The 234513-nt window shown below is 43.3% G+C and overlaps 3 protein-coding genes and 1 pseudogene across 6 annotated transcripts; 3 read left to right on the top strand and 1 right to left on the bottom strand.

Moving 5' to 3' along the window:
- Positions 1–5563: 5563 nt before the first annotated feature.
- LOC138787232 (BOS complex subunit NCLN-like) lies at positions 5564–12642 on the top strand (annotated as a pseudogene).
- Positions 12643–36855: 24213 nt separating this feature from the next.
- On the top strand, positions 36856–130981 carry CELF5 (CUGBP Elav-like family member 5). Of its 2 annotated transcripts, XM_069962355.1 has the most exons (13): positions 36856–37123; positions 72906–72988; positions 104100–104148; positions 108967–109095; positions 109479–109558; positions 114117–114263; positions 116216–116360; positions 116754–116900; positions 117008–117073; positions 118877–118954; positions 127293–127436; positions 127546–127711; positions 127804–130981. In XM_069962355.1, the coding sequence occupies exons 1-12, from the start codon at positions 36856–36858 to the stop codon at positions 127671–127673; spliced, it is 1464 nt and encodes a 487-aa protein (XP_069818456.1). In that variant the 3' UTR covers positions 127674–127711; positions 127804–130981. The 2 variants fall into 2 exon arrangements, with proteins under 2 accessions (XP_069818456.1, XP_069818457.1); XM_069962356.1 differs by lacking the exon at positions 117008–117073.
- Positions 130982–176305: 45324 nt separating this feature from the next.
- HSD11B1L (hydroxysteroid 11-beta dehydrogenase 1 like) lies at positions 176306–221409 on the bottom strand. 2 transcript variants are annotated; one of them, XM_069962352.1, is made up of 7 exons: positions 221319–221409; positions 213459–213589; positions 209943–210054; positions 194612–194703; positions 185183–185276; positions 184116–184281; positions 176306–176724 (listed from the first exon to the last, which is right to left on the bottom strand). In XM_069962352.1, exons 1-7 carry the CDS (start codon positions 221392–221394, stop codon positions 176526–176528), a joined length of 870 nt encoding a protein of 289 aa, XP_069818453.1. In that variant the 5' UTR covers positions 221395–221409; the 3' UTR covers positions 176306–176525. The 2 variants fall into 2 exon arrangements, with proteins under 2 accessions (XP_069818453.1, XP_069818452.1); XM_069962351.1 differs by lacking the exon at positions 221319–221409 and adding an exon at positions 216863–217071.
- MICOS13 (mitochondrial contact site and cristae organizing system subunit 13) lies at positions 220884–228359 on the top strand. 2 transcript variants are annotated; one of them, XM_069962354.1, is made up of 4 exons: positions 220884–220982; positions 221745–221901; positions 224801–224852; positions 228214–228359. In XM_069962354.1, exons 1-4 carry the CDS (start codon positions 220975–220977, stop codon positions 228309–228311), a joined length of 315 nt encoding a protein of 104 aa, XP_069818455.1. In that variant the 5' UTR covers positions 220884–220974; the 3' UTR covers positions 228312–228359. The 2 variants fall into 2 exon arrangements, with proteins under 2 accessions (XP_069818455.1, XP_069818454.1); XM_069962353.1 differs by lacking the exon at positions 220884–220982 and adding an exon at positions 221349–221421.
- Positions 228360–234513: the final 6154 nt, after the last annotated feature.

Genomic DNA, 234513 nt, shown 5'->3' with positions numbered 1-234513 from the left:
TGTTTAAGGGTGCCTTCACACCTACCGAGTCGGCTAGGTCCTGGCAGATCACTGTCAGTACATAAACACAGCGGTCCGACGTGTATGTAAAGCTGCCGGCCGCTTAAGCCCTTCTGATGCCGCCCGCCTCCCACTCCGCTCTGTATACATACCGCCTTGCTCCACGGGGTCCCGGCGTCCTGCTCTCCCACATGGCCAATCAGTGGCTGCGGCAGGGCAACACACTGATTGGCCAGGCGCGAGAGCAGGACACCGGGACCCCGTGGAGCGAGGAGGTATGTATACAGAGCTTAGCGGGAGGCGGGCGGCATCAGAAGGGGTTAAGCGGCCGGCAGATTTACATACACGCAACGGTCATTCAGACCGCTGTGTGTACGTACTGACAGTGATCTGCCAAGACCTAGCCGACTCGCAGCGTTATTAGCGCTGCAAGTCGGTAGGTGTGAAGGCACCCTTAAAGTCAATAGCGCTTGCATTTTTTCACCTAGAGACTTATATGAGCACTTATTTTTTGAGAAACCAATTGTACTTTGCAATGACAGGCATTATCTTTCCATAAAATATGCTGCGAAACCGGAAAAAAATCATTTACGCTGTCAAATTGAAAAAAAAAAACTAATTTGTTTTGATTTCGGGGAGTTTTGCATTTACGCTGTTCGCCCTATGGTAAAACTGACTTGTTATGCATGTACCTCAAGTTGTTACGATTACAACGATATGTAACATGTATAACTTTTATTGTATCTGATGGCCTGTAAAAATTCAAACCATTGTTAACAAATATATGTTCCTTAAAATCGCTCCATTCCCAGGCTTATAGCGCTTTTATCCTTTGGTCTATGGGCTGTGTGAGGTGTCATTTTTTGCACCATGATGTTTACTTTCTATCGGTACCTTAATTGCGCATGTACGACTTTTTGATCACTTTTTATTAAATTTTTTCGGGATTTGATGCGACCAAAATGCGCAATTTGCACTTTGTTTTTTTTGTGCTGACGCCGTTTACCGTGCGAGATCAGTAATGTGATTAATGGTATGGGCGATTACGTGCGTGGCGATACCAAATATGTTTATTTACTTGTTTATTTATTAATTTATATTTATAAAATGGGAAAAGGGGGTGATTTGGACTTTTATTAGGGGAGGGGATTTTTTATTAATAACACTTCTTTCCTTTTTTTTTTTTTTTTTTTTTTTTTTTTCAACATAAACTAGAAGTCCCCCTGGGGGACTTGTATATACACAGCACTGATCTTTCATAGAGATCAATGCTGTGTATATACACAGCAAAGATCGAATACATCGGTCACAGATTGCTTTGGCCTGCTGCTGGCCACAGCAATCTATTGCCGAGCGGAATCCGCCCCACTAGACACCAGGGATATGAAGTGTAAAGCATTTCAGTGCAGCTGTCAGGTTTGACAGCTGCATTGAAATGCTTAATTAGCTGGCACGGCAACGGGACCCACGCCGGCCAATAGAGGCATTGCCCGGCTGCAGATTGCAGCCGGAAGCAGTGCCGTTCAGAGCGGGGTCCTGGCGGGACCCCGCTCTGAACACTCCCCGCGGCACCATGACGCACCAGGTATGTCATGGGACGCTAAGGGGTTAAGCTAGAAAATGGCTTAAATGGTTATTCTCAACTGCAGGTTTTTCCTGCGCTGCTTCGCCTGGCCCGCTTACACTTTTTGTTTTTGTTGGTGGACTAGCTTTATACTGATTCATTTTACGGCCCAGCAGCCAGTGCCTGTGCGTGCTTTTTACAGTCTGGGATAACAGCTTGCATCCCCTTTTACAGCCCTGCACAGGTGAGGTTATGGCAGCACAGGGGATCATCTCAGAACATTGTTAAACATTGGGACTAATGTCACTGTCCTTCCACTGCTTTTAAAGCAGAAGGGTGGTCGGGAACCTAGGCAACAATCCATAGACAAAGGGTAGAGAAAATAAATATATCTTGAGACCTGGAATATAAAGGTTATAAAGACTTGCAAAAGTGCATAACTTACAATGCACTAAGTACAGACAGTTTATTGAGATGAGAATACCCCTTTAAAGTGTTACTGTCCTTTGAACTTTTATTGCAGAAATCAATAGTACAGGCGATTTTAAGAAACGTTGTAATTGGGTTTATTAGCCGTAAAATGCATTTTTATCATGAAAAAGCAGTTTGAAGCTCTCCACCCTGTCTTCATGGTTTTCTATGGAGAGGGGAGGGGTGGGAGATGAGGCACCAATACAGGACAACAAAGAGTTAATTTACAGCTACATCACTGGGCTATCTCCTCTGAAGTCAGCACTGACCTCTCTGAGCTCTGAATACCGACTTTCACACAGCTCCCAGTGTGTAATCCTTTGTTCTCTGCTCTCTGCTGGCGACTAATCTCCCTCCTCCCCCTCCCACAGCATAGGTAGAGAATAACAGCATAGGTACAGAATAAACCTGTAGGGACTGGTGAGTGATGTGTGTCCCATCCCTGCAATTACCTGATATTTACCTATTATAAAAACTACATGGAAATTTATCAAGCTTTCTTATAGTAAGATTTTATTGCTATGGGCAACAAAGACAATCTTGCTGTAAGTCAGCTTAAAATGTCAATGTTGTTATAGCTTTCATTTCCTTTTATTTATTTATTTTTTTGTTATCATGCTTTAACCCCTTAGGGACCAAGCCTATTTGGGCCTTAATGACCAGGCTCATTTTTCAAAATCTGACCTGTCTCACTTTATGCGCTTATAGCTCAGTGATGCTTTAACGTATGCTAGCGATTCTGAGATTTGTTTTTTCGTAACATATGGTACTTTATGTTAGTGGCAAAATTTGGTCACTGTCTTGTGTGTTTTTTGTGAAAAATATCAAAATATAATGAAAAATTTGAAAATTTTGCACTTTACGAACTTTGAAATTCTTTGCTTCTTAAAAAAAAAAGGCACATGACAAAAATTAGTCACATTATGAATATGTCCTCTTTATTCTGGCTTAATTTCGTAAACATATTTCACGGTTTTAGGGTGTTGCAGGGCTTAGAAATGTATCAGCAAGAAATTTCCAAAACAGATTTTTTTAGGGACCAGTTCTTTTTTTAAGTTGATTTAGGAGGCTTGTATACTGGAAACCCCCATAAGTGACCCCATTTTGGAAACTAGACACCTTAAAGAATTAATCTAGGGGTATAATGAGCATTTTAACCCTACAGGGGTTGGAGGAAAGTATTCACAATTAGGCCGGAAAAAAATGGAAAATAGAAATTTTCCAATAATATATTTGTTAAGATTAAGTATCTCATTTTCACAATAAACATGAGAGAAAATGCACACCAATTTTGTAACGCAGGTTCTCCCTGAGTACAATGGTACCCCATATGTGGGTGTAAACCACTGTAAATTTCTCAATTTCACGAGGAACAGGGAGAAAACTCACCCCAATATATGTAACGCAGGTTCTCCTGAGTACAACGGTACCCCATATGTGAGTCTGTTCACAGTGATGGCGGCGGCCATCTTGGATCAGATGGCCGCCCTTGGGGAGGGGAGGGTCAGTGACCAGGTCACTAGGGTTAATTCTGGGGACAAGGGGGGGACATGTTCTCATCTCCTCTCACTGTGGATTCATGGTGAGAAGAGATGAAAGCGTTCAGCTGCGCTGGCAATGTCTGTTACGGGTGGCCGCCGTTATACTGATAATAACGGTGATCACCGGTGAGGGGACTTGCCGGTAGCTGAGAGGAGGGGGCTGCGGGCATTACCGGCGCTGCTGCACTATTCTGCACCATCGCAATAAAGAGCTGATGGCAGCAGAATAGAGCCCATTAGTGATCGCCGTAAAAATCCGTATCGGCGGTCACTAATAACATAATACATGTATTCTCTGGGTCGCTACGGTTACGGCGATACCACATTTGTGTAGGTTTTTTTTTAACTATTACCGCTTTGGCGCAATAGAAACTATCTTCCTAGCAAAAACCCACAAAAACTGTCGCCGCATTGCAAGATCAATAGCGTTCTCATCTTTTGCGCGACAGAGCTGGTTTTGGGCTTATTTTTGATCTCTTTTATGACGTATTTTCTAAAGTGGATTGATAAAATACAGCTATTCTGGTACTGTTTTTTAATTATTTTTTTTTACAGCGTGTGTCGTGCGATATAATTATTGATATAGTTTTATAGATTGGGTCTTTACAGACGTAACAATACCAAATATGTATATGATTTGTGTTTTTGATCACTTTTATATCACGATTTATTGGGTATGGGGAATGTAATGCATCTTTATTATTGGGGGGGGCTGCGTTGTGTTTGGTGCAACATTTTTTTTCACTTTTTTTTACTTTTACACTAGTGTACATTACTGTACACTAGTGTAAAATACTTAGATCATTGATACAATACATTGCAGTACCTGATGTACTGCAGTGTATTGTATCATACCTCATGCTGACTGGCAATAGCCACGGCCACCCCTGTCAGCATCAGGCATCTCCATGGTGAGCCCGGGGACCTTCATTAGGACCATGTCACCATGGAGACATCGGAAGACCGGACTGCGCCGCGGGACATCGCGATCATGTAAGTGACCCACGGCGCCGTCCGGGATCCACCGGGACCCGTTAGATGTCGCGGTCATGGTTGACAGCGGCATTAACGGGTTAAACTGCCCGGAGCGGAGAATCCTCCGCTACGGGCAGTTACAGGAGGGTGTCAGCGGTCACACTGACCGCTGATCACCCGTCCTGCAGCCGCCGCGGGGTGGTAATTTATTCCGATGCGCCCGCCGTTAAAAGGCGTACGCATCGGAATAAAGCCCATTAGTGGCCGCCGTGAAAAGGCAGCATGGCGGTCACTAAGGGGTTAAAACAGGGGTGGGGAACCTTTTTCTTGTCGAGGCTATTTGGGCATTATTAAATTATTTGAGGGCCATACAGTACACGGCCGATGCACTCAATGTTATAGTGTGCACGGCAGTGACGTGGCGTAGGTTGGCATTACCAGAGTTAACCCCCAGTCATGCCACTGGTATACTAGTTAACCCCCAGTGATGTCCCTTGTAGTCCTAGTTAATGCCCAGTAATGTCCCTGGTAGACTTAGTTAACCACCCAGAGAAACAAAGCTATACTTACTTGATATCCAGGTCCAGTCTCCTGAAGGTAGCTTTTTAGTCTGCTCTGTGAGTGCAGATGACTATAATTTTTTTTTTTTTTAACCAGACTAAAAAGCTGCCTTCAGGAGACTGGACCTGGATACAACCAAGTATAGCTTTGTTTTAAAGCTTGATAACTAAAAAAAAATTATACACATCCCCTGTTTGATTTTGAACTTTATAATGACAGTGACACTTTCCCTCTTATTTTTATAATCGTTTATGCCCACCTTTTCAGGCAAACTATAAACCCATAATGGGAACAGAAACATGTTAGTGTTGGCTACAGGTCCTCTTCAAGCTGTGCTAGGTACAGTGTTCTCTGCATATTCCTGGCAATAGTTTTTTTTCTATGCAATGTTATGTGCTGTTATTGCCATATTCTGTCAGTATATTTGCTTGTTAATGTCACCTTCCCCTAAATTTACATTTCTCCCATGTACAGTTACAATCTGCTGTTTTTCGCATCAGGAGGAGGGAAGTTTAATTATCAGGGAACAAAGAGATGGTTAGAGGATCATCTGGACCACACAGGTATTATAGCATGTAGAATAGACGCAACACTGGAAAAAACAAAAACAAAGGGTGTGGTTAGTCTGCCAAGACTAGTAAATCCTTATTTTTTTTCTGTCTTTTTTTTTTTTTTTTTTTTAAATATACTAACTGTGGGTGCGTTCACATGTACAGGATCCTCAGGAGATTTAATAGTGCAGAGTTGATGCTGTGTTCACAAGCCAAAAGGACAGAAATGGCTGCACATCGCACCCATGGCTGACACGAAAGCTTATTCAGCTGCATTTAAAACCAACATCAGAAGTTAGTATATAATTTGGCCAAACCATATTGCCTCATGTACCACGTGCAGGTCTTCTGAAACACATGAGTCCCTAACCAAAAAACATCACTGTGCCGGTTAGCGACCACAATCCCCGCAAAACGTGCGCAAGCAGAGAAGGGGGGCCACGGAATGGCCCTGCAGCCCCATTGTCACTGGACCAGATCCTAAAGGGCCCCCCCAAACCCCCTCAGTCTTTTTGGCTTGTGATGCTGTGTTCAGTTATTTAGTTACATTGATATCTGCGCCATCAAATCTGCTGCAGATCATGTACGTGAAAACGCACCCTAAACAGTTGTTTTTGCTCAATTTTGATTGTAAGGGGGGTGGGTGAAAACTACAATGGAATTAGCATGGTGACATAATGAATTTTTATTTAGACTCCGTTTTTTTTTTTTTTGTTAGATTCAAGCCTCCTTCAAGATAATGTAGCTTTTGTGCTGTGTTTGGATACAGTAGGAAGTGGTAACACTTTGCATCTTCATGTCTCTAAGCCTCCCAAAGAAGGGACTTTACAACATGCTTTCCTCAAGGAGCTAGAAATGGTAATTGAAAAAGACAGATCTTACTGCTTTTGGTTAATATATAGGGGGAGATTTATCAAAGGGTGTAAAATTTAGGACTGGTGCAAACTGCCCACAGCAACCAATCACAGCTCAGCTTTAGGCAGTGCTGAAAGGAAAGCTGAGCTGTGATTGGTTGGTGTGGGCAGTTTGCACCAGTATAAATTTTACACCCTTTGATAAATCTCCCCCATAGTGTGTATATGTTCAAACATTATCTAGCAATATCAGTAGTAACCAAATAGAAGATGATGATGATGATGAAAACCTTTTACCATATGCCTTCTCTTATCCAGGTTATTTCAACCCAGTTCCCTGAGGTAAAGTTTTCCATGGTTCATAAAAAAATAAACTTGGCTGAAGACACGTTAGCTTGGGAGCATGAACGTTTTGCCATCCGCAGGCTTCCATCCTTTACAGTCTCTCACCTCGATGGGCACCGCAGTGCTCACCGCAACAGTGTTTTTGGATCTAAGGTTAGTTGAGTAGAAGAATCTATGTAAATCGGAACAGAATAAATGTACATAAATAATTGTGCATAACACATGCAATTTTGTGTGTTGCGTAATTTTCAACAGCATTACCGTAGAAATAAGGAAAAAAATACATTTACCATCTTGCAACACAAATATTATTACATATACCGCAAGCTTTTTCACACTAGAAATCTTGCAGCAAATTACATTACATGTGAATGATTCACATTACAGTCCATGTGAATGATTTTTACATCTGCTGGCTTATTATCTTGCTGTTTTTTTCTACCATGGATTTCAAATTTTGCTGCAGAACTGGTGGAAAAAGGTTTCTTTTTCTGAACATACCCATATTCATAGCAATGTACCAGAAATACTTATTCCCTAGTGGATTTTTCAAATGACATCAAAATGACAGTCTGCCACAAAAATCTTCATGTCCGACTTGTGAATTTTGATGTAATGTTCTCACAGACTTTCAACAGATTTCACCCTCTATAGTCAATGTTGTGGATTGTGGAAAAATATTACTAGATATTAGTTATTTTGATATTCTGTTTGCGGAGCCCTTCAGTGATTTATACACTGATAACAATGTGTAATTGTCTTTTTATTCCTTTGTTCCCTAGTTGGAAAGTGGACACGGAGGTGCTAGCCCGCAATACTCGTTTACTTGCTGAAGCACTTACTCGTGTCATCTATAATCTTACTGAGAAGGTACACTTATAACATAATCTTCTTTAACTTCCACTATTTATGCTTTGATCTCCTTTATTTGCCCAGAAGTCTGTATTGACATTGTTGTTTTTTTATTACAGGGAGCACCATCTGACCTACAAATCTTCACGCAGCAGATGGTAAGCAGGAGAAACAAAGGTTAAGTTAATGGAGAGGGAATGTTTGTATTGAATTGCAATGCTGCAGCATTATGGGGAGGATGCCATGACCATTTATACCATTGGTTAGAAACCTGGAAACATGGTTCAATATCTTTTTATATAGAATGTTCTGTGTTTTCTGTGCAGCAGGTCCAAAAGGAGCAGTTAGAAGCTGTGATGCAATGGCTTACCAGCCAGCCTCGTGCAGCACAGCTTGTGGATAAAGATAGCAGTGTACTCAACACTCTGGAATATTACATGAGCCGATACCTGAAAGATGTCAAACTTTATCATGTCAAGGCTGATAAAAGGTAAATGGAGCATGCAGAAGGGAGAAGGGGTTAATAATGTTTTGGATAATTGGGAACATTTTCAGCTTTCTGCTTTTAGGTTGCATGAACATATACACAGTACTTTCAGTGGGTTATCCAGTCTTAAGAAAATTAAGACCTGGTCTCAGAATAGGCCATCAATATTAGATTGGCTGGGGTCCAACTAGTACTCCTACCTATTAGCTGTTTGAAGGACCAGAGTTCTCCTCCTTGCAGCTACTATACTTTTCATAGCGACATTGCAAGGTACTGCAATGTTGTCCCGCTCACTTTAATACAGCTTGATGTCAACTTTTGGCTTTTATTAACTAAAAAAAAATTTTTTTATAATTAATATCTCCTTGCATACCTCTGCCTTTTTTCTCAATTTTTAATACCAAATTTAAGCAATTTGGGGTTTTGGAATTTTTTTTGTGTTTATGCCAATGACCTTGTGGGATCAGGAATATAATGTCTCAATAGTATGTATATTTTTTTTTGAATGAGCAACTGTTTAATTGCTCATACAACGGAATACAGTACTTATCTACTGCATTGATCTGTTAGATCTGCATTCTTTCATTACAGCCTGCATCAACAGAGTAACAGTAGCCTAGCAAAGGCCTCGGGCTCCCATTACAATTTATTAGCTCCCCACGATCGTGATTTAGGGAGGTGATCTGAACCACTGCATCATTATGATGTGCAGTAAGGCCATTCTGTCAACTTTGACAACAGCAGTGAAATATTTAAAGTGACACTGTCACCTCCTTTTTGCATTCTGACATCTCTACACAGGTGTAAAGGGTAAATTTAGCGTTTTTCATACCTTATTTCATATCATACGTCATGGTGTTTGTTCAAGTAAAAAGTGTCCTTTTATCAACTGCAGATTGTATTGTGGGCGTGGCCTCGCGGCATTAGCATCACTTAGCCCCACCCACAACTACACAGTTGACCCCGCCCCCACGCCGGCCATTGGAACAGGCTGGCTGAAAGGTCTAGACCCCACCCCCTTTACGTCGGCCAACCAATAAGCGTCAAGGGGCTTGCCCAACGGTGCACATTGTGGGCGGGGCTAAGTGGCGCTATTGCCGCGAGGCCACACCCACTTAATACAATCTGCAGTTGATAAAAGGACACTTTTTACTTGAACAAACACCATGACGTATGATCTGAAATAAGGAAAAATGCTAAATTTACCCTTTACACCTGTGTTGAGATGTCAGAATACAAAAAGGAGGGTGACAGTGTCACTTTAAGTGGTGGCACAGAGATCACCAAAGTGCAGGCTAAAAGCAGCCAGAAGCTCTTGGGCACAGGACTTGGGTCCCCTTCATATACTCTAACACCAAAATCACATACATGTACCTTATTTTGCATCAAAGGAGAAGTCTGGTGAAAATTATCTCTCAGGGGGCAGGGGAGAACATAATAAACAAGTGCTACTCACTCCTCCCCGTCACCTAGAAGCATCATGTTAGAGGCTCCTGGACCTCCACCGGGACTATTTTCCCCTGAGATCAGATGTTGACACGACTCAGGGGAAAATACTTGACCTGACTGATTATACCTGACCTCACTAGCTGAGCGGGCAATCCATCAGTTGAGTCATGATGTTGGTGGTAAAGGAGATCTAGGAACCCCCCGGGAGAGGTGGTGCGGAAGCATGAGGAGAGGTAAGTAAAGCTTGTTTATGTTCCTCCCTGCCTCCTGGGAAATTATTATTTTTCGCGGACTCCTTTAAGGCATTAAAGGCTGAATTACCCCTTTTAACTGTCCCACATACACAGGTTGTTTTTTATTTTTTTTGTATTGATTGTTTATTGGTAGAAAATTCAGTTTAAGCATTTTTAATTTATATATCCTTTTTAGAGACCCAGAATTTGTGTTTTATGATCAGCTGAAGCAAACAATGAATGCATATCGGTGAGTATAAATTTAGTCTATGAAACTGTAAATAAAATAATTTTTTTTTTGCATAGTTAACTATAACTAATTTTTATAAACACATTTTTACAGTATCTAAATGCATTTGTGTTTGCTTTAACCATTTTTTTCAGAGTGAAACCAGCAATATTTGACCTCCTTTTGGCAATGTGCATTGCAGCTTACCTCGGTCTAGCATACCTTGCTGTTCAGGTACTTGGGGTATTTATTTGTTGCTGGCTGTGTGCACCTTTGTACTGTTTGAACCGTAGTGCACACAGTTGAAGCTTGGATTACGAGCATAATTCGTTTTGGGAACATGCATATAATCCAAGTCACTTTTTGTTCCACAACTCTAAAATAATTATAATAATGGCAGAGAAGGGGGATAACAGCTACTGTATGGTTACTTCCTCCATGCACCCCAGAAACACGATGCAAGCAGCGGCTATGCAGGTCACCTAACTCGGAGCCTTCTGCACAGCTGGGAGTCAGGTGACCTGCGCAGCTGCTGCTTGCATCGGGGTCCTGGACTATGCACTGTGTTAAGTGACCTACGCAGCTGCAGTATAGTTAGCTGTATAGTTGGGTAGTCACCTGAAGAACCGGCCAGCTTCCGCCATACGCACCACCATAAGATCCTTGAGCAGGCTGAGACTTCCACAGGACACCCCACACCTGCCTTGACAGATGCCCCATAAGTGCCCCTGCAAGTAGATCTGCAACAGAAGGTGAAGAGAGGTGAGCTGTTTCTGTGAAGGCCTTCCACTCAGTACAGTAAATGCAGTATCCTGATGCGGGCACAAGGGGGAGCTTGTATTACAAAACTTTGCTCATATACCGAGTTACAATTTCTTAATAATGTGAGCATGGCTTTCAAATTGCTTGCATACCTTACTCTTAATCTGAGGTTCCACTGTAGTGTGTGTGAAAGAAACCTGAAATACTGAAAAATTAAACTGTCCCACTAAAGTTACAGTTTAAGGCTGGGTTCACACTACGTATATTTCAGTCAGTATTGCAACCAAAACCAGGAGTGGATTAAAAGCACAGAAAGGATCTGTTCACACAATGTTGAAATTGGATGGCCGCCATTTACTGGCATATATTTGCTGTTATTTTAGAACGGCTGTTATATTGAAATATTGGCCGATATTTACTGTTATATGGCGGCCATCCACTCAATTTCAACATTGTGTGAACAGATCCTTTCTGTGTTTTTAATCCACTCCTGGTTTTGTTTGCAATACTGACTGAAATATACGTAGTGTGAACCCAGCCTAAATGTAGATCTTCATTATAACTGTAACTTATTCTTATAAGGGTGATTGTGTACTTGATTGTTTTCTTGGGCCCTTTGCTCGATAGAACTTTTGTTACTGAAGATCATCCCGACCGCTACTTCAGCACCAGCCGGACGATCTTCATTTCTGCTGAATTTGGTTGCAGGCGCACCCGTGTGCACACGCATTCGAATTCACCACTGCACACATTGGAGCATGCGGCCAGAGCCACACGCTCCATTGTGTGAACTGACAGGTTCTCTGCAGGGGCTATTTAATGAATAGCGGCTGCAGAAAACTGACATGTCAGTTTTTCATGCAGACTGATGGAATTACGGCTGGAGTGTATACTATGTGTATACGCTCCGGCAGGATTACATTAATTCACAATACAACATATGTTTTGTGTAAATCACGGCCGTTGTTGCAAATTGCAACAATGGCCGTGATTTACACAAAACATACGTTGTGTGATTATGGCCTCAATGTTAATCTTTCTTTAATAAACACAATAAAACATAAAAAAAAAATACTCTACTCGCAAATACTGATCTGCTGCTCTTCCCCCCTACAATATTTACATTTTATGGTTGTTTACTGGCAAGTCTCTTTACACTATAGTCTGATTTTCAGAAATATCACTTCTTGGCCTGCATTTGCTTTTTCATGCCTGAAATCTGATAAATTTTGTCTTTTCACAGAACTTTGGCATGCTTTATAAATTAGTCCAGAAAGTGGCCTTGAAACCAAAACAGATGTGAAGATACATTCCAAGTCTTGACCATTGGCATCCTGATACCCCTGAGAAGGGGGTTCTGCTACCACAAAAGCATTCTCTTTGTTTTTTTTAAGCACTGGAGACTGAACTTCAAGATGACCCTTTTTACTCCTTTGCATGGATCTGAACATGAAGCCTTCAAAAGTGTTTTTATCAGAACAGATTGGTAGTTTAATATGGTTATCACAGGATGCAGATGTTCCCTTCTGCCTCGGAGAAACAGACTTCTGTCTGTTGGTACTCAGGATTTAACTTTGAGGGTTAAATATTTTAAGTATTTATGATCCCAGGGATTATCCCGTTGTTTTTGCCTTTTACTTTTGTTTTTGGTTTATTTTCATTCATGCACTGAATCACCCTTTTTTGACTATTTAATTAAAGATCAAAGTCTAAACTGAACACTGACCTAATGAAGTAATTATGGAAATAAAGAAAACCTTAAAACAAATCATGTGAATATGTATCTATAACATCATAGGTAAAGCTACATCATCTACATATTTTAGGTATTATGTGAAAGGAAACATAGGCCAAATGCTATTGAAAAAAAGACCTATTTTTAAAATTTACTTAAGGGTACAAACCCACTTGCCGGATCTGCAGCGAGTCTCCTTGCTGCGTTTTTGCAGCGAGACTCGCTGCAGATCCTGGCCCTATACTTTCAATAGCAGAGAAACTCGCAGCAGGGATGTACATCCCTGCTGCGATTTTGTCTGCAGCCCGCCCCATTAACCCCCCGGCCGCCGGACATTATACATTACCGGGTCCCCGTTCCTGCTTGCTTCGGGGCTCCCGGTGTCTTCACGGCCCGCCTGGCCAATCAGTGTGCTGCGGCGGGGCAGCGCACTGATTGGCCGGGCGGAACGTGCCGGGAGCCGCCGAAGCAAGCGGGATCAGGTAATGTATATCCTGCAGCCCCGATCGCCCCCAGCCCCGCAGCCCCCGGCCGCACGATCGCCCCCAGCATCGCAGCCCCCGGCCGCACGATCGCCCGCAGCCCCCCAGCCCCCGGCCGCATGATCGCCCGCTTAGGGCGATCGTGCGGCCGGGGGCTGCGATGCTGGGGGCGATCGTGAGGTCGGGGGCTGGGGGCGATCGTGCGGCTGGGGGCGATCGTGCGGCCGGGGGCTGGGGGCGATCGTGGGGCTGGGGGCGATCGGGGCTGCAGGATATACATTACCTGATCCCGGCGCCTGCTTGCTTCGGCGGCTCCCGGCACATCAGTGCGCTGTCCCGCCGCAGCACACTGATTGGCCAGGCGGGCCGTGAAGACACCGGGAGCCCCCAAGCAAGCAGGAACGGGGACCCGGTAATGTATAATGTCCGGCGGCCGGGGGGTTAATGGGGTGGGCTGCAGACAAAATCGCAGCAGGGATGTACATCCCTGCTGCGAGTTTCTCTGCTATTGAAAGTATAGGGCCAGGATCTGCAGCGAGTCTCGCTGCAAAAACGCAGCAAGGAGACTCGCTGCAGATCCGGCAAGTGGGTTTGTACCCTAAAAGTATAAGCTGAAATAGAGAATTAAAGGGGAACTCCATATAAGGAAAACTTTTTTTTTTTTCCTATTAAAAGTTTCATATAGATGTGTCTGTATAATGCATTACCATATCTGTGCAGTTCTACCACACTGGTTGCTGATTGACATCCAGAAACTGAAGAAAACTGGCCTATGGGCTAATCCACTTTGTCTCCTGCTCCCTCTGCTCTTCCCCCTCAAGAGATTACATGCCTCTGTCTCACATTGTGTGTGTTTGGTGAGCACATGCTGATGATGCAGACAGGGGGCAGGGCGTGATGTCACAGGAGGCATGGCTGGATCCCTCAATCCCCATGGCTGGATCCCTCAATCCCTTGAGTGATTCACCATCTCTGACCAGCCTCTAACTTTTAAAGGAATGACAGAAGCATCTGCTGCAACTTCACTCTCTGTGCAAAAGTCTGCAGTGAAATTAGGGCTATGTTTACTCATGTTGGAGAGTCATTGCAGTACTGCAGCGTCTTCACAAAAATGCAGTAACACAATGAAATGATGCTGAACGGCACAGAATCAGAGCTGGCACTGCTAATCCCACCTAGACAAAAAACAAGGCAAAACTTCCCATGTAAGATAATATTGGATAAAGTCCTTTTTGTGGGTTTCAAGGTCAAAGACAAAAGATGCTTGATCATAATACGTGCATGGAGATAAAAAGAAAAAAAAAATTGTAGATAGTGCGGTGTTTAACTTTTATTCACTAATTAACACACATTACTAAGTTATACAACTTTGTAATGTGTGTTATTTAAGTGAATGGCCCCCTTCCCCGTGTTTCCCCCCACCCCGGAAGTGTTGGTGCATTATAATTACATGTTCGCTGTTGACCCCGGCCACCATCTTGTGTCGACGACATTATCTTCGGGAGGCCAGCCGAACCACTCCAGCTGTCCCTCATGCCAGCCCTCTTCTGCCGCGTCATCAGCTGCTGATTGGCTGAGCACATTTGTGATAAACGTCCCCCATTATTTCTATCTTGCACCTGTTAACGACTGGAAGAAACCTGAAAGACTGCTTCAAGTGTCAAAGGAATTTTAGAGCCAGGCTTCTCTTTAAAGATGAGGATTCTGCTCTTTGGGAGGAAATACCCAAAGTGGATGTGCAAGTGGCAAAGGTAGTCAAGAAGACGGCCTTGACATTTGAAGATGCCTCTCAACTTAAAGAGTCACTGTTGTTTTTTGTTTTTTTTTTGCAGAAATCAATAGTCCAGGTGATTTTAAGAAACTTTGTAATTGGGTTTATTAGCCAAATCTGCCATTATCTGCATTTAAAAAGCCTTTTCCCAGGTCCCCCCCTCCCTCCTCTCCTCTTCCATCCACTGCAAAAAATCTGAAAATTGTGACTTGTTGCATGAGTCACACTCTGTCTGTTCCTATAGAGAGGGGAGGGGGGAGGAGGAAGGAGGGAGTTAGCAGAAAGCAGAGAACAAAGGGATTACAGGCACAGAGCTGGGTGACAGCTGTAATCAGAGCCTGTACTATTGATTTCTGCAAAAAACAAAATTTCACAACAGTGACACTTTAAGGAGCCGATGGACCGCAAAATGGTAGGCTTATTGCGGAGAACCTGGGAGGCATCAGCCTCTATTCTTAAGCCAAATATTGCGGCTACCAGTGTGGCATGGGCTCTGTATGTTTGGCTGGACCGACTGGAAAAACATGAAATCAAATACATCACGGGAGAAGATTCTGGCATCAGTTCCTATGTTGAAGACAGCGGCAGGATTTTTGGCGGATGCCTCCGCAGAGTATGTCAGGATGGTGGCCAAGTCTGGTACCTTATCCAGCTCAGCTCGTAGAGCTCTTTGGTTAAGGCATTGGCAGGGCGATGCTGCCTCTAAGAGCAAGCTTTGTTCCATTCCTTTTGAAGGGAAACTTTTATTTTGTCCTGTGTTGGATAAGATTCTGGAAGAAGCCTCTAGGAAAAAGAAAGGGTTTCCAGAAGAGAAGGCCCAGAAAAAAATAATTTTTTTGTCCCTCAAGTTCCAGAGGCAGAGGCTATAGAGGAAAAGGAAAAAGTGGAAGACTGAGCTACTCCAAAGGAGGCAAGGGAAAGGATTTTCCCCTTAACCCCAACTCGTCAGATCTAAAACAGTGACGGCTGGCCAGTGGGAGGCAGGTTAGCCCATTTTTATCATTCCTGGGCAAGTATAACCTCAAGTCAGTGGGTCCTAAATATTGTGAAAAAAGGATACAAAATCAAATTTTCTTCGCTACCTCCCCAAAGATTTCGTATCACCCCCCCCCCCCTTTCTCATTCCATGCATCTGAAAATTCTGGAAGGAATATGCAAATTGCCATGTTTAAGAGCAGTTTGTCCATTTCCCCCTTCCGAGGTAGGAAGAGGTCATTATTCCAGTGGTGGTTGAACACAAAAAATCTCTTGAAAGGTTCTTCCCGGATCCTAGATCCAGTTGTTTCTCTTACAACAGATGCCAGTGCCTGGGGCTGGGGAGCCCAGATCTTAGATCAGCATCTGCAAGGTCAATAGCCACCTTACCTGAAGTCTTGTTCATCAAACTTCAAGGAACTTCGAGCAGTCTGGGAAGCGCTAAAGAGGTCTACTCCGTTAGTGAGGAACCATCACCTCAAGATTTACTCAGACAATGTAACTAAGGTGGCATTCCTGAACCATCAAGGACGCACAAGGCTTGGTCCCCTTCAGGCCCTGGTAAAGAAGATTTTTTTCCTGGGGAAAAAATTTACCCTGTCAATTTCGGCAGTTCATTTCAAAGTAGAACTGAATACAGTGGCAGACTTCCTGAGTCGTCAGCAATTGGATCCAGGGGAATGGGGAACAAGAAAAACCTTTCAGACCCTAGTGGAAAGATGGGGCCTTCCTCTCATAGATCTTTTTCCCTCCAGGAAAAACAAGAAAGTTTCTTCCTTGTGCTCCCTGAATCCAAAGGACTGTCCGTTGGCAGTCGATGCTCTGTCCATTCAATGGAATTTTCATCTGGCTTATGGGTTTCCTCCTCTTCCTCTCATTCTACGAGTGTTGCAGAAGATTCACAGAGAAAGGACAAGAATGATTCTTGTGGCTCCTTATTGGCTGAAGAGGAGTTGGTTCAGCCTTCTACATCTTCTAGTGGAAGAAGACTCTTATCTCCTTCCCATGAGGAAGGACTTGTTTTCTCAAGAACCCATTCTGTATCCAGATCTAAAGACACTTCATCTGGCAGCTTGAATGTTTAAAAGTCCAGGCTTCGGGGTCGGGGTCTATCGGACAGAGTGGTCCAGACTCTCCTGTCAAGCCGTAAACCTTCCACGGCAGAGATTTATCTAAGACCGTGGAATAAATTTGTAGCCTTTTGTAGCCCTTCAGAAGATCTCTCCTAACTTTCCTAAAATTCTGGAATTTTTACAGGACGCTCTGGACAAAGGTTTTTCTCCAAGTACTCTTAAGGTCCAGGTGGCGGCCTTAGGTTGTATGTATGATTACCTGGTTGGTCATCATAAATGGATTAAAATATTTTTTAAAGCTGTTGCCCGATTGAAACCAAAACTTACCAATAGGGCTCCTTCTTGGAATCTCAACCTGGTTTTATCGGCTCTCGCGCAACCCCCCTTTGAGCCGTTGGAGGAAGCGCCTTTGAAGATGCTTACCTTAACCTCTTAAGGACACATGACGGAACTGTACAGCTAGTGTCCGCTCGGGAAGTTCAGAGGGGGGCCGCGCAGCGACCCCACTCTGAACTGCCGCGATCCTGACTGCTATCTGCAGCACAGGACCACGGCTTTTAGCGGGAGCCGCCGATCGCCGTTCCTGCTAATTAAGACCGTTAAATGCACCTGTCAAACATGACAGCTGCATTTAATAGTCTTATATGCAGGCTTCAAAACGGATCAAAACGGTTCTGTTTTTTTTGACGGACACAAAAGTAGTGTCAGCTACGTTTTTGTGTCCGTCAAAAAAAACTGATCAGTTTTGATCCGTTTTTTTTACAATGGAAGTTAATGGAAAAACTGATCAAAATGGATGCACACAAATGCATCTGTTTTTTGCAAAATACGGATGAAGAAAACGGATTGCAAAAACGCAGTGTGAACCCAGCCTAAGCTAGATTTAGTGTCTACTCAGGACCTGTCCTTCGGACGTAGCGTGCTCCAGGCTGTTGTCCCTCCCTAATTTAATAGCTGTTATGTCTCCGGTGGTGCTGTCATGATAGCGATTTTTGTAAATTTAGAATTATGACTCTCCAATAATTCAGTTTTCATGAGCCCATCATGACAGCACCCTTAAATTACCCTTTTCTTCTTTCTTTTGGTGGTACTTCTGTGGTCTATCTGTTTTAATCGTTGGTAGTCACTGAGGTGGACCGGGGGGACGGGCTTTTTAACCTCTCTGTTCCTGTTCCCATGCAGGGTCAAGGGGCAATCTCTCCAGTGGTGCTGTCATTATGGCTCATGAAAACCGAATTATCGGTAAGTCATAATTCTTAATTTTTGAAGCTAAAGCCAGGAATGGATATGAGAAGAGGAGGAATTTCAGTCTCTCCTTTCTTACCTGTTACCTTATAGTGTGTTCCTGGTTTTGGCTTCCATAATCTGTCAAATAAATCTCTCTGTGTAAACGCACCCTAAGGCTGCATTCACACGGAATCCGCACGGAACACGGATGTGGAATGCCTGTAACTGACTCTCCCCCACCTGGGCAGCATCTGTAATTAGATGCTGGGAGCGGGGGAACTGTACTGATATGCGCCGCACTGTAATGACAGTGCCACACGGCTTCTTTATTAGAGCGCAGCACATATCTGTACAGTTCTCTCGCTCCTAGCATATTATCACAGATGCTGCCCGGGTGGGGCAAAGTCCGTTACAGGCATTCCACGTCAGAACACGGAACGTGTGAATGTAGCCTTAGTCAGTGATTATAAAAACAGCCCCTGCACATGTATCTCTTCTATTGTTCAAGCGCTTTTACAAATCTCAATAAATTGTGTGGCCTATGCAGCCAACAAAAAATGATTTTAATGGCTCACGTCTGGATTAGTAGTGTGGTGGCAGGATTCTTACAGTATATCTTGCGGCCCGCTTAAGATGATAGGTACACTTTAAGACCGTTATACATTCAACAGTAAGAGAGGTCCAACAGCACTCAGTGGATAAGTCAATCAATATGAGTAAGAAGTAACAGATGCACGCCTCACCAGACTGGATCAAGTCCGACAGCAATCCTCAATAAGTGTAGAGACAGCATCCAAAATAGTGAAAAAAAGTGTAGCTTTATTCACCAAGCCATGCAACGTTTCGGCTGTATATCAGCCTTTCTCAAGCATAAGTGATTAGTGCCAAAGGCAGTCTTCATATACACACGTGAAGTACATACAGTGTAATCGTGTAATCAATCAATAATAAACATGATTAATATAAATGATCAAATAACATCATAAGGGATATGCAATCCATAACTCATTAATAGCGTGATCCTCGTATAGAATAAACATGATTCATGTGTCATAATGTGAACATATAACACCGATGGTGAGATAAAGTTAATAGTACAGTATAAACATAGTTAAAAACATAATTACCAGCTCTGCCGACAAACGGAGATGGCGTCCTGCATCATGTAACACAGGTCGGTACACACTGGGCATGCGTGAGCTCATGTTCACATGAGCTCATATGTTCACTAATCACTTATGCTTGAGAAAGGCTGATATACAGCCGAAACGTTGCATGGCTTGGTGAATAAAGCTACACTTTTTTTCACTATTTTTGGATGCTGTCTCTACACTTATTGAGGATCGTTATACATTCAAGACATCAGGTTTAAAGCGACTCTGTACCCGCAATCTGACCCTCCCAAACCGCTTGTATTGTCAGATAGCTGCTTTTAATCCAAGATCTGTCCTGGGGTCCGTTCGGCAGGTGATGCAGTTATTGTCACAAAAAACATCTTTTAGACTTGCAGCCCTGTGTCAACTTGGCGTGGCCTAGAGTATGTATGCTATAGGATTGCAATGCCCCTCTGGCCCTCTTCCCCACCCTCCACATCACTCTGAAAGCCCCCGGGCAGGATTTTTCCTATTTATCACCTGAACACTGCACATGTGCCTAAACGAATTGGAGAAAATGTTCCAGGGACATTCCTAATGATGAAGAGGGCGGGGAGGATGGACAGATGGGCCTCGCAATCCTTGGGCATAGACACTCTAGGCCACGCCAATTTGACACAGGGCTGCAAGTTTAAAAGTTGTTTTTTATGACAATAACTGCATCACCTGCCAAACAGACCCTAGGACAGATCTTGGATTAAAAGCAGCTATCCGAAGGTACAAGCGGTTTGGGGGGGGAGGGGGGGGACAGATTGTGGGTACAGAGTCGCTTTAATCAGGAAGGAATCAGGAAGCTGAAGTTCTGTTCACTGTGTAGTGGCCAAGATTGGTCACTGCATACTTTATAATTTGCCAACAGTGGCTATGTTCCCACTTATTTTTAGACTTAAAGGGAATGTGTCGCAAAGTAAAAAAAAAATTTGAAAGTGTTAAAACTGAATTTGTTTTTTTTTTTTTGTTAAATTTATATGTGTTTTTCATTTTTTTACATGTAAGGAAATATGAATAATTTACGATCTAATTTTTCATATTTCCCAGTGATGGCCACCAGGGGGAGCTCCAGCAGGAAAATGCTGGTAAAAGCAGCCTGAAAGCCGGCTGCTGAAAAAAAGATGCAGTCTCTGCTCAACTGCAGTGACATCATCACCTACCTCCTCTTCTCACAGGGAAACAAAGAGGGGAAAGGTTCTATTATGTGTACTACTGGGCAGCGCCATTTTGTTGTTGTCTGCAGAGCAGGAAAAATACAAGTATGTCCCTAGCCTTTCATAATACACCTCAGCTGGTGCAGAACCTCCTAATACACCTCAACCTGCTGCAGAACCACATACAGGTCACCTGCCCACACTCTCCTCCCGCACTTCTCACCGCCCATCCCCCACATGCACATAGTATTGTTGTTACACTCATACAGACAGCTCATACAGACAATCTCTCAGGCGCTGAAGTTTTCCGGCGATGGGCCCGGCCTGGAAGGGCATTGCCGAACTTGGTGTCCTGCCCTTCCGCAATAAAGACATAAGTTATTCTGCAGGCGATGGGCACGTCGGGCTTTAGCATCGGTGGCATCCAACTGCATCGGCTCTTCGGGTGATGGTAAGACTGGGAGGGATGGTTTGGGGTGTGAGAGCGGTGATACGGGGGCTCTAGGGTGGTCAGGGGTACCCTTCTCTCTCTGTCGGTCCCTGAGTCGCCAGTCAACTCTGATGGCTAGAGTCATGCTGTCCTCAAGCGAGTCAGGAGTAGGATATGCCACCAACATATCCTTCAATCTGTCACAGAGACCCACCCGAAACTGATATCTGAGAGCCGAATCGTTCCACGTGGAGAGACCGCTCCACTGCCGGAATTCTGAGCAGTACTCCTCTACTGGACGTCGGCCCTGTCTCAATCCAGTCAGCTGTCGTTCAGTTGCACAGTCAGGGTCATCATACAGTAGACCTAAAGCGGAAAAGAACTGGTCGGGGCTCTGTAGGTCAGGGGAGTCAGTTGGTAGAGAAAATGCCCACTCCTGTGGTGGCCCTTGAAGGAGGGACATGATGATGCCTACCTTCTGAACCTCATCCCCTGATTCCCCGGAGGGAAGGTCTGGCTAGTTCACTGACGTCGAGACATGTGATGGTGTCTCTGCAGTGTTCTTTTGCATATTCGATTTCCCAGGGGGCAATGTTCTAGAATACACTGACGTTGAGACACGTGATGGTGTCTCTGCGGTGTTTTGGTTGATCTCCCTGAGGTCAACCAGCGTCCTTTTGCATGCACATACTAGTCATTGCTCCCACTAGCCAGAAACCTACTCCACACTGATGAGGGGCAAAAACCCCGAAACAGCTGTCTGTGGATGGATACCTTGCTGAGGTGGTTTCCTTGACTGGAGAACGCTTTGGCTTGGTTGTTCCTTCCCGGAGGGAAGGTCTGGCTAGTTCACTGACGTCGAGACATGTGATGGTGTCTCTGCAGTGTTCTTTTGCATATTCGATTTCCCAGGGGGCAATGTTCTAGAATACACTGACGTTGAGACACGTGATGGTGTCTCTGCGGTGTTTTGGTTGATCTCCCTGAGGTCAACCAGCGTCCTTTTGCATGCACATACTAGTCATTGCTCCCACTAGCCAGAAACCTACTCCACACTGATGAGGGGCAAAAACCCCGAAACAGCTGTCTGTGGATGGATACCTTGCTGAGGTGGTTTCCTTGACTGGAGAACGCTTTGGCTTGGTTGTTCCTTCCCGGAGGGAAGGTCTGGCTAGTTCACTGACGTCGAGACATGTGATGGTGTCTCTGCAGTGTTCTTTTGCATATTCGATTTCCCAGGGGGCAATGTTCTAGAATACACTGACGTTGAGACACGTGATGGTGTCTCTGCGGTGTTTTGGTTGATCTCCCTGAGGTCAACCAGCGTCCTTTTATAAAGCTAGAATCATCTCAGACTGGTTTCTTGAACATGACAATGAGTTCACTGTACTCAAATGGCCTCCACAGTCACCAGATCTCAATCCAATAGAGCATCTTTGGGATGTGGTGGAACGGGAGATTCGCATCATGGATGTGCAGCCGACAAATCTGCGGCAACTGTGTGATGCCATCATGTCAATATGGACCAAAATCTCTGAGGAATGCTTCCAGCACCTTGTTGAATCTATGCCACGAAGAATTGAGGCAGTTCTGAAGGCAAAAGGGGGTCCAACCCGTTACTAGCATGGTGTACCTAATAAAGTGGCCGGTGAGTGTATATATAGGGGCTGCAGCCGCCGTGTCTCTAACAAGTTCAGTGAGCTTCTGGCACATACACCCTGCTTCACACCGGCCCAGAAGCTCACTGCCACAGCCCCGGGATCACAGGCATGATGAGAGAGCGCCGATGCCGTCGGACCGAAAGTCCGACGGTCCGCTCATCTCTAGTCACATGTTCGCCGCCGAGCAGGAGAGGAGAGAAGTCCGAGACCAGAGGGAGACGCTGCTGCTGGATCCAGGAGAGGTGCATTTTTGTTTTTTATTTTTCACATGAATGCTGCGATGTGGGGGCTACAAAGGGGTTCTATACAATGGGGGGGGGGGGGCTACACAGGTGGTCTATACAATGGGAAGCTACACAGAGGGTCTACACTATGGGGGACTACACAGGGGGTCTATACCATTGGGGCTACAAAGGGGGTCTATACTATGGGTGGCTACACAGGGGGTCTATACTGTTGGGGGGCTACAAAGGGGCCTATACTATGTTGGACTACACACGGGTGGGTACACTATGTGGGGGTTACAAAAGGACCTGTACTATGAGGGGGTTACACAGAGGGGGACTATACTATGTGGGGGCTACAGAGGGGCCTTTACTATGGGGGGGGCTACAGGGGGGGTGGCTATACTATGTGGGGGCTACATGGGGAGGGCTATACTATGTGGGGCTACACAGAGGGGGCTGTACTATGTGGGGAATACAGAGGGGCCTATACTAGAGGGGGCTACAGGGGATGGCTATACTATGTGAGGGCTACACAGAGGGGGTATACTACGGGGCTACACGGGGAAGGGCTGTACTATGTGGGGGCAACAAAGGGAACTATAGTATGTGAGGGCTACACAGGTACCTATACTATGTGGAGGCTATACTATGTGGGGGCTACTCTGAGGGGCCTATACTAAGTGGGGCTACTCTGAGGGGCCTACACTAAGTGGGGGCTACTCTGAGGGGCATATACTATGTGGGGAAAACACAGGGGGGCTACTTTACATGGGGCTGCTACACAGGAAAGGGGCAGGGCTATACTACGTGGAGCTGCTGTACAGGAAGAGGGGGGCTACATTATATGGGTTTTGTTGCACAGTGGGGATATGGTAGGGGGGAGTGCTGCACATTAGGGAATTGTACTCTATGGGGACTTCTGCACAGAAGAGGACTATACTATACGGAGGAACTAGGGGCCTATAGTATATGCAGGCACAGAGGGGGCCTAATACTATGCAGGGTTAGGGTGGAGGCCTATATGGGGCACAAAGAGTGCCAAACTGCTATATTGCGCACAGAGGGACCTAATTACTTTAGGGGGCATAAAAGGTATGGGGGCAGAGTCCTATTACTATATGGAAGCACAGAGGGGGCCTAATAATATATGGGAACATAAAGGGGTCTGGCTACCATTGGGAGGCTCAAACTGGGCCTAACTGCATATATGGGGGCACAGAGGAGCACTGTAAGGCCGGGTTCACACTGAGCAAAACTAGCAGATGCCGTTAGCCTCCCTCTCATAGTGTGAGTCTATGGGAGGCGTGTGCTGCTGTTCCCACATCGTCTCTCCGCGCTGAAGAATGAACATGTTCATTCTTCAGCGCGGATAGAGCAGGAGCGCACGCCTCCCATAGACTCCCATTATGAGAGGGAGGCTAACGGCATTCCGCGGCGGACAATTCCGCCACAGAATTCCGCTAGTTTTGCTTAGTGTGAACCCGGCCTAACTGTGTGAAGCAATACACATGAGCACTTTGTATAGAAAATAGCATGATGCTGGAATGAAGAGCCTAAAATGTTTGTCTGACAGATCGTATGCAGATGACTTGAGAAGACTTGGTGATAGCAGGGCCAGATGGAAAAGAAACGGCAACAATTAACAACTATGATTACCAAAAAAATCACTTGCAATTCATGCAGAGAAGACGCCCCCTGTAAGACACTGGATGTTGCTGCACTATAATCACTTATAACATCTATAGAACCAGGGTAGGCTAAAGCTACCTCTATATGGTCACTGCTTAGGGAGAATATTGGTCTTTTTATAGTAGATTTTATACAGTATCAGTACAGTGGTAATATCCAGTCACTGTGTCGTGAAGGTGGCAGTGGTCATGGTGTATTATTTTCCCTGTGTATACTGGTATCATTAGTAATATTTGTGTTTATATGGTGGATTTATATTTAGGATCAGTATTCAGTTTTTTGAACTGTGAATAAGCCCTTTAGAGGGAATCTGTTAGATACAGAGCTGCAGATGCCACCAGACAGATGTTAGGGAGATATAGCTGACAGAACCTTTAGTCGCCATTTGTAAACTTTTAAAATTGCCTTTTTCATAACCAGCTGAAGTGTCAGTGACGGCAGTGGCAGCAGCATCCCCCTATATGTCAGTCAGAGCAGGTAGAAGCCAGGTAGGGAAATGCTGCTGCTGCTCAGCTCCACCTCTGTGACACTTCAGCTGGTAATGGATGATCTTAAAGGGGTAGTGCGGTGCTACATATTTATTCACTAAATAATACACATTGCACAGTTATACAACTTTGTAATGTTTGTTATTTAAGTGAATGGCCTCCTTCCCCGTATAACTTTGTAATGTGTGTTATTAAGTGAATAAATGTGTAGCACCGCACTACCCCTTTAAATCTTTACAGTCGGTGATCAGCAGTATTAAATGTCCAATCACTTCTATCACCCCTGCACCTGTCTGCTGGGATCTGCCGCTTTGTGCCTCATATGGACCTCATGGATTCTCTTTAAAGAGGTTATCCAGGCTTAGAAAAACATGGCAGCTTTCTTCCAGAAACAGTACTACTCTTGTCCTCAGGTTTTGTGTAGGTTTTGAAGCTCAGTTGTTTTTGCAAGAAAGTAGCTGTGCTTTTTGTAATCTTGAAGAACCCCGACAAGAGTCTTTTTACACTTACTTAATCCGTTGCAGATTTGATGCTGATTTCATAATTATAAATTCCTAAAATCTGCAACATTAAATTCGGAGCGGATTAAGTATATATGAATGTACCCCGATGATTGGTCGCTACTCATGGGCCACTGCTGTGTGCTTGCCCCCAGGCTAAAATTTGCCAGCCAGTCCCTGAGCGGCACGGAGTGGAGCAGACTTCAAAGCCCAACAGCCTCCTGCTTTGCTTTATTCCTACTGTAGATTCATTCATTTCTACTCTGGCTCATACAACTCTATGGGACTCTTTGGCTGCTAAACAAAATGACAATTTTAGAACTTTACAAGCAGCCATCAGAACAAACGTGTGACCTTGAAACTTAAAGGGAAACTCCTGATCTTGAAAATTACATCTCATTTAAATGTTCATGCAAAGTTATATAGAATTGTCTATGTGATTGCTAACCTGCTCAGTGCTGCTTTCTTTCTTTCTTTTCCGTGACCCAATGTAGCAATATACTCTGCCGGAACTTGAGAGTATACTTGTAGTCTAGTTAACCCCCAAGTCATGCCCCTTGTAGTCTAGTTATCCTCCCCAGTTATGCCTCTGGTAGGCCTAGCTAACCTCCCCGGTGATGTCCCTGGTAGCCTAGTTAACCCCCCCCCCCCAGTCATGTCCCTGGTAGCCTAGTTAACCCCCCCCCCCCCCCAAGTTATGTCCCTGGTAGCCTGGTTAACCCCCCCAGTCATGTCCCTGGTAGCCCAGTTAAACCCCCCCCCCCCCCAGTCATGTCCCTGGTAGCCTAGTTAACCCCCCAGTCATGTCCCTGGTAGGCTAGTTAACCCCCCCAGTCATGTTCCTGGTAGCCTAGTTAACCACACAGTGATGTCCCTGGTAGCCTAGTTAATCCCCCAGTCATGTCCCTAGTAGCCTAGTTTACCCACCAGTGATGTCCCTGGTAGCCTAGTTAACCCCCCCCCCCCCCCCAGTCATGTCCCTGGTAGCCTAGTTAACCCCCCCCCCAGTCATGTCCCTGGTAGCCTAGTTAACCCCCCTAGTCATGTTTCTGGTAGCCTAGTTAACCCCCCCCCCCAGTCATGTCCCTGGTAGCCTAGTTAACCCCCCAGTCATGTCCCTGGTAGCCTAGTTAACCCCCCAGTCATGTCCCTGGTAGCCTAGTTAACCCCCAGTCATGTCCCTGGTAGCCTAGTTACCCCCCCCCCCCTCCCAGTCATGTCCCTGGTAGCCTAGTTAACCCCCCAGTGCCTGTCCCAAATAAAAAAATAAACATCTCCCTCACCTTTCCTCTGCTCCCACTCTGCACAGGTCCTCTTCTCGCGATGAAATGGCATCATCGCGCGCAGCCCGCAGGAGAAGGAAGACGTGCGCCGCTCTGGTGGGGAAGGGGACGGCACTCACAGCATCCTCCTGTGTCACAGACACAGGAAGATGCTGTAAATGCCGGCTCCTGCCCCACCAGAGCAGCGCGCACATCACAGGGGAGCCGCGGGCCGCATCGGAAGGTCTAAGGGCCGCATGTGGCGGGATTAACTGCATTTCAACCGAACGATTATCGTTTAGATTCGAACGATTTAATGATAATCTGAACAATAATCGTCCGGTGGAATAGGGCCCTTACCAATGAAGACACCACAGATTTGGTAGGGGAGCCTTGTAGGAGCTCTATTTGCTGCAGCTGGGAGCTACATTTGCACAATTGTGCTGACTGGTTCTCTCTAAGGACACTATCTCTAGTGTTTATTAGCAGCATACTTGTTTTGTTTTTTTATATTTTCTTTTTATTACTTTTTTCTCACATATAAGTGACAAAAATCTACAATCTTGACACGTTTCCCCCCTTCACCACACGGGAATAGTATTTTTATATCTTAATAGATTGGATGATTGCACGATATGATATATAATATGTTTATTTATATATTTTTTTTTTTTTCGTTTTATTTCTATGACAGAAAGGGGGGTGATTTCAACTTTTATTAAGGGAGGGGCAATGTCATTCTTTCTTTGAAATGTTTCTATTGTTTTTTTGTTTTTGTTTTACTTTTTTTATGTTTACCTAGGAGAATATTGCATTCATTCATTGCATTGCTTAAACTGGTCAATGCTATGCCACTGCGTAGCATTGATCTGTCTAATCTGCGATCTTACCATAGAGCCTGCCAGTGGCACACTCTATTAGAAGATTGCCGAGCTGCCTGCACAGCAATTTGTATTATGGCTCCATTTCATGACATCCCGGGACGTCATTTTAGGTCAAGGGGCAAGTAGTCATGATATACTGATATGCCAGGGGGTCCGAGGGCTCTATGAAGCAAGCTCAGGAGCTGAGCTCGCTTCATAGAGGGGAGGACTGGCTGCTATCAACAGCCTGGTCCTCACTGTAATGATGGGTCACAGCGATCACGCTGCCACCTGTCATTAACGCCTTAAATGCCACTTCTTGCCGTGTTTAAGCAGGGCCGGCCTTAAGGGCCTATTACACAGGTCGCCAGAGGAGCAAACGAGCGCTCTCAGCGCTCGTTTGCTCCTCGTTCCCCGCTCGCTGCCGCCACTATTCAACATGGCTGCAGCGAGCGGGTGAGTGCGGGAGGGGCGGCGGGAGCTGCGGGAGGGGGGGGGGGGGTTCTGCTCGGAGGATCGCTGATCGTCCGGGCAGCCCATAGGATATAGCAGCGTCTGCTGCCGACGCTGCTATTCAACGGAGCGACGCCAGCAGATCGCTGCTATATCAGTCGCTTGTTTTTCAACATGTTGAAAAACAAGCAACTGCAACGATCAGCCGACATGAACGATGTCGGCTGATCGTTGCACTCTATTCCACAGGACGATTATCATCCGTAGCGGCCGATATCGGCCGAATACGGACGATAATCGTTACGTGGAATAGGGCCTTTAGTGTAGGTGGCTCCCTGTGCGGAATTTGCTTTCGGTGCGCCCCACGTCTTCTGATGCAGCGCTATCAGAATCTCAAGATGAGCAGGACATGAGAACCTAATGTATACAGGGAGTGCACTCATATACTGTGTAGGAAGTGCACCACCAATCAACAAAAGTTTAAATTACCCCCTTTACCATGTCAAATTTTGCATTTTTAGTGGCTTTTTTTTTAACAATTATTCCAGTCTTACTGTATTTCCCTGCACATTGATACTTTTAGTTACCTACCACACATAGAACTAGAACACAGTACCATTCATTTGAGGTCTGACCCCACCTAACATATTGTTACAGTGTATCCGAGTGATATGCCATAACAATATAAAATGGGAGTAGCCCTTAAAATAAAGTTTCTATATGTGGCCACCAGGAGGCAGCATGACACCACTTTAAATTTACAGTTTTCGCACAGATTTGTGTTAATTATAGACATGTATTGATTTTTTTATCATTCAAAATGATGTGTAAAATATTTTCAGATTTTGTCTTTCAATTTGACAGTTTTATTGCTAAAATGTGTCTAACATGACTTCATGTTGAGTTAATGAATTGAAAGTACCTGATCTTCAAATAATCATTGTACATTGGCAAGATCTCACCAGAAATTGATCCTGTCATCTGACATACTACATCCTCTCAAGTGTCACCCCTCAGCTTCCCCAGATCAATAACATGCACCGCTTACACACAAAAAATCTAGATCCATAATGAGTAGTAGCTTACTGTACATCTGTGAGGTAAATCCACTATATGTCAGTACAACTCTCTCCGACTCATGTTTCCTGCCTTGCAATGCAGGGAGTGCGATCTGCAATATTCTAGAGGTTGGCAATAGGTTTGTCTACTGCATGACAATCTAATAATAAAACATGATGTTATTTTTGTGTACGTTTTTTTGAATTTTTCAGCTCATTATTAATTCAGCTCATCAATGTAAAATCAAGCCTAAATGACATGAATAGAGTAAATGAGAGACTGGTACATAGTGAGAGAGGACCCTTCCCACTAGGGCTTGCAATCTACAAACATTACAAGTCATTTGATTCTTTGATCATGTGATTCAAGGATTTCTATTTTAGAATGTGAGGAGAGAAAATGCTCGAAAACCCCCCCACACATTTACACTTTTTTTTTTCCAAAGTGAAACAAACCTGCTGACAGCTCCCTGCAGCCATGTACCTCATGTTTCTGGCACTTGTCTTCTCTTCTTAATCGGGCTGCCATTTTCAAGTACTGTAATCACACAGAAATATGTAAATTATATGTATGTTAGGAGAACTGGGAACGGTCCTTGGCCCACCAGAACACCATACGGCCCGTCCGCCTCTTCCTTCAGCCATGTCTACCTAAAGACCTGCTTATGTATAATTGAATATGCATAGGTAGGTGTGACCAAAGGAGGAGACGGGCAGGCCAAACGGTGTTCTTGGGGGAACGAGGAATACCCCCAGTTCTCCTAACACACTAATTTACATAGTTCTGTTTGATTGAAGTACTCGAAAACAACATTGTAGACATAGCATTTTCCCTATTTATTTCCAGCTAAAATGAACACATTGTTTATTCAGAATTAAAAAAGAAAACACCATGCATCCTCCAACATGATATTATTTTTTAGCTATTTTCCATTGATGAAGCAGGTTTCCACTTGGAGTGTGTATACTTATATGTTATTCCCTAGTTTAGGCAGTTTATATTGCCTTTTTTATCCACTTACTTTGGAATCCTGCATTATTGGATATTCCTTTGCCTAATGCTGCGTTTACACGAAATGATAATTGGCCCAATCGTACGCCGCTCCAATCGCTCCCCCCGCGCCCCCCCCGCCCCCCCCCCGCCGCCTCCGCCGCGAGCATACATTACCTGCTCCGCGTAGCAGGTCTTCGACAACCTCGGCTCTGCTCTTCAGTGCACTGATTGGCTGAAGAGATGAGCCGGGAATTTCAAACGCCTCCTCTTCAGCCAATCAGTGCTCCTCTTCAGCACTGATTGGCTGAAGAGGAGCCGTTTGAAATTCCCGGATCCCTTCTTCAGCCAATCAATGCAAGGCAGCACTGATTGGCTGAAGAGGAGCCGTTTGAAATTCCCGGCTCCTCTCTTCAGCCAATCAATGTAAGGCAACACTTGCCTTGCATTGATTGGCTGAAGAGGGGAGCCGGGAAGTTCAAACGGCTCCTCTTCAGCCAATCAGTGCACTGAAGAGCGGAGCTGGGGGATGTCAGGAGACCTGCTACGCGGAGCAGGTAACATATGCTTGCGGCGGGGGCAATCGGAGCGGCCGCGGCGGTGGGCGATCGGAGCGGGGGCGGGGGGGGGGGCGATTGAGCTGGCGCAGGGGGCTGCGGATGAACGGGGGGCCGGGCTGCGAGCAGGGGGCCAGGCGGCGGGCGGCCGGACTATCGCGCGACGATTGTTTACACCGAACGATCGGCGAATTTTTTGCGAACGACGAAGATTTGATAACATGTTGAAAGATCAAAATGAATGATTTTTCGTTCGTCGTTTGATCGTTCGCTTACGTGTAAACGCAGCATAAGGCTAGCTGTAGCCCCCATCCCGCAGCACTCCTACCTATTTGTTCCATTCAGTTTGGCTCTTAGAATGAACAGAGATGAGCAAAGCAAATCTGGTGAATCATTGTGGAAAGCTAATTCAGCGTAATTTGTTCCAAAATGCACTAAACATGGCGGCCGTGATGGTGGATGCACATGTTAGCTTACAGTACTGTCATTTGGCGGGAACAAGGGATTATCCAATCACCTGCAAGCCCCTCTGTGATTTCAGCACTTCCCCCTCTATATAAAGTGTGCTCCACTTCCTGGAGGCGGGTAGTTGCTTTTGTGTGCAGAGGAGCAGTGGCGTAGCTACCATGGTCACAGTGGTCGAACTGTGACTTGGCCTGTCATGGGGGGGGGGCTGTGGCCTTGCCACTGCACTGCCAGTCCAAGAGAAGAGAGGCTTGACGGGCGAGCGCGTTGCTGGGTGAGTTGTGTTTTGTTCTTGTGTAATTTAATCTGCTTTGCCATCTATAAGGGGACAACATGGGAGGGGAGCATCTATTAGGGGGAGCCACATAGGGGCTATCTATAAGGGGACAACATGGGAGGGGGGACATCTATAAGGAGGAGCTACATAGGGGGCATCTATAAGGGGGACAACATGGGAGGAGGCATCTATTAGGGGGCAACATAGGAAACCATCTATATATAGGGGGACAACATAGGGGGGCCATTTATAAAGGGACAACATAGTGGAGCAACATAGTTTGCCATCTATATTTAGGGGTACAACACGGGGGACATCTATAAGTGGGACAACATAGGGGGACCATCTACAAGGGGGCCATCTATGAGGGGGAACACATAGGGGGGGCCATCTATAAGGGGGACAACAGGTGGAGCCATCTATAAGGGGGACTACAAGGGGGGGTGTATATAATAGGAGATGCCCAGTGGGGGCATCTACTATAGGGGGACTACACATGGGCAGGGCTTTTAAAGAGATGCACACGAGGCTATTTATATGGAAGACTGAACAAGGGGCATCTATAAGGAGGCTACACAGAGGGGGGCATATACTGTAAGGGGGATCACATAGAGTCACCCTACCCACTACATGAGGGGACAAAGGGGCTAGTACAGATGTGCAGTTTGCAGAGAGATGAGGATGGTGCCAGAGCGAGGAGCCTAATATGTCTGTCTGGCAGATTCTGTAGATTTGTGGCTTGGAGAAGTTCTCATAATGGCCCAGGGCAGATGGAGAAGAAGTTGAAAACAATTCTGATCAGAGAAGAAGTCCCCTGTGAGTCACCTGATATAACTGCACTGTAATGTATATGGTGTACAGAACCTGTGTAGAGCTGGGGCTACCTCTAGATGACTGTATGAGGTGATCTTTGTACAGCTCATTTTATTCAGTAGCAGAGGTGATGTTACTCATTTTGTGGTGGTGTTATTCAGTAGCAGTGGTGGCATAAGTCAGTATGTGGTGATATTAGTCAGTAGCAGTGGTGGTATTAGTCAGTATGTGTTGGTAATATTTGTTACTTGTTATCTGGTACTGTGTTTTATTGGATTTAGTATACTGGATCTGGTCAATAACAATATGGTGGTGATGGTAGTGGTTGTGGTAGAGTATTTTTTCCCCGTTGTATACTGGTAATATTGGTCTCAGTATGCAGGATTTTGTCAGTAACAGAAATTTTATATATATATATATATATATAAAAACACTACCGTTCAAAAGTCACACTTATTCACCACCATACGTTGTGAAACGAATTAAAAATATAGTCAAGACATTGACAAGGTTAGAAATAATGATTTGTATTTGAAATAACATTGTTTTTACATCAAACTTTGCTTTCGTCAAAGAATCCTCCTTTTGCAGCAATTACAGCATTGCACACCTTTGGCATTCTAGCTGTTAATCTGTTGAGGTAAGCTGGAGAAATTGCACCCCACGCTTCTAGAAGCAGCTCCCACAAGTTGGATTGGTTGGATGGGCACTTCTGGCGCACCATACAGTCCCACAACAGCTCAATGGGGTTCAGATCTGGTGACTGCGCTGGCCACTCCATTACCGATAGAATACCAGATGTCCAAGTTCTGCTGTAAATAGTTCTTGAACAATTTGGAGGTGTGTTTAGGGTCATTGTCCTGTTGTAGGATGAAATTGGCTCCAATCAAGCGCTGTCCACTGGGTATGGCATGGCGTTGCAAAATTGAGTGATAGCCTTCCTTATTCAGAATCCCTTTTACCCTGTACAAATCTCCCACCTTACCAGCGATTACCGGAGGCAACCGTTCCCTGGTGGGGGAGATCTAGTGGGTCGTGTCCCGGACGTTGTCCCGGAGGAGCGATCTCCGTTACTGATGCCGGCCGGGGACTCGTCCAAGATGGCGCCGTCCCCGGCTCGGCACTCGTTTACTTCCGGCTGGTTTGAATTTTTTATAGGCCATCAGATACAATATAAGTTATACATGTTATATATCGTTTTAATCATGCATAACATGCATAACAAGTCAGTTTTACCCCAGGGCGAATGGCGTAAAAACACAGTTCCCCCAAATAAAAGAAATGCGTTTTTTTTTTCAATTTCACCACACTTTGAATTTTTTTCTGGTTTCGTAGTGTACCAAATGCAAAAATTCAGCCTGTCATTACAAAGTACACGCAAAAAAATGCGTGACGCAAAAAAATAAGGGCTCAAATGGGTTTCTAGGTGGATAGGCGCTATGGCCTTTTAAACACAAGGAGGAAAAAACGAAAACGCAAAAACAAAAATGGGCCCCGTCCTTAAGGGGTTAACAGATGGCATCAGGCATTCTTCCAGCATCTTTTCATTTGTTCTGCGTCTCACAAATGTTCTTCTTTGTGATCCAAACACCTCAAACTTGGATTCATCTGTCCACAACACTTTTTTCCAGTCTTCCTCTGTCCCATGTGTCAGGTAGGGGGTCTGGGAAAACAAGATGAGTGCAGCCCTAGAACTGGCACCCACCCCAGCTGGTTCTACCTGCTTGCCGCGACAGCTCTAAACAGCTGCGGACAACTGGGCGGCGTTCCCTAACCTGGCAAAGTGAGGGAAAGTCAGAGCAAGGGAAAGTCAGAGGTCCGAGTCGGTAACAGCCGGTCAGTATAGGTACATTATCGTGATCCAAAGAATAGTCGAGGTCCAAGCCAAAAGGTCAGGTATCAGAAGTACAAAGTCAGAGTAATGCTAGGTCAAGATACACAGGAGGAACCAGGTTCTATCGCAGGCAAAAAATTAGACCACAGGTCTGATATTTATTCAGCCTGGAGTCCCAGCCCCAGACTTGATTGGGGCTGAGGCTCCAGGTCCTGCCAGATACAGAAAGCTAACTGGTAAGTCAGCTGTCAACCAATAATCAGTGCACACACCCAACACCTATGCTGAACAGCCAGGGGAGTGAAACCCTGGCGTCAGCTATAACAAAGAACAGCAGAGCTGAGTATGTGAAAAACATGTGAAGCATTATGGCTGAAAAAGCCGAGCCGAGCGCACGACCCGAGTCCTAACACCATGTCTGTGTTCTTTTGCCCATCTTAATCTTTTTCTTTTATTGGCCAGTCTCAGATATGGCTTTTTCTTTGCCACTCTGCCCTGAAGGCCAAAATCCTGCAGCCGCCTCTTCACTGTATATGTTGACACTGGTGTTTTGCGGGTACTATTTTATGAAGATGCCAGTTGGGGACCTGTGAGGCGTCTGTTTCTCAAACTAGAGACTCTAATGTGCTTATCTTCTTGCTTAGTTGTGCAATGAGGCCTCCCACTTCTTTTTCTACTCTGGTTAGAGCCTGTTTGTGCTGTCCTCTGAAAGGAGTAGTACACACTGTTGTAGGAAATCTTAAATTTCTTAGCAATTTCTCGCATGGAATAGCCTTCATTTCTAAGAACAAGAATAGACTGTCGAGTTTCAGATGAAAGTTCTCTTTTTCTGGCCATTTTGAGCGTTTAATTGACCCCACAAATGTGATGCTCCAGAAACACAATCTGCTCAAAGAAAGGTCAGTTTTGTAGCTTATGTAACGAGCTAGACTGTTTTCAGATGTGTGAACATGATTGCACAAGGGTTTTCTAATCATCAATTAGCCTTCTGAGCCAATGAGCAAACACATTGTACCATTAGAACACTGGAGTGATAGTTGCTGGAAATGGGCCTCTATACACCTATGTAGATATTGCACCAAAAACCAGACATTTGCAGCTAGAATAGTCATTTACCACATTAGCAATGTATAGAGTGTATTTGTTTAAAGTTAGGACTAGTTTAAAGTTATCTTCATTGAAAAGTACAGTGCTTTTCCTTAAAAAATAAGGACATTTCAATGTGACCCCAAACTTTTGAACGGTAGTGTATGTGTGTGTATATATATATATATATATATATATATATATATATATATATACAAATACCAACAGCATCGCTTCGTCTTGAAAGGTGGTGGTGGGGGGGGGGGGGGCAAGTTGACCTCTTGCACCAGGGGGCCCAGGACACATTAGCTACACCCCTGCAAAGGAGACAAGGTTCGCAGCAGGCAACTAGAGCAAGGCAGAGAGAGAAATAGAGAGAGAGGAGAGGAGAGTCCATTGTGGGTGGGTGTCTGTGAGTGTTGTGGGTCAAATATCCCAGTGTGTGGGAGAAGTGGTCAGTTTCCAGTGAAACCAGTCTGTGGGTGCTGTGGGTGAAGTTAATCCATTGGTATCCTAGTGTGGTTGCTGTAAAGCCAGTGTCCAATTCAACCAGTCTGTGGGTGCTGTATGTGAAGTTAACCCATTGGTATCCTAGTGTGTGGTTGCTGTAAAGCCAGTGTCCTTTTTAACTAGTCTGATTTGATTTGATGACGCTGTTCCACCAATGTCCACTGCTGTCCTGGGAGAAAGTGTCATTTTACGCTGCTCATTTACCAATATCCACTGCTGTCCTCCCAGAAAACTGATTTTATGCCACTGATACACCAAGGTCCACTGCTGTCCAGGGCGAAAATTGAATGATTGACAGGCTGATTGACATTTATTACAAAATTTCCAATTTTTGACACTGTCACAACAATAGCTATTGAACAAAACATTACTCTGTAATAGTCATAGTATTGTAGCTACAATGGTTTGGCTGTTTTAATATTCATTTGCGCTGTGTTTGTGAATATTCGCAAATTCATCCCAACATTCACAAACCTTGTGAAACTAATTTTAGACTGCTTTGCTCATCTCTAGTCATAAACTTCTTGGGGGGGATTTATCAACATAAAAAGTTCTATTTTTTGGCAGAAACTGGGCAGATGTGAATTAATTTATTCCCAAAAGTCTGTTTTGCGTATAAAATTATCGCATCAACCCAGTTTATGCCACTTGCGCCAGGGGGGCGGGGAAGGGGGCGTAATGGGGGCACGGACCCCATCCGCTGAATTTATGATTTTAAGCACGGAAAAATGATAAGGAAAGAGCTAGCGTAGGTTTCCCTCCGTGCGTTCAGGATTTATGTAGAGGCAGTGTGCCTCTACATAAATCTGTGTACTGTCGCGCTTCGGGAACATTTTTAAGCCCGATGCAAAAAACGCTGGACTTAATAAATGCCCCCCCCCCCCCCTTCCCTACCTTGTGTTCTTGTTTTAATAATAAACATTGGTCATTTTATGTTCCATTCTGCCTGCTGAGCTTTCTTCTTTTGTGTGAGTCATCCTTTTTGGTGGTCAGTTAGACATTAGGTTGCAGGATGAAACTGAACAATTAGCCATGCCACACATAAAGGGCAGAGTGTTAGGGGGACTTGTGGGACTGAACAGTGGGCACATCAGCAGTCCTGGGGAGATGTAATTATGTTCGGCAAAGCTGCCAGCAGGAGGCGCTCTTACGTTCCGGCTGCTGGAATCATTGCTGTTCAGCTTTTCACTCACACCCCAGTTTCCAGCTGAGAGCTCTGCCTGTGTGACTGATCCAGCCTACCGAGGGGCTGGAGATGGCCAGACTGACGGAGAGAGAGGCGAGGAGGCAGCAGCAGCAGCAGCATCCCCCGCAGCAGCAGCAGCCCCGAGCCTGCCCCATGAGCGGCCCCGAGCCCCCTGCTCAGCAGTCAGACAGCATGAAGGACCTGGACGCCATCAAATTGTTTGTGGGGCAAATCCCTCGCAACCTGGAGGAGAAGGACCTGAAGCCTCTCTTCGAGCAGTTCGGCAAGATCTATGAGCTGACAGTCCTGAAGGACCGATACACGGGCATGCACAAAGGTGAGGACCACCCCTGCCCTCTCCATGTCCTCTCGTCTGGGGGCAGCCACCCACTACACCCAGGGGCACTTATACCTTGCTTAATACCAGGGGCATTTTATAGATTATATACAGGGGCATTTTATAGATTATATACACCGCTTATGGGGCATTTAAACCGAATGACACATCCGAAGCTTCTTTACCACACTGTAAATCCAGGGGTATTGTACTATATGATACACCCAGGGGCATTGATACTATATAATACACCCAGGGGCAATGATACCATATAATACACCCAGGGTCATTGTACTATATCATACTTCCAGGGGCATTTTACCATATAATACATCCAGGGGCATTTTACCATATAATACATCCAGAAGCATTGTACTATATAATACATCCAGGGGCATTTTACCATATAATACATCCAGGGGCATTTTACCATATAATACATCCAGAAGCATTGTACTATATAATACATCCAGGGGCATTGTACTATATAATACATCCAGAGGCATTGTACTATATAATACATCCAGGGGCATTGATACCATATAATACCCCCAGGGGCATTTTACCATATAATACATCCAGGGGTATTGTACTATATGATACCTCCAGGGGCAATGATACCATATAATACATCCAGGGGCAATGATACCATATAATACCTCCAGGGGCATTGTACTATATCATACCTCCAGGGGCATTGATACCATATAATACATCAAGGGGCATTTATACCCTGCTCTACATCCAGGGGCATTGATACCCTGCTCTACATCCAGGGGCATTGATACCCTGCTCTTCATCCAGGGGCATTGATACCCTGCTCTTCATCCAGGGGCATTGATACCCTGCTCTACATCCAGAGCATTTATACCCTGCTCCACATCCAGGGGCTTTTTTACCCTGCTCTTCATCTAGGGGCATTGTACTATATGATACCTCCAGGGGCATTGATACCATATATTACCTCCAGGGGCATTGTACTATATGATACATCCAGGGGCATTGTACTATATGATACCTCCAGGGGCATCTATACCCTGCTCTTCATCCTGGGGCATTTATACCCTGCTCTTCATCTAGGGGTATTGTACCATATGATACATCCAGGGGCATTTATACCCTGCTTCACATCCAGGAGCATTTATACCCTGCTCTCCATCCAGGGACATTGTACCATATAATACATCCAGGGGCATTTATACCCTGCTCCACATCCAGGGGCATTTATACTCTGCTCCACATCCAGGGGCATTGTACCATATAATACATCCAGGGGCATTTATACCCTGCTCCACATCCAGGGGCATTTATACTCTGCTCCACATCCAGGGGCATTGTACCATATAATACATCCAGGGGCATTTATACCCTGCTCCACATCCAGGGGCATTTATACTCTGCTCCACATCCAGGGGCATTGTACCATATGATACATCCAGGGGCATTTATACCCTGCTCCACATCCATGGGCATTTATACTCTGCTCCACATCCATGGGCATTTATACTCTGCTCCACATCCAGGGGCATTGTACCATATGATACATCCAGGGACATTTATACCCTGCTCCACATCCAGGGGCATTTATACTCTGCTCCACATCCAGGGGCATTGTACCATATGATACATCCAGGGGCATTTATACCCTGCTCCACATCCATGGGGATTTATACTCTGCTCCACATCCAGGGGCATTTATACTCTGCTCCACATCCAGAGGCATTGTACCATATGATACATCCAGGGGCATTTATACCCTGCTCCACATCCATGGGCATTTATACTCTGCTCCACATCCAGGGGCATTTATACTCTGCTCCACATCCAGAGGCATTGTACCATATGATACATCCAGGGGCATTTATACCCTGCTCCACATCCATGGGCATTTATACTCTGCTCCACATCCAGAGGCATTGTACCATATGATACATCCAGGGACATTTTTACTCTCTTCTACATCCAGGAGTATTTTCTCCTAATGATACAAAACCAGGGGCATTTATTTACACATTGAATGTAAGTGCCATCTTCTGCTCTACGCCCCAGAATACTACACCTTGCTGAGTGGGTGAACCTCTATCAGTTAATCAGCCACTCACATTGGCACACATCTGCCAATAGCGCCCTCTTCCAACAATGCCCCTTCACCTATAGCTTTTCATTCATTTGGAATTCTTCTGGCAGCCAGCATCCTCCCTGTCCATCATCTTCCATCCTCCTTACCATCAATGGAGATACCAATCCTGTTTAAATACTGATTTCCCTCTCATTTACCCACCCAGAGGGCAGGTACTGTATGGTAAAATGTGCCTATCTATGTATGATGTTTCAGCATGTGTATATACCTCTCTGCTTATCTTATGTTCCATATGTAACTATACACAGCCCCAACTCTTCTGTTTCACTGAACTAATAGATCTTGAAGTGATTGTGAAGTTCATTACATTCCAGATGTCTCCACCTTCACATCTATACCATCATATGTGCACCCTGCCTACATTTCTTCATGTATTAAGCCCAGCGCAGGCCCACTTCTCCATCTCCACACTAAGCCAGCCAAGCTGTTCTTTCCTCTAACCTATACTGACACGTCAGTGTGAGCATCGACTGACTTGCTTTCTTCATGTGTGTTTTCACATATTGGTGGAAATCCTGCTTCTATTCTTCATCGTCTCACAACAGCTTCTATTCTTTCAGTTTCTTCATAGCAGCTGTGTCTCCATGCAATGTATGGCCAAGACTATTTCCAGACATTCGTGTAATTCATCTTAATTGTACATTTAATATTATGCATTCATATTACCTCTCATTATCTTTGGTTTTATGGCATAGCTGTATAAGAAGCTTATTACTATGACACAGGGCCACAATTTATTATCGTTTAATTAGCTGGATCTGAGTTTTTAGGTTGTTTGCCTTCACATTGTATGGAAAATTCTGTAAAGGCCCAAGACGTAGATCACACATCTGACTATAATACTTATCTCAGCAACCCAAGCTATCAGCTCAGATTATGCAAAAGAATAAGAGCAGTGCCGTTCTCTTTGGTGGGCTGAGTAAGGTATAGCAGCTGAGCCCTATTCCACTAAGCACCATTCAGTATTTATTTATATATTTCTTTTCAGTCATTGTGATATTTTATTTTATTTTTTAAGGGTACAAGCAAACACACAGATCTGCAGCGGATTTCACACACTGGATCCACAGCGAAATCTGCTGTGGATCCTCTGCTGGTCATTTTCAATGACAATACATTCTCACAGCGGGTGATCGCTAGATTGTCCGGGCAGCCCATAGCAGATAGAAGCGGTCTGCTGTCGCTGCGCCTATTCCATGGCGCAATGACAGAAGATTTTTGCTATATTAGTCGTCTGTCTTTAAACATGTTGAAAGACAAACGACTGCAACGATCAGATGACATACTTCATGATTGTTGCCTTCTATTACACAAGGCGATTATCGGCCTTAACGGCTGATATTGGCCGATAAGCCTTTTGTGTAATAGGGCCTTTACAGACAGAAAATGGAACCATTGATTTCCATGCAATAATCCACACATCTGTTTTAAAAACTGATCCCTTTTTTGGCTGGTGATCTTCCACAAAAAAGTAGGATCTGCATTAATATGGTCTGTTTTTACAGAACGGAGGCTCCAATAGAAGTCAATGGATCAGTTTTAAATAATCAACATATAAATGTACCATCCTTAAGCTGTCCATTTTTACTGATGCACTGCCTGCCGAACTGACGATGCCATATGGATGGTTTCTTTAGGACATCACTGATCCTGATTTCTGTGGTCCCAGAAGGAAAACTGCTGTGTGGAAAAGGCCTAATGGTGTGTCTACGCAGAAATATCCCCCTCAGAAATCTCAGTCTTTCCTTTATGACCTGTTCCCGTTTTATAGTCTGTTCCTGGCTTTGGCTTCAATACCCTGTCAGATAAATCTCCCTGTGTAAATGCACCATAAGAGACTTATACCGCAAATTGGTGTAGTTTTTAATAGTTGCATGATTTTGCAGGTAAAGTTGCATGATTTTGCTACAATGAACAATGAATCTGAAAATCCCATCAATGTGTGGTAAAACAGCATGTCATTTTCTGACCGGCTGCTACATGTGAACTTGCCCTAAGGATATTTATCATTTTTATCTGTTCCATATTATATACACAATTAGGCTGTTTACACACAGTTGTTTTTTTTTTTTTGTTTTTTTTTACATCAGTTTAGTCTTGTTTTAAGCTGCTTTTATGTTCACACATCATTTTTTTAGCAATGTTTTTGTTATTGGTCCCTATTTTCAACTGTTTAGTCTTAAATAGGACCTGTCACCAAATTTCTGCTGCCCTATCTGAGAGCAACATCTCAGCAGTTACCAGTAAGAGCTAATGTCAGCAGTATGTTAATCTGTCACTATGGGGTAGTTTTTGTTAAAGCCCCCCCCCCCCCCCCCCCCCCCCGCAGCTTCCTGTGGCCCCCCTCTGCATTTACCTGCTTGCTGTGGGCATAAGAGCGCCAACAGCGAGCAGGGAACGAGGAGAAAGCGAGTGCTGACCTGACAGGTCGCAGACACTTGCTACAGCTGATCACCCTGTGTAATATGTGCTTTAGGCTTAGGCCTGTGTGGTAGATCAGAGAAGTAAGTCAGTTTTTATTTTATCGTGTTTGGGGTCCCTGGATATTCCCTTTAAATTCATGGTTTAATAGTTGTAGCACAATGCCACAGCAAAGAGGCAGGAGTCCTTTGTATTTATGCTATACAAGCTGCCCCTGCCCATCCACTCAGTTTTCTCCCTATGGGTATGTTCACACATGTTGGAGGTTTATTGCGATAACGCAATGAAGGATGGCCTGATGACAGTTAAATTACTAATTATAATTACTGCAATTAAATGCTGCAGCACTGCAATAAATGATTAATGTTATTAAATTATGCATTTATGCTGCATTACTGCATTACAGCTTTAATCTTTGCAGGTGTGAGGAGCCTGCATCTTATGACAACATCAGATGCCTGTCTCATGGCTAGGGCATCAAGGATAATAATATAATAGGCATTTTTGGAAGTTGATGTGTTGGAAGCAGAAAAAATGGGCAGGCATTCAGATCTCAGGCAAAATTGTGGTGGCTCCATGACTGCGTCAGAATATGTTCAAAATAGCAGGTCTGAGGTGTTTAAAGTATGCTGTAATGTGGTTGAAAACTGACCCTTAAAGGGGTATTCCACTAAAATTAAACTTTTAATATATTGCTGCCCTTGTGCAGAACATAACACACTACCTTTCCACACTCCCCCGGTGTCCTCCGACATCACCTTTGGAACCAAGCTGAATGATCCCTTCTCAGCTGTGACAGCTCGCTCAGTCAACAGCTGACTGACTTGGGACAGTTATTGGCTGTATGCACTGTCATTACCAAGCAAGGTCGATCTCTGAAGTGGAGGGAGGAGTGCTCAGCCAGGGCCCGAAGATGACAAAGGAGGACACTGGGAATGCACGGAAAGGTATGACTAGCATGCATGATTTGTTCTGCACCAGGGCAGAGTTTTACTGAGGGGTAAAACTTGTGGGGTGTTAACAATTTGGTGGTTAGTACCTTCCAAATGTGGTCCAGGGAAGAACAACCATGAAATCATTATCAGGGTCATAGGTGCTAAGGGCTTACATGATGCGTGCGGGTTACCAAAGCTAGTTAGTCTGCTCCAGCACCATGGAGAGTGCTAAATGGTGAAAAGTTATTGCTAGCTACTATAGAATACATAATCTCATCTTATTATGGCTAAGGTTGCGTATCTGAATACCAGTCAGAGTACCCATGCTGCCCTCTGTTCACCACTGAAAGGGCCTCCAATAATGTGAATGTTACTTTGACACATACATTACCACATTATACTACATTACCAAGTCCACCCCTTCATGGCAATGATAAATACTAATAGCACTTGCCTCTTTCAGAAGAATTATGCAACCTGCTACAGTAAAAAACTTGTTTAGGAATGGTTTGAGGAATATGACATAGAGTCAAGGGGGAAGATTTATCAAACTGGTGTAAAGTAGAATTGTCTTAGTTGCCCCTAGCAACCAATCAGATTCCACCTTTCATTTTCCAAAGACTCTGTGAGGAAAGAAAAGTAGAATCTGATTGGTTGCTACAGGCAACTCAGACAATTCTACTTTACATCATGTTCGACAAATCTCCCCCTAGGTGTTGACTTAGCCCTCAAATTCTCCAGATCTCAACCCGATCTGTGGAATCTGCTGGAAAACAAGTCTTTTCTATGTAGCCTCAACTCACAACTTACAGGACGTGCATTAATAGATTGTCTAACCTCTTGGTGCCAGATAGCACTGGACACCTTCAGAGGTCTGGTGGAGCCCAGGCCTCAATAAGTCACAGCTGATTTGGTGACATGAAGGGGACATGCACACTATTAGGCAGGTAGTTTTAATGTACTCTTGCTTTTAGTTCTTCTCTCACCTGCTACATTTGCTTTAATACTAACCTGACACATATAGTGTCATCACATCATCCATCATTGTTGATAGAACAAAGCTGTGCATTCATTCATTGTCCTTATTTTACTAATCAATAACTTGGTTTTCCTGCCCCCTCACTACTGTCATCTGGCTTACTGCAGTCTTTTTCTGTATGTTTCCTGTTACCATTGCTGGGCTCATACAGCTGGAGCCAGATGTTTACCTTGCTGTGATATTCTTCAGTGATTTTAGAACATATTGCATTTTTCAATGCTAGCATGCTGTAGGTGTCACATAGGGTAACATCCTATCTTTATATGCCTTCTCCCCTGACTGATTCCTATTCCATGACCAATCCCTCATACACCTGTGCTCCCAGTAACCATTAATTGATGTGTCTCACCTGTACTTGCAACAAAACCGTGACAGCAACAGGTGAATCACAGCAATTAGCAGTAAACCGCATGTGGTTACTATGGCTCGACTGCAGTGTTGAATAACCCATATTTACTGTGCATGTCTATGTTCCAACTCATGGAACAGATTTCCATGGGTGGGAGCCGTAGAGATTAGAGCAATTATCGATAATGATCATTAACAGTCATTACCTATAATTGTTACATCAATGGACAGCTTTATTGCATCCCAGTTGTCTTCATACTTAATCTTATGCACCAAATGTGCTGATTGGTTCCCATTAAGCCACTGCTTGACATATAAAAAATTGTGGGAAGTAGAGCTTGTATTAAATAGCAAAAACTATAAAATATTACATTGTCTTATCCAATTAATGTGCAAAATCTAATAATAGAAAAGTCATCCAGTACTGTCAGTGCTGTCCTTCTGTCTCCAATCTGTGTGTGCTGCAATGCAATGGCGGCAACGACAATGATCCCGGTGGCATTTCTCTGGAAAGGTCCTCCAGACCCTTGTCAGAGTGTCAACAATACACAGCTTGGTTCCTGTTTCATTTTGCCTTAGTTGCATGACCACACCCTGAAGTAAAACAATGACTAAACTCTTCCTTGATTCTACAAACTGTCTCTATGCACAATGTATACTACTATGCTATATAAGTCACATGTCTGCACTATGCTACTGATTCCACGACCACCCCCTCCCCCTTACTCTCTTTGCTGGAGAGACTGCCATAAAGCCCAACCTAGGTTACACTGTCAACTGATGAAATAAAGCTATTTTAGAGCGTAAAAAAGTTTTATACTGGTAAGTATTGAATGTGCAGCATTTAGGCTTGTGGATGGTGCAGAGTAGAGTAAGGGGGTGACAATATCACTTTAGGGCCTAGTAAACCCAGACTCTCTCACTCAGCTTACAGTCAGCTTACAATTCACATTGCCAATTCAGAGCCCATGTAATCTCTGTTTCTGTGTGCCTGAAACCTCCTGGTACCTTGTCTCCTGAATTCCCCATGGACCTTTGTTCATTGCCGCTTTGCTGGTTATTTTTTTTAACCAAGACTCTGTAGTGCTAATCTTGCTAGTGACTCTGGAATATTCCTGACTATGCTCCAGTGTTCTCCTTTGGATACTTCACTTAGAACCTTTAGTACTCCTAGTCCTAAACCCTGGACTAGGACTAATTCCTTACTATGCTCCTGTCTTGACCCTAGGACACTACTACACTCTTTTAGTGATGATGCTTTGCTCTGCCTCTATGCCATAATCACATTTCTATGTTGCATCCACCAGGGTCGAGTGACCATTGGTAATTGAGTATTGGGGCATAGCTTCGAACACACACACCCCATATTGTTGATGCTTTAGATGTTTTTTCCACTTTATTGTTCCTTTGGATGTTTGTTCTGATAAAAGGACTATATTTCTTTTTTTTTTATAAACTATCTTTATATTATTTGACTGCACATGATGCATTTTCACACACCAGTTTCTTTTTCACTTACTATAATAAATTAAATTCCTGTTTGGGTATTTTGTGCTATTGAGTGTCCAGTAGTATTAATGTAGATTTTCAGCAGAAAACTAAACTCGTGGACATGGTGAGTGTCATTCCATAGGGCTTTGGATGTGGAGTTGTTCCAAGGATTAGAAACAACATGGCTGCTTTCTTCCAAAACCAGTGCCATATCTGGCTACACTTTGTGCATTGGGGTTGTATTTGCTCCCATTAGCTTTAGTAGAGTCTGCATTAGGATACACCACCCTTAGGCAAATGGGGCATTGAAGACAACAATCATGTTTTTTCTCCCATAGACTTCAATGGGATTGTTCTGGTTGTCTCAAAAACTCATATGCATATAGCATTTTTTTTCTGGCGTTTGTGTCACCTTTTGTGGTCCAGCAACTAGGTTATGTGATGGTAGAGGAAAAAAGTTCAGCACTAGAGATAAGCGAACCGGGTTCGGGTTCGAGTCGATCCGAACCCGAACGTTAGGTATTTGATTAGCGGGGGTGCTGAACATGGATAAAGCTCTACGGTTGTCTGGAAAACATGGATACAGCCAATGACTATATCCATGTTTTCCACATAGCCTTAGGGGTTTATCCAAGTTCAGCAGCCACCGCTAATCAAATGCCGAAAGTTGGGGTTCGGATCGACTCGAGCATGCTCCAGGTACGCTCATCTCTATTCAGCACACAAAAACGCCTAAACCAGAAACAAGGACGTTCACACATAAAGTAAAAAATGCCAGAATAACGCAAAAGCATGAAAAAACGCCATGTGCCACTTTGGTGGTTTTTCTGCCATTTATTTTTTTGGGCCATAAAAACACCAGACAAAAAGTGTGTGTGCGGGTACCCTTTAGTCACCAATATAGCTTACTGTACTATTGTGCTTACTGAAGCAATGCTACATTTCTAGTACTTATCTCAGTTCTTGTTCTTTGTGACCCTTTACTACCCCATAGAACTTTCACCTTTTTCTAGCTTTTACTGTCTTGCTTTATTCCCTAGCTCTATAGTTACATAATATTGTACAGAAAAGCTCCTACTCACTGCTATTTCTTACTGCATGCCAGTCCTACCTTTTAATAACTACTGCACATTCAGTAGATTTTACCAAGCTGGCAATAGACCCATTCATTTTTAGATAAACCTTTCCCCTAAAGCTGAGGAACCATAACCATAATATCTATGACTCATGTGGGTAGCTATGATCCATAGAATATATATGGTCACATTCATGATTGTAAGGCTGGGTTCACACTGAGGAATTGTAGAGGAACGTTTTCTGTCTGACATTTCTTGCCTTTTCAGCTCTGGCAGAATAGGAGCTGGATTCTAGCAAAATTTGAGCAGAATGCAAGCTGATTCAAGCAGAATGCAAGCAGAATTTAAGCCCCCATTGACTTTTTTAGGATTCCTCTAGCAGTATCCGCACGAAAAAGAATTGACATGTCAATTCTTTGGGCAGAAAGCAGATCAGCGGCAGCAAATTCTGCTTGGAAATTCTGCAGTGTGAACAACAGAGCAGAAATCCCATTGAACATAATGGAACATTGCTCTGTACATATTTTACAGGATTAATTTCAAACTGAAATAAGAGCGGATTCCTTTTCAGTTCCTCGCCTAATTCCTCACCTATTCCTCAGTGTGAACCCAGCCTTATGGTGCGTTTACACAGAAACATTTATCTCACAGATTTCCTTTATGACCTGTTCCCTTTCTATAGTCTGTTCCTGGCTTTGGCTTCAAAAACCTGTCAGATAAATTTTGCTGTGTAATTGTGCATTATTGCATGTATTTGTCACTCTGATGCTCCATTGATAAAAGCTTTTCGTGAAGGCTCATTGATCGTGGCAGGCGTACATTTGTTAATACATTTGGTGCATTTTATTCCAGTGTATGAAATGCTGGTCTAATTAATTTACCCCTATTGTTTTAAAATCAGCAGAATTTTGCGGGTGTTTTCTAGTGAATAATTTTCTTTTTACATATAGCTAGAGGTACATAAAAAATCTAAATATGTAAAGATGGCAGCTAGAGGATAACATTAGCTTTACTTAGCTATACTTCAGCTAGGTTGAAGTTGGATGAGTTTTACAGGAGTCAGATTTTGATGGCCTAGGGATTTAGAAGCAGTACCAGGTGTTCACCACAAATAGGCCATTAGATTTGGGCTCCTGGAAAAAACGTTTAAAGTACAGTATCCCACTTCCAGCCAAATTACATTCAAGAGAGTCTGAACCTGAGATTTTTGTTATCATACAATGGGCTCTTCCCACTGGTGTGGTGCTATAGTTTTCCTTATATACCGCTAAAAAAAAAGGGGAACAAAATAACACATCCTAGATCTGAAGGAATGAAATATTCTCATTGAATACTTTGTTCTGTACAAAGTTGAATGTGCTGACAACAAAATCACACAAAAATCATCATATTGTGTTTGGCCTCCACCTGCCTGTATGACCTCTCTACAACACCTGGGCATGCTCCTGATGAGGTTGCGGATGGTCTCTTGAGGAATCTCCTCCCAGACCTGGACTAAAGCATCTGCCAACTTCTGGACAGTCTGTGGTCCAACATGACGTTGGTGGATTGAGCGAGACATGATGTTCCAGATATGCTTAAATGGATTCAGGTCTGGAGAACGGACGGGCCAGTCCATAGCTTCAATGCCTTCATCTTGCAGGAACTGCTGACACACTCCAGCCACATGAGGTCTAGCATTATCCTGCATTAGGAGGAACCCACGGCCAACTGCATCAGCATATGGTCTCACAAGGGGTCTGAAGATCTCATCTTGGTACCTAATGGCCGTCAGGCTCTGGCAAGCACATGGAGGGCTGTGGGACCCTCCAAAGAAATGCCACCCCACACCATTACTGACCCACTGCCATGCTGAAGGATGTTGCAGGCAGCAGATTGCTCTACACGGTGTCTCCAGATTTTGTCACGTCTGTCACATGTTATCAGTGTGAACCTGCCTTCATCTGTGAAGAGCATAGGGCGCTATTGGTGAAATTGCCAATCCTGGTGTTTTCTTGCAAACGCCAAGCGTCCTGTGCAGTGTTTGGCTGTAAGCACAACTCCCATTTGTGAAGAAACTTGCACATTTGTGGCCTGCTGGAGGTCATTTTGCAGGGCTCTGGCAGTGCTCCTCCTGCTCGTTCTTGCACAAAGGCAGAGGTAATGGTCTTGCTGCTGGGTTGTTGCCTTCCTATGGCCTCCTCCACGTCTCCTTGTGTACTGGCCTGTCTCCTGGTAGCTCCTCCAGCCTCTCGACACTACGCTGACAGACACAGCAAACCTGGTAGTAGCATGAGATGGACTCTACAACCCACACAAGTGTGAAAGCACTATCAACATTTAAAAGGGACCATCAGCCAGAGAGCATAGGTACTGAGAAGTGGTCTGTGGTCCTCACCTGCAGAACCACTCCTTTATTGAGTCTGTCTTGCTAATTGCCAATTATTTCCACCTGTTGTCTGTCTATTCCATTTGCACAACAGCATGTGAAATTTATCATAAGCAGTGTTGCTTCCTAATGGTGTGTTTACACAGAGAGATTTATCTGACAGATTTTTGAAGCCAAAGCCAGAAATGGATTTGAAAAGATGAGAAATCCCAGTCTTTCCTTTATGATTTGTTCTCTGTTTATAGTCTGTTCCTGGCTTTGGCTTCAAAGATCTCTCAGATAAATCTCTCTGTGTAAACACACCATAAGTGGACAGTTTGATTTCACAGAAGTTTGATTCACTTGGACTTATAATAATAATATAATAATAATACTAATAATAATTTTTATTTATATAGCGCCAACAGATTCCGCAGCACTTTACAATTCTGGGGGTACATACATAGACAAAAAATAGACATTACAGAGATATACATATAATTATCCATACATGAGGAGTGAGGTCCCTGCTCGCATGCATCAGCTTACATACTAATAGGAGGGGGTGCAAGACAAAATGGCAGAGGGGCAAAGTGCTTCATTGTTCTTATGGTCCAGCCATCTATATAAATAAGGCAGTGCAGGTAAGGGTGGATGAACCTGTCACCAGCCAATACCTGCATGCACAGGTCTAAGTGCTTAAATGCTTGGTGTGTGTGTATGTGTGTATGTGTGTGTGCGTGGTGGCGGTGTGTGTGTGCGTGGTGGAGGTGTGTGTGTGTGGTGGAGGTGTGTGTGTGGGGGGGTTGGGTTTGAGGGTAGCAGTGAAAATTAGGGAACCTGGTAAGCCTGCTTGAACAGATGTGTTTTGAGGGCACGTTTGAAGCTTTGTGTATTGGCGGTGAGTCTGACAGTCTTGGGTAATGCATTCCACAGAACTGGTGCAGCTCGGGTAAAGTCCTGGAGACGGAAGTGAGAGGTCCGGATTAAGGTGGATGTTAGTCGTAAGTCATTAGAGGAGCATAAGGCACGGGTAGGGCAGTAGACAGAGATGAGGGAGGAGATGTAGGGAGGTGCAGCACTGTGGAGAGTCTTGTGGGTGAGCAGGAGGACTTTGTATTGTATCCTGTGTTTAATAGGGAGCCAATGTAATGACTGGCACAGGGGGGAGGCATCTGTATAGCGGCTGGACAGGGAGATGAGCCTGGCCGCTGCATTGAGAATGGACTGGAGAGAAGAGAGTTTAGAGGAAGGAAGGCCGATTAGTAAGGAATTGCAGTAGTCTAGACTGGAATGAATCCGAGCGACAATGAGAGTTTTAGCAGATTCAACAGTAAGAAAGGGACGGATTTTAGAGATGTTTTTTAGATGCAGATTACAGGAACGTGAAAGAGATTTAATATGAGGAGTGAAGGACAGATCTGAGTCAACTATAACCCCAAGGCAGCAGGCTTGCTGTGTAGAGGTTATGGTTGCACCACAGACTGAGATGGAGATGTCAGGTGGGGGGCGGTTAGCAGAGGGAGGGAAGACAAGAAGCTCAGTCTTAGCAAGGTTTAGTTTTAGGAATAGGGAGGACATAGCATTAGAGACGGCAGACAGACAGTTACTGGTGTTCTGTAGAAGAGCAGGGGTAATATCACGGGAGGAGGTATACAGCTGGGTATCATCAGCATAGAGATGGTACTGAAAACCAAACTTGCTGATGATTTGTCCGATGTGTAAAGTGAGAAAAGGAGAGGACCCAGGGAAGAGAAGATGAGGTGGAGCCAGAAAGTGATACACTAAAGGAGCGGTCAGAGATATAGGAGGAAAACCAGGAAAGAGCAGAGTCCTTGAGGCCAATAGAGCGGAGCGTGGAGAGGAGAAGCTGGTGGTCTACAGTGTCAAAAGCTGCAGATAGATCCAGGAGAATGAGCAGAGAATGGTCACCTTTAGATTTGGCGGTGAGGAGATCATTAGAGACTTTAGTAAGGGCAGTTTTGGTAGAGTGGTGAGGAAGGAAACCAGACTGAAGGGGGTCAAGGAGAGAGTTGACAGAGAGGTAGCGGGTTAGGCGGGAATAGACCAGATGTTCCAAGAGTTTGGAGATAAAAGGAAGATTAGAGACAGGTCGAAAGTTGGCAGCACAGAAGGGGTCTAGAGAGGGTTTTTTCAGTAATGGAGTGATGACGGAGTGTTTGAAAGTCGAGGGGAAGATGCTAGAGGAGAGGGAGAGGTTGAAGATTTTAGTAAGGTAGGTAGTGACAACAGGAGAGAGAGACTGGACCAGGTGTGAGGGAATAGGGTCACTAGGGCAGGTGGTGGGACGAGAGGAGGAGAGGAGTCTGGAGACTTCCTCCTCTGTCACTGGCTCAAACGCTGAGAGGGATGAGGAGGAACAGTAAGAGGGAATAGGATTAATATTACCTGGGGAATGGGAGATGATCTCCTGGCGGATTGTGTCTATTTTGTCCTTGAAGTAGTTGGCTAAGTCTTCAGCGCAGAGGTTAGTTATGGGTGTCTGAAGTTTAGGTTTAAGGAGAGGGTTGAGGGTATCAAAGAGGCATTTTGGGTTATGGGAAAGAGAAGAGATCAGAGTGGTGAAGTAGGATTGCTTAGCAGAGTGAAGAGCAGAGTAGTAGCTTCTAAGCATAAACTTGTTATGTAGAAGGTTGGCTGTTGTCTTAGATTTCCTCCACAGACGTTCAGCACACCTAGAACACCGTCTAAGAAAACGAGTTCTGGATGTGTGCCACGGTTGTGGCCGTCTATGTTGGGCTGTTTGGGGTATAGGGGGTGCAAGTTTGTCCAGGGTGGTTTTGAGGGTGTTGTGGTATTGTTTGGCAGCTAAATTAGGACAGGAGAGGGAAGAGGTGGGGGGCAATGATGACTGTACAGTGTCTAGCAATTGTTGGGTGTCTATAGCACGTAAGTTTCTATATGTGAGTGAGGTCGGAGTGTCAAGAGGAGGACGAGAATTTATTATGATAAAGGAGAGGAAGTTGTGGTCAGAGAGCTCAGTGGTAAAGTTAGCAAAGTGGGAAACTGGGCAAAGTCTGGAGAAGACCAGGTCCAAGGTATTCCCACCCTTGTGGGTTGGAGAGTCAGAATGCTGAGAGAGGCCAAGGGAGGAGGTTAGAGAAAGAAACTAAGCGGCTGATGGGGAGACTGGGTTGTTAATTGGGATGTTATACTGTGTTTAAGTGTTCCCTTTAGTTTTTGAGCAGTGTATATACAGAACTGGTGTGGAGTGGAGACATCAACATCTAGGATTTTTTTTTTTACGTCTGAACATCAGAGTATTGGTTCTGCAGGGCCAAATAAATTACTATTCATCCATGCAAATCCATTATTTTGTTAGAGTGAGATCATACAGTATGTACCTGAGACTTTATATTTGATCCCCGGCCAAGCTTAAAATCTCAGGTTCGCCTAACGTTGTCCCTTGAAGTAGCCTTATTAGGAGTGTTAAAAATGCAAAGAAATACATGGGCATTAAAGGGTGGCATTGCCTGTCTTCAGAAAATACCCTGCAGCTTTCCTTATGCTGATTAACCTTTGTGGGGGATGGGGCCTGACATTTATGGGAATTCTTAATGCTGGAAGTTATTGCTTTTGAAAGATCAATAATTTCATTGAATTAGATCACATAGCCTCTGGCACTGCAGTATCACCACCTGTGGGAGGAGTTAAAGGGTGGGTGAAAAGGCCCTTCAAATTATGTCATTTTAAAGGCCAAATCCATATAAAGTAAGTATTCCCCAGAAAGAGACAGGAATTTCCCTTTAAAAGCTAAAGAGCCTTCAGAAATTTGGTGAGTTCATTGTATAAAATGTAGTTTATATACACAGTATTCATACATTATTAGGCCAAAAATATTGTGTCTAGTCCTGTATATTCTCGGCTGTTATCTGTGTAACTGGTAGCAATCCTCAGTGTCTAGGAAACAGTAACAAGCTGTGTAATAAGTAATTAGCTGATAGTATAGACTCTGCCTGAGAAGTCCCATTAAATGAATAGATCAATAGATATCACAAGGTGAGACTTGACTGCAGATAGAGGTTCTAATATACAGTCGACATGCCCACATCCATGCTTCAGTCAATAAATCCAAGTAAGAAATGTATTTTTTAGCCTTCTTCTTCCCTCCTGTTTTTCTATCAATGAACACATTTTAATATTCGTCCTGTCTTTAAGACCTTATAATTAAATCCCCTAATATAATATGTAGGGTGTTTGGGCAGATGCAATAGCAGGGCTTTAGTTTGACACAAATTCTAGACCCTTGGGGATATTTACCATAGTTGTCATCAAATGTGCAACAATTCAATGTGTCTGAGATCTTATATACACTGTCTATTTTCTATACTGCTAAAGCAACATAGTATTATGGCAACTCCTTCTATAGAGGAGCCCTTCTCAAACTGGAGCATCAGCCAGCAAAGTGATGCCTGGGCCTCACCAGACTGACCAGGAGGATGCTGGGGCCTCACCATCTGTGGTGGAAGTCCATGCAGAAATACAAACTATTGCTCAGTCTACCCTCCATTTTCTCCTAAACTCTGTATAACACCAATATAGGAACAACATGAGTCAATAATGTTCCTAAACTAGAGATTGTTGCAGCCAGGGACTAGACTGTGCAGATTATAGTATAGTCACTTTTATTAAAACTGCCTCTGCCTTACAGCTAGAGCACTGCTATATAGTATATCTTTTGTTGAAATCTTTGACTGTATATCTTGATTTACCTCATCAAGACAGCTTACTTTTGTAATAAAGCCATCAGCAGGGTAAATGCAGCTTTTTTTGGCATCAATTCAAACAATTAGGTAAATATATAGTACATGACCAGGCCCCTTTTTAGTCGTATAACTGTAGGATGATTTTATATGGAATTATATTATGTGTAATTCAAAAATTCTATTGCAGTGAAGTGCTGCTTTCTGTGCCTTTCTAAATGATGGTCCCTGACAATCAAACCAGCCGCTCTACAGTGTCACTTATGTTTGATACTTGTTCTTTATGTATTGTATTTATGTCGTTTTTCAGGCTTTGAGACAGTCAAAGCATAGTTGCCAACTTTTGAGAAGGCACATCGGATATGTTAAAAAGGGGTGTACAAAGGTATACAAAATATCCTCATACCCTATTCATCAATATAGGACACATCTCAATGTACAGAATTTTATATACAGTATCACTAATAGGACATATGACAAGCTTCATCAAACCCCCAAAATGCAGACTCCTAAAACTAATATACACCACAAACCAGACCCCTAAAGTAAAACAGATCGCACACCAAAACCCCATAAATTCAGACCAGTAGACATTCAAACAAATACAGATGACCTCAAAGACCCTAAGCTAAGAGACCCTAAACAAGACCGCCTAAAAAAATACAGAATCCAGACCAAAGTGCCCCCCCCCCCAAAAAAAAAACCAAACAAACAAACGACACCACACTGATAAATACATGTGGATGGAGGGCAACACACTATCTCAGAAAATAGAAGACCATAATACAAGAAAAAAGCCTGAGAAAGATATAAAGTATTCACATCCAGTAGTTAGTAGTTGTTTTTAAGATTGCTGAAGGCCATCTAGGGTCTTTAAAAAATGGAAAAAAAATGTTTATACAAAGCAATAAGCGAATTATCAGCAAGTGCCAAGCAACCATTTGAGGACATGTTGAAATGTTTTTTTTAATAATTTTTTCAACCCTTTTTCTCCATTCCAGCATTCATCTTTACCTCTGGTTGCCAGCCATAGATATTGTCTTGACCCCTTGACCAACGTTGGGACTATGTTAGTGATGGGTGCCTGAAAGTGAAGATTAATGCAGAGGGGTAGTAGTGAGTGTACTTTAAAGAGATACTCCAGCATAAAAAATATTCTTTCAAATCAACTGGTGCCTGAAAGTGCCACAGATTTGTAATTTATTTCTATTAAGAAAATCTCAAGTCATCAAGGACTTACCATCTGCTGTACGTCCTGCAGGAAGTTTTTTTTTTTTACGGGGATTTGTTATTGCTTTCAACAGTTACTGACACGGAGAGAGGTAGCTGTAGAGAGCATTGTGTTAGACTAACAAGAATTTCCTACTTCCTGCAGGACATACAGCAGCTGATAGACTGGAGATTTTTCAATAGAAGTAAACTACAAATCTCTTGAACTTTCTGACACCAGTTGATTTAATACAAAAAAAAGTTTGCTGGAGTACCCCTTTAAAGCCTGGTAGTATTGCCCTCTGTTTTAGGAGAGTTGACTAGACTAAACAGCAACTCTCAAGTGTAAAAACCCTGCTTAACAGCACAATAGATTTCAGCTTTCTCTGGCTTTGTATGATTCATATATAATGTAAGACTATGGTTAAATGCAGCTGAACCTATGTTATGTTTTGCAGTTAAAGGGAATCTGTAAGCACCCTGGCCCTACATAAGGTGCTGACAGTGTGCTGTAGCTGGCAGACCCCTTGTGGGCATGGTACCTTTTGATAATTTGTCTCAGGTCTCCTACTGTAATAAAGAGTCAAAGAGGAATCATGGCTTAGCGTTTGTGCTGCACTTTGGCCCACCTCACCCCTCCTTCCACCTCCCTCCTCTTCATGATGCTGCCTGGCCTTCTGCTCGCTGTGGTCTAGGGGTAACTTACCTGTCTAGAGACCTGCCAGCAGTTCTTTCTTTGGTTTGACTACTCTGATGGAAATGAAATATAGTTGTTTATTTTTATTTTTTTCCTCAGTATGGTATCATTTTTATAAGTGCAAAGAATTCCTAATTAGGTCCAAACTTGTTTTAAACTTCATTGTTTTTATACAATGATGAGAAAAAAACCACTGGCTGACAGCTGGGCGAGCAGGACACTGGGCAGCATTGATTATTCATGAAGAAGAGGGAGGAGGAAGCAGTGGTGAGGCGTGCCAGAGTGTGGCACAAACGCTGAGCCACAACTCATCTTTGACTCTTCATTACAGTTGGAGACCTGAGATTGTGCGTAATCCACTCTAGCCATAAACATAAAATAGTTGTCAACCAATCGGTTGTTCGGTCGAAGGCAGTCTTTTGATTCCTATAAGCAAATGCTCAGTCTACTTGGCTGAGCCAGCATTTTTAGTGAACATGGAGATGGAAGAAAGCCACTCCCAAAGACATCTGGCAGTTGATCTTCAACATGACTGATCCTTCTCAGGCCACCATACATGTAACATGTTTGTACCATCCCATCAGACTCGTAGGTTCAGTTGACACTTATCTAATGCGTGTAATTGGCTGAATGAGAATATGTTAGATGGTTATAGATAGTATAACTAATCACAGCACCAGGAAGGTGTTAAAAGCACATTGAAATTCCTACCTTTAGATTTATGAACTGCTGCTTGTGTGGTGACCATCTTCGTATATATAGCAGCAGGTGGCCACTGGGCGGAGCTGATTTCTCTCAAGTGCCCTCTCAGTGTTTCCACTGCAATTAGTGGGGGAGGAGAGGCAAGCAGCCATATGGAAATGCTGGGCAATTTCCACCCTCTCTATGGGGGAAATGTTGAGCTCAAGGAAGGAATCTATGATTTGATTATTTACATGTTAAAAAAAACTGTTTAATGGTCCACTTAGGGTCCATTTACACAGAAAGATTATCTGACAGATTATCTGCCAAAGATTTGAAGCCAAAGCCAGGAATGCATTTGAAAAGAGGAGAAATCTCAGGCTTTCCTTTATGACCTGATCTCTGTTTATAGTCGGTGGCTTTGGCTTCAAATCTTTGGCAGATAATTTGTCAGATAATCTTTCTGTGTAAATGGACCCTAACATTTAGATTACATTACATTTTTAGCCACTTAGGGCTAACGAGTGACGATCAGTGGAATGAGCGCTACTTTGTAGTGCCTTTACAAGGTACAATGAAATGCACAGCCAGGCTACGAACAATAAACATTGTATTATTAATAGGGCCATTACCATTCATTGTTATCTGCCTAACACCTCCTGTTTACACAGTGAGATGTGCGGGTGGTAACAATAGATTTTACCAACGTCAGTTTTTCCATGTGTCTGCTGGTCGCTGGCACTTTTACATGGGCTGATTTTCAGTCGTATGAGTGTTTCTAGGAACTCTCATTGCTGATAATCTGCCTGTGTCAATGGCCTTAAAGGGGTACTCTAGCTGGGAGGCCTTTTTATTTTAGTGAAATAGATGAAAACAATGATGTCCACTTACCTCAACTCCAGCACTGGGGCCTCCATCATGCTGCTCTGGTCCCCGGTCTCCGACTGCTTTCTGGTCTGAGATGGGACTTGAGACATAACCCCCTCACCCATTCAGCAGCCGAGGCAGGACCCCACTATATCTGCTGAAAGACTGCGGTGGCCTGCCACAGTCACGTCTCACCACCAGAAAGCAGCCAGAGACCAGGCACGAGAGTAGTGTGATGGGGGTCCCCAGCGCTGAAGCCGGGGAGGTAAGTGGACATAAATTTTGCCGGGAATCACAGAGAAAAACATATTTCCTGCATGCCGTGCCCACTATGATTGACAGCATTATCTTATACATGTTACTATATAGGCATAGCTGTCAATCTGCTATGGGTGGGGTAGCAAGATTCACAGGTTCTCACCATCTAAGGGCGGGTTCACACTACGTATTCCGCGATCCGCTAAAAGAAGTGACATGACACTTCTTTCAGCGTATAGCGGAATACGCCGGCCCATAGAATGGTGCCTATGGGGCCGGCGGAAAGGCGCCCAGATGTGCGGGCGGACAGCTGACGGAATTCCGCTGACATTGTCCGCGAGAATTCCGTAGTGTTAACCCACCCTAAGGGATTCAACCAACCTGGGTCAGACCCCTTTCTCCAGCCTCCTGGGCTGTCTGTATGATATGCACACCATTTTCATGTCCACGGTTAGTGTATGATTGGTGGTATTACAGATCTGAGAGATGTAACAGTAATAGACATTTTGAACATACAGGTATAGGGACTGTCTGTCATGGTTAAATATACTCCCGTAATGAATTGCTAAAGGACTAATGGGAACATATTTACTAGGTAACCATTGCTCCTTTCTTTTATATTAAATCAAGTCTCTGTATTGCTTTAAGCAATTGGGCGGGTTACACTGGGGGTTAGAGAGTTCCTTTAGATATTAATCATCAGTGCCACATGTGTATGCTCTGCCTTGATTAAAATGAGGTTATTAAAATCTCTAATGATTGAAATGATGACAATCCTGCACTGGAAAGAATCTCAGTCAAACACTCTAAAAAATGATAGTGAAACAGGGCAAACCATCTTTCTTTTATTCTACCATATACATGGTTTATATTAGTCTTTTAGAGCAGAATGAGTCAGCTTTTCCATCTTCTGTGAAGGTGTACGGATGCTACATTTTAATTTATTTTTTTACTAATCGGTAATGACTATGCAGGAAGGGAATTCCATGCAGGCTAGATTTATTGTACACCCCCAACAAGGCACGGTCCTGGTCCATTATATTAGTAGTGTAAAAGGTGCATTTATAGAGATATGCAAAAAGAAATCATACTTGGGCTAAATGTATAATTCATCAGTGTCGATTGATTCCATGTAGAAATCTATGTTAGGTGGAAATTCCTCTGAAATATCAGTTATATCAACATTTGAGTAAAAACATATTAGACATTGTGAAAACAGACAGGGAGGGCTAAGACGTGACATAATATGATAAATTAGGTATGAGACATCAATCTATACTGTCAGCTGATATTTCACATCAATGATCCATGTGCAGCAATGTCATTATCTTTTTTTTAACATTATCTTAGCAGCTGTTCTATAAAAATGACTTTGTGTTAAAAATACTCAGATTGTCACAGTGGCAAGTGTGGTTTCTTGTAGTAATTGGCCTCATATGAACAAAGAGTCGATGCCTCTAATTGTTGTCCTGTAGATTACCTACAGTACAGGCAGGAACCTAAAACCAATTCCTTTGACCTCAGTGATAATAAAATTGACCAATTTGATCACTACAATATATTTATTTAAAGGGAAACTATCAACAGGTTAGAAGAATGTACACTCACCGGCCACTTTATTAGGTACACCTGTCCAACTGCACGTTACCATTTAATTTCTAATCAGCCAATCACATGCAACTCAGTGCATTTAGGCATGTAGACATGGTCAAGACAATCTCCTGCAGTTCAAACCGAGCATCAGTATGGGGAAGAAAGGTGATTTGAGTGCCTTTGAACGTGGCATGGTTGTTGGTGCCAGAAGGGCTGGTCTGAGTATTTCAGAAACTGCTGATCTACTGGGATTTTCACGCACAACCATCTCTAGGGTTTACAGAGAATGGTCCGAAAAAGAAAAAACATCCAGTGAGCGGCAGTTCTGTGGGCGGAAATGCCATGTTGATGCCAGAGGTCAGAGGAGAATGGGCAGACTGGTTCGAGCTGATAGAAAGGTAACAGTGACTCAAATAGCCAACCGTTACAACCAAGGTAGGCAGAAGAGCATCTCTGAACGCACAGTACGTCCAACTTTGAGACAGATAGGCTACAGCAGCAGAAGACCACACCGGGTGCCACTCCTTTTAGCTAAGAACAGGAAACTGAGGCTACAATTTGCACAAGCTCATCGAAATTGGACAGTAGAAGATTGGAAAAACGTTGCCTGGTCTGATGAGTCTCGATTTCTGCTGCGACATTCGGATGGTAGGGTCAGAATTTGGCATCAACAACATGAAAGCATGGATCCATCCTGCCTTGATTCAACGGTTCAGGCTGGTGGTGGTGGTGTCATGGTGTGGGGAATATTTTCTTGGCACTCTTCGGGCCCCTTGGTACCAATTGAGCATCGTTGCAACGCCACAGCCTACCTGAGTATTGTTGCTGACCATTTCCATCCCTTTGTGACCACAATGTACCCAACATCTGATGGCTAGTTTCAGCAGGATAATGCGCCATGTCATAAAGCTAGAATCATCTCAGACTGGTTTCTTGAACATGACAATGAGTTCACTGTACTCAAATGGCCTCCACAGTCACCAGATCTCAATCCAGTAGAGCATCTTTGGGATGTGGTGGAACGGGAGATTCGCATCATGGATGTGCAGCTGACAGATTTGCGGCAACTGTGTGATGCCATCATGTCAATATGGACCAAAATCTCTGAGGAATGCTTCCAGCACCTTGTTGTATCTATGCCACGAAGAATTGAGGCAGTTCTGAAGGCAAAAGGGGGTCCAACCCGTCACTAGCATGGTGTACCTAATAAAGTGGCCGGTGAGTGTATATCTCCCTATAGCACACGGGGTGCTGAAGATGAAGACACATCTTCGACACATTTCCGTGCTATTAGGAGTTTAATCTTTATAGTAGTCAGGTGTTTTGGTGCACTGGGGGCGGTACTGTCACCCTTAGTGCATAAATTGGGGCCAGCCCTGTCCACTGATGCTTATTAGAAGGGGCATGTCCCCAGTGCACCAAAACTCCTAATAGGCACAAAGATTAGACTCCTAATAGCACTGGAATGGCACTAGGGATAAAGGTAAGAAACTTACCATCATCCTCAGCGCCCCCTGCTCAGTAGGGAGATATCATCAGGTCCTGCTGATAGTTTCCCTTTAATAGCTGATTGCTTTTAATAGAACAGTATGATACCCCAGATCAGGCTGTTATGGTGAAATGCTAATCCTGTTTTTGTCACTCAACTCAAGTTACTGCACATAAACATATTTTTCATGTTTCATAATACTATTAAAGGGTTACTCCAAAGAGAAGAATTTCTTTAAAATAGATTGCTGCACAGAGCTACCAACTGGAAGTCTCACCATAAGATCCTGTTACACAGAGTGATTATTGGGTAAAACTTGCTATAATGACTGAAAAAGAGCGATTATCTCCTCCATGTAATAACACCTAGCGTTCAATTGACGAGCGATAAGTCATTTGGTTGTCTTTGAACATGTCTAAAAATCATTGTTGGTATTTAGAGATGAGCAAACTGGGTTCAGGTTCGAGTCCATCCGAACCTGAACGTTCGGCATTTGATTAGTGTCGGCTGCTGAACTTGGATAAAGCTCTAAGGTTGTCTGGAAAACATGGATACAGCGAATGACTATATCCATGTTTTCCACATAGCCTTAGGGCTTTATCCAGCCACCGCTAATCAAATGCCAAAAGTTCGGGTTTGGATGGACTCGAGCATGCTTGAGGTCGCTCATCTCTATTGGTAGTTCATCAATATTTTGGCTAATAAGTTGTCACTGTAATATAGCACAATTTTTGCCAAGACAGTGTCAAAATTGCAGCAAAAAATTTGTTATTTTAATGCGATTGCACAATTTCCAAAAAAATAGTGTAAAGATTGCAGCAAAAACACACCTTTAGGCTATGTTCACACTACTTATATGTCCGGCCGCATATTTTTCGCGGCCGGACATATACGTGTAAAACTCCGGCCGGGATTTATGCAAGTTGCGGCCGGCTACGTACGGTCCGCGAACTTACGCCCGTAATCTACGTACGCTTCCCGAGTGGCGTACATAGCGATCTGACAGTGGTCTTTTACTTGGATATCTTCGGCTAGCCCCGGACACCCCACAGAACCTTTTGGATCGGCAAATCAAAGTGTAAAAAGGAAGAAATCACCACTCCGTACGGGACTGCATGTTACGCTATGGGCGTAAGTTACAGCATTTCCATCCCGAAACAATGGTCTGGTTCATTTTTTACAGCGCCGCATACGATCCGGGTGAAAGTTCTTACGTAGTGTGAACTGTGCAGCCGTAGATCCTATACTTTCCATTGTACGCAAACTACGTAAATCTCCAGCCGCTTATTCACGGAGCGCGCTACGGCCGCAAACTTACGTAGTGTGAACATAGCCTCAACATGAAATACACACTATGTTTGAACACAGCCTTTTGAGCTGCAGTACTACACTCAATATGTGGACAGACATGGTACTGTTTTTGGAAGAAAGCAGCCACGTTTTTGTAATCCTGGATAACCCATTTAGGGCCCTGCTGTATGTATCAACACTGTGTTTATAAGTCTGACACACACTTCTTTACTTCTTGAATTTGTTCTGCCTAGGCAGAATAAGATGCCTTAGTATAACAACTTATAGTTATTGAATTTTTTGAGGAGTTTATGGTTCTGGTTCTTCTTGACTGATATCTACATTGTCTGTGACCTACATAGGATAGTGCTTTACAGATGCTGTGCCTTCAAATGTCTTCTTTTCTTCTCTTTACTTTCCTTTTTTAGTTTCTATAAGAAGAAGGCATTAATAACAGCAGCATATAAAACAAGTTTTGATTGTGGCATAAAGGTTGAACAGTATGGAAATAAGACCCTTTGAATTCTGACATAACTTACAGATCCCTGAACTGGGAGAATGAGCTAGAATTGCTTCTCTTAAGGAATGGCAAAGAAACCCAATTTCTCAATTGAAGATTACACAATAGTTCATTACCGGGTGCATTTTTGGATGTTCTCACGTAGAATCTTAGAGTGAGTTTAAAAAATAAGAAATGGTAATCTTTTGTAAAGCTGTCAGATCCCTAAAATTCAAAGATAGTGAACTTAGCTGAACCCGGAAGATATAAAGGTATTTGCTATACCAAGATAATTGGCTGGTCTTATATGGGCAAAACCTATATAAAACCAGGACTCCGTATCAATGGGTAATTAGACACAACAACATGTAGCACGGAAGTTGCTTTTCACTATAGGCAATGTAAAATGTCTAAGAATTCCGAATCTTCTCAATGTGAGCCTCAAGCAAGCTTCAAAGTTTAATAAAGAACTTTAATAAATGCAAGGCTAAAATTGTGGAAATTTCCTGTAATATAAAAAGGAAAAATCATTTAGGCCAGGCATTTTGGATGTCTTCATATCCTTTATAGCGCTAAGATCAAACAAAGGGATCCCCAGTATTAACTTAAAGTGAATCTGTCATCCCCCCGACCGCCCACTGAGCTGGTGGCAGAGCTGCATGTATATAATTAAAACCATTCAGAAGGTACATTTGTGGCCTGTGTCTGTGTCTTTTTTTTCATAAAAAAAAATCTTTATTTGTGCTGTGAATAGTGACAAAGAGGCAGGGTTTATTGTTCCTGGGCTTTACCATAGCTACGCCTCATTGTGCTTTATTCCTTCCTCTTTGAAAAATCAGCAATGTACACTGTTAACACCCAGGGAATTATAGGTTTGACCTCTCTGACCCTATTAACATAAAAAAATAAAAGTGTTTTTTATGAAACACAAGCAGCAAAGGTATGTTCCGAATGCTTCTATTGATTTCTGTGTATTGGTGCCACTAGCTTGGTAAATAGTCAGGGGGTGACAGTGTCACTTGAAGGGGTTACTTACTGATGTAGAGTGTGTCTCATGGACAGCTACAGTGTGTTATGCAGCTCTCCCCCCCCCCCCCCCTGCTCATCTCCCATCCTTGTCTGGGTCAGAACAAACTTCTAATTCATTGATGGCATCCTATTGAGATACATGTGACTACACTACTGTACATCACCCTGCCTCCTATGCACCTGTGATTGTTTCCTGCTATGGAGAATGCAGAGTGATGTGCAAGTCCCATTCCCTTTCATTCCACCACACACAAGGATGGAGAACCAAGTGTGAAAAAAGGTGAATGTTTTTGAGGGCTTATGTGACAGATTTGCTTGATTTGCAATTTCTTGCCTCATGCGAAGGTGTGGGAACCTTTTGTTGCCTGTCTGGTGGTATATCTGGCTTGTTGCTGAGAATATTACTGTTGTTTTGGCCATCTACTGTAGGTTTGTGTTCAACCAGACCTTATAAAAGTCAGGTAAACTATGATATTTTCTACTTGTGTTTCTTTGTTTTTTCTTTTTAAATCATACAGCTTTTGTCTTCTTGTTTTCTCTTGCAGCTCAGACTAGGTAAATTACAGTGCTAATGTCATTTGACTTTATGTCAAACAGAGGAAACAGATGAGGAAATAAATAGAAAGTATTCCTTAACTGCCTGTTAGATCTGTGAGAAAGTGAATCATTAAGGCACCAATTAAATGTTAGGGTTTGGAGTACCTGGGATTCAGGGAATCCTTCAAACAGACTTTGGTTGACCTGGGTGAGCTAGCGTCTGTTAGGTATGTAGTACTTTGGCTATCTCAATGAACAGAACCTAAAGGGAGGAATGTGCTGGTGACTTGTGAAAAGAAAGTGATCCAGTACAAGCTCAGAAGCCCCTATAACTAGTATGGGGTCCTGGTGGTCTAAGTCTTTTTGATTAAAGCAGTGATAGAGGTGTGTTTGATATTCATTGAGGACATCATATTTTTGTCATATAGATATCTTATCTATATATCATTGTGTACTGTACGGTCAAAGACATAGAGGGGGGATTCATCCGAATTGCAGCTTCACACACAATCCCTTCTCATGTACATAAACTCGCTATAAAAAGGGAAGTGTAGCTTTACAATTTGGGGTAAGAAGAGACAGTAAAGGGAGGAGATTTATAAAGCTTTTTTACAGTAAAAATCTTCTGAAGGTGTCTTGTATCCTGGCACAAAGATTAGTCCAAGTTGCAAGGTGTGGGTGCTCAATGGATTGGGCTTGGTTTTTCTAGCACAAAACCTTTGTTAGATTGAAATCTAAGGAATTAGGAGGCTATATCAATAGTCTTTGTTCGAGTGCAGGAAAGTGCACATGAACCTGCTATGTCCCTGTACCTCCTTTTCCCCCTTATTCCCGTTTGTTTTCAAGAAATTCCCAGTTTTCAAGAAGTCCCAGTGCACCACCCAGCGACATTCCGAAAGGCCAAGGTTAGGGCGAAATATCCATCAGTCGGATCTCCATTTATGTCCTAATGTTTATGTTCTATGCTTGGCCACCACAAGCTTTGTGTTTCCACTAATGCTATATTAGAAATATTAGCTGTTATTTCTAATCTTTGCACTAAATAAACATTGAATTGCAATCCAGTACAGCACAAGTGTGCTGCGAACTTCATTACTTTACATTTCAACATGTAAAGAGAGTTTTAGGGGGCCAGTGCTGCCACTAGAAGAGGTGCAGAGGGGGGCCAGTGCTGCCACTGGAGAGGTGCCGAGGGGGCCAGTGCTGCCACAGGAAGGGGGGCCAAGGGGGGCCAGTGCTGCCACTGGAAGGGCTGCCGAGGGGGGCCAGTGCTGCCACTGGAAGGGGTGCCGAGATGGGCCTGTGCTGCCACTGGAAGGGGTGCCGAGGGGGGCCTGTGCTGTCACTGGAAGGGTGGAAGGGGTGCCAAGGGGGCTAGTGCTGCCACTGGAAGGGGTGCCGAGGGGGGCCAGTGCTGCCACAGGAAGAGGTGCAGAGGGGGCCAGTGCTGCCACTGGAAGGGGTGCCGAGGGGGGCTAGTGCTGCCACAGGAAGGGGTGCTTAGGGGGGCCAGTGCTGAAAACTAAATGCTTACTGCTAATTTTCTCCTCAGAGTTTAGATGGTTGTTAGAGGTCCCAGCAGGTCTCTTTGTGATCTGCTTACTTACATGGAGTCCTTTTAACAAGTAGGGATTGTCCAAACCTGAAAACTTTTCTAGGCATTAGCATACATAGGGGACAGTGGTGTGTAGGTTAGTGGAGTAATTGGTGCTGTAACTGGTTACCAATAGAGATGAGCAAACCTCGAGCATGCTCAAGTCCATCCGAACCCGATCGTTCGGCATCTGATTAGCGGTGGCTGCTGAAATTGGATAAAGCTTTAAGTTGTCTGGAAAACATGGATACAGCCAATGACTATATCCATGTTTTCCACATAGCCTTAGGGCTTTATCCAACTTCAGCAGCCACCGCTAATTAAATGCCGAACGATTGGGTTCGGATGGACTCGAGCATGCTCTAGGTTCGCTCATCTCTAGTTACCAATAGTAAAAAACAATATTCTATCTTGATAAATATTTACTATGTGTTTTTTTTTAATGTGTCTTGATAGATAAAAGTAGAACAGCCTCGTGTTTGTAGTGAAGCTGAATGTAGCTATAGGGTGAGTCTGTATCTACCATAAAGACATCTTTAGGCACTTGCCTAGAGTGGCATGAACATGGTTTATTGACTTTCATTTTATGCTTATGTTTATACATTAATTAAGAATTTAAATGGTGTTTACTCTGGTATTTATTCTAAAAGATAAATATGTGGAGGAGGAAGAAGAATAAGGTATAACCGCAGGTCCAATTTTATTTAAACACCTACATGCCGATCTTCCAATTTCCAGCTTACTTCCTAAAGAGGATTAGTTTGGAAATTGAGACTTGAGTGGCCAGAGTTATTTATTAATAAAAAGAGACCATAAACATTGTATCAGATACAGTATAAATGATTTAGGATGGTTTAAAGGGGCACACTAACATTACCTATATATTTCTGTCCTTGTATAGAACATAGATCCTATTCTTACCTAACCATGCTTCTTATGGGTCTTCCTGTAGCTCTTCAGGTTCCCTACTGCATGCTCCCAACACCACTTCCAAGACGGCAGAGACAGCCTGCTTAGTCAATTATTGACTGAAGCAGGATAGCACTGATTTACTAATTATTTTTGCAATGTACACCAGGTATTATCATAATCTCCGGTGTCAGGAACATATGAAACTAACATTTCTTCCTTTTTTGTGGAATAAGTGGAAGACCAAGAGGCCACATTTAACCAGGATAGCATTGATAACCAGAAGATACTTTCTGGTGCACACTTTTTTGTCATGACAGTATGGTAGTATTGGTCATTAGTCATGAAATCATCAGTAACATGCTATACCAGTTAAGCTACAAAAACTGATGTGAATTCAGGAGTAAGTTTGTTGAAAGTATGTGGTACTTTTTGTATTTAGCTGTGAAAAAATTTAATTCTCTTTGAAGAAACCTGTCACATTGAAAAAATACTCCTAAATCTTCAGACATCATAGTATAGGGCAGGAGGAGCCAAGCAGATTCCTGGCATAGTAGTCAAGTAGGCAGTCCTATTACTACCTTACCTACCTACCTACCACCTTCTTGACTACTTGTCCTTTAATGTGCAGAGATATACATAAATAAAGGATTAGTTGTCTTGGAGACTCCCCACCCCCCCACCCCCAAAACTATAGATCATTTTGCTCAGCTCCTCCTGCTGTATATCACAATGCCTGAAGATTGGATTGCATTTTTAATATGATGGGTTCCCTAAGTGGTATAACTCCTTCTTCAGTCTCCTGCTTAAGAATACCTGACTTTATATTCTCTTATGTGCCTATCCATAAATACCATTGTATTTTCTCTTATGTTCTCCATTCTGGCTCTCTATTCAGGAGTGTAGCTCAGAATCTAGATTTTTCTATATTTTTGCTTTATCCCTTGAGCAATTTTATTTCAGGAGCTTCCCCAGGGTATTAATCCTGTCACAGCAGCACTGGGCCATGTATTGACGACATCCGTTGTCATGTCGTGTCCCTGCATTTTATTATCCTTTTCTAGATTTACACAGTTTAACCCTTCAGCCTTCATAATCCTTTCCATTTTGAACAAGTGGATTTATTACATAATAAGAAGACAACTTTCAGCTACGCTAAAAACATGACACTGTGGTGAGGGAAATTTTTGGATGTAAGGGTAGTTGTGGGTAGAAAGCAACAAAGAGAGGCATATAGAAATTACTGTTACACTGTAAATAATAGTATTGTAACACTGGAGGGTACTTTGAGGGTAAGGCTGGGCTCACACTGCGTTTTTGCAATCTGTTTATTTCATCTGTTTAAAAAAAATGCATTTGTGTGCATCCGTTTTTTTTTATAATGAAAGTCAATGGAAAAAAAGATCAAAACAGATGCACACAAATGCATCAATTTTTTCATCCATTTTTCATCCGCTTTTTACATAAAATGGATGAAAAAATGGATTGAAAAAATGCAGAGTGAACCCACCCTAAAGGACATAAAAACTATTAAAGCATTTGCTACATTTTAATATACTGCTTTACCTATTTCCACATTTCGAAGAGGATATGTCTGCTGAAAATGTCACCGTATGAAAGGGTGACATATTACAACTCTAGGGCTGCACTCCAAGTAGCCAAAACAGCACAACATTTTGTACTGTATCATACAGCAGACACATAGTTATCCAGTTATCCAGTGTATTCATGAAGGGAATTCTCCCCCCTCCTTCTCCTGCCCCCTCTCTGTGATGACTGACAGGGTGCTGTGAATACCTGCATACATAGCAGCTTGTCACTTACTATCCGGAGGGGTGGGGAGAAGTGGCTGGAGCACTCTTTCCATAAATACAGTGGCCTCATAACGCTGATATATATATTTTAGTGCTTCTATTGGCTACTAGGATTACATACCTCTAGCTGTAATATTCTGTGCTTACATAGGCCAGCACATTCAGCTGATCTGCCTTAGGGCATGTGCACACTGGCATAATTCACACCCATGTGCACCGATCCACCTGGTGCTCTCTGAGCTTCAGGTGGCACAGTGAAACCAATTCCTGAAACTCTTGTTTATTTCAATTGGAGCTTCAGTGCATAACCATGTGGAGAAGAAGTTACCTTTTGTGTGGCGGTCTCCCAGTGAAGTCCATGGAAGTGGGGTTTTCAAAGATGACGTTTTCAAAGATGTGGTTTTTGACACAGACGCCACATGTGGTTATAAGCTGTGTGGACATGCCTTTAAGGTGGCCATAGATGAACAAGTTTGCTGATCCAGTTGCAATTTACTAAAAGTCATAACCTTTACATCTATAATGTGAGTGCAGTTTTAAGACACCGATGAAGCCTGAAAATGATACAATGTGTGTGGAAGCCTCCTAGAAAATGGTGGAAAGAGTGGTCTGGCAGCTGCTTATTTCCATCCCCTTACTAAGAAAAGCATCCTTGGGTGTGCACTCAGGAGGAACAGCTGTTGGCCGAATGAGCATTAGGCCGACAGCTGTCTCGTGTGTATGGTCAGCTCAAAGGAACCACTTATGACATTTCTCTCCAATTCACAAGATGGCTAATAAATAATAAGAACAATAGTGGTCAGACTGCTGATCCTTGAATGGATTTGCGTCATTTATCCTCCACTACTGTGCCTTTCAGAGTTCAGCATTAAGGAGGATAAGGAAGCTTGGGACCCCTGTTCTAGTGATAAGTAGGGGTCTCTTTGGTGGAAAATGGTAAATCAGACATTTGTCACCAATCCTGTGTAGGTTATGTGGAAAAGTCATACTGACACATCCTTCCTCTTTGTACAGTTCTCTGCACCATCCACATGCTTAAATGCTGCACATTCAATATATACATGTATAAAGTGTGTCTGTGTCTTCTTTCTGCTCAGTGGACAGTGGCACCTAGGTGAAGCTTCATGACAGTTGGGTACTCTCCTCAGACATTAGGCCGAACTGCCATGAAGCCCCGCCTAGTTAACACATTAAATGACACAAGAGTGGGGGGGCAGTATTGCTTTAAAGAGTTTGTCCAACATTTTTAATAATTTGTAATCTGTTCCTTTCCCTTAGTTGTTTTCTGTAACCTTTTCCTGCCTCTATGTCCCTGGGCATCCTCCTCTGTTGCTGCTTTTTGGAATTGTGTTTGTTAACATAAAGAACTTCCAGGTCACAGGGTCAGCGCGGACATCACAGCTCTGCAAGCCTATAGCTCCACCCACTCCTCTCTGAATCTAGCTCCACCCACTCTACCCATAGGCGGGGAAATGTCTTCCCACAAATGTCTTTTGAGTAGCATGGTGGCTCAGTGTCTGACAATTACTTATATTAATAAATAAACTATTTATTTATTTTTTTAAATGTCTGTTGTAGGACTACAACCCCAGCACACATGTACATGTTAGGAGTTTTAGTCCTGGATTACACATACACTACAGGTGGGTGGGATTTCTATGAGCCAGCATTCTGCTGCAGGTTTACCTCAGCAAGAAACAGATAGAATGGTGACTGACATGAGGTGAGGTAGCATCTCTCCTCTCTATATTACAGATAGCAGCAGCACTGCCAATATAGGGGAGATTTAGCAAAGCCTGTGCAGAGGAACAGTGGAGCAGTTGCCCATAGCAACCAATCAGATTGCTTTTTTTACATTTTTAAAACGGCCTCTAAGATGAAAACAAAGACTGGTTGCTATGGGCTACTGTTTCCCTGTTCCTCTGCACAAGTTTTGATAAATCACCTACATAGTTCCTTTATTTATATAGCTCCAACCTATTCTGCAGTGCTGTACAGGATTGTAGTCACTAATTCTGGTCACTGTCCCCAATGGAGCTCACAGTGTTCTGGAGAGTGTGATAAAATACATGCAAACATGGGGGGACATACATGCCGCTGTTATCCCAGGACCCCAACACTACAAAGCAACATGGCTAACCTCTGTGCCACCCACAACATGGCTAACTTCTGTGCCCCCCACATCATAGCTATTAGCTCCTGGTCTCCTTCCTTTATGCCATGCTGCCCTTACGTATGCATAACGCCACCCACCTGATGACTGGGGTCATGTGACTAAGCCTAAGAACACAATAAGCACTCTAAATAAAAAATAAAAGTGTATGTGGAATATACAACACCCACAGACATCAATGCAATTGTAGTTTATTGAAAAATCCTGGACGACCCCTTTAAGGCAGAGCCATGTGCATAGAAGCATATGGAGTCCCAATGACTCTTTATTACAGAGCACTCTGTATTCTGCTGTACTGGGAAGATATACTCCAACAACAGCAATGACATGTGAAATTGTGCGTTAAACCCACAGAAAAAAGTCTTGTTTAATCGGATGCAATCAGACAGAACCCCTGTACGTCTCCATATTGGAAGTATACAGAGATATTGTGGGGCCACACTGAATGAGCACTGTATTATGGCTTTATATTATATTATCATATTATTGTGGTTGCAGTTAGCTTAGGTGTGTTAGGAATTAGTATTATTGTATTATACTTATACCTCTTTTCCCAAAATGTTTTTGCCTCTTTTTTTCTGTGGCTATAGTAGCTTGTGGTTTTCTGTGGCCATAGTAGCTGTGGTTTTTGTGGCCATAATAGCTGTGGTTTTCTGTGGCTATAGTAGCTGTGGTTTTTGTGATCATAGTAGCTGTGGTTTTTTTGTGGCCATAGTAGCTGTGGTTTTCTGTGGCCATAGTAGCTGTGGTTTTCTGTGGCCATAATAGCTGTGGTTTTCTGTGGCCATAGTAGCTGTGGTTTTCTGTGGCTATAGTAGCTATACAGAGATACAGAGATATACAGAGATATTGTGGGGCCACACTGAATGAGCACTGTATTATGGCTTTATATTATATTATCATATTATTGTGGTTGCAGTTAGCTTAGGTGTGTTAGGAATTAGTATTATTGTATTATACTTATACCTCTCTTCCCCAAAATGTTTTTTGCTCTTTTTTTCTGTGGCTATAGTAGCTGTGGTTTTCTGTGGCCATAGTAGCTGTGGTTTTCTGTGGCCATAATAGCTGTGGTTTTCTGTGGCCATAGTAGCTATGGTTTTCTGTGGCCATAGTAGCTGTGGTTTTCCGCAGCCATAGTAGCTGTGGTTTTCTGTGGCCATAATAGCTGTGGTTTTCTGTGGCCATAGTAGCTGTGGTTTTCTGTGGCTATAGTAGCTGTGTTTTTTGTGGCCATAGTAGCTGTGGTTTTCTGTGGCCATAGTAGCTGTGGTTTTCTGTGGCCATAGTAGCTGTGGTTTTCTGTGGCTATAGTAGCTGTGGTTTTGTGGCCATAGTAGCTGTGGTTTTCTGTGGCCATAGTAGCCAATGAAATATTGAAGCCAGGGTTGCAGAGAAATATGGCAGGGTACCCATGTTAATTTGTTCAGCCTGTCTACAGCCATGGGTACCTTTTGCCTCTTTTGTTATGTATGTCACTGTATTCTTTCTTGTTTGTAGCTGCTCTTCACCCCATTTCCCTCCTTGTATGTGAGCCTACATCATCTGGCTTAGATTGTTATTTCTCCTTTTTATCTTTATCCACCTCTGCTGGATTTAGTTCGCTTTTTCCTGTCTGTTTGTGGCTTTGTACATTCGCATTTTCAGGCAGCCTCTGTTCTACTCCTTCTGTATCTTGAATCCCCCCCCCCCCCCCCCTTCCCTTTCTTTCTACCCAATCTCTCCTTTTATCAACCCCTCCTCTCAGGTCCCCAGCTGGCTTATGGCTGTAAGGGAAATCCCCCTTGTGTTCATACCTCCAAAGTGATGCCTCGCAGATAGAAAGCCCCTACCCCACTCTGCCTCACGCATGGAAGGGGTTAATCAGATGTTCTGAGTGAGGGAGGAAGGGGGAGGGAGGGTGTTTTTCCTTTTTTTTTCTCTCCCAATTTTTTCGTTTAATTGTTTTGTTTTTTGTTACCTGGAGGAGATGGTATTTCAGGCGTTTCCATGGAAACATATCCTTCCCATGTAATGAAGATGCTTGCGATAAAGACAGAAAAATCCCTTATCCCGCCCCTGCCCCCATCCTCCAAATACACAGCTTTTAAGGGGGGTATCACACAGAGACCTTGCATTTTGAGGGGGTGGCAAAAAAGCAGCCTGTCAAAAATTAGAGCCATTTTTTTTTTTTGCATTTTACTAATACATGCAAGCGAAGGAATTTCAGCCGGCATTGGGAAAGGGTCTCCTATTGATATTTCATCTTTTCTTTTGCCTAGGGGCAGGACAAGGAACATGATTTAACTATCTGCTCTCTTATACAGAATGGGTACTATTAATATGAGTTTTGTATGCAATGTATATTAAAGTAATAATATACAACTATCTTTGTCAAAAGGAGAAACATGGTTATGGTAAAGCAGTCAAAACGTATTTATTATTATTATTATTATTATTAGTAGTAGTAGTAGTAGTAGTAGTTTATGTATTTATTTTGTACCATTGGTACAACAGAATAAAATCATGCCCGGTCTTCCTTCAGTATATAGGTGTCGCAGAGAATTACCTCATGGTTGTATGTGAACAAACACATATTACCGTGTACATGAAATAATAAATGTCTCCCTGTCATTCCATCCTCAGGCTGTGCCTTCCTTACATACTGTGCCAGAGACTCAGCCATAAAAGCACAAACGGCCCTGCACGAGCAGAAGACTCTTCCTGGGGTGAGTGGAAATTACTGATGATGGTTTGAGGTTTAGGGTTAGGGGCAAGTTCAGTAACAAAATTCAGCAAAAAAAAAAAAAAAAAGGGTTTAAATGAGATCTAAGTGCATGGGAGCCTCCTGTATGATTTACATAATGGTGGTGTGTGGCTGTAGGAATCTATACAATGATGGGCTATCAATCAAAGGTTTCATGTGAACAGAACATTTTATAAACATTAAGGTGTTCAGCCGAGCATGTCATAAGAAGAAACTGATATATGCTGGGATCTGCACAGAGAGGTTGCAGTTTCAGGGGAAAATATGCAGTATAAGCACATTGCACATTTTTTATTTTATTTTTTATTTTTTTTGTAGAAATGGGCGTTCACCATTGGGATTGGTGAGGAATATTTTAAGAAATGGATATAAATAGTGTTCTGTATTGAATTTGATAAAAACATTGATGTGGATACCATATCTGTTTATTTATAAGGGCACAAAAAATCTCATAAATCAACACTGAATCTGGTTGATTTAATTTAGATACTGAGTAAGCTATGGTTCTTCTTTCCCTCTAGGCATATCATAACCTTGATGTGGTTGTGTAGGTAATATAAGTATTAAGACCGGCAGAAAAATGAAGAGTAAAAGAGAGTGCATATATCACTTTTGCATATGCCAATATACATTACTAAATCACTAATTATGGCCCTATTCCACGGGTCGTTTTAGAGGAGCAAACGAGCGCTATTAGCGCTGGTTTGCTCCTCGTTCGCCGCTCGCTGCCGCCGCTATTCAACGCGGCGGCAGCGAGCGGGTGAGTGCGGGAGGGGCGGCGGGGAGCTGCGGGGGGGCTGCCCTGGGGATCGCTGATCGTCCGGGCAGCCCATAGGATATAGCAGCATCTGCTGCCGACGCTCCTATTCAACGGAGCGACGGCAGCAGATCGCTGCTATATCAGTCGCTTGTTTTTCAACATGTTGAAAAACAAGCGACTGCAACGATCAGCCGACATGAACGATGTCGGCTGATCGTTGCACTCTATTCCACGGAACGATTATAGTCCGTAGCGGTCGATATCGTCCGAAAACGAACGATAATCGGGCCTTAAGCCATAGGCATGAGTGCCATGAGGCATGATTGTCACCCCGCTGCGAGTATGTAAAAGGCCGCCCCCTTAATCCCCCGCAGCCTGGTACATACATTACCGGTCTGTGCTCCGGCTTGCTTTGGGGGTTCCCTGCGTCTGGACATCCCACTCATCTTATCAGTGGCTGCAGCGGCGCAGTGCACTGATTGGCTGAGCGGGACATTCAGACGCCAGGAACTACCGAAGCAAGACGGAGCCAGACCGGTAATGTATGTACCAGGCTGTGGGGGATTAAGGTGGCGGACTTTTACATACTCGTAGCGGGATGACAATTCAGCTGCAAGTAATTTAATTGAAAATGACAATGAAGAGATCAGCAGCAGATTTCTGTGAATTTTTCTGCGAATTTGCACCAGAAAAATCTAAAGCAGGAAACAAAACTTTGAAATCGCTGTTAGCGATGTTATGAAGGGTCTGTTAGGGAGTATTATCTATATGTCACAGCTCAACCAGCTGTGTTTGCAGCAAAAGTCATAGACCTAGATGAAAAAAAGTAGGGATGGTCTGAACCGAGTTCGGTTCGGATTCGTACGAACCCAAACCCTCTGTAATGATTCCCGCTGTCTGCCCGGATACAGCGGGAGGACCGCCTGGAAAACTGGGATACAGCCATAGCCATAGGCTGTATCCCAGTTTTCCAGGCGGTCCTCCCGCTGTATCCACCCGGTCCACGGAGCGGGCAGACAGCGGGAATCTGATGCCGAGCGTTCAGGTTCATACGAACCAGAACCTCGGCAGGTTCGGACCATCCCTAAAAAAAAAAAGACATTAAAATCAGACAATACTATAATCACAACCAATGTGTGGTTGACAGTAGCCAGTTCCTAAAGTGAATCTGTCAGCTGTAATTCACATTCCAAACTGCTGATACTGTTCAATAACTGCTAGGTCAAGGAGATATATGGTACCTTTTTTATATATTCATCTGTGCTTCCAGAATGTAGAGATTTGCTCTTCTCCTCCTGTGCAAGGTGTCAAAGAGACTTTCCTAAGGCCGCAAAGTGCTGAGGGCTGTAATCCTTCCACTTCCCATCCCTGACCCTGCTTGAGGCCCGGCTTCCAGCTGACTGACAATCAATCAGAGAGAGAGAGCAAGGAGGCAGTCCACCTTACAGCAATTCAGGGGCTTAGGAAAATCTCTTTGAAACTTTACACCAGAAAATAAAAGCATTTTTCCACGTTCTGGAAGCAGTTGAGCATCTATTGTTAGGTTTCCACACAGATAACAGCTGATTGCTGGAGGTTCCATTTTGTCATCAGTTCTTTGTCAACGGATCTTTTTAACAAATTGGCACTGTCAAAAGTTAGAAAACTGTTTAAGAGGCACACAAGAAAAATGTCAGTTGCCATAATATGTATGATTTTATTTATTTTTGTGGTGGGAAGTATCAATACCTTGAATTTACTACACTAAAATTACTCTTAATTAATCTTACATTGATACATCTCTGGAAAAATTGGCAGCACTTCTATGCCTCTGTTCACACTGTAGGTTGCATAATGCATGTGGCTAAAGCCCAGACAAAAAACAAAAGTGCAAGAACAAACTACAGGTGCAAGGGCTTACCGTACATTTCCCCCCACTCAGCGTATACATGATAAAAACCTGCTCTGTAGATATTAAAAAATTAGGATCTTAGCAAACTATTTGATCGAACAGAGTGTACCATGTCACCACATTAAGGGGTCCTCAGAGACATGGTCCCTACTCTAGCATTCCCACACTAGCAATGACCTCTCGTGGGCTAACAATAGGCCTACAACTGGGCAGATAGGATCCAAATCTCTATTTATAGCGCCCACAGTACATGGGTGGAGTGCAAGCCAACAGGAGGTAGCCACACTCCCCACATACAACAGTAAAAAGCAAAAATTATCAGTACCTCTATGCCTCTGTTTACACTGCAGGTCAGCGCTCACTTGCACCTTGTTCCCCGCTTGCAGCCCGCACTAATATACGCAACGAAAGCGTGGAGGGGGGGGGGGGGGGGCGGAGAGCTGCGGGGGGCTCCCTGGATGATCTTTAGATTCTCTGGGGAGCCCATAGGGGATAGCGGCAGTCTACTACCGCCACTTCTGTTACACACAGCGATGGCAGCAGATCATTGCTATCCTTGTCTTTCGGACAATACTTTGTTCGTGTAATAGGGCCTTTACCTTACATATTCCCCCTCGGCGTACACACAATAAAAACCTGCTCTATAGATATATAAAAAATTAGCACCTTAGCAAACCATATAACCAAAACAATAGAAAGAAGGTCAGAATAAGTACACCAACAATATAGTCAAACAATTACAAAATCTTTATTGATTAAGTTATGACATACACGAGACAACATCTAAAAACAATAAAAACATATAACACTATACAATATCGTCTATGGTTATAGTACGGCCAAAGGGCCCTGGTGAGCCAATGCAACCATTCACCCCTTTATGCACCTTAAAAATAAATACCCTGAAACCTGTAATGCATAAACCAATATGAAAACATGAAAAGTGGTATCAATGCTTGACCCAGTGCAACTGCAAATAACACATGTAAACAGCAATACAAAAATGCATGCAATTAATACATTTTTGAATAAGTGTATGAACCAGACAGATGACTATGCAAAGGGTGAAGCAATAAAAAGCACCAATGAAGGAGAGTGCACAAAAGGAAAAAAATATTTCTAAATAGATGGTATTAGAAGTGGAGGAAAATCAGGGTCCACTGATCCCACGCGTTCCATCTAGTAATGTGAACTTTCTCAAGTGTACAGTAAAGCCAAGTTGCTTGTGTATTTATAATCACAAACATTCTAAACATCTGACCCACCTGTGTTGGGAAGAGATCACCATGGGTGGTACAAGCATGGCTGTGGCGTCCCCAGCTTGCAACTGTGCATGTCAAAACCCCAGTCAACCTCTATGTTATCCACGTGAGACCAGAGCGTCTCCTGATAGGTCACAGGTCCGAACAACTTTAGTGTTCAAAACAAAAGCATACAATACCATACTTAGATGCTGAATAGTATTGATCAGATACAAAATTCACAGTACATTCCAAAGTATGCAAGTATTTAAGCTATAGTGGACCCTGGTTTCCATCCACTCCTAATACCATCTATTTGGTGACATTTTTCCCTTTTGCACACTCCCCTTCATTGTGCCTTCTTATTGCTTCACCCTTTTCATAGTCATCTGTCTGGTACATACACTTATTCATACATTTACTCATTGCATGGATTTTTGTATTGCTCTTTACATGTATTATTTGCAGTTGCACTGGGTCAAACATTGATACCACTTTTCATGTTTTCATATTGGTTTATGCATTACAGGTTTCAGGGTATTTATTTTTAAGGTGCATAAAGGGGTAGATGGTTGCATTGGCTCACCAGGGCTCTTTGGCCGTACTATTACCATAGACTGTATTGTATAGTGTTATATGTTTTTAATTGCTTATAGATGTTGTCTTGTGTTTGTCATAAATTTATCAATAAAGATTTTATAATTGTTTGAACTATATTGCTGGTGTGCCGGTACTTATTCTGACCTTCTTTCTGTTGTTTTGGTTAGTTGTGTTTTTGGGTCAGGTTCTGAGCTAAAACTGCATAGATTACAGCGACAAAGGTCTATGGGAAGTTCCAGCTATTTTCACCACTTCATAGTGGCACATACTGTATTATTTCCTTCCCCTGTCCAGGGTGCTGAATTGTCACTTTACATTACATTACAAGTTTTTCTGTTTTGAACATCTCAATAGGTATTATTGTTATTATGACCTTTGCTCCACATGGCAATGCTTGGCTCATTCATGTGTCTCATAAAGAGCAATGTGTATTGACCTAGGCAGGATTACTATTGTCCCCCTTCAGTTCACTTGTGATGGCTAACCATCTCTGGAGTTAGCCATTCCTGTTCACAATATATGTGGAGGATCTGCTAATATATTCATTATTCTTTCCATTTATTCCAATTTCATGTCTCTGGTGTAAGGGGTTTTTGAAGAGGGTATGCTGTGTAATAAATCCTTCCCCAGTGCCTGGATGTGGCATCACTGAACAATGTACAGTACAGCTTTTCCAAATCAACAGTATTTTAACAATACCTGGGATTGACATTAGTAACGTGATTATTTTCCAATGCTCGAGTGCTCGACTTGAGTAACAAGCCCCATTGGAAACAGTGGAAGACTTGAGTTTTAAACCAAGTGCCCCCCCAAGTGACAGTCTGGCGGTAGGGTAAATCCTCTGCGGATCCCTGGCCTGTAGTTTCTATGAAAAGACGTACTCGCAGCCGGGGTTTCCACTTCGGGGGTTCCCGGCTGGACGTCCTGGTCAGCCAATCAGTGTGCTGCCCCGCTGCAGCCACTGATTGGCTGAATGGGATGTCTAGACAACGGGAGCCCCCGAAGCAAGACGGCAGGCTTAATGCTAATAATAAGATAATGTGAAAGAAACAGAAGGAATATGGTAAATTGTGACGCCTGGAGTAGTGGATCCACTGGACCGTCACTAGCGATGGCACTAACCTTACCAGAGAGCGGAGTCTAAGGGGCCGCTGGTTTTCACCAGAGCCCGCCGCAAGGCGGGATGGACTTGTTGCGGCAGGCGACCCCCAGGTCGCTACCCCTGGCTTGGTTGCTAGTGACGGCAGGCGAGGCGTGGCAGGAGCAGTAGGCAGGAGATAGTGCTGGCAGAGGTCTGTAGGCGTGATCGCAGGTGGCGGACAGGACTCAGGAACAATGGGAAGGCAGCGGGCAAGGACTAGGGACAGGGACTGCGGACAGGAACAAGGGACAAGGACTAAGGTCAGGAACAACAGGGAGCTGGGCCAAACGCTATGGGAAGCATGCAGAGGCTCCAACACCTGTAGTGGGGCAGGGCTGGAATTTATAAGAAGTGAATTAGTGCACCTTCCAATTAGGGGCGGACTGGCCCTTTAAATCTGAGACAGCCGGCGTGCGCGCGCCCTAGGAGGCGGGGACGCGCGCGCCGGCCGACACAGTGGGTGACAGGAGTGGGGCGAGGTAAGGCGCCCCCCGGGGCCGAACTAGTAGCAGCGCCGGGTCCCTGCACATGGACCCCGGCAGCTGCATGGAGAGGTCGCGGCGGCGGCCCTCTTTCTTGCCTGCAGATGGAGGCAAATCAGTGGCGAGGGGATGTGGATTTGCGGATGAAACCCTTTTGTAAGTTCTCCCGGATGTAAGAGGACATGGCCTCAGTCTCGGGTACTGAGAGAGGGTACACCCGACCTTGTGGAGGAGAAGTTCCAGGAAGGAGGTCTATGGGACAATCGTACGCCCGATGAGGTGGTAGAGAGTCCGCCTCCGTGGCAGAGAAGGCATCAGGCAAGTCTTGGTATTCCACCGGTAGGCAGGATAGAGGCTTGGCGGGGTTGGGTGACAACATAGAGTACTTGGGCTGAGGTGACCTCAGACACTGGTTGGAACAGTCCTGACCTCAACTTAGAATCTTCCCGGTTCTCCAGTCCAGCTTAGGGGCATGTAATCGCAGCCAAGGGAGTCCCAGGAGGATGGTGGAAGAAGAATGGGGCAGGACGTAGAAGGAGATCTTTTCCTGATGTGAAGTGCCCACCTGGAGGACTAGAGGTGCGGTCTGGTAGTGCACATGGTCGGTAAGAATCTCGCCCGTGACCGAGGAGATAGTCAGGGGTCTGGCTAGTTGGGTCACGGGTAGCCGCCATCTTTGGACCAATGTAGCTGCAATAAAACTGCCTGCTGACCCAGAATCGAGAAAGGCAGTAGTCTGGTGAGTTTGTCCTGAGGGTGTCTGGATGGAGACTGGCACAGACAACCTTGGAGAGGTGGCATTCACACTTAGGGAGACCTCTCTCACCGGACCTAGGTGCTGGCGTTTCCCGGACGCTTGAGGACGTTGGGGACATCTCAGCCGAAAGTGATCCGAACCACCGCAGTAGAGGCAGAGATTCAGCTCCAAACGACAAATTCTTTCATCAGGCGTCAGGTGAGCCCGTTCCACCTGCATAGGAATCTCAGGAGTCGACTGGGACACCGGAGCGTCAGGATTCTGGAAGACCGGCGCCAGCTGGTGATGGCGACGGGACAGGCTTAGTCGCCGTTCATGCCAGACCTCCTCCTCTCTCTCAGAAAAACGAGTATCGACCCTGGTGGCCAGTAGGATGAGTTCGTTCAGGGAGGTAGGTAGGTCTCGGACGGAAAGCACGTCTCTCACCCAACTGGACAGGCCCTTCTTGAAGGTGGCTATAAGAGCGGCCTCATTCCAGTCTAATTCTGCCGCCAGGGTGCGGAACTGGATGGCGTAGTCACCAACAGAGGAGCTCCCTTGAGAGAGGTTGAGGAGAGCAGTCTCAGCTGAAGAGGCACGAGCAGGTTCCTCAAAGACGGAGCGAAACTCAGCCAGGAAGGTTCGGAGATTGGCAGCAGCAGGGTCATCTCGGTCCCACAGCGGCGTGGCCCAAGCCAGAGCTCTACCCTCCAATAGGCTGATGATGAAAGCCACTTTAGAGCGCTCGGTGGAAAACTGACTACTTAAGAGTTCAATATGCATGGGGCATTGACTCAGGAATCCTCTGCACAACTTGGAGTCACCAGCGTATTTGCTTGGGAGAGCCAGTCGAAGTGTTGAAAAAGCAGCAGGAGGTGGTGTGCGCTGGGCTGTAGTATGCTGCTGTAAGGCGGCAGTGAGTTGCTGGATCTGCTGCGACTGTTGCTGGATTTGTAGAGCCTGTTGGGCGACCACTCGGGCTATGTCGCGGATATCAGGCACCTCGCCGGGATCCATGGTTGGAGCCTACTGTGACGCCTGGAGTAGTGGATCCACTGGACCGTCACTAGCGATGGCACTAACCTTACCAGGGAGCGGAGTCTAAGGGGCCGCTGGTTTTCACCAGAGCCCGCCCCAAGGCGGGATGGACTTGCTGCAGCAGGCGACCCCCAGGTCGCTACCCCTGGCTTGGTTGCTAGTGACGGCAGGCGAGGCGTGGCAGGAGCAGTAGGCAGGAGATAGTGCTGGCAGAGGTCTGTAGGCGTGATCGCAGGTGGCGGACAGGACTCAGGAACAATGGGAAGGCAGCGGGCAAGGACTAGGGACAGGGACTGCGGACAGGAACAAGGGACAAGGACTAAGGTCAGGAACAACAGGGAGCTGGGCCAAACGCTATGGGAAGCATGCAGAGGCTCCAACACCTGTAGTGGGGCAGGGCTTGAATTTATAAGAAGTGAATTAGTGCACCTTCCAATTAGGGGCGGACTGGTCCTTTAAATCCGAGACAGCCGGCGCGCGCGCCCTAGGAGGCGGGGACGTGCGCGCCGGCCGGCACAGCGGGTGGCAGGAGCGGGGCGAGGTAAGGCGCCCCTCGGGGCCGAACTAGTAGCAGCACCGGGTCCCTGCACATGGACCCCGGCAGCTGCATGGAGAGGTCGCGGCAGCCCGGAGCACGGGACGACGCCGCGGCCGTGACATAAATACTGTGTGCACAGTACTAGATATGATACTTTATGAATAATATGGGGTATATTTACTTTACACATGCTGTACTATACATAACAAGACAATTCTATACACTATGGGGGGAAATTTATCAAATATGGTGTAAAGTGAAACTGGCTCGGTTGTCCCTAGCAACCAATCAGATTCCACCTTTCATTTTCCAAAGAGTCTGTGAGGAATGAAAGGTGGAATCTGATTGGTTGCTAGGGGCAACTGAGCCAGTTTCACTTTACACCATGTTTGATAAATCACATCCATATATCTTAATTGAAACTGTGTAGCTTGTTTTTGAGGGAATGTTACATTTGTGTAGGACACTTCTACAACTATAGAGCCCCTCATTGCACATTACCGGCTTCCTGGATAAGCTCAGAGAGGTTGTTGCAGCGAGATGGCAACAGCCTTATATTTCTTAGGCTGGGTTCACACTGCGTTTTTCCTATCTGTTTAACGTATATGTTATATAAAAAAAAAACGGATGCAAAAAACGGATGCAATTGTATGCCATCCGTTTGGATCAATTTTTCTATTGACTTCCATTAAAAGTAACCAAAACGGATACATTAAACGGATATGAAAAAACGTAGTGTGAACCTAGCCTAATCTAGGCATAGAGATGTTGTATAGGGAAGGTCCCCTGCTGAACACCACCTGCACAATACGTCTGCAAGTGTTGTGGATTCACAGTAAATTCTTCTTTTAATGTACCGTAGCAGGACTGTTCATTACTGGCTTATGTACAATACTGAGTGGTGATGTGTACAGTATTATATGTATTGGCACTCAACATTTGCCAGGCTAGGTACTCTACACTTAAAGTGACTCTGCACCCACAATCTGAACCCCCCCCCCAAACCACTTGTACCTTCGGATAGCTGCTTTTAATCCAAGATCTGTCCTGGGATCCGTTCTGCAGGGGATGCAGTTATTGTCCTAAAAACAACTTTTAATCCGGCAGCGATGTGTCTAATGGCCGGGGCTTACATATGCATTAGGCTGACACAACCTCTCCTTTCCTCCTCCCCGCCCTCCTCAGCATTAGGAATGATCCAGGAACATTTACTGCTGTTTGAGATTTGCACAGGTGTATTAACGATCCAGCCCATGTTCAATATACACACACAGGTGGGGAATAGGAAGCAATATGCCTGGAGCATTCCTAATCATGAGGAGGAGGGTAGGGAGGAAGGACAGAGAGGGTGTGCCAGCCCAATGCATATACAATGTAAGCCCCGGCCGTTAGACACAGCGCTGCCGGATTAAAAGTATTTTTTAAAACAATAACTGCATCACCTGCCGAACGGATCGCAGGACAGATCTTGGATTAAAAGCAGCTATCCAAAGGTACAAGTGGTATGAGGGGGTCAGATTGTGAGTACAGAGTCACTTTAAAGCCAGAGCTCTATCCCAGCATTGTGTTATGCCTGCATAGCAAATTGTCAGCAGGCCCGATTCCATGTAGCATGTTGTAAGCTGCACAGCATGAGGAGAAAAACCACCAGGCCAGCATGGCCACACTGTGAAATCACACCTTCCCTGTGGAGTGAATGGCAGCCACAATCCAGTGCACCCACTGCACTACCAGAGTGAGCAGTCAGGAGCAGGAAAGGAGGCCAAAGCCAAGACGTAGACAGGTCCAAGATGGTGGGACAGAGAAAAGAGTTGCTATCTCATTCAGTCTAAGAGCTTTTGGCTGTAGGGCACAAAGAAGTTAATGCTGTACAAGTTAGTGAGTGGATATACATATAGTACTGTATGCATTTCTGTTCACTAATGTATGAGAGTAGGGAGTCTAGTGATAGATTCGGAAAAGTCACACGTTTAGAGCAGATTTGCTGTTGCAGAAATCTCAGTGATAAAGTTGCAGATTTTCTATTATGGAACTCTTTAGTATTTTCACCACGTGTGGCCCGTACTCTTACTGTATCATCAGAAAATGACCTATTGTTTTTATGTTAAACATACTTCTTAAGAACTGTTGGTGATGTTTTTTCAAATCTTCCATTTTACCTTTTATATTTTAAAGGGTACCTGTCATGATACGTTCTCACCCAATTGGCGTGCAGTCAATCCTACCACTGGATGTTTGGGTAACTATGGTTCTGTGCCCAAGCCCTACTGAATCAGAATAGGGCTCATGCACAGAACCGACACAGTGTGGTCATATCCATACTTACCTGAACTTCTGGTGGCAGTCACCGATGACCTGAGAATGCATCATGACAAGTACCCCTTAAAATAATTCTGAAATCTTGTTGTTTCCCTTCTGCTCACTATGCCTAAGCTGAGACTTCCTGTTCTGTACAGATCATTTCTAGCAGTTCCTTTCTTATCACAGATAGAGATGAGCGAAACACACTATGTTGAGATTCCTACAAATCTTAATGAAGCACACTTCACTCATCTTTAATCATGGACAGTAATACAGTGAAAGGTGAACACAGTATTTACCTATTTAGCTGACAACCTCCCTGTAAAATAACCTCTATAAAGGTCACAGAGCACACCCAGAAGCCTTTCTTTAAGCAAAATAGGAAAGGTCTTGTCTATTGTAGCCTATGGTCCTTGTGGCTTGCTGTAAAGCATATTTCTAAATGCTGCAAAAATAGCTCAGGTAAGATGGAAGCCCATATAATAATGTGGCAAAAAATTACAGTCAGAAAATAAAAACAGATTAGAAGAAAATAACATGTTTGTTGGCTGTGATAAGTTTAAAAAAAAACAACTAGGCGATACACTACCCGTAAAGGCATGTCAAGCCATGGCCCTTCTTCCAGTAGTTTAACTGTTCATTTACAAAATATCCAGCCAATTCCAAAGAGCAGTGAGGCATTTCACTGTAATACAATATTCATACAGATAAACGTCCGGATCTATTCAACCAGATAAACTAAAAGTCACAACTCCTTTAACCCATTGCCACCAAATGCAACTTAGAGGTATTTAGTAAAATGTCTCTATGGAAACAGAGGGGTGAGTAAAGCTTGCTAAACCATGTGACCTGCTCTGGGGCAACCTGAGGCCATCAAATTAGAGCGGAAGCATCAAACAGAAGCATAATGAAGCACATCTCAGCAGTCCTCCTACATCTTACGCCATCATCCCCCTTCTGAACGGGGATTTTCTCCTCAAACAACATGACAGAAGGAGCAAGCTAGAGAAAGAGATCAGTGTACAGAAAAAGAAGTGAATGGGAATTGGATTGAATCGAGTTTGTGAGCGCAGCAGAGAGTAGGAGAGCCCCGAGGCACATTTTATTTCTTGCCATGTCAGTAAGGTGCTTATGTCTTATCACTATTTGCAGTACGGTAATTCACAACCTGGGCACAAGATAAAACAGAATCCCAGCATTTAAAAAACAGAGGCCTACTTAATGGGATAACATATCTTTTGTTCAAACATCACAGAACTTTATTTAATTTACCATAGAAACAGCATTTGGTGTGACCATTCTTCAATGGGTCGGCTGCTTCTGGTACAGAAATATACCTAAATGCTCATCCACAGGCATAGTGACATCCAGAACTGGTGGTTTAACAGTAGAGCAGAATGTCAGGGATGTGGTTACCATTCACATGTGAGGAACATTGTAGGTTTATCCATCATAAAGTCAAATGCAGTTTGTCCTTCCTTGACTGGGTATCTCTCTCTATTTTAAAGTTCTTTTTTTTCCAGTCAAGGTTCATCTCTATCTGTGACGATTGGCCTACTTCACGTTCTTATATAAACCCCTCTCAGATAGTTAGAGTATTTCTTTCTTTTTTTTAACTCTGAGAACAAATGTAGTAAAAATCATGCGATTAGATGAAGTGATGAGTCACTGTGTCATGGGAGCTTATTGGGGCTTTTATAAGGCATTCATAAGCCTCAGGCAAAAGTCTCATTAGGATGCCCCCTAGCACTATACGAAACACCAAAAGAATGTGCTTCTATATGCAAACGTTCAAGAAGTCTGCTACGAACTATACTCTTTTATGCTCTTTATTATCATCATTTAGAAAACCTGATTATTAGAGAGGTGAGACTAAGAAGGGAACCCATCAGAACATTTTTGCACATGATACTGTTAGATTGCTACTGGCAAATGAATTTAAACCCCTCTGGTTGGCCCTGGATCCCTTCAAAAATCAAGTTTTAGTTACATCCACTGGGGTCCTGGAGGACCTTTCTAGTGCACAAACATCTTAGGTCCTCCAAGGCAAGAAGTGCTGTTTATAACAGCAATTTGCTGTGGAGAATTGGCCAGACAGCTCAGAACAGGATGGAAAGGAATCAGAGCGGCACTCCGTGATATGCAGGTGGTGCACGAGGAAAGGAGCATAGTTGCAGTTGACAAAGGCATACCGCCGAAACATGTTCTGCTGTTCACACTATTATGGTTATGTAACCGAATAAACTACATGATGATCAAGTGGTGAGTTGCCGGGATTCCTATTTTTGAGCTCAGAACAGGAGTCCTCTGTCTTACTCAGTAAGAGCCAGTTCACACTGAGCAAATTCCTCAGAATTCCTCAGCGGAGCTCTCCACCACAGAATCTCATCTGCCTCAGTGTCAGCCGGTGACTCTATGGGAGGGCACGCGCACCTATGTTCTCCACTCAAAGAATTGACATGTCAATTCTTTGAGCGGAGGAGAGAAAGCCCTTCTATAGACAGGCTGATTTTACATGAGAAATATATAGACACAAGTGGCAGCGCAATTTTGCGGTCTGATGACCCAAACACAACATAAAATCTACAGCTTCAAATCTGCACCATCAAACCTGCTGCAGATCCTGTACGTGATAATGGATCCTGAAAGTGTTTTTGCGCATTTGGTTGTTGGTTTAAAGGGGAACTATCAGCACGGCAAGTTCGTGTAAATGAACTTGCTGATATCCCCCAGCAGCCCTTTACCTCATGTTGGCAGTGTTGTTAATCATTTTTCGGTGCGTCCCGGCATTCTTGAGCATTTTGATCAAACAAGATATGCAAATTGCTGCCTTAGGAGCACTGTGAGCGTTGCATGTGCAAGGAAGCGCTCATGTAGGAGACTGGTCGCTTCCGGTGCATGCGCGATTACAAGCGCCATTACCATGCATATATGCATATGCAGAGTGGGCGGAGCAGGCAGGGCGGGCCAAGGGCAGTGCTCTGGGTGCCCACAGTACTCCTAAGGCTGCGATTTGCATATCTTTTTTGATCAAAATGCTCAAGAACGCCAGGACGCACGGAAAAATGAATAACACTGCTGACATGACATAAAGGGCTGCTGGAGGATATCAGCAGATTCATTTAAACAAACCTGCTGATAGTTTCCCTATAATAGATGGAAATGTTTCTATTTCTTTGGTTACCAAAATAAATATTTGAGCCATTTCTTTGGACGCTGTGGAGATGGGTTGGAATAGCATGAGTGGTGTGTCCCTGGGGGACATTTGCAATTTACTAGTGTATCTGGGGCTATAATAGCAGGCTAGGTTATATTGGTGTGCACCCAGTGATCACCTGATTGAGCACTATGTAGACTTCAAAACAGGAGACAGAAATGGTTGTAAACAGCCTCTGTCTTTTACTCCTGGTCACTGACAACCACATACTTGACCTTCTCCTGACAGATTGGAGGAGCTAGGCAGTGACACCAGGCAAAACATATTTTTAGACCAAGGACCTGCACCATCTGCTCTTATAACACTGTGGACGCTTGTTAAGGGTTAATAATGTTCCATGAAATAGGGCTTTTTACCAGTTTATAAGCCCAGGTTTTGATATATATTTGTTGCATTAACCACACCTGAATTCTGCAAGAGATCCAGTGAAATGCATGTGATGCTGATGACTTTCAGTTCTGTATTATGCCCTATTTGTGCAGTAGGTTTTGGTTTTCAAAAACAAGAAGCGCCACCATTATTTTTGGATTGACTATGGCTTTTAAGGCTACATTAACACTTTCACCTTGCTGCCAGACAAATCAGTTGTATATTTGTAGTAATATTTCCAGGAGAAATGTCAGCGTCTGTTATGGCAAAAGGCAGCCTGACAAGACACAGACAATGAGCCCTAAGCTTACCCTGCCCACTGTCCCTGCCTACTTGCCACAAGACAGTCCTAGGCGACTGCGGACAACCACTGTGACAGTCCCTAAACTCAATAGGGAGAAACACAGAACAGCGATAACACAATAAATCCAAGGTCAACAATCCGGGTCAGTAACAGCAGGCAGCAAAAGTACAGAATCAGTCGACAAGTCAGATAAACGAGAACAAGCTATAAGATAGGGCAGGTGGCAGACAAGATAGAGAGGGAATAAGCAAGGGTCAGGCACATTCCTGACAAGAAATTCTAGAAATTCTCTTTTTTTTTTTAACAGATTCAGCTATAGATTAGAACAAGTGTGGGCATTCCCCTTGCGGTTTCCCCATGCTCTGGTACACACTACCATGACACATCCAGCTCTTACCCACCATCAAGACCATCAATAATTCTGCACCTCACTTTAAATAGCTGCCCCCCTCCCACACACACACCTTGTAGATTGTGATCCTTCATGGGCAGGCTCCTCTATCCCTATGTACCAGCCTGCCATTTAGGGCACAGGACGATTATCGGGCGAAAAATTGTTATATTGTTTGAATCTAAATGATGATTGTTTTGTGTGAATGCAGGCAACGATTGAAAAACCCCTTGTGTGTGGATCTTTTGAGCTGAGCCTAAAATCATTGTTAATCGTTTGCTGTAATTCCCATTTGTTGTGCCACCGCTTGAAAGGTGTGTTTACTAAAAACTGACATTAGGTTTGGGAGTTTATTTTAAGCCCATCTTCAACATGAAGATCCAACCTGCTCATCTTTAATTATACCAGTCCATAGCAGTACCTCACCTCCACCTTGCTGGAGACATAGTGGAGCTCTGTGCCTGTTAATGATCTATGGGCCCATCCACCAGATCCTTCAAGAGTCACTCTCCTTTTATTAGTGCATAAACCCTTATCTGGTTTAGTGGTGGTCAAGTTTCAGGTTTCCTTACCATGGTTATGTCTCGGAGTGTATACAGTGCAATTAACTGCGCTGCTAAAACAATTCCATCTTCGCCGAGTGCCTGCATCGGAAGCGCAGCGGCAAGATTTTGACAACGTATCCTGCTCCCAGCTAAAGATGATAGGTACACTTTAAGGCTATGTGCACACATCGTGAAACACCGGCCGTTCTGTGCAGTACCAGCCAGATGATCTTCATTTGTGCAGAATTGAGATGCGGGCGCATCCGTGTGTGCACACATCCCAATTCACCATTAAACACTCAGAGTCACATGCTCCATTGTGTGACCTGTCAGGGATGTGTGGATGCTATTTAATGAATAGTGGCCGCACAAAACTGACGTGTCAGTTTTTTGTACAGCGGCTAGCGATCCCGGACGGAGTGTATACTATGTGTATACACTCCGGCCAGGATTCCCTTAGAATGCAGTGCACGTAAATTGTGTATTAATCACGGCCGTTGTTGTTCATCGGCAGCAACGGCTGTGATTAATACATAACTTACGTTGTGTGAACATGGCCTAAGTCTTTCAGATGGACGCAGCGCTGTTAAATTGGTAAGATATTAGGATGAGATCACAGAATCATCAAAGGTTTCTTTGCAAATTGAGAACAGGGTCACAAAAAATGTGTTGAGTGAAAAAATAAAAATAAATTAAAGGGTTAAGCAGTCATTTCCTGTGTGCAAGGCACATCAGCAGAAGATTTGAAGAAGAGGACATCAGCGGACAGCAGGCGACCCGGAAACCATCATTTGCGCTTTACACTTTAACATGTTTTGTCTTTTCAGAGTCTTTTAAATCTTTTTTTTGTTTTGAGGAACAAATGCTGCCTAATTATGCACACCGATATAGGGTCTTTATTTCCGTAGGCCACACCCTCCCCTATTATGCAAATACCCATAGACATCACCTGATATGCTTTAATCTAATAACAAGTTTATACAGCTAGGAGCTGGAAATATCCCCAAAAAACTAATGATATGATCAAAATACTTGCCTAATAATTGTGCTCACAATATAAACTTATTATGTATCTTCCTTAAATTATAAAAAGGAACATCTATCCATCCCGCAGATCCAAGGGTCACAAAGGCAGGTTTATTTTTGATAAATAAAAGAGAAAACAAAATGCTTGAGCAGTTGGAGGAGGTGGAAGTTTTCACATTTTCTGCTCTAAATTGTTTACACCTTTTATCTCCTCTGTTGTTTTGTCCTCTCTTTTCCATTTCCCTTCTGCACACAATCTGTTATATTATAACATGTCTTTGTATATACTAGTGAATACCATTAGAAATGTAGGGTTTATATAGAAAACATGCTGTAGGCTATTACATCTGTTCTACGCTTATGTTCCATCTTTAGTGTATGGAAATTATATATCAAACTGTCATTGATCATCAAATACAGAAAAAAAATGTCAGTAGGGGTGATTGTGCCAGAAAGTGAAACCGTGCTGCATTTACCATTCAGATAGGTACCTGTGGTGTTTGCAGGATGCCATGGAAAGTATTCTAGTAGTACAGCTCCAGCAGTGCTTGTAGATCTGGGTGTGGAAGCAATATCACAAAGGAGAATTTCTTTCAGACAAAAGTACCTTTGTAAGGTCAGACAGTGATATTGAAACTAAACCTGTCAGCTCTAATTCATGCACCAAACTGCTGACACTGTTGGATAGTGGTTAGGTCAAGGAGACACATGGCACCTTTTATATATCTGTCTGTGCTTCCATGACAGAAAATGCTTTTATTCTCCAGTGCAAAGTGCTAAAGAGGTGTTCCCAAGCTCCTGGAGTGCTTAAAGCTGTAAGGTCTCCTTATTGGCCCTCCCATCCCTAACCATGCTTAGGGCTAAAGGCTTGTGGGCCCTGGTGCATTCAGACGCAGTCAGAGTAAGTGCCCTTTTACACAGAAAGAATATCTGACAGATTATCAGCCAAAGATTTGAAGCCAAAGCCAGGAATGGATTTGAAAAGAGGAGAAATCTCAGGCTTTCATGTATGACCTGTTCTCTGTTTATAGTCTGTTCCTGGTTTTGGCTTCAAATCTTTGGCAGATAATCTGTCAGATAATGTTTCTGTGTAAAAGGGCCCTAAACATATCCAGGCACTCACAGGTGTCGTCTTCTCTGATAGGAGTTGTTCATTTTTGCTTTCTTTTCCTTTCGCCTCAGCTGCTATGAAGATGACTTCAGGTCACATCTATTCTATGCAGAGTTTGCTGCCCAGATGTCTTTAGGTTCTTACTGTCTCCTACCATTGTCACAATGCTTCATATGGGATGCCCGATTCAGATAATCCCCTAATTTAAAAAAAAAATATATATATATATATTTATACAGTCTCCTATTGTCAGAAAATAAAATATGGCATCCTCAGCTGTTTTATCTCGGCTGTGTATAGTGCTTTCTCTCCTCTCTGACACCTTTATACTCACCTGCAGAGATGATGTGCCCATATACCCTGTAACCAATATATGTGCTGGACATGCACAGCCCAATGATAATGTAGGGTGCTATGGAGTCGACATGAAAACAACATAATCAAACTCACAAAAAAAAACTATGCCGACAATATACCAGAGCACACCAAAAATGTCAAATATAAAACGGTTGGGCGGACGGAACGCGTGGGACTCTCTCCCTTGACACCCCCATACCACCCTGTCTTTATCATTAATATTCTTTGGTGATACGTGACTACTTGGTTTGACCACTAACTAACTTCTTTATTTATGATTTTTATTTATCACATGGTCTTCTTTTTGGTTGTAGGACTTGCATATTTTATGCTAGCATTGTTTATTGGAATGACATAGTTCTCCTCCCTTTCTTTGGACATTTAAACAATATATTAGTTTGTTATTCATACAGGGTGAGTGATATACCTTACTGGGGTGTCATTTTGGGTGGTACCATACCAGGTACCCCCATGTTCTGCTATTTTTAATTGTTTTTAATCTATGGGATCAAAAACTTTGATAATATTGTACCTGTTATAATAAAGTACTTTTATATTTGACATTCTTTGGTGTGCTCTGGTATATTGTCGGCATAGTTCTTTTTTGTGGGTTTGCCCATATACCCTGTAGTCAGTCACTGGCCTCAGCAGTAGATGGCATATGATCCCTAAAGCCAGTGACAAAGCGTATCCAGGAATATCATGTGACCTGTGAACGTCACAGGGGAGGCGGAGCCAATGGCTCTGCTCTGTCGGCCGTGCTGTGCTTGATAACGAGGACGACACAGACAGGAACAAGAAATGTCCACTGCAGCTAACATTACAGCACAAAGTGTCGGCACTGGAGTGCAGCCGCACTGTGACAGAATGCTTCTGCTCACAAAGCAAGCTTGGCCAGAGTACCCCTTTAATGCACAGGAGCCCAATCCTTTCCGACAGCAAACTCTTTTTTCCATACGGAACACACAAAGGCTAATCTTTGTGTATCAGGAAAGATGGGTGACTGAAGGATCTTACCTTGTGTGAGAAAAGCTTTTTTTCCCCAGACAGTTATAGTAAGGGAACATTTTATATGTGGAGATATATATAAATTTTGCAAAGGCCATATAGTAGCCTTGATGTGTTCCTTTTGGTCCTCTTTTTTTTCAAGTGCAGCCTCTGCCTGATTTATTAACGGAAGCCTGTCACATTGAAAATTCAATAGCGCCTGCAGGCAGTATAGAATAGAGCAGAAGATGCTAAGCATGGTGATATATATTGTTTTGTGGGAAAACATCCACTAGAACAGTTGTCAACTCAACAGTTGTCAGATCTCAACTCATCCTGGACTTAGGAGTCTAGTGGGGGCTTCTCAGTGACCGACAGTGAGTGTGCATACAGAAACAACAGCCAGTCACTGAGACTGAGACTAGAATGAGCAGGGATTTTAATGAATCAAACAAAAGTTATACTGAACCTTTGCTAGAGCATATGTGTGGTGGTTTGGACTGCATTTAATGTAACTGGTTCCCTTTAAGCTCAAGCCTATTTTTTCAGTTTGACAGTTCCCAACCTGATGTCAATGGGCTTGTGACCCTTGTCCTAATGCAGTTATTTTGACCTGTTTTCATAAATACTGTATAAATTATGGTAAAGTATCTGACAGCTTCGCTAAACAAGAGAGACAAGTCAAATAGTTTAAGTAAAAATGAGGATACAATCCAAATGACATAAGAGATGGAGATATCAAGCCTGAGTGTGGCATCATTGTCCCTGACCCCTACTGTTCAGGAGAGCCCCATACACCTTATACTGACACTTTATAGCAAGTGGTAGGTACGGCTGACAAAAGTATACAGTAAATGGGGACCTTTAGAGGGAGGAGGAAGTAAGAAAAAAGTGTACAAAGTTTACTTTGCTTTCACCTGAAACACATCTTTAAAAAAAAAATCAGAGTATGCTAAACAGAAAAAAACTGTGTATGGGTAATACTGTATGTTATACTTGTTCATACATCTGACAAGCAAGATTTATAACATTAACTTTCGGTGAAGTATTGGTGATGTTGGCCCTTTAAGGGGGAGTACCTTCACCACTATGAAAAGGTTGCCTGAATTCTTCGCTCTCATAGGAATATAAATTGTAGGATTTTTTTTTCCAATAGATTCACATTAGACCCTGTCTGTATTCACCAATTGTTCAATTGTTAAATCAATGAGTGTTTATAGACTGAAGGAATTAGTAGGTGAAAAAGCTGCCTCTAGAGTTTTCACTGAGCTTTATATGTATATATCTACTTTAGGAATATGCAACCTGCAGCTTTCTATTTGTTGCTGAACTTCAAATGCCATGATTTTCCACTGGCCAGTGGCTAATAGAAGCTTTATGAGAAAAAAATCCTTACCTTGAAATTACGGCAGTGTTTTATCTGACTGTGATGTGAATTGTGTACTAGATTGTTTTAATTACCGTCAACAGTCGCAGGTGCAGTTTTCCCTCTCGAACAGCAGATATTACCATCAGCATTTGTAAGCCGAACCTAGAAGGGAAACGTACACAGAGGAAAAAATATAAAGCTGGGTTCACACATAGTATTTTGGTCATAGAAAAGGTGCAGATCTTCTCAGTGTTGGCTCCACTCCTGTTTTTACTGACCAAAATATAATGTGTGAATCTAGCTTTGTGCATTATTGGAAGAAGGTCAGCAGAGAAGCTTTGATGCCCTGTGAAATGTTTTGCTGGGAAACCTTGCTTTCTGACATTCATGGGGATGGGATACTTTCAGTAAAGAATCTTGTTGAAGCCTTTTTTCTTTTCTTTTAATGTTAGAAATAAAGGAATTTTTTAAACATGATGCTTTTCCATTGCCTCCTGTTGCCATGGTTAATTTGGCCAACAAAACGAATGTAAGATGCAACAAAGCAGTATGAACAGGCCCTTACACATACCACCAAACTAAACATTGTTGCAGACCAGGTCCATACTTTCATGGCACTAATATTTCCTAATAGCAGTAGTCGCTGCCACACTGCAAAAATTGGGGGTTGAAGGTTCGAGCTCAAGGGGTTTATTTTCCCTCCTAATTCCTCAATCTGAATAGAGAATAAGCATATACCTCCCAGGTTTCCCTCTTTTGGAGGGAAAGTCCCTACTTTTGAGCCAAGCCCCTCTGTCCTTCTTTTCCCCTTACAAAAAACATTCTATGTTGCTCATGTGGTGAAAGTTGGATCCTAAAAATTGTTATATTCAGATGAATCATGTGACATTATGGCCCCTTCCACACATCATTTCACACATGCAGTTCATATGGCCCTATGCATACTGTACATCTGAAGGTGTTACAGATCCTTTTGGGGGCCATTTCGGTGTCACAAAAAATGATAAAGCCACTGTGTGTCTGTCACCTACTTGACAGTGGGTCCCTGCCAATGTAGACATTTAGGCCACATTCACACGTCAGTATGTGTCAAGCATTAAATCTGTGATCAGCAAATGTTTATGTTATGGTTTTTCTGTGGATTATCTAGTCATGGAATAATTAATAAGGGGTTTTATGTTTTCCATTGTTCTGGGATAGAACACAGCTGTTCTATGTTTGGTTAATCTATTAAATATGTAGGATTTGGTTTTATCTTCCCTCATGTATGTGGGATCCCATGTACTGTGCACGTGGATCCTTCCTATGTTTACTATAGACATTCCATGTACTTTTGAGGCTATCTACTGTTATGGAAAGCTATGAGCAACAGTGGTAGTGAAGCGGGACTTGTGAATGTAACATAATGAACATGGCCAACAACACTGTGCCTTAGCTTTAAAGGGGTACTCCAGCGGGGGGGGGGGGGACCTTTTTTGCTGTTTCCAGTGGCGGGTCCCGCATCGCAGCGCTCCGGTGCCCGGTTCCCGGCCGCTTCCTGGTGTCTGACGCGGGCCCAAGGTGTGTCGTCTCAGGTCCGCTCAGCCACTCAGTGACAGAGGCGGGATCTGACTGGACTTGAAACGGATCCCGCCTCCTTCACTGAGTGGACTGAGTGGACCTGAGATGTCACGTCTCGGGCCCGCGTCAGACTCCCAGAAGCGGCCGGGAACCGGGCACCAGAGCGCCGCAATGCGGGACCCGCCGTTGGAACCAGGGAGGTGAGTGGGCGTCTTTTCCCTCAGCCACCTCCTCCCCGGTCCCAGCAAAAAAGTGCCCCCCCCTCTGGAGTACCCCTTTAAGACAATGGGCAAATGGTGAGTCTTCTTTAAAGCTCCCAAGGACAGGACCCACAGATGCAGAGTACACTTGCTGTTGACTACCTCACTACCCCAGTATTTTGATGTATTAGCCATGAGCCAATTCATAGGGTATTAGTAATTGCTCAGAACACAACTCTGCTTCCTCCTTTATTGGCAGGAAACTAAATGCATTGATCCCACTTCTGACTGTAGATCGTGCAGGAAAGAGACATCAGGCTAATGTTTAACAGGTTGCTTAGATACTGTACCTTGTAACAATAAAGTCACACTAGTTGTGATAGATAGATAGATAGATAGATAGATAGATAGATAGATAGAGGTTAGATAGATTTGTACCCATCCACAAGCAAGTAATCTATATTAAACAGGTGTCTTCAGGCTCCACAAGACCTGAGAAGGTGTCTTGTGGAATATGACACGAAGATGTTAGTAGCAGATCTATTACTGTATGTCCTGTAAGTTGTGTAGTGGGACTTCCATGGATCAGACCTGTTTTTCCCGGAGATTCCTTAGATGCACATTTGAATTGAGATCTTGGGATTTTTGACACCAAGCCAACACATGCCAACATGTTTTGCCTCTTGACAGGTGTCATATTACTGGCGACTTTCGTCAGTGGTTTTATTGTTATGGCTGATCAGTGTGTGGCAGATAGTGATGGAGTCCAGCCCATACTGTATTCTTCTCTCCAATTCTATGTGATACAACATTCTCTATATTGTGCAGTGTTGCCTTGATGTGCATGTATGTAGAGCCTTCCCTGTATACCACTTTGGGTTTCCCCTGGTTTATCCCTTTTCACAGAATGCTGTCTTCTATGCATTTCACACAAGCACTCATACACAGATATTGAAAAAAGAGGTACAAGTGGCGTGTGCCTCTAAGCGCTGGTTGCCACAGCGACAGTAAATGTCAGGTTCCGTGCGGTGAATAGTCGTTTCCATGGTTACCCCATCCTTTTCAGAGAGGTGCTGTTATAGCTGGAGTGACAGGTCTGGGGGGAGGGGAGAGGTACAGGGTAGCACAATGTGTGTGCAGTGTGTATGTCTCTCTACAAATATATGTTCCCCTGCTCTATTGGTATACATTACTATGCATGAGAAGACTCATCTCAAATATATTCATGCATTGCTCGGCATTTTATGTGTGTGATGATGTGTACTGTCTTACATGACTCTGCATGTTGTGTCTTTGTGTTTATTCATGTATTGTAAATAGAGCGTTCTCTTTGTGAGGCGTAGTCATGTAGTGCAATTGAAGAATACTGTAATGTATGCTGTGCTCTGAATGTTTTGTGTTGGACATGTAAATCTTTGTATGTAAAACAACAATAACATCATCATATATCATATGTATACACAGATGTAGCAGAGTTACGTTTCTCAGTACGTATTGACCCTTTAAGTGTCAATAATTTGGTAGGTGTTGCTTGGGATATCCAATGTGTATAGTAATCATGCCAGGCTTCAGGTAGACTCCACATACTTCCCACTGATGTGCATGACTACACCTGCTTCGTGGCTTTTCTAAAGATTTTAACTTGTAACAGGGACCATGCAGGGCATAAGGAAGGTTTGCGTTTCCTTCCAGGATATAAAGCAGCTGGGAACAAGCGGTTATGAGTGCCTGACTATGTTTTCAATGCGAAAGCAGCCAGAGGAACATGGCCACTGTTTGCCATAAGAACGAGAGTAATTCAAAGGAAAAGACAGAGGACGATAAAGAGAGAAAAGGGTGAAAAGGAGATGAAATGCTAGCAAGGCTGCTTCATGCAAACACAAAGAGCAGAATGACATGGGAGCAAGACCAAGATGATACAGTACAGAGCCAGTGACACAGAAATATAGAGAGACAGATGCAAAGCCTCAGGCAGAAGCACAGAGACCTACACAAACATACAGACAGAAAAAGGAGAGATATGTTTAGAGAGTGATAAGCGAGGAGAAGAGAGAGCGTGCAATACAGAGCAGAGAAAAACTTTATTTACTGTACTTTGAAGATTCACGTAGTTATAGGAAGGCTGTCTTATTAATCTGCCCTATGAAAATTGGAATGTAGAGAAGTCATAAAATCTAAAAACATAACGACATACATACATACATACATCTAACGACATATAATCCACCACATTGATTACTATTGATTAAGATCCCTTTAGCATACTGGGTGCATACTGACATTTATCATGGATGTTATGACACTAAAACTGTCAGTGGGGGCACTCAACATTCAGCTGGGAAAAAAAGGTACTTTACTCCATATGCAGGAATAAGCGTTGTTTTTATGTTATACGTTTTTACAAAACTTTTGATAAATATTAAAAGTGGGGATGATCCAAAACTGCCGAGGTTCGGGTTCGTATGAACCCGAACGCTCGGCATCAGATTACCGCTGTCTGCCCGCTCTGTGGAGCAGGTGGATACAGCGGAAGGACCGCCTGGAAAACTGGGATACAGCCTGTGGCTATGGCTGTATCCCAGTTTTCCAGACGGTCCTCCCGCTGTATCCACCCTCTCCACAGAGCGGGCAGACAGCGGGAATCATTACAGAGAGTTCGGGTTTGTACGAACCCGAACCGAACTCTGTTCGGACCATCCCTAATTAAAAGGTGTTGTGTAACCTTTTTCAGGTGCACAAATGTGTTATAAATATGACAGTAAATAGCTGTTATGTGTGGTCACACATGTGATCTCTACTGTATAATGTTATTTATACATGGCTGTCTCTTGGAGTATCTACTGTGGCTGAAACATACAAATGTATGTACTGTAACATAATATAGCTGACGGCCACACATTGTACATTACATTACATCAAAAGCCTGGGTGTAAGGGGTTATCCATAATCCCTTGCAGCTGTTAATGGGCTTCCAGTACCCAACATATATGCTTATAGAAGGTTGATTAGGTATCGGGGAACAGAGAGAGGATAGTGTGTGGGTAGTAGTGTAAGCTGTGGAGCTGTGATATGGCTCGGCTCCTATCATTTTGTGTGTTAGTACACGCTGTCCACAGCTCTCCTGAGTGAAGTTAACTGTCAACTGTCAGGTTACTGGCAATGAGATTTATGATGCTGCCAGACACTGTTTTAGAACAGGCCACCTGACAGGTAACTCGCTGGGTTAACTTTACCTAGGAGAGGGGTGGATTATTGGCATATAATCATGCCCTTGGTGTTGGTGAGGTGCTATAGAAACTAGGTATTAGAGACTAGGTATTATTGTGCAACAGCAACTTTACTAGAACACCAGGTAAAATGGGTAAAAGTCTTTTATCTGTGGCGTACCTACAGATACAAGTCCTCTAGCACATAGCAAGTAGCATCCATTAGAGTCTCTGCATAAAATAGTCACCAAACAGTTTCATTCATATGGTGTTCGCCAACTTGGAGAATGCCACTATATGAGAAGATGAGATGGAGTGTGCCGACTTGGGAACCGCCTTAAATGTATAAGGGACTGGCTAGGTGGATTTGGCTGCATGGCTTGTGCCGTGGGTGTCCAACACAGACCCTCAAACATCTCCAGCAGGGCCTGCGCAGGGTGTTGTGGTTCTTCCTCCTCTCACACCTCAGGTTCTTTTGATGATGAAGGAGGTTCTCAAGGCAACACACCTGGCCAGCTGACGGCAGAAGGCCACTATCTGCGTGGCCTCAGTATAATAGTGTACGCATGTAGACCGGGAGGTAGTCTCTCTTGGCAGTGTGATCCTTGACAACATTATATGTTCTCACTTAATAAAATTACAGGACCAAGCCTCTCATTCAGGACACAGTTATTCCGAGTTCAGCCATTTCAGACGTCTTTGCACTGCCCACTCCTGCACTTTCTTTCTCCTGAACCAGCTCCTATACTTCTAAGGTGGGAGTAGGTTCTGCCACCAGGGAGGAGTGTCCAGTCTCTTTGAAAGCGTTTTGGGCCCAAGTGTCGCTCTTTTTTCAAACTCCCTGTCTGGGCCAGCAGCTGGGCCTGGAAATGAACTTACGCCACTTGGAGTGGGCTCAGGCTAGCTTGAAGGCCTCATTGGGACTGCTGCACACTCAGGATGGCTTGACTGCCTCAGAGGGACTGCTGTATGCCAAGACACGCTTGACATCCTCTTTGGGACAGCGGCATGTTCAGTATAGCTTGAAGGCCTCATTGGGCCTAATGCATGCTCAGGCACGCTTGATGGCCTCTCTGGGACAGCTGCACACTTATTATGGCTTAAAGGCCTGAGTGGGACTGCTGCATGCTCAATATGGCTTAAAGGCCTCCCTGGGATAGCTGCATGTTCAGTATGGGTTGACAGCCTCCCTAGGATAGATGCATGCTCAGTATGGCTTGATGGCCTCTCTTGGGATTTCTACATTCCAGACACCTACTTGATAATCCGGGGCCAAATACAGCTTCCCAGTTTGATGGTGGTGGATTGCGTGGAACTGGCTCCTCATCCCAGCCAAACTCATTACCCTCCCAGTAGCTGAGTGGTGCCATGACACCATATCTTCCCCCTCCTCAGGAAATTCCCATAAGCACTCAAGTGACTTAATTATTGGAGGTAGGTGAAATGCTAGAGAAGTACACTTTCTAGTAGTATGAATACCTAATGGTAAATGCTGCACCCACCTTTGCATAATTTTATGATTACTACATTGCTCTTCCTATGATTACACATAGTAGAGGGAGGACCAAAAATACGTCAGCAGTTTTCCTATGGTGATCCAAAGACATGGCAAATAAGGATGTCTTAATACATCCTTCTAAAGGTATAATACCACCTCAAGGGCTCCCCCTTACAAGCCATATCCAAGAAGATTGACTAGGAGAATTGTCTGTTGTTTGTATCTGCTCATTATATCACAGGGGTATTTTAGGCCTGGTGTGAATGGTCTTGAAGCAGATGGTGCAGAAGTTGTAATCATGTGCAGAGCTGTGATCTTAACTTGTACACTATGACACTTAAGGGGGAAACCTTTTTTTTCCTGCATGTCTTGCATTAGGTGGGCATACCATGTACATGAGCTTATTACAAATTCACAGTGTTAATGTTAGGTAAACAACTCGAGGGAGCAGGGACAATCTGTTAAAAAAGAAAGAGGAAGTCATATATTAACATGTGCGTTTTGTTAGCTTTTTTTTATTTAGAGGTAATATTATATATCATACAAGTTTATTGATTCTAATAGAACCGCATCACAGGGGAGGGGGTTTTGTCACTCTGGGGAGGAGGTGGGCCCACCTCCAGTGCTTTAAGCCAGGCCAGTGCTGTGCGCAGGAACCCAGACCTCTGCATCAGCATCCCTGTGCCAGTGCCAGTCTATTGATGTACAAATCTTAATGCAATGTACCTGATGGTACATTCGCTTTAAGGCTTTTGAAAACTTTAAAGGGGTAGTGCGGTGCTAAATGGTAGTGCGGCGTATTCCCCCCCCCCACACACACGCTAGACCCGGAAGTGTGGTGCATTATACTCACCTCTCATGTCGACCCCCGTCTGTAGTCTTCGGTCGACACGAGATGCGGTGACTATAATGCACCACACTTCCGGGTCTAGCGTGGGTGGGGGGGAAACACGGGGAAGGGGGCCATTCACATACATAACATACATTACAAAGTTGTATAACTTTGTAATGTGTGTTATTTTGTGAATAATTGTTTAGTGCCTGCACTACCCCTTTAACTTCTAAGCTGAGACTTCCTGTTGTGTCTGTGGTGATGAGAAGAAGCTGCTGTAAAGTGATCTGTACAGCATTGCAGCAACATGTGACACCAGTAGACAGCATCAATACAAGACAATAGCAGCTCTCTGTGGAGTGACCTCTTTAAAGGTCACAGAGCACAAACAATTATGTTTTTCATTCATCTCAAGGGGACAGAGTCTGTCTGTTGTTGCCTATGTCCATGAGTCTTGCTGTGAAGCATGTCACAAAATGCTGTTAAGAACAGCTCTAGCAATATGGCAGCCCTAATAATAATGTATAAAAAGTGAAATAAAAGAATTTTAAGTCAGAAAATAGAAACAGATTATAATAAAAGAACAAGTTTCAGTATCTGATTCTAATCAGTAAAAGAAAATGTAGGTGACACATTCCCTTTAACCACCAAACTGGCAGCTGTGGTTAAAGGGAATGTGCAGCTATATATCCTGGAACTATATATCCTGCCATATGCAGGAATAGCGGTGTGCAGCACCCATTGTTGGCATTAGAGATAAGATCACTAAAGGGGATGGACGGCCACAACCATGCAACAGATTTTACTGCCCTGCACATACGCCTTAGGGCGCTATTACACGGGACGATTATCGTGCAAAAAATTGTTAAATCATTCGAATTTAAACGATAATCATTCTGTGTAATTGCAGGCAACGATCGAAAAATCGTTCATATGTCGTTGATCATTGATTTAGATCTGAACCTAAAATTATCGTTAATAGTTCGCTAATCGTTCGCTGTAATTCCACATTCGTTCCCTCAAGTTCCGCATTTTTCACTAATCGTTCAGTGTAATTGCACATTGCCCATTGTTTTGCTGGGATCAGAAGAAGTAAACGATTCTTAGTAACGATTGCAATAACGATCATAGTAACGACCGTAACTAATGATTATCGTTCTGTGTAATATGGTGAACGATTTCAGGTTAACGATAAACAATCTCGTTTGCGATCGTTTATCGTTAGTTGTTAAAAATAGCTCAGCGTAATAGGACCCTTGGGGTCCTATAACACGGAGCGATTTTTAGCGATTAACGACTAACTGTAAACGATTGCAAACAAGATTGTTTATCTTCAACCTGAAGTAGGGGGCTACTGGAAAGGGATCTGAACAGCTTTACAGCAAACGGTGACACCAGTAAATAATAAACAAATTAGGAGCTCCGAATCCACATCACTGTGGAATTACCTTACTTTCACCCGGACACAGAAGGTACTAAAAATTCTTTTTTGTTGTCCTGACCCATCAGATTACTGTACGATACATTGTTACTTAACAGGAAACTAAGTATACTGGGTAGAAACACAAAACAGGCAAAGAATGCTGGGTTATTTGAGTGCTTGAAGAACTGTATGGCTATGTTCACACAACGTCAAAAATAGAGAAAAGGACGTCCGCTTTTGAAATTTAAAATAATGTCAGTTTTTGCCGCAATTTAATTCACTGCAATGGCAATGCATTGCATTCAATGGAAAGATGGATGTTCAATGCACACAATGTATTGAATAACGGACGTTATCACAGCGGACATCAAAATAAAGAACATGATCATTATTTTCGGACATCTTTTGCAAACAGCGGACGTTTTCTATTAGTTGTTCACACAGTTTTTCTTTTTTCACTGTTCTTTCTCTGTTTTTACTATTAAATTCAATGTACTTTTCAATAAAGCCACACCCAAAGGGCAGTTAGTAACCCCAAACTAGAATAATGTACCAACAGCCATCATTGCAGGGAAGGCTAGACAGTTAATTGACGTCAGTAATTTTAGACTCAAAATTACGGGGGTCATTTTAAACGGAGATGAAAAAACGTGTGAACATAACCTATCTGTGTAGTAATTGTGACATATTGTTTAAATAGCCACCATTGTTACAGGAAACAAGAAACTTTTTAAATATATCTTATGAGACAAAAGTGCTTCCTTCCTCTCCACTACATATTTATCATGGCTTCCATGCTGCTGCAGCTTTTTACACTGCACACTAAGACAGGATCTCCTTCTCTGTGTACAGACACCATAAACAATAAGCTAGGCCCACCAGATTGTTACAGTGTATGATTTTATGGGAAAAGACTCGAAATAACTAATTTATTTCAATACGTATTGTGGGTATAGGAGTCCACTGGGCAGTCTTGATCAGTGATGGACAGCGTTCTCTATGCACATTTATACAGGGAGGCTGACAGAAATCCCATTTGATGTGGCTTAGGAATCTAGTGGGTGTTCAATGACTATCATTAAGTTATACTGACTCTTTTCTCTCAAAACTCACCTCCTGCTGTATATAATAATGCTGCATTTTCACGGTTACATGTTCCCCTTAACTTTGAAATGGCATTGTATTACAGTGCATAGTGTTCATTTACTAGGACATTTATTTTACTCCATAGAACTCATAAGACATTAGAGAATTCCTAGACTTCAGGGTTTCTTTGCCCCAGATGGGAGGAGCTCCTGGATTTCTAATGAGGCTCTAATCTCTTAGTATACAGCATTGTGCATGGAAAGGGAAATGTAGCATTTATGATCCATGACTAATAGTCAGTGGCGTATACAGCTGCTATGGAGCTCACAATCTAGCCTTCTGGATTTTGTTGTGGGGCTGGATGAATCTGTAGACTATGTTTACTATAGACATATAAGGATTGTCTGCAGAACTGGGTAGATGTCAATAGTGTATCTCTACAGGGTCTCCAGCACAAACCTGAACGAGCCTGTTATTAGTGAATCAGCAACAAGCAAAGTTACTTAGCTATAAATCCCTGACTAGAGCAACATGTATGTTTTTGTTTCTTCATCTTTGTACAATGCTGTTAGTCTTTCTTATAGTAAGTAGAGTTTTATCCTAACAAAGCTACATTTCATCTGCAGATCTTTTTCCATTGAATCATTTGATGACAGCTATGTGACAATATCAAGTCATATGGAAGATAGAAGTGTCTTTTTTACCTTACTGTTATTTATGAACACAATTCTCTGTACTAGACATATTTGAATATCTACGCTACACTTCAAACTCTTACATTTGGCCCATATCTTCTTTTTTAAATTGGGTAATGGCTAAAGGTTTGGGTAAGAAACATTTATCCCGAGTGTTCTCTGGTTCCAGATGGCACGACCAATTCAGGTGAAGCCAGCAGACAGCGAGAGTCGGGGAGGTATGTATCCTGTTAGACTACCCCTTACCAGGGTCAAGCAGTGTCTTCTGCTCATTGTTAAAGGATCCATCACCATCCAGAGCTGTCTGTTCATTAATGACATTGATTCTGTTACATCCCAGATCCCAGCATGTTCATTATCAATGTGCAGATACATGGTGTCATTATACAACACAGTATGTTCATTATTACAGCATCGCACTGGGAGGCACAACCACCATCAATGTGTACATACTCATTATCATTATCTATAGAGTATATAGCCTAAAGCATGATAGATGAGTTGTAATAAAACATAGGTGCTCCAATTATATTTTTCGGAAACATTCGTGTATCATTGCCAACTGGACATAGTTTGGAACCACTTCTGCAACCTGATTCCCTTACAGTGTGCAGTGTATTTAGGATGGGTTTACACGCTATGATTCTCTTCATGTCAGACATATGATGATTGACAACCAGTATACATGTGTGTCGATTGTAAAGGATTTTCATGAGTCTGGTACTAGATGAACAGCCATCCCTATGTTGACAACTGAAGTATATTCCTGTTTACACACAGCTGGCAGCACAATTTGACTTAGAACACACACTATCACCATTAATTTGAGTTACAACAGGACAGATGCTATAGTTCATTGAAGATGACGGATCTCATGAAAAATTGTAGTGTGTACACCTACCCTAACAATGCAAGGCAACATTGTACATGAAATTAGGCAAAGCGTGCAGTGACTGTCTGCATTCTTACAATCAGTGTATCCATTATTACTGGATGTATATGCACTTTCATTGCTGGTCATACACAGGAAGATTTTGCAACAAAAACCAAGCAGACCATAATTTTTTTATGTGACGTCTATGGCTGACATGCAACTATACCAAAAAGAGAAAGCTTTGCCAATTGATACCATAGCACACCAAAAGTATAATAAATAAAAGTTTATTTATTTATTTTATCAGGTACAATATTAGAAATCAGTGATCCCACAAGCTTAAAAACAATTAAAAATCCACAAACCAATGGGTACCTGGTATGGTACCACCCACAATGACAGCCCAATCCAAGTATATCACACACCGTGTATAAGTAAAGTGCAAGTGCAATGTATAAATAACCCACAAGCAATGATAATTCCTAAAGTGTACAAATAATCCACAATACTAAATAGTCTACACACTAAGAAACAATATCACCAAATGAGCAGAAAAATTGAATCTAGGAATCTATACAAATGCCTATATAGATCTAGATCTGATGACATCACCTGGATGCCAGACATCTGGGTAAGGTTTGACCTACATATATATAGAACAAAATGTGAACCATATGTTGCAGAAGCCATTTTTGCAAAAGTGACAGCTGGCTTCACATCTCAAAAAGTGATGCCTGCCCATTATTTATTCAGCATGTTCAAGCAAAAGCAAAGCCAAAATATAGCTAGAAGCTAATTCAAAGGTGGCATTGTAGTCTCATTTGCCTTAAAGAGGACCTGCGACCTCTCCTGACCTATCTGTTTTAGTTGGTACTTCTTAATCTCATTAACCACTAATGATCCAACCTGTTTGGGCTTTAAGGGCCTAACCAATTTTCACTTCTACACTTTTATTTTTTCCTCAATATCTTTTTTTTTCATGTACAGAGCCATATGAGGGCTTGTTTTTGGAGGACCAATTGTACTTTGTAGTAACTTCATCCATTTTACCATAAACTGTTATAAAAGTTCTTATAAGGGACTTTTATAGGCAACCACTAGATTTCTAATACTGATCAACGCCATGGTAACAAATCGGCACCCCACTGACACGTTGCAAAGGTGCTGGCAGGACATTGGACAAGTGCCGCTCCTATCAATTCATTTTTTGAATGCTACAATTACTATTGATCTCCGGATTTAAGAAATTAAATGGCCAACATTAGTGTCATCACTGATGTCTGTCATTTGACAGTGTGTGCCAGCTGCTGATAGCAGCCATCACTCACTGTCTGCGAAGTGAGCTTAGCACATGAGCTAGCTTCATATAGCATGACATTCATTTTTGTCACCGTGCACCTAGACACAGGTGGACATGACAAAGATGAAGTCATGGGTTGTTAAGGGGTTAAATAAAAATTCTGGATTTTTTTTCTTTTGTTATATCTCATTGTGCCACTGTTCTTCTGTTACTCTTACTAGAAATATGACTTAATAGCCCACTGGATGTTACTAGTTGAGGGTGTGCCTGTATACTGTCTGACCTGATGAGCTTTGATGGTCTCAGACGGTGTAGGGATACGCAGCCAACACCCACTTGGTTATTTAGTCATACATTTTGGTAAGAAAAACAGAGAAGTGGCACAACACAAAGTTATAAGAAAAGATGTTCCAGATGTTATTTCATAAGAAACACAAGTACCTATAAGTATTTACTAAAACAGATGGGTCAGGATTTTGACAATTTAAGGGAAAAAAACACTTTAAAACCTATAGAGAGCGCCCCTGTGCAAAACAGTATGTAAGACCCTTGCCATTCAACAATTTATTAACAGCCCTTTACTGTGTTTTTTTGGACCAGAATCCCTCTGCAATCGTAAGCCAAGTCAACCATGGTCCCTAGATAGTAGAAGGAAATACAGTTTTATGGCCCTAGGTCTTGCCTATAGAACTCCTTTACAAATACATAGCATGTCTGCCCCTGAGATGTTAAGAAGCATTGACTACTGTAATTCTGGTCTAAAAATAAAGGCAACTAGAGAAATCCAGAATTGCAGAGAATTTCAATTCAGACCAACTGGAATACAATAATAATAATAATAATAATAATAATCCATAGTGATAGTAGTGGACATCCTGCTATGTAATATCAGGACATTGACTAAAATGCACTCCCTTCTGCATTGTCTGCTTGTCAGAACATCTTTCCATGTATGATCAAGCAATGAAGGTAATTTCTGGCTGGCTTTGGTTAGCTTAGTAAGGCTTCTGTGGTTTTGTAGCATGTTGTGTATATCACAGAGGACAAACAACATCCCTATGCAGAAGGTTGTACCCATCACTCATTGTTTCCATTGTAACTGGCACAATCTTGAACACTGATGTCCATACTCTGCATGGACCATTGTTTTCATGTGTATCTGGTCTTCCTGGGGCCTCATGTCATTGTTGTATTTGTGCATATCCTCATTGATGTATATTTGGGTAGCAATGAATGTTTGTTCTGTGTGTTTGGATACTCATTATCATGATACAATTCTGCGTCCTTACATTCCTCTGCTTAGTCCAGCCTCCCTGACCTGGTTTTGCCAGCTCTGTCTGCAGCAGCTGAGCGTCCCCTAAACCCTTGCAAAATACATCACCACCGCCCTGGCACACCGCGTGCCGGCACTGCCCATTGTCATGGCAACCAGATGCAGCTTCCAGCTTCAAACACAAATTTTCATGGTTGCTGGACAGCATGTGAAATTGCCAATCAGAGGGTGAGGAGAAAGGGAAGGGGAGGGGGGCTCTTGTGGGAGAGAGGGGGGTGGGGGCTAGTGTGCATCTGTGTGGAGGGAGATTGTGAGAGAAGAGAGCAACAGAGCATGCAAGATGGGAGGGAGTGGGAGGAGGAAGCTCTGTGCAGCGTGTGTGCATGGGGGAGAAGGAGGGGGGCTGTATCAGCTGTGTCTACTATATCAGTGCAATATTGTGGAATGTTTAGTGGGTCACTGACATTCGTGTGCCATTCTGCATGAGTTACCCATGAATACATATTACACCATTCAATATACGGGCAGATGCATAACCTTATATTTAACTGCATGTGAACATATGGCATATGTGCATATGTGTATCCAAATATAAGTAACGAAAATGTAAAAAAGAACAAAAAAACAAACAGTATTGGTCAGCCAGTACATCCATGGATTTATGCTCATCCAAATGTCACTTTCTGTACATAGTATACTCTATGTGTCTGATTCCTTGGGCATATACAGTATATCATTATACTGCATGTTTCATCATTATGTTACCATATTTATTTCTTGTACCTACATTTTATAGCCTCATTTCATAGGGTACTGGGATTCTGCAGTTAAGTGAATCAGTTTGTTAAAGATCAGGAAAATGTAAAAAAAATGGAAAATGATATAAAAATATAATTCTAGTCTTTTTATTAGGCCCATTAAAACATAGGCGGATTGACCAAGCAGGCATTAGGGCAGTGCCTGAGATCCCAGGGTCAGAGTAGAACCACAGTCTCTTAGTCTGAATACTCTTTAAAGCCTAAAAAATAGAAAAAAACACTGTAGCTCAGATGTATGGTCTTTCCCAAATGAGTCCCAGGTATAGTGGTAAATTGAGGCCCATGACCTTTATTGCCTTGTGTCCCAGATGACGCTCAGCAGGCCTTTTCTAAGAAAGCATGAAATGGTATTATAGAAGCAAATAGTTGTTTTAGAAGTCCTATGATAGTATAGTTATATAGTTCAACCATATTTAAGCGTTATCAGTAATTCCATAGAAACAGTTAACCTGAGTGTATAACTGTCTAGTTCCTTTTGCTATATGTCACCATCTTTAGTCTTTGACATAGTGGAAATAAACCAACAGCTGTTCTATACAACATGTGGGTTGTGGACTGTGATGGTTTTTTAAACCCTTCGATAAAAAAAACTAGACGTTGTATGGACTTCCCAGAACATTGTTTTACAATATATTAGTATATACCACAATATGTTTTGAGGTATGCCTCCATAATTATACATTACTGCTTCAAAGTCTAGGATTGTAAGTAATTTCTTTACCAAATAACCTATGTGACTAGGTGGCACTAACCTGAAAATTGGGGCCACAGGTGATCGCAAACTGTTTGTGGGGATGCTCAGCAAACAGCAGTCAGAAGAGGAGGTGACCAGCATGTTCCAAGCATTTGGCTCAATTGAGGAGTGTTCTGTTCTCCGAGGACCTGATGGCAGTAGTAAAGGTAAGACCAACAAGATGGAAGTGTCCTTTCTCAATTAAGAGTATTTATGGCAGGCTTAGTATTAGTATACAGTATCCAATATCAGTATTCAATATCAGTATACAAATAAAAGTATTTGTTCTAAAAATCCAAGTGTACTTTTCCCTAATGTTATTTCTCTCCATGGCCTGTTATAGAACTTCCGCTTTTTTCTTATATAGCTACTTATGTATTGCATACTGTATGTGCATTGTGTTTATGTATACGTTTAACAAAATACTTAGTCACTGATACAGTTACAGAAAGTGCTCCATTTATTTACCCCTATAGTATGGGACAGTGTTCCATTCACTGTTGTCTTTATTAATATATTTTCTATGTATATCATATACCTATGTTTCCAGGCTGTGCTTTTGTCAAGTTCTCGTCTCACGCTGAGGCTCAGGCAGCGATACATGCGCTACATGGAAGTCAAACAATGCCAGTAAGTATCCTGTTAGCTAAGGACCTATATATGTATTTATGACTGTTTCACTTGAGTGTAAGTCATGTTTCTTAAAGGGGTATTCTCATCTGTACACATTATGCCCTATCCGCGGCATAACTAAAAGACAAGGTGTGGGGGTGTCTGACCAATTGGCAGTGGGAATACTGATATCCCCGCCGCATGGAACTGCAGGCGGAGCATTCATTCTCTATGAAGCTGCATCAGTATATTTCCAGTAGCTTTATAGAGGATGAATGGAGTGATGGCTTGCATGCACAGCCCGCAGTTTCATGCAGCATGGATTTTGGGGGCCTCAATTTGAAGATCACCAGGGACTCAACTGCCATATTCCCCTCTGATATCTAAGTTATGTCCTCACTTTGCTGTATGTCCGCCCCTTGCATAATCAGAAATGTGCATACAGTAGAGTGAGGCATAGCAATGTTAGGGCCCACTTTGGTTTCTGGGGCTGTGTTGTTGCAGGCCCCCTCAGTCAATCAGCGACAGAAGTGGCAAACTGCTGCAGCTGCTCACTGGCTGGACAGGCCTGCAACATCAAAGTCCTAGAACCTGGAAGTAGCTGCATATCTGAAATACTGTGTCTAGTTCTGGAGACCTCACCTACAATAAGATATTAATAAAATAGAACGGGCTCAAACAATGGCTACAAAGATGGTGGACGGTCCGAGGCATAAAACATATCAGGAAAGACCTAAAGAGGTTGTGTCCAAGGGGAAAAGTAAGAGATTGGGGGGGTCCGACCTCTGTACACCCGGTTGATCTCTGTATCTGACCCCGGCTTCTCGGCTCTTGCTTGCTTGGCTCATTCCGGTGGCTCTTTAACCTTTTAAATATGTTAAAGGACTAAATAAGGTGAGGGAAGTGTATTTAATGAAACAAAATCATCTCAAGTACAAGGGGACACAGTCATGTCGCTTATCGGTTGGGTTTCCTGTCTTTGTACCTCTTCCGGTTCCAGGACCTCTTTCTGTAAAACTGAACAGCATACCCCATATGATGCTGGACCTAAGCTTTATAAAGGGGTAATATTATATCCCTGTTTGGTCCATGTCTGTCTTAGAAGCAGTTGATTGACATTGCATGCTGTTCTGTAGTCTATTATCTATGAGTACACCCAGATCCCTCTTTCCCAGTTTAAAGGGGTTATCCAGCGTTAGAAAAACATGACCACTTTCTTCCAGAGACAGCACCACTCTTGTCTCCAGTTTTGTTGCAGTTTTGCAACTCTGTTCCTTTAAAGTGAATGGAGCTTAATTGCAAACCGCACCTGACCTGGAGACAAGAGTGGTGCTGTCTCTGGAAGAAAGCAGCTACAGTATGTTTTTCTAACATTAAAGGGGTTATCCACCACTACAAAAACATGGCCACTTTTTCCCCTCTCTTGTCTCCAGATTGGGTGGGGTTTGGAACTCAGTTCCATTGAAGTAAATGGAGCTTAATTGCAAACCACACCTAAACTAAAGACAAGAGAGGGGGAAAGTGGCCATGTTTTTGTAGCGCTGGATAACCCCTTTAACCCCCCATAGGACATATGATGCATGTGGGTTATTAGTGCCCAGGTGCATAACGTTACATTTATCCACATGAAACCTTATTGGCCTAGTGGATGCCTAAACACTCAGTGGGGGATTTATCAAAGGGTGTAAAATTTAGACTGGTGCAAACTGCCCACAGCAGCCAATCACAGCTCAGCTTCCAGCTCTGGTGAAAGGAAAGAGGAGCTGTGATTGGTTGCTGTGGGCAGTTTGCACCAGTCTAAATTTTACACCCTTTGATAAATCTCCCCCAGTGTGTCTAAATCAGCTTGCAACATCTGCAAATCTTCCATAGACTGTACTGTACTACAAAGCTTGGTGTCATCTGCTGGAAAAAAATATTGTTAATCTCATCATCATCTTTATCTTTTATAAATAAGTTAAACAGAAGGGGGCCCAGTAATGAGGCCTTGGGGTACACCACTTATAACATGGGACCATTCAGAGTAGGAATCCTTATTTGTTAGTAAAGTACATTCTGGCCCTGGAGCATCTGTCATATCCATGTGTTACATGTACAGGTCATTGATTTCAGTAAGGACACAAATAAGGATTAGTTCCTTCTTTGGTGATGCTGCAAGGGAATTGAACATGCTGCTAGCCTCCACCACAGATTATGGCTGATCAGTGTGGTCCTAGCAGCTGGACATCCAATTCTGCAAATAATTCAGTAGGAGGGTATGGTCCTCCTTTATGGATTCAGCATAAAGGTAAACTGTTGTAGTGAGATGAAATATTTTAAATGTAAGTCTTTAATTTAATTTTCCCTAAAATGTGCCCCTAAGTGTTCTGGCATAGAAATAGAGGACTGCCAAGCAGGAAACCCCTTTGCTCAACATCCATGTGCCTAACTGGGCATATGGGCAGAGCTTATTCTTAGACAGCCCTTTAAGCTTAATATCAGTACTAAATGTTGCACACTTTCTCTGCCCTACATAAAGCTATTAGTGATGCACCATTTGCTTTGGTTCATTGTGTAAAAAGTATTGGTGTCTATATGAATATTTAGGTTACGCACATGCCATGATAAAGAAAGCATGCCGCATTCACAGAAAAACCATGGCAGTTGATTTGATATTTTTTTTCTCTCACATAATATTTTACATATTAAATCCTGAACAAAATGACTGTACCAGCACCAACGATAGTAAGTCATAAAGCTTAGCCTTGGCATTACTACTGAAAGAAATGTTTTAAAAAAGATTGCATTATAGCATGAAGTTCAAAGTAATAACAGGAAAAACAGATGGTCCCGTTGTATGGAATAGAGCTGTAATACCATGCATAAACTGAGGGCAAGAGTGGTGCTGTTTCTGTAATCCTAGATTACTACTAAAACATTATAGTACTGTATTAGCACAGTGGTGGTAAAACAGTGGCCATATTTACTGGAGATAACATGTACCCCTTCCAGGTACGTAATTGCCACATATATAAAGGTATACATAAGGGCAATTGCAGTATCAAGCAGTGATGTATGAACATAAAAAAGCTATAATATACACAGGTCTTAAATTGTATATAGATGTGATTAGTGTAGTGTAACTAGAATACTAACCCATAGTCTAGTTGGGTTATATTATTGTCTAAAAAGTTATACATACCCAGAAGCCAGGATAAATCTCTCATGACAACATGATTAAACACCAGGGATAAGGCCTAGTAGTCGGCGCCATTTGGGTAAGAATAGCAATGTGGCTGCTTGATATTAAATAAAGCAAATACTTTTAGACCAGGGCCATGGGACAAGTACAGTATATCATCGGTATATCACCTCCTCTACTCTCTAGTCCTTTGCTCCTTTGGAGAACCATGATGCACAGCCCATCAATAATATTTTCCCTTGAGGTGTCTGTAGACATAGTAATTGTAGTTACTGACTTAAGGCATGTTACATTATATCTGTGTCTGTGCTCGCTGCTTATTGATGACTCTCCTGAGATGGTGCATCTAGCAAGTCCCATCCCCACATGGCTGGGGGAACCAGTGGGTCTCATGTCTGAGAATGATTCTAAAGAGATACTTTATAGCATTAGATCATGGCAATACACACATAAAAGGTGTCACATTTCATTGAGAATAAGTGGAAAATCTGGATTAGGTCACTAATATGAACTGGTGCCATATCAAATGTAAAGGAAGCTCATTCTGACTACCAAAGGGCTTCCCAACCTAAAGACCCCCAAAATAGTGAATTACAGCCTTGGATATTGGTGTGGTTTATATCCTAGGGAGCGTACAGCACAGAGTAGATGATTTACTGGCACTTTACTCAGTAACCTCATTAGGAAGTGAATTGTAGAAGAATCAATAGCATCATGTACCTTTCCTCCCCATTTTGGAATATATACGTTTTATCTATCCCTCAAGGCTGAATAAAAAAATAATAGAAGTGACCTGTGGTGTCTGACGCACATGGAACCCTCAGGCTTGGTTTACATTAGTGTCATTGCTTCTGTGACAGATCTGATGGAGCCCATTCACCTATAATGGGAGCTGTTGGCCCCCTATTTGTTGCCTAGAATAGCTACAATATTTTGTTGTCAGTGTAACCTATCGGTTGTTATGTAGGAGAATGTAAAATTTTATTTTGTTATACAAGTGAGCATGTTTGTTGGTTTGTTTGTTGGCAATAGATATTACCTTGGTGCAATATTAAAGTGTACCTGGCATGATCATATTGACAGATGATTGGCATAAAAGCTAGAAATCCTATTATATATTTATCCTTTGGGATAAAACGAGTAGCCAATCATTGCAATCTGCTAGTCACTACAATTGGCTGTGATTATGCCGGCTGATGGCAGGATAACTGGATCCAGTTTGGTCATTTACGTGTGACACAAGCTGGCATACTGTAAAGTATAGATAGGTGCACGTTACTCGGATTTGGGTTTTTGATATGCTTCAGTGACATGGATCATAAGGACTTGTTTACTTGTGTTTGTTTTTCATGGCACTCATTGTTTCATTCTTTACATTGTCTTTATTCTTTATAGGGAGCCTCATCCAGCCTTGTGGTCAAATTTGCAGACACAGACAAAGAACGAACTCTACGTCGGATGCAACAGATGGTTGGACAGTTGGGAATTTTCACCCCATCACTGGCACTTCCCATAAGCCCATACAGCGCCTACGCACAAGCGGTAAGTCTTTTAGCCCTATCTAGAAAAGCTTATTAAAGGTATTGGGGATATATATATATATATATATATATATATATATATATATATATATATATATATATTATATTGCTGGCTGATATATCCTGGCTTATGTTAAGGGGTCAACTATAGTTCAGTACAAGAAAGAACCAAATGTAATTGGTCAGACATCCGAATCTGAAAGACATCTAAAGGCTTTGCTCTATTGTCTGCTTTGCTAACTTACAAAAATAGTAGGATTTTACTATGCCCCAGCCTCTGTGCAGAATATTGCAGGCCGCAGATTTTACAGCTGCTTGGGCTGCAGTTATTTATTTCTTAGCTAAATGACAGCTGATTGTCTGAAATGTTGCATTAATGTTCACAAAAACACGAGTTAGATATGGACATGGTGGATAGGTGAAAATGAAGAGGAGGTACTATTGGCTTGTGAAGAGCCAGACAGCAGAAGAGGACAAAGGAATCAAGATAGATTATTGGATTAGACGTTGAGAGAGTATATAGTAGGGATTGTCTCCCTGCAAAGTATTTTGTGGAGAGCTTTTATCAGACCCTGTAATAAATAAGTATAAGAATATTCAGAATGATAAACATTCTAATATTTTACCCAAAGTATTAAAAAGATTGCATATAGATAGTAGACCTGGAGATAGGGTGCTGGGAGGGGGGATTTATAATAATGCACTATTGAGCAATGGGGCTTGTAATAACATGAAATGGAATATGGATTATTGATTGAAGTGGCACGAGTGGAAAAATGAGGCAGAGAAATACTGGGATGCACCGAAGGCCAGCTAGAACTGAAAGGAGAGAGAGCTTGAATAGGGAGGGAATGCAGCTGAGGGCTGAGAGATACACATAGTACGTCACAGCTAGAAAAGAGAAATCCATTCTCGTCACTGGCTCCCCAGGGCACATAAAGAACAAGCAACAGAGGAGTTAACAGTGATGTAGGATTGTTAGGAATGACTGCCCCCTTCTGGTGAATAGCTGTATGATACAGAGTTATACAGGTTGATGTATCTTCCTATCATCGTTTCTATCGGTCAGAAACTATGATACACACAATATGATACAACATTTCATTATTTCTTAGTGATCTGTTGAGCACAACTGTGTTTATTCTAATTAGAGCTGGTGGATAGTCTAATGGTGCATTTACATAGGCAGATTTATCTGACAGATTTTTGAAGCGAAAGCCAGGAACAGACCATAAACAGGGAACGGGTCATAAAGGAAAGACTGAGCTTTCTCCTTTTTTTCAAATCCATTCCTGATTTTGGCTTCCAAAATTTGTCAGATAAATCTGCCTGTGTAAACGCACCATAAGTCTCACTATAAGCTCTAGGGTGCATAGGGCCGGAGCACAGCACAGTGCCACAAAGTAAGAGAGAGAGGTCTGCATTCACTTCAACTTTTCTTTATTTGTGAATGAAGATATACAGCAGGGTGGGGGAAGATGCAGATGTACACCACACAATGATAGGTTAGTGCAAAGGTTTCGCTGCACTCCGCCTTTGTGGCGTGCACCTACCCTGCCATATGTCTCCATTCACAAATAAAGAAACATTTAAGTGGCAACATCGGTGAGTGCAGACCTCTCTCACTTTGTGTCATTTCATTATTTATGCTTTTATGATTTTTAGTATTGGTAATAATGATAATAATACTTATTCTTTGTTTGTATAGCAGCAACTGATTCCAAAGCATTCTACATAGCTGTCCCTATTTGCTCCCTGTCCCTTTTAGGGATTACAATATATATGTATGTCTTTGGGTGTGGAGCGTGATGGAGCTCCAACTTAGCCAATTGCTTATATGTTATAGTCTCAGCACTGCACATGGTTAATGTATGGTTATGTAAGCACTGATTAAAACAACTATTATTGCTTTGTCTTTTGCTAAATCTGTGCATTGCATTTTTTCATTTTAAGCTGATGCAACAGCAGACAACAGTTCTGTCCACATCACATGGCAGCTACCTGAGCCCTGGGGTGGCATTCCCTCCTTGTCACATTCAGCAGATTGGCGCTGTCAACCTGAATGGGCTACCAACCACACCCATAACGCCAGCATCAGGTGAGCTTTGCTTCAGGGAATCAATACATGAATATGAGCATATCTGTATAATAACTAGTACAGTTGCTTGTGTCTTCACATATAATTTTGTAAAGACATAAACTGCATTTTAGCAGTGGAAAAACCTGATGATGATATTTAGGTATAGTACGCTGAGGTCCTTTGTAAAAGCAAGGGTTTCAGTTGCTTAGCAACACTGGAAGCAGCATTTCAGTATCAGGAGTTGTGTTGCTTAGGAACATGAAAAAGAGTTAAGTTGCCTAGCGACACTGGGAGGAGTACATCGCTAAGTGACACTGGCATGTGTTGCCTAGTAACTGTGAACAGCTGTTATTACTTAAAACAGTTTTCTGTCATTGTTTTGCCGGGTAATTATGTGTATTTGCTCTGCAGGGCTTCACTCTCCACCTGTCATTGGCACTGCAGCCGTACCTGGGCTGGTTGCCCCATTAACCAATGGATTTCCTGGGCTTGTACCATTTCCTAGTAGCCATCCTGCTCTGGACACAATTTATACCAATAGCATTGTTCCATACCCAGGTGAGAGGAGAAATGGCTTTGGGGTTGTTGAGTACATTAAAAAACGCCTACATTTAGTACCTGCTCTGAACATTTCTTTTTCCTTGCTCCCTGTATTTCTTTCACAGCCCAGAGCCCTGCACTGACAGTGGAGAGTCTGCACCCTTCCTTTACAGGGGTACAGCAGTATTCAGGTATTCATTTTCAGGCTCAGCATTTATACCCAAGCAACCCAACTATTCTGTGGCCAAAATAATCGATATATGTATATAACACAAGAGCTTGAGACAATGGCTGTGTATTTTATATTAGAAGGGTTTCTGGTTATCCTCTTATTACAGGGTGTCCCAGTCATCAGCTGTAATCTGCAGAAGAACTTTGCAGGAAGGCAATTTTCATATTGTATTTTAGCCTTCCAATGGAAGCAGGCTTAGACTGACCAACAGGGGAGCAGGCGAATCCCCGTGTTGGCCTCCTCTTGTGTCTAGTTTTAGCAAAAACAGCCCATTAGGGCCAGTTCACATGGATTAAAACTGGCAGAATCCCGCCAGCCTTCGTGTCATACTGGCAGTCTATGGGAGGCTCGCATGCTTCCTCTCTCAGCGCTGAAGAATGGACGTGCCAAATCTTCCGAGCAGAGAGAGGAGGTGCGCGAGCCTCCCATAGACTGCCAGTATGACACGAAGGCTGGCGGGATTCCGCTGTTGAGAATTCCGACAGTTTTAATCAGTGTGAACTCAGCCTTACTGTGTAGCTGTGGCTGTCTGGCTGTGCATGACAAGATGTCAACATAAGCAAATCTTTCTTCCCCTGGCCCTCTCCTGAATTCACTGAATTCTCCTGAGAAATACGGCAAGAGCAATCCATTGAATGGAAAAGCACAGTCTACAATGCTATTCCATCATTATTTGACCCAGGTAGATGAGGGTCAAAAGGGTTTTTGTTTGATTTTTTAACTTTGGCGATAGAAGGCTTCAGACATGTACAGAATGTTTCCATGGCATACACAGCCAAACAGAAAGTACAATCGTAGTGTGAACCCATAGTAACTGCTGAGTAACCGAAGGAGAGATGAAACATTGCATGGTCACCATTAAAATCAATGGGCTAACCAGTAAATGTGCGAGAGATGTTCTTTGTATCTGCTCTAAATATGGCTAATAGATGAGGGTGTAGAAGGAGAGAAATAATAATTCTTTCTGTATATAGTAGGCTTTTCTAAACCAGACAACGACACTTACCAGTTATTCTGTATAAAAGACTACTGTAATATAAATCCTTTTTTTCTTTTTTCTTTTTTTTTTTAAATCAATAAAAACTAAAAACTGCCTAGTAGTGCAGAACTCTGGAAGGGTTACTTTAGTGTTACTAGTAGATACAGGCGAAATCCTGTATTCACGGTATTGGAGAGAACCGCCTAGTGCTGAAAGAGATCACGGAATGCCAGGTCCAGGAATACGGGACTTCCTGAATAGAATAGTTTAGAAGGTTGGTCTTCCTAGGCATAGACAGGTTTTGCTCTCACTTTAATGGTAGTTGCCCCTGTTAGGTTTTAGCAGGCCATAATGGCAGTAAGTCTCTCCACATGAAAAAAGTAAGCAAATTACAGACAAGACTAACTATCCTCTCCCCCTCCCTTCCCAGGAACTAGCTGAGAGTTTTTATATGAAAGTTTTTATATTGGTGTAGGACAGCTTGTGGTAACTCAACTCAATAAGCTGAGTGTGTGTAAACCTGCTGGTAATCAAACCCATGCACTTACAATATAACATATCTCATGAAATACATTTTACAGAAAGAGATGGTGACCTCTTAGGGCCCATACACACTGCGGAAAACAGGCGAAAATTCCAAGTGTAGTCCCTGCTCGGAATCCCACCTGCCTCACTGTCTAATTGTTATGTATAGGGCGCCTCCGCTCTCTGCTCTCAATATAAAAATATAGTAACTTGGTATATAATTTTTACATTTTTTAATTTCTTTTTTCTCCCAAATAGCAATTTATCCCACAGCTGCTCTTACACCTGTCACACACAGCACTCCACAGCCTCCTCCTATACTGCAGCAACGTGAAGGTAAGGAACTGATAAAAACATTAAGGGTGTGTACACACATAATGAATTCGCAGCAGATGTCATGCTGCTAATTTGCAGTGAAGTTTGCTGAGAATCCTTAACTGTCATTGGGAGTATGTAAAAGGCAGCCCCCTTAAAGGGACACTGTCACCCCTTTTGTGCATTCTGACATCTCTACACAGGTGTAAAGTGTAAATTTAGCGTTTTTCACACCTTATTTTATATCATACGTCATGGTGCTTGTTCAAGTAAAAAGTCATCTTTTATCAACTGCAGATTGTGCTAAGTGGGCAGTAACACCACTTAGCCCCGCCCACAACACCACAGTTGGCCCCGCCCCCTCGTCGGCCATTGGAACAGGCTGGCCGAAAGGTCTAGACCCCACCCCCTTTACGTCGGGCGTCAATGGGCGTCAAGAGGGCAGGACCAACGGTGCCATTGTGGGCAGGGCTAAGTGGCGCTAATGCCGCGAGGCCACGCCCACTTAATACAACAATCTGCAGTTGATAAAAGGACACTTCTTACTTGAACAAGCACCATGACGTATGATATGAAATAAGGTATGAAAAAAGCTAAGTTTACCCTTTACATCTGGGTAGAGATGTCAGAATGCACAAAGGGGGTGACAGTGTCACTTTAACCCCCCTGTGGCCCGATACATACATTACCAGGTCTGCGCTCTGGCTTCCTTCGGGGGTTCTCGGCGTCTCACAGCGCTCAGCCAATCAGTGCTCTGCCGCAGCGCACTGATCAGCTGAGAATAGGGGACAAGTAAGAGATCATAGGGGGTCCGACCCCCGTGTCCCCCGGAGATCTCCAGTACAGCCCTTGGCTCCTTTGTTTTGCATAGAGCCACGAGTTGGCACATGACCTGAAGCTCTATTAATTTTCTATGGAGCTGCTGGAGAGAACTAATTACTGTACTCTCGTCACTCTTGTGTCACTCCTATTCAAAACAAAGGGGCCGATCTAGAGATTGCCAGGGGCAAGGAGATCAGACCCCCTCAATCTATTGCTTGTCTTTTATCCTATGGATAAGGGACAAGTATTGTAAGATTTAAATCAGAAAACCCCTTTAAGTTTAGGATGTTTTTCAGCATTTAAAAGATCTGTGCATATGGGGTAAGACAGAAAAATAATAAACCATGCAATATGCTTCCAATACAGTTCCAATACAGTTCCCTGCTCCTCCATAGTGACATCAGATAGTCATTGTGCCAATCACTGGTTAAATTGCTGATGTTGTGTAGACTGAACTGGATGGTTGGTGCTACTGAAATTATCCATAGGATAATACAATTTATTATTATATAGAGGGTATGCTATACTCTAAATTTCATGTTTAAAATAAATAAGAAAAGCTCATTAGAATGCGTAAAATGTAGAAGGGTGCAGGTGGGCTGGATGCCTCTGATGTGGTTATTTTCATCTTTACAAAGAATTCTAGAGTTAGGTAATAAACGAGGTTGAAGAGGAATGAAGAGTCCCTTTTCTCCCAGATACCCAGATTAAGGCTATGTTCACACAATGGGCGTTATTTGGCAGATGGATAAAATTTGCATTAAAGTCTATGGACAACGGCTGGAAATAATTGACATGATCATTACCTCAGTGGCCGTATAAAACTGGGGTTGTTTAATACATTGGCCGTTGTTTTATTGACTTCAATGCAAATCATGCAGTACGAAAAGAGCGGCTGTTGTTTTATTTGAAACCAACAGGCGTTCTTTTCATAAACAGTATGTTGTGTGAACATAGCCTAAGTGTTGCAGCAAACCCGCTGCGATACTCGGTACCATTACAGTCTATGACTCTACATTTTTGCAGCAGATTTTTATGCTGCTGCAAGAATGTATGGACAGCCATGTTAACTGATTAACTACTGTGGGGTAAAACATAATAAATATCCAATGCTTACCTGCACACGAACCCCTGACCTGCTCCTGCTTCAGTCTCCGGTTCTCTGCACACTGAAACCCTGCTCAGCCAATTACTGAGCTGTCCCGCCACAGACAGTGATTGGCTGAGTGGGCTGTCAGTGTGCAGGGAACCGGAGACTGAAGCAGGAGCACGCCAGGGCATTGCAGGCAGGTAATCATTTCCTGTTTATTGCTTTTTAACACCATGGCAGTTAAATAGTTAACATGGCTGTCACTACATTCTTGCAGCGGAATTAAAATCTGGGAGAATGCAGGGCCATAGACGCTAATGGTACAGAGTATCACTGAAAGTTTGCTGCAAAGCTCGTAGTGTTAAATCCATTGCAACCTTGCTGTGTGTGAATGCATCCTAATGGCGTTTTCACATGTTTTCCTTTATGACCTTTTCTCTATTAATAGCCTGTTCCTGGCTTTGGCGTCAATAAATGCAATAAAAAATCTGTATGTGTGAACACACCCTAACGGTGTGTTCACATGTACAGATAATTTTAAAAAATGGATGTCTTCTATACTGCTTAGGTTATTCTGAAGTTATTTGGAATAAAAATTGAATAATGTCTTTTTTTTCTCTCTCTCTATCTTTCCAGGGGGGAATTAATTGTAAACTGTATATGAAATATTGTTCTATAATTGTAACAAATTTTAAATTGTCAAAGTGAAAAAATTTTGCTGATGTTGCTGTAGGCTGAACTGGATGGCTGATGCTGCTGAAATTGTAGAGAGAGCAAGCCCTGCGCCATTTTACACAACACATGGCAATGACCTCCACTTCTTTCTATAGCATATCAGCCTTTACTGAAATATGACTCTAAGTGAATATTGCATATTGCTGATGTTGGCTGTTTGTTTACCTTCACTGGTATCATAGGGTCTGTTCTCGGTCCTATTCTTTTTAATGCTTGTTAGTGACATAGGAGAAGGTTTGGTAGGTAAAGTTTGTCTGTTTGCTGATGACACAAAAGTAAGCAATAGGGTTGATATTCCTGGAGGTGTCAGTAATATGGAAAATGATTTAGCTTTGCTAGATAAGTGGTCCAAACATTGGAAATTGAAGTTCAATGTTTCCAAATGTAAAATAATGCACTTGAAAAGGAGGAATCCTCTATCCGAGTATCACATCGGCAGTACTGTGTTGGAAAAGACTTCAGAAGAGAAGGATATAAGGGTAGTGATTTCTGACAGCCTTAAAATGAGTCACCAGTGCAACCAGGCGGTGGGGAAAGCAAATCGTATGCTGGGCTGTATAGCTAGAGGTATAACCAGTAGGAAGAGAGAGATGGTGATCCCGCTGTATAGAGCTCTGGTGAGACCACATCTGTAATAATGTGTCCAGTTCTGGAGACCTCACCTAAAAAAGGATATTGTTAAAATAGAACGGGTCCAAAGACGGGCTACAAAAATGGTGGAGGATGTGAGGCATAAACCATATCAGGAAAGACTTAAGGATTTTAATCTGTATAGTCAGGAGGGAAGTGTTTTAGTAAAAAACTGAGCTAAAGAACAAGAGGACACAGTGAGAGGTTTTCTGGGGGAAAGATCAGAAGCAACGTGAGAAAATATAACTTTACTGAAAGAGTAGTAGATACTTGGAACAAACTTCCAGCAGATGTGGTTGGTAAATCTACAACAACAGAATTTAAACATGCCTGGGATAAACATATATCTATCCTAAGATAATAAGAAAAAAAAATACTGAAAGGGCAGACTAGATGGACCCAGTGGTCTTCTTCTGCCGACAATCTTCTATGTTTCTATCATTCAGAATTGAATCTTGTATTAAAAAGTGGATATACCCATAAACTATAAAACAAACTTGGGTTACTGAATATATAAATACAGTACTGATCATAATCCAAAACAGTTTTCCCATATTTTTCTTCTTATTTCACAAATTAATGGGATTCAGCTAGTAAACGTTTTTGGGAACATAAGGCGCGCTAGATAATAGCTAAAGGGAATATATCAACTAGAAACCTAGAAGATTGTCAACAGAGAATGACCACTTGGTCCATCTAGTCTGCCCTTTTTAGTATTTCCTTTCTTAGATATATATTTATCCTAGGCAAGTTTAAAGCGACTCTGTACGCACAATCTGTCCCCCTTAAACCACTTGTACCTTCGGATAGCTGCTTTTAATTCAAGATCTGTCCTGGGATCTGTTCGGCAGGTGATGCAGTTATTGTCCTAAATAACTTTTAAACTTGCAGCCCTGTGTCAAACTGCTGTGGCCTAGAGGGTCTGTGCCCTAAATTTGCACCACCCCTCCATCCCTCCTCCCCACCCTCTTCATCATTAGGAATGCCACTGGCAGGATATTTCCTTTTCCTCTGCAGTGAAACCTTCACAGGTGCCTGAACGATCCAGCCCATGTGCTGTGCTCACACAGCTGATGAATAGGAGAATACCTGCCTGGAGCATTCCTAATGATGAAGAGGGTGGGGAGAAGGGACAGAGAGGTTGTGCCAGCCTAATGCAGACACTCTAGGCCACGCCAATTTGACACAGGGCTGCAAGTTTAAAAGTTGTTTTTAGGACAATAACTGCATAACCTGCCGAACGGACCCCAGGACAGATCTTGGATTAAAAGCAGCGATCCGAAGGTACAAGCGGTTTGGGGGGGACAGACTCAGGCGGCAGATTCTGCGCTCCTGACAGTGAGGGGCGGCCACCTGAGGTTTGCCTCAGGCGGTAGAGACCCCCGAAACGGCCCTGAACACCTGTTTACTACTAGCACGGTTACTACTTCCGCTTTGGGCAGTCAAAGAATAAAAAGGAAGTATAAAAACGATCCTTAATTTCATATTATAGAAAAAACTATACCATGATTAAGTGCTGATGTGCGAAACACGTTGGTGGACAGGCCTACCACATGGAGTTTTATGTTTTTGTGTAATATAAAATAAAAGGATTGTTTGTACTTTATACCCAAAGTGCTGGAGTCAGCCCAGCCCTGGAATCCGTGCACCGTCCTGTTTATGCACTAAGGTCTTAATGGATACTTACTTTTAATATATTTATTATGGTGTGCCTTAGGCAGATGAGGCAAATGAGTCTAAAGGTTTTTTCCAAAAGAAAAGCCAATAAAAACGCCAACATTGACCACGTATGTAGTTTTCTTAAATGGCGGCAAAATATACATTATTTATATAAACGGATCCCAGTCCCAACATGGACCTGTACCACATACGGGTGGGTGTATGGGGTCATAGAAATCAATGGGTCTCTAAGTGGATGTGTGAATGAGGCTTTAGATATAGAAAAGTTGAGCAGGCATCCATGGCTGCATTTGAAAGATCTAAATATACTGTGTATGAACTCTGCACCAGCTATTCCAAATAAGATGTTAAACGTGCTATAATAAAACTGTATTATCAGCTATTTCTATCAGAATGCAGCTGCAGAAGCTGGTCAAAAACATGCCAGATTTGTTGGTGAATGCTTTAGATTTTGGTACATTATTGGATCTTTAACCCTTAGAGGAGCGGGCCAATTTAAATTTTTGCGTTTTCGTTTTTCCCTCCTTGTGCTTAAAAGGCTATAGAACTTGCATTTTTCCACCTAGAAACCCACATGAGCCCTTATTTTTTGTGCCACTAATTGTACTTTGCAATGACAGGCTGAATTTTTTCATAAAGTACACTGCGAAACCAGAAACAAATTCAATGTGTGGTGAAATTGGGGGAAAAAAAAAACGCATTTCTTTTATTTGGTTTTTTTTCGTTCTTACGCCGTTCGCCCTGGGGTAAAACTGACTTGTTACGATTACAACGATATGTAACATGTATAACTTTCATTGTATCTGATGGCCTGTAAAAAATTCAAACCATTGTTAACAAATATATGTTCCTTAAAATCGCTCTATTCCCACGCTTATAGCGCTTTTATACTTTGGTCTATGGGGCTGTGTGAGGTGTCATTTTTTGCGCCATTATATATACTTTCTATCGATACCTTGATTGCGCATATGCGACTTTTTGATCGCTTTTATTACAATTTTTCTGAATTTGATGTGACCAAAAATGCGCAATTTTGCATTTTGGGATTTTTTTGCGCTTCCGCCGTTTACCGTGCGAGATCAGGAATGTGATAAATTAATAGTTCGGGCGATTACGCACGCGGCGATAACAAACATATTTATTTATTTATTTTTATTTATAACATGGGAAAAGGGGGATGATTCACACTTTTATTAGGGGAGGGGACTTTTTATTGATAACAACACTTTTTTTTTACTTTTACACGCATTCTAGAAGCCCCCATGGGGGACTTCTAGTATATGCACACTGAGCTCTCATTGAGATCTATGCTGCATAGATATGCAGCATAGATCGATGAGATAGTCACTTTGATTGCTTCCAGCTGCTGCCTTCGCCTCCACGCGGCCCCGCTCTGAGCACATGTAGGCGGCCCTGGATGTACGGGTAGGTCCAGGGTCACCTAAGGGTTAACTTGTCCATATCTTATCTCATTCCCCTCATAGGCACATACTCATGGACCAAGTCAAAGGGGTATTTTCAATAGGGAGTTTAGAGAAGATGGCTGTTTTTGGCCTCCCTGACACGTCCCTGTTTGACTATGTATTGCATGGTCCTTGAAGACAGGTGGCCCCCAGATGTCAGATGTCTTTGGCCCTCCGGCAATCACAGCTTGTGCACTTGTGAAGGGGCCTAATATCTATGGAGCCTGGACCACTATTTGGATTGTAAAAGTAGAGGTCCCATTTTTTGTGGTCTGTTCTTCAGGCAAATGCACAGAAATTGGTGCTCAGGGTCATGTGCATTGGTCTATAGCAGGTGTAGAAACCTAGGCTTTCCAGCTGTTGCCAAACTACAACTCCCATCATGCCAGGACAGCTAAAGCTTTGGCTGTCCAGGCATAATGGGAACTGTAGTTTTGTAACAGCTGGAGAGCCAAGGTTCCCTACCCCTGGACTATAGATTGTAATGGGCCTTATCTGTTTGTATACATTTTTTTTTATTTGAACAGAAGCCTTAAAGGGAACCTCTCATTACTTTCATAATGCCTGAACAACCAGTCATTGAGGAGGTCCCCAGTGGCTTCTGCTTGCTCTGTCGGCCTTGAGCGATAGATAGGGAGAGATATAGGGACCTGTATAGGGAGAGATCTGGTAACCAAAGACCATTCCTATGACTCATGGTTGAAGCAGCATGAAATTGATGAGAGATTGAGATGCAGTTGTTGTCGTTGAGCTGTATAGGCTTACAAAGCATGTGACCACTCACTATGCACTACCTAAAGAGGGTAAGCTACAAAATGAAACAGTAGAAGTGAATAAGTGAGGTCCATCTCTGATGGTAATCTTTAAGAACATGTAAACCACAGTGGTACAGCTATGCTTTATGATGTCATGGCATTGTGACCTTATGTAATGTTGATTGAACTGAAAAAATAACCTTTGCAAAACTGCTTTGGCCCCAGTTTACTGTACTTTTCTAGGGACATGCCATCGCTTTAGGAGATGGGAGTACCACTTTAAAATACTCCTGAATATTATATTGGTCTAGTTATGCAATGAAATGAGAGTAAGCAAGATATAACTTGCTTTCCACGGATTATAAATACATAATATAACATTTCTTGCTGAGTTGTAGAAATATTGTGAACAACTACAGTGTATAGGACAAAACTGTCACTTACACACCACATAGCAGGAGAGAGGAGTTAGGTGGATAAATTAAGAAAGGAAAAGAGAGGTGATAGAGGAGAGAGTTGATACATAGACAGATGATCTGGCACACAATTCAACAGGTTGTATGTCAGGGTGGCTGCAGCATTATCTCACAGAGCCCCCTCCCCAGGACCCTAACTGCACCTGGGACACATGCCTGACGGACTGACAGCTGACATAACTAGTTCAGCTACACTTCACACTGCACTGCCTGCTCACATGTGAAGGGTAGAGCCTCTGCCGATAGTAGGGCCAAAATGGAATGGGAGATTTAGGCAAAAATTGAAATCATGCTTCAGTGACTGGGCACATTAATCAAATGAATTAAACGGATTAATCGCCCAGATCTATTTAGAAGAAAAATATAAGGAGGCCTAAATCGGATTTTCAGTTATATGTAACTATTCTATAATTAGAGGTTAGTCATATTTCTTCCATTATGTCTTAGACTTGTTTTTTTTTATCATTCCATGATCACATGTTATTAGAAATAGAAAAGCATTTAATTGTCTCTAAGCTTGTCTATAAAAGTTTCTAGAGCAGAACTGAATTTCTTGGTCACCTGCTTAGGATGGGAAGTAAACAAGTTTCCCAAGCCTTCATATAGCGTATAAAAACTAAAACTGCTACCGTAGCTGTATAATCTTCAGCCGCATTAATAGGCTGTTAGTACATCCTTGCATTACATGTTGGGTTCTTCTTTCCATAGGGCCAGAGGGCTGTAACCTGTTTATCTATCATCTGCCCCAGGAGTTTGGGGATAATGAGCTGACACAAATGTTTCTGCCATTTGGCAATATCATATCATCCAAAGTGTTCATGGATCGAGCGACCAATCAGAGCAAATGTTTTGGTGAGTTCTAAGAATTTTTATTCTGCGGTCTTTTCCTCAGCATACAGGCATGGTGATATAGATATATGTCACAATTGTTACCATTTGTGTATCTGCCTTTTTACGCCAGGTTTTGTCAGTTTTGATAATCCGTCCAGCGCTCAGACAGCTATTCAGGCCATGAATGGCTTCCAGATAGGGATGAAAAGGCTGAAAGTCCAACTAAAGAGGCCTAAAGATACAACTCAACCATACTGACCATCCCTAAACACAAAAGACCAATATCGGTCATACAGGTAGGATCTTGTTCCCAAGTCATATAGGAGACATAGTTCAGATGAAATGAATGAAGTAATAATGGAAAATTCTACCTTTCTTTTTAATTCAGATACGCAATGGACCTTTGATCCCTTCAATCCTTCCCTAGAGGATTATGGGAAAAGAAGACTTTTTACCACTAAACACTCTATGTCCCACCCCTGAGCCTCATGAACTTTGTCCCTCACCCACACCCAAGGACCAAAAGGTGGCTTTGGGGAGGAGCAGGAAGAACCAAGCTACCTAAACACAAGGTTGTGTCTTGTGAGTGTTCTATGTCTGTCTACTCAACGCCCAGGAGAGACCATCCATAAAGGAACTTGCACCTGATGACCTCCCTCAAATGACCAAATATGTGAGGGGGTACAGGATGATACTCATGCCAGAGACCCTTGGGATGACAACCCCCTCCCCCTCCATAAGAGTGGCTACAGATTTGCAGTGCAAAGAACTATCTGTTTACTTATTTATATGAACATATTTATTTATTGGGGAGGCCCAGTGCAACCTACGTACACCCCTTCCACTGCCAGAGGGCCGATGTGGGATGGTGTTAGACATTGTTATATTTTGCTTATTTTTCACGGAGGACAGGGTGTTCTGGGTGGGCAGGAGTGGAGTACAGCAGAGTTCAAAACTCATGTTTACAAAAGGCCCCACTCACAGGGCATACCCATTTTTCTGCTGCTCATACACCTGGCCCCCCAGAAAAGGGCTTGACTTTTGCATCTGCTCCAAAACCCTACTCTGTGTCTTTCAGGATTAAGAAAGAATCAACCTTTTAGTGTTGCTGCGTGAAGAAAATCTGCAGGGTGAACCTGTATCTGCTAACCATGCCTCAACAGATTTTTGGTCTCCCCTTCCGTCAATAAGGGGCGAAAGGGTTAACAACAGTGTTTGGATTATTAGAGTAATAGGGAATCTTACTACACATAGAAAAAAATATTCCGTATTGCTTAAGAATGCTAAGTATGAGAGGGCTGCTTTCCTATTTAGAGAAAAAGTCCTTCACTTAAATTAGTGAATGATTGAGGTATGATAGGGCTCTGGCATAGTACAGAGATAATTTGGTCTATGGGAGTAAAAAACACCATAAACATTAAAACTCATTGTTTTAAATATGCAAAAGCACATTAGATATACAGTCCCGCAATGATATGCAAATTTGTTTACAAGGAGTTTATCATAACAGATTTTTCCATTGGATTTTCTATTCAAGCACACCTTTTAGCTAAAGTAGGCTTCTATTTTGTGGGCCAAACTAATGTTCAGCCTGTCTTCTCATAAACTTCTAGTGATACCATGGAGCCCATTCTCTAAATAATCTAATAGGCTGATAGCCACAGCAGTACAGTTTGCTTGTGTGCTAGGTCAGATTTGCACATAGTCATTCTCACTATTATCTGATGATAATGATCGATATTAGAGATAATCATTATGTGTAAATAGGCATGATGATTTATTGGGTCACTGAACCATGTCAGAGACTTGTTGGCGGGGCCTATGCCCCCTAACCACTACCCATTGCTAAAAGGGCTGCAGCACTCATCTGAGCAAGATGTCTATTTCATTCACCAATAAGAGATCAGGCACCAATTGCAGAGGTGGTCATATTTTTTCCTGTAAAATTTATTCCATCTTAGTAACAGATCTAAGTATGTAAATGCCCCGATGAAACCATAATGGTTAGAACATGACTGGCTCTAAAATCTTCAACATGTAAACCCAGTTGTTAGATTGGCAGTAGGCCTATCTGCCAGACTGAGACTATTACCCTATCCGATAAATGGGTAGGCAGCCAATGGTGGGTTACCAGTCCAGCAGCAAGAACAACAACTGTAAACATTGGTTGAACCTACAATATTCACTACCTTTGACTAATCACACTTCAACTAGACAAATCTTCTAACACCTAGATTTTAAATTGTGATATCAGTAAAAAAAAGTGGAACAATTTAGAGCCCCCTGTTGCATGGGATCCACTGGAAGCTTGACTCTGGCTTGATACTGGAGTATACCAATATCTCAAAAATATCTTCAGTTTCCTTAAATAAGAAAATTTCATTTAGTAGGAAAAATCCATGAGGGCATAAAGAAGGAGACAGAGCAAACCTTCTTATCTTCTGATGCTTTGTACAAGAAAAATTGATATAGGTTGATACTTCATGGTAAGTCTGTAAATGCTGTTGATTCCCCCATCCCCATAGTCCTAGAGGCGAGGTAACAGGCCAGCTCCAAGAACAAGGGGTCGTTGCATCTGTGGTCACTTGTAAATACCATTTTTATACTTCAGACATTCCTTATCTCAGATGTGAAAAGACGAGGCCCTAGTTAAGCACAAAGAAGAATGGGGGGGCTTCTCAGCTTGCTTACCTCTCTCCATCCTCCAGCATAAAATCAGGACAGATATAGAGAGATCATCTTATCTAAGTGGATAGCAGCCTCGCAGAGTACAGGTTTTATAGAGGAGCTCCATAATATTCTACTGTAGGCTGAGCGCAGCTTCTGCTTTTCCATATTTGCTTGTGCAGGGTCTCTGAAAGGCACTATATGTATATAGAAACAAAGAGTATATTTGTGCTGCAGAGAAAACAGATAACTACTTGTAAACCTTACCATTTTGAGTTGGGCCACAATCATATTTTAACGTTAAGAAGCATTACAAGGCCCCCCTCACTGTGAAAAGTGAAACCCTTTAGGTGCCAGAAGTGTACAGTAATGTTACGACACATCATTGAAGAGACTTTTGACACAGAAAGGATTAATACGTTATGCCAGAGTCCACCCTGAATGCTGTATGGTGGAGAACTATGGCTTCAGACTGCCTTTTCTTACAGTGAGAAAGTATATAGAGGACTTTTCACAAGAAAGATAAAGCACAGTGTAATCTTGTTATGACTAGCTGAACGGATTCATAATTGGTGGAAAGGGGTTAATGCAGCTAAATATTTAGCACTGATGTCTCTTATATATCCAAGGCTTGCTGGCTTGGTTAACTTACATAGTACAGAAAGTTTTCAAGATGGCCACTAACATGAGCAGGGAATCTTCAGGGCTGTCAAAGTTTATTACACATATCCTGTTACTTTTAGTGCTAAGTTGACATCAGAAAAGAAAGCCACACAAGAAACTGTGCCTCACGTGGACAAGAGCTTTCTCTGCATCCTCTTTATGCGTCGTCCAGGCTGCACATCCCTCGGGTGTGAAGGAGATTATGTCTGTGGCTGAAATATCCAGGTGTTCAGAAAAGCTGCCGTTTACGAAAGAATTAAAAGATAATTCTTAAGGCTGAGCATCTGTTTTCCTTTTCCTAAAGTGTAATGTGTGACCTGTTCCTAAATGCTGAAGTCATGAATGTTGTGTGTACATGGGTATGAATGTATGACTGCAGGTGTATACGGTATTGTGGTTATTACACTTCTATAAGGTAATAAACTAAATAAATTATAAAAAATATAGTGATATATTGATGACTTAAAGGGGTATTCCGCTCAAACATTTTCATTTGTTACTGCGCATGATGAGACTAACAATTCCTTCTATATTTCTTATTATCTATTCAGTCACCTTCTCCCAGTTCTAAACTGCTTCTTTCTGTTGAAGACACAAAAAACTGTGAACTTTTGTCTCCCCCCCCTTTTGATGTAAACAAGTCCCTGGCTGGCTTTATCTACCTATCCAGAGGAATTACCACGGTGAGTTCATCAGCAACATGTCAAATGAACCCTCCCAGCATTACAAAAAAGCTACAAAGTTTCAGATACAGACTGCCAGGGAATTGGTAACATCTAATGTCTTTGAAAGGAGGGGGGGAGATGGAGAGAAAAGTTTTTGTGTCTTCAACAGAAAGCAGCAGCTCAGAACTTGGGGAAGGAGACTGAGTAGATAATACAAGTATGTAATGAATTGTTAGTCTCACCATGGGCAGCAACATATGAAAAGTTACGTTTGAGCAAAATACCCCTTTATGGTGCGTTCACACCTACAGGATCTGAAGCTGATTTTCTGCAGCAGATTTCATTTAAATAACTGATCACAGCATCAAATCTGCTGCAGATCCTGTAGGTGTGAACGCACCCTTAAAAACTAAAATCAGGAGATCAGCTAAAGACTGCAAATGGTCACAAAAACTACATCAAGTGATTTAAAGTGTGAAAATCAATGCACAATTGTCAATACCTAAATGAACAACTAATAAAAAGTGCACAGAGGTAAGGCCCAGATGGGTTATAGAACAGATAATATTTCCAACCATCAATGCAGTCATTAACAGACACATACAGTAGCATCATAATCCTCCAAGAGGCATCAAAAGGAGGTTCTGGTAAACAACACAATTTATGGACACACATTACCATGCTATTGAGAGAGGTACATGTGTATGTGAGTAACTGGAAGCAGCAGGAAGTACCTAGTGAGATCATTTGTGTTATACTGTAATAATAGCACTGTAATAATAGCTGATGCCACTGCATTCACTTTTTATGCACTTGTTGCACTTTTGATAGCTCCCCTAAAGTCATATGGGGTTGGGGTTTTTTTTTCATATAAATAGATGTAAACAGACTAATACAGAAAGAGATCCTGCTCCTGAGGACTTACAATCTACAAAGTGATGGGGATGGACAAATGGCAGACAGAGCAGCTGTTCATATAGCAGTGAAGTGACAGCTTGGTTATAGTTTGTTGTAGACTTTCCTGAAGAGATGGCTTTAAAAGCAAGTTGCTTTTAAAGGTTTTGATGGTAAGCGAGAGTCTGTGGTTTTGGGATGGAAAGGTTCACAGCATAAGGGGAGCAGGGGAGAAAACTTGGAGTTTTGGGAGGGTGAGGAGAAGGACACAGATGGAATCAGGTCAGAGATATGTGGAGGGGACAGGTTGTGGATGGCCTTGTATGTCATTTGCTGGGCAACAGGTAGCCATTGTAGATGGCCCAACATTTCCAAAAACATTTCCTACGCAGAGCTCAATAATCATGCAGCAAGAGCTGCACATACATTGTTACATCCATGCAGCCCTTGCTTTTTACATAAAAAAATTATAAGGTTAATACTTATCTATGCTCCCCCAGTATCCCATAGCCTTCATCCTATATTCCCTGCTCACCTCTGACACATCTGGCCTGGTCTATTCAGTGACAGGCTATGGCCCACGGATATATCTCTTATTTATTTTTTAAAAAAGTTTTAAAAAAAAAACATGGAGGAGGGTATAGTATGCAGAGATTCTTTTTAGAGATGCACTCACATCTAATAGACCATTCTGCCTTCTCTATAGAGCAAACAGACACAGACTGGTCATATTTTTCATCAGTGTCTTACATTGCCGATTTCGGAATGCCATTGTCACACAATACCCCCTATATTGGGTATGGTGACACTTGGAAGAAAAGTACCAAGTAAAGATGAAATCGATTTTTCAAGTTCAAGATTTGGGGGCTAATACAATATTTTTGCACACGGCGTACAAATTTGCACATTTTTCTTTTTTTATGCTTAGAGGGGTTGTAGTTTCATATTAGCTACTTTGTTAGTAGTGATTTATCGGGCACATGCTCCTAATAATTTTTGCACAAAAAACGTAAAATTTTGTGCAGTCCATAAGAAGGACCAAACGGAAAAAGCAAAAAAACCCAATGCTGTCCGCTCACCCTTTCTGGTAATGATAACTGCATGCCTCTGGTGGAGCACGGTAGTGAGCGGGCCGACTACCGTCCAAGAATGCCCACTGAAAGCAAAGAGATGTTAAGCTCCAGCGATGTAATCATGACCCGTGAGGGGCGATATTCTAACTCCAGTGAAGCTGTGATGTCATCCAGAAGCGTGCCGTAGCTCATAGCAGCACAGAACGGGACTTGCTGTACTGCGCATGTGCAGCTTGATGAGAACGCCACAGCTTTACTGTATGACGTCACAGCTTCACTGGAGTTTGAATAACGCCCCTCACGCCCAGAGGGGCGTGATTACATCGCCGAATCACCCAGGGGACCGTGACTACCTTTCAACAGCCCACCGCCCAGATGACTACTTGGGGGTCATTACCATATGGCACTCCAATCTGTAAAAGTAAGTTTATAAGTGTTTCTTGGCAGGGACGGAGGATATAGGGAAATGTATGGGAAGTGTGCTGAGTGATTTATCAGCACATTTCCATAGCTTAATAGCCATTTTTAACGTGACTGGTTCCCTTTAACCCGTTCAGGACCGGTCCAGATAGTGCCTTGAGGACCGGAGCCCATTTTTTAAATCTGACCAGTCTCACTTTATGTGGTTATACCTCCGTGATATTACTACTTATCCTAGCAATTCTAAGATTGCTTTCTCGTGACATATTGTACTTTAGATTAATAGTAAAATTTGGCCAATATCCGTACAATTTGGGTGTGAAAAATGCCCACATTTCTTGAAAACATGACAAAATTATTAATTTTCATTTTTTTTTTCCTGCGGTCACCATGCGGGTTTAGTTATATGATAATTTTATTGCCAGCGTCATTACGCATGCCGCAATACTAAATATGTGTACTTTTATTATTTTTATTTATTTTTTACATTTATTATTGCATTGGGGGCAATGGAGATTTTATGTGTTTTACACTTAATTTATTTATTTTTTAATTTTTTTATTTACCGTAATACTTTATTTTACTGTCCCACCATAGGGACATCACTATGTGATTGCCTGATCACAGGCACATTACATTGCAATGCAGATCTGCATTGCATTGTATTGTGCCTGTAAAACAGGCAAAGCTAAACTGGCTCAGCCACCATAGCTATGACACAGGTGGCTTCAGGGAAGCCTCCTGGTGTCACAGCAACCATCAGGGCCGTGTGATCGCTTCTGCACGGCCCTGATAGGAATAGAGGGAAGATCGGCCTGATCGCAGCACTTAGTGTTAATTGTCGCGATCCGCATTCGCCGCGGGTCGTGGCAGATGAAGCGCGTGCCTGGCTATAACTGACAGCCGGGACCTGCCGCGGGATGGCACGGGCGCAGCTCCTGCACTTGTTTCATCCCAGAACGTAACTGTGCGTCCTTGAGTGGCAATGCAACACAAAAAAGGACGTACAGTTACGTCCTTGGTCCCTAATGGGTTAAATGTGTATAGTAATCAACATGCTATTTATATAAAAATAATTACAACACCTGGAATCCCAATGCCTTCCCGTAGGATTGGCAAATGGGAATCTCCTGACAATCTACAAATGCGGTAAATACATAGTTAACACGTAAGTGCACAAAGGTCAGCAAAGATATAGTTGAAGTCACACATACAAACTTTCAAGTGCTTGGCAACTGAGTGCTATATGGAGTAGAGAACACCTATGGGGAGGAAGCATTTTTATTACTATCATGGCGATAATTCTGTCTCTCAGGTGGTATTCCCTATTATGGGACTCCGATATGGCTCGAGTCCTATTTATAATACTCCTTTTGTATCCACAGTTAGAAAGCCTCTTTTGTAAGTCATTTGCAGCCTCTATGTAAGACATGTCAGTAGAACATGCCCTCCGTGCTCTTTTGAACTCACCTATGGGTAATTTGCATGTAACATGCTAAGGATGACTGCTGGATGCGTGAAGTATTCCATTACCTGATATAGGTTTACAATATAAAAAGTTTGAAAGCTATTGTTAGCTGTATATATGGAAAACAAAATGAAAAACAAGAAAAATCATGCTGTACAGTAAAACACAAAATTTAGAGAATTATTGTTTAGAAAATCATGAAAAACTTGTACATTGGCCATGCCCCCCTGGCATATTAGGAGCAGAATGCCTATATACCAACCATACTAGAGAATACACTCTCTTTAAGTCCCTACTGAGACTGTATTCTCTGGTATGGTCAGTTACTCCAAAAAACTTTTGCTGAATAATTTATGAAGAGCAAAAAGATGCACCCTCAATGCTCAAAGATGTGCAATACACATATCACCCCAAAAGGTCTTCACAATAGAAGAAACATCTAAGGGTCCATTTACACAGATTATCTGACAGATTTTCTGCCAAAGATTTGAAGCCAAAGCCTATATGGCCTTCCTTTATGGCCTGATCTCTGTTTATAGTCTGTTCCTGGGTTTGGCTTCAAATCTTTGGCAGATAATCTGTCAGATAATCTTTCTATGTAAATGGACCCTTATGCTAAGTTTACATGGAGCGATAATTGGCCCGATCGTACGATTAACGATTTTGAAGTAACAATTTTTTTTTTATAACGATCAGCGTTCAGGCAGTACGATATATCGTATGGAAAAATCGGCACCCCCGCCGCTCCGATCGCCCCCCGGCCGCCCCCCCCCCCCTCCGGCCGCCGCTCTGATCGCCCCCCCCCCCGCCGCTCCGATCGCCCCACCGCCGCAGCTCCGATCGCCCCACCGCCACGGCCAAGAGCATACGTTACCTGCTCGGCGCAGCAGGTCTTCCGACATCCCCGGCTCCCATCTTCAGCGCATTGATTGGCTGAAGAGATGAGCCGGGAATTTCAAACGGCTCCTCTTCAGCCAATCAGTGCTCCTCTTCAGCACTGATTGGCTGAAGGGGAGCCGTTTGAAATTCCCGGCTCCCCCCTTCAGCCAATCAATGCAAGGCAGCACTGATTGGCTGAAGGGGAGCCGTTTGAAATTCCCGGCTCCCCTCTTCAGCCAATAAGTGCTGCCGTGCATTGATTGGCTGATGAGGGGAGCCGGGAATTTCAAACGGCTCCCCTTCAGCCAATCAGTGCTGCCTTGCATTGATTGGCTGAAGAGGGGAGCCGGGAATTTCAAACGGCTCCCCTTCAGCCAATCAGTGCTGAAGAGGAGCCGTTTGAAATTCCCGGCTCATCTCTTCAGCCAATCAATGCGCTGAAGATGGGAGCTGGGGATGTCGGTAGACCTGCTGTGCGGAGCAGGTAACGTATGCTCTTGGTGGGGGCGATCGGAGCGGCGGCGGGTAGGGGTTGGGGATCGGAGCGGCGGGGGTGGCGATCAGAGCGGTGGGAGTGGTGATCGGAGCAGCGGGGGTGGCGATCGAGCCGGCGCAGGGGGCTGCGGATGAGCGGGGGGCGGCGCGCGGCCGGACTATCGCGCGACGACTGTTTACACGGAACGATCGGCGAATTTTTTGCGATTTATGAACATGTTAAAAGATCTAAATGAACGATTTTCGCCCGATAATCGTTTCGTGTAAACGTAGCATTAGCCAAACCACACATTATTGTAAATGATTAACAACGTTTATTTAAACAATTATTGAGAAAACATGGTTTTAGCATAACAGTTTAAAAAGATTTTTTGTACAGAGGACGACAACACAGGACAGACAACACAACATAGGGAAAAGGGAGACCACACGGTTCATGCATGGAAAACAAAAGAGCGCAAGTGCCATGTGCATCATGCAATACGCAAAAAGTAGCGAAAGCAAAAATTCATAAAGTTTTTAAACAATTAAATTTCCAGAGGTGAAAAAAGAGAGAGAGTATAAGGAGGTAAAGTGCAGAGTGCATCAATGTCCATCAATGGTCACCTCAGGAAAAAAATACAATAGTAGACAGGGAATAGAACACCATGCATATGAGCTGTGCAGCTCCCTCACCCACTGGAACAACCCCAACGCACATTTCGGTATGTCCTTTGTCAGCAGGTCCCTTTTCCCTATGTTGTGTTGTCTGTCCTGTGTTGTCCTCCTCTTTTTAAACTGTTATGCTAAAATCATGTTTTCTCAATAATTGTTTAAATAAACGTTGTTATTCTGGTATGGTCAGTATGTAGATGATCTCCTCCTAATATGGCAGGGGGGCGTGGCCAAGTTTTTCATGATTTTCTAAACAATAATTCTCTAAACTTATTGTGACGAACATAATGTATGTAATGTATCTTATTGTTCCCTGTATATTGTTTCCCTATTGCTAAAGGGTTAATTGACAAACTTTAGTGTGCTGGCTGGTTAATGATCCCCGTCTGGGCTCACATCCTGTCTCAAGGATGAGCCAAGCTAGTGGAGAATCATGGGATTGATAGTTTCCATATTGCTTTTGTCCTCAAAAACTCAGTTAAAGTGTAACTTTCAAAATCTAAATCAACAGTAGATGTGATATAGGGCAAGTTTGCAAATTACATTCATTATTTGGAATACTTCACACATTCAGCAGTCATCCCCAGCATATCACACGCAATTTACCCATAGGTGAGTTCATAAGAGCACGGAGGGCATGTTCTACTGACATGTCTTACATAGGGGCTGCAAATGACTTACAAAAGAAGCTTTCTAACTGTAGATACAAAAGGAGTATTATGAATAGGACTGGAGCCATCGCGGAGCCCCATAATAGGGAATACCACCTGAGAGACAGAATTAGATATTGCCATGATAATAATAAGACTGATTCCTCCCCACTGGTGTTTTCTACTCCATATAGCACTCAATTTAATAACATTTGTTCTATTTTTATAAGCATCTTCCCATACTTCTAGCGGACGATGATTGTGCTAAGATCTTATGGTCTGGATTTAAATGCTTGGACTAGCGTGGTAAGTCTCTGGCCAATGCACTTTCTCCTAGCGTTATTGCTAATACTGTGGATTTACACATCTCTAGTTGGAAGGAGAAGGATCTGAACTTAGAAAATGACTCTGACGGGGAACTTGTAACGACTGGAGTCCTAGATCTGCTGTACCACCGCTAGCGATGACATAAGTCGCACCGGGGAGCAGAGTCTAAGGGGCCACTGGCATTGAACAGTGATCACCGCAAGGCGGGATGAACTTGCTGCAGCAGGTGACCTCCAGATTGCTACCCCTGGCTTGGCTTGCTAGCGGCGGCAGGCGAGGTGCAGCTGGAGACAGGTAGGCAGACAGGAACACAGCAGGATTTATGGCTGGAACAATCAGCGGCAGGAATAATGGGCAAACTGGGACCACACGCTAGGAAGCATGCAGAAGCTCCAACAACAGGGTCAAGTGGAAGCAGGGATTTATATGGAGGTGTTTGAGTGCAAAGACCAATAGGAGACATACTGCCTCTTTTAATCACAGAAGAAGGGCACGCGTGAGGCACCCTGTGGGGCTGAAGAGGCAGCGGCAACGGACCCCTGCACTTTGGGACCAGCGTCTGCTGGTGCCCGGGAGTGGCAGCGGTTTGGAGGACAGACTGCAGCCGTGACAGTACCCCCACTTTTGCCTCCCCTGCCTTCTTGCTTGTAAGAACCTTTTGATAAGTTCAATCCAGAACATTGGCCTCAGGGTCCCAGGACCTCTCCTCAGGACCAAAACCTTCCAAGTCCACTAGGAAGTCCCTCTAACCGTCTTCATGGCCAGGATGTCTTTGACGGCAGAGATGTCTGAAGAGGCTGTTTGTAGAGGAGAGATGGACTTCCCTTGAAAAACAGTTGAGGACCACAGGCTTTGAGCGAGATACATGGAAGGAGTTTGGGATCTGCATGGTGGGAGGCAAAAAGAGTTTAAAAGCAACTGGAGTGGTGCGCTTTGAGGCTGGGTTCACACGCTGTAACTGTGCGGCTGTATTTTTTATGCGGCTGTAAATGTGCGGGTGAAACTACTGCCGTGGGAAAAAATAGACATGCGGCTCAAAACATACGGTCATTTACTTGGAAATCTGGTTCAACTAAAAATAACAAATAAAATGTTAAGAAAGTGATGCAAACACCTCTGGATGCATCTGGGAAAGCAGGGAAACAGTTTACATGAATCGCTATTACCGGGGTTTGCGATCCTCTGCACTATAGCCGATGTCTCTCATGGTTAATATACTGAATTAATAAAACACATTTTCTTTGTAATAAAGTCCCTTTTATTGTTCAATAATTAAATGTAAACGATTCCATCATTTTGCAATTAAATATACTGTTAAAATAAATATATATATAAATAAATGTATATTTATATATATATTTATTTTTTGACAGTATATTGAATTGCACAATGATGGATTCGTTAGAATTAAATTATTGAACAAAGAAACTGTATTTATTTAAACGAAAATGTGTTTTATCAATTAAATATTAATTAGTACAGGAAGCTCTATAAGCCGGTAATTCATATTCCCGGCAATAGAGCATTCTGGACTAATCATCACTTTACTTTAATGAAAACATCAAATGTTTCTTCTAATTATGTTATGACAATAGCATTATTAGAAGAAACATTTAGAATTATATGTGCGCTCAGCTGATTGGCTGATCGGCTGAGCGCACATATAATAAGCCGGTCCGCAGTACAGTGACTTCATTGTGCTGCGGACCAGCGAAGAGGACACATCGGGGTGAGTATAGAGCTCTCCACACCCCCTCCCCAGCACTGCACCCCTCCCAGCAAGGAAGGGGGGTCAGTTAACCCCTTCCTTGCTGGGATGGGTGCAGTCTGACATCAGTCTGGCCCCCCGGGGGTTAAGGGGGATGCAATACATCCTCCCTTAACCCCTTGGGGGTCAGACTGTAAGCAGTGATCTGTAAAGATGCTGCATACTGTAAGGAGCACAACACCGCTCACAATGATGGGTGTTGTGCTCCTGTTTGTGTGTTTTTTGTGTGTTTTTCCCTTTTTGTTTTTCAGATATCGGTATCCTGGGGATTACGTCGGATTCCATGGACTACGTCGATGACCAGCGGTTGTTCTTTGAATTTTTTAAATAAAATGGTCAATGAGGGGTGTGGGGGTGTTTTTATTTGAATAAAAATTTTTTTAAACTTGTGTCTTGTCTTTATTTCTTTACTTTTTAGACTTAGTAGTGGAAGCCGTCTAATAGACGGAATCCATTACTAAGTTGGGGCCTAGTGTTAGCCGGTATAAAATGGCTAACACTAACCCCCCATTATTACCCCAGTACCCAATGCCACCAGGGGTACTGGGAAGAGCCGGGTGCCAGTGGTCCCGGAGCGTCAAAATTGGCGCTCCTGGACCGGGCGGCAGCAGGCTGGTAAGATTTAGGCTGGGGAGGGCCTAAACCAATGGCTCTTCCCACCCTGGTGTTACCAGGCTGCTGTCGTTTGGTTTTTAACCCGGCTGGTTATAAAAATAGGGGGGACCCTATGCATTTTTTTTTAATTATTTATTTATTTAAAAAAAAAAACGCATAGGGTCCCCCCTATTTTTATAACCAGCCGGGTTAAAAACCAAACGACAGCAGCCTGGTAACACCAGGGTGGGAAGAGCCATTGTTTTAGGCCCTCCCCAGCCTAAATATTACCAGCCTGCTGCCGCCCGGTCCAGGAGCGCCAATTTTGACGCTCCGGGACCACTGGCACCCGGCTCTTCCCAGTACCCCTGGTGGCATTGGGTACTGGGGTAATAATAGGGGGTTAGTGTTAGCCATTTTATACCGGCTAACACTAGGCCCCAACTTAGTAATGGATTCCGTCTATTAGACGGCTTCCACTACTAAGTCTAAAAAGTAAAGAAATAAAGACAAGACACAAGTTAAAAAATTTTTTTATTCAAATAAAAACACCCCCACACCCCTCATTGACCATTTTATTTAAAAAATTCAAAGAACAACCGCTGGTCATCGACGTAGTCCATGGAATCCGACGTAATTCCCAGGATACCGATATCTGAAAAACAAAAAGGGAGAAACACACAAAAAAAACACAAACAGGAGCACAACACCCATCATTGTGAGCGGTGTTGTGCTCCTTACAGTATGCAGCATCTTTACAGATCGCTGCTTACAGTCTGACCCCCAAGGGGTTAAGGGAGGATGTATTGCATCCCCCTTAACCCCCGGGGGGCCAGACTGATGTCAGACTGCACCCATCCCAGCAAGGAAGGGGTTAACTGACCCCCTCTTCCTTGCTGGGAGGGGTGCAGTGCCGGGGAGGGGGTGGGTAGAGCTCTATACTCACCCCGATGTGTCCTCTTCGCTGGTCCGCAGCACAATGAAGTGACTGCACTGCGGACCGGCTTATTATATGTGCGCTCAGCCGAACAGCCAATCAGCTGAGCGCACATATAATTCTAAATGTTTCTTCTAATAATGTTATTGTCATAACATAATTAGAAGAAACATTTGATGTTTTCATTAAAGTAAAGTGATGATTAGTACAGAATGCTCTATTGCCGGCATATGAATTCACGGCTTATAGAGCTTCCTGTACTAATTAATATTTAATGAATAAAACACATTTTCTTGGAAATAAATTCAGTTTCGTTGGTCAATAATTTAATTCTAACGAATCCATCATTGTGCAATTCAATATACTGTCAAAAAATAAATATATAGATAAATATACATTTATTTATATATCTATTTTTTTTAACAGTATATTTAATTGCAAAATGATGGATTCGTTAGAAATAAATTATTGATCAACAAAAGTGTCTTGATTACAAATAAAATGTGTTTGATTAATTTAATATATTAACTATTAGAGGCATCGGCATTCGGCATCATTGCCGGCTATTTTTGAAGTACTCCGTACGGACCGCCTGTCAATCCACGGCCGCATGTCCAGCCGCAAACAATGGTCTTGTTCATTTTTTACGGGTCCGTTTACGATAGGGCCGTAGATTCAGAGATAGTGTGCACTGTGCAGCCGCATATCCTATACTTCCCAGCATACACACGAACCATCAAAAATACCGCCGCACAATTACAGCCGCACATACAGCCGCACTCTTACAACGTGTGAACCGAGCCTAATGCTGTAAATAGTCCAAGAAACCGCAGACCCAGCTTCTAGCTGGGGAACTTTAGCCATACATACTTGGCTGATAACCAGACTCTTCTTGTCAGCCTGAACCTTTATCCGACCGGATGCATGTATTAGGGATTGGTGCATCTGTTACCAAATAGACTTAAAGTCTTTTACCAATTCGTTCATGGCTTGTACCTCAGAGAATGCAGACAGAGTTTGCTGAGGAAAAGGGTGTCAACCATAGACAATGAAGAGCGGTGACTTGCCAGTGGAACTCAAGTCCAGGTAAAGTAGACTAGACCAGTTTCCTGACGGGCAAAAACAAAATGATGTAGATAGTTCCCCAGAACCTGGTTGACTCTTTCGACTTGCCCCTTGGTCTCAGGGTGATAGGCCGAAGAGAAGTCCTACTTGACCTGGAGCTGGGAACAAAGAGCAGTTCAAAACCTGGAAACAAACTGAGGTCCTCTGTCCGAGACAACATGTTTGGGAAGACCGTGCAAGCGGAAAACATGCTAGAAGAAGAGGCTAGCCAGACTAGGAGCAGAGGATAAACCGGGAAGAGATACGAAATGGGATATCTTGGAGAACCGATCCATAACCACCTAGATGACACCATAGTGTTAATCTGAGAGGGAGGAAGATCGGTAACAAAGTCCATGGCTATTTGTGTCCAAGGGTGGTCTGGAATGAGCAGAGCCACAAAGTCCTTGACTTCCTTGGATAAACTTGGCCACCAGAAGTGACAGGAGATCAGCTGCCCTGTCTTATGGGTTCCAGGATGGCCAGCGATCAAAGAAGAATTATCCCATTTCACAATTCTTCTTCGGAGCTCAGGGTGTATGTAGGTCTTCCCGACAATGGTGTAGTAACGCTGAGATAGTATATAGAGAAGGCTCAGGAACTCAGTGGTACTAACATAAGATAACACTTAAATGCACAATACACTGTAATTCAGAAGTATTGTAATGTATTATACAAGCATTTAAAGGGGGTTTGTGGGTAAATGAAAACAACTCAAGCCTCTGTCCCAGTCGCTAAACTCCCGTCTTTCCATGTCTTTCCCGTCTTTCCATGCCTCTATCATTGTGCAGCTTTTAGTGATCACATGTGAGCTTTGTGTTGCGCACAAATGATGGTTAGACCAACACCTGACCCTTTTCTTTTTGGAAGGTAAAATTCTGAAATGTGAAAAGACAGCAAGTTAGTGCTGGGGAGCAGAAAGATTGAGTATTCTGCTACCAAATCATCATGGCATATGAAGTGATAGCATGGTGATGAGCAAACAACGTTGCACTTTTTGTATTTACCTCCCAGGCCTCTTGCCATTTGGGTCTGGTTTATTGATAGTTTTCTGCTACTTGCACAACACTGGTCAGCGGGGAGACCCTCATGGAAAAAATCTAGGTCACATGACAGAGCCAGAAATGAATGTGCTACATACTGACTTGCCGGCTTGTTCCCCTGATTGTGCAGTCCGATTAAAAACGTTTCATGTCTCTGATAAATTAAAAGTTTTTTTGGTGACAGTGTCCATTTAAAAGCTAGGCTAGATTATATGTACAACAAATTATCAAAACTAAAAGGAAGAAAAAAACATTAGGCTATGTTCACACTACGTAAATTAATGGCCGTTTGTTTTCACCCGGCCGAACGTGTGCGCCTGAAACTACGGCCATAGAAATATGGCCATACGGTCTAGTAGAGAAACTACGGCCATTGTATAATTTTGCTTCCTAGCTTGTATCTGAGCGGGATGAAACAAGTCATTTATTTGGAATACTGCACCCAGCCCAATAAACCACACAGAAATTTTTTTATTTCAAAATCAAGTTTAATTTTGCAGAAATAAATATTCTGTGCGCGGCCGCATTGTCCTTTAATAGAGCACATCCATTAGATCAGTGCTCTATTACTCTGGTCTGCAGACCAGACACATAGATTGTCGAGCCGGGAACAGCGTCAGCTGTTATATTTAGGTTGTGTTGTTGTGGGTTTTATTGCTATGTTTTATTCTATTTAGACAATAAGTGTAATAAATAATGTTTATTATAAAGAAATTGTTGGTTGGTTTCAGTTAGTCACCGTATTTAGGCAGTGTAATAAGGAAGTCCAGAAAGGAAAATGTTAGGCATAATGAAGGTGTGTCTCAATATAATACAGTCTAGCTGTTACTACTCAGGTCACAGAGGGATGCAGGAGAGATACAGACAGTGAACCCAAAGCTCAGCCCCACCCACTGTCCCTGCCTACTTGCCACAATCTGCCCTAGGTGACAGTGAACAACTGGGCGGTCAGCAAAAGCAATAGTCAGCAATCCATGTCACAATGGTCGGGTAGCAAAAGTACAAAATCAGGATCCAAAAGACAGGCAATATGGTCAGGGGCAGGCAGCAAGCAGGGATGATCAGAAATACAAAGCAGAACAAACACAGAATAGCAAAGCCAGAAGCAGGCAGAGGGAAGCTCAATAACCAGCAATGAGTATACAGACTGGGGTTAGTTATATAGGAAGCCAGGATTCTGGTCCAGAACACAATTGGACCATCCCCCTGATCTCCAACCACAGGCACCTGACCACAAAACAGATCCACTGGCAGGAAAACCTGTCAGCCACAGAAAGAACCAAAACAAGATTAACCATGAAGTGGCCAGACAGAACTCAGCAGGTGAAGTCAGGTGTGTCCATGAAACCAAGTGAACAGACAAAATAAACCAGTTTTCAGACTAATGCAGAAACAGAACACAGAAACAGAACAAGTACAAGAAAATCAGCACCTTCTCGGCCGCACAGTGCGAGCCGAGGGGCACTTTAAGCTCCACAAAAATATAGCCCTGACACTAGCATTGGTGAGACTGTACTTTAGTGTCCTAGCACAGATGTGCCACTAAGTTTTTATTGCACCTGGGCAAAGTAACTCACTAAGGTTTTCACAGTGGGATGAAGTTCAAGATGAACTATGTGTTTTCCCCACTATGTGTCGTTGCTCTACTTACTGTGTTGTATTGAGCATAGCTGAAGGAAGTATTGGGTTAACTGCTGTTTGTCACATGTTTGTTTTCCCCCTATCACAGGTGCAGGTGTTTTCCTTCCTTTTTCTTTCCTATCATCTCTTTTCTTTTTTTGCACACACACAGCCCCACCAATCACTAGGAAGTTTAGTTTGGCCCCTATAAAAAAAGAGGTTAGTTCCTGGTGGTGGGATGGTGTCTTTTAGGTCAGTTCGTAGAGGGAGACACAAAAAAAGACACAAGGGGAGATTATCAAACTAATTGCGCCTGTTTTTAGTCTAATATATCTAGTTTGCACTCAAAATAAATCTAATATAAATTTATGAAGCTTTTTTTAGACAAGACTATCCAAATTAGATGCGACTTTTTGAATTAGATTTTGTTATTAATTAGATCGAAAGTGCGCCAGAATTCTTTTTTAGCTAAATTTATTAACTGCGCAATTTGTTAAAAAGTCGCATATATTGGCGCATCGCTACATCTGCTCCGGACCAGGTGAATTTATTAGACTAATTAAAAGATCATTATTTTTAAGACCCATTTACTATGCTATTAGATAATTGACATAAATTTGACTAAACACATTAGATTGGAAATTATGCCAAAACATCTTTGACAAAATCGTGTTTTTAGATTTGTTAGTAAGTCTCCCCCACAGTTCCTGCTGCAGTGAAACTTATTTCTTATGCCACTAACCACCACTAGCATGAAGTGCTAGACCCTCAGGAGGAAAGGACGTCCTCTGAGGATCACCTTGTTCACGACAGGGATACTCAGGCCCGCTTCTGCCATGAGGCGGAATGAGTATTCCGCCTCAGGCGGCAGATTTTGCGCCCCTGCAGGGGGCGGCAAGATTTTCCCCGCCGCTGTCATTTTAGCTAAGTTTAACTTAGCTAAAATGACAGCCACAGCACAGGCTCACCAGACCTCGCGAGTCGCGCTGCTCACGGTCACCACCGGCGTCTCCTCGTCGTACCGGCCATTCCGACGTCACCCGTCACGTGACCCGGCTTCCTTCTTCTGATTGGTTAAGTGCCTGCGCCATGGACGTCCGCCGCGGCGCTACTCAGCTGAGGTCACGAGACGTGTCCAGGAAGAAGAAGTGCAGTTCGGGTCTTCGTCTGCGGAGGAGAGGTTGCCGTGCGACTTGGTAAGTTCCTGGGGTGGGAAGGGGTTTGGATGGGTGGCGGGCGGCTTGCAGAGGTGCGGAGGTGCGGGGGTGGGTGCGGGGAATCTGTTAGTTTTTTCCGGGTTGGCAGTCTATTGTCATTATGAGGAGGTCTCTGCATTGAGGTGGTCAGGGCCTCTGCAGAGACCTCCTCATAATGACAATAGACTTAATGCTGCCAGGGCCTTTGTTTGCTGCTTTTTCACTTCTTTTTTTTTTTTTTTTTTTTTTTAACAGGTACAGACTGGACTACTTCGAAAGAAGATTTTTACATTTTTTATTTAATAAAAGGGTCAACGAGGTGTCTCTGGGGAGTTTTATTTCAATAAAGAGCTTTTTGAAATTGTTTTATTTTTTTTTTTTTACCTATTTTTGGCTTGGTAGTGGAAGCCATCTAATAGATGGCGTCCATTACTAAGCCAGGCTTAGCGTTAGCCAGTAAAAGGGCTAACACTAACTCCCCACGCTTATTACCCCGGTACCCACCACCACCAGGGGTACCGGGAAGAGCCAGATACCGTCAGGCCTGGAGCACCAGAAAATGGCGCTCCTGGACTGGGCGGCAGTAGGCTGGTGTTATTAGGTTGGCAGTGGCCAAAATAAATGGCCCCTGCCACCCTGATAGCGTCCGGCTGCTGTTGCTTGGTTTTGTATCTGGCTGGTTATGGAAAATGAGGGGGACCCCACGCATTTTTTTTTTCGATTTATTTATTTATTTAATAAAACATTCATGGGCCCCCTTATTTTCTATAACCAGTCAGATACAGAACCAAGCAACAGTAGCCTGACACTATCATGGTGACAATGGCCAAAATAAATGGCCCCTGCCACACTGATAGCGTCAGGTTGCTGCTGCTTGATTTTGTATCTGGCTGGTTATGGAAAATGAAGGGGACCCTATGTATTTTTATTTACTTATTTGATAAACTAATGCATGCTTTCGCCCCTTCAGTTTCCATAACCAGTCAGATACAGAACCAGCCAACAGCATCCTGACACTATCAGGGTAGCAGTGTCCAAACATAAATGGCCCCTGCCTACCTGATAGTGTCAGGCTGCTGCAGCTTGGTTGGTTATGGAAAATGAGGGGGACCCCACACATTTTATTTATTTAATAAACTAATGGATAGGGTCTCCCCTATTTTCCATAACCAGACAGATACAAAACCAAGCAGCAGCAGCCTGACACTATCAGAGGCAAGCGCCATTTATTTTAGTTATTGCCAGCCTAATAACGCCAGCCTGTTGCTGCCTAGTCCTGGATCATCATTTTCTGGCGTTCCAGGCCAGACAGTATCTGGTTCTTCCAAGTACCCCTGGTGACAGTAGGTACTAAAGGTAATAAGCATGGGGGTTAGTGTCAGCGCTTATAATAGCCAACACAAAGCCCTAGCTTACTAATGGATGCCATCTATTAGGCGGCTTCCACTACTAAGCCAAACATAAGTAAGAAGAAAAACAATTTAGCAAAGCTCTTTATTGAAATAAAATACCCCCAAGAACCCTTGTTGACCCTTTTTCATTAAAAGTAAGAATCTTCTATCTGAAGTAGTGCAGAATGAAAGTATTAAAAAATGTAAACAAAATAAAATGATACTTACCTGCCCTTGGTCCACCTTTATCAGTCCCTAAGGGTCCATTTACACAGAAAGATTATCTGACAGATTATCTGCCAAAGATTTGAAGCCAAAGCCAGGAATGGATTTGAAAAGAGGAAAAAAATCGCAAGCTTTCCTTTATTACATGTTCCCTGTTTATAGTCTGTTTCTGGCTTTGGCTTCAAATCTTTGTCAGATAATCTTTCTGTGTAAATGGACCCTAAGGGGTCATTTACACAGAAAGACTATCTGCCAAAGATTTGAAGCCAAAGCCAGAAACAGACTATAAGTAGAAGTCAGGTCATATAGGAAAACCTGAAATTTCTCCTCTTTTTAAATCCATTCCTGGCTTTGGCTTCAAATCTTTGGCAGATAATCTGTCAGATAATCTTTCTGTGTAAATGGACAAATGTGACGATTTGCAACACCAGTAGATTTTGCCAGACAATCCAGGCTGTGTGTCAAAATCTGGTGCCACCTTTTGCTCTTTGCTTGAGGCATTCAGCAGAAGTACAGCAAACCTCATAGAGCTGTGCCCTGTAGCCAGCGCAACGAATTTGCACTTGGTGAATATAACCATGTACCACATGGTTATATTCACTGCTGTGGTGTGGTTATGCATTTGGTATATTTACTGCTGATATATATATATATATATATATATATACACAGTGGTACCTTGGTTTAAGAGTAACTTGGTTTTAAGAGTGTTTTGGTGTAAGAGCTCCGCTTATTACGTCATATCTACGGTCAACAATGACACAAGAAAGACTTGTTGTTCTTGGGGGGGGGGGGGGGCGCCATTTAAATTTTCGCCTCAGGCAGCAGAAAAGCTAGAATCGGCCCTGGGGATACTCTCAACAAGACATAGGGCAGCATACCTGAGCTAGGTACTGACCTCAGTAGGACAAAGCTACAGTTCTCCTACGTATCATACTGTAACATACGATTATTCTGGGAAATCCTGTAAAGTTTGCTCAACCCAGCGCAGGAACCAGGGACCTCATACTAACCTAGCAGGAAGGGTATCTCGACCCTGTCCGCTATTCGTGATCTAATAACATTTATTATGCTCCTTCCAAAAATCCAAATACAAACAATATGTCCAAGCGTGTAAAAAAATTAGTCTCTTCTCAGGGTATGGACAGTGTCAGCGGCTTAGGTAGCACACAGGGTGGTGCCAATGAAAGACAGAGTCATGGGATTGGTGATCCTAAGAACACCAGCCAGGCTGGGATTGTTGACGGGGTCCTTCAAAGTTCAAGCTCCACCACAGGCAGTAGCCAATCCTGCTGCCGTCGCTCTGTGGAAAAGGAGGCAGCAGGGCAGCAGCAGACAGCTGCTATCTGCTATAGGCTGATCAGTGATCATCAAGCAATCACCCGGGCAGCCCCCCCCCCCCCCAGTACTCACCCGCTTGCTGCCGACACGTGTAATAGCGGCAGCAGTGAACGGGGAACAAGGACCAAACGAGCATTGAAGTTTTCTAGTTTATTATAAATGTATGCAGTGTACATGTAGACCCTACATATAAGCATTATAGACTAGAGTTTACACTATCACTAATCTATGTTTTACTACATACAGTCTATGCTTATCTGTACAGTCTACATGCACACTGCATACATCTATAATAACATCTATAGAAAACTTCTAGAGAGTTGGCCATTTCTGTCTCTCTATAAACATCCATACAACTACATTACATAATATACACTATATACATAATAGATGTGCACACACACACACACACAAATAGCCACACTACACAGACACACACACATCCACACTACACATACGCACACACAGATAGCCACACTACACACACACACACACACACAAATAACCACACTACACACACACAGATAGCCACACTACACAGACACACACACAGCCACACTACACACACACACACACACACACACACACACACAGATAGCCACACTACATAGACACAAACATGCAAACACACACACACACAGATAGCCACACTACATAGACACAACATGCAAACACACACACATGCAGTGTCCCAGAACAGGCCCTTTGGTCTGCTGTTCTATCCCCACACTTTTATTATAACTAGTTCTGTTCTGGAAAGCTATGGTTCACTGCAAACTGTGTGTGTTATGTCACCCCCTGCAGTATTCAGGTCTGCTATTTCATTAATTTCTTGTATGCATATTCAGTTATCAGTGCCTAAGGGTATTTTGTCGCCCCCAGTGTTCAGGTATGGTACTTCTCATGTATATTTCACTGTATATGCCTAGTTGTGTGATGATGCAATGGCTGGATGTCACGTGACTGCCCCTACTTCCATGGTAACTCCAATGGCCATCGAGCTTTGGCTGGGGAATACCATGTGACTTCCTGTTCTACCTCAGTCTATTCCCTACCACAGAGGGGATAGGTTCTGTGTGTGTTCTCTCTTCCCTGTCAGGGGAGAGATACGTCTGCTCTGCTGCTCCAGTTCCACAAGAAGTATTTCTGGCTGTGTGCTATTCTCAAGTCCTCAAGATTCTCATCTATTTTCAAGATCTGGGTGCCGTTCTTCAGTCATTCCTCTCATCATCTTCTCTGATCATCAACAGCAAGTATTCATCTCAGTCCCATTCCACCCAGCATCTCTTCCTCAGTACCACTACTACTCCTATCATTCAGCACGCTATTAGCACAGCCTATTGCAGCATCACCCATTACTCTGCCTTATACCCGGTTGCATCCGGAGAGACTGTTGCTACTAGTTACCACCGTTACAATAAATATACAACTACCGTTGCTTCTGAACCTTGGCATTGGTGTAATTATTGGTGCCCTGACTAAGGACAACGAAGAATAGCATGCCCAGCCTCCGCATGGTCAGGAGCCCGGTTCTCAGCTGTGTTACCCTCGTGCCAAAACCGTGACAATCCTCTACTCAGCAGCTGCTCCGGCTCCTGCCAGTAACTACACCTATCAGCGGAGTGGCCCCTAGGGGCTTTGGCATCGCACACACACACACAGATAGCCACACTATACACACACACAAATAGCCACACTACATAGACACAAACATGCAAACACACACACACAGATGACAAGGATACACAAATATACAGACACTCACACTAACCTACTTATGCACTTACTGGCACACTGACTATATGCAGGAAGCTCCAGGGCCTCCATTAGTCTCCATCTCCACCTTCTCTGCTGTGCAGCCTGCAGCCTCTCCCCCTTCTCCCCGGCACCGACAGCACAGAGCAGCAGGAGGGGGGAGACATGACTGCAGGAGGGATGGAGGGGGCCCTGCTGCTGCTTCTCTGTGCAGCTTTCTGCCTCTTCCTGATGCCACATGTGAGGGTTTGTTTACAGTGAGGACAGAGGGAGCCTCTAGTGACAGGCAGGAAGAGAGCCAATCCGGGAGCAGATTAGGACCGGTCCATACCACTTACAGTGCAGGGTGAGGGGGGCCGTGACTTTACAGTAGTGGAGAGAAAGAAGGGGCCCTGCTGCCGTTCTTTTATCCCTAGAGGACCATGGAAGGCAACTGAGGGCCCTTGATCTCCCGATCATAGCGAGAGGCTTAACTGGAGGCCAACCTTCAGCACAGGGCCCTTTAAAGGGGGGTGGGCCCACTGGGGGATCCCCTGGCTACCCGGTGGCCCAGTCCAAGCCTGGCAGGCAGTCTCAGGGAGAAAGGGAGATGAATTCATTGGAAGTGGAACTGTTGTGGCACAGGTGGGATATTTTTTGGCACAATTCACAAATTGCCTGTGATCAATGACAATTTTATAGTCCATTGCTTTCTATTGGACTATTAAAGGGGTAGTGCGGCGGTAAAGAATTATTCACAGAATAACACACATTACAAAGTTATACAACTTTGTAATGTATGTTATGTCTGTGAATGGCCCAGTTCCCCGTGTCCCACCACCCCCACCCGTGTACCCGGAAGTGTGGTGCACAGTGGCGTAACTATCAGGATCACAGCGGTCGCCGCTGCGACCTGGCCCGCCATGAGGGGGGCCCGCAAGGCCCCCCCTCGCCACTGCACTCTCTTGTGACACACAAGAGTTCTATGGTCCCCGACTGATGCACGGCTGCCGGGGGTGTCCCGTCCTATCCACGGCAGCGTGCGCATCAGTGAACTTTCTGTGCTGCCTGGGGCCCTGACTTCCGGCACAGGAAGCGCACGTCAGAGACGCTTCCTGTGCTGGAAGTCCCAGCCCCGGCGTACAGGGAATTTACTGATGCGCGGCGCTGCCGGGGATAGGACGGGACACCCCCGGCAGCCGTGCATCAGTCGGGGACCGGACCAGGAGGCGAGAGGTTCCACGTGGGAGCGGATGGCAGGTGAGTTTTTTTTTTTAGTTATCTGCTATGCACGGGGGGAGGAGAGGAGGGGGGTAATCTATAAGAAGGGAGGAGAGGGAAGCCATCTATAAGAAGGGAGGAGAGGGTAGCCATCTATAATTGGGAGAGGGGGGAGAGGGAAGCCATCTATAAGAAGGGGGAGAGGGAAGCCATTTATAAGAAGGGGGGAGAGGGGAGCCATCTATATTGTGGGGAGAGGGAAGCCCTCTATAAGAAGGGGGGAGAGGGGAGCCATCTATAATGGGGGGGGGAAGCCATCTATAATGGGGGAGGGGGGAGAGGGAAGCCATCTATAAGAAGGGGAGAGGGAAGCCATCTATAAGAAGTGGGGAGAGGGAAGCCATCTATAAGAAGAGAGGAGAGGGAAGCCATCTATAAGGGAGGGGGAGAGGGAAGCCATCTATAAGAGAGGGGGGAGAGGGAAGCCATCTTTAATGGGGGGGGGAGGGAGAGGGAAGCCATCTATAAGGGAGTGGGGAGAGGGAAGCCATCTATGGGGGAGTGGGGGGCCATCTGTAAGCAAGGGGGAAAGGGAGCCATCTATAAGGGCGGGGAGAGGGGAGCCATCTATAAGGGGGTATAAGTAAGGGGGAGAGGGCCTATAGGAGGCTACATAGAGGGGGGCATATACTATAAGGGGGATCACATAGTGTCAGCCTACCCATTAAATGAGGGCATAAAGGGGCCAATACAGATGTGCAGTTAGTAGCTCGGAGAAGTTCTCAAAATGGCCCAGGACAGACGGAGAAAAAAATGAAAACGACTCTGATCAGAGAAGACGCCCCTTTTGAGTCACCTGATATAACTGCACTATAATGTATATGGTGTACAGAGCCTGTGTAGGGCTGGGTCAGCCTCTATATGACTGGATGAGGTGATAGTGATCTGTGTACAGTGGATTATTCAGTAGCAGCGGTGGGGTTAGTCAGTATGTGGTGGTAATATTTGTTACTTTTATCTGGTATTGTGTTTTATTGGTCTCAGTATGGATTTGGTCAGTAACAATATGGTGGTGATGGTAGTGGGTGTGGTGTAGCGGTAATATTTCCTTCCTATATACTGGTAATATTGGTCTCAGTGTACAGGATTTGGTCAATAACAGTATGGCGGTAATATGTATGGTGATAAAATGTTCTCTTCCTATAGGCTGGTGTTATTGGTAATATCGGTCTTGGAGTATATTTATATACCAATAGCATCACTTGGTCGTGAAAGGGGGGGGGGGGCCCAAGTTGACCTCTCGCACCAGGGCCCAGGAGACATTAGCTACGCTCCTCTAGACGACCCGTGAAATAGGGCTTTTAGTAGCGAAATGGGGGGGGGGATAGGGGAACCAGACTTCAGACTTCAGAGGGCTCAGGCGACCCACCCCTGTCTAACCTTCTATGGGGGAATCTGTATCTGTGATCACGATCTGAATTATGAAATGTCCTTATTTTACACAGATCGGATTGTGGATCCGGGAAAAAACCAGAACATGTTAAAGGGGTAGTTCTGCGGTAAAGAATTATTCACAAAATAACACACTTATGTGTGTTATGTCTGTGAATGGCCCCCTTCCCCGTGTCCCACCACTCCCACCCGTGTATCCGGAAGTGTGGTGCGCTATACATTACCTGTCACGTGCCGACCCCCGTCTCCGATCTTCAGTCAGTGACGTCTTCTTCGGCCGGCCGGCGAACAGCTCCGACTGTTCCGAATGCCGGCCGCCCTCTGCAGCGTCATCTGATGCTCAGCCAATCGCGACTGAGCAGCTGATGACGCAGTCGGAGCTGTTCGCCGGCCGGCCGAAGAAGACGTCACTGACTGAAGATCGGAGACGGGGGGTCGGCACGTGACAGGTAATGTATAGCGCACCACACTTCCGGATACACGGGTGGGAGTGGTGGGACACGGGGAAGGGGGCCATTCACAGACATAACACACATAAGTGTGTTATTTTGTGAATAATTCTTTACCGCAGAACTACCCCTTTAACATGTTCTGTTTTTTTCCCGGATCCACAATCCGATCTGTGTAAAATAAGGACATTTCATAATTCAGATCGTGATCACAGATACAGATTCCCCCATAGAAGGTTAGACAGGGGTGGGTCGCCTGAGCCCTCTGAAGTCTGAAGTCTGGTTCCCCTATCCCCCCCCCCATTTCGCTACTAAAAGCCCTATTTCACGGGTCGTCTAGAGGAGCAAATGAGCGCTCTCAGCGCTCGTTTGCTCCTAATTCCCCGCTCGCTGTCGCCGCTATTCAACGCGGGGACCTGCGGAGGGGGGCTGCCCGGGTGATCGCTGATCGTCCGGGCAGCCCATAGGATACAGCAGCGTCTGCTGCCGATGCTCCTATTCAACGGAGTGACGGCAGCAGATCGTTGCTGTATCAGTCGCTTGTTTTTCAACATGTTGAAAAACAAGCAACTGCAACGATCAGCCGACATGAACGATATCGGCTGATCGTTGCACTCTATTCCACGGGACGATTATCGTCCGTAGTGGCCGATATCGGCCGAACACGAACAATAATCTTTCCGTGGAATAGGGCCTTTACTGTAGCGTTGCATTTTCCATAAACTTTATATACTTATTTTTGTTGTGAAATTCACTTAGAAAGGCTGTAATTAGCTGTAGCATGCAGGCCTCCTCCCTCCCCCACCCCTCCTTGCCTTGCATGATGGATGTACAAGACTTCCAGAAAGGTTGTTGGAGGGAAAAGGCATGCATGATGCAGCTCAGCATGGTCTGTACGACTCTTGAGTACAGCCATCAGCTAATCTAAGAGAAAATAATAAAAAAAATAATTTCATCCCTGAGCATGATAAAGATCTGACAGATTTCCCCTTACAATTGATGGCATTCTATGATATGTCTGATAATATACCATAGGCCTCACAAAATGCCTATTTTTCCTGTATTATACCTTTTTTTCCACTTACTGCACCATGATATAAGCTGGAATCTGTATCTGATCAAATTCAAGAAGGAGTAGACCAGCATGCAGTTTATGTAGACGGCCATAATGAGTAGGTTGCAAGGGAAGTGCTCATAGGCAGATAATTAGTAGCTGACAGTGTACTCAGAGCAAAAATACAAGCCACTATAACAAGTGTAAGATTCTCACTAAACAGGAGGTAGGAAATTACCCTCTGATTGGAATGCTATGCAGAAGGGTGATCACACCCCAGTACCTATTAATTATATATTTGATTACATTATGATTATTATTAGTTATTACTCATAGGGATGTGTACAATGAGCTCCAAAGGTTCCATTTGCTCGCTTTGAAATATTGTGAAAATTCAGTGGCTGGCCGTCATGTATGGCTTCCGACACTGCGTCCGGCCGCCCCCCTGTCACCTCTGGAGACATCCCTGGCAACCAGCAAGGCCAGATGCAGGGAGCGCTTTGATGGTGCCCCTGGCAACCGGCCCGGCGGCACTTTCTTTTGATGTAGCCGCGACTTCCCCTGGCTGATCGGCAAAGGTGTTCTACATTATGATTTACTGACTGGCAGTTGGCACCACCAGTCAGCTGTCAGTTTTGGCCTGGAGCTGGAGTCTAAGCCCCAATCACACCTGGGGCTGGGACTTTGGGCTCCATAAGTATCCTCACCTATCCGTATTCCCTGCCTTCGATAGAGCCTCATACTTCTTGACTTACCAGCTCCTGATTGTAATACTGGTACCTTTGAGTTTCTGGCTTTGACTTTGGACTACTCTTTTGGATTACATTTTTGTTCGCGTTCAGTATCACACCTGTATAGGCTAGGGACCGTTGACCACTCGAGGCAATTAGGACGGGATAGCGAGGCATGTGTCAGTGCCAGGGCATCACCGGTCTCGTGTCGTCCAGTTCCCTAGTCCCAACATGACCTTGGGCTACAGTATGAAGTCACTTTTTATGGTGGACATTTAATCTGTTTCTATTTTTTCGGATTGTGCAACAACTATTGTCTATACCTCTGTTATCTATGTACTGATGCTACCTATCACTGTACTACTGTCTTTGTTGATAAAAGTTGCACCACTGGTAAAAAATCTATGCAGAACAGGAAGTCTAAGCTTAATTTGAAGACTAGTGGCCAAAATGAAAACTACAAGAGTTCAGGATTATTTTATAGTAAAATGTAAAATAAAATAAAAAATCACATCACAGCATTGAGTCTGAATGGCCCAGCCTCCTTTAACGGCACAGTGATAAGTGGAATCCCAGCAGTCACATGAACATGGCACTAAATCATGACAAAGTAAATTATACAACAACAGGACCGTGTAATCATATCATAGAACATTAACACAGTATGAATTTTATGGGCAAGAAAATGTGTACTATAAGAGTTACTATCTATTATGACTTTGATTGATATGGTTATCTAGCCCTATAACATTTTTGCCTATCCTCCCCAAGAGCCGCGTGTTGTTGCCAATAATCTCAGCAACATTGCAAGGCTATTGGGTGAGAAATGGAGGATCGGTTTCCACTGTCAATCTATCCATACATTTCCAGAAGGAATAACAGAGAAACAGTACAATGCAGAGTTCTAAATAAAATTGCTTAAAATTCTTATTTCATGAAGCGTACATAAAGTAGCTAATAAAACTGAAGTTAGAAGAGCTGGTGTCTGGGGGGAGGAGGATATTTATCAATGTGTGCTCCACACTTAGCTTATGCTAGGGCCACAGTACATTTTTGCAGTATTTTTTTTTTTCATCTGTTTTTTTGCATAAAATGGATGGAGAAACGGTTGTGGGCAAAATTGTGGGCAATCTGTTTTTCAATTGACTTCTGTTATTAAAAGAAAGTATCAAAACAGATGTGTGTTCTTTTAGCGTACACAAAGACATGGTCAACCACATTTTTTTTGTACGCTAAAAAAATGCCCCCGTTTTGATCCCTTTTTTATAATGGTAGTCAAGGAAAAAATGGATCAAGACGGATTGCAAACAATTGCATCCGCTTTTCCATCTGTTTTGTTTTTAGGTTCTTTTTGCAAAACAGATGAAAAAAAATGGACTGCATGAACCCAGGGTTAGACTGGGTACCTTGGCTGATAATAACCTGTTGCTATCATCCAATATCCTCAGTTCTCCAATGTGACCTGTACGGTTCAATGTCCAGAGTCTTATGTTTCATGGGCTAGATCTTCTGCACATTGCTATGAATGGCTCAGGTGATATTATGTTGAGCCTAGAAGTGAGGGAAGGCCAGATTTGTGCTTCTCATGTATTGGGATTGTGGAGAAATCCAAAATAGGGTGTCCTCAGCTAATAACTTCTCATCCTCTGATGGCACCTGATTCACCATAAGCCACCAAGGGTGCAGGATAGTTCGGTTTAGATTCAGAATCTGGTTAAAGAGAGCACAGCTGAAATGTAGGCCTAACTTAGTTGCATATTTCTAACATTGCTACTAAAGATGAGTAAAGCGAATCCGGCTAATTAAAATTTGCTGCGAATCAGACCAAAAGAAAACAACAAAATGGCGGCTGCAAATGCTGTCTGGAGAATCACTGGGCGAGAAAAAGGGATTAACCATAATCCCTAGCACCCGTCCAATCAGATGCAGGCCCCTCTGTGATGTCAGCACCACCCCTTCACCCTGTATATAAGGTGGTTTGTTTATGTAGGTGGCCAGTCAGCTATGTGTGGAGGAGAAAGCAGGATGGCAGCAAGCAGTTAGAACAAAGCAGGGAGAGACTAACAGAGTGATATAGGGACAGAGAGGAGATGATAGGAGGGCTAATTGTGGGTAATTGTTTGTTGTAGCTGCCAACCAAGTGTCCAGTTTACCAAGTAACTGGGTGCCTATAGGAGTTCACTGGGACCAGTGAAGACACAATAAATAGTTTTCACTTACTGGGCACTGTAAACTCCTATTGTGTTATACCAATTTACTGGGATCAGTGAATGGAGCGCGCGCCTTACATAATCAGTGCTCGCACTCCACTCCTTCTGTGTTATACAAGTTGGGTTTCATTAAATTGGGTGACTGGCTGATTGACATTTTTTTAAATTGTGATTTTCCAATTTTTGACACTTTTACAAGAACATGCAATAAAGGGCTACTCCGGGCTAACTGTATAATTCGTATCTGGCCCGGGAAGGGGTGGAAAAAGAAGGCTCCGGTGACTTACCTCCCCGGTTCCAGTGCCGGCTCCCGTCCTGCGGCCGCTTCCTGGACTGAGCTGCGGCTTGAGACGTGACGTCTCAAGGCAGCTTAGCCATTCAGAGGTCGTAGCGGAGTCCCGCCTCGGTCGCTGAATGGCTGAGCTGCCTTGAGACGTCACGTCTCAAGCCGCAGCTCAGTCCAGGAAGAGGCCGCGGGACGGGAGTATGGGGCGGCGCGATCCAGGAGCCGGCGCTGGAACCGGGGAGGTAAGTCAACGGAGCCTTCTATTTCCACACCCTCCCCAGCCAGATACAGATTATACAGGTGGCCCGGAGTAGCCCTTTAACAAATTTGTACTTCTGTAATAGTCCCAATTCTGTAGCTGCTATAGTTTGGCTGTTTTATTGAAATTCATTAAGAATCGATTCATGAATATTAATGAATTTAACCCAAAATTTGTGAAGCTCGCGAAACGAATTTCAGGCTGCTTTGCCTGTCTCTAATTGCTACAATGAAGTACTACCTTTAATTATGATTAGCTATAAAGCCAGCAAATGTAGAATCTAGCATTTTGGGGTTATATTTTTGTTACCTTTATTTCTATTTTACATAGATTATTTTATTCTGCATTGTACTAAATATTTCCTGCGGCTATCTGCAGGCTTCTTGCTGTTGATGGATCTCATTATAGGTTATTTTCATAATTATAGCTTGTATGAATACCAACAGCGGTCAGGTCATTAACATAGGAAAATAGAAGGCTTATTACTACTAGAACATCCTAACATTTCGCGGAGCTACAACCTGCATGTCAGCACCAAGCATAGCAACACAGTGGAAAGCAAAGCATTTGGTGTCACTTTCTCCAGCTCTGACAGTAGCCGTTTATCCAATGTTTATTCAGTTAAACTAGAGTGTTTATTAAGGTGAATCTGAAACTGCTGCTGTTCTGATTTCTGCAGAATTTACCAAGTGGAACCTCGTGTCCAACAACCAGTTTGATGCTGATTAAGGAAGACATGGAGTCCAAGAAACCTTGCCATGGAATAAAGAGCAGGAAGCTGCCTGGGGAGAGCCAGAGAACTGCACTGGACCACAGTAAGTTACTGTATTTCCTAGGTTGAAAAAAGGGAAATGTTAATTTGGTTTTGCCTCTTATGCTCCAGTTTTGGTCCAAAGGAGGCAAAAACCCTATAAAGCAAGAGCTAATTTCCTCTCTTTTAGGGGAAACGTTTCCCTGTGATCTTCTAACATAGCATACTGTAAATCCCTGGCTCAACAATGTGCATATACGCAACTGCGTAACTTACGCTTTTCGCCTGGCAATCTGTACAAATGTGGAGAACTCTAGAACATAACATACGCAATATGTACACAAATGCGTACACAACGACATAATTTACGCTTTGCACCTGATAATCTGTACACATGTGTAGACCAAAAAGTACGCTACTACTGTACATTTGTTATTTGTTCAAGATTGTTCGGCAAACACCAATTGATCACGATCATTTTTTTTAATGTTTGTGTTCAGGATCCAAACCGAATATTGGGATGTTCGCTTATCACTACCAGAGAGTTGGATCAAGGAGAGTTAAACAGCAACAGAAAGCTACCAGTGGGAGGAGGACAGCAACAAAGAACCACAGCAGTAAGGAGTCATCAATGGAGTCTAAAAATCAGTTTGGGGCTATGTCCCCACTGCAGGAACGTATTGGAGGAAGGCGGACATCTTATAATATAGACAGCTGCTAATAATGATCATGATTAGAGATGAGTGAAGCAGATGAAAATTCATTTTGTGAGCTTCGCAAACTTTTGGTCAAACTTCATTAAAATAGCCAAAACTATAGAAGCTACAATACTGGGACTATTAAAGCATGTTGTTGTAAAAGTGTCAAAAATTGGAGCGAATTGACAGCATGATTTCCAGCAAATTTTAAATTGCCAGATTTGCTTTGCTCATCTCTAATCATGATCATTATTAGTGGCTGTCTATATTACGAGACGGCCACCTTTGCCCAATATGTTCCCAAAGTGGGAACATAGTCTTAGACTACAGAGGAACGAGTAACCTTGGTTACTTCGTAGGAACATATAATAATTTTTCCTTTATTTATATCTTTATTTCATATCCCTAAAATGGTCATACAATATTTAAAAACAATTTGTACAACCATTTTACGGATATTCCAAGCCATTTTATCGTATGAAGCTGTGGACCTCCTACTTTTATGCACTCATATTTACCGGGAAGTCCCGGATATATCCACCTGCACTACAACTACTAGGGACCACCTATTACAACTAAAGAGCACACGGTGAGCTGGACTTTTTGTATATATTTCCCAAAGTAATCTTCCCAATAAGACCCCCATAGATTTATATTGAATGAAGCGGCAGGTTGGCATATGTGCCACCACTCCATACATTCTCTATGGGAGCTGTTGAAGGTACTCTGACATCTCTGGAAGCTTTATAGACATCGATTGGAGTCGATTGTGTCCTGACCCACCAGTCATCCAAAACAAATGAATCAACTACATAAAGTTGCTGTACCAGAAAGGGTCAATTTCAATCATGAACCCAAGACATCCCAGTCCAACACTGCTTAAAGCGACTCTGCACCCACAATCTGACCCCCCCAAACCGCTTGTACCTTCGGATAGCTGCTTTTAATCCAAGGTCTGTCCTGGGGTCCTGTCGGCAGATGATGCAGTTATTGTCCTAAAAATCAACTTTTAAACATGTAGCCCGTGCCAAACGTGAGTATCTGTTCCCTAACTTTGCACAACCCCTCCGTCCCTCCTCCCCACCCTCTTCATCATAAGGAATTCCACTGGAACATTTTCTCCATGCTGAACATTGCATAGGTGCCTTAACGATCCAGCCCATGTGCCGGTCTGACACAGCTGATAAATAGGAGACAATCTGCCTGGAGTATTTCTAATGATGAGGAGGGTGGGGAGGAGGGAGGAGGGACAGAAAGGGTGTGCCAGCCTAATGCATACTCAATCTAGGCCACAGCCATTGGGCATCGGGCTGCCAGTTTAAAAGTAGTTTTTTAGGACAATAACTGCATCACCTGCCGAACGGACCCCTGGACAGATCTTGGATTAAAAGCAGCTATCCGAAGGTACAAGAGGTTTGGGGGGGTCAGATTGTGGGTACTGAGTCGCTTTAAAAGGAAACTAACAGCAGGTTAGAATATGCTAACCTGCTATTCTGTTTCCATAATGCAGGGGAATTGTCTTAACGTTATCCTCAGTGCAGTTTTCAGGAAATCTTTACTTTATTCAATATAAAAATAAGGTGCTTTTGTGCACTAGGGGCAGGGCCCTCGATCCACTGACCTGCTGAAAAAATTACAGAATCCCTGGCCCTATGGGAACATAACAACAGGTTAATCTTCTACCCTGCTGTTAGCTTCCTTTTAAGAGCCAGGTCATTATCAAAGGAAAAGTGCATGTCATATATGGCTTCTGGTAATTGTAAATGCATGAGGACACATTTGCTTTTCTTTAACGGCAAAAAGCATAAGGGATCTTCAGCATCTCAAATGCAATAGTAAAAACATCTGTACCAAGTCACATCAGACTCAGAAGTTGGATTCTGTTTTACGTGGAAAGCAGCAGTTACCATGGTAACATCACTTCCTCAAATGGAGCAGGAATGGGAGTGTTGGGTCATTTTAGTACAAGTGTCATTATTTCAGCAGGACTCCAATGGTCCCAAGCCATACTAATCTATCTAAACTGTACATTCCTTGCAATGTCTGTGTATATGCACTGCAGAAAAATGCACATAACTACAACAATAACTAATCTGTGCATTTTAACTCATTAATGACCACTGTTTGTTATGATAGGTGCACTGTCATTTGGTAGCACTTCAGAGAGGGGAGTGACAGTTGACTGTCTGATTAGTGGTACATTTACTGTATGGTAGTGGATTTCACGCAGCAGATGCTTGGATGACTTAACCCCTTAGGGTACAAACCCACTTGACGTATTTGCTGCGTGAATCAGTCTTAAAAATAAGCAGGCAAAACGCAGGTTGGCTTCATACGATTGTTCTGCGTTAAAATACGCAATTGCGTATTTTTGAAGCGTGAAGCTTGTTGTTAGCAAAGCATCAGTTGTTAACAACCTGTGCGAAAAACGCATGTAGCTTCACGCTTCAAAAATACGCAATTGCGTATTTTAACGCAGAACAATTGTATAAAGCCAACCTGCGTTTTGCCTGCTTATTTTTAAGACTGATTCACGCAGCAAATACGTCAAGTGGGTTTGTACCCTTAAGGACAAAGCCTGAAATGGCCTTTGGGTATAAACCCACACACCGTATACACAGCGTATTTACTGCTGCGATACGCAGCAAATACGCAGCAGATTAGATCTAAATAACTGAACACAGCATCAAATCTAAACCATCAAATCTGCTGCGTATTTGTTGCGTATCTGCTGCGTATACGGTGTGTGGGTTTATACCCTTAAAGACAGAGAAAAATTTTAGGAATATGACCTGTGGCACTTTATTCATAAATAACTTCAGGATGCTTTTACCTATCCGGCTGATTCGGAGATTGTTTTCTCGTGACATATGGTACTTTACATCTCTGGTAAATTGGAGTTGATACTTTGTGAAAAAAAGCATTTTTCCAACTTTGAAACTTTTCTGCTTATACAGAAAATGGTTATGCCACATAAATTATATATTAAATAGCATTAGCAACATGTCTACTTTATGTTGGCGGCATTTATTAAACTATCTTTCATTTTTTTTAGAAAATGGAAAGCTTAAAACATTAGCAGCAAATTTCCAAATTTTCTGTAAAATTTCAAAATCAGATATTTTTAGGACCTGTTCAGGTCCAAAGTGTATTTGAGGGGACTGGGTGTTAGAAAGCCCCACAAAGCACCCCATTTCAGAAACTGCACCCCCCAAACTCTGCAAAAGCACATCCAGAAAGTTTATTAACCCTTTAGGAGAGTCACAGAAATAAAAGCTAAGTGTGTAAGAAATTTGAAAATCTTAATTTTCTGTGCAGAGATTTTATTGTAATCCAATATTTTTCATAATTATAAACCTATTACCAGAGAAATGCACCCCAATATTGTTTGCCCCGTTTCTGCAGTTTATAGAAATACCCCATATGTGGCCCTAATGCGCTATTTGACGCAACCACAAGCCTCAGATATAAAGGAGCGCCTAGTGATTTTCAATGCCTCCGTTATATTTGGTCATTTTTGACTGTACCACTTCAGGTTGGCAGAGGCTCTGGGGTGCCAAAGCACTGGAAACCCCCCACAAGTGACCCCATTCTGGAAACTACACCCCTCAAGGAATGTAACAAGGGGTGCGATGAGCATCTGGACCCCACAGGTGCTTCACAGATTTTCAGAACAATGTGGTGTAAAAAAGGAAAAATTAAATTTTTTACACTAAAATGTTGTTCTAGCCTTCAATTTTTCATTTTTACAAGGGGATAAAAGAAAAAAAAAACACCAAATGTGTAGCGCAGTTTCTCCTGAGTACAGAAATACCCCACATGTGGACATAAAGTGCCAAACGGGCGCAGGACGAGCCTCCAAATGGAAGGAGCGCCAATTGGCTTTTGGAAGCTGGATTTCACTGGAATGGATTTCAAGGGCCATGTCGCATTTACAGAGCCCTCGTGTTGCCAAAACACTGGAAACCCCCCACAAGTGACCCCATTCTGGAAACTACACCCCTCAAGGAATCTAACAAGCGGTGCAGTGAGCATATGGACCCCACTGGTGACGAGCATAAATGTGGAACAATGTGACGTGAAAGGGAAAAGTTTCATTTTTTTACTTTCACAGTACAAATGTGCCCGTCATCAAGGGGTCCATATCCTCACTGCACCCCTTGTTAGGTTCCTTGAGGGGTGTAGTTTCCATAAGGGGGTCACTTGTGGGGGTTTTCAGTGTTTTGGCAGCACGAGGGCTCTGTAAATGCAACATGGCGTTCATCATCCATTCTAGCCAAATCCAGCCTCCAAAATCCAAATGGCGCTCCTTCCCTTTGGAGGCTTGCCCTGCGCCCACATGGCGCTTTATGTCCACATGTGGGGTATTTACGGACTCGCGGGAAATTGCTCTACACATTTTGTGTGTTTTTTTCTCATTTAACCCCTTGTAAAAATGACAAATTTAAGGCTAAACCAACATTATAGTGTAAAAAATGTAATATTTCATTTTCACGCCACATTGTTCCACATTTGTGCCCGTCACCAGTGGGGTCCATATGCTCACTACCCCCCTTGTTACATTCCCTGAGGGGTGTATTTTCCTTAATGGGGTCACTTGTGGGGGGGGGGGTTCAACTGTCTTGGCAACACAGGGGCATTTTAAACGCAACATGGCCCTCAAAATCCATTTTAGCCAAATTCAGCCTCCAAAAACCAAATGGCGCTCCTTCCCTTTGGAGGCTTACCCTGCACCCGCATGGCGCTTTATGTCCACATGGGGTATTTCCGTACTCAGGGGAAATTGCACTACACATTGTGTTTTTTTTATCTTTTAACCCCTTGTGAAAATGAAAATATTAAGACAAGATCAATGATTTAGTGTAAAAATTAAACATTTTTTACACTAAATGTTGGGTTTTTTTTCCATTTCCACAAGGGGTTAAAAAATAAAATGAACACAAAACGTGTAGGGTAATTTCCCCTGAGTACGCAAATACCCCACATGTGGACATAATGTGCCATATGGGCACAGGGCAAGCCACCAAAGGGACAGAGCACCATTTAGAGGCTGGATTGAAGGATGGAGGCCATGTCGCAATTACAAAGCTCCTGTGCTGCCAGGACAGTAGAAACCCCCCACAGGTGACCCCATTCTGGAAACTACACCCCTCAAGGAATCTAACAAAGGGTGCAGTGAGCATATGGACCCCACTGGTGACGGGCACATATGTAGAACATGTGCTGTGAAAATAAAATATACAATTTTTTTCATTTTCAAGGCACAAATGTGCCCGTCACCAGGGGGCCATATCCCCGCTGCCCCCCTTGTTAGATTCCTTATGGGGTGTAGTTTCCAGAATGGGGTCACTTGTGGAGGGTTTCTACTGTCCTGGCAGCACAGAGGCTTTGTAATTGCATCATGGCATCCTTTAATGGGAATGGCGGCCATACCTATTTAGCTGGGGAAAAGGGACAATTTTTAATTTATTTGGGGGTATTAGGCCAATTATTAGTTTATAAGGTTGAAAATGACAGAAGTCCATCAAATTCAACCTGTGTTGATCCAGAGGAAGGCAAAAAAACCTCCGTGAGGCAGACGACAGTAGCTTCATCACTGGGAAAAAATTCCTTCCGACTCCATAATGGCAATCAGAATAATCCCTGGATCAACGTGACCCCTGAAATAAGAATAAGGGACAGAATTTAGATAATGTAGAACACCGATGACGTGTGGTACGCCTTGAAGCGATCCTGTATGCAGAGGCCGGGGTGATCAGGACAGGCGTTACACTGGAAAATGGCGTCCTTCCTGATCCCCCTGTTACGCCACACTCTGCACTTCTTCTGGGGTCTCCTGTTTTCCAGTGTGGGGGACGTCACCTGGAAAATGTTGCCCTGGTGCGATACGGGGTCCTTGATATCCAGAAGCGCTGGGTCCGCTCCATGGCTGCTAAATATTAGGGCTCTATTTACTGCTTCTGATATTTTCGGATCGTGCCGCAAGCTAAAGTAGCTCGGGCAGCGAGGGATCAGAAGTGCGGGTTCTGGTATAAAAGTTATCCCCGTACAGGTGGTGACCTTTATCCAGCAGTGGGAAGATCAGTTCCTGAACGATCTTCCCACTAACTCCGAGGATTGGGGGGGGTCATCTGGGGGCTGGATTCGGGTGTCCCTTCCTTCATACACTCTAAGGGTACGTGCACACTGCGGAATGGCGAAGGATAACCCTTTGTGCATTCCGCAGCTGGCAGCCGCCGGCGGACTGATGCAGGCGTGCGTCTCTGCTCATGTCACACTCCAATCTATGCACAGGCGGATTCCACCCTCTGTCCAAAGAATGAACGTGTTCATTCTTTGGACGGACGACGGAATCCACCCGTGCATAGAATGGAGTCTATGACACGGGTGGAGACATGCGCCTGCATCAGTCCGCCGGCGGGTGCCAGCTGCGGAATGCACAAAGGGTTATCATTCGCCATTCCGCAGTGTGCACGTACCCTAAGGCTGGGTTCACACTATGTATATTTGAGGCTGTATTTGTGAGGCTGTATAGCAACCAAAACCAGGAGTGGATTGAAAACACAGAAAGGCTCTGTTCACATAATGTTGTAATTGAGTGGATGGCCATCATTTAATGGCAAATATTTGCTGTTATTTTAAAACAACGGCTGTGGTATTGAAATAATGGCCGTTATTTACTGTTATATGGCGGCCATCCACTCAATTTCAACATTGTGTGAACAGATCCTTTCTGTGTTTTCAATCCACTCCTGGTTTTGGTTGCTATGAGGACCTGACATAAGGACCAAATACAGCCTCAAATATACATAGTGTGAACCCAGCCTCAATCTGTAAGTGTACCCAGAGGTACTCTCACAGAGTTTGGAGAATTTCACGCTATACCGTCATCTCTTATTGGGACTGTACTGGCGGAAAAGACGTGTCTGGGGGGCAGTGTACGCTACGCTACCCCCAGACATGTCACTGGATGATGAGGATGAATGGAGGAAAAAAGGATCCCCCCATTCATCCTCACTGGCTGTTTCGGTGTCGGACGCAATAATAGCGTATGCGTCCGACGCCAAAAACACCTTGGGGGCCATCTTTATATAGGGATTGGTATATGGGGTATGTAAATGTGTAGTGGTGTAGTGTAAAGCTTTATTTCATGTAGTGTAGTGTAGTGTAGTGTTTTTTTAGGTTTTTTTTTTTTTTACAGTAAGAAAAAATAAACCTACGCCAAGAAAGGAGCTGCTGATAAATGCCACACTTATGTGCGGCACTTATCAACAGACTGTGGCGGTAGGATATAGGGGGGAAAAACACCCCTATGCCAAAAAGGAGGAGTTGCTGATCAGCGGCGCACTTCCGTGTGATGCTGATCAGCACTCAGCGGCATTAGGGCACATAAAAAGGAAAAAAAAAATTGATTAAAAAAACAAAACAAATCTTTTTAACCCAAAGCAACTGATCAGTGAACAATATTCACTGATCAGTCGCGCCGACCAGAAGAAGAGGTAGCGCGGACCGCCAATTGCCGCTCCGGATGCCAGGATCAGGTGAGTATGGTGCACCTACACCACACACACCTGTTCTGCACCCCTCAGCTACCTAGCTGAGGGGTGCAGAACCCGGCAACACTGTTTTTTACAGTATGATCGCCGTGATGGGCCGGCCGGTATTGGCCGGCCTATCACGGCAATCGTGGGGGTGGCACCGGCGCCATCTTCCCGGAGTACACTAATGGCGATTGGTGCCATCTCGGACAGCACCAATCGCCATTGCTTTCCGGGTCACCGATGACCCCGAAAGCTGTATTCAGCTGCTATCGGCTTATCTGTATTGATCAGCCAATAGCAGCCATCGTCGGCACGGGGGGGGGGGGGGGGGTTAATCACCCCCCTTGCCGACGAGCAGAGATGGCCTGCTATACATTATAGCAGGCCATCTTCCCCGATCGCTGTGTGTGAACACACAGCGATCGGGGAAACATCGGGCTTAAATTTACGTCCATTTGCGCGAAGTACCAGGGCGCGGGGGCGTAAATATACGCCCGATGTCGTTAAGGGGCTAAATGGGTAACAAAACTTGTAGCAATCCTGCAGGTTTTATACTCCATGGGTCAGGTATAGAGCACCAGGCCCAGGGAGTGTAAGGAGTTAAGTGGTGATAAAGAGCACCACCACTTACTTCCTTGGGTCACGCAGTAAGCACGAATATGGAATCCTGCTCAGGCAGGGGCGTAGCTAAAGGCTGATGGGCCCTGGTGCAAAATTTTAGTTTGGGGCCTCCCATCTCCCCCCGATCAGGCAAAGTCCTATCTAACGTTATATCCAATTACTCTAATGTGCCACCATGTTCTAATGCCCTGTCACTGCCTCCACCTCATGTACTGCACTACTGCCCCCTATAATTAATGGACTGTACTGTGTCATTGTCTAATCATTGTATTCCAATCGTTGACTCTACAGCTGAAAAACTACAACTCTCATCATGAACTGCCAGTTGGAAATGATGGGGGTTGTAGTGCTGCAACCTGAAGAGCCACATGCTGCAAAACTACAACTCCCATTATAAACTGTCAGCAGGGCATGATGAAGTTTGAACTTCTGCAACCTGGAGAAGTCACTTGATATAACCTGCAGTCCTATGTAACACCACAGATAACAGTGATATCCCTCTGAGTACAGATAATGTAGTAGTCATCTGCAGTCCTATGTAACACCACAGATAACGCAGTGATATCTCTGAGTACAGATAATGTAGTAGATGTCCCCTGCAGTCCTATGTAACACCACAGATAACACAGTGATATCTCTGAGTACAGATAATGTAGATGCAGCACAAGCTGGAGCTCAACGCGGTAAAGATACGGCCATAGGACATAGCTTGGGCCGCCAAGGCAGATGTCTGGAGGAGGGGGCGCTGGTACTTGCTGTCATCTGATTAGGTAAGAGGCCCAATCAGATGACAGCACGTGCCAGCGGGCGCAGCCGGACAGATTAGCGCAGTGCTTCCCAACCTTTTCCACCTCGGGGCACCCCTACTAAATGATGTTCTACAAAATAAGAAAACCGTCATACAGTGACTCACCGGTGATGTCTTCTTTGATCTGAGGCGTCACTTTCCCTTTTCCTCTTCATCCGGCCCAGTCCTCCAAGATGATTCCTTCCAGATACGTTTCATCCCCTTAGAACCTGCGAGACAAACAATTTAGGCTCCGCACATTTCTAGCACCTTCCTTCCCTTCCTCCCTCCTGTAGGCTCCCATAGTAACTGCACTGTTTGGTGTAATGTGCAGTAAAGTGAGTAGGAATGTGGGATGCCCCCTGTATGTAGGATTCCCTGCTGTGCCCCCATGAGCTAATAATGCCCCCAGAGGTGCCCCCATACAATAATAATGCCCCCAGAGGTGCCCTCATGAGCTAATAATGCCCCCAGAGGTGCCCCCATGAACTAATAATGCCCCCAGAGGTGCCCCCATGAACTAATAATGCCCCCAGAGGTGCCCCCATGAGCTAATAATGCCCTCAGAGGTGCCCCCATTAGCTAATAATGCCCCCAGAGGTGGCCCCCATGAGCTAAAAATGCCCCAGAGGTGCCCCCATGAACTAATAATGCCCCCAGAGGTGCCCCCATACAATAATGATGCCCCCAGAGGTGCCCACATAAGCTAATAGTGCCCCCAGAGGTGCCCCCAAGAACTAATAATGCCCCCAGAGGTGCCCCCATACAATAATAATGCCCCCAGAGGTGCCCCCAAGAACTAATAATGCCCTCAGAGGTGCCCCCATACAATAATAATGCCCCCAGAGGTGCCCCCAAGAACTAATAATGCCCTCAGAGGTGCCCCCATATACTAATAATGCCCCCAGAGGTGCCCCCATGAGCTAATAATGCCCCCAGAGGTGCCCCCATCAACTAATAATGCCCCAGAGGTGCCCCCATGAGCTAATAATGCCCCCAGAGGTGCCCCCATGAGCTAATAATGCCCTCAGAGGTGCCCCCATTAGCTAATAATGCCCCCAGAGGTGGCCCCCATGAGCTAAAAATGCCCCAGAGGTGCCCCCATGAACTAATAATGCCCCCAGAGGTGCCCCCATACAATAATAATGCCCCCAGAGGTGCCCTCATAAGCTAATTATGCCCCCAGAGGTGCCCCCATGAACAAATAATGGCCCCAGAGGTGCCCTCATGAGCTAATAATGCCCCCAGAGGTGCCCCCATGGACTAATAATGCCCCCAGAGGTGCCCCCATGAACTAATAATGCCCCCAGAGGTGCCCCCATGAACTAATAATGCCCCCAGAGGTGCCCCCATGAGCTAATAATGCCCTCAGAGGTGCCCCCATTAGCTAATAATGCCCCCAGAGGTGGCCCCCATGAGCTAAAAATGCCCCAGAGGTGCCCCCATGAACTAATAATGCCCCCAGAGGTGCCCTCATGAACTAATAATGCCCCCAGAGTTGGCCCCTATGAACTAATAACGCCCCCAGAGGTGCCCCCATGAGCTAATTGTGCCCCCAGAGGTGCCCCCATGAACTAATAATGCCCCCAGAGGTGCCCCCATGAGCTAATAGTGCCCCCAGAGGTGCCCTCATGAACTAATAATGCCCCCAGAGGTGCCCCCATATACTAATAATGCCCCCAGAGGTGCCCCCATGAGCTAATAATGCCCCCAGAGGTGCCCCCATCAACTAATAATGCCCCAGAGGTGCCCCCATGAGCTAATAATGCCCCCAAAGGTGCCCCCATGAGCTAATAATGCCCCCAGAGGTGGCCCCCATGAACTAATAACGCCCACAGAGTTGCCCCCATGAACTAATAATGCCCCCAGAGGTGCCCCCATACAATAATAATGCCCCCAGAGGTGCCCCCATATACTAATAATGCCCCCAGAGGTGCCCCCATACAATAATGATGCCCCCAGAGGTGCCCACATAAGCTAATAGTGCCCCCAGAGGTGCCCCCAAGAACTAATAATGCCCCCAGAGGTGCCCCCATACAATAATAATGCCCCCAGAGGTGCCCCCAAGAACTAATAATGCCCTCAGAGGTGCCCCCATACAATAATAATGCCCCCAGAGGTGCCCCCAAGAACTAATAATGCCCTCAGAGGTGCCCCCATATACTAATAATGCCCCCAGAGGTGCCCCCATGAGCTAATAATGCCCCCAGAGGTGCCCCCATCAACTAATAATGCCCCAGAGGTGCCCCCATGAGCTAATAATGCCCCCAAAGGTGCCCCCATGAGCTAATAATGCCCCCAGCGGTGGCCCCCATGAACTAATAACGCCCACAGAGTTGCCCCCATGAACTAATAATGCCCCCAGAGGTGCCCCCATACAATAATAATGCCCCCAGAGGTGCCCCCAAGAACTAATAATGCCCCCAGAGGTGCCCCCATACAATAATAATGCCCCCAGAGGTGCCCCCAAGAACTAATAATGCCCTCAGAGGTGCCCCCATACAATAATAATGCCCCCAGAGGTGCCCCCAAGAACTAATAATGCCCTCAGAGGTGCCCCCATATACTAATAATTCCCCCAGAGGTGCCCCTAAAAAAAACAAACATCCTACTCACCTAATCGGCGCTGTGCAGGCAGCAGCTCTCCTCCTCCTCTTCGGGCTCCATCTTGCGAGCCGCAGGGACGGGACTTCCGGCAGACGTGATGACGTCACATCCTCACGCCTGCCGGAGAGGTCACGGTCCCATAGGCTGCTGGTATGAAGTGCCGGCAGCCTATGGGAGGGAATACAGGAGGAGGACGCTGACAGGTCCTTCTCCTGTATTCTGATCGCTTCAATGTTCCGCCCGCTCAATGTGCGGGCGGAACATCAAAGCGATCAGTGCATCCCGGGAAGCTGCGCGGCCGCAGCTTCTCGGGATGCTTAAAGTGACACTGTCACAAGTGGCAAGGGGGGCCGTGCGGGCCCCCCTAGCGTAGGGGCCCGGTCGCCATGGCGACCCCGGCGACCCCTATAGCTACGCCACTGTGCTCAGGGCAAAAGCCTCCTACGGCTGAGCAGGCCCCTCCCTGCTTAGGGTCCTATTACACTGAGCGATTTTTAACGATTAACGACTAACGATAAACGATCACAAACGAGATTGTTTATCATTAACCTGAAATTGTTCACCATATTACACAGAACAATAGTCGTTACTATGATCGTTATTGCGATCGTTACTATGATTGTTTATTCCTTCTGATCCCAGAAACACAATGAACAATGTGCTATTACACTGAACGATTAGTGAAAAATGCGGAACTTGAGCCAACGAACGCGGAATTAGAGCGAACGATTAACGATAATTTTAGGTTCGGATCAAAGACATACGAACGATTTTTCGATCGTTGCCTGCAATTGCACAGAACGATTATGGTTTAAATTCGAACGATTTAACGATCGCACGATAATCGTCCCGTGTAATAGGGCCCTTAGGCTGCCCTGTCTGCACAACCACTTAACTCTTTTGGCGGCAGAATCTAAGCAGCAATCTGTATAGATTGCTGCCTGCTGTCCCCACTCTTCCCCCACCCCGCCCCATCCTCAGGGCTGAGCACGCTGCACCTTGCCCATCAAGTAAAAGAGTAAGTGGGGATGAACAGCATCACCACTTAATCTCCTGGGGGTCAGGCAGTAGACAGTGATCACCTCATAAAAATAAAATTTGCTGGTCATCGATTCATATGTTCCCATTCCTGCACATAATCCAACTGCATCCTGCTCAAATATGCTGCTGACTGGTTCTTCCTTCTTGCTACAGACCCTGGAGAACAAGACATCTTTTACACCTGAAAAATTGCTTCTGTCCATTTTTTGGAGGGCACACAGCGTCACGTTGCTTTCCTGATACTATTACAATTCTCCTTGTGGCAGTACATGGCTGCTCCTAATGTACTCCTGTATGTTGAAAATATTTTTAAAAAACCTGCCCAGTTGTATTTCAGAGTGGTGACAAGGTAATTGTAGTGCTCTTGCTGCTATTATTAAAGGAGAAGTCCAGCCAAACATATTTTTTAATATGTTATTACTTATGGAAAGTTGGGTGGGTGCTGGCTGGGGGATGTCGGCTGGGAGCAGTCTTGGTGATGGGGATCTCCCTGGTACTACTCCCCCATCATCTGCTCATAGTATGAGCAGATGATGGGACGAGTAGTTGTGTGTATCTGTCCCACTGCACCGAGCAGGGAGGGAAGGAGGGGGGAGGTAGATGCACCGGCACCTCTTTCCCTCCCTGCTTGGTGCCCTCCATTTGGGGAACAAGTATCCTTGCCCCCCAAATTATTCCATAAACGTACTGCATCAATAAGGCATAGTGTACATTATACCATATTACATTACGTAGACTTCCATAGACAATACAGTTTCATAGACTTATACATATAGTGCGCCCCCTGCTGGACACTCCATAGGAACTACACCTTATTCGTGACGTTACGGTTTTGAAGCCTCTCTGATCAACTAAATTAAGCAAAATAGCAGTATATGTGCATTTACCATAATTAATGTACATTAGGAATTTGTCTTACTTTCCTTAACCCCTTCAGGACAGAGCCCTTTGATGCACAAAACTGCGGGTCAAATTAATGCAATGTTCCTCCCCACCTTCTAAGAGCCATAGCGCTTTTATTCTTCCAAGGCCTACATGTTTGGTATCGCCGCGTGCGTAATCGCCCCAAATATTAATTTATCACATTCCTGATCTCGTACGGTAAATGGCGTAAGCGCCAAAAAATCCCAAAGTGCAAAATTGCGCAATTTTTGGTCGCATCAAATCCAGAAAAATTGTAATAAAATGCGAGCAAAAAGTTGCATATGCGCAATCAAAGTACCGATAGAAAGAACACACCATGGCGCAAAAAATGACACCTCACACAGCCCCATAGACCAAAGGATAAAAGCGCTATAAGCCTGGGAATAGAGCGATTTTAAGGAACGTATATTTGCTAACAATGGTTCAAATTTTTTACAAGCCATTTTTTACAAGATAAAATAAAAGTTATATATGTTACATATTGTTGTATTCGTAACGACTTGAGGAACATATATAACATATCAGTTTTTCCATAGGACACACAGTGTAAAAACCAAGCCCCCTCAAAGAAAAAGAATTGTGTTCTTTTTTTTTCTCAATTTCACCGCACATATAATTTTTTTCTGGTTTCGCAGCATATTTTATGCAAAAATTCAGCCTGTCATTGCAAAGTACAATTAGTGATGCAAAAAATAAGGGCTCATGTGGATCTGTAGGTGTAAAAATGCAACTGCTATGGCCTATTAAGCACAAGGAGGAAAAAACAAAAACGCAAAAACGAAAATTAGCCCGGTCCTGAAGGGGTTAAAGGAATCTGTCAGCTGTTATTCCCAGTTCAAACTGCTGACACTGTTAAATACCTGTTAGGTCAAGAAGGCAAATAATGTCCTTGATATATCTGTCTGTGCTTCCAGAATGTAGGAAAATGCTTCTATTCTATAGTACAAAGAGTCGAAAGGGCTTTTCTGAGTTCCTGAAGTGCAGTAAGCTGTAACATCTCCTTACTCCCCCTTCCTATACCTCACCCTGCTTGAGACTCAGCTTCCAGGTGTCAATCAACAGGTAGGAGGGAGAGAGGAACTTTTTATGAATTTGGAAAAATCTCTTTGACTCTTTAACATTTTTCTACATTGTACAATTCTTGACCTAAAATTCTTTCTCATACCTCTGTGGCCAATAGCAGAAGAACATCTACTCACAAGCCCTTCTTCTCTCTGTCATACCATGGCATAGTTATGGCTAGAGAAATTACTTTGAGTTTTTGTCAACAGAAAAAAAAAAAACGCAGCAGAGAGGATGCCAGAAAGACAAGGATTGCATCACAAAAGCAGCTGTGGTGTAAGCAGTAAACTTCTGATGATGACTAAGAGAAGGTGGATTATATGCAGGAGGCAGCACTGTGTACATATGAAGAATACAAGTATTTACACAAGAGACAGTTGCCAAGAACTTAATGGATGTTAAAAGAGCACCGTTTCCACCCTTTGCAGTAGGCAAACTGTCTCAGCTTGTCTGCACCCGGTTAAGGCTTTCCTGCACAATAATACCCAAGCCATACCACCATTTCCTTTGTTCAACCCTGGTCTCTCTGCTGTGAAGGGTGAAATGCCCCAAACAATAGTCAGTGGAAGCAGTCTGCATGAAAGTGAGACTTCTAGTGGTCAATGTATTAAAGGTTTTTTTTCAGTAGTTAGGCTAGGTTCACACTGCGTTTTCAGCATCCGTTTAACGGATCCGTTTTTTTTAACGTCCAGAAAAATAGGGTCAGCAACGTTTTTTGGTCCGTTTTGGTCCGCCAAAAAAAACGGATCCCTTTTTTTTTATAATGGAAGTCAATGGAAAAACGGATGCACACAAATGAATCCGTTTTTTGCAATCCGTTTTCATGCGTTTTTTGCAAAAAATGGATGCGTTAAACGGATGCTGAAAACGCAGTGTGAACCTAGCCTAAGGAGTTATTTTGGTTTCCCCCACAGCTAGAGAGATTGATAGAGAGATTGATTAGGTGACAGAGAAAAGAATACAGGTTGTGAGCAGACAGAGGGGATATTCTGCAAGGCCTTCCTTAAGCTAGGTCCCTCTCCCACAACCACCATCTTGCAGGATACACTACACAATTCTGAGAAACAAGTTCTGTGTCCTTTCTGTAGCCACCACCTTGTGTAATACACTGTTCATTTCTCACCACTCACTTGTCCAGCCATAAATAGCAGGAAAAATGCAGATCAGTGCCACAGAACCCCCTGGTTGCTGTATCCCCTGGTTGCTGTACAGATTGCCTATACAGATGGCTGCTTACTGTAGAGAGAAGACCAAAATGATGGGTGTTCTGTTCTTCTGTGAGGTGATGGCACTTACTGCTCCTGGTCTTGTGTCTTCGGCACCTCCCCTCCCCCTAGGCATTTGCGCCTCATTTGCCAGGCGAAAAAGCATTAAACCTAAGTGTCATATAAAGTCGTGGTGAGCTGCAGAATGCATCGTTTTTATTTATTTTTTTCTTTACATATCTATCGTGACTTATATTTTGGACAAATGATGCTGACAAGCTATATTTTGTACAGCTACTTTATTGAATTGATCCTTTCATTTTTGGTCCAAATTGAGCAATACGTTATTTCTTTTTCTCATGAAATGTTGAATATGCAAGTCCTTAGTGATTTGCCATCAGGACTATGCCATTGTTTGGTTTGGTTTGTACTGGTATGACTTCTGTATTAACGAGTCTCTGGCTTGTGGAAACCATTCTCTGATGAAGCAGAGTGGTCTTACATACCATGGATAGTACATCTCCTCTATGCGGCTTGTCCCAGCTGACACCACTGCTAAGGCTGCATCACGGGCAGGATATGCAGGCATAGCAATTTTATCTCTGTTAAAAGAAATAAAATAAGAATAAGAAAGGTCTCCGAGAATACAAAGAATCTGTCCTTGAACCATTCAACAATCAAGGACTCTCCTTTATAATTCACAATCAATATTAGCCAAGGTGCCTCAGGTCCTTTCACCTCTACTGTGTACTGAGATGTTCTGCAACAGGTCAGGGCAGGAAACTGTGGGAAGGTGGGAGTTCTGTGATCTGAGCTGAACCATTGCATTCTGGGAAACAAGAAAGTGGTTCTTGTTCTGATTCAACAAGAAAGTGGTGAGAGGACTACAGGAATGAGGTTGCCTTTATCTTGGTGACTTTGCTTAGAAACATAGTTTTTGGATCAATTCACACTGGTAGATTAGATGGCAACCAATATCTACAGTATTTATGTGTCCATATTCTTGTATATTTTCCTACAAAAACATTTTATCTGTTCAGTAATGCTGCACCATTTATAAAGTTTCATTTAAAATAAAATGAAATAACATACAGATTGTTTTTAATCATTTAGTATGATCCTAGAACTTAAAGGGAGTCTGTGAGCTCATTTTAACCAAATAGACTGCAGACACCCTCAGGTTATGTTCACACGTCTTTTCAGCTCTGTTTAAAATTACATCTGTTATTTTGAGTCTAAAATAACGGACGTCATTTAGCTGTCTGGCCTCCCCTGCAATGACGGCTGTTGGTACATTATTCTAGTTTGGGGTTACTAGTTGGCCTTTGGGTGTGTCTTTAAAGGGGTTATCCAGCGCTACAAAAACATGGCCACTTTTCCCCCTACTGTTGTCTCCGGTTCAGGTGCAGTTTGCAATTAAGCTCCATTTACTTAAATGGAACTGAGTTTCAAAACCCCACCCAATCTGGAGACAATAGTAGGGGGAAGTGGCCATGTTTTTGTAGTGCTGGATAGCCCCTTTAATTGGAAAGTCCATTGAATTTAACAGTAAAAACAGAGAAAGAACAGTGACAAAAAGGAAAATTATGTGTGAACAACTAATAAAAAACGTCCGCTGTTTGCAAAAGCCGTCCGAAAAAAAAATGATCATGTTCATTATTTTGACATCCGCGGCATTACCATCCGTTATTCAATACATTGTGTGCATAGGTCGTCCATCTTCCCATTGACTTCAATCCATTGCCATTGCATTCAGTTAAATCGCGGCAATAACCGACACTTTTTAAATATGAAAATCAACCGCCTTTTCTCTATTTTTGACGTTGTGTGAACATAGCCCAACACAGATAATAGTACATGTATAAAACACTTACTAGTGCCACAGTATCAGTTGAAATTGTCTCATAAAATTTCCCTTTCTGTACCGTATAAATGTCCAAGAAGCTCCACTGAGCTGTGTAAGTGTCCCAGTCCACCAAAAATGTATTTAAAGGGGTTATCCAGCGCTACAAAAACATGGCCACTTTTCCCCCTACTGTTGTCTCCAGTTCAGGCACGGTTTGCAATTAAGCTCCATTTACTTCAATGGAACTGAGTTTCAAAACCCCAACCAAACTGGAGACAACAGTAGGGGGAAAGTGGCCATGTTTTTTGTAGCGCTGGATAACCCCTTTAATACTAAAAATAATGGCCGTGTTTTGAGTATCAAATAACAGCCATTGAAAAAACATTGTGTGAACATAGCCTCAGTGTATTTTTTTTATTCTTATTGTATCTCCTATGTTTCATGTATGCTGTTTGAAGTTTTGTATTCACTATGTATTTTTTGCATTTTCTACCTTTGTAGCTTGTACTAATGTTTAGTATTTATTAAAAATATTTACATTATTTTTGTGCATTTTTTTTTTCCATTTTTGCCCATGTCTTCTGTTATCAATTCCACTCATCACCTCTTCCTTTCGGCACCCGCACTTTATGGACCATGATTAAGTGCACCTGCGGGAAACAAAATGGTCTGTTCTTCTCCAACATGGATTTTTAACTCATCTTTTGATATGTAAAAAAAGTTTTTGTTTTATGGATTTTGGAATGTGGGGACCAGTGGATCCCTGCTGGCAAACGATGCACTTGTGCACTCCCCTCTAAATACACTGAAATATTTACAGAGGTAAGCTGGCTATTACTTCCTTTGAACTTGTATGTTTACTATACTAATTTGTGGAATTTCCCATTTCTTTCACAACAACCGCCATCTTTGTTCACCTAGAAGGACTAACCCCTTTGTAACAAGTTGTCTCAATTATTCCTCTCTCTTTTGAAAGTGGTAAGGGTAATACTGGTTCTTTCCTTTGACCTTACAATGCATTGATCAACGGCTATTTAATAACAGTACGTATGAGTCTATTCCATTTGTTCTTAAAGGGAACCTGTTGCCCCCCTTGATCTGCTCGGTGATGTACAAGTAATTCTTACCTAAAATCTATGACTAATTGAAACATTCTAGTTGAGGCATACTAGTCCCTAGTTGGCTAGTTAGTGGAGTTCAAAGGGGAGTCGCGCGGCAACCCTTCTCTGAACCGCCGCGATCCTGGGTGCTATATGCAGCCCGATACCGCAGCTATTAGAGCGCACAATCCAATCGCCATGTCCGCTAATTAAGCATCTAAATGCTTGCTGTCCCCCATCATCTAGTGATCTAGTGATCTAGTCAGGGGATTGCCGCGCCCTCCCCCGCGCGACGCGATCACAGAGGATAGATCTTCACATCTGGTCCAGGCCGGGATCTGCGCTTCAGCCGAAAGCAATAGAACACTGATCCCATGGATCTATACTGTATAGATCTCTATGAGAGATCAATGTGGCTGTACCAGAAGTCCCCCAGGGGGACTTCTAGTATGTGTGTAAAAAAAAAAAGAAAATGAAAATAAATAAATAAACATGTTTAGTATCGCCGCGTGTGTAATCACCTCAACTATTAAATTATCATATTCCTGATCTTGGTAAAGAGCATAAGCGCAAAAAAATTCCAAAGTGCAAAACTGCAAATTTTTGGTCACATCAAATCTAGAAAAATTGTAATAAAAAGCGATGAAAATGTTGCATATATGCAAACAAGGTACCGATAGAAAGAACACATCATGGTGCAAAAAATGACACCGCACATAGCCCCATAGACCAAAGGATAAAAGTGCTATAAGCATGGTAATAGAGCAATTTTAAGGAACATATATATATATATATATTTTTTTTTTAAAGGGTTTTAATTTTTTAAAAGCCATCAAATAAAATAAAAGTTATACAAGTTACATATTGTCGTAATCGTACTGACTTGAGGAACATATATAAGATGTCAGTTTTACCCTAGGGCGAACAGCATAAAAACAAAATGTGTTTTTTTATTTCACCACACAATTTTTTTCTGGTTTCACAGCATATTTTAGACATAAGTTATGTCTGCCATTGCAAAGTACAATTAGTGGTGCAAAAAATAAGGGCTCATCTGGGTCTCTAGGTGAAAAAATGCACGCACTATGGCCTTATATACACAAGGAGGAAAAAAGGAAAGCGCAAGAATGAAAACTGTCCGTGTGCCCTAAGGCAGTGATTTTCAACCTTTTTTGAGCCGCGGCATACTTTTTATACTTAAAAAATCCAGGGGCACACCACCAACCAAAATGGCACAAAATGACACTAAAACAGTACATATTATACATATAGTTAATAATATAGATTCTAAATGTATTTATACTCACTCAGTGTGAAACCTGGGCCTGTTTTCTTCTCCCCCCCCTGTGCTTCTCTCCACCATACTTCTCCCCCCTACTTCTCTCTTGTGCTTCTCTCCACCATACTTCTCCCCACTGCTTCTCTTCGGTGCTTCTCTCCACCATACTTCTCCCCCCTGCTTCTCTCCTGTGCTTCTCTCCCCCATGCTTCTCCCCCCTGCTTCTCTCCACCATACTTCTCCCCCCTGCTTCTCTCCACCATACTTCTCCCCCCTGCTTCTCTCCTGTGCTTCTCTTCACCATACTTTTCCCCCCTGCTTCTCTCCCCCATGCTTCTCTCCTGTGCTTCTCTCCACCATACTTCTCCCCCCTGCTTCTCTCCTGTTCTTCTCTCCACCATACTTCTCTCCCCCCTGTTTCTCTCCACCAAACTTCTCTCCCCCTGCTTCTCTCCACTGTTTCTCTCCCCCATCCCCAGGTTTCTCTCCCCCCCCTTGCTCCTCACCTCCTCCGAGATGGTCGCCGCTGCTGTCCACTTCACCTATTGGCCGCCCGTAGGGCCCTCCAATCAGCGGAGACCGGGAGCGTGGTGCGCTGCGGCAGGCCGTAGCGCAAACGTTGATTGGATGCGTGCATCACGGGCCGCCGCAGCGCACCATGCAACCGCCCACATTCTAATCCACCACCGATCGCTGCGCATTGCCGGGAAACAAAACACAGGGGCACCATAGTTTGGGGGACTTTCCCCGAGGCACACCCGACCATGTGTCGCGGCACAGGCACACTGGTTGAAAATCACTGCTCTAAGGGTTAAACAATCTTGGACTGAGCTCCTTCACTAGCTAATTCAAAATTAAATTAAAAAATTCAGGGTGAGTACTTTCCCAATCAAAATTGATGGCAGGCGCAGCAATGCATTCAGTCACATTTCAAATAACATTTTGGCTATGTTAACACACTGTCCAAAAAAGGAAAAAGGCATCCGTTTTTTGTTTTAAAAAGACGTCTTTTATTGCATCATTTTAAGTGTCTTTAATAAAATGCATTGAAGTCTATGGAATAATGGACATCTTTTCCGCACATTGTATTGGATGACTGATGTCTTTTGAGGCGGTCGTCATTTAATACAATGTGCGAAAAAGACGTCCGTTATTGCATAGACTTCAATGCACTTATTAAAGACACTTAAAATGAAGCAACAACAGACATCTTTTTTTAAACAAAAAGCGGATGCCTTTTTATTTGGATGTTGTGTAGGGATGGTCCGAACCTGCCGAGGTTCGGGTTCGTACGAACCCGGACTCTCGGCAATGATTTCCGCTGTCTTAAACCTCTGTGCAGCGGGTGGATACAGCGGAAAGACGGCCTGGAAAACTGGGATACAGCCTATGGCTGTGGCTGTATCCCGGTTCTCCAGGCGGTCCTCCCGCTGTATCCACCCGCTGCACAGAGCGGCCAGACAGCGGGAATCATTGCCGAGAGTCCGGGTTCGTACGAACCCGAACCTCGGCAGGTTAAGATCATCCCTTATGTTGTGTGAACATGAAGGGAGGTAATTACCTGTACCTGTCAGCTATTGCTAGGTGGCTGTCTCTTTCGAGATAGAATGTACAGTAGTTTGATTACTTGTTTGTTTTTAAATTTGTAAAAAAAAAAAAAAGACATTTTTATTTGTTTTGCTTTTTTAACCAAAAATAGCAAAATTAGAATGAAAATATGCTGTTTTGAGTAAATATATACTAAAGAGGTGGTATAATGTGGGGATCGCTTCTAATGCATTATACCACCAGCTTTTTCACTATATATCTACTTAAAACAGCAAATTTTCATTCTAATTTTGTTATTTTTCATTTACAAGAAAGAAAATATGCTGAGAGAGAGACACAAAAAATAGCAGGAGTGGCTATCCTGAGTGGGCTGGAGGCAGCTGAAGATGGCGAAGAGAAGAAAAGGACACCAGGGGAACACGGTCAGGTGAGCTCTGCATTGTAACTGCACTGTAACAGCTAAATAATTGTTTAGCTCTTTTGGTGCAGTTTGTTAAGATTTGCTTTGCCAATTCTCAAATTTTAGGACAAAAATTCTCAAACTGCTGAAGCGAAGTTTTTGTCTGATTCGCTCATCTCTAATTACTGCTAAAAGCTTTTTTATGTCAAGTTGTTCCTGTTGTGTATTTGAGTCAAATTTGGATGTTGAAACTATGTTTTCTTCTTATTACCTTTAAAAAGCCAAAACCTTTTTGCAGGACAAGTTGCACTTTGTAGTTACACCCTTGATTTTTCCATGAAGAACATGCAGAGAATAAAATATTATATATATATATATATATATATATATATATATATATATATATATGTTTGTCAGGCAATATTTCAAACAGAGGGGTCCTTTCTACATCGTTCACTGTAGTAAAACTGACATGTTATCTTTACTTTTTATGTCAGTAGAATTACAGCACTACACAAATTATGTAACCCTCTTACATTACACATGTCACCAGGGACAATCTAAGCTCTGGAGAAATGTGGAAATTAGAGGGAGACAGGGAGAAAAAGTAAAAACATACTTATCAGGCTCTGACCACCCGAGTGATATAATGGTTTGGCCTCACATAGCAGAGCTCTAATGGTGATGGGGATCCTAGGTAGTATTGAGTTGGATGCTCGGGCTACTCGATTGACCCAGTGTCCCAGTACAGTAGGGTGAATATTAAGCCATATTCCCACATAGTATTTCCGTCAGTCTATTTTCAATCAAAACCAAGTGTGGGAAAAAAACAGAAACTGTGCAAATCTTTCTATTATAATTTTGTCCTGTCAGTTCCACTCCTGAATGACCAAAAGACTGACGGAAATACTATGTGTGACTATAGCCTTAAAATATTTCTAAATTTCCAGCATTATCATTGGTTATGATGCCAGGAGCTCCAAAACTGTTCAAATACTATTTCGAATTTATGTATATCTACAAAAATTAGAATGAAAAACTGCAACACGTGAACCAGGCACCCTCCACTCTGCCGAGCAGGGGGCACATTTTTAAATGCTCGAGTCTCCCACCGATTTTAATGGGGTTCATTACTGGAAAAATGCTTTACCCAAGAAATGCGCACTTTAAGGGGTTATCCAGTGCTACAAAACATGGCCAATTTCTTTCAGAGACAACACAACTCTTGTCTCCAGTTCAGGTGCAGTTTGCAATTAAGCTCCATTCACTTCAATGGAACTAAGCAGAAAAACCCCGCCCAAGCTGGAGACAAGAGTGTAGTTGTCTCTGGAAGAAAGTGGCCATGTTTTTGTAGCGCTGGATAACCCCTTTAAGCACTTAACACCAATGCTAGGCAATAGGCTATCAACTCTATAGTAAGAGAAGAGGGTCAAAATGCTAAACTAAGCTAAACTTTTGCTAATAAAAAGGATTGGCAAAATAGCTTAGTTTTGCATTATCTATAACTATAAAATATATATATATATTTTTTTTACAGATGAGAACACCGCTTTAAGTCATGGGTCTGTGTTTGTAATATACCATTTTGCAAACATATACAATAATTTTTACCTGCTGTCATTTTTTGTATCAGATGTAAAAAATACCCCAAATACATTGATTAGAATCTAAAACAGTGAGGCCAGTTTTTCCGCATTGGGAGCTGAAAAGAGTATGATCACCACAACAGCGTGATTAAAAAGATAAATTATAGCATGTCTTCATCAATGAAATACAATCATTTTGACCTTACAGAATAAATTATCCACGTAATGTCTTACTTTACTTTCTCCATGGCTGACTGGGTATCAATTAGTCCTAAGATACACAATGTGATGGAGACAGGAATCCCTTGCATGGCTAGCTCATGTCGCAGTGATCCAAAGAAACCATCCAGGGCAAATTTTGTTGCACTATATGATGTGGTGTATGGTGTTGAAATTTTACCTGGAGGGACATATAAATTTACACAGTTGTTGAAGAACATATTGGTAGCTGGAGCACAGAAAAAGTGACATCTTAAAGCCTCTTAAAGGGGTTGTCCAGCAAAAATCTTTTTCTTTCAAATCAACTGGTGTCAGAAAATTAGATTTGTAATTTACTTCTATTTGAAAATTTCAAGTCTTCCCATGCGTATCAGCTGCTGTATGTCCTGCAGGAAATGTCTTATTTTCAGTCTGACACTGTGCTCTCTGCTGACATCCCTGGCCGAGCCAGGAACTCTCCATAGTAGGAGCAGCTTTCTATGGGAATCCCTATAGAAAACCTCTCCTCCTGGATGTACCTCCTCTTTAAACCAAAGCCAGGAATGGAGTTGAAAAGAGGAGAAATCTCAATCTTTCCTTCATGACCTGTTCTCTGTTTATAGTCTGCTCCTGGCTTTGGCTTCAAAAATCTGTAACATAAATCTCTCTGTGTAACGGCACCCTAGGAGACTTACTTTCATCCTCAGTGCTTGATGCACAAAAATGGACGTATCAGCAGGTTAGAGTCATCAAACCTGCTAATAGTTTCCAACAGTCTGGCATTGGGGGTGTAGACATTCTTTTGATGATAGGATGCTACCAGGTTGTCCCATGTCTTACTTGCTGAGCTCCAGTAGGTCAGCCCTGATGACTGTCTGTCATATAAACCCATTTGTGGACATTTCTATTTGCACAATTCCATCTAGGAATCATAAATACAACTTACTGCCCCAAAGTCTCTTTGAATAGATGATTTTTAAATACAAATGCCACAAATATAAAAAATGCCAGAAAATATATTGTATTCAATTTACAATAAAAAATAAAACACTGGCAAAAGGGAAATTAGAAAAGAGGCAAATACTTTGCCCTGGCTCTATTACCTGTGAGAGAAGATAGCACAATAACAGAGCCTTTTGACTTAGTAAGATGAGGGAGAGCCATGGTGGCAATATGGATATAGCTGAGGAAGTTAACCTGGAAGACAAATAATTTTGATTAAAGACAAAAAGGCAGAGTTACGTTTCCCAACTGCAGAGACAATGGATAAAAAAAACACTGCAATAAGCATATGCGGCTTATGCGCTTTTCAAAAATGCACTTTTTTTTAATTGAGCTTGATCAGGGGGTGTAACTGCACATCTGTATCGTCCTCTTTAAGCCCTTTTTCAGTGGGTAGCTCTTACGTAGTATGTGTGTGTATATATATATATATATATATATATATATAGTATATATCTATCTCTCCCTTATAGCAGTGCTTCTCAATTCCGGTATTTAGGCCTCACCAACAGGCCATGTTTTGAGGATATCCCATTCAAAGAAAAGCTGTGATAATACATGATACACTGAGTATAATTATATCATCTGTGCAATACTAAGGAAATCCTCAAACTATGACCTGTTGGTGAGGCCTGAGGACTGGAATTGAGAAGCACTGCCTTATAGTATATGCCCCGCTCTGTGCAGACATCTTATAGATGGTCCTTTGTTCAGTCTCCCATATAGATGGCCCCCTGTGCATCTACTATAGTAGAGAGCACCCCTCTGTGTAGTCCCTTTATAGTAAATGACAACCTCTGTGCATCCTATATACCAGGGGTAGGGAACCTCAGATCTCCAGCTGTTGCAAAACTACAACTCCCATCATGTGTGGACAGTCAAAGCTAAAGCTATAGTTTTGCAATAGCTGGAGAGTCAAGGTTCCTTATCTCTGCCCTATAGTGTATGGCCCCCTTTGTGTAATCCCCTTATAGATGACCCCTCTGTGTAGTCCACTATAGTAGATGCCCCACCTCTGTGCATGTCCTATTGTATACATCCCCCCAGTGTAGTTCCCTTTATAATGCCCCCTAGTCAGGGCCGGCCTTAGGGGTGTGCGACCTGTGCGGTTGCACAGGGCGCATCACTCCTGGCCAGCTGGGGGGCGCTCTGGCAGACAATCAGCTGCACACCTAACTGGTCTGGCAGAGATATGTTCTGTCTGTCAGAGCGCCCCCCTAGCTGGCCGCCTGCCCTCCTTGCATAGGGGTTGGTTTGGGGCGCTCCCGAAGACAGAGGGGCCAGGGACCTGGCAGATTAATGTTCCGGGTTCGTCCCGGTAAGCTCCGCCCCACGCCGACAAGCCCCGCCCCTTGGCGCCCACCGCGGGTGGGATACTGACAGTCTTCTAGCCACAATGCAGCCTGCTGAACTGTTTGCTGGACAGGTCATCAGCTGTGTGTGGCAGCTAATCTCTGTAGCACAGGCCGTGCTTCCTGGCCGGGAAGTTTACTGACCTGTGACCTCTGCCCAGCCATGTGCCTCCTCTCTTCTCCTCTGCTCCTCATGCAGGGTCAGGAATGCTCTGCCCCTGCTGTAAGTCTGATGATTCTTCTCTCCCCTCTGTCTAACTCTTTATCCTCCCTCCCATCTACCTCTCTATTATCTATCTATCTATCTATCTCCTATCTATCTATCTATCTATCTATCTATCTATCTATCTATCTATCTATCTATCTCCTATCTACCTATCTCCTATCTATCTATCTATCTATCTATCTATCTATCTATCTATCTCCTATCATCTATCTATCTATCTATCTCCTATCTATCTATCTATCTATCTATCTATTAATTATCTATCTCATATCTATCTCCTATCTATCTATCTCCTATCTATCTATTAATTATCTATCTATCTATTAATTATCTATCTATCTATCTATCTTATTTTTCTTTCTCTCCCTCTGACAGTGCAGAGTCTGTATATACTGTGGCAATCTACTTGTGTATACATGCACTGCCACAGTATATACAGACACTGACATCTCTCCTTTCCTTGCCTTCTTGGAGTTTTTTTGTAAAATAAAAAGTTTTAAAAAGAGAATTGTCCGTAATGTTATAAAGCAATGCATAACTACTACGCCCATCATACCCCGACAGCTGAAACAGTGTATAACTACTACGCCCATCATACCCCGACAGCTGAAACAGTGTATAACTACTACGCCCATCATACCCCGACAGCTGAAACAGTGTATAACTACTACGCCCATCATACCCCGACAGCTGAAACAGTGTATAACTACTACGACCATCATACCCCGACAGCTGAAACAGTGTATAACTACTACGCCCATCATACCCAGACAGCTGAAACAGTGCATAACTACCCCTAGCATCCCTCATAGCTGAAACAGTGCATAACTACCCCTAGCATCCCTCATAGCTGAAAGAGTGCATAACTACCCCTAGCATCCCTCATAGCTGAAACAGTGCATAACTACTGCCCTAGCATACCCCAACAGCTAAAACAGTGTATAACTACTACCCCATTATACCCCAACAGCTGAAACAGTGCAATCGCATAACTACTACCCACAGCATACCCCAACAGCTGAAACAGTGCAATCGCATAACTACTACCCACAGCATACCCCAACAGCTAAAGCAGTGCATAACTACTGCCCCAACAGCTGAAACAGTGCATAACTACTGCCCCCAGCATACCCTCATAGCTTAAAGGGGTTATCCAGCACTACAAAAACATGGCCACTTTCCCCCCTCTCTTGTCTCCAGATTGGGTGAGGTTTCAAACAGAGTTCCATTGAAGTAAATGGAGCTTAATTGCAAACCGCACCTGAACTGGAGAAAAGAGAGGGGGAAAAGTGGCCATGTTTTTGAAGTGCTGGATAACCCCTTTAAACCGTGCATAACTACTACCCTGCGCATACCCTAACAGTTGAAACAATGCATAACTACTACCCCAGCATACCCTGATATCTAAAGTTATTGTCTGAACTATAAAACTGCCTGATCTTGCACGGTAAATGGTGTAATTGCAAAAAAGGCCAAATCACATCCCAGAAAAAAATTCTAAAAGTGATGAAAAGGTCACATATATAACAGTCGGGGGTGGCGCCCGTTATAGTAGGATTTAGTCTATCGTATCTAAATACTACAGCCTCCCATCTCATTTATGGTTTTATTGTGGGAGATGTCTGGAGGGATGGGAGGCTGTAAGATTTAGTCTGTCAATATTCGGGGGTATCAAACAGGGGGGGTGGGGGGGCGCCAAAAAGAAAGTTTCGCACAGGGCGCCATCTGCCCCAAGGCCGGCCCTACCCCTAGTCCCCTTCATAGATGGTCCCTCTGCATGTCCCTTTTACATGCCTCTTCTGTGTTGTCCTCCTTATAGATTGCCCCCTTTGTTGTCCCCCTTACAAATGGCTCCCTTGTGTTATTCATCCCCCATATAGATAGCCCCCTTATGTTTCCCATCCCCCATATAGATATCCCCCAGTGTTGTCCATTCCCCATATAGATATCCCCCAGTGTTGCCCATCCCCCTATAGGTAGACCCTAGTGTTGTCCATCCCCCTATAGGCAGCCCCAGTGTTTTCCATCCCCCTATAAGCAGCCCCCAGTCTTGTGCATCCCCCTATAGGCAGCCCCCAGTCTTGTGCATCCCCCTATAGGCAGCCCCCAGTCTTGTGCATCCCCATCCCCATATAGCTCCTAGTGTCCCCCTCTAATAAAGAAACCAAAAACAAAACAGAACTCAACTAACCACGCGCTCCCCCCGTCGGTCGCGGGGTCTCTTCTTCTCTCTTCCCCGCCAGATGAGCAGCTCCCTGGTCGAGTCTCGGGAAGCGCCATCACTGAGCTCAGTGTGCACCACTGAGGCTGGTACTTCCGGTACAGGGAGTGACGTGCTCCCTGTACCGGAAACCCCAGCTGTCGTGGCGCACACTGAGCTAAGTGATGACGCTGCGTGGGACTCGACCAGGGAGATGGTCATCGGGCGGGGCCGACACTCTTGCAAGTAAAACGCTGCTTGCGGTCACAAGAGTGATTGACAGGGCGGGAAGCCTATGGCTTCTTGTGCTGTCAACCAGAACACTGAACACCCAGGAGGCCCGCTCGAACACCGGGCGCTGCAGGCAGTCAGCTCTGGGGCCCAGACCTCGGGCCCTCGGACCCTAGGGGCCTCGTAGCAGACTACGGCGGTAGTTCCGCCAGTGAGCTTGATAAGCATCACCTGAAAAAGCTATGTTGACACATGTTGGAGTCTGTGCCGCAATACTGCAATATCTTCACATAAATGATGCAGTACTGCGATTAATGGGGTTATCCAGCGAAAATCTTTTTCTTTCAAATCAGCTGGTTTCAGAAAGTTATATAAATTTGTAATTTACTTCTATTTAAAAATCTCAAGTCTTCCCATACTTATCAGCTGCTGTATGTCCTGCAAGAAATGTTGTTTTTAGTCTGACACAGTGCTCTCTGCTGACATCCGAGAAAGGAACAGTCTAGAGCAGCAGCAAATTCCCATAGAAAACCTCTCCTGCCCTGGACAGTTCCTGTCTCTGACAGAGATGTCAACAGAGTGCACTGTGTCAGACTAAAAGGAAACCTTTTTCTGCAGGACATACAGCAGCTGATAAGTATAGGAAGACTTGAGATTTTTAAATAGAAGTAAATTACAAATCTATATAACTTTATGAAACCAGTTGATTTGAAAGAAAAAAATTTTCACTGGATAACCCCTTTAAATCATGCACTCACACAATAAAGCAGCAATGCGTAAACACAAACTCATGTTTTATTTATATAAGTAACACCTAAAAATGCAACAAAAATGCGGGGCCTAGGTGGCGATAGCGTCACAGAGACGTAAGTAAACCCTGTTACTCTTTAATAGTGAGGAAAATCATTTCTAATAATTTTCAAATGATATGTACTGTAATTCAGAAAAATCTTATAATTTCACCAACTGTTTAATTAATTAAGGGTTCTTTTACACTAAGTGATTTTTCCGCCTTGGGGGCCGCCAACGAGCACTGATCAGCAAGATCGGATTGCTCATTTGCAGTGCCTTTATATAGCATGAGAAATCAAGCAAATGGGCTGCATGAATGATCCTTGTATCATTTGTGCAGCTCTGGAAACTGACAGCACATATATGCATATATCCATGCTGTCAGTTTTCAGATCACAAGCAGCAATCTATACATACTGTGCTGATTGTGATCCGGTATCCTGTTCTCCAGCCCTCGCACCGACTGTAGGCTGTCAATCATTCAGCGTCCTGAAGTTACAGCAGTGGCTGGAGGGCCGGAGAACCAGATGCCGGATCATAACAGCGTGGCTGGTATGTATAGACTGCTGCTTGTGATCTGGAAACTGATAGTGTAGTGTCCCACTATGGGTGGTTCTTCTGGTCTTTACACACCCAGGTAAAACTAGGTTACTAAAGTACACAGCTAGTGCAGATAGTTGCTGTTCCCTACTCCAGCCACTAGATGTCTCACTCCCCTAGTGCACAGCGGCAGTAGATGTGAAAAGGTTTAGCCTGTGTTTACACTCTTTACAACACACTCTCACACAGTTCCTGGATAGTTCAGTTGTGGTTTGGCTAGAGAAGAACAACACCTGTTTTATTGAGGGACTCACACCAGTAGCTAAGTGCTGCTAGACCTAGACTTGGGGGAAACCAGATAAATAGGAAACATCCTTGCTTATGTCAAGAATCTTTAACTTCAGGACAGTTACCACCTACAAAGAGAGGAAGAGGGACTGATCTACAGTAGAGCACAGATTGGAAGTTTAGATGCTCTCTACTGATAACGCTGGACTATGTGGGAAAACTTTCATTAGTAAGCTCCACCCAGAGACAGAGGCCTGGGACTTGTACTACTGGTCAGATAACACAGATTTAACGACAGATTATCCACTATCTTACATAAAATTATTGGTGAACATCAGGTGGGCTTCATGAAAAAACGTGCAGCTGTTACTAACATACGAACGGTATTACCTGTACAGGACGCAATCTCTGGCCGCAATCTAGCTCCATCTTTCCCTGCTTTATTTTCTATTGATGCCAAAAAGGCTTTCGATAACATTGACTGGAGATGGTTGGAAATGGTGATCGATAGAGTGGGTATCACAGGCCAGGCCCTTTTTTAAGGAATACATCAATACTATCTATGACAAACCTAAAGCGAAAATTCATACTCCCGGATTTCTTTCCTCTAGTTTCTCCCTACAAAAGGGCACATGACAGGGTTGCCCTCTCTCTCCCTTACTTTTTAATATCGCCCTAGAACCGTTGGCCCGTTTTCTCATTTCCTCTAATACATATGATGGTATTACAGTGGAAAAAAAAAGAGATAAAGGTAACCTGTTTTGCAGATGACATGCTTTTATTCTTACGTTCTCCCAAATCCCATTTACATAATATCTTGGATTCCCTGACATACTTTGGCTCTTTTTCCGGATACAAAATTAATATCTCAAAATGTCAATTACTTCCGTTACATAGGGGCTCTCCAGATTATACTTCTGAAGATATGCCTGTAGAAATAGCTAAATCATATATAATGTATTTGGGGGTCCATATAGGTCGTTCTCCTATCGCACTCTATAAACTAAACTATAAACCTCTAAAATTACTAAAGAATTAGAAAAATGGAACTCTCTACCCCTTTCCTTGGCAGGCAAAGCTCATTTATTAAACATGATGTAATTTCCTAAACTACTTTATCCTATCCAAACAATACCTCTGCTACTCCACCATACTGATATTTCTCGTCTACGCTCTTTATTTATAAAATTTCTGTGGAATGGTAAAAAAGCCAGAATTGCTTGGGATAAACTTTGCCTTCCAAAAAATAATGGAGGCTTACAATTACCTGATATACGCCTATATAACCTAGCAGCATTGTTCCGCCACGCCAAAGACTGGCTCCAAGGATCTTCTCATTTCTCTTCTATCTCTTTAGATTCTCAACTTGTTTCTCCTCTATCTCTTTCTGGCCTCCTGCACTTCAAACTCCCTCATATACCTTCTGAAGTTAAAAAAACATCTTCTCATTAAAGATACGATTGCCTCTTGGAAATCTATTAGGAAATTATTTAATCTCCCAATGCATGTTTCTACAATGCTTCCCCTATGGGAAACAAGTTCTTTCCCCCTGGGCTACTCCAGCAACTTATTCCAAATTTGGAAAAAACAAGGAATCATGCACTTGGGAGACATCTTAAGAAACGATGGTTACAATTTAATGTCATGGGAGGAAATTTGCAGTAAATTTTCCTTACCCACATCCGAAGAAGCTCAATATAAACATATATTAAATCCTTTTACATGTCTCATACTAGAGGAGACCATAACACTCTCTCTTCCGATACATTTCATAAACTCCTACCGTCTGACAAGTCTCACCTTCCATTACGGGACATATATGATACTCTCAAAAACCACACTCAAATGAACAATAAACTAAAAGTTTTTAAATCATGGGAAGCTGACTTTCCTATCCCTCAACTACAAAACAAACTTCTAGCAGGCCTGAAAGCAGTTAGAGCTTCTATAATAAATGAACAATGGAGGGAAATGCACCTAAAAATTCTACACAAGGCCACATACGCGTTTGACCGATCTTGGAAAAACGCACCCGAACATTTTCTGAAACAATGCCCTAAGTGTAGTCTTCACAACCCTAATCTCCTTCATGGGCTTTGGCTTACTAAACTACTAAATATTGGACAGAGATCAGGGAACTAATAGACTTCATTTGGTGTATTGCGTTACCCAACAATCCACTCCCATGTATTTTCCATTATCATTCAGTGAATTTGGATGGTGTAGAAACCCGCATATTTTTACCGCAGGGAATCTATATTGTTTTACTTGTTACTATGAAATGTATATTACGACACTGGATAAAGGATTCTTTTCCCACTATTTCTGAAGTCAAAGATACCGTTGTATATCTCCTCCATTTGGAGAAAATCAATGCATTACATAGTCCGAATTCATCTCTAAAGAATTTTTTCAAAAAATGGAGGTTAATGATGGCTGAACTATTATCTCCCACTGAAATCATCACCTTCATGTCCTGTTTTAAAAATAAAAAATGGTATATGGAAGCTGGTATAGGAAAACTCAAAATTCCTGCTTCCAATAATTAAAATATGTTATTTATTGAGCGCCTATCTCTGACTTCAGACGGGGGAGCGGCGGGCTGGTCATGTGTCTTGTGTTGTGTATGTCTTGTGCTTTATGTTATGTCCTTTGTAAATTTTACTTTTATTTTATATTATTCATCTGTCTTGTCTAGTTCCTCAATCTATTCTCTTTTCAAGGTATTCTGTTATTAGGTACGAGTAAGAAACTGTTCTACTATTGGATAATATATCCCCCTTTTGTTAACGGCATTCTAAAAACATAACTTATATGTATCTGGTAACGTTCTCCAACTACGGACTACAACTTTCCCACTTCTCAACTTCTACAGAACATACTAAGGGACTCTTTTTGGGACATTTTATGTCTGACTTTTACACTACAGAATTGTAATATTTTTCTTTTATCTTCTGTTGTTAAGTAATTAACATCCTCTCACGATGTAATGCATGAGATACTGTACGATATTTATTTTTGCCACAATGCCGAAAACCAATAAAATATTGAATTAAAAAAAAACAACAACACAGATTTTACTAAACGTAAGTACAAATATTTCTTCAAGATACACTTTACACACATCCCGGTAGAGTACTGTCCTACTTAAGCAAGGGCTCCTATCTGGTCCCTAGATACTGATTGTACCTAAAGCACTGTTATATTTTTGTATTGCACTGAAGCCTTTAACTTAAAGTGACACTGTCACCTCCTTTTGCATTCTGACATCTCTACACAGGTGTATAGGGTAAATTTAACGTTTTTCATACCTTATTTTATATCATACGTCACCCACACCGCCACAGTTGGCCACGCCCCTCGCCGGCCATTGGACCAGGCTGGCCGAAAGGTCTAGACCCCACCCCCTTTACGTCGACCAACCAATGGACGACAAGGGGGCGGGGCCACGCCCACTTAACACAATCTGAAAAATGCTAAGTTTACCCTTTACACCTGTGTAGAGATTTCAGAATGCACAAAGGGGGGTGACAGTGTCACTTTAAGTTTAAATACTTGTTTAAGAGGGACACCTGCAAGGCTGTAGAATGCAGAGAATGCAGAGGCCATAGGAAGTTATAACTGTACTGCATACCACAGTGGATTTCGTGCGGATGCGGCATGTGTGAATGCACCCTGTAAAGAATTTTTTTTAAAAAGCAAAAACAACAACAACGAAAAATAAGCTGCATGGTAATGCTATTAATGTTAAAAAAAAAAAAAAAAAAAAGTTTATAGCTGTTATGGCCTTATGGTGGGCTGGTTACTGCATTTTTTAAATATTTTTGCACAAAGACATAAGATCTCTACCATGAATTAAACAAGAAATGTATTTTCTGCTTATGTATCTAGGGAAACAAACCTCCATTAGCAATCTTGTGTGGTTTACATCTCCATCCCACATCTGAAATGGGGTATAGCCGATGTGATTTAACACCAGATAATCCAAACCGCCTGTAGGGTTACACAAAAGAAGAAATTAATTGGAATTTTTTTATTTTTTAACAAAAAAAGTTAACAGAATGAGGCTGGATCTCCCATGTGCTTTTGTGAACCATTTTGAACTGATCCATTGTTGTATATGTTCAGGTTTTTATTACATGATCCCTTTGTGTTTATCAATCAAATAAATTGATTTATTTGAATCAGTTTGCATCTGTTGGCACTTCTGTTTTTGTAAGCTTCTAACAGGATCCATTTCTCCTCTTTTGAGCATGCTCAGTTCCAAAAACAGATCATGACGAATGGATAGGAAAAGGATGTAAACCAAGCACTCTTCGTTGTGATCACAACGGCCATAGGTTTCCGAATTCATTGATTTCTATTGATTTCAATAAAACAATGTCCGTTGTTGTGCACACAGCGCATCAACTGCCACTGTACTAAATGACGAACATGTCTATTTTCTACGGCCGTTGTTTGTAGAAAATAGACTGTTCACACACTGCGTGGCCATTCTGTAGGCTGTAGTGTGAATAAAAGTCAATAGTTTATTGATTTTCATTCACACCTGTACGGCCAGCAGACTTGTAAGGGTGAAAAAAATAATGTTCCCATGGCTGATACTGCACCATTGCCCAGAAGGACACGCAATACAGGGGCCGTTCCTTGACACTGAAAACAACAGCCGTTGTATTACAACATGTAAACATGAAAGGAATGGGGCCGCTTTTTAGTTGTTTCCCAAGCGTTGTTTACTAAACATTGTATGAGTGTGAATAATTGGGAAAAATCTGGCAATGTGTCACACACTCGGAATGAAATGTACTGATTTTTACCGAATCACTTTGAACCCAAATAAATTACTTATACATGCTTTATCATTGAGATAATATGCATCAAAGATAAACACTGAGTGAAGGACCTTAGACAGCACAATCAGACAGATAAAAGGTACAAAGATACTTATACAATTGTAACATAGGTCATGGCAAATAAATTTCAAATCCAGTTTTGTTAAAATTCCATCCATAAAGCGTAACTATAAAATATTTTGACCTTTCAGTTTTAGTTAGCTTAGGGCATGATAACAATTTTTGCAATATACATTAATAACCTAAAATGAACAGTTTTTTAAATACATAAGGCTGATTACGCCCTTACAGCTCTGTCTGGCTCTGACTTATTTCTGCATTCCTGCTGGACACGCCCCCTCCCTGCAGATCCGTACTTAGGGCCCAATACCACCAGACGATTATCGTTAAATCGTTCGAATCTAAACGATATTCGTTCGGATGAAATGCAGTTAACGATTAACGACCGAACGAGAAATCGTTGATCGCTTTATAAGACCTGGACCTATTTTTATCGTTGCTCGTTCGCAAATCGTTCGCATTGAATAAGACATCGTTCGGTCGTTTGCAATAGATACGAACGCAATAGCGAATAAATAGCAAAGAAAAAACGATCGCAAGTACGATCATAAGTAACGATTATTGTTCCATGGAAATGAGTGAACGTTTTCAGGTCTTTCGCAATAGCGGTCGTTTGAAATCGTTAACGATTATGCAAACGATAATCGTCCGGTGGAATAGGGCCCTTAGAGTACAGACTCTGACAGCAGCATCAGATAATAGCCCTGACACACACATAAACAAACCCTCCTCCCCCCCCTCCTAGCAGCACGTTCTCCCCCCTCCCCTCACAGAGATCACATAGCAGAGCTGAGGGTGTTGTGTGTGAGGAGCAGCGCAGGGGAGGAGATGGATGGAGGGACAAGTACTCAGTGCTTCAACAAGGAGGGACATCCCATCCCATGACTCCAATGTGCTGCATGAGGGAGAGTGGGTGAGTCACTGAGGGGAGGACTACAAGTCCCAGCACAACACAGCTGTAGTCCTTCCATAGTACATATAACACTCACTATCAGATGTCTGCAGCAGGTGCCCCCACCTCCATGGCTGACATTATCCTACAGTGTAATGAGAGCAGATGACTGTATCTAATCCCACTGTGTGTGATACCAGCGGCTGGTGCTCTGTATCTAATCTTACATTGTGATACTGTATGCTTGGGCTCTCTCTGATCCTGCTATGTGTCATACATCTGAGGTGCTGCTCAGTGAATGGAGGGAGCCAGCCAGGGAGATGAGGGATAGGCCACGCTCACTTTCTCTCAGCCAGAAGAAAAATTCATTTATTCTTCTGAGCCAAACAACTGGGGATATCTCAGCGAGCGTACATGCTATGAACACAGTTTAGGGCTCTTTTTAAAGGGTAACACATGGGCTTTTTATTTGAGGAATTTCATTTTTTGGCTACTGAAATTATAGTTACGCTTTAAGTTGGCCATAGACATAGCTGTCAGCTTTAAAGCGACTCTGTATCCACAATCTGACCCCCCCCAAACCACTTGTACCTTCAGATAGCTGCTTTTAATCCAAGATCTGTCCTACGGTCCGTTCGGCAGGTGATGCAGTTATTGTTCTAAAAAAATACTTTTAGGCTGCGTTCACACTACGTATATTTCAGTCAGTATATTTCAGTCAGTATTGCAACCAAAACCAGGAGTGGATTAAAAACACAGAAAGGATCTGTTCACACAATGTTGAAATTGAGTGGATGGCCGCCATATAACAGTAAATTACTGACATTATTTCAATATAACAGCCGTTGTTCTAAAATAACAGCAAATATTTGCCATTAAATGGCGGCCATACACTCAATTTCAACATTGTGTGGACAGAGCCTTTCTGTGTTTTTAAACCACTCCTGGTTTTGGTTGCAATACTGACTGAAATATACATATACTGACTGAAATATACGTAGTGTGAACGCAGCCTTAAACTTAAACCCGTGCCAAACGGGAGTATCTGTGCCCTAACTTTGCACCACCCCTCCGTCCCTCCTCCCCACCCTCTGCATCATTAGGAATGCCACTGAAACATTTTCCCCATGCTGAACATTGCACAGGTCCTTAACGATCCAGCCCATGTGCCGGGCTGACACAGGTGGGGAATAGGAGGCAATCTGCCTGGAGCATTCCTAATGATGAGGAGAGTGGGGATGAGGAACAGAGAGGTGATGCAAAGTTAGGGCACAGATACGCCCGTAGGGCACGGGACTTTAAGTTTAAAAGTATTTTTTTAGGACAATAACTGCATCACCTGCCTAACGGACCGCAGGACAGATCTTGGATTAAAAGCAGCTATCCGAAGGTACAAGTGGTTTGGGGGGGGGGGGGGGTCAGATTGCGGGTACTGAGTCGCTTTAAAGTGAATTGATAACCAGCTGCAGGAACAGTTTATAACATTAAATAGCTGTGCTTCTAATGTGTGTGCCCCCCCCCCCCCCCCTTATTTCCTCGCCCTTTCCCTACTGATAGGCAGCCAGGGCACTTGCACAGCAATTCTCTATAGCTGCAGATGGGCCCTAGAGCCCAGGTTCGTCCATAACTGGGAAAAGGATGGGGAAAGACAGGGTAAGAATAGTCTCCATGAGCAGCTTGGGGTAATAGACATGTCTCTTTGACCCTCCCTGTGGGCCATGAATAAAAAGCACATTTTTTGCAAAAATGCACAGACAGATACTCTGTATAAAGGTACAGTTAGAAACATTGCAAACACAGCTGGCTAGCTTACACTATATACTGCTCTGGCAGCTGGTTCCCAATGACAAATTCACTTCAATAATGTTTATTACACCCAATGAAAGCACCCACCATATGCTATTATATAGGCATACAATGCCATACATTGTCCACATATATAAATATGCTTTTCAATAAAGAGGCATCTAGCCAGAATATATATATATGTGTGTGTGTGTGTGTGTGTGTGTGTGTGTGTGTGTGGCGGTTGCTCGGCCGGTCACTAGCTAGATGGTACTGTGTGACACCACTTCTGTGGTGGATGGTCAGTGAAATATAGCTCAGCTAGTTTGTCATGATGCCAGTGCTAACCCAGCACACAGGTGTGATGGTATACCTGCTTGTTCTGTGTGGCTGGCTATACCCTTTCCTAATGGTCGGTGACCTGCCGGGTTGTTATGGGTCTCTTGGGCACTTATCACGGTGGTCCAAAATGGAAATATGACCCACCCGGACTGTCGGTATCGCCACCCTCAGAAAAGGGAAATGACCCAAAGACAGTGTAGCTTGTGTGAAGGTGCTGGTGCAATGATCACTGAGTCCCAGTAAAATAAATAAAACTTTTCTTAACTAGCAAGCCTCTGGTATTACAGGTTAAATAGTGACTGTGGAGGTACAGACTTGCATTCACTCAATCTGTGCTGAGAGATTCCCAACTCAATGTAGTACTGTGCTCTGCGGGAACTTTAGAAGAAGAAGAATACTTGAGAAGTGAATACTTGAGAGAAGAAGAATACTTGTGCCCGTGTTTCGACCTTTGTTGCTATACCACCTTTTGCCATGTAGTGTCGAGTTACCAGTCCTGCCAGGGTGACACAAGCCCCAGTCCTAGTTACCTGCATTGAGCAAAGTGTCAGAAATTATCCGGTGTCACCTGCACTGTGAGATAGAGTATGTAGACCCTTGGCTGCTTTGCTCTATCCGGATCAGTCCCTCTGTCTAGGATACTGTCTTACAGTGTGTATATTTGTTCACGACGTGGGTTGGGATGTCCTCTGACCCAGGGTGGGGGTGGGTTAAAAAAATAACATCCACTTACCACTCTGGATCCCGCACTGGTGCCCACATTCCGCTGCTCTTTTCTCCCAGTGTGTGACCGTTTCCTGGTCTTGGGTCATGATGTGCCAGGCTCACTCAGACATTCAGCAGCTGTAACAGCGTCCCACCTCCTTACTTTTGTTTAATTTTTTTTTTTTTTTTTTATTTACAATGGGAAAAGACCGGTTGGGTATTTTTTTACTGGTAAGTATTAGATGCTTTGGCGGAATCCACTGCTAACCGTTCCGGTGTCCAAAGTTGTCCCACTGCCCAACTCCATCACAACATTGAGAACCCTGGAACTTCAATCAGCCAGGTGGAAGTGTCAAACGGAGAACACATCAGGCTTAGTGTCCTATTACACGGAGCGATTTTTAACGATTAACGACTAACGATAAACGATCGCAAACGAGATTGTTTATCATCAACCTGAAATCGTTCAGCATATTAGACAGAACGATGGTCATTAGATACGATCGTTATTACATTCGTTATTGCGATAGTTTACTCCTTCTGATCTCAAAAACAATGGGTAATGTGCAATTACAGTGAACGATTAGTGAAAAAATGCGGAACTTAAGTGAATGAATGTGGAATTACAGCGATTAACGATAATTTCAGATCTAAATCAATGATCAACGACATACGAATGATTTTTCGATCGTTGCCTGCAATTACAAAGAATGATTATCTTTTAAATTCGAACGATATAGCGATTTTTCACACAATAATTGTCTCGTGTAATAGGGCCCTTAGAGAGCACTTCTAACATTGAAGTCCATATCCAGTGGGGAGCCAGCAGGAGGAACACAGCACACAGTGTTCTTCATATAGTGTTCTCCTGTGTCATAACTGCATGAGCAGTTTTATGTTTCATCATAAAATCATCATAAATCATCATCTTTTTGGAAATATCTTGAGAGACAACTTTTTGTGTATGTATTATTGTGTGCATCTCAAAGGGTATAAGATATTGTTTTGCACTCACTTATCCCAGTTACTCCATTTCTGATCTGATACTGCCTTTAGACTGCTAAACTGATAAACAACTGCCATCAGCACAACCACAATGTCTGTCATTAGCAATGAGTGCCAGCTGATGACCGCAGCCTGTACTCACCGGCTATGATGCAAGCTCGGCTACTGAGCTCACGTCATACTGCTCCAACACATGAAGGAACAAGAGGATGATGGGGGTGTAGTGGTATGATGATGAGGGAACAAGAGGATGATGGGGGGTGTAGTGGTATGATGATGGAACAAGAGGATGATGGGGGTGTAGTGGTATGATGATGAAGGAACAAGAGGATGATGGGGGGTGTAGTGGTATGATGATGAAGGAACAAGAGGATGATGGGGGGTGTAGTGGTATGATGATGAAGGAACAAGAGGATGATGGGGGTGTAGTGGTATGATGATGGAACAAGAGGATGATGGGGGGTGTAAAGGTATGATGATGGAACAAGAGGATAATGGGGGTGTAGTGGTATGATGATGATGGAACAAGAGGATGATGAGGGGTGTAGTGGTATGATGATGATGGAACAAGAGGATGATGGGGGGGTGTAGTGGTATGATGATGGAACAAGAGGATGATGGGGGTGTAGTGGTAGGATGATGGGGGTGTAGTGGTAGGATGATGGGGGTGTAGTGGTATGATGATGAGGGGTGTAGTGGTATGATGATGAAACAAGAGGATGATGGGGGGTGTAGTGGTATGATGATGGAACAAGAGGATGATGAGGATGTAGTGGTATGATGATGATGGAACAAGAGGATGATGAGGATGTAGTGGTATGATGATGGAACAAGAGGATGATGGGGGGTGTAGTGGTATGATGATGGAACAAGAGGATGATGAGGGTGTAGTGGTATGATGATGAAAGGGCAGGAGGATGAAGGGGGTGGTAGTATTATGATGGAGGTGTTTGTAGTATGATTATGAAAGGGCAGTAGGATGAAGGGGTAGTAGTATGGTGATAAAGGGGCAGGAGGAGGGGACAACATGGGGGGCATCTGTAAGGGGGATAAAATGGGGGGCCATCTATATGGGGGCATCTATAAGAGGGACAACACAGGGGGCCATCTATAAGGGGGAAACATTGGGGGCCATCTATAAGGTGGACTACATGGGGGGTGTATACAATAGCATAGTGTCAGGGCTACCTACTAAATGAGGGTGTAAAGGGGACAGTACAGATGTGCAGTTTTTAGAGAGATGAGGATGGTGTCAGTGTGAGGAGCCTAATATGTCTGTCTGGCAGATTCTGTGGATTCGTGGCCTAGAGAAGTTCTCATAATGGCCCAGGGCAGATGGAGAAGATGAAAAGGGAAGAACTCCGATCAGAGAAGACGTCCCCTGTGAGTCACTTGATATAACTGCACTGTAATGTATATGGTGTATAGATCCTGTGTACAGTGCGTCCACCTCTATATGACTGTATGAAGTGATATTGGTTTATGTACAGAGGATTATATTCAGTAGCAGCGGTGGTGTTAGTCACTATGTGGTGGTATTATTTGTTACTTGTAATCTGGTACTGTGTTTTATTGGATTTAGTATACTGGATTTGGTCAGTAACAATATGGTGGTGATGGTTGTGGTGTGGTGGTAATATTTCCCCTTGTGTACTGGTAATATTGGTCTCAGTAAACAGGATTTGTTTAGTAACAGTATGGCGGTGATAATATTTCCTGTATACTGGTATTATTGGTAATATCAGTCTTGAGATATACAGTGGCGGTCTTTGGCACCAAGCACCCCAAGCAATCGCTTGGGGCCCCCAACATCCAGGGGGGCCCCCACGCCCCGCTCTTGTGCTCAAGACCGCTGGACAGGGCCGCTGCCCCGCTCGCTGCTGCCATCTGAACTGTTCAATGAATAAGTATCCAACAACACCAACTTAACGTTCTATAGTGAGTGTGCGATTGTAGAGGAAGGTACACTCACATTTTAGTAGTCTTCATCTTTGACTTTATTGATGCAATATTCGGGATTCGGCTGTGTGTAGTCAGAGCACTGGAGGTAGCTGGAGGTTAGGCGTCCTCTCCCTGCCGCGCGACGTTTCGGAAGGCGGGCTTCCTTACTCATGCGCACAGGTGAGTGGGTCCAGCTCAGCTAAATACCGACGTCTGACTTAAACAGTCATATGAACAAAACATACTAGAAATATATTAGTGATATCAGTATCCATCATATTGCACATATTCTGTACAAATGTCACATTATTTATACATATTGTAAATATTATAAACGTCGTCCACTTAGGGGAGGAGAGGATCATAAAAATGCTTTAAAGCTACATACTTCATTTAAGCCGTTAGGCTCTAAGCTATCAAGTTTTTTGATCCAATAGGTCTCCCGTAGAAGTAGCAGCTGTTTATCTCTCTTTTCTGAACTTGTAGTTTGTACCTCTTCCAAAATGCACCATCTTAGCTCATATATGTGGTGACCTGTCTCTTTAAAATGTCTGGCAACACTCGTCTCACCATGTTTAGTTTTTTCTTCCATTGTGTTCTCTGTTTTTAGGTATCTCCTTATTGTGGCTCTGTGTTCATTTATTCTCACTTTTACCTGTCTCATAGTCTGACCTACATAGGTCTTTCCACACGGGCATTTTAACATATATATAACCTTTTGTGTGTTACATGTAAAAAACCCTTTGATTTTAATGTTATACCCTTGTGTTGGATGTTGAATTTGTTCTCCTTTTATTATTGATGTACAGTTCTGACACTGTAAGCATCCAAATGTGCCTTTACGTTGTGTCCTTAAGAATGTTTGTTTGTCTGTTTTTCTCTTTTTGATGTCACTTCTTATTATTTTGTTGGCTATCGTTTTACCTTTTCTTAATGCTAACATAGGTTTGTTTTGGAACAATTTCCCAAATTTGGGTTCTCTTTGCATTATCGGCCAGAATTTGTTAATGGCTTTTTTTATAATTGGGATGTGTTGGTCAAACGTGGTCACAAATATTTGTCTCTGTTCGTTTTGTTTATGTGCATTTTGTGATTTCTTTTTTTTGATAGCTCTATTAATTTGCTTCTGTTTGTACCCTCTTTGTAGAAATTTATTTTGCATAATCTTCTGACATGTCTTTTTATTGGTTTCAGTGTTCACTATTCTTTCTATCCTTTGCATTTGGCTTCTTATTATACTGTCAAACACTTGTGGTGGATGGTGACTCGTGCGGTGTAGCAAATTATTTCTGTCAGTATTTTTTACATACAGTGTTGTTTCAAAACCTTCTTCTTTTTTTGTCACTAGTACATCAAGATAGTGTATTACTTTTTCATTGTACTCTAGGGTAAATTTTATTGTGGGGTGACAGGTATTTAAGTATGACACAAATTCCATAAGTGACTGTTCACTCTCTCTCCACAGGAGGAACACGTCGTCCACATATCTGTACCATGTGAACGACGTGTTCCCCAGTGTGTTCTCTAAAACATATTTTCTTTCGAACGTCTCCATGAAAATATTGGCGACACTTGGTGCCACCGCAGAGCCCATGGAGACTCCATACGTCTGCAGGAAGAAATCCTGATCAAACCTGAAATAGTTTTTTGACAATATTAACTCCAAGAGGCCCATCAGAAAATTTATGTCATTATTTGTAAAGCTTGGGTTGTCCTGCATAAATTCTCTTATGGCAGCCATGCCCTCTTCATGTGGCACGTTGGTGTACAAACTCTGCACATCCAACGTACACATGAACGTAACGTCTTTGATATTTTCTTTCTGTAGTTTACACAAGAAATCATTGGTGTCTTTCAAGCACCTAGTAAAGCCTTTGATAATATTCTGTAGAAAGCTGTCTATATATGTGGCCACCGGCTGAAAGATCGACCCCACTTGTGACACTATTGGTCTCCCTGGTGGTGACTTAAGGTTTTTATGTATCTTCGCCGACAAGGGGGGCGCCATTGTTATAATGAATAAATCAGATTACCTGAAGGAGGCACATAAACAGCTGTCTGATGAAAAGGTGTACCACCGACTGAGAGGCGACCCCACAGATAAGTTCAAAGATGAACTGGATAACTATATACAGGATGCAGTAACAGCTGACATTATAAGTGAACACACAGCGAATACACTGATCAGTGAGAATCCCAGAGTTCCCATTCTGTATCTAGCCCCGAAGATACATAAAAACCTTAAGTCACCACCAGGGAGACCAATAGTGTCACAAGTGGGGTCGATCTTTCAGCCGGTGGCCACATATATAGACAGCTTTCTACAGAATATTATCAAAGGCTTTACTAGGTGCTTGAAAGACACCAATGATTTCTTGTGTAAACTACAGAAAGAAAATATCAAAGACGTTACGTTGGATGTGCAGAGTTTGTACACCAACGTGCCACATGAAGAGGGCATGGCTGCCATAAGAGAATTTATGCAGGACAACCCAAGCTTTACAAATAATGACATAAATTTTCTGATGGGCCTCTTGGAGTTAATATTGTCAAAAAACTATTTCAGGTTTGATCAGGATTTCTTCCTGCAGACGTATGGAGTCTCCATGGGCTCTGCGGTGGCACCAAGTGTCGCCAATATTTTCATGGAGACGTTCGAAAGAAAATATGTTTTAGAGAACACACTGGGGAACACGTCGTTCACATGGTACAGATATGTGGACGACGTGTTCCTCCTGTGGAGAGAGAGTGAACAGTCACTTATGGAATTTGTGTCATACTTAAATACCTGTCACCCCACAATAAAATTTACCCTAGAGTACAATGAAAAAGTAATACACTATCTTGATGTACTAGTGACAAAAAAAGAAGAAGGTTTTGAAACAACACTGTATGTAAAAAATACTGACAGAAATAATTTGCTACACCGCACGAGTCACCATCCACCACAAGTGTTTGACAGTATAATAAGAAGCCAAATGCAAAGGATAGAAAGAATAGTGAACACTGAAACCAATAAAAAGACATGTCAGAAGATTATGCAAAATAAATTTCTACAAAGAGGGTACAAACAGAAGCAAATTAATAGAGCTATCAAAAAAAAGAAATCACAAAATGCACATAAACAAAACGAACAGAGACAAATATTTGTGACCACGTTTGACCAACACATCCCAATTATAAAAAAAGCCATTAACAAATTCTGGCCGATAATGCAAAGAGAACCCAAATTTGGGAAATTGTTCCAAAACAAACCTATGTTAGCATTAAGAAAAGGTAAAACGATAGCCAACAAAATAATAAGAAGTGACATCAAAAAGAGAAAAACAGACAAACAAACATTCTTAAGGACACAACGTAAAGGCACATTTGGATGCTTACAGTGTCAGAACTGTACATCAATAATAAAAGGAGAACAAATTCAACATCCAACACAAGGGTATAACATTAAAATCAAAGGGTTTTTTACATGTAACACACAAAAGGTTATATATATGTTAAAATGCCCGTGTGGAAAGACCTATGTAGGTCAGACTATGAGACAGGTAAAAGTGAGAATAAATGAACACAGAGCCACAATAAGGAGATACCTAAAAACAGAGAACACAATGGAAGAAAAAACTAAACATGGTGAGACGAGTGTTGCCAGACATTTTAAAGAGACAGGTCACCACATATATGAGCTAAGATGGTGCATTTTGGAAGAGGTACAAACTACAAGTTCAGAAAAGAGAGATAAACAGCTGCTACTTCAACGGGAGACCTATTGGATCAAAAAACTTGATAGCTTAGAGCCTAACGGCTTAAATGAAGTATGTAGCTTTAAAGCATTTTTATGATCCTCTCCTCCCCTAAGTGGACGACGTTTATAATATTTACAATATGTATAAATAATGTGACATTTGTACAGAATTTGTGCAATATGATGGATACTGATATCACTAATATATTTCTAGTATGTTTTGTTCATATGACTGTTTAAGTCAGACGTCGGTATTTAGCTGAGCTGGACCCACTCACCTGTGCGCATGAGTAAGGAAGCCCCGCCTTCCGAAACGTCGCGCGGCAGGGAGAGGACGCCTAACCTCCAGCTACCTCCAGTGCTCTGACTACACACAGCCGAATCCCGAATATTGCATCAATAAAGTCAAAGATGAAGACTACTAAAATGTGAGTGTACCTTCCTCTACAATCGCACACTCACTATAGAACGTTAAGTTGGTGTTGTTGGATACTTATTCATTGAACTATTACATGCCAAAGAGGTGGGAGTTGGCAGTATCCACGTTAATTGCTCGTGATTGAGCTTATTTGTGGTCTGAAGCCAGACATTGCGCTTTGTTCAAGCCATCTGAACTGTAACTATGAGCACTCATAATGAGCGCTCATAGTTACATGCAGCAGCACTGACAGGGCGGGAGACATTGGCTCCCTTCCTGTCAGTCACTCTTGTGGCCGCAGGAAGGGTTTTCCCTGCGGTCACAAGTGGCAGCTTTGTCCTTGTGGTGCCGGCGCTCCAGTGACATCACTGAAGCATTGGCGCCAGGACAAGGGGAGTGCGGCCTCTTGTGATCGCAGGGAAAACCCTTCCTGCGGCCACAAGAGTGAAGAGAAGAGGAGACGCCCGGACCCAGGTGAGTATAAGTGTTTGTTTTATTGTGTTATATAATATATGGGAGGGGGAGCACACAGGGGTCTGTTTAACTGGGGGAGTGCACATCAGGGGTCTATATAAATGGGGGGAGCACACAGAGGGGCTATATAACAGGTGGAGCACACAGGGGGGCTATAGACTACTGGGGCTTCACAGAGGGGTCTATATACTACTGGGGGCAGCACACAGGGGGTCTATATACTACTTGGGGCAGCAGAATGGGGTCTATATACAACTTGGAGAGCACACAGGAGGTCTATATCCAAGTGGGGGAGCACACAGGGGGGCTATATACTACTGGGGGAGCACACAGGGGGGCTATATACTACTGGTGGGGAACACAGGGGTCTATATACTACTGGGGGAACATACAGGGGGTCTATATACTACTTGTGAGGCACACAGGTGGTCTATATATAACTGGGGGAGCACACAGGGGTCTGTATACTACTGGGCAGCACACAAGGGGTCTATATAATACTGGTGGGGCACACAGGGGGTCTATATACTACTGGGGGAACCACACAGGGGGTTTATATACTACTGGAGGAGCACACAGGGGTCTATATCCAAGTGGGGGAGCACACAGGAGGTCTATATCCAAGTGGGGGAGCACACAGGGGGGCTAAATACCCCTGAGGGAGCACACAGGGGGCCTATATACTAGTGGGGGAGCACACAGGGGGTATATACAACTGGGGGCAGCACACAGGGGGTCTATATACAACTGGGGCAGCACACAGGAGGTCTATATACTTCTGGGGGAACACAAGGGGGGCTATATATAACTGGGGGAACACACAGGGGTTTATATACTACTGGGGGAAGCAAACAAGGGGTATATACTACTGGGGGCAACACACAGCGGTCTATTGTTTTGGACTGCGTGTCGAGGGGGAGCCCCAGACATAACTTTGCTTGGGGCCCCAGAAATGCCAAGACCACCCCTGGAGATATATATATACCAATAGCATCGAGAAAGGGGGGGCCCAAGCTGACCTCTTGCACCAGGGCCCAAGAGACATTAGCTACGCCCCTAGGGGCGGCATTCAGTGGCGGTTCGGGCGGCCGCCCACATTATAATCCGCCACTGATTGTACCATGTACCGGAGACCCCCGCGCCCGGACAGCATCTGTAATTAGATGCTGGGAGCGGGGGAGACTGTATTCGTAAGCGCCGCGCTGTAATGAATCAGCCGCGCAGTGCTGTTACTACAGCGCAGCGCTTATGAAGACAGTCTCCCCCGCTCCCAGCATCTAATTACAGATGCTGTCCGGGTGGGAATGCAGCCTTAGTCCCCCGGCTGATGTGCGGCTGCCGGGGGTGTCCCATCCTGTCCCCGGCAGCGCACACATCAGAGAGCTCCCTGTGCGCCGGAAGTCACAGCCACAGGCGCACGGGGAGCTCTCTGATGCGCGCGCTTCCGGGGACAGGACGGGACACCCCGGGCAGCCGCACATCAGCCGGGACCAGAGAGGCTCGACAGGGGAACGGATGGCAGATGAGTTGTGTGCTGTTTTTTGTTTTTGTTTTATCTGCTGTGCAGGGGGGGACCATCTATAAGGGAGAGGGGAGAGGGGGACCATCTATAAGGGAGGGGGGAGAGGGGGACCATCTATAAGGGAGGGGGGAGAGGGGGACCATCTATAAGGGGGGGGGGGGGGGGGGGGGGGGGGGGGGGAGAGGGGGACCATCTTCTAAAAGATCAGCACCCTCCTCTCCTGACATCCTCTGTGCTGCTGGGACTTCTCCTATAGGATTAGCACCCTCCTCTCCTGACATCCTCTGTGCTGCTGGGACCTCTCCTATAGGATTAGCACCCTCCTCTCCTAACCTCCTCTGTGCTGCTGGGACCTCTCCTATAGGATTAGCACCCTCCTCTCCTGACCTCCTCTGTGCTGCTGGGACCTCTCCTATAGGATTAGCACCCTCCTCTCCTGACCTCCTCTGTGCTGCTGGGACCTCTCCTATAGGATTAGCACCCTCCTCTCCTGACCTCCTCTGTGCTGCTGTGACCTCCCCTATAAGATCAGCCCCCTCCTCTCCTGACATCCTCTGTGCAGCAAGGGACCAAACATTATGTTTATTGGGGACAGCAGTGGGGGGGGGGGGGGGCAGTAGTGGATTATAATGTGGGCGGATTGACCGGGGGGGGGGGGGGGGCGTCATCCTATAGTTCGCCTCGGGCAGCAGAGAGGCTAGAATCACCCCTGCCCCCGCCCCTCTATGATGCAGCTCCATTGATTCTAATGAAGCAATGTCATTGAGGGGCGGGGGTTTCCTCCCACTGGTGGTGGGTTGGCCTGCCTCCAGTGCTTCAGCCCAGGCCTGATGGTACATACCCTTTAAGTAGTCTGGTTGGTGGAAATTTACCCCTCAGATGACCAAACGAGCCACCCACCTGCTGCTCTAGCAACACCCCCTAATAAATACTGAACCACTTTCATTAAAGGAAGTTGCTTGAAGAACAGTACAGTTTCACCCCTGTGCACCAAACTGGCTAATAGCCATGTTAATATAACTCTTATTATATAAAAATTGGGTACTGGGTCACATGTACCTTTTTTAATGTCCCCTATTAGGATCTATCGGTAGGTTAGGATGCCCTAAACTGCTGATAGATTTCCTTTACAAAAATTGACATTTTTAAACTATAAAATACAGCTCAAAAAAAGGTATATGCATGTAGCCTAAGAGTAAAATAAGATTCTACCCTAGATGCAGGGCAACAACAGTCTGCATACATGCCTTGCAGTACCATCAGTAAATTTGATGCAAGATTTTCCCATGGATAAAAGGGCGTTGGCGCGGGGAAGGCAGTGAGCTGTGCAAACTGAACATTGGATTTCTAGGTAGGATTTGATTTACCCCATGCACATTTCTAACTAACATTCTATAAAAAGTGAATTTCCCAATATCCACCATTCCAAGTAACAAACTAAATTTAGCATGTGATGGACCAATCTGGCATTCACTTGCTCTCCCTTGGCTCACCCATATCAGCCACAGCTTTCTCCACAACTTGCTCCCGAGCCTCTGATATGCCCATGTCAGCAATGACATAAGACACACTCTTTGCCCCAAGCTCCAGGCACTTACTTCTCACCTATAATAAAGCAGAGATAGTTGTGAGATATGTTCATGCCATTACTTGCAACCTGCAATGAAATACATAAGGAAGGAGTCATTTTTATTTTATTCTGATAAAAAATACTATGATGTAGGGTCAAACATAGTGGGTCACTTAGGGTGAAATTTATTAAGATTAATCTATCAGCTGCAATTCACGTTCCAAACTGCTGGCACTGTTAGCCTAAAGGGGTAGTGCGGTGGTAAAGACTTATTCACAGACTAACACACATTACAAAGTTATACAACTTTGTAATGTATGTTATGTATGTGAATGGCCCCCTTCCCCGTGTCCCACCACCCCCACCCGTGTACCCGGAAGTGTGGTGCGCTATACTCACCTGTCACGTGCCGACACCAGTCTCCGATCTTCAGCGAGTGACGTCTTCTTCGGGCGGCCGGCGAACAGCACCGACTGTCCCGAAGGCCGTCCTCTGCAGCATCATCCGATGCTCAGCCGCGGCTGAGCACAGTTGTGACGCGGCGGAGGGGGGACGGGCGGCAGCGACTTGGCCGTCCGTCCGAAGATGACGTTTGGCACAAGATGGCGGACGGCCCTCGACACGGATCAGGTAATGTATAATGCACCACACTTCCGGGTACACGAGTGGGGGTGGTGGGACACGGGGAACTTGGCGATTCACAGACATAACATACATTACAAAGTTGTATAACTTTGTAATGTGTGTTATTCTGTGAATAATTTCTGAGCGCCGCACTACCCCTTTAAGTAGACACATGGCATCTTCTATTTAGCTAGCTGTGCTTGCAAAACATAGAATAATGCTTTCATTTTATAATCCCAAAAGGCAAAAAGGCTTTCCAGTGCTTCTAAGGGCCCTATTCCACCGGACGATTATCGTTTGCATAATCGTTAACGATTAACGATCTCAAACGACTGCTATTGCAAAAGACCTGAAAACGTTCACTCATTGCGAACGATATGCGAACGTTTTGCGAACGAGCAACGATAAAAATAGGTCCAGGTCTTATAAAGCGATCAACGATTTCTCGTTCGGTCGTTAATCGTTAACTGCATTTCAACCAAACGATTATCGTTTAGATTCAAACGATTTAACGATAATCTGAACGATAATCGTCCAATGGAACAGGGCCCTAACATGCAGCAAGCTGTAACACCTCCCCCCATACCTGACCATGCTTAGAATTTAGTTATCAGGTGTAGAGCAGGAAGGGGGTTGGGGAGGTGTTACAGCTATTCAGGAGCTTGGGAAAACCTCTGACTTTTTGTACCAGAGAATAAAAGCATTTTTCTACATTGTGGGAGCCCTAGATAAATATATGAAAGGTACCGTGTGTCTCCTTGTCCTAATAGCTACTGTATCTAACAGTGTCAGTAAATTCTTTGCAGATTTTTACTTACCTTTAGGGTGCGTTCACACCTACAGGATCTGCAGCAGATCTGCAGCAGATTTGATGCTGTGTTCAGTTATTTAAATGAAATCTGCTGCAGAAAATCAGCTGCAGATCCTGTAGGTGTGAACGCACCATTAATGTGGAAAGTCCACAGTAAATACCCAGAAGGTATTCCTTTGAAGTCTATAGGAGAAAAACGCCACAGTTTGCCAGGAAAAAAAACCCAAACACTTAGCATGGAATCTGAGTGGTTGCTAGGGGCAACTAAGACAATTTTACTTTACACCAGTTTGATAAATCTTCCCCCATGTATGCGCAAGGCAGATCATAAACTTCCATTGACTACCAGCTAACATCAGTCCGAAGGCGTTTTTATTTGTGTTTTTACTTAAAAAGAGGCAGTGTGAAGGCAGCCTAAGGTCACGTTCACACTACGTAAAAAACACGGCCGTATTTCATAACAACGGCTGCATTTCCGCAAACAATGGCCGTTGTTATTAAATATGGCCATGTTTTTTACGTTGTGTGAACATAGCCTAAGGATGGTTTTACAGTTAGTATTTTCAGCACTACTAGTAGCAGGACAACCAAGAGAGCATCCAAATTACACAAAAGGGTGCAAATCTTTCCATTCTTTTTCTCTGCCCAATTTGCTGCGGTATTTTAGCTTGCTTATCAGACTCACTGAATAATAAAATATTAGTAATCATGTCTTCATTGTCTTTTTACTTTCATTATAAATGAGTCATTGGATCAAGTAGGTTGGTTGTGTCATTTTGTTTATGGTTATTGGATAGTTGTGTTATATTATTTATACGACATAGTCATATGATATTACAAAAAGCATCTGAAAAGAAACAGCTCTAACATGGGACATTGTTCTATCTACAAATAGTCATTACCGTACTCTGAAAAACTTTCCCCGGAATACAGCACAGTCAGGGGGCACATAGAAATTCTAATCATGCTGAAATTTTTAGTACTTTCAGTAATATAACAATATTACATGTTGCTGTAGATCCAACTACATGTTCAAGGTGACAGGTTCCCTTTAACATCACTTGTTTGATAAGCAAAGGAAGAAACAGTTACTGAAGACAACAATTTTCATATTCATCTATTTTTAGTGGTCACTTTCATTTCATCTGCAGTTTTGCTCCAGGTTGCCTACTATATTAATTTTTACTTGCATTTAAGCAGGAGGTTAAGCTACTTTCTATGGCTTTGCCATCATGAGCTATATGTTGCTATATTTCTTGTTTCTTGTTGGTTCCTGAAGAGGAACCATCAGCAGGTTAGACGAATCTAACCTGCTGATATGTCCCTAATGCACAGGAGACCCTGAGGAGGAAGGAATGTCTTTTACCTTCCTCCTCAGCGCTGTTCTGGTGCAATTAGTTGTGTGCTCCATGGTCCGGTGAGACAGTTAGGAGCACTGCCCACCCCAATAGTGCCAATTTGGCCCGCTCCATTTATTATCATAAAGAAGCGGAGGGATGGCTTGGGGGCGGATCAGCGCTTTCGGGGTGGAAGGAGACTCCTAACGTGTGGCCAGTGCTCCTAATGGTCTCAATGAACCGTGGAGCACACAACTAACTGCTAAGGAATGGTGCTGAGGAGGGTAAAACACATACCTTTATCCTCTGCGTCTCCTGTGCAATAAGGACATATCAACAGCCCAAAGTATCATATTCCTGAAAACAGTCTAAGTGCGAAGGACCGCCAAAGTGCGAAATTGCTGATTTTTGCTCACTTCACATCACAGAAAAAAAATTGCATACATACGTGGTACTGATAAAAACTACAGATCATGGCACAAAAAAGTCCTATAGACCAAAAAAATACAAGCCTTATAAGGGTCAGAATAGAGCAAATGTAAGCACATTTACTTTATTAAGTTTTATTTCTTTGAAGTAGTAAAATAAATGTTATATATAACGTATATATATGTTATATATAATGTATATATCAGTTTATAAAATTACATACATCTCTGTTGCTTACCTTGATAAGAACATTTTCCCTCCTTGCAGTCAGGACAATTTGTGCTCCAGCCCTGGCATAGTGATATGCTATTTCTTCCCCAATGCCAGTGCTGGCACCAGTAACTAAAACCCTGGCATTAGCAAGGCTCGCTGTAAAACAGAAAGAAGCACACAGTGAAACATTGATAGCAACATTTTCGCTTTATTAAATTCCTTTGGCCTTTTTAATATTTGAAATAAATAATTTAACTCCTTAAGCACCCATGGCATACACCACTGGGTTCCTAAGAGAGTACAGAGAGCTGTGACCTCGCTCTGTTTCACGCCGCTCCTGGGTGCTATGAGCAGCCGGGAACCACCGCTATTAACTGATGCTGCCCAATTGTCACAGTGACTAATTAACCATTTAAATGTAATTGTCAAAACTGACAGCAAGATTTAAATGCTGTTAAAACACAATCCATGGTGGTCTATTGCAATCATGAAGAGGCAATCTGTCATACTTGCCGGGCCTCAGCAATGCTATGACGCTGATCCTAATCATTTACTTTGGGCTTTAGCAGCCCTTAGTAATAGAGCACTGATTGCAGAGATCAATGCAGGACATTTATATTATGCATTGATTTTTATCAGCAATCAGTTCATCCCTATGGGGACTATAAATTACAGTGTGCAAAAAAAGGGGGGGTTATAAATAAAAAAAAAAACATTCCAAAGTACAGTGAATAAAAAAAAGCAAACAAAAAAAAACCAAACATATATGCTATTGCCGTGTGTGCAGTTACCAGAACTAGTGCAAAATTGCAGATTGTTGGCCTCATCAAATCCAGAAAATTTTGAAAAAAAGAGATCAAAAAGTCTGATATACGAAAGAGTATCATGACGCAAAAAATGACGTCTCAAATAGCCCCATAGACCAAAAAATAAAAGCGTTATAAGGATAGTTATAGAGCACTTTAAGGGTATATTCACACGGACGGACTCGCAGCGAGATACTCGCTGCGAGCCCGGCAGGTCCTGGCAGTTCCCATACACCACATACTTGCTGCGGTCTAAACGACCGCAGCGAGTATGTAATTATACCGCCCTTAACCCCTTCTGCTCCCGCCCGGCTCCCCCGCTGTAAGCATACTTTACCTGTCCTTGCTGCACGGGTCCGGCGTCCTGCTCTCCTGTCCGGCCAATTAGTGTGTTGCCCAGCCGCAGCCACTGATTGGCCGGGCGGAAGAGCAGGACGCCGGACCTGTGCAGCAAGGACAGGTAAAGTATGTTTACAGCGGGGGAGACGGGCGGGAGCAGAAGGGGTTAAGGGCGGTATAATTACATACTCGCTGCGGTCGTTTAGACCGCAGCAAGTATGTAGTGTATGGGAACTGCCAGGACCTGCCGGGCTCGCAGCGAGATTCTCGCTGCGAGCCCGTCCGTGTGAATATACCCTTAAAGCAATACAGTACGCTGCTATGCGAACACTATTAAGAGAATCTATCATCTAGATTTGTTCGATTTATTACCTAGATTTGTATGGCAAGCCTCATGGACATTGATACAATAAACATGTTAGGAAGTGAACCACACGCTCGGCCCGCGACACTGCCAGAGTGTGTGACCAGCCCCTTGACCTAACGTTTGTTACTACATTTATTTCCTGGCATTTTGATGTTTTGGCTTTTGACTTCGCTTTTGGATACTTTTTTTTGTACTGCATTGCCTGTGTGTGTTTGGCCTGGACCTCTGACCCTGCTTAATTGTGCATTATTGTCAGTCTTGTCTTGTTCTGTGTTTACCTATTCAAGTTAGGGACTGTCGTCCAGTTGTTTGCTGCCGCCTAGGACAGTTGAGGCAGGGATAGTGGGGTGGGTGCCAGCGTCAGGGCTGCACTTGTCTTTTGTCATCCAGTCCCCCACTCTAACATCTCCAGACCCTACTCTTTGTGTCGGACACATTTGTAAGCATGCTCTGTAACTTCTGTAACGTGCAAAGGTCATTCCACAGAGATGGGGAGGCTGAGTTTTAAATATTATCTATTGTCTTTACTATTTACTGCTGTCACTTTTTGCTGTAATTCTGTACAGATCACTTTCCAGCAGTCCTCTACTTATCATCATAGACAGAACAGAAAGTCTCAGCTTAGTTTCAAACCTAGTGGCCAAAATTAAAACTGCAAGATTCAATGATTGTTTTATAATATGAATAGCAGAATATGTTTATAATATACATACATTTAAGTAAAAATATGTTTAACATAAAAACTTAATTAAAACAATAGGTCATTTTCTGATGACATATTTTTTAAGGTATTATTTTAATGTTATGTGGGACCTATGCTTGGCACTATGTGGAATATATAGGTATTTTATTTTTGGATACTATGTTTTGCATTATATAGAATGTATGGCCGGTGATAAATGGTCTCTATGGCTATTGTAGGTAAACTACAGTTAGTTTAGAATACACACACTATACAACTGTATAGTAGGTGGAGGCTGATAGATTCAGAGGGTATGACTATTACAAAGTCATGTTCAGAAGACTTGAAAAGACGGAAAAAAAAAAAACAACCTTTCTACAAGCCTAGATTCAATTTCTGGACTTGCTCCTGATGTGAATTACAGTAAAGCTGCTGTATTTTTTTTTTTTTTTTTTTTTTTTTTTTAACGAAGAAACTGCTTTACTCAAAATGAAAGATTTCACTTGTTCTGTTCTTTTAGTTTTTATTTTATGATATTTTTCTAGTATGAATTTCTTATCTTGGTAACCAATATCGCTGCCAAAACATCACAGACTGATACCCAACCACAAGATAGCTCAACATGGAAAATATAAAGAACCTTTAAAAATATCACACATAGCTCCAGCCCAGCTGGGAATATCAATGTAAATGCAGAGAGGGAATTTTTTAATGTGCTGACGCTAGAAGTAATTTCTTGCTTAACCCTCCTACCCACCTGGAAGTACACTTTAATGATAATTATATTGTTTTTGATACTAAAATTATTGGGTTCTGGGCAATGGAAATGTGCTTCATTCATTCATCACTCTTAGGCTATGTTCCCACTTCAGGAATATAGCTGGTAAAGGCAGACGTCTCGTTATATAGACGGCCACTAATAATGATTGTGATTTTTATTAGCGGCCATCTGTATAACAAGACGGCCTCCTTTCCCCCGAAGTGGGAACATAGCCTAAATATATATACTTTAAACATTTGTTGAAGTAAGTGCTACAAATCACAGTGTCCGCTCACCTGGGAAAAACAAATATTTACTAATCCTAAAGTAATACTAAAGTAATAACTGCAGCTGATGTATTTTAGTTATGGTAAACATCTCCATCCTTACAGTTGTGTTGTGAGTACAACTCAGCATTGCCAATACAGCACAGCATGTAAGAAAAAAAAAAAATCATCCATTGCTTTTTATTTACCTGGATCAAAAGTGTCCCTGTAAAGGTATGCCAACACTGCCACAACTGCGACCAAGAATGTTCCCTTTATTTTCAAACCCATTTTGAAAGCTTTAGTGTAGCTGGTATGTCAAACAAAGTGCTTTCCGTGTGTTCGCTTATTCCTATAACCAGGGAACAGTCACATGCTGAAGATTCTACTAACTGCAGTTTTCAGTGTTTTAACTCCAGCCCTGCCACATTCCAGTACAAAGTTCACAACACATTATGCAAGCACATGCATTGTAAGTACCCCACCCATATGTTTCTGAAAGGAGAAAAGACATGGGTGGTTCTAACAGCATCATCAACCAGGCATAACAAAGAAATTGAATAAATGAAACCACTAACCTGAGTGTGTTGTGCTCCAAAGCAGGCACAACATTACCAATGGCATTTTTATAACCATAGAGTAGTAAGGATCCGCTGCCAACTATTAGGTTAAAGCAGTCTACCTATCCCACAGGCTAGCTTGCTTCCAAGCATAAAAGATGGGGAAAAAAAACTAGCAATATCTAACAAAACTGGACTGGAGCATAATCCACTACTTTTATTGTAAATACAGACAATGCGTTTCAGCATGGAGCCTGTCTCAGGTCCTCACATGTACATTATGACAAACAAACAAATATATATAAATCAATAGCATGTAAACCAGTTGTAAGCGGCATAAGAGAAGGCGTAACAATTTAACAGATATTTAAAATGTATCCTCTCCTGTGAACAGGCACACCATCATGCTGCTGTCTCTGAACGTTCATTATACACTCAGGTGACCTGTCATCATTTCATCATCTTTTGCTAATGTCTTGTGGTTGCTAAGTAAAAATATTTTTAACATACAAACTTGATTAAAACAATAGGTGATTTTTTTGTATTACATATTCCTTTAAGGTATTATTTTGATGTTATGTGGGAATTATGGCTGAAGACTAAAGTGGATAGCAAAACATGACATGGTCTCTGCAGCAACCCTAGCTGCCACACACGAGACCCAAGGGGGAAAACAAAAGTTCACCAGCACAGGAGTATAACTGACCACAAAAACTAGCAAGAACGAATTGCAACCTAAATACCTATATTCCAACAAAACACAATCACTGAGCTCGGGGAGATCAGTAAAAAAATCCAATGGAGTACTCATTTAAGAGTCTTCACTGATTGCCCCCTAAAAAACTTGAATATGCAAAGAAGGGGTCCGTGGAGTTTTAGTTGCGAGTCTCAAAACACGGGAATAGTCCGATATCCCTCTCTCCAGAGAAGAAAGCCTCCCAATGGGGAGAACACCAAACCACCCTGATACGTAGCCCCTTAAAGCGGCTCTGTACCCAAAATCTATTCCCCCCCAAACCGCTTGTACCTTCAGATAACTGCTTTTAATCCAAGATCTGTCCTGCAGTCCATTTGACAGGTGATGCAGCTATTGTGCTAAAAATTTGCTTTTAAACTGGCATCCCCGTGCCCTACAGGAGTGGCCTGGATTGTGTATACATTAGGCTGGCACACCCTCTCTGTCCCTCCTCCTCCCCACCCTCCTCATCATTAGGAATGCTCCAGGCAGATTGCCTACTATTTCCCACCTGTTTAGCCCGGAACATGGGCTGGATTGTTAAGGCACCTGTGCAATGTTCAGCATGGAGAGAATGTTCCAGTGGCATTCCTAATGCTGAAGAGGGTGGGGAGGAGGGACAGAGGGGTGGTGGAAAGTTAGGGCACAGATACTCCCGTAGGGCACGGGGGTGTAAGTTTAAAAGTTGTTATTTATGAGAATAACTGCATCACCTGCCAAACGGACCGCAGGACAGATCTTGGATTAAAAGCAGCTATCTGAAGGTAAAAGTGGTTTGGGGGGTCAGGTTGTGGGTACAGAGTGGCTTTAAGTCTTCCCTCTGTTGCGAGCATTTGGACATAAATAGGGAAACACCAGGGTGGCCCCTTTACTTGCCACCCAGTGTCTGCGATCTGGTCAGCTGACTTTAACTAGGGTTTATTTTTGGAGTAGGGATTATTCTTGGAAAAACCTAGTATGGGTAAATAGGGCGGAGGACACTGATTAACAACATACCTTTATGCACCCCCTCCCGTCCAATAAGAAGGGGTCAGAGGGATAACTCTTTTAAAGGTCCCCATACACCTTAGACCATGGGTCTCCAAACTGCGGCCCTCCAGCTGTTGCGAAACCACAACTCCCATCATGCCTGGACAGCTAAAGCTTTGGATTTTGCTGTCCAGGCATGATGGGAAATGTAGTTTTGCAACAGCTGGAGGGTCGCAGATTGGAGACCCATGCCTTAGGGTCCATTTATACAGAAAGATTATCTGACAGATTATCTGCCAAAGATTTGAAGCCAAAGCCAGGAATGGATATGAAAAGAGGAGACATCTCAGGCTTTCCTTTATGACCTAATCTTTGTTTATAGTCCATTCCTGGCTTTGGCACATAATCTGTCAGATAATCTTTCTGTGTAAATGGACCCTAATGGTGAGTTTACACAGAGAGATTTATCTGACAGATTTTTTAAGCCAAAGCCAGGAACAGACTATATACAGGGTGCAGGTCATAAAGGAAAGACTGAGATTCCCTGTCTTTTCAAGTCCATTCCTGACTTTGGCTTCCAAAATTGGTCAGATATAACTGCCTGTGTAAACGCACATGAGTCCAGACTATAGGTGTTCACAGCAGATATGGCCGTCAATCCAAGGTGTATTTGGCTCTTCCAATTGTCCACTGACAGATGATATCAGTGAAGATAAGGGTCGGGCATGATGGAAACATTACACTTGACCCCTTTGTTTAGCATGCGGACCCGCACTCAGTGCTTGCAACATGCACCAGCCCTTCTCTAATCCCAGAAACTATACTTCTGAGACTGCCAGAGTGAGGAAGAGAAGCTCTGAAGTGTATATGGAGCTCTGTGTAGCAGCACTGACATTAGCAGCTGTGTCCCACAGGTCAGAGCAGGACAGCTGGAGAGCCAAGGTTCCCTACTGCTGGGTTAGAGGAATAAAATCATAAAATGCTGTCCAACAACAACGGTTAAAGTATATCATTTTAATTCTTTATTATATAGATTGCTTTTCCTAAAACTACTAATAACTCAGTATCTTCTAAAGATGCTATTACACTTGATGATCTCCCTTACCTGGCCAATTACTGACCGTTAAGGCTGAAAATCTTCTAGTGTAAAGCACATGTTGAAATGCTACAATCTGCCAATATGCATGATTTCTGCTGATCGTGGTCTTTCAACATGTTAAAAGATTACAATGTACTCAGCTGCCATATGTCCCTATGAACAATCTAAGGATTGTTTGGGTGGCCCGTCCCACGGCGTCTCACTCGCTGTCTGTGCATTTAATAGCAGAGTTCAGCGTGTGGGGAACAAGGCGGAAGCCTGGAACATCAGGGCGTGTAATACGGCCTTTACTCAACCAAGTGGTCGTGTTTTGGAAAGGGGTGCACTGATAAGACACCTTGGCACCAGCTTATCTCCTCATGAACAAAAGTATATGCATGTATTTGGAGATTGCTTATCTATAGAAAAGGGGTAGGGAACCTTGGCTCTCTAGCTGTTGCAAAACTACACGTCCCATCATGCCTGGACAGCCAAAGCTTTAGCTGTGACTGTCCAGGCATGATGGGAGTTGTAGTTTTGCAACAGCTGGGGAGCCAAGGTTCCCTGCCCCTGCTATAGAACAATAGATGGGGGGCGGAAAGCTGAGCATTTGCACAAGGGCCTCTGAACCTATAGCTATACCATTGTACATAGCATGATCAGAACACAGATTGTGAAGGAAAAATACATGGTGTGAATAGGAAACTTCCTTGGGGCTTTAACAGAACAGCCTATAGCATACATGGGGGAAAGGTCTTACAGCAGTGAGGTTCTTAGTTGCCCATAGCAACCAATCAGAGCTCAGCTTTTATCTTACCAGAACTCATGAATATTCAAAAGCTGAGCTGTGATTGGTTGCTATGGGCAACAATAACATTCTTACTGGAAGACTTTTTGATAAATCTCCCACATAGTGATAACAGATAATACAGTATACAGTGTGTGAATGGAGCACATGGAGAGAATGACAGACACAGCATGAACAGGTACTAGGCTAAACCTGGCTTCCTATTCCTACCCTGAATATAAACCCCAGCTTCTATGTGGCGGCCATAAAAGTGCCTCAGCTCTATTTAAGATTGATAAATCTCTGCTATAGAACATATATAGAACGTACGTAGAACGTGTATAGAACATACGTAGCATTAGCAGGAACAGAACACACGCGGTGTGAATACAACATACATAGAGACAGAATAGACCATAGTCATACATGGGCGCACAACCAGTCCCGTTTGCTAAATACAAGTGAAACAACAGCAGCCTCCACAGATAGCTACATCCTTTGTAGTCACGCAATGTTTCTACAAAACTACAAGTACCGGCAGGCACCGCGGCTCCTGTCCACGTGACCGGAAGCTCTGCGATAGCAGGGTTGTCCTTGTTGGAAAGAGTCATGGCGCCTGCCGTGTTGAGGCTACTGACGTGAGTGGTTTAGTTGGTACATAACCCGATTCCTTTAGAGATGTGAGGTCGGCTAGAAGCACAGGCTGCCTCGTCTCCTGAAAGTGCTGCAGAGTATGGCGGCATGAAATGTAGTATGCCTGGCCCTTACTACAGGGCTGTGCGATGGGTGGCTGTTGTACAGCCACAGCAGCATGATTGGAGTTGTAGTCCTGTGATAGCAGCAGCGCTGCAGGCTGGGGAGCAGTCACTCCCAGTATTACCAGTACTGACCTCCATCTCTATGTGTTGGCATTTGTACTGATAGCAGGAGACAGAGCTGACACTGTCACCCCTTATTACAGGTTTACCACAAAGGCCCTGGTGGCCGGAGGGGCTGTCTATGTGGTCTATGACTGCGGCTTGCTGGGAAATGGCTCTCGAGGCCAGGAAGTGCTGAAGAAGACCTCTGCAGCTGTGCCCCCTGCTCTTCACCAGTGGGCAGAATATTTTGGTGTACAGGTAGAAGATCAGATTTTTATTTGAAATACTTAAAGGACAACTCTGGTGAAAACTTTTAATACAGTATTGTATTGCCCCCCAAAAGTTATACAAATCCCCAATATACACTTATTACGGGAAATGCTTATAAAGTGCTTTTTTCCCTGCACTTACTACTGCATCAAGGCTTCACTTCCTGGATAACATGGTGATGTCATGACTCCCAGAGCTGTGGGGGCTGTGGCTGCTGGAGAGGATGATGGCAGAGGGATGCTCAGTGTCCCTCCAGTGCCCTGTGTCCCTCAGTGTCCCCCTGCCATCATCCTCTCCAGCAGCCACAGCCCGCACAGCTCTGGGAGTCGGGTCGTGACATCACCATGTAAAGACCCTATTACACCAGCAGATCTGACAACAGATTATCCGCCAAAGATTTGAAGCCAAACCCAGGAACAGACAATAAACAGAGAACAGGTCATAAAGGAAAGACTGGATTTCTCCTCTTTTCAAATCCACTCCTGGGTTTGGCTTCAAATCTTTGGCAGGTAATCTGTCGTCAGATCTGTTGGTGGAATAGGGCCTTAATCCAGGAAGTGAGGCCTTGATGCAGTAGTATGTGCAGGGAAAAAAACACTTTATAAGCATTTCCCATAAGTGTATAGTGGGGATTTGTATAACTTTTGGGGGGGCAATACAATACTGTAATAAGTTTTTTCTTTTAAAGGAGAAGTATGGCAAAATTTTTATTAAAGTATAATAAAGATGCTGGGAAAGCTGGGTGATCTCCATCATACTAAAAATAAGATGCTGGGAGACCTCCACCATGCTGAGTTCAAAATGCTGGAAAGCCTAATGACCACACCATACTGAGTATAATACAAGAAGCAAGATGAGGTTTATTCAACAATACACCAACATCGGTGGACAGGCAGATACAGCAAAGTGTGTCCCACAGAGGCTACAGTCGTTTTACGTTCTTACGCTTCAACAGGCCTCACTTTAAAATACAAAATGCCCAGAAAGCTGGGTGGCCTTTAGCTGGCAGTGATAGTAAATATCCCACCTGCGGTTGGCACAGGGGGTCGGTCTTGCAGACATAGGGGCGGGGCTTGCCGAGACATGCCCGGGCCATTAATTTACCAGGACTTTTGGCAACTATGCGCACAGCCACCTCCATTGGAGCTCACTGTGGGTAAGAAACTAGCGCGATTACAATTGAGAGCGCTGATATGGTTGCATGCTTCTCCACAGGTTGCTAAATTGTGGTTGGTAGAACTATCCGGCCAGATCAGGGATGGGGGGGGGGGGATTCGAGGGGGCAGAGCTTCCTCATTATGCAGAACAAACCAGAACTACTGTATGTTATATCACAGCATGTAAGTGACATATTGTCATTGAAACACATTTTATTAATGGCAACCTCTTTTCATTAGAGGGTGTGAAAGGGAAGCTGAGGATGTGTGAATGCTAGGCTTAGGGGGGGGGGGGGGGGGGGGGGGTCTGCACCAGTTTTATACCTGCCACCGTTTAGCCCCAACCAAAGAAGGCATGACATCAGTTGACCTCATTACAAGCTTTGGGCCATGTTTACACATTGTGTGAACATTGACCGTTGTTCGACTTGGCCGGGTCAAACAACAACAGCTTATGTCTGAGATGTTCACAATACTGGAGTATCGGCTGAATGAACATCACTTTATTTTAATTGGAATGCGGGCACATTCGGGTGTGCCCGCACTCCAATTAGCCGTAGAGCACAATGTAAAGTATGGTCTGGATCCATCAAATGCAATACAAAGAAAAAGAATTTCCAGCACTCACCGGTCATTGAAGCAGGGACGAGCTTTATTTCATTTTCATGAAAAGCGGGAAGAGGTATATAGGGGATGCACACTGCGCTGCGGAGCTACGTATGTTTCAGGCTATCACAGCCCTTCAACTGGCTTAGAATACAGCATCAGGGAAAAGGAAGTGCAATTAAACAAACAAGGTGTGTGCATGTGACTTAAAAGCAGGTGTAGAATAATGACTGAGCTGCTGATTACACAAAGACACTAAGATCATTGCGCTCTTTCAGACCGAGCGGTCCAGTGGCATTCAGACCCGAAATCCACAGTGATTCTTTACAAAGTAGTACTTTATGTCCATCTAGACCAAGAGCAACAGGTTTAATATGTTCTAAACCGATTACTATCAGGCTTTTGGAATCACCACCGTGTTCGGTACGGACATGGTTAATTAAAGGGGTAGTGCAGCGCTAAGAAATTATTCACAAAGTAACACACATTACAAAGTTATACAACTTTGTAATGTATGTTATGTATGTGAATCGCCCCCTTCACCGTGGACCCGGAAGTGTAGTGTACCATACATACCTGACGCGCGTCGTCCCCCGTCCCCGATCTTCTGTCAACGGCGTAATTTTCAGGAGGCCGAATCGCTGCAGCCGGGGAACTGCATTGACAGCGCCTTAGCGATTCAAAGACTTTCCCCACTGCCGGCATGATCTTGCATTCATTGCATACATTCACCGTCTGTAGGTCCTCAAAATCTATGAAGCGGGTTCATTCTTTTTGTGAACGGCGGAATCTGGCAAACCATAAAATGAAGCCTATGCCACCCAGCAGAGGCACAAGCGGGGGCGAGCTGCGGAATCCACAGCGGGTCATTCCCCGGGATTCCGTAGTGTGCACATACACTAACAGACAAAACGTCAGCCTATAAAGAAAAGTTCTCAGCAGACAAATATAACCTGCTAATATTTCATTATTGCACCCAGACCCTAATTTTCTTTTTTGAAAATCTATTGTTTTGTATCTCGTATCTGGCTGGTGTCATTTAGCATTGTAAAATAGCATATTGGGTAAATATAACACTAACACCCTAAGTTGATGTTTTTTTTAATAAATGTTATCCCTCACAGCTTCCATCTGCACCAAAGTTGGACTTCTCAGTCAGTGAGTCCTGGAACTGGGGTGAGTATTTTACCCTCTACAACTGATCTGTCTTACCGTTAGGATTAACTGCGTTTGTTTTTATTTGTTTTGTTTTGTTTTTTTATTTAATTTTTTGTTCCTTTACAGAGCCATAATACTGTGACACTGTTACCCCCTTTTTGCATTATGACTTCTTTACGTGGGTGTAAAGGGTAAATTTAACAGTTTTCATACCTTATTTTATATCATACGTCATGGTGCTTGTTCCAGTGATCTTTTACTGGAGACTGGCCCCGCCCCTCGTGACGTCATTGGCGCATAGGCACCGCCCCCTTTGTGGACATTGTTATGGGCCGACCTAGAGGAGGTGGGGCCTAGACCTTTAGGCTGTCCTATTCCAATGGCCGTCGAGTGGCGGGGCCTATGCATCGATGACGTCACGGGCGGGGCCAATAGTGCCGTTGTGCCCAGATAGCACAATCCACAGATGATAAAAGATCACTTTTTATTAAAGCAAGCACCATGATGTATGATATAAAATAAGGTATGAAAACTGCAACATTTACCCCTTACATCTATGAAGAAAAGTTCTAATGAAAAAAGGGGGCGACAGTGTCACTTTGAAGTGTCACTGTTATTATATCTTTCAAAGTCTAAATCAACAGTAAATGAGAAATAAAGCAAGTTTGCAATATACATTTATTATTTTTTGTTATCATGCTGTAAAACACAGCTGAACTTAGGCTTGATTCACACTACGTTTTTGCGAAAAACTGATGAAAAAAAGGATGCAACGGTGTGCATCCGTTTTGATTCATTTTTCCATTGACTTCCATTATAAAAAAAATATTGGATCAAAACAGATCTGTTTTTTTATGACTGACACAAAAATGAGGTCGACCACGTTTTTGTGTCCGTCAATAGGAAGTCAATGGAAAATCGGATGCAACACAACTTTTTTTGCAAAAACGGATGAAAAAAAAAAACTTATTGTAAAATGTAGTGTGAACCCAGCCTCACCAGAAATCCAGGTCCAGTCTCCTGAAGGCAGATTTTCTGACTTGTGCTGCTTGTAAAAAACAAATTAAACACAGGAATTTTGGCCAGTACAGAGAGTCACCGCTCAATGGGAGAGATTTATCAAATAGGTGTAAAATGAAACTGGCTCAGTTGCCCCAAGCAACCAATCAGATTCTACCTTTCTGATTGGTTGCTAGGGGCAACTGAGCCAGTTTCACTTACGCCAGGTTTGATAAATCTCCCCCAATGTGTCCATCAGTCACATGACTGCCTTCTCTCTGTCAGCGCTCAGATGGCCTGGGAAACACAAAATTATGAATGTAAATTGCAAACTTGCTTTATATCACATCTACTGTTAGTTTAGGTTTTATACGTTATAATGACAGGTACACTTGAAATACTGATCTAATGACAGGTACACTTGAAATACTGATCTGTTTCCAGTATTTAACCCCTTAAGGACACAGCCCAAAATGGCCTTAAAGTGACACTGTCACCCCCTTTTTGCATTCTGACTTCTCTACACAGGTGTAAGTATAAATTTTTAAGTGTTCATACTTTATTTTATATCATACGTCATGGTGCTTGTTCCAGTAAAGTGATCTTTTATCTGCGGATTGCGCCAAGTGATGCCACTGCTGTGCAGCCCAGCCCACAGAAGCACCATAGGCCCCACCCCTCCGTGGAGTTATTGCCACATAGGCTCTGCCCTTTAACGTCCATTTGTATGGGCCAACCTAGAGGGGGTGGGGCCTAGACCTTTAGGCCAGCCTGTTCCAATGGTCAGCAAGGGGCCTGGCCTATGTGTCGATGACGTCAGTGACACTGTGTATAAGGCCCCGCTCCCTTATACATATGATAAAAGATGACTTTTTACTTGAACAAGCACCATGACGTATGATATAAAATAAGGTATCAAAACTTAGCCTTTACACCTGTGTAGAGAAGTCAGAATGCAAAAAAGGGGTGACAGTATCACTTTTAAGAGCTGTAACTCAGTTATTTTTTTCAGCTACATGGCCATGTAAGGGCTTGTTTTTTTCAGGAACAGGCGTACTTTGTATAGGTGCCTTTTGAGCTAACATACCATGTAGGAACCCCCAAAATATCATTTTTGGTGTGAAATTGGGGGGGGGGGGGGGAAATACAATTCTGCATATCGAGGCCTCTCTTTATGGCCTTTGCCAGCGAACATGATGGAACTGCCAACAAGAATGACCAAGAATATGTTTTTCTTGCCATCAAGATAGGAAAAAGGTTGCTGAGTGGTGGGGTGCACCTCGCTAATTAGCTGTTTCGTGCAAACCCTACACAGTGAACAAAGCCAGAAGTCTTGTGCTAGTCATTTTGTAGTGGTAGCTTCCAATAAAGTGGATAGAGGCAGAGATGCAGTTTAACTAAACAACGAACGGCACAGGGCTTTCGACCATGTTCACTGTTCAGTTAGGGATTCTGCTTAGTGATAGGCCTGTGGGTAGGCTATCTGTCATATAGTTCTGAAAAACCCTTTTATTGCAGTTCTTTCATTTTGACCGCAAGAATCATTCAGTTCACATAAAGAGAAAGCATGCACTCACCCCAGAATTGCTGTCTGTGTATTTGGCTTCACTTGCTTTTAATGGCAATCATGAGTTGGGAGGATAGGAGCAGACATAGGGCCCTATTCCACTGGACGATTATCGTTAAATCGTTTGAATCTAAACGATAATCGTTTGGTTGAAATGCAGTTAACGACCGAACGAGAAATCGTTGATCGCTTTATAAGACCTGGACCTATTTTTATCGTTGCTTGTTCCCAAAATTATTGCAAATCGTTTGCATTGAATAAGACATGGTTCGGTTGTTCGCAATAGATGCGAACGAAATAGTGAAGAATAAACTATCGCAATTACGATCATAAATAACAATTATCGTTCCATGGAAATAAGTGAACTTTTTCAGGTCTTTCGCAATAGCGGTCGTTTGAGATCGTTAATCGTTAACGATTATGCAAACAATAATCGTCCGGTGGAATAGGGCCCATACACCTGGAGGCATTTAGGTGTATGTCTGCTCCTAACCTCCCTCCCCATGATTGCCATTGAAAGCAAGTAAAGCCAAATACAGACAGCAACTCTCGGGTGAGTGCATGCTTTCTTTCTTCATGTGAATTCACATGTACTGTTTCAGTGTTGCACCACGTTGCTGTCACTGGGTACGTTAAGGGATATCATCCTACTTGTGGTTTACTTGTCAGTTGTCTCTTCCAGTATATGAGACTGTTAACCCCTCTAGTGCTGGTCTTTTCTTCTGCTTTGCAAGAATCGTACAGTGTTGTGTAGGAGCCATCAGATTTTACTATTTACAGTGTTTTCTGTTTATGTTCTGCTTTTATTTGTAGGTGTACAGAAGTCTGTGTCTGCACTTTCTGTAGCTCCAACCAAACTTTGTGATTACACGGCAGAAGGCTGGAAGTATGTAAAGGATTTCATGAAGTAAATGCAGTGTATATAAATAAAAAATATATATATTTATCATTTGATATAAGGTCAATAAGTGCAGTTCTTTTAGTTTCCTTTTACCATTATCGTGTTTTTTTATGTCTAGTTTTTCTAGTCTTGATATTAACACATGGGGCAGGTGGGTATAATGACAGCTAACTAGGGCTGCCCCTTTCTGTTCCCTGCAATCTCTGTTAGCTAAAATTAAAGGGGTTTGCCACTTTATAGTAAGGTAGTTCAGTATACAGTATTGGTAAATGTACTGACAGCAGCTCCCTGTGTACCTCATAGAGCTAATATCAGACTCCCCTCCTCCAGGCTGTGCTGCCCTGTTCTGTGGGGAGTCTGTCCATAACATGGCTGACATGGAGGAGCATGTGACCATGCCCCATCCCCCAGTGTCCACCACTGAGCCTGTATTTGCAAAAACACTGGGGGGCGGAGCTTGGTCACAGAGTGCCAAACCACATTTTGCAACATGAGGCGACTCTCATTAGATATAGACATATTTTTTTACGATTAGGTGAATCCTGTGGAACTTCCTAGCTGCAGCTAAACGAAATTTCTCATGTGTTGGATATATTGCAATACTCAGAATTGAACGTTCCTTGCCCACACTTGAAGGTAACGACGGTCCCAAATCGCAGTGCAACAGTTTTATTTATGAACAATATACTTCACAGTTGATCTGGCTCCTTCAGGTACAAGCATCACTAAAACAAAGATAAACATGAAGAGAAGGTCCTTGGCAATACTACAGACTCTGGTACTACTTAAACATTGCTGGGAATACGTGTTGATTTGAATGCAGGGAGCTCACTTCTATGAACCGGTGGTGCTCAACATAAATGAGTGAAGTTTTCAATCCAAATCCAACATGTAGGAATGAAACGTGTCACTAACCAAAAATTGATTGCAGGTAAAACTATTAATCCATTCAGGTCATGGAAATGTGACAGAACAAATAGGCAACGGACCGTTTCACACTTAATACATCTCACGATTCCTCTCGGCTATCTGTTGAAATTGAGGGGATGGCCACCATTTAATGGCAAGATGAACTCTATTAGTTTGTTATCCAGTCTATCTGACAATACATGGTCATCCCCTCCAATTCACAGCCTCACAGCCTCGCGGGCCACCAATCGTGGGGAAAAAAAGCCCCCTCAAATAACATTAAAGTTACAGCACTACAAAACAGGTAAAACTAGGTGCTGTTTTCTTTTTTTTTTTTTTCCCGGGGGGGGGGGGGAGGGGGGTGTCAACAAACTATTTTAACTTTAGAACTAATGCTGGGTTACAAGGAGCGGTAATTCACCCAATCGTTCGTTTAACGATTTTGAAGCAACTATTTAGTTGTTATCACGATCAGCGTTTAGACGAATAAATCGTTATAAAAATTGTTAGAAAATTCGTAAGATTATTAAAATTCGTAAAATCATTATTGCGATAGTTTTTAAGATCGCTTAAACCCATCTTTCATATAGGGTGAATCTTTGAAAGACTGTTTACACGAAGCAATCTGCAAATTTTTAATGAACGACGATTTGAGAACATGTTGAAAGATCAAAATGAACGATTTCTCGCTCGTCGCTTGATCGTTCGCTGTGTTTACACGGAAGAATTATCGCTCAAATGCGAAGCTTATCGCGAAAATTCAAGTGCTAATCGTTCCGTGTAAATGCAGCACAAGGAAGACCAATTCGTTAGTTCAGAGGCAGAATCGGCTGTAACAGGCTGTCTTTGGACAACTGTTGAGGAAAGACCTTAATATAGTCATACGTTCCACAGTTAGGGTATGTTCACACTGAGTAAATCAGGCGGAGAGCGGAGGAGCGCGCACCCTCCCAAAAGACAGGCTATGGCAAACGGAGGCAGGTGGGATTCCGCAGCGGAACTTTCTGCCTGATTTACTCAGTGTGTACATACCCTTAAAGGGGAAGGATCAGTATTGCAAAATTATGATTTATATTCTGGTGATTATGAAAGTTATAAAATGTTATTGACTGATATCTAGAGACTTATACTAATAGTCAGCCTTAGGCCCCCTTCACACATCCGGATTTCCGGACCCATACACTTTAGTCACTGACACCCTTCTGGATTTCTCCCCCCCCCCTCGGGCCGGACAGCTTCCATCACCACCACCCACCGGAACTCACCAGTATTCCATGCACCTCTGGACCGGACAGCAGCTGCTCTTCTCTGCACCTCCGCCCGCCCGGGACTCGCCACGAGCTGCCGCCGCCGATGGTAAAAATGGATTACTGCCAGGAAATTCTGATACTTTCCTGATGACATTTGAGGTCTCCTGATCAGGATTTCCTGACAGTAAAAACTGACGTGTGAATGGGGCCTTAGACTGTCAACAAAGGGGTTTTTGTCACTTTTTTATTTTATTTTTTTTATTTAAGTCTATATCTGCTTTATATATTTTACTGTCTGCCAAAGGTCTATAAACTTATTTTAAAAAAATCCTTTATGACAATTACAAGTGATTTATTGTATAATGGTGCGTTCACACCTACAGGATCTGCAGCTGATTTTCTGCAGCAGATTTCTTTAAATAACTGAACACAGCATCAAATCTGCTGCAGATCCTGTAGGTGTAAACGCACCCTTACACTGATTTATCCCTCCAACAAAATGTGTGTGATTACATGTTACTGGGAGATCCCTCTGTATTTATACTTGAAATACATTCCTATTTTTCTACTCATTTCTCATTCTTAGGCCACGACTACACAACATCTTTTTTTGGCCCTTTGATGGCTGTTGTGTGTGGAATAACGGCCACTGTTTGTTAAATAATGGCCGTTATTTGGCCACAAAATGACCTGTCCAAAACAGCCATGAAACTGCCTTAACGTTAGATGTGTGCATTTTATGTTCTAATAGTTCAGAAAGTAAAGGTCTGGAAGCAGTACACTAGTTTTTACTTACAGGTAGACTACTAGAAGCTGAACACTCTCACGTTTTACTGGAATGAATAAAGTTAACATTAAAACATAATATATATTTTAATGGTAAAATATTTAGACCAAGGTCTGTACGATGGGGACTCGCTTCAACTTTTTTAAAAAGGTTGAAATACAATATATGTGTTTATAATGTAAAAACTATTGCTACTAGATTTTTCGTGAGTTTACAGTAATAACAAAGCGAAGCACTTCGTTATATCTGCAATCTCCTCATCAGCCTGCTTCCCTTTAACTCACTGGACTGGATGCAGCTTTTCCCAGCACCCGGGGAGGAGCGGCAGTGAGTTTAAAGGCAGACGGCTTATGAGCAGATTGCAGAGATAACAAAGGACTTTACTTCAATATTACTTCAATATTACTGGCCATATTTATATTTTGTGCTGCCCTAGGCACTTGGGGATATCTGCAGAGCAGGAAAGGTCCTACCACTTTTTGGTCTATGGCTCACCATATTCTCTTACTGCCTGCCCGTGCTTATGCTTCTGCAGATGAAGGGGGGGGGGGAGGGAGTAAGTTGCGGCCGGTGATCGATAGCTGCCCGATGTTACCGGATTTGCAGTGATATTGGGCAGCAATTTGACGTTTCATGCAGGCGCGGTTTTGGCCACAGCACCCACAATATGCTCCCATTCCCCACTTGTGCAGAAGAAGTGAGGTGCTGGAGAGCAGAAAAGGTAGGACCCTTCCTGCTCTTCAGGTATTCCCACTGAGCTGGAGAACCAGATGGGAGCACGGGCAGGTAATGTATTATCTTGTTTAAGGGTAGCTTCACACGTACCGACTCGCAGCGTTAATAACTCTGCGAGTCGGCTAGGTCCTGGCAGATCACTTTCACTACATACGACTACTGAACGACCGCTGCGTGTATGTAATTCTGCCGGCTGCTTAACCCCTTCAGCTGCTGCCCGGCTCCCGCTCCGCATACATTACCTGTCCTTGCTGCACGGGGTCCCGGTGTACTGCTCTCCCGCCTGGCCAATCAGTGTGTTGCCCTGCCGCAGCCACTGAGGTAAATGTATACAGAGTGGGAGCCGGGCGGCAGCTGAAGGGGTTAAGCGGCCAGCAGAATAACATACACGCAGAGGTCGTTCAGACCGCTGTGTGTATGTAGTGAAAGTAATCTGCCAGGACCTAGCCGACTTGCAGCGTTGTGAACGCTGTTGTCGGTACGTGTGAAGCTACCGTAAAGGCCTGGCAGATGATTACTTAATCTTCTGCAAGAATGCAGAGCCATAGGGCATAACTACCGCATATCGCAGTGGATTTCACTGCAAGACTGGCAGTACGAAACCTGCTGTAAATGCGGTTTGTGTGAACGCAGCCAAAGCGAAATTTCCTGGCAGATTTGCAGCTGCATCCACTCATGTTGTGGATTTTTCACAGATTTCACCACTTTCTGTGTATAGTGATGAGTTCTACAGTGAACCTGCAACAAAATCTACAAAACTCATGCACTTTTTGCTGTGTATTTGACAGATCTGCAGAGCAAATTTTAACACTTATGGAATAACCTAATAGGGATATTCAGAGAGTGGGAAAGATCCTACCTTTTCTGCTCTCTGGCACTCCACTTCATCCTACTGACGGCCCGTGCTGATACTTCTGCAGACGAGTGAGGGACAGGAGCATATTGTGGGTGTGGCGGGCATTGGGTGCAGGTGAAACAGTGCCTGCACAAAATGTTGAGTAGCTGCCCAATGTCACAATGAATCTGGTAACTGGCCAGCTAATGATCACTGTCTGCAACTTACTCTCGCTCCCCCTCACGTCTGCAAAAGTATGAGCATGGACAGTAAGGAAATGGGGCACCGTACAACAAAAATGCCAGGACCTTTCCTGCTCTCCGAATATCCCCATTAAGTCCAAGTGCCTATGGCAGCGCAAGAAGTAAATATGGCCGTGAATCTATCTCTGAAACTTTCAACTGTGCATAAAAAGGATCCGGATTAGAGATGCTGCCTTTTAACTGACTGCCGCTCCTCCCTGGGTGCTGGGAAAAACTGGACCCAGTCCTGGGAAACTTTGGGATCCAGCTTTTCCCAGCACCTGGGAAGGAGCGGCAGTCAGTTAAAAGGCAGCATGCTGATGAGCGGAATGCAGAGATAACAAAGCCCTCCACTTCATTATTAGGGTGCATGCACACCACGGAATCTGCATGGAAAACCGTTGCAGATTCCGTCGCTCATCCCCGCTCGCGTCTGTGCCATAGACTCCATTCTATGGCCTGGCCAATTCTGCTGTCCGCTGAAAGAATTTCTGTCTTTTCTGCAGACGGCGGCATCCACCCGTGCTTAGAATGGAGTCCATGACATGAGCGGAGACGCGTGCGCCCGCCTCAGTCCGCAGACGGGTGTGAGCTGCGGAATGTGCAACGGGTTATTCGTCGCACATTCGGTAGTGTGCACGCAGCCTCACTGTAAATTCTCTCATCTTTAATCCAGATGTATTATACCTAATCATGTTAGAGGTCAATACAACGAAATCCATGCTGAATAGATTTGGTAGGTTGGTTAATAGGGAGCAATTTTGGATATGTGACACTTGATGGCTCTCTGGGCTATATTAATCTATTGAGAACACTGTAGATCTTTTGTGGTCAAAGGAAAAAAAAAACAAAAGATCAGCTCACTCCTTAAAGATTCTTGGACCAAAATACCTGGTGCATGGAGAGGAACTGCAGCTGTATCCTAGGAGTTATATTTTTATTTCTGCATATTAAAATCATTGGGTTCAAAAAGATAAAAAAAAAAATTCATGTCTCTACAACTCCAACAGCACTAAGAAGGTATATATTAATGTATGACCACAGTAGTGGTAGATGGGTGCACACTGGTAATAACGCTATTCAGACATAAAAGCTTAAAAATGAAAAAGGCCAACAGCATCTGTGGTGTAAATCGATCAAAGCTATTTATTGGCATGATCTGGTACAGAAAAAATGTAACATTGTGATCACAGGGGATCTTTATGAAGCATACCAAACAGTGTGCGCAGTGACCCTATATATACACAGTGCATCTAAGGCTCCATTTACACAGAAAGATTATCTGCGATTTGAAGCCAAAGCCAGAAACAGGCTATAAACAGAGATCAGGTCATAAAGGAAAGCCGGAGATTTCTCCTATTTTCAAATCCATTCTTGGCTTTGGCTTCAAATCTTTGGCAGATAATCTGTCAGATAATCCTTCTGTGTAAATGGACCCTAACCCAATCAAATAC

Source organism: Dendropsophus ebraccatus, chromosome 3 (genome assembly GCF_027789765.1).
Source record: "Dendropsophus ebraccatus isolate aDenEbr1 chromosome 3, aDenEbr1.pat, whole genome shotgun sequence".
Taxonomy (NCBI): Eukaryota; Metazoa; Chordata; class Amphibia; order Anura; family Hylidae; genus Dendropsophus; species Dendropsophus ebraccatus.
Note: the sequence above shows the minus strand (reverse complement) of the source record. Positions and strands in the feature narration are given on the sequence as shown.

Bases quoted from the DNA above. Each gene is read 5' to 3' on its own strand.
- CELF5 (XM_069962355.1), top strand. From the start codon at position 36,856: ATGGCCAGACTGACGGAGAGAGAGGCGAGGAGGCAGCAGCAGCAGCAG. The intron at 72,989-104,099 runs GTGAGTGGAAAT...CTCTGGTTCCAG, and splicing joins AGCAGAAGACTCTTCCTGGG to ATGGCACGACCAATTCAGGT. The intron at 114,264-116,215 runs GTAAGTCTTTTA...TTTCATTTTAAG, and splicing joins ACAGCGCCTACGCACAAGCG to CTGATGCAACAGCAGACAAC.
- HSD11B1L (XM_069962351.1), bottom strand. From the start codon at position 216,944: ATGGGTTTGAAAATAAAGGGAACATTCTTGGTCGCAGTTGTGGCAGTG. The intron at 194,704-209,942 runs GTGAGCCAAGGG...GTAACCCTACAG, and splicing joins GAAAGCTGTGGCTGATATGG to GCGGTTTGGATTATCTGGTG. The intron at 176,725-184,115 runs GTAAGACATTAC...TTCTTTTAACAG, and splicing joins TCAGCCATGGAGAAAGTAAA to AGATAAAATTGCTATGCCTG.
- MICOS13 (XM_069962353.1), top strand. From the start codon at position 221,393: ATGGCGCCTGCCGTGTTGAGGCTACTGAC. The intron at 221,422-221,744 runs GTGAGTGGTTTA...CCCTTATTACAG, and splicing joins GCCGTGTTGAGGCTACTGAC to GTTTACCACAAAGGCCCTGG. The intron at 221,902-224,800 runs GTAGAAGATCAG...TATCCCTCACAG, and splicing joins CAGAATATTTTGGTGTACAG to CTTCCATCTGCACCAAAGTT.